The 288,358-nt window shown below is 39.8% G+C and overlaps 3 protein-coding genes and 1 long non-coding RNA gene across 4 annotated transcripts; 2 read left to right on the plus strand and 2 right to left on the minus strand.

Moving 5' to 3' along the window:
* Positions 1 to 26,481: 26,481 nt before the first annotated feature.
* On the plus strand, positions 26,482 to 48,610 carry GPR26 (G protein-coupled receptor 26). The gene is made up of 3 exons (XM_035330415.1): positions 26,482 to 27,688; positions 33,223 to 33,336; positions 41,239 to 48,610. Exons 1-3 carry the CDS (start codon positions 27,021 to 27,023, stop codon positions 41,468 to 41,470), a joined length of 1,014 nt encoding a protein of 337 aa, XP_035186306.1. The 5' UTR covers positions 26,482 to 27,020; the 3' UTR covers positions 41,471 to 48,610.
* Positions 48,611 to 66,065: 17,455 nt separating this feature from the next.
* CPXM2 (carboxypeptidase X, M14 family member 2) lies at positions 66,066 to 140,127 on the minus strand. Its single transcript, XM_035330422.1, has 13 exons — positions 139,389 to 140,127; positions 115,627 to 115,736; positions 110,754 to 110,893; positions 95,979 to 96,063; positions 95,293 to 95,443; positions 87,881 to 87,969; positions 82,486 to 82,609; positions 80,888 to 81,084; positions 79,845 to 80,024; positions 78,653 to 78,950; positions 75,172 to 75,311; positions 74,561 to 74,660; positions 66,066 to 69,053 (listed from the first exon to the last, which is right to left on the minus strand). The coding sequence occupies exons 1-13, from the start codon at positions 139,738 to 139,740 to the stop codon at positions 68,800 to 68,802; spliced, it is 2,220 nt and encodes a 739-aa protein (XP_035186313.1). The 5' UTR covers positions 139,741 to 140,127; the 3' UTR covers positions 66,066 to 68,799.
* A 45,926-nt stretch (positions 140,128 to 186,053) lies between these two features.
* On the minus strand, positions 186,054 to 232,837 carry CHST15 (carbohydrate sulfotransferase 15). Its single transcript, XM_035330216.1, has 8 exons — positions 232,676 to 232,837; positions 204,289 to 205,363; positions 203,127 to 203,466; positions 199,254 to 199,400; positions 195,046 to 195,202; positions 191,345 to 191,501; positions 188,524 to 188,671; positions 186,054 to 187,273 (listed from the first exon to the last, which is right to left on the minus strand). Exons 2-8 carry the CDS (start codon positions 204,829 to 204,831, stop codon positions 187,083 to 187,085), a joined length of 1,683 nt encoding a protein of 560 aa, XP_035186107.1. The 5' UTR covers positions 204,832 to 205,363; positions 232,676 to 232,837; the 3' UTR covers positions 186,054 to 187,082.
* LOC118169181 lies at positions 205,259 to 232,619 on the plus strand. Its single transcript, XR_004751954.1, has 3 exons — positions 205,259 to 205,358; positions 222,113 to 222,116; positions 232,512 to 232,619. It is a non-coding gene; the product is annotated as an uncharacterized LOC118169181 (long non-coding RNA).
* Positions 232,838 to 288,358: the final 55,521 nt, after the last annotated feature.

Raw genomic sequence — 288,358 nt, forward strand, 5'->3', positions numbered from 1 at the left:
CTGCAGTCCTTTCTCCTCATCCTCATCCTCCTCCCTAAGCACTACTTCAGGTCTTCACAAAAGCTGCTTTAATGTTAAGATTGTTAAACTGTCTGCCTAATAACCCAAGAATCATGCCACTGAAACTGGGGTTCTTTAAAAAGAAATTGGGGTCAGCTTGTGGTATGTGCACAATTACATTATGCCTTAATTTTCACAGCAATTTCTTAATAGAGGCTTAAACTGTCATCTCTCTTTGTCAAGCTCTACAAGTCCATCAGAGTGATGATATTTTCCCATTGTCAGATACTATTCAGTGTGGATAAGGGTTAAAAGACTCAGACCCTAAATGTACACCTGATCCTGAACAGAAAAGCAATAGATGGAAGCATGATGTATGCTCAACTTCTAGCTAAAGACATTACACTGAAAGTAAAGTAGCTCAGGGAGTGCCCATTGCCCAAATCCAATTTTCATACCAATGTGTTGCTGAGAGTACAAATTACTGAAAATTTGCCAATCCAAAGCTAATATTCAGAAAAGCCTTTCCAGTAACAGTGAAAGCAGCCCTTCAGTTAGCAGCACTGCTCTTCCAATAAAGCATATGTGAAATAAAACTCACATATTTTCAATAAATAAAACAAAACACAAAGGAAAGATGGTTGTAAGAATACTGGTGAGAGGAATTGTGTTGTAAACTTAGCATACTGAAAGAGACCCTTTTGATTGCTTACTCCCCAGCTGAGTGAGAGACAAAATAAATATCCAAGCATAGTCAGGGACTTACGAGTTTCTCGGTGGAAAGAGAGCCAACTGGTTGAGTTTTACCAGGAGAAAAGGGAAGGGTGGCAGTCTCCTGTGTCCAATGCATACCATGTGGAACCATAAACCTTAGCAAAGTCCAAAGTCTGTCCCTTAAATTTCCTTTCCCTCACCTAACAGGTTCACTTCCCAGTGTATATGAGAAGTTCACCTGCCCCCTTTTCTGCCAGATTCACCTCCGTATTTTTTCCCAACTATTTCCCTATGAGATGATTTGACTGCTCAGTCCTCAGGTACCTCATGCATGATCTGCATGGAAAGGCTGTGCTGCCAATGTGTCTGTAACTTGTCCTGCCCCTACACATGGGAGTCCGCCTTGGAGGATATCTTATCTGCTCTGGGGAGCAGTGTGGTGAGCAGACTAGACGTAACCAGGAGGTGGTTGCTGGGCTGGAAACCAGCCTGGAAATGCTGCTGAAGCTGCAGCACTCAGGCTGACTCTGTTGAATGCTTCTTATCCCTGTGAGCACCAGGAATATTTTAGGGAAGAACCCCAAAACTAATCTTAGAATGTCTTTCAGAGATGTTTTCTGTCAATCATGGAAAAGACAAGTGGGGAGAAACAAGGAGAGGCAGATTCTGGCTCTTGAGCTAGATTCTGGCAGGAGGAAAGAATTAGCTGAGAGAGGCAAGCTGGAAGTAATTTGCTGTGAATCACCATGTATTGACAGATTCCATAGTCCCGGTGGCAAGAAAGAATAATAAAACAAATATAATCTGTTTTGCGAAGGCAGATAGTTATAAACTCTGTGTAGATAAGCTATCCTCCAAGATCCTTCTAAAGGGGAAAATATAAAATAAAGAATCTGGTGGTACCTTAAACAGATGATATTAAGGGCATAAGTGCAAACTATCCCATTGTAGAGGGAAGATAGAAAAGAGCAATAAATGGCCAGGTTAGGTGAATAATGAGCTCTTCATTCACTTTTAACATAAGAACGATGCATAAGGAAGTGGAAGCTACATCATGTTATTAGATACAATTGGTATAGCCTAAGTATGTAAGATAACAATCAGCAAAGTGAGGACATAAGATACAGGATATAAAATGAAAAACTACAATAGGAATATGAAAAAAATAATAATCCATAAGTACACCATGAATATGAAAGACATCTCCAAAGGGATTTGTCTGCAGCTCCACTGCAAGATGGTATCAATAAATCATGCTGTGAAAAGAGTGTTTAGTGCCTTTTTGCATTAATCCTCAAAAATGAGGTCAACTGTAATCAAGTGGCTAGCACAATTGATTCCAGTAACAAAACGGCAAGATCTCAGTGAATGACAAAGAACAGGTTAGAAGGAGTTTGGGTAAACATGTTTTCCAGTCATCAAGTCTTATGACTTATTTGTTAGAGACCTTACTTCAAGAACAAACCAACATTTTCTGGGGGGAAGATTGATGATGTTCTGGGGGTAGATTGGTGAGTGAAGATGTGGGATCTCTCTGGTCAGAGACCTGATACTTGGGGGACTGGGAATGCAAGTGTTTTACAGAAAAGTCATTAACATTCTGATTAAACCTAGTGGGGGCATATGCAAAAAAAAAATTTGCTTTGATGTAATTTAAACCTATAGAAGTGAGTGAATGTTTTTGCCTTTGCATATGCCTAACTTTGGCCAATTCAGGAGGGAATTCAGAAAAGAGTAATGGGTTCCACACAGGTGCTGCAGTACCAATGCAGCCTGGCAGTGCACATCTTGCCATTTGTTGCTACGTGTAGTACCTGTTCTGAAGGAGGGTTTGTTTGGAAAACTGCATTTGGAAGTCAAGGAGCTAGATGTGAAAAGAGATTTTATTTCTACCTATACAGATAGATGTCTGGGAGTGAATTTGGTGCCTTATGAGACAGGAAAAATAAATTTCTGCCTCAAGAAAGGTGCATGCTAAAAAAGCAATACTTTAAGAAGTACTTAAAAATATGTTGTTTTGATTATGTTAATATTCTGGCTGACACATCTGAGCCAAGCAGCTACTTCTGCTTTCTAACTTCTCTTTAGTGTAGTGGCTGATAATCTGACTATTGGTAATTTGCGGCTGATGGAGAAGACTGAAACAGATTGTTTTAGAGGAAGATTGATTTAAGTCATGATTTAAATGGTACCTAGGGATTTATAATAATTCCCCAGTGGTCTCAGTTTAAATGCTTTTGTTTTCCAAGCAGACAAAGCGCTGTCGAATGTCAAGCCTTGTGTGCTGATCCTGGCTTTAGGGTTGGGTGCTTTTCTTCCTGTATCAGCAGGAAAAATAAAATCTCTTCAGGCCACTACTGTCCCTCTGTGCACATGTGCTGCCACCAGATTTACACAGATGTGATTGTCTGCAATTTGGTAAACATTTCTTTTGATGATGCCCCAGAAAGAGAATCTAGTTCACTCCCTCCAGGCTATGCACAGCTAACTGGGATGGAAAAGAGTAAGCAAATAAGTGGAAAGCAGCCAGCAGAGGTGAAAGAGTGGACGGCATCCCCAGACCACTGGGAAAGCAAAGCACAAGGCACAGCAAGAAGGTTTTCCTGAAGCTGCCAGAGCAGAGGGCAGCCAGCTGAGCTTGTTAAACACACATTTTCTGATGAATAAATGTTGTGCCGGTTGTTTGCGGATGTTATTTTTCCAAGGGGATGCTGTCTTCCCCAAACAGCCAGGCAAACAGAAACAGAAATACCATTAAAACCCTGCTGCTTGGACAGGACGTACCAGGGATATGTGGCATTTGCTTACTTACCCAAGCTAATGTGAAGGGACGTGATTTCAGTGTCTGTAGGACTGTGTATTCCTCTGCAGTGTGCACTCAAGCGTTCAGCCTTTCAGTTACAGTTTGAGTCATTTTATCATACCTCTATTACTGGCAATACCTGAGCAGAGCAAATAGAGCACATCCTTTTAGTGCAATTTTTTTTTTTTTTTTTTTTTTTTTTTCACTTAACCTATTGGTTTATTTATTTTCACATATCCTGGCAGGAGGAACTTATTAAATAATAATACTGGATATGGTCCTGAAACAGCTGGTATAGTGTATTCTTAAAAATCTGACAGCACTGTCACACTGCCATAAATTCAACATTGCAATGTATTTAAAAAACATGTGTGCTTTTGTATGGGTTGTATTCCCACTTTGGTTGGTTTCAGTTTCTTCTTCTCAGTTTTATTTATGGCCTTGCTCAGCACAGTAGACCTGACTCATTTGATAGCTGCTCAAAGAAATTAAAATAACCCTGGATTTCTGTGGCCTCCCTGAGCAGCCAGAGAGTGTGGAAGGGGGCAAGGCACAGTGGCTGGGTGCCAAGGCTGGTGCTGTTTTCTTTCCTGCACGTTGGCAGGGGCTGTCCCTTTCCTAGCGGAGGGACTAGGCAGTGTCATGCTGCCACAGTGATTTCCAGGGGGTTGGCTTTCCTTGGAAACTCAGTGAGAGGAAAAAAAAAAAAAAAAAAAAAAAAAATCACATTGTTTAATTTTTTCCAACTATGGCAGCAATTCAGGTGCCCAAAATGAAGTGCCTGAGCTACTGCAATCCTGCTAGGCTGTCTCCGCTGGCCCGGCTGTCCTGCAGGGGGTTTGCTGACCTTATGTGTGCCCCACAGCAACCCCACCAGCCCCAGGGGAGGTCTTGGACACCTGGAGGTGTTAGAATGGCACTGTGTGCCTATGGTTGAGGTCCTTAAATATTCCCTGGCAGCCTCATTTGCATGCAAGCATAGTGGGAATTGAGTAAGGGTATAAGAAAGGGGGGAGATATAAACATTGAGACCTTCTTAAGCTATGCAGGAAGTCTATATCTTTCCCTATTCTGGTGTAAGGGCCATTGTGCTGAGACACCTCCTGCAAATAACGGGCTTTTCTCTTTGCTCTGAAGTTCTAGCAGGTGGTTGATATGAGAGCTGCTCTGCTCTGGGTGGTTTCCTGGTGCTTACAGATTTTTGTCCAGCTCTGTCTTTGTCTGACAGCTCAGCCCTCACTCAGAGTGCTTCTCCTTAATAATCTTGGTTGTATTAATTTCCACACCTTATACGGAAGTAAGGGGCTGAGAGAATCAAGGCAATCTATCTTCAATATTAAATTAATTTATTCCTGTTTATTGCTGTGTTGCACCTGGACGAAGTCCTCCTGTTCTGGGCAATGCCCACCGGTGCTGGCACAGCAAAAACTCTTCACTTTCCCACCCAGCTTCTCTAACCCATAGCATGGGTTTTTCAATGTCTTTTTCAAGGGCTGGCTTGAAATACCTGTGCTTAGGTAACATGCTGTACCTTTCCACCCAGAAGTGGTCTCTCTGCACAAAGGGAGGCTGAGGGCTGCCCAGGGCATTTTCCTGGCAGCAGAACCCATCTCTCCATCAGCCATCACAGCGCTCCAGCAGCAATGCCTGCAGAGGTCACTCCTGTGGGGTTTCTCAATACATCTGCAGTGGGACCAACCTCTGATTGTAAGCACATTTCAAGTGTAAAAATCTCTCATCACTCTTGTCACTCTCTTTAGGTTGGGAATTTTGCTGGAGCTTAAGATACCCCACATCCATTTCAGTGGGATTTGTGTCTGATTCCCCTAGCTCCTCGCTGCGGCCAGCTCTCAGCAGCAGTAAGCTTTTCATCTAACTCAGCAGTTGCCTCACTATTAGTGTGATATTAGTGTGATTTCCCAGAAGATCTCATCCCGGATCAAGCTCCTGACAGAAACCAACATTATGATACTTCATAACATTATATAATGCTTGCTGCTGAGACAAAATGATTCACCACATCTTTGGACCATCTCGCTCTTCTGTAGCACATATAATGAAGTTATTATGGAAGCCTTTAAAATAGGAGCACGTCCATTTAAAATGCTTGCAAATAAAAACTTGGGAAGAAAATCAGCTTTGTGCAGAAGTTTCTAGCCTGGCAGATTTAAAGCAACACAGCCCTGCCTTGGAGCTGACTCATGTACCAGCCCAAAATCTCTGCTCCTTTCCCTCAGCTTTGCCAGAGCCCTCCCCACAGTGGACCAGCAGATTTGAGGTGCTTTGCCTTGAGGTTTGGGGTTTGGTACCCCAGGGGTGGTGCCCAGGGATAACAGGGCTAAGCCCTAGCTGGGGTATTGCTAACAAAGCTCTGAGCTCAGGCTCTGAACCCACCGGGAGGCTGGTGCATCTAGTGAAACCCACCTATTCCCACAGTCATTTTAGCAGAGAGTAGCCCACTGAAATCACGTAGCAGCCAGAACAGTTCTCATGGCTTTTGCCGGGTCATTATCTGGGTTTCGTAATCAAAGGAGCCAGACATAGCTGGTTGTGTTCACTAAAATCTGCACAGATATGAGCAGAACACCCAGGTCTGTTTCAGCATTGCTTCTGTGCGTATTCCTTAAGGAGTGAGAACAAGTAGAGGGCTCTGCAAACCACCTTTGTGATCTGAGGCCAAAAAGGACTTTTCCATGCCTGTGTGTCAGCAGACAAATTCAGGGCTTGGGTCTCTGTGGCTGGGCAGGAGCGTGGATCTGCCCTGGGGCCTGCCCATGGAAAACCTTCAAAAAACATTAATTAAGAGGTTTTCTATTCTTGCCCTGCTTGCCCCACCAGTGATTAGCATTCCTCCTGCCCAGAGAAGGGTTAACAACTCCTTAGCACCGGCTGACATTTTCCCATTTCCAGAAGTTGCTCCCCACAGGCAGAATGCCAGCAATAGTTAGATCTCCTCCCTAAACTGACTTGTCACCTGAAGAGCAACCGGGGCAGCAGGCAGTAAAGAGATTTACCACCTTCAATTACCACGGCTTCCCTCCTATTTCTGTATCGAAACTGGATCAGTCTAGGTCTGTGACTTTCTCCCCAGGTTTCCCATGATAGCCATCCCCCTTGCACTGTGTTTTCAGCCACAGGTAGCAATTAATAACTGAAAAAAAGGGATTTATACTCAGTACATCATATTTATACAACATACACATATTTTTTTTGTGCCAGCTGAGCTTATCTGATGTCACATTATACTTGTTCTTTGCTGTGCTAAACTGTTTGCTCTATTATAGCAAAGCATGAAATGCTGATAGTATCGAAGGGTTTTCCTAACGCTGCCCCACTTCTTGGAAATACCCTGCAGGTCGTTACAAAGATGCTGACCTCAGAACTGTTTCATACACGTACTTTACATTTCTCCAGAGTTTCTCATGGTTTATGTTGTTGTAGCTGGTGTCGAAAAGAGGCTTTTGCTTTTCTGAGTGTGGAAGGAGACTCCTGCAATTGTGCCTGTGTGTGTTCCCGGCAAGGAGCCAGTGGGACATCAGGAGGAACCAGAACAGTGCCTCCACTGAGCAGCAGGTCCAGCTTTTGATGTCTTTGCTGTGCTTGCTGTCATCTGAAAATCCCAGCACTTCTCCAGGTGACCAGGGGGAGATCAGCATTTGTCCCAGAAGCACTGATTTCTGCAGTTTGGGCCACCTGGTTCTTACCTTTGGGAGGAACACAAGAGGTTTGTTCCATGGAAGCTGTGTGGTGTGTAGGTGATGAAGCTCTGGCACAGGCTGCCCAGAGAGGCTGTAGAGTCTCCTCCCTGGAGATCTCCCAAACCCACCTGGACATGGGCCTGGGCACCCTGCTCAGGGTGGACCTGCTGGGGCAGGGAGGGACCAGAGATACTCAGAGGTCCCTGCCCACCTCAGTCAATCTGGGATTTCTCTGACCCCCCTGGCATCATACAGCTTCAGCACTGCTTTGCTTGCTGCAGTGACACCTCCCTGGGCCTGTGACTAAGCAGAGAAGCCCATACCCACTGCCTGGGCACATCACCTGACCTTTTCAGGCAGATAAATTTTTGAATTCTGCTGAGGTCATTTTCTGAGTCAGTTCTGGGTTTACTGGGTGGTACTGTAGTCCTGGAGCCTTTGAAAAGCATCACATTTGTGACTCATTTAATCTACATATTTGTTTTTATAGCAACAGGAGATTGAGTGGACTGTTGTTGTTATTCCAGACATATAATTTCTTACCTTACTTTCATACCTGTCCCCTGCTGTTACATCCCATCTGATGTTACACCAGGTTCTTTGCCGTCATTATTTTTAAGCTTTGTATTCCTTAGCACGTTTTAGGAGACTATAGAAAAAATATAATAATAAAAAATTATATATAAACATATAGAAGATGAGGCAGGTTTTAAATACAGCTGATCACAGGAAACAAATCTTTCACAGACTTTTATTCTAGTGCATTTTATAAGCAGGGAACATAACATTACTTTTGTTTAGTATACAGTGTTGGTGTTGACTGGATTTCTTCATAACAGACCTTCATTCAGTTCCACTTATTAAATGTGTTAAATGACCTTTTAAAAGTGCTCTGTGATGTCATGTAGAATATCAGAAACATTTTAGAACAGCACCAATGCATGTTCTTCTTTGTTATTTTCACTACAGTAAAAAAAAAAAAAAAAAAAAAAAAAAAGAAATACATGAATTTTTTATTCTAACAGTCCATCAGATCAGATACAATAATAGTTTTAAAAGAGCAGATAATAACATTCAATCCCTCCAAACAATTTCAAGTATTAGAAGAAATAAGGGCCTGGCTGAGAACTGATCTGTAATTTCATTTATTTGCCTAAAAATTTTCGCATACTTAACTGAAATGACCTAGATATTAGTCCTTCTACAATTTGCTCCTAGAGCTGACAAATACCTGGTGAGTGTATACAGAACAGCAAACCCTGAGGGTGTTTAAGATGAGTTGCATTAGATGTAAAAGCTTTAATATAATAATCTTTCAGAAGCCTAGATAAGCATAGCATAGAAGAGATAGATAGGAAAAATAAAGAAAAATAAATAAATGACACCAGGCAGTGCCCCAGGGTGCTGGCTGAGTGTTTTTGCATTCCTTTTGAATTTTTTTCCTTTTTAAGTAAAAGGCTTTTTTTTTTTTTTTTTTTTTTTTGGTCCTAAATCCAAACAGAACAGTATTCTTTATAGCAGTTCATTTAAAGGAAAGGGAAAAAGCTGAGAATGGGAAGTCTTCAGTGAGAGAAGCTGAGACAGAACTCCAGGCCAGGACTGTGAAATCCAATCATTCCTGAGAGCCCCACAAAATCAGCTTTGCTTGCAGCTGCTCACGCCACCACTGATTCTTGCTGTTGCTTTTTCAGCACGTAATGGGGGAGCAAGTACACCTAATCTGGGACTGCTTTGCAGTGAGCTCTGTGGTAAATACAGTATTATGGGGATTTGCTAGTTCTGTGCTACAAGTTGAAAGCTCGAATATGAATAAGCATGTGTGTGGGGATGAGGAATGTGCAAAAATGCTAGGGGAGACCCAAGCAAAGGAATGACAGAGCAATAAGCAGACTGAGTGTCTCTTGAGGGATGGGGAAAGTGTGGGGCTGGTGTCTGTGTGGGTGCAAAGACACTCACCAGGTGCTAGAGAATAGTTTATCCCACATTTGGGACCATCTAAATACCGAGCATCACGTTTAACCCAGTACCCATCAGGGTACAGATTAAGGGCTCAAAGCCTCGAGGGCAGCTGGAGCAGACTCATCACCCTAATAAGTACATGGTGCTGTACAGTAGAGTGCATCATGCTTTGCAGTAAGTTGAAATCTCTTCTTTCTTCCATCCACTACTGTATTGTAGTGAATAACGATTGTAATACTTCAGACATAATTGCACATTTCAAGAGATCTTTAGCGTATGTTATAGATTATAATAGTATGCAATGGTGTATCCTCAGAAGAGGGAAACAAAAATATTCTTCAATATCTATAAAAGCCTAGAACATTTGAAGCTCATATACTCTTCCGTGCTGACGAATCCATCAATACAAGTTGGTGGGTAACGCTGACAATTAGTTACTTCTACTCTGTTTAATTTCTTTCAATTTAGACAGTTAAATACAGATACAAAGTTAGATAATTATACTCCAACTGCGAGATTTACTGTAAACAAATGAGATACAGTGTCTAAATTGATTAGTAAATCTGCATAAAGCTTCCTTAAATGCAAGATATTTTTTTTCATTACTGTGTACTTATTCATTGAAAGCCATCTGTTAAAAGTCAAGTTAATAAAATATGAAAAAGTGTAGGATAACAAGAGAAGTCAACTCATTTCAAAATAATTTTCTTGAAAGGGTTCTCTGGAAATCAATATATTTTATTAGAGCAAGTGAAAGTTGTCACACAAAACTGAGGGGGAGAGAGGATTATGTTTGCAGAGGGTTTGGTTGTGAAAACAAACACATTTCTATTTCTAAATACCATTTTCATGTTGGTTTTTGAGAATCAAATAGAACATTTTAGCCAAACTCCCCCAGAGCACTGTGATATTTAAGCTCTTAGCAAGCCTTTAGCAAGTTTATGGAAAAACAAAAGTCACCACTTCTTTTCCACATGAAAAATTCCCCAGACTTTCAATGTTAATTATTTCTCACTGTAAGTTTAAAAGCCAACTTAATTGCTTTCAATACGTTTGATTGCTTTTTCCATACAGAATAGGATCACAGCGAGGCTCGACGGACCATAGAGATGCTCTCATTAACCAAAGAGACAGAAAAATGCAACAGTGAGATGCTCATAGATAAATTAGTGTCTGTAGATTTGAATGCACTTTAAATAGCAGAAGACCCCCAGCTCCTTCTCAAGGTGCTGCAGTCACCTCCCTGCTGCTGCCCTGGCATCTGTGCCAGCTGGTGCCACTTCTGTCAGGAAAGGAAGGACATGTTTAATCCAGCCACATTTTTTAACCTGCCTGTCAGCTAAGCAGCAAGGGTTGCCATACATAAACATTTTTTCAGAAATCTGATATTATTCCCTAGTGCCAATTAGGTTTAGCATAAGCATTTTTTTCCCAGCACTTTTTCCACTCTTGTGGAAAAGCCTGATGTTTTTCTTCTTAAGCTGGGCTGAAAAGTCAGTGAGCTGAGTGATGTGCAGAATGGAAAGTTTCAAAAAGCATGGATATGGCAAAATATTTGTTTTTGACTTTTCAAATAGAAGGAAAAGTTTTGAACATGTTCAAGTCAAAGTGTCTGACTTCTACTCCCCTAGACCGTGATAATTCAGACACCAAGCTGATTTCACTGTGGTTTCTCCTCTTCAGTTCCAGGAAATAAATCAAATTAAAATTCAGAGCAAGTTTTGCTTGCACCTTCCATGCAAGTTGTGGTAGCCACATGGAAAGAATGAACTCATGGGAAAGTTACTCTGCTCTGTGGATAAAACTTCTGGATTTTAAACCAGTTTGTCTGTTAAGCCCGTATTATACTGAAGATGACATTGAGGACTTCCAATCCATTATGAACCATTTGCCATATCTTTCTGTTCTACTTTATTCTACAGAACTGGAGAACTTTCCTTGCACTCCCATATTGCACAAGCCACTTTGGTGTGTATCAGCCCTTATCCAAATTCTCTTTGAAATACCATTTTTATTGAATTCTAATGGCAGTCTATGCCTACACACTTTAAATATTGCATGATTATCTTGCTGTGGAGAATCTTGAGGATGACAAATTTCTGATAGGGAGCTGGAAAAAATACATATTTATAATTAAACCCTAAACCTTGTAACATATCTTAGCTAGTACAGTCCTTGTATTGCACTTAAAATCATGACTAGAAAAAGAAGGGCCACACAAATATATGGCTCTTCCTGTTGAAGGAATAACTGCATTTTAAGAAGATCATGCTTATCACACAGATCATATGCCATATACTGTCAGTGCATTAAAGAGAACATCACACACAGAAATAAATCTGAAATATAAACATCTCTTTTGTTGTCAGCATTAATCATGTCTTTTCAGCCTTTCTTTCAGGAACAATTCCACTGGTTGGGAACTAACTCTTGGGTTTATTATTTCACTTTAATTCACTTCACTATAAATTTACCTAATGGTCATGCATATGTGTTTCATGACTTGATTCGTGCTCTCCCAGTCATAGAATTACTCAGAAGTAGTCTTTCCCAACTAATAGAGGAAAGCAACTGAACTCATTCATTTTTGGGAAGATTTTCCTATTTGGTGAAAAGCTTCAGAGTTAATTAAAGTCCCTCAGATTCTTTCCACTAGTCTTTCCATAAGTCTTTCTGCTGACTTCAGCAACCTTAGGATCAGGCCTTAAATACTGTATGTCATAGGGATTGAAGTCTAAAACAAATAATGAAAAGAGGATAGAAGTGACATGAATGAGAAATAATACTGATTGCTAAAGAAAGAACTAAAGAAAGAACTACCTAAAATATAGAAACTCTGGTAGACTTCAATCTCAACACCTCAGCCTGTACTGCAAATAGCAGTAAGACACATAAGTATTAGTCTTTCCTATCTAATCTAGCTTGAATCGCTCAAGATTTTTTTTTTTTTTTTTTTTTTTTTGGTGGGATTAACTGTTCCTGAATGTTTTCTTTAGTGTATTTGTCAGGAAAGCCTTTTTTCTTGTCATGTCTTTCTCACCTATGAGATTTTTCTCTAAAAAAAAGAAAACCCTAACCCAGAAGCTGCAGTATTTCAGATCCTGTTGGAAAACAACATACTCTGTTTGTCCGTTTTATCTTGCTGTATTGAAGAAACAAATAATTCACAGGTCTAACAGCCTCAACAAACTAGAAAGGAGTAGCTCTGAGGAAAGAATAGGGATATGGTTCTTGTTAAAAAAATAAAAATAAAAATCTGCCCAAACACTTCCAACCTAAGTTCAGTAAATCACTGAAGGGGAACTTAATAATGAGGGCTATATTTTAAAACATCTTCCTCTGACAGAGCTAGCAGCAAATAAATAGGGCGATTTCTAAAGCTACAGAGCCTGGTTGCAGTCAGGGTAGATCCCAAGTGATTCAGACATGTAGCTAGAACATATTTTCTTAGGCTGAACAGACTGTTTTTTTCTGTAAGGTATGCCACAGTTCTCAGTTCATGCTTTTTCAAAGCCCATACCCCTCTATTTCTACATGTGCTCACATAAACAGGCTTTCTCAAAATTCACGCTCCTTCAATAGACATATAGTCAAAATGCTTTTCTTCATTTGTCTTGCAGATAAAGTGATAGGAGGTATTGAAAATTTACATTCTGTGCTATTCTGAAGATCGTATTATCAGATAATGCATACTTGGCTTTCTACATGCAAAGTATAACACCTTGTGATGGGCAATAAAGAAATTGAGGAAATACGACACACCCTTTGTTACCAAAATCTCTAAGAGCATTTAAAGTTCAGTTTGGATAATGTATTACCTCTTAAATTTTTTATTGTAGGTCCTATGTTTTTTTTCATCCATGATATAATACAGCTTCCCATGGTGAAAGTTACCTAACATCATGTTTAATTAAAGTCTCACAGCAAGCAATCCTATCCATTACTGCATAAAAACAATATCCTGGAATATTCCTGGCTATTATCTCTATCTGTGTCTGTGATGACCTATCTATCTATCTGTCTTTCTATCTGCTTATCTATCTAGAGTAAACTACCAAGAAAGACCCAAGAAGCAAGGGTTATCATCGTGTTAAGGAAAGAAACAGAATTATTTCTATCAGGAAATAGAGAAGTTTAAAAAGAATGAACAAGAATGCAAATATCTAGATCTGCAAATCCAGCTCAGCAGTGGTGGGGAGAGGTAATTTTTCTGCCTTCCCCACTACAGGATCTCTGTGGAGAACTTGGAACAAAGAGAGGCTCTCATGAGTCTCCAGTTCTTTCTGGTGGGGCAGCAGGAAAGAGCTGCACACACTGCTGCCTCTACACCTGTGAGTTCTGACTGAGGAAGATGTAGTAAATGTTTGCTGCTATAACCAGGGACACCATCCAAACCACAGCACCTTTAGGGGCAAGGTTTACTCACTATTATATCCCCTTCGCCACCACAGATTTAGACCATTTTATCTAATGCCTGATAAACATACAACCCCCTTGCTCAAATCTGTTATGGGTTAGCTCTCATGGGATCTCACTAAGGCAAAACAACTTTTGAAGTACATGCATGTAAAAATCAGAGCATTACTCCGAGTTACTGTCATTGCAGTTTTGTGTTTGCAGTGCTGTAAAGTTGTGCCATCACTTTCATTACAGACCCATATTTTCAGTGATGCATGTTGTGTCAGGAAAAATTATTTTAAAGCTGCGATTTAGCAGTGCAGTCCTCAGCCTTTGAGCCTTATAAAGAAAAAAACCCAAACCATACTTCAAATAAAAATATTGATTTTAACTGATTCATGACTCAGTGGATAAATATGAGCTTTTATCCTGCTTTGGGAACCCTGAGAACACATGGCTTGGATGTCCCTGCTCTAGAATTACACTTCCAGTTTATTAGACCAAGCAAGATGTTTGTTGATAACACACCTGAGTTTGATTTAACAGTGCTTTATCATCTCCTCTTGAAAAGCTCATTAAGTCTTCTTGGGGGAGTTTTTTCTTGCTCCTAAAATGGGCAAATTCTTACAAGATTTCCTCCTGGAAATCAACTAGGGACCACATGGAATTCATGAGCAGAAATTTTCTGTCCTTTGGGAATCTAACAGCTAGATTTCCCATCATTTCAATCCCCTTGCTATCTTTGAGTAATGTATAGGGAAATAATTCGTGCAGATGGGAATAGAGATTGGTACCAGACTCTCCATCTGACATACATTTGATGCAATGGAGGAGGAAGGCTTAGTGCCTGTAACATGGCAGCAGCCAGCCAGCTGTAACATTTAGGATGGCTTCAGGCAGCTCTAGGGTATGACAGGGTTATGACCAGAAGAAGAGGGCATGGCTATGATACTAATATTTCAAGGATTTTTGAGTGTTTGGAACGGGCTGCCCAGGGAAGTGGTGGAATCACCATCCCTGGAGGTCTTTAAAAGACATTTAGATGTAGAGCTTAGGGATATGGTTTAGTGGGGACTGTTAGTGTTAGCTCAGAGGTTGGACTTGATGATCTTGAGGTCTCTTCCAACCTAGAAATTCTGTGATTCTGTGATTCTGTGTTATAATGATGTCCTTGACGCCATAAATGAGGCCTTCAGTTTGTCTTGATAGTAGGCCCTCCAGTACCAGAAGCCAGAGGACTGAATTACTCATACATTGTAAAGCACACATTCCTCTTTTACCTCAGATGTTCTCCTTAACATCACTTCTGGGCCAAGGTACCTTGAAATCCAGAGAGCATGCATCCATGTATGGAGCACTTGAGCTCTCTTGGTTGACTCCATCTGAGGTGCTTCCAAATATCAGCATGCATTGACCACCTCTGCCAAGTCCTTCCAGAGCAAAAGCACAGCCAGCAAGGTAGCTCTTATTCCAGGCCTTTCAGACAAAATACATTGCTGTGAAAGTGCAAGCAAAACTGAGGGCAGACATCCTCTGGTCTAAGAGGCTTAGCATGCAATTCAGCAGCTAGATCTGAAATGCCATATTGAAAGGTCATTTATCTGAGAGGAGTCACTGACACTTGAATCTCTGCCCTGCCAATGTATGTTAGAGGTTTTCCTGAGGAGCAGACATGTAGTTTATACTAATTGGATCGAATTTCTTATTCTCTGCATGTGCTGTCCAATGTAACTCATTGTAATGCTTTTTCTTTCCCCTGAGATAACACTGAAGAAGAGACAGATTGTCAGATGCTGAAAAGGTCTATTGAGAATAATAATTAAAACAACAACAACAAACAAACAAGGAAAGCATCAGACTTTCAAGTTTTGTTAGTTTCTCTCCACTAATTTGCAAGAAAGGTTAGAGTAAACAAATTCAAAATCCACTGTGACCTTAAACGACTGGTATCAAAAGAGGGAGAAGGCTATGTACAGAGAGGAGAATTTATGATAGCTGGAAATCTGAAACAACACTGCTTACAAGTGAGGAAACATTGCAGAGGATAAGTTTTAAGACATAATTTCTCTGCATTTAAAGCATTTTTATGAACATTGTTTCAGTTTAAAGAAAATGTATGTAGAAGAAACCAAAGGTCACTTCAGCATCCACTGGCTACCATCCATAGGACTCCAGGGTCTCTGCCTGTGTCTCCAGGCATGGAGATACTCCTCCTCACTGCAGCTCCTCACCTCTCTGGCCCAGAGACAGAGGACAAAAAAACAGTCCTTGAAGCTAACGGAATTATACTAATTTAAAATGAAAAGAGTATGAATCTTTTGTTAGCAATAATTAGACTTTTTTTTTTTTTTTTTTTTTTCTTTTGCTCAAGGGAAAACATGACCATTTTGTCAGGAAAGTGCAAATACATTTGGAGCTTTCTGTCCAAATCCTTAGAGATGTTCAGCTCTCCAACAAAAAAATGTGGACATTTTCTGTGAAAATATAATTTGTCTAAAAGTGGTGAAAAGGAGTGGAAGATCCTCAGCAGTGCAAAAAGAAATCAGTCAGCAACTCCTTTAATATTTCTTCCTTTATAGTTACCAGATCAATGAGATACTCATGAATGCAGAGGAAATTCTTACATGAATACTGCTAAAGCATTATCATTTCTAGAGCTTGCCAAGAAAATGCAGGTGTTCTTGAGCCCTGAGTAATAACAGCTCAGGGATCCTGGGTCTACATGACAGGTATTCATGACAAAAGGAAATAATCTTTCTGCGTGGGAGATAATTGCAGGCAATGTTTATTATGCCTGGAGTTGATAAAAATCAAATAGTGATTAAGGACATAGACAAAACTTCATCGCTTTCTCCTTTTCTGCCATATGATTAGGTTTTGTAGCTAGACTCTCAACTATCAGGTGAAATTTAATATAAGAAAAGTCAAAGGTGTTCTAGAATATTATGATATAAAGGATATAAATGATCACTTCAGGGTCTCTGTCCTCACTTGCTCCTTCCAAATATCATAAGTTTTCTGAAGGGTCTAAATTTTTTCTTCTCCCATGGCTCCTCTGAGTCTTTACCAGAAGAGTATATTAAAAGGACAAATGTATTAACTAGCAGACATGGAAATAACCTATATGCATGTGGATTAAATTCACATTTGCTATTGTAGGAAGGAACTCCCTTGAGACTGGTCAAGAAAAGTACGTGGTAAAAATAAACAGAATCTGTCCTTGCTTGTTTACAGCTGATAATTTCACAGTACTGCAGCGAACCTTTTCCAAAGGTTCCATCAGTGGCTTGTTGAGTTTGGACAGCAGTTTTGCTTTGTCTCTCTGAGCGACTTTTAAATAAGTTTTCTTTCACTGTCAGTAACCAAGATGGTGTAGGATGACAGACATGAACACAGAAGGAAGTACCCAATACTTGATATTTCATTGCTTGTGTTTATTTTAAATATTTATTGCATCAAAATAAATAAATAAATAAATAAATGAGATGAGATGACAAAGCAGAGTAGTATTTGACTGAAATGTTATGACTTCTTAGAGGAGTTTTACCTACTCATTTTACACTAGTGGAGACTTGAAGGACACTGGCGATCTACTGAACACAGGCTGCAATGGCACAATGGCAGCTAAGTGTCTTGGAAAAATGTGAAACTCAGCAACAAAAACAGACCTCAGTACTCTTCTTCTTTACAAAAGGAAAGCTGATCTTGGTGAATTTTTCCCCAGATCAGCAGAAGAGTGGTACCACTGTGTTTTGTCTATGCATATTCTCTGCTACAGAACAGACTCTCTCTCTTTTTTTTTTTTTTTTGGGGGGGGGGGGCGGCCGGTGGGGGACATGTATTACACTTGTAAAAGGTCCAGGGAGATGGGTATGATGCCCTGTATTCACTTCAAGACCAGCAGGAAAATAACACCTTATTAAATATACAGATAATTTGATAGTTTGCCATTGGTGTCACCAAGAATAAACACTTCATTTTCTTCATCCTTCATTTTCATGGCTGAGACTAACCTACAGGATAGACCAGTCATCCTCTGTCTTTGGGTCATGATGAGACACTGAGAAAGAAGAAAAGGATTTTAAGGTCTTCATCAAGTGATTGACTATTTCCTGAAGAACAGAATAGTCCTTCCAAAAAAAGCTAATACATTAAAAGCTTCTTTAATCATTATACAATTTTGAAGAGGTCTTTTAAACAGTCTCAGATATTATTAATCAATCAATAGCAGTATCTTTTATTGACTATGCACATAAATATCTTATAAGATAAATGAAATTCAAAAAGATGTAATTAAAGAAATTAGCCTGATACAGTTGCCCTATTTCTTAGTAGACATTAATCTCCCAGAAATTTAAATTAATGCTTGGTCTGTAGCTTTCTGGCCCATGCATCTCAACCCTGTATATTGCAGCATGTGTTTGCCCAGAAGAACTCCAAAAGACATTTGCCTAACTTTTCAGCAGTATCTCCATTCAGCCTGCTATGTTGTCAGCACCTTTATTGACCCACATTTTCATTTTGCTTAAATTCACTGTCTGTCCTACAGAGCCTTCTGAATTCTCCCCTCTGGTGCCTCTGTGAAGTCTTGTAGGTCAGCAACATCTCCTGCCCCCTCAGTCAGGCTGCAGCACATGCAAGGATCAGCTAGAGCAACTCAGATGCTTCCCAATTAGTTTTGCATTTGTATTTTTTCTGGAGCATGCACTGCTCTAGGCCTGAGGAAAGCCAGATTAGCAGTGAAATTAAAGCTGTGTCTGCTCTCAGATGTAGAAAGCAAATGGAGAAACTACAAATGGGATATCATGGAGATAATGTGCTATTTGCTGTCAATAATGGATTACCGAATCAGCACTTACAGTTTATTGAGACCTTAAAAATTTGATACAAGAAAGCAAAAATCTTTTTCAGACAGGGACCTCTGCTCCATCTTTCTTGATTGCAAAGCAAAATGTGAGTAGAGCTACAGGTGTGGTAATTTCATGTGAGACAGTCCAAGAAACTCCTGACTGTGGCTGGTGGTCAATTGATGGTTGGAATTAACACAGAAAGAAACATGTTTAATATTCAACACCCCCCCCCACACACTCCTCCCATATCTCCCCCCTTTTGACTGTACATGTTGACTGAGATTTACACATTCTAACTAAAAACTTTTAAGCTAAGAACATTTTACAATGAAAAGGCTGAATTGATAACAAGAGCATGCCATATCTCATTAGTATTGCTTCCCAAACTACAGGCCTGGAAATAACTTCTCTATTTTAAAAAGGCTGCCTGGGCTTATTGAAGAGATTGCATAATTCCTTCATTACCATGGCAAGCCAGTTAAAGCAACAATTAAAATTAAAATTTCAATGTCCTCAAAGATAGTGGTCTTGTAGAAAAGCTTCCAGTAGTAAGAAGCCTTATAAAACATTATCAATTTATCACAAATCCAAGGGGATCACAAACCCAAAAAGAGCTGTTACAGGGAAATAAGTTAAGCCTTTAACAGACTGCTTTACAAAGTCTTTTAGTCTCTTAAAGACCTAGGAACTGATTGTTACATTCCCTGATTTGAAATGTCATTCATATGCTTTTCAGTATAGTAAAATACTTAAGCAATCAGGTGGAGAATTTGCAGATGATACGCAACTAGTTGACCTCTGAAATCCAGTTACATCACAATGAGGGCTCTAAAGAAATCTATGTAAAAAATCTGTATGATCATGTAAATTACAAATATTTTTGAATCCAAACTCTTCTGCTCAACCTGAGGCAGAGATCCAAATATACTTCCTTAATAAAGCAGATGAATTTGGTTAGACAATCCCCATATTAACTTTCTCCCATTCAGGACTTGTTAGAAAAAGCAGAAATGGCACTCTGCTCAATAGAGCCACAAGATGTAAAAATCATTTATTTCAATCAGAAGATAACACTTTTCATAACGTCCATTTCTTGCAAAGAAGTGAATAGATTTGAAAATCCACGTAAAAATGAAAAAAATATAAACATAAAAACAACAGCAAAAAAATTGAAATACCAAGATAATGGATAAGTTTCTGAGAGTGGGTGCTCATGGATGACATCGTATATAGAAATAGGCACTGCCATCTACATATCATTTTTAAAGCCTTCTGTTACCACCCTCTATTTTTGTCTTTGCTGAGTGAGAAGAGAAGCTGGCCCAGTTTAAAACAAGAGGAAATGAAATACTGCACATCTAAAATGAGCAAGTGTGACAAAAGTGATTTCTGCTCTGACATTTTGAAGAACTACAGGGTAAAGAGAACCAATTCTGTCTAGAAAAGCATGGATGTGACAAATACCACTTACTTATCAGAACATAGGACTGATGTAAAAGGTAATATCTAGCAAATTCGTTCCTTCAACAAAATCAGGAATGAATTTCTTTTACCTGTCCTCAGACACCCAAGAACTTATTTGGGTCTTCCAATTCACAACTGTCTTTCTTCTTTTTCTAAATTGTATTCCCTCTATTTCAAATATCTAACGCTTTTCCCATGACAGCTTAAATCCCACGGCTACTGTCACATCCTAGGTAGTCTTATGAACACTGCACCAGAGAGGACTCCTAAGCTTAATTACTTTCCCCGAATTAGACCCTCTCAAGCTACATTGCTTATTCAGTTGGACATGGGTTTCTAAATCTTCTCAGACACTTCTGAAGTCATCTGCATAACCACAAACTTCTCAGGGTAAAGCTCTCCTCCTACACATTTATAGATATAAGACGAGATGCTTTGGGGTTTGGTGGCATTCCAACTAATTACTCGCATAATAAGATGAACACAAGTCTTTAAAATTAGTGATCAAAGACAAAGAAAGGCACAGCTTGTGCCTTAAATAGTCACGATAACAAAACCATACTCGTTAAACAAGCCCAGTATAAACCCAGTGATGGCTCTGAATTTCTGATCTCACATTGCTGCATAAGTTCATGAGCCAGCTCTGAGGGAGAGTGTCACATCCTTGTGGCAAAGCTGGAAAAGGAAAGGACATTGTCACCAGCTGTCACAGCAGAGCTACAGTGTTCTCGTTGACATAGATAGTCTCAATATTTGCTATAGTCCTCATTACCTCTCCTCATGGGAGTACTCATGAAGACTCATGGATCCCTGCTTACTCATAATCAGTTTGCTCTCATCCTTATGACAACGTGGACAGAAAGACATGAGAGTAACTCAGAGCAATAATATCTTTTCATATATATTTTTTTTAATTCCGGTGATATTTGATTGACATGTTTTTATGTGAATAGCATCAGAATAGTTATGCAGCTTGTGAATAATGATAGTATCATCTAAGTAGACTTTCAAATGCATGAATTCCTTTTCCCAATTTTCCAAAGGCAATTCTCAGCCATTTGGTGTGTGTAGCATCTTGGATCATGTTTCAAAAGTTTCCAGAGGCTAGAAATCAGCCTTTCTAGAAATATATTCTGAGGTTTGGGCTGCAGATATGAATTAAAAACAATGAGTGGTAGAAGAACTGATTGATAGAAAAATTTAATTCCCTTCCCTGAAAACCCTGGTATTATTCTAAAGGTTTCAGTATTATGGATATATTCATTTAATTCTATTTTAAATATTTTTGTTATTTTGTTTGATGTAGTTTTTCAAAATATCTCAAAGAAAATTATGTTATTTTTCACTTTTGTTGTTCTATCATTTGCATGTAAGAAAGGGCAATAAAAATGAAATAAAAAGACATTAAGAGTTAACAAAAACAAAACAAAAAATCAGAAAACAAAACTAAAGGACCCCTTAGTTGCTTAAATATATATATAACTAATTACTCTTTGCTATTAAGGGTATTTTTGCGAGAAATAGAAAGTTCACCTAAACCCTGTTGACCAAGTTTTTCTTTGAGTCCTTCTTGTTGTCTTTATAAGTAAGCCACATACAGCAGTTTTATCTATGAATTATCTCCTTTAGGTGAACGCTTTTTCCTCTGAAGCTATATGCAGTTCCAGCAGGACTAATATAGCTCCATATGAAGGTGAAGTGTGACTTAAGACGTGCATCATTGGTGATATTGTCATTGAGTGATTCCAAAATATAAATTGTGAAAATGCGCTGGAACATGTCACCTAATGTTTTGCATTTGCAGAAATAACACAGAGAGACGAAGTTATGCTCTGACTTGCACGAGGGAACTGAGCTTGCTCATTCACTAATTAGTCCCCAGGAAGAAAGCTCACGCCTTGTTCAGAAGCAGCCCAGAGAAAGGAAGAGCAGTGCCTTCCACCTGTGTACACATCCACCCATCGAAGTCCCTGACTCAAAGGCTCACATGGCTTGCTGCTGCTGCTGAGCTGATTTGATTTCCTTAGCTTCCCTAACAGCCCTTAAAAATCCATCCAGCAGGCAGAAGTGCCAGAAGCATCAGCCATCTGCCTGAGGACCTGATGTTTCTTTAATTTCATGAAGCAAACTAACAATGACAGCATGGGCATGAATAATTCACTAGGAGGGCTTTGGTGAGTAGTGCTGTCATAGCTGTCATGGCACTGACAGCCACACAGCAAGGAAAACTAAGGTTTCTTTCACTGGTTCCCCAGAGTGGTGGCCTGTGGTAAACCACCTGGCTGGCCAGGAACCCCCAGGTAGCCCCAGAATGCTGTGCAGTGTTCTTTGCATGTGACACATGGACCAACCAGAGAGCAAGGAAATAGGCAAGAAGCCATCCTACACGATGCTGTTTTTTGTAGCTGGGATGGGTCTGGGTTGAAGATAAGGAAATATTGGTCAGTGAAGTTGATGGAGAATGTGTAACTGTACGTCTGCACTGCTCCTTCTCTTTCTGCCAACAAGAAAACTGGCCAAGGATTTGCAAGGAGCTTTGCTGAAGGCAAACCGAAATCTGCCTACACGTACTTAAAGTATTTCCTCATGCCTTCCCTTTTGGCACCTCTGTCCTGCCATGGATACCAGAGGTTTAGATCGTTTTCTGCATGCTGATTCAAAAGTTATGGTTTTGCAGACAGAGAGATAAAAGTGTTTTCTGCTGCTTCTGACATTTTCAGTGGAGCAATGAACTAGCAATGCCAGCTGCCCCATTAAGTCTGTCTACCGTCCTGAAAAAGTATGTAGACGTTACACAAGTCATTACTCACATTATATGTGCTATGCATACATGCTGAAATTCTGGCTGTTAAAGTCAGACTGCTACCATCGATCCAGCAGAACGATGATTTCATGAGCCATTATCTTAGTCATATAAAAACCGATAAGACTTTGCCTCTTACAATGTGACACTTGACCCTCAAATAATCAGAGTAAAGATACTGCTTTTATTCACGTTCAGGCTGACTGATAATAGAGTGAAAAAAAGTCCACTCTACAGTTCATGAGCAAACTCTCCAAACAGCCAAGAAACAAAAGATACAGGCTGATGGAGGCAAGAGGAAATACCCATGAGCTGTCTGCAGGCATGCTGGCTTCCCAGAGGAAATTGACTGTCTTTGAGCTGGCTAAGATACAGATAAAGGAGAAAAAATCTCTCCCATGTGTCAATATTCCCATTATTAAAGTCCTGAGAAGTTTGTACACTGTAGATCAAAGGAGGAAGGTGAGACAGTAGGGGAAAGAAAGTGCTGTGAAAGCATGAAACCGAGATGCCAATATATGATAGAGGAAAGTTGGCAAGCTGCAGCCTTCAGTCCAAAGAAAATGTATCACTTCTCAAATACATTTTCAGGTTAGATTTTCAAGTAGTTTTCTCAGTGGTGTGAAGCCTTAAATACTAGTTTCCTATGAAATGAGTGACCTAGATGTTTTAGCATCATCAACATAGCCTCCTATATAGTAGGTATCAGATATAACCTCAAAAATGTTGCTTCTTATCCCAAGTAAGTATTTCATAGTATATAGGGGACAGCACGCAGAGAAAACATTTTTCCTCCATGAATTCTACAGCAGAGACAAACTTTCCATCCATGTGTTGTAGAATTGTTGAAACCAAAAGGTCAGCCCTAAATATTGAAGATCTAGTCAGCTGTACGGTTTGTCCATGGCCAAATATAGACAAAAATGAAATACAAATTACTAAATTGAGAGTGATAAATCAACATCTTATCTAGAGAAATTTCCTATTGTTGCAATAACCCTCCTGTTTGCTACAATACTAGCACAAATCTTTTCACAGTCAGGGTAGCCTGGTATGCACATGGTATGTAGGCCGCAAATCCACTAGCTATAGGCTGTTGTAAAAAAATTGCAAGAGGTTTGTGCAATCCTTCTAGAACAAGTCACTTGTGGATAAAATTCATAATCTGATTAAGATAAGGCTCCCACAGAGATCAGGTCCTCATTGTGTATGTCCTCCTTGCCTTTGTCCTCATTAGTTTACAATCTGTGTGGACAAAGACAAGGCAGGAGAGGCTTGGTGAACTGCTGCAGGTCTTGCAGGACACAAATCTCCTGGTTATCAGCCCAATGCTCCATCTGCTCGGCCATGCTGCTTCAGAGAGCCACCTCTGCTTTTAATATATAAAATCACACTACATGTTCTGTGGTTCTTGTGCTTGACAATGGGGCAAATGTCAAAGGAGTACTGAGCCTCTAAGTTGAGACCCAATACTGGTGGAGTTCACTGGTGGTAATTGATATTTATTAGCAGTGCTTATTGTTAATTCATAATGCAGCCTGTCATTGAAATATTACAAACAAAACATGCAGTCCCTGCCGTTAGGAGCTCACAGGCAAGCTGTGCAAAACATTCATCTCCTCTACCATGATAAAATATGCACAGCATATTCTTTCCTCCTGATTTGTATAAAATGAAGCTATTTGACAAATCCATCATGCTCGCTTAGCTATGCATGATAAATAAATCCAGAAACATTCAGTAAATATCCTCAGCTGCAGGGATTACCAACAAGGGAATCAATTATGTAAAGTATGTGGGTCTTTGGAGTTAGACATACACACCGAAACTCTCATATGTCATCAAGAGAAAACTTCCGCTTTCCCCTGAAATCTACAGGGCTTTTTTCAATGGATTGCAGGTTTAAGCCCTTTTTAGCTGCTACATTTTTCCTGTAAGTGGATGTAGTTTAGCTTTTTCTTTACCCAAAAAACTTGCACAACAAAGAATAGCTTGATAGGAAAAAGTCAAGCAATCAGTAACAGTGAAACATAGAACTAGGAATGTTTCATCTATTTAGGCTAATAATTACTGAGGCATGAGCCAGACTTGCTGCTTGAATTTAGTTTTCTCACACTAATCCTCACCTGCATCCGACCAAACTCTGGGCGAAAAGGGGCTGGGTTGAGGGAGGCAGGATTTCAGGTTTCAGAAGGAGCTGAGTCACCATGCAGAGAGAGGGGGTCCCCTCCTGACAGCCCCACAGCTATCGGCTCCTGCATGCTTTTGCACTGCCTCAGAGACAAGATCCAGCAGAGCCAGCCCATGGTTCTGCCAGCCTCTCCTGGGGAGATAAACTGAGATTTTCTTACATCAGCACCTCCCAACTCACATGGCCCCTTCCTGAGGACCCACAGCTGCCTTTCACAGCTGAGCCTGAGGCTGAAGTTGTGCCAGGACACCCTGCTCAGACTACTGATGCTAGGGCACCTTTTTCAGCCAAGACTTCTCCTTCCTACCCAGCAAAGAAACTCCCATTTTCTGGGGCTGCACTGCAGTGAGATAGTTCTGCACTTTCTCTCTGGTCTCCTTAGCATACCTCTCCTAGGAGGGTACAGAGCCCTCTTATCTGAAGAAGCAGACACCTACAGGGTTTTCTCATGTGGGTTTTGATCAATGTCTCAGGACCAGGCACTTTATTTGATGTCTCTAATGACAGCCTTCTGACTTACAAAGTGAATTCCTTTCACTCTCAGCCTTCTAAAGCCTCATTTAAGAAGAAATAACCACAGCAGAAAGAGCTGAAGCAAAAGGGCCTTCCTGCCAGGTGCAGAGCACTGACACCGTGCACAGTGACAGCTCCACTACTGAGCCCGAGTGTCTGCAAGGCATAGCTGCTGTACATCGAGCGTGCACAGCACTGGCAAGTGCTGCAAGCGCTGGGGAAAAATCCGCCTAGGCATCTAGTTCTCGCACACGTGCCGAGGCACTTACTGAGCCACAATAAGTGTGCTGCGGGGTATCTTTTCCCTCCTCATTGTACAGGGATTAAGGCTTGGCTGCCTTGATGAGAAAGCTGTCCCAGTCGCTTGCAACCTTTTAGCATTCCTGGGTAAAACTCTTTTAAAGGGACAGCAAAGGCAATCAGAGAACCATTCCCACTCTTTCCTTTAAAACAAACTTAATTTTAACATGTAATTAAATGCAGTGCAGACGTAGCCCTGTTTGCTTTTGCCAAGCCCCTTTGTGGTTGCGGCGCTCACCCTGCAGGAAGGAGGATTTGACTGGGGGAAACCCAGGCTGGGCAAGGGGGGAAAGCGTGGCTGTGGGGTGAGACCGGCAGCACCTTGTTGTCTCTGCACCATGACCTCGGGCAAGTCACTGTAGCATGTGGGGTTTCAGTTGCCTTGCTTTCCAAGGAGGAGGGAAAGCAATCATTTTCCTCCTACGCATCGTGGTTGGAGACAGAGGATGGCAAAGTGCTAAACTGGAGCTGTAAAACTGTTCCGGTAGCCTAATGACAGCTCCAGAGGAGTAGCAGAGTACATCCATTTTCCCATCTTTTTGGACCTGGCTAATGAAGGGAAAAGAAAGCCCCTGCCCTAGCAGAGAGCAGGCAGCAACTGTGAAAGTGATGCACTGAAATGCAGGAAACACAGCAGAGTGCAGGAATTCGGTTACATGCCTGTTTGCAAATTAATGGCTAAATCAATTAAATGAAAGCATGGGATTTCTCTTGAGGAAAGTCTAGTCACAATTGCAAGGAGAGGGGAGGGGTTGTGGAGTGGGGATGACATAATCACGTTTGCGAATCACCAGCAGTGTGCATGCTTAAATCCATTAATGGGGTTTTTATCTGTGATCATAAAAAGCAGGTTACATTCAGCCTGGAAGGGAGTGAGGGTTGGAGGAGAGGGGAGGGCAGAGCAAGAGCAAGAGAGAGAGAGAAAGCAAGGGAGAAAGAGAGCACAATTCACTCGGTGAATTGCTTGCAAGCTTTGGGCTGATAATTAGGGATCTCAGGAGAGCAGTTTCTCAGAATAACCTGTTCGCCTTCAAATGGACCGAGTGGAGACAGTGGTTCAGTCCTGCTGATATTTTTTAAGCCCTCCTCACAGTTTGATGGGCATTCCCAGCGCTTTTGTGCACGTCTCGGAGAGCGTTGACGTGGAAAGGAGCAGCGAGGAGGGGGAGGTTGGAGAAAAAAACTGCAGCTCTTCTAAAAATACGGAGGGCATGCAAGAGTGCGAGCAGGCTGGGGAGGAGGGCGAGGTGAGAGCGCCTCGCACCATGGTCCCCGGGTGCCAGCGCGGCGCAGTTTCGGAGATGTCCCTCCTGTGACTGGACGCACCATGAGCATCTGGGAGGTGATCCTGGCTTTCGTGGTGGTGGTGCTGATGCTCGTGGCCCTGCTGGCCAACGTGCTGGTGCTGATGTGCTTCCTGTACAGCGCTGACATCCGCAAGCAGGTCCCGGGATTGTTCATCCTCAACCTCACCTTCTGCAACCTGTTGATGACCGTTTCGAACATGCCCCTGACCTTGGCTGGGATCATTTACAAGAGTCAACCAGGAGGAGATCAGATCTGCCACATTGCGGGCTTCCTGGAGACTTTCCTCACCACGAACTCCATGCTGAGCATGGCAGCTTTGAGCATTGACAGATGGATTGCTGTGGTCTTCCCTCTAAGTTATCACTCCAAAATGAGGTACAGAGATGCTGCTCTCATACTGAGCTACACGTGGTTGCACTCGGTGTCGTTCCCAATAGTGGCAGCTTCTCTCTCCTGGGTGGGTTTCCATCACCTCTATGCCTCCTGCACCCTGTACAACAAGAGACCAGAGGATAGGACACAGTTTGTGATTTTCACTGGGGTCTTTCACACCCTCAGCTTCCTCCTCTCCCTTATAGTCCTGTGTTTCACATACCTAAAAGTGCTGAAGGTGGCACGGTTTCACTGTAAGCGGATTGACGTGATCACTATGCAGACCCTGGTGCTGCTTGTGGACATCCATCCCAGGTAAGGTGCCCGTGAGCGCAGCAGGTGAGGCTGTTTGCTGCAGAGGAAGCAAGGACCGGGTTCAGTGTTATGTTAAGTACAGTCTGATCAGTATCACAGCGGGGGATCGGGAGGGGAGAAAACAAGCATCCTTGCTGGTTTCTGTTCTGCATGTTTCTTTGTACTTGTGTTCATTTTTGGGGTTGCGAAAACAACTCTGTCATTTTTAGGAGCTTGTTTTGAGAGGGAGAGCAAAGAAACAGGCAGTTTTACCTGGGCATGCATTTCCCTTCGAGGCAATGGTCAGATCACTGCCCCTTGTCTCAGGAGGTGGATTTAGTGACTGACAGATTTGTGGGTTTGGGCACTGTCAGCCCCAAATGCTGCTGGATCTCACTGAGCGGGGACACATGTCCCTCCGCTCAGAGCTGGAAGGGAAGGGAGGCTGGAGCACTGTGTGCCCAGCTGTGTCCGTATTGCTGTGCCCTCCGTAACTTCATCTTCCCTGAAGGCAGAATCGTAAGGGAATAGCATCTGCGAAATATGTATGCTTGAATGCCTGTATTTAAATGCAGCTGAGAGAGACTTCAGTAGCAACGTTAATATGACAAGTGAGGGATGTATAAAGTTCATTGCTAATGAGAGTCCGTAAGCAAGGGTGTAGTTAGGAGAAAAGTCTCCAGGGGCTGGGAGAATAATGGGCTTGAAGGCAAACACCAAACAGACGTGAAAATGTGTTGGGAAGCTGTGCAAGAGTCACATCAGAGATTATACACAAACTATAAATCCTGTATGAATAGGATGTGTCTGGATCTGGAAGGGAAGCAGATTTCACTGGAGAAGGGAGGGTGGGAGAGAGCCTTCCCTGGCTCGTTAAGGAGAACTGAGCTCTAAAGCTGCAAGAGAGAAATCCTTGCTGGGTGGAAGCCCTGGGGTGGTGCTGGGCAGGAAGCGGTCCTGGCAAGGAGCTGGGAAGGTGCTTGGCACACAGGAGTCAGAGTGCAGTGTGATTGTGCTGTCGTTCTGCTCACGGGAAGAAGAGAGGATAAAAGGGAGAGGACTGAAGCAGGCACGGCTGGAAGGACATAGGATCGGGCTGCTGAGGACAGAGCAGGAGGACCAGCCAGAGTGATCCACCTGGCAATGGTGATTTGAGAAATGAACCCGCAGAGCTGGGGTAGGGTGGAGAGGGATGGGGGCTGATGGATCAGAATATCCTGGTTAGGGCTGAGAGGCTCCCAGGGGCTGGGGCAGATGGGTTAAGAACCAGCTCTGACTGGGACAGGGTGGCAAAGCCAACAGGTGAGCTCTGTGCAGGGGAAAGTAGGGACGCTGGTCATAGCTTGGAGAGAAATGGGCCTGGTTTGCTCAGGGTTTGGCTTAGGGGAGGAGCGTGGCTGGAGGGGGTGATTGGAAAGGAAAGGGTTTGATGGATTTGCCTGGAAAAAAAAGGAGAAAATGGTTTGGCTATGTAGAGTGACAGAGTGGCTGTGAGGGATGCGTGAGCTACTTGGGAGACAGTCAGAGACCGAATCTTAAAAGTTCAGACTGTCTCTGTCACAGGCTGAAGGGAAGAGAAATGTGTTTCAGCAAAGTGCTAGCAGCTGCCAGCACAGGGAGGTGTCTGATACTGGGGGAAGAAATCTGCTTGGAAGCGAGGAAGCCAAAAGCAGATAAAGAGGGCAGCCCCACAGCAGACATCCCACCTGCCCCCCCTCGCTGTCCTTTGCTCTGCAGGCTGGAGGCAAACACCAGCTCCCTCCGTCCTCAGCCAGCTGGGAGCTGAGCTGCAGGACTGAGAGCACATGTGGCTGTCCTCAAAATAAGGTCACAGTTTGGGGATTCCTAAGCCCAAGGCAAATAAGTCTGAAAGGATCAGGGCAGGCCAGCACTGTGCCAGAGGAACAGAAACACTTGCTAAAAGTTCGCCAGGGAAGCTGTCTGATCTGTCTCTTGACCAAGACTGCGGAGCAGGACTTTGGGTGAGTCCTGATCATGCTTTTGAGAAACACACATATAAATCTTCCCTTATCCACCAAGTCACACAGAGGAAAAACCAGCCTTCTACCCCACGTGCTGTCTGGTTGCTAAACCATACCTCAGTCGGTCCTGATTTCTGCACAGGCTTTGAGTGGTCTCTCCCAGGGCAGAGCTGCAGACCCACCAGGGCTGTTTGAAATAGCAATTGTTACACTTAGTGCTTCAAGTATGGCTGGATTGCACAGAAAAGGGGCAATATTTCTCCTCCTCTGCATTTTCTCTGGTCTGAGTTAACTTGAGGGTGTTCCTGCATTTCATAATCATGTCACTGAAGGGCAGGTTCAGTGGGGCTGTGGGTGTTAAATCTCCTTTCTTTGGAGAGGACAGAGTTATACAGGCACTTTGCTGTGCGTAACCTCTGTTTACTAACTGCTGTTTAGCTCTTGCACCAGGCTATTCTCTAAGAAAAGCTAGTTTTAACTTATTCTTTAGACTGCAGGAATGATGGCTGATTTTAAGCCATGTGGTGTTGCCTGAAGAGGTGACAGCTGCTGCAGCTGATAGTCAAACCTTGGATTGCCTTACTGAGCGTGAGATCTACACAAACGCTTTTCACAAAATGATTTCTGTAAAACTCTAACAAAGACATAATTTGAATTATACAAGTGGTATATATAAAGGGATGCTTAGTGTTTGCTGTAGAACCTAACAGTATAGACACGGGTGCTGTGAGGTTGCACATGAGGGAATAAAGTTTGTAATCCCAGTTTCAACTACCTTGACATTTCTGGCTTTTTGCATGGTCTAGTTTCACTGCTGAGAAATGTGTATGGACAATTCTCTGCTCCCTGTGACTCAGAATCCACCCGCAAGGGGGTCTAGCGACAGGCATTGTGACAGATGGCTTTATTACCTGTGATTTGGAAAGACACAAGTGATCTTCTGAAGATCATTTGAGACGAGTACAAAGGAAACCTCTAAATACCACATAAAATCGTGTGAATGTTTAGGGCACATGTCCTTTCAAGTTAGCTCAGACATTTTTACTGGGTACTGCTTTCTCTCGACTTTGTTCCTAAAACAGATATATCTGAGTTACAGTGAGAGGCCTGGGCAAGAATTAATGTAAGTGCTAAACTCATGTATTTCTTAACCCAAATTATCTATACTAAATTTTTGGTGTATTCAGCTCTTAAAGATACTAGATCTTAAGGTCCAGTATCTCATAAAGTTTGTTTAAAATACCAAACCTTTGAAGGGATATAGCTCAGATTTTCCAGGATATTAAAATCTTTAAATGAAAGCTAAGTCAACTACCCAGTTCTGTTAACAGTGTCACTGCTGGAACCTGTGTATATATTTTTATCTTACTGCACTCAAGAGTGTACAAAAGCAAAATACCCATCTGAGCACATTCTCTGTATGAAGGATTGAGATAAAATACCACATCACAAAGGAAGGTATTTATTAGCTACATCTGGAAAGGCTGAACAAAAGGAAATGGTTGAAGTCTTCAGGACTTTCCACATCATGCGTGAGCTCCAGGAATCAAAGACAGCTTTGTATGTGCCAAATAAAATGTGGAGAGATATAACTGGCAAAACTGCTAGAAACAAAAAATATCCTCCCCACCCTTCACCCCCACCCTAACAGCACCCTAATTGAACCTACTTTGGAGATTTCTTTTTCCATACCACCACGTTCCTGGGATATCATGAAACTAATAACACGGGTCTTAAGTGAAGCTATTGAACCTCTCAGATTGGCTGTTTGCACCTAAAAATACTCCAGCTCTTGCAGAACTGAAATCATAGCATAGGTTCCCTTGAAAAGGTGGATTTTTTTTTTTTTCTTCTCAGCTGTCACTTCAAGCTGCAAATAACTCAGACTTAGAACATGTAACACTTTTAGATGTGTTTTAATTCTACTTAGGCATATTCTTAAAGAGCAAGGAAATTCATTATTTCAAGATGAACAAACTTTTTCCCCAGTATTTTTTTCACTTTTCCATCACTTTGTCAGCTACCACACTGCTCTGAGGGCTCGATAAGACCATAAATAAAATGGATAAAAAGAAACAATTTTTTTTTTTTTTTTTTTTTTTTTTCTTTAGCCCAATAGAAAGGTAACATAGCAACTACGTGCCACAGAGAGCACCAAAGCACACGGAGATTCTCAGGACACAACACATGCTTAGATGATGATTAGACATTTAGTTACAACACATAATGTAAGGGTATGGTCATAAACCCCATAACTATTAAAATATGTGTGTGGAACTGGGCACTGAGTCATCAATTACAAATTTACAATAAAAGCAGAGGGAGACCAACCCCACGCAGTTCCAACGTGCAGCACGTGGGCCAGACTGCTCGCTGCTCCCAAGACATGTGGTTGCTTTGCCCCAAGACCTGTGCAATAAGCCGACATGTAGTGCCACTGTGTGCCTAGAGAGGGATTCTGGCATGCAGCCTGGCTTTATTTTTGTCCTTCCCCAAAGGAAATGTGCTAGCTGATGCATTAGTTCAGGTAAGGATGGCTCTTGCAGACACAACCAGTGCCTCCCATCCCCACCCAGCCAACCAGTTGTTTGTTCCTATTCCTGAGATTCACCCAGCCAGCACAGAAGTTGCCCAAATATGTAGAAGAGGATGGACTTTCATGTTATCACTCTCAGCAAGCCAATGTACTAATCTCAGATGGATATCCTTGCAGTGGAAGTGTGGGCTTAGATCAAAGGTACCTGTGCCCCACGATCCCATTGCCCTGCCTGCACCCTGAGGGGCTTTGCAGCTCTCTGGCACGGTGTTGTGACCACCACCAAGAAGATAATGTCCTAAAATGCCACAGGTAGGAAAAAGCAGGGCATGACTAATTTGTACGTTCGGTCTGAAACAAGGCAGGTGGTTTGAGCTGTGGACTCAGAACATCACAGTTCTTCAGATTTGTTGTTTAATTCCCAGCTTTGCAAAGCACTAAGTCCATGCGGGATCTGTCATAAGATTTATGGCCACACAGTTCAAAGGATGTAACAATTGCTCCAACGTTGGGCTGAACATTTAGAGGGTGTTTTTCCTGTTACATTTTTATTGTGTTTTGTTGCTTATCACACTGGGCAGTTTCTCCTATCTGTGATATTGCCATTTGAATTGCTGTTTCTAGGAAAGTAGCATGCCCCACTCTGGATATCTTCCAAATCTCTGAATATCATGAGACAAACTCCAGTCTTTAAACACAGCTTACAGTAATTCAGAAAGGAGTTGCAGCTGAATTCAAGGCTGAATTCCACCAGCTTGTCTATATATGAATAGATATAAGGGGTGTGTGTAAATGTTTATATATATATAAATGTATATCCATGCATTTCCCCATAATCATTTTTGAAGAGTAAAATCATATAAAGGATTGATACTAGGTATTGTCCTATAGAAACATGTTATTGTATATATGTGAATACAGCACTTGCTGGAAAGCACTTACTGGAAAGATTGATTTCAATCATTCCAGAAGTACAGCCATTAAAGTCTGCTACTTGATATTATGATTCATGTTCTTGTTTGTGTTGAATGTCACAGTGTAAGAGAGCGTTGTCTGGAAGAACAAAAGAGACGGAGGCAACGAGCAACAAAGAAAATAAGTACCTTTATCGGTACTTTTATACTTTGTTTTGCACCTTATGTTATCACAAGGTAAGTGCAAACCTATGCAGTCAAAAATACTGTGGAGATGAACTCAAGTTGGAAAAGCAGTGCACTCTGAACTAGAAATTGATTCTAGTCTCCTATGAAAATTCTGTGCAGTATTTCCACTCCTATTACAGAGGCTGTATTTACTGAGCTAACAAAATTATGTAGAATATCATAGCACTTATCCAATCTCATCCTGCTGCAACCTGTGGGCCAAACCCTGTTTGGTCAGCCAAGTCAATGTGTTGGTTGCATGGGAGCAATTTAGGAGTTCAGTCCACAGAGGCCCATAGATGTAGTTATTTTTTGAGACCAATAACTCTGCTATTCCTCAGATTACCTCAGTAGCCCAACGGGGTGATCCACAGGATAAGACACTTGTCTGAGTAGGTCACGATGTAAAAGCCTGCTCAAACAAGATCCAGCTGAGGTGACAACACAGCTCATAGACAACCCATAGTTTTTTATGGACCAAGTTCTTGGTCATATACATTAAATATCGAAGCTGTCCTGGATTACAGCTAAAAAAGTTCTTGTGATTTATGGTCAGATGTCCTTATTTATCTACTAGTTTGTCTTTGGAAATGGCTCCTGTGGGAAACACTCTTATGAAACAAAAATATGAAAAAGGGTGTATATCTGGAGAAGTGTTATCAAGTTATTAGAAATAAATTTACAACTTGTGCTTATTATTAAGACTCTGGAAAAACTAAAATACTGCTATGCAGAACAGAGAAAGAAAAAAGTATTTCTAAAACATCACCTATTTAGACATTATTGGACAGAAATTGTTGGGGCTTACTTCAGACAAATTCAGTCTCATAAAACAATAAATGTAAAACAACCCAATCCTTTAAAAAGCTGAATTAAGACTCAGTGTAAGTGGGCACATAGCAAAACCAATTTTGCCACCTCAGTATAGTATCCTGATCTTCTATGTCTAACAAAACAATTCACAAAAGGTGTTGTAGTCTCTGTAGAAAGGCAAACCAGCACACCACAGTCATTTTATGTTTATGATAATAATAGCTAATTTATTTGTGCTAATAATTTGTAAAAATGTTACAAATACATTTATAGCACTGTGATAATATTTTTCTTCACTTCTACTTAGTAGTGGCAAGAAGACACTCCATGCTCTGTGCACTAAAATTGCATGAAAATATTTATAATAATAATGGGCACTTAGCCTCAATTTTCAGGCTATGAGATATCAGAGTATTTGTCATTGCAAGTAGTTAAGTTTAATTTTATATTGGGTCTCTGAACTTAATGAGAATCATCGCAGTCATTGAATAGCTCGCAGCTCAGTCCTGAGTGACAGCGAGTGCTTGAGCCAGGGCTGTCAGAAGTATTTCTGTGCTCTTCATGTCTCAGCCCAGCATTCAGGCACCTTGTGCCCCCTTACTCTTAGTTCTGAGTCATCCTAGTGTCCTCATAGTCCCGAAATACAGAAGAGGGATTAAAATAATCCAGAATTTACCTGTTTTAATCCTTACAAGGCTCCCTTAAATGTTCACCCAAGTCTTCAGTCCATTAAGGACTAATAGCTTTTCCATGGGCAGTGACTACAAGAAGTAAGACATAAGGTCCAAAATGCACAAAGATGCTTTTCAATGAAGGACAAGGCATGTGCAATGGTCGGATGTAAGAAGTAAGGGCTATCACTTTCTTGGCCTTTTCATCTCTAACTGATCTAAAGGTATTACTGCACAACAGGCTACAGGGAATTCCCTGTTTAGCTACCTGAATCCCCCTGGGACGTTGCTGGACACTGCACTGCATGAATGGGTATTCAAGGATGCACATTACTGTGCTTCCCTGTGCTTCCTATGTATGGCTGAAATGCAGAAGTCAGGGGAAGAAGAAGTTTAATTATGCAAGAAAGTATTATTTTCTGGACTATGTCCAGAGTGTTTTGCACTTCACAAGACAGAGGCAATCAATCACTTTTCAAGGCAGCAAACAGAAGATAACTGATGAAGTGTATTGTTCAGCGCTGCTCGTAGACAGCAGGCTCTAATTGACAGAACACTTTAAACATGCTCTGAAGTACTTTACGAATTAAGGCCTCAAAACAGCTAATCGCCAGGTTTCACTATAACAACATCTTTCTGCTTCCCCACTAAAAACCACCAGCTGTCTGCTGCAGTCCCATGAGTCAACGAGGAATCCATGCCTATGGCCCCAGTCAGACAAATTCTTCTCTGGGTCAGAGTTTTTCAGATTACATTAAGGTGAAAGTCAGGTTAGCTACCCCTTTTACCAAGAAAATACCCTTTTAATCAGTTCAGTGGCTGACCTTAAGTAGTATATCTATACAACCCCATTCTTCTTGATTCCATGTTCCAAAGTAGCAGTATGACAGATGTATTACTCCGTATTGTATATTTATAGGCAGAGCTTGTTGCTTGGTTTGGAAGAATGCTACTAGTACATATCTCTTCTTTTTACGCTACTAGTACACATCTCTTCTTTTTACTATATTTTTCATTATGCAATTGAACAATACTGTTCAAAACTTGTTTTCTCTAAGGAGCTTTTTCATAAGAAAGATTAAAATAAGTCATACCCATTTCTAATATTAATGTCCAACTCCAGGCATTTCAGACAAATACAGAACTTTGCTCATGTGATTTAATAAGTGCTGTCTATGTGTGAGGAAATTGGCCCTAAATTAAAAATCCTGAAATAATATCAGAAAGAAGTTTGCAGTCCCAAGCCCTCAGGTTAAGGAGGAGGATTGAATTTCTCTTGTATAATCTCTGGGGAACAGGGGATAAACAAACCGTGTTTTTTACACAGGTTGACTGCCCTCTGCATACAGATCGTGCTTGGACAGACAGACAAGCAAACCCACAGAGGAGTTCTGAGTTATGTTCTTCTTCATGCATATTAAATGCATGCTTTCCCTATGCAATCTTAGGTTGACATATTCGAAGGCAGTGGCCTTGTAGGCTCCCTCAAGAGCCACAGCTGACGTGAGGTAAAGAGATTTTCCTCCTGCATGAGAAATCTGTTGGCACAAGCTGGCCAATGCTGCTTCCTATCATCACATCTCTGCTGCCAGCTGGTTCCCACAGCTCTGGGGAGCAGCAATGACTAAGAACAACAGTTTGCAAGAGTTGAAAGTCCACAAGTCACTTTGCTTCTTTAACAGAAGCTGCCTGGTTGTAATATATACACCACTTATCAGGCAAAACTGGCTAGGCTTTTTCCACTAGCAAGACAGGATACATAAGATTCAGTCTACCAAGCAATAAAGTAAAATAAGCATAAAACTCGAACTAAAACTGATGTTTGGCTTATTCATACCATTAACACAAAAATAAATGACTACGGTCAAATTCTGTTACTATGGGACTTCTGTGAAAAACAAAAAAAACAGAATTAGGAACAAATATAAATGTTAGAAATGTAAACTTAAAGAGTTGATCTAACTTCCCCAATGTGGACCAAAATAATTAATTTCTTGTGAGAAGATCAGTTCATCTACCAGCTCCAAAATGAAGTGTGATTTGTTTTACTCCTGAACAACCAGCCATTTTAACTTGTTTGAGGCTCTCTGGCCTATTTAGAGTTTTCTCTGTAACTCAGTTAATTTCTCAAGTTTAGGCAAGAGAAATGCTGCCATTATACTAGCCAGTTGGACATATACACATTCAGCAAAATATTTTACTAAAATGATTAACTGCACATGTTGATAAAACATTTTCATTGTGTATTCCACTGCATAAGAGATCAAGGTCTTACACTTCAAGGTAACATTCTTGTTTGTTTACTGAAAGTGAAATAAAATAATTGGATAGCCACTTGACACCAAGTGCTCTACAGAAATACATTACTAAAATATTGACAAAGTATCACAGCAAAACGGTTTATAGCTTTGAAGTACAGGTATTATCAGACAGTAAAAGAGTGGCTTATGAAAGCAAGTTGGGGAATTATGTAGACAATGCTGTAGAATTTAATTTACAGGTTGCACTGAAATATTAATGCTCCTTCACTGAAAATATCTTCCTGGCTGAGATGTTTCATGAAACCCTTTCAAAGCCAATAAGTTATATGATAGTCTTTGCATGAATGACATTTAATTGTTTCTACATGAAATGGAATTGCATATGCTGGGGGCAGTCTGCATTTATTTGTTGCTAGATATCATAGAATAGCTTGGGTTAAAAGGGACCTGACAGACCACCCAGTTCCAATTCCCCTGTCACGGACAGGGATGCCACCCACTAGACCAGATTGTCCAAAGCCCCATCCAGCCTGGCCTTGAACACCTCCAGGGATGGGGCATCCACAGTTTCTCTGGACAACATGTGCCAGTGCCTCACCACCATCATAATAAAGGATTTCTTCCTAACATCTAATCTAACTCTCCCTTTTTAGTTTAAAACCATTCCCCCTTGTCATATCATTATCTGCTCAAATATATCTGTAAATATAATATACTATCAAAAATATCATGCAGAAAACTCAAAATATAAAAATATCAAGGACACTTAAGGAAATAATTTGGGAAAATATTAAAGATTCTATTGATAAAAGAGTAGGCTTTTTAATTGATCAGTCACTGAAGGCACAATTAGTAGAGCTAGGCTTACAACCCTCAAGCGCCTATTTGATATATTTAAATGGAGATTGCTAACGACTCATAGAACTGAGTGACAGAGGCTCAGACACAAATTTGTTATACCTTAATCATTTGAGGCATCCTCTGAATTTAATTAACCTTAATCAAATTCACATCCTTAAAACATTTGACAAAGTAAATCAACAGGATTTAATTCAACACAGTAAAATTCAAAATGCAAAGAAGAAGCCATCAAATATGTGAGGAACAGAAAGAAGAAGGATGGCTCAATGTAGATTACAAAGTAAATATGAACCAGTAGATGATTAATTTCCAAACAGTCAAATCTCATTTTATATCATATTAACAGGGGTGTCATAGCTACATTTTGTTAAACAGGTGAATATATACCAGATCAGACCCCCAGCAGCTTGAGTAGAAGAAAATTATGTCTGAATTTGGATCCTACTTTGTATGGAGGACATCAGGCAGGAATTACAAGGAGAGGCTGGAGGATCAGCATTTAGTTAGTCAAGACAAAAGGAGAGAGAAATGGTACAGGTGGCAGTTTGGTATCTCAGAGCAGCTTACAGTGATCAGCTGAGCCAAACAGCACCAGTGGAGGGGCAAGAGCAGTTCTTAAGTATTTTCATACCATATAGTCTAGTCACCTCAAATGTCTCATGTGGCTGTGAGCCAATAACTCAGTAGTTAATTGAGAGTTCCTCTTTTCACATACATAATTCTTTCAGCCATAACTAGCTGCAGAACATTTCTGGAATGGCTGTTCATCTCAGTAAAACATATAAAGAATCTGAAAATAATTTGTTCTTTGATAACAGACACATTAATGTAAAGATGTTATTTTTGACAGGATGATACTTCTGTTTTAAACTTGATAGTTATCAGTGACTGATATTTAATTACTTGACAGTAAAATTAAGAGAGTATAAAATGAATTGTCAAACCTTGACTTCAGTTTATGTCCTTATGTCATGTTTCCATCAAATTATTCATTTAATATAGCTTAGGCTTCCATGACATGTCGTTGAAATGTATGCAAATGGATACTAAAGAAGTTCTCAGAAATCATTTCAAAATGAAGAAGAGGTCCTTATAGGTAAGAATTTACAAGAGCAGAAGTAGTTCTTATAACAGTACCTAACTAAGCACCACTGAGTATTGGGATGTTTTGAACAGTACTGACATACTGAAGTGGAAGGTTTGCTTTACAAAGTTCACTTAAATTATAAATTGTTTTGCCTGACTTTATATCCCAGAGTGCATCTGATGCTATTTTCATACACATTGTTTTTCTACAACAAAACACGCAAGTTTATATTGGGTAATGTCATCACCCCTAAAAGCATCACTGAACAAATGAACCCCACTTTTAATCAGAGAAAAGTACAAAATGGCCAAATTGCTAGCATGCAGCACACACAACTGTTCTCAGAATTAGAACACTGACTAAAGCCCCATCACTAGCTGCAGACCCATAGTGCTAAGCCCAGCACAAATACTTGAGAAGAAACAGTGTTTTAGCCAGGGAATTTGCAGTGTAGACAAACCAGAATGGAGAGAGGAGACAGAAGCTCCTAGTCAGTGATGCAACAAATTCAAGCTCTTTAGTGCCACTTTCATGCTCAAACAACTGGACCACACCATCTGCCATAGCTATTTTAAACAACAAAATATATGGAAAGTTGATGGGATGCAAATAAAATGAGGGAGGGGAAAAAATAATCCTCATCTCTAAACTGCTTGAAATACACTGTTGGCATTGCTGCTGCAAGAATCACACTTCAGAAAGTTCGCTGGAAATGGTCCTTTGTCTGAAGAAACATTAGCAAGTGTTTTCCAGGCAGGTTTAAGAGCACCTGCTGCTGAAGATAGTTTTCAGCAAAGATCTTATTTGCCATTGAATAATGGGGCTCTCCAGCAGCACATGTGCCCTTTAGAATTGTTGTCCCCTATAAAAGTCAATAGTTTCTCATCAGCCCTCCAGTGTTACTTAAAGACAAGGGAAAAGAAAACTTTGTGAAGTTATCAATATTTCCTGGTCAAAAACACTGGAGGTCTCAGAACAAAATGAACTATCTGTGCTAGAGAAGGTGTGAGGGGCATATAAATTTCTTCTCCCTTCCTCAATGATTTTAAAAAATTGCCTAGCTAAATTTAGCAAAAGTATATGTTTGGCCTTTAAACAGACCACTTTTAAAGTTTAAGGTATATTATGTCATTCCTTAATAAATATTTTTTCAACTCTCTCTCTAGGAGCTGGACTTTCAATGAAAGCTAGTCAGCACTGCAAGATGGTTTCTCAGATACTGCAAAGGGGACCTAGAATTATGAATTTGGACTAGAAGTTGAATTTTTAGATAACTAATGGTAGGGGAATATGAATTCCAGTAAAACAAGCAACAAAACTGTACCTTGATCTCAAACTAGTGTTCAAAACATATTTTTGCAGTAAAATGTATAAAATGATGCTGGGTTACACAGATATATTTATAATAGTTGTGGTTAAATTTGCTGGGCATTATGGATTCAAAGGTGGCAGTAAGTGTGAAAGTCAACAGGAAATAATGCTGAGAAAGTTTATACTCCTTTCATATCCGTTAGAGTTTTGATGAAGTCTGTGATGAAATTCGGCTGCCAGAAACATGATCTTACGATATGCACTACTAGCAAAAAAAAAAAAAAAAAAAAAAAAAAAAAAAAAAGGAAGAAAAAAAGAACACCAACTGAGAAACTTTGATTTCTAAAAAAAAAAAGATCTTGCTAGGATTGAAAACCATAGAGTAACCAGAGAAAATTACACACTGTCGATATGGGTGAGTTTTGGCACAGAGAATGGAATGAAACTATAATGGTTGAGGAAATATTATATACAAAATGATTTTAGGATCAGTTGCTGAATGACATTTTTCACAATGAGTAAGTTTTCTGGAAAGTACTTATGTGCATACCTCATAGTATGATACCAAACACAGTATCCACTAGAGAGAGAGAAAAAAAATAATAATTGGGACTAGTTATCGTTCTCTAGAAAGAGAGGGGAGTGACCCTTTATCAAATATCTCGGTGACCCTGGAGAGCCAGATGCGTTCAAAACCCAGCTCTACATCAGAGCATCTACTCAGTTATTAGTCTCTAAAGGTGTATTCCAATAATAAATAAATAGGCTCTTTTGAAGTCTGCCTCATACCCTACTGGGTGGGGGAGGAATGCAAGGATGAGTGGTGGGTGTCATTAGTTTATAGCTGTGCTGTTACCTTATCCATTTTATGTGAATATTCACTCTTTCAACCTTCCTGTTTCCACAGACTTGTTGAATTGTCCTCTGTGGTCCCCATCAATTCCCACTGGGGAATCATTTCCAAGTGCTTAGCTTACAGCAAAGTTGTTTCAGACCCTTTTGTGTATTCTTTGCTACGTAATCAGTACAAGAAGACGTGGAAGGACATCATAAACAAGATCCTCAAAAGAAGCTCCATCAACTCCTCTGCCCTCACGAGTGAGTCGCACAACCGGAATATATTGCAACTGAATGAATGAGGAGCCTGGTACAGGATCTTCAAGAACCATAGAATGATATATGGGAAACAAAAGTAACTGGCCTAACCCTAGTAGCTATCTTCAGCTGTCAAGGTTTCAGGAGGCAGCCACAGAGGCTGGTTGAAGCCCAGCCCGTGTCCCTCCCACAGCCCCTGTAACACCTGAGGGAGGCAGGCTGCTTGGTGCCTCCTGCCCCCAACTACAAGCGTGCTATTGATAAATGGTCCTGCAGGCTTCGCGGGTACAAATCTCCCATTGATTTTCATCAGCAGTTACACATACATACAGGGTGAAAAGCTGGTCCTTTGTGGAAGGGCTCACAATAGTAGAGGAAGCAGACTGGTGTGATCATGAGATTATTTCAAAAAAGCCACACAGGGACATCTGTGTGGTGTTTTTCATGGGCTGCAGGTAAGGCTCTCTCCAATCGAGCTGCCAATCTGGCTTTCCTAAAACAACCACAGACTAGTTGCTTCAGGAGGTTCCCCATAGAAAGCTCTTAAAAAAGCTTAATAGCAAAATCTTTACCTGGATACTCATACAGTGCCCAGCATAGTTTTCAGCCTCTTTTTATACATATTATTTGAAAAATTCTGTAGAACTGAATGGAGAGAAAATCACTTTTACAGTACGCTGGAGGCTGTATTTGGCTGTATTTAAGTAACTGTCACAGAAACCCATTATTTTCCTCCCCATTAAATTTCAGAACAGTAAAAAAGGTAGATAGGATGAAAAAATCAGGATGATTCCTGCCTACCTTCAAACCACTTTCTAGTATATCTGAGCTACACAGAGATGGATTTTGCCCCAAAGCTGCAAAATTGGTCCCTCTGCCCCATATATTAATAAATGTATTTAATGAGGGTTTATTCCCATATATATATATATTATTTGAAGGAAAGATGACCCCACAGCTGAGTTTAAAAGTATCATTTCCAAAGTAAGTAGAGCAAAAATAATAGACATCCTCCCCACCATGAAAGTGTAGACAGTAATATTATTCCACATCTGAACAAGTGCAAATCTCAGAGGTTTCAATTTGGATCTCTGTAGCACTGGGATGTTGCTCTGCTTATTAATGTTATTAATATTTACCATGCATTCAGCTCAGCCTGCAGCTAACACAGACCCATATACCACTAAAATTTTCAAGATCAGGAAAATCCTATGTGACACTTCCTCAGAAGCTATCACAGTATCTTAATTTTTGTAAACAACATTTATTTCATTGTAAGCAAAACTGCAGTGTATAGATGGCCTCATAACTGTCATGTAGACATGATGCTGAATCCATCTTCCAGTGACTAATGACATATTACTTTCTTTGGTAATTTTCAGTGATTTCTCTCTCAATTCAAAGAAAACACTATGAAATGATACAGTTTAAGTGTTTTCTTATTAACTAAGATGTAGAAAATCAAGAGCAATAATTAATCAGTTGTCAGCACTATGATTTTAGGAATAATCAGTTTATATAACAACTTGCCTCCAAAAAAAAAGTGTCCTCATCATAACTTCTTAACATTATTTTCAGGTAAAGAACTATTGCTTTCAAATGCTTCACATTTATACTTTGATTGGCAAAAGACTTGCTACCAATTCTGACCTTAATTCTTCACACATTTGTCTCCATCAAGTGACTTAAATTCCAAAAGATAAAGGTAAATTAACATCAGAAATGAAAGAAATGAAATTAGCTTTTGCTCTATAGGTCAAGAAAGCTTCTCTCCAGTGGCCATAAGTTACATTTTTAATTTTATTATTATTATTATTATTATTATTTTGGTGAGGGTAAAACAGTAAATACATGCCCAGATTATGAACATTCTCGGTTAAGCAGGCTTCATGCATGCAATGGCATCTTAAATAACAGCTGATATAGCTGGCTATATTAACATCAATCCCTGCATATTCCAACTGTAAATACAGAAGTCAGGGCCATGTTGATAAAATAGGGCCCCAAGTACTAAAAACGTTGAATTAATTTTAGTTGCCACATCTTGTGTTCTCCAAACAAAAGGCACTGTATGGCATCTATAGCTCTGCAGAAGCCCTGACAGAAAAGGTTAATTAGTTAAATTAGTATATTCTGTTTCATTTATGATAAATCATTAATATCAGTTATTTTGCAAACCTCAGCATACTCCATTTTGCAAATTTCACCATGAATATCTGCCTTTGATACAACGGATATTATGACAACATTTTTCCTTCATACCTTGCAAAAACATCCACTGCTATAATATCTGACCGTTGATTAAGAACCCAGATAGGTAACTCAGTGAGAGGTTTCACCTCAAAGTCAATAAATTTGGGGTAATACCTCAGTCACTAGTGTGAAGAACCTTGCCTTAGCCCTCTCTCTGGCACAATACTGCAGCTGCAATTTATAAACTCTCATTGTTGTCTGCTTTATAAGTGTAAAAAAATAACAGAATGAAGATCATTAACTAACTACCATGTAAGTAAAATCTTCATCTCAGCTATTCAGTTTAGTTATAAAACTACAGCATAAATGTAAAAAAAATACACAACTATAGTCATGGAATCTAAGTAGGTTTTTCCAACACTGTATGCTACCCATTAGTCACATTACATTGTCTACCTCATCTTAATCATTTGACTTGTTAGGCTTAACATAATTTTCTCAGGTACAATAGGTAAAAACACCCAGTTCAATATTTTTTTCTTACAAAATTCAAGTCATTTTGATGGCTTGACAGTATTCTGAAAGGATAGTGGATAACTGATTATTAGTCAGCTTAAAAAGATAAAATGCTTTGTATCAGGATGTTATATGTTTTACTAAGACCACTTGTAGTTAAGAAATTAAAACAGGCTGATTGTTAAAGTCCACAACTGTTGTCAATTTAGACATGGGGCTGCTGCCAAAGTCAATGGGAGGTTTGCACGTTGATAAACCTAGCCCCAGAGGGATTTTGCATTCAATCCATTATTCAAATAGAGCAAAATAATTTCCCAGAAGAAAAACTATAGTACCATTAGGATGGCAAGTAAAAGGTAGAGGAGAATATAGCATTGGACTTGTCTCATTAAGCCTGTGTATCACAGTCAGTCACTGGTTGATTTATGTGTCACCATGAGCAATAAATCTCTCCCCATGTATATGTTTAAAAATTTGTCTTTCTTTCATGGTGCCTTTCTTCTAGGATTAATCTTATAGCAGAGAATAAATATAATTTCCCTTTACTTACATCAGATCCCTGACACATTGTCATATTTCTACCATCTGAAGCAAGCAAGAGTTGTACATGCTGGTGCTTGATAAACTGACCCAATATACAAAATAAAAGTAATACCCTAACATTTCCTGATGACATTTCATAAGATACTAGAAATATGATACTGTGGCTCGTTAAGTGCTAGATATTCATCTGAATTCTTATAGGCAACTTGCATTTTTTTCTAAAATGTGTGTCTAAGTGATGAATGTAGATATGACTAACTGTGTCTGCTGAGTATTATGTGTACTATACAACACTTTCACTCGAGTGAGTTACAATAATGATGGCAAATGTAATGCACAATACTTTATTATCTCTGGTCATGAGGCGGAACTGTTCTTTTGTCGAATGCAAATGTGAGTGTGTGCGCGAAGGGTGGATTTTCCATTTGTTGTTTAAATATTTTTGAAAAAGTTTGTAAAGTATGGCTACAATGTGTGCCCAAAATATGGAACTGCATGTGCAAAACTTGTGCAGCTGCTTAGGCAATATGCAGTTTTCTGTTTGTTGGTATCTGCATTCCATATGCAATATCTATTTCTCACATGCATGTTCAATTAACATGTTCTTCATATCTTGTAAGTTTGGCAGGCAGAATGTTGGCAGACAATTAAGAGAATTTAGTTCACTATGTCATATTGCATATTCCCTCTGTCCATTTTACAGTTACTTATACAATTTCAGAGCCATAACTATTGACTAGGACCCCATATTATGTTATGTTTTTGAACTAGTTTTGATGTGAAGATTTGGTAATCACATGTGACAAAACTATGAAATAATGATATGTTTACTACTGACATAAATCAACATAATATTTTATTGCTTCAACTGACAACCCAGTCCCATTAAATAATTATATCCAGGTTTTATAGATCTGTCTTTTAAATGTTTAAAGCTGTGTTTTCAAAGGTATTTGCACAGTGCAAGATGTAAACAGGATTTATTGAGTTCCTCACGAGTGCAAGTACCCACTTTCAATGCTAGGCAACTACATGATCCATCTCTAACTAAGGTCTATCCCTGTTGTTACCCTTTACATAAAAGGCCCACAAAACTATGTTGTCAGTGGCTCTGAACCATGCTTTTTATAACCTCTAAAGTTTTAATTATGAAATAATCAAGTTATAATAATCAAGTCAATAATAATTAATCAAGTCAAATAATCAACATATAAAAACTCCCAGACAAATCCTTACGAAGTCTGAGGACTGCTGCAGTAGTAGCCTCGTGTATCACAGCATCACAGAGCAGCTGAGGGTGGAAGGGACCTCTGGAGGTCATCTTATTCACCTCCCAAGAGGCACATCACTGCTTTTTGCTTTAGTTTACCATCTCAGTTTTGCAAACACATGTCTGTTCTGCAGTAGTGCTGGGAAACAATCCTAGTCCACATCAACAATAAAGTCATCCGGAAAATTATTTTTTTTCTGAAATCATTTTGGACAGCCAGCTTAGACTTGACTTCAAAAACAGCTGCATCAGCACAATTTAGAGGCTACAAAACTGGGTCAGAAACAGATGTGAATGGGCCAGAAAGTTTGGGAAATCTAATCCTTACTTTACTGCTGTTGCAATGATATGTGTTGCTCTGGCTGCAGTGGGCTTTTCCTAATGACCTGCTTCCGCAACAGGAACTCTCCAGGACTCTCAGCCGTTCACTTACCCCAAAGAGAAAGCCAAAACTTATCTTAAAGCCTAGTAGCACAAGCAGCACAGCCTCTATAGGAGGGTCCTTGTTGGGTTAGGAAGGCTTAAATGGTTTTCAGTTGGGCTACATGGAAACTCATCACATACTTTGGATGGCCAGAAACCATCTACACCTGGATGAGCCTTGCTTTAAGTGACAGAATAATTCTTAAAGCTCGGGAGGTTTATGTAGTTTGCAGATAGAAAGTTTTTCTGGTCTTGTTTGCCAAATTTTTCATAGTTTCTCCATTCCTCTTACTACTGAATAAAGAAGGTTCTGGGGTCTCAGAACATCTTGTCCTGTTCATTTTTGCATGTGCAGTGAATGCCACCGAACCAACTCTTTGGAAATTCCTTGCTTTTCACTAATATCAGAACTATCTTCTCCCCACACTAAATGTTCTTATGATTAAATGAACCTTATAAGCAAAACCAGAGACTTCACACTAATGTCAGATCATTTTTATTTAGCCCAAAAGATCTCTCTATATTACTGCACATCGCATTCAGAACAGAAAACTCGGATTCATGGATCCTATGGTGTTTGCTTTACCAGGTGACACTGGATAGTTACTGTTAAGCATAGGCTTCCATGTTGGTAGAATCAGGGACTATATCTTCATAAGCTACCCAAGCCTGAATAGGTGAGACAATAATATTTTAGCCTTAAATCTATTTTTTTATTTTTTAAATTTGCTTTTTATGCTTTAATTCAGAGCACTAAGTATACCTTGTAATCTTTGATGGATAAAGTTTCTTTATGAAAACCATCCCACTTTAAAAGACAGCTGTCCTTGTTGGGAGGTATAAAAGTTTACACAGAGAAAAGAGCTGCTGCAGTGTCTATAAAATGTCTACTTCTTATATGTATCCCTGGTGTGTATTGTGTGTATCATGTAAATATGTATTTAGAATTGTTGGTTTTTAAGCAAATAATGTTGATCTAATGAACTACAGAGGATACTGTCATATATGTCTATATTTATAACAAAGATGGTTAGCCCTATAGACTGAAAGTGCACTTCAGAAATGTGTGTTGAGAAGCAAATGTATCAGGTGGATGAAAGCATGCATGTGTGGTAATTGTGTTGTAAAATATGATTTTTTTTTTCTTGAAGAAATACTATTGCACATGGTTTCAATATACCCAAAGGCATGAGTCCACTCAACTGATTAATATTCTTCAAAGATATATTAGGAAAAGAATCTCCATTTGGAGCTTACTGAATACTGGGCAACAGTTTTCTAGTCTCTGTAGTTATAAAATTACAGCTCTGAAGCAAACATTTTTTTAAAAAATCACAGAAACAGCAAAAAAAGAAATTGAGAGCCTCCATCCTCCTGGGATATGATCCAGCAAGAGTTCCTAAGGAAGAAGAAAACAAGTGCTTTCAAATGAAATGCCAGTGCATCCTAGTGAGATACTTAAGGAAATACAATGTGGCCTAGTGTACAAACTTGGCTATATCCTTCCCGTTGTTGACCACCATAGATAGTCCTATTTAGTCATTTTGAACTTATGGTGTCTCGAGTCCTTGAACAAAATTAACAAATAAAAAACTGTTGGATTTCAAAGTGATTTACATTGCAACCCTGACCATGAAATCCTTATGCAAAGACAGCAAATTTCTGCTCCTCCTGATTCGCTAATGTGATCAATGAGCTACAGAGGAAAAAAATATATACATCCCATGAGCTGAATGACATTTGACTTTTTTTTACTTTTGTTAAGAAAACAATGTCAGTAAAATATGTGGTGTCCTCAGGGTCATACAGCAAATGTGACAAGGCAGGGGACAACTTATCCATACTGTACCATCTTGCCCAACCACACTCAAGTAAAATAAAGCTATCTGCATCAGCCACAGTATGTGATGGGTCATTTATAGCAGAAACCATAGGGCTTCCCTCATAACATATTTGAAAAATCATTATCACAGATTGCCTTGGAAAATAGAAATAGACAACTAAAAGGTGCCTTGATTTACCTTTATACACATTTTTCTAAACATTAGATTTTTTCATGTTGTTTTTATTTACTTAAGATCATTTTAAAATTAAAAAAAAAAAAAATCCCATATATTTGGCAATCATCAATCTTTCCCTTCTGAATTCTTGCAGGAATGTAATGTATTACCAGTCCTTATAGATGCAGTTGAATATAAACCTTTTCCTCTATATTAGATTATTAGATGATTACTTACTTTAAAAAAAGAAAAGAAAAGAAAAGAAAAGAAAAGAAAAGAAAAGAAAAGAAAAAAAAAGTTAAAAGGAAAGTTAGGGGCTGGTTATACATATCCTTTCTATAAGGACAGTGGTGTTTCTTGGATGAGTAAGGACCATTTATATAAGATGTTTAAAAATGTATGGCCTGTGTATTTAAATTTCATTTTGTTTTGTTTTGAAATAACAAAAATAGATGTTTTCCTATTTCTAAGCACCTAGTCAGTCTGAAGAAAGGTAGTTCTGAAATAACATTAATAATAGCTGCTGTAGATAGGGCATGTTTTGACTATATTATAAATATAAAATTATAATTTATTGCATTTTACTTTTATTTGTATAACAACAGGTTGTAATTGTAGGGGCTATTTATATGGGGGAAAAAAGGCAATATTAATAAATGGATGGAATGATGCACAGACCAACTTGTAATGAAAAAATTACTCAAGAGTGCCATGGTTAAAATGGACCATAGGACTTTAGTGTCCTTGGTAAGCTAAACTCCTATAGTCTCTTAATATATATTTCAGAGATACATATTCATTCATGTAAAGACAGATATATAAAATTCTGTTGTACTAACACCTCTAGTTTAAAGAAATACATTACTAAATTTTAATCCTTCAGCTTTTTGAATAAGGGGCCTGTGCTGCCTATTCTGTTTACAATGGCTTGTGCTTTGTGAATACATATCAAATGTTGTAATATATTTTTATTACATAGATTTAATGGTTAGTAAAAAGTAACATATAAATAAATACATGCTATATATGTATATTGTGATTTTGTTATATTTACTGTTAATGAAATGTGATTACGACTTTGTGTGAACTATTTTTTTTGATATAAAAGTTTACACTTTAAAAAGTCTGTTTCATTTCATTGTTGCAAAAGTCAAACCTGCAAAGTCATTGCAATGATGTGACCTGATAATTCTGTTGACTTTTGGAAAAAAACTACAAAGTCAACTGTAAGAGAAGATTGCATCAGTGTGTTTACAAGCAACATAAGTTAAATTATTGGAGAACCTTAATACATAATGCATTGGTCTAGACTTAGTATATATGATCCAACTTAAAGTTTCCTTGATACCTTGAGCCGGTTCCACGGTTGGTGTGAAAAAAAGAGGTGGGGGTCTCTGGTAGTATAGGGTTCCTCTTTCTGCTCCGCAAGGCTCCAGAGCCACCCTGAGCTCGGAAAGGTCTCTGGAGGTTTCAGACCCATCCTGAACACCAACCAGGAACCAGACCCTGCACATAGTCCTTTCAGAGCAGAGGTCTTTTATTGTCTACATGAAGTCCAAGCGCTTTGTCCCCAAATGCATTCTTCTGCTGAGTCACAGGGTTTAACTGTTAATTGTGCTTTAATAACAGTATTACAGCTTCAGTTCTCAGATGTGGATAAGCACTCACTGAAATCAATGCAAATATCCCCAGTCTTCTTCTGACCTCTAGACAGAGATTTGAGTTGAAGATTAAATTCCACTTCAGTGCACAAATTAGGCCTCTTAAGGACTCTTTTGCTTCCCTTGCAGGTGTTAAATCTGTGCTGTAGAAAAGCAGAAGAGACCCCCAGATGAGCTCAAAATTCTCAGACATTGAATAATTTCTGAATTAACCAACATGACATCATTTGTTCCTATATCCCCCCTTTATTTTAAACAGCCCAGCAAGTTTCTGTACATCTTTCTGTGTTCACACCCTCCCTTCTCACACACAGAGACAGTTTTGTGAGGATGTTTTCTGTGGGCTTGCGATCACCTCACTGGTGCTGAGATGCAATTATCTGAGAAAGACTGGCAGGGAAGGATGGGAAAAATAATTTATTCATGTTCATCTCATAGCTGCTTTCAATTTATACAGAGGTCAATGCACAAAGCAAGCTTCAAATGCAAATTTAGAGCATGAAAACAGTGTGACTGGTCAACCCAGGCAATAGCTTTCGCCATTATCTTTGGGAGCAGAAGCTGGAGATGTGCTGGCTCTGCAGACCTCAGTGCCGTGATAACGTCCTCTCACAGGGGGAAGACATTTCCCAATGTCACTGATCCATGCTGGTCTCCAGACTCAAGCAGACAACCAAGGGAAAATCACTAGCACAGTGTGAGAGGTTTTCATGTCCTCTGCTCTCCATTACAACTGCTTTTTTTCATCACTTATGAAGGACCTAAATATTGCCTTTCATATTACAAAACCTGATGCAAAGGAACATTCATTTCGGGAAGGTTTTGCCTGGAGATTTAGCAGAGACAGAATAATTATCCTGCATCTCATTTCAAAGGGCTTGCCATCCACATGGTTATAAAACCTTTTTTTTTCTTCTCTTTTGCCAGCATTATGCTAGAACCCAGTTACAAGCTTTATATCAACTTCTGCCACCCAGAATTTTAAAGGAAAGCAACTGTAATGCCAATAACACAGTGGACATGCATCCAGCATGGGAAAACACCTCCAACAAAAATATTAAGAGGAAAGAGCAAGCAGCAGTTCCAACCACTCCTGCCCTGCCTGCACCCTGATAATGCATGCAGAGCACTGGGGACCACAGTTTTCATGTGTCATATAAAAATTAAACATTTTAAAAGTTATTTAATATTTAATCATTTAAAAATTAATAGTGCACCTTTGTTGCCCAGGTATCACATTTAATTCTATTCTGCAGATAAACAACATTTTCCTATATCTGCCTATTTTGCTTTCATTAGTTCTTTAAGCATCTTAAAATGCAAAGCAAAAAAATTTATACCTTTTCTATGCTATATGATGTTGATCTATGATATATGATGTTGAAATGTCTAGTCCCTCTTCCAATAAATTTGCTGAAAATGTTTCAATAGCAAATGACAGCAATTCCTGTTGATACATATTAAATATCCTGACTTTCACATCATATGGCAAGAAATAATGTCTGAATTCTGTTTACGAAGTTGTGTGCTCAAACCTAATACTCCCCAAACATTAAATGTACTATCTGTCAAAACTGACCATCACGAGATGGCATGAACAACTTGGGATAAAAGCCTCCTTGTGCCAGTGTTTGAGGAAAAGACCCACGGGGAGAGGATCCAGTCAAAAATGTTTGTTTTGTTACCTTATCATTCCTACTACTTTCTAAAACCTCCACTTCCCACAGGCAAACTGTCAAATTCATATTGTTTCATTTCAAAGTAGCTTTCTCTGCAATCCATACAACATCATACTGCTCATAAAGGTCTGAACAGCCAGTCCAACAAAGTGATACCATACGAACGTGCTGTAGCCTCATTAGTTCTAACCTTTTGGATAAACCATAGTTAACATGTGACATTTCGAAAGTGAATCCACATCCTCTCCCCCAGGGGCTACTGTGCTTACCCTAGGACTACTCACCTGGGGTCCCAGGGACTCTGCAGGGCACAGTGTCCATGCAAGGACCTGCTGCAGGCCAGGGTCTCCTAAGTCCTCAGGCTACCACTCCAAAGTTGTCATCATTCAAACAGACAAGGTTAAAGTGTGTTAAATATATTTTTATTTCTTATTCCATGTAAGAATTGGTAATAATCATAAACATTTCACAGACACCTTTAGGAAAACCAGTGCCTTTATAATTTAGGAAGACAATTTTCTTTATACTTTTAGGATATTTAATACTCCTCAAGAAATTAATGTAATTGCTCTGCTGAGTATGCACTTGCATGAGAGCCATCACTGCTGTTTAGGAGAGGCTAAATTGTAGGTTGCTTTTCAGCAGCAAGCTTTGCCTCTCTACCAGTGGGGACTTGTCTATCCTAGTGCCTGGGACTGCTTTTCCAATCAAAGGAGACATGTATTTCCAGACAGCAATTCAGAAACCCCATGCTGGACACAATAAGAGACCTACGTAAGTGATATATGATGTTGAAATGTCTAGTCCCTCTTCCAATAAATTTGCTGAAAATGTTTCAATAGCAAATGACAGCAGAATGTTCTTACGACAGAGCCTGAAGTGACCTGAGGGATGGGACATTGTAGTGACTTTCCTCCAAGACCAGCGGTCTCGGAATAAACTCTCAGGCCAGAAAGAATCGGATTATCAAATTACCTACTTGCCCTCACAAGACATAAACACTAGATTTACAGTCATGGATGATCTGTCATGTGTACACTAACAGAATCACTTCCAGCTGCAGTGCTCTGGAGTGGAGCTAATAAAATAATTGTTAAAGAAAATGTTTTAGTGAATCAGATATTTGGGGACACCTGCCCTCAGGTAGGGTCAGTTAAAACTACTCCAGCACCAGCGTATGATAACCTCACCTGTTTGTAAAACTCCCAGTGATCATTGTTGCACAAATCTTCTATCCTCTCCAGATTGTTTCAGAGTTTTATTATTCTTCTAGTTATCATGCTGTCTATAATAGCTAACATTTCTGCAAACCTTGATGCAAACTCTGCAGATCTTAATCTATTTTATGCATGTATAGTTATGGGAGGAAACAATTAAACAGGTGAGAATAATGAAGAGTTAAAGCTCTTTTACAAGAAACTAAAAAAAAAATAAAGAAAACTTTCAGAGTTAAAAAAAAAAAAATGTTCAAAGGTTCTCCAGTTCTTTTCTGCTGTAATAATAACCCCTTTGAAAGGGATAAACACTTGCACAATAAGACACTCGGCACATGCTGGCAGAGTTTAGTTGCATTGTTTCCAAGCTGTTGATAAATCAAGAGAAAGACTGCCACATGATATTTTTGAAAAGACTTCAGGAGATGATGAAATTGAAAAAAAAAAAAAAAAAAAAAAAAAAAAAAAAAAAAAAACCCAAATTTTAAAAAATTAATTTACCAAAAACTTGGTTGAAATCTGAGATTCTCACTTTTCAATGATCTATAGCTGTAAGCTTTAAATTATAGAATCACAGGATGATTTGTTTGGAAGGGACCTTCAAGACAACGTCATTCCAACGCCCTGCCATTGGCAAGGACACCTCCCACTAAATCAGGTTTCTCAAAGCCCCATCCAGCCTGGCCTTAAATTCTTCCAGGGATGGGGCAACCACAGCTTCTCTGTGCAACCTGTTCCTGTACTTCACCACTCTCTGAGTGAAGAATTTCCTCCTTATATCTAACTTAAATCTACCCTTTTGTAGTTTAAAATCATTAGCCCTCTTCCTATCACTGCACCCCCGACAAAGAGTCCCTCCCCAGTTTTCCTGTAGGCCCTGCTTAGGCACTGGCAGGCCACTATAAGGCCTCCCCAGAGCATTCCCTTCTCCAGGCTGAACAACCCTAACTCCCTCAGCCTGGCTTCACAGGAGAGGTGCTCCATCCCTCTGGTCATCCTCAAGTCCCTCCTCTGGACTTGCTTTAATAGGTCCCTGTACTTCTGGTGCTGGGGGCTGCAGGGGTGAATGTAGCACTCCAGAAGGGGTCTCACAAGAGCAGGGTAGAGAGGGAGAACCACCTCCCTCGACCTGCTTGTCATGCAAGATGTTATTTTATAAATAAAATACACATGACACACAACATTTATGTTACATGTAAACTGTTAGTTGAATTCCTGATAGACTACATTATTTTCAACACTATTTTTTAAACCAGATTGGGAAAGAGAGTTAATTACCTATGACATTGGAATATTTCTGTTAGGCTGCCTTAGTTTTCCATACTGGAGAGCTCTCTATGTTTTCTTGGCCATAAGAAAACTGGTGTGTGTGTGTTTTTGTGTGTGTGTGTGCACCAACCCATCCAGTCAGATAAACCCTGATGAGATACAAACAAGGGCAGCACCAGCAGGGCCCTCCTTGCTTCATTACATGCTGGGATGCCTCCAGCACATCCCACTACACAATTACCCGCTGCCAGTATGAGGTATACAGGGAATGTAGGAGCTGAATATCCCATATGAGCTGAAAGCTGAGAGCTCTTCTGTAGTTCTGGCAGACAGGTCCAGGGTTTCACATCCTGGCTATCACACTATTTGTGCCAGACACTAGGGCTGGCATGTGGGGCAGATATATTTCTATTTGGTCCTGTAATACTAATGTGTTTTTATAATCAATGTCATTTTCAGTTCTCTGAATGTCATTATGAGAGCTTCCATGTCGCTCTTATGTGGATTCTTTGGTCTAAACAGAATAAACATACCCTGGAGTGATATCTGCTGTTCTTAGCATAGCACAACTCTCACGCTGAATTTGCTTGTCAGATCTGTGTCTCAGCAGCTTCAGATGCTAAAAATTACAGGACTTTCCAGAGAACAAAATAGGAATTATGAAAAACAGGTACTTAAAATGTTTACAATTACTGTAACCATTGTTAAAAGGTGTTTTTCTAGAAAAAGATCCTCCTGAACCATGCGCATCCAGAGAAAGAGAATGCCACAAAAGTCAGCAATCAACATTATAAAAATGGCAACAGCAGAAAAAATCAGAAGCTAACAATAAACCTGACAGTTTTCTGAGGCTCAAGCTTTTTCTAAACTCAGACGAAAGTGCAAGAGACAAGGCAGCACTTTGCTGAGTTAATTATTTACATAGGTACAAACTTTCTCACTACTGAAACTTATTGTTTAATCAGTATGAGAAGACAACAACAACAACAATAAAACAACAGTCTATTTAAAGTTTTTAATACATACAAAGTCATGATAAGTTCATTTTTACAAGGCTTCTCTTTCCTTCCATTTTTCTGATATATATATTGCTTTCAGTGCTTTGTCATCTGTCCTGGTTTAAACCATTAAAAAAAATATCTGTGCAGCATGAAACATTGCTGTTGATCTCATAAAGTGTCTTCTAGTAATTACTGGTTTTAAGCAAGCTAAAGACAGAAACTGGTTGAAACAAAGCTTGCAGTGAAAAGGAACAAGAAAAAGATGAGTAGGAGTATGGTAATTACATGCTTATGACTGTGACAGGAGGCAAAAGAAAACAGAACAGCAGATGGTATCTAAATCTAAAGGAAAATGTAAATGATGCTAAACTCAGACAATTCTCTAAATAATGGTTTATTTAGCAGCAGGTAGACATTCCACCTGCTTGATAAATCAAGGACATGCATCCTATATAGGAGGGACAGAATAGACTTCTTTTTTCGATATCCTACACTATCATTATGTTATGTACTGCAAAGCCTGTACCACACCTTTCTGGCCATCTCTATGATTTTGGTATTGATTAAGTCACATTAGATTTGATGCTTGTCATTGGTAGTCACACAAAACATCACCTCTTCTTGGTAGCCTTAGCATGGCCATTTGCAAAGTAGCCTGAGTAAGTAGTAGCTGGCCTCTAGTTCAGTGAGGAAAATAAACATAACACTAAAAGCCAACAAAAATAGTCAGCATTTTAGGACTTGCCCCGAGGAATGTGGCTGAGCATTGCCATAAAGGTGTCATCTGAATGTGTGCAATGCAAGAAATCAGGTCTCCCTGATTTTCCATGTCTGTGCCTGCAATTGAGCCCAAAAGGGCAAGAGGAGCTGGGGAGGGGCTCTGGCCAGTAAAGTTCCTGAGAGAAAAAGAGGTTTTTCAGAGAAGTTAAAAGTGGGGCATGGGTGCAGCCCAAATGTTTCACCAGCAAAAGCAGCACATTGGGTCTTATAAACTGCTGGCTGAAGCACCAGTCAGCTGCCTAACGCCTGTTTCCAGCTATGAATTGCTGGGTGTGTGTATAAACACAGTTAGTAAGTTTCTTTGGCCTTGTTTTGCTCATGTTGTTATAATTCTGGAACCAGCAAATTATGAGACCACTCTGCAGAGCCAGGATGTATTCATTGAAAGGTATTTTTAGTCATACTTTATTTCTCCATTCCAATGTAAAAGGTTGAAGAGGCAGGGAAAATATGTCTATGCATTCTTTAATATTTATATACTTATATATTTATATCACATATAAATATTTACGTGTTTTATAAATTTATTTCTCCAGAAGGTGCTAAAAATGCAATAAAATCTATTATCTGTTAAAAACAGTCTATTTTTATTTAAAAATTATTTTAAAAGTATAATTATTTTCACTTTTCCTATGTCATCAGAACCTAACAAATATTGCTGCCAGCAAATATTGAATATATAGAGACAGCAAAATCCTCATCTTGGAAGAACTTGTGATTACTTTAGGTTGCTTGCTCCTCTAGAGTCTGGCTGATTTGCCCAGATTTTCTCCAGGGACTGAGGCATATTTTTGTCCATGGTAGAAATGAGCAGTTAGTCCATGAGATTTTGAAGATGCTGCCTGTGTCTTTCTAATTTTACTTTCTCTTCCTCTGTACCCAGAGTTGCATGCATATTCTAAAATCCCCAATTTTGAGGATTTTCCTGGAGAGAGCTAAGCGTTCAGCATGGCCCATGTGACTCCCCCGTCTCACGTTCCTTGTGCTGAGCATGCTCAGCACTCATGAGCCTGCACAGCAAACCTGCAAGGTCCTTTTCAGTTTTGCTTTAAGCTCAAGACTTTGAGTGCATGGTCCCAGGCTGTCTTACAATGCGTTTTCTCCTTCTTCTTTCCATCTCAGCTCCAACTGGCCCATGCTACGACCTGCAGATGGGCTGATGAGATACTGCTTGTTATTCTGTATATTTTTCTTCTTTCAATAGATGCAGGTGCACACACTGCTGAAATGGTTTCCCCAGGAGCCTGCAGCTCTTAATCATCCTATTAAAATGATTGTGTATTTGCCATAATCTTCATATTAAAATTATCTGCTTTGCATACACAGAGCTGTTCAAATTATTTGTTGTGAACAGCTGATTGAATTGAGTTCTGTTTGCTGTTTACAAATCATCCCCTGCTACTTCTCAGTTTTATGGAGATGTTGAGTCACCGAACCTTAAAATACTTCAGGTATTTGGGGCTTGGGGGGCACGAGCACAGTTGCTCACAGTGACCTGATCTTGGCACCCTGTTTCTGAAATGTGATGGGGCACCTTCCACACTTCTTTGCATATGTTTTGCAAAATCCTGGTGCCATCCCTGGGCTTCAGTAGGGTATCTGATTTTTCCTCATCCTGACTGCATGCTTGAGACAGGAAGAACCGAGTCTCCCTAAAGCAGCAACATAACAGAAATAGCCTTGGTGACACCTTGGCAGCAGCAGCCTCCATGGATAGGGATAAGCCTTCAAAATAGATAAATGTGCTGCCTTCTGCTTGTGTGGAACCTGCACATTTTTGTCTTTCCACACTGCTCTTCAGCCTTCTGTTCCAGCCGGCTGATGTGCATAAAACAAGGGAGCTTCCAGGCAGCTGTTAATGTCAGCTGATGTAATTGCTAGCTTTAAATATCTTGCTTACCTGGACACAGTGGGTAGATGTGAAAGTGCTGCTCCTGCCTCAGAGCAAGAGGGAAAAGATGACAGCCTCAGATATCTTCTCATACTTCTTCAGAATCCATGATTTAAAAAATAAAAATTCTAGCTACCACAACGACCATGAAGACCTCTCCTGCTCTGTTGTTTGTTTTTAAATTGTTTAGCATGTTTTTATATTGAGGTTCAAAAACCCTTGCAGAAAGAAATGTGCATGTATATGGCATATCTCAAGGGCTTTATAAACTTTAGGAAGACTTCTATTTAGGTGAATGGTGCAGGTGAACTTCTAATTAGGAAATACAATAGTATTTTAGAGTCAGTTTTGTAGTTTTCACAAAATGCATTTGTTTATAACATGTAGATATGTGCTTTATTAAAGTAAATTTATCTTTCATGCATTTGAAAATTGTAATGTTATTCCAGAGACAAAGGCAGTGAGCAGAAAACCTACCAAACATTGCTGTGAATACTGCTGCAACCACCTCCTCCCCTTCCACTTTGTATTCACAAGAAAAAAACTTGATAGGGAAAAGCACTGGTGATGCTCCTCTGTTTATTTGCACATGAAGTTCTGTTTGTCTGAACACAGGAGGAATGAAAAAAAAAAAAAGAAGAAAAAAAAAAAAAAAGAAACATTCTACTTGCTCCCAGATCTCTTTTCTCTTACCTCCTCTGCCTTTGGGATGTTTTGTGTGAGCATGATGCCAGTGTGTTTCTTTCAGACTTTTTCTTGCTTTATTTCTTGGCCCCTTACACTGTTTCTCTCCTACATCTCTCCTTCTGTCCCTACATTTCCTACCTCTACTGGGGCCCTATGGCTTGTCTCCATTTCTCCCTCTTGCAGCAGTACAGCATCACAAAACTTTGTTTCACCAAAACATAGTGATTTTTGGCAGTGACTTGGACTATGGGTCTGTCTCTGGGAAGCTAATGCTTCTTGCTGAAATATTGGGCTTACAGCTTAGAGGGGGCAGAAAAGAAAGAAGGGGCAAAGGAGAAAAGGTAATGTCAGTTAGTTAAAGAGATTATTCAAGTGATTTCCTGGGTCCAGAAATTGCACTTATAAGCTCAATGTTGATAGTGATCATAGAACTCCTATACGAAAAGCAGTCTTAGGAAGCAGCAAATGAAAAACAAAATATTCTCACAACAGTATCATGTCACTGCCTTCAAATTTTTATTCTGGCTCATGCAAAGTAATGAATTTATCTTAAAAATGATTAAATTAAGTAGAAAATATAACTGAGTACATTGCTATTTGGCTATGGCTTCTCCAGATGCTTGTAAACATCTGATATGGGGCTTTCCTTTACAACTCTGAAGGCTAGAAATTTCTTCTAAAAAAAAAAGAAAATCTGAGCTTCTTTAGGGAGATCTGCAGCATAACTACCAGAGTTGGCAGCATTTTATCAGAACTCAAATTACAAGTTATTTTTAGTAGTGTGTTTACAGCAGCACCCACAATGTGCTGGACCTTTTACAAACATTCAAATGGCAACGGGTCACAAATTCTTGTGCAGAAAACCATCGTAGTTTCACAGCAGGAATCGGATAAAAAATAACTCTTCGTGACCCATGACACTGTTCTTAAATGATTGATAAGGAAGTCTACCAAATGCAGTGACAAAGTGTCTGGGCAATTTTATCTTGATGTCAGTAGATTTGGTTTGGTTTCAACAGGTAAGCATTTGTTCTTGTTATCTCCCTAAAGCCTCTTTATAACCTGACTAAAATAAAAACCTGGCAAAGATATTATATATTTCAAGATAGCATTTTCAGATGCAGAATTCACATGATACAATGGGGTTTCCTTTAGCAGTTTGTTTGTTTGTTTGTTTTTTCCCTCACTTTTTTTGGAGGGTTGGAGAGATATTGAAACAATTATATTCCATCTCAAGTTCTTAGGCTACATCTTGATCACTGAAACAAATTCAGTGACATATAATCAGGAAAGCTGATAAGTACTACTGACTCCTACACTCTGCTCTGATTGTTACTATAATAAGGCTACATCTGTACAGTTTTCCTAACATCAAACAATTGGCAGCTCTGCCTGTTCTTGTAATTGCTTCTGTCTACTGCAAGTAAGCATGGGATGTGTACACTCACTATATGCCCACACAGCAGCATATAAACACACACACACTTGTATTGTCATGGGTCATAACGATTCATTTCTACTCTGTCATCTTTAGTATCCTTATTTGCTCCCTCCTCCCCCTCCAGAGTACATTTTATTCCTAATAATACACATTTATTTTATTTTAATTTGTGAACGGATCATTTCAGCATCCTCAACAGTTCTATAACATCTTTCTAGAAACTTATCACCTCTCCCCAGATTCTCTGATGTAGTACTGTGGTAATTTAGAGCTGTGCTTGTGCCAGGTATGGGCCAAAAACTCTGGAAAGCAAGAGGTGAATGGAGTCCCGGCTTGGTTTATTTCACGTGTGCTCACCTGGCTGTCCATCCTCCTGCCATTATAAGAATATTACACCATTTTCTCTTTCACAACAAATAAGAATTTCATGTCAAATGATTAACTCATTGATGGAATGCCTCCTTGACCATCTGATTTCCTAGCCTGAGCTTTTACCAGCTCTCTTCCAGTTCCCTTGGTGTGAAAAGTACCCCTACTTCCCCTCCTACCAGATCTGAAAATTCAGAGTCATTTTCTGTTATTTGAAAAATTGCAGTTATCAGTGTTCAGGGAGAAATGATTTATGAGCATCTGCTTCTGAACTCTCTGGTTTGGGCCAGAAATCTTGAAATGCCATCACTATGGCTGTTCTTTGTTGGACATCTCACTGAATGCTTCAAAAGAAAAGACTATTTGAAAAGTCAGGAAAAGGCAAGTTCAGGGAAGATTTTTTCTGGACAAATAGGTGAAAAGAAGCTTTTGACTGTAATCTTCTTTTCCATGTTTTGGCTTTGCTCTGAAAATCTGTTCCCTCTCTCTCTCATTTTTCTTTTTGTTGCTCTCATGCTTTTTCTGTTCTCATTATCCAAACATTAGACCTAAGAAGTTAATATGTTCCCTGCAGATTCCAAAGATGAGAGTCTATGAAGTTCTATTGATTTATACTTTGTGCAGATCTTGTCCACAGTATTTCTTTTCAAGCAGTATTTTCAGAAATGGGGAAAGGTTGCACTTCTTCATTGTCCCTGGAGTTTGTGCCAGTAAGCCACCAAACAAGTGGCCAGATGAAACTCCATCATTTTCAAGTGCTTATTACATTTGATTTTCAGTCCAACAGCAAATCATCCAGCAGTCAAAGAATTAATAATACATTTGAAGAGTGTGATAAGCTGAAAAGTACTCTCTGGAGACCCATGCTGCTTTAAGAATGATAGATTTCTTCTGAAGCCAAGATGGAAATTCATCGATTAATTTCACAAACACTTTCATTAATGAGAAACTGATTTTCTTATGCTGGATTTTCTCCTAATCATGTATGTTCTGCACATCACCTAATGCTGAAGGTATAGCTATTGACAATACAGTGCCATCAGTATTTGAATTTAGAGTGACTCAGACTCATTAAACTGGTCCCTGGTGACCTTTTTAGGGCAAGAGTGCTACAAACCATGCAATAAAACATAGCTGCAAAAATTCAGTAAATCCACGTGCCAAATATCTCTCAAGAATACCTCAAGTTTTAACATCTAAACACCATGGCTTAGGATTTTAAAGTGGCATAGAAATAGAGGCAACAAATGATAGCAGAATATTTAGAATTAAACTAAATAAGTAGATTTATCAGTTTACACATAGTTTCCGGTGTAGCTGTTGACTTGATCTTCTTGGTCCTTCAGCGCAACCATAGGGGGGCTGAAGTGTTGCCAGAAAGCATTATGTTATTGGAGCAGCTCTAGATGTGATTCATTACCAGAAGTAGAAGAATAAGTTTTTGCATTTGGGAAGATACAGGGTAGATAATAGACACAGAGCCTGTTTTCCCATTCATTTCCCACTTCTTTCCATGTTATACTATAAATCTATCAGTTTTGTTTCCGAAGATCTGATCCAACCTTGAAGCCACCAGGAGCTGATCAGTGAGCTGGCTTAGAGCTATCGCATGCTTCTGGAAGACAACTAAAGTAATAAGTAATTGCTCAGTTTGCCTTCAAATTAGAGGTCTCAGAAAACAGTAATAAATAGGAATGTGGAATGTGATTTTAAAGCCCTTTACATTAAAAAAAAAAAAAAAAGAAAAAAAAAAGAAATAAAAAAAAAGAAAAAAAAAAGAAAAAAAAAAGGAAAGGAAATCACAACAAACCACAAACAACACCTGAAGCCATGTAATCACATTCAGGTCCTTGTGGTAAGAAATAGATCTCAAATTTAAATCCCTCTGGTCTATTCAAGTGAGATTATGCTGTCATTGATCCTTATTAACCTAGGTATTGAATTTCTGTCACAACTAAAACATGAAAAGTAATTCCATTTTTCATACCTTACTTGCTGACAATAAAGCTAGCTGAATTTTCTTAGATCTTTAAATGATGGTTTACCATGAATGCTCTTTTCTGTTGCTCTTGGGAGAGTACTGAGTTAATAAGAATGACTGTGGTGTTGACATAAGTGGTGTATTGAATTCTAGACAGCAGCTGCTGCAAATTAAGTGAGAGATAATGATTAGAATAATTAAAATATCAGGTGGTTGATGTAACTAAATATGATAATAGGTGGGAATTGTTGTTAACATATTTCTCTAAACAACACCAGTATTTCAGAATACACCAAAGAGATTTGGAATGTAAATTAATTCAAAAGAAAAGAGAAAGCTTTCTTTCCACAGCCATGTTTTGGTATTAATATTGATAAAGATTATTCAAAAATGCAGAGAAATACTTTTGCTTGTTTATTTTGCTTGCAGAATATATATATATATATTTGTTTTGTTTTATTTTGTTTTTCTCATTCTCATGGAACAGCCCATTCTTTATATATATTTTTAAATTGATGTTATCACAAGCCTAGCTGGGATCCTACTGTCTGGGCACTTAGCAAGCTGCCATGCTTGAAACTACATGCTGGCTCACTCCATTTATGTATTTCTTTAGATCCGGATATCCTCTTCCATATACCTTTTTCTGGCCTTGAAATTCACTCTGTGAAGCTTTATCCTATGAGACACCATCTTTCAGATGCTATCAGCCTCAGTCTACACGGAACATCACAGTTCCTCAGTGCAGAGCAAAAGGCAGGATGATTAGTTATTTAACCCACTGGAGACAAGCGATCATTTTGGTACAGAACTCAACTTTAAATACATCTATATTTTTTTCATAAAGTCTTGCAGAAATTATAAAAATCTGAATGAGCCTGGCCGATGAGGAGAGGTAAGTGCTTGAAAGGTCTCTGCAGATGAGTTTAGTATGGAGAGTCAAGCTAAGAGGCCTGAGCAGAAAACTGCAGGGGATATTATTTAATCCAGCCCATACAAACCACCAGACACAAGGGAGGTGAAGGTGGGTGTATAACCTCCTAGACCCTGGCTTTCTGTATCAGATTATTAAAGGTGTTTGTATGACTGAAAAGGCAGATAACATGGAAATACACAGAAATAAAGCTCCCTTATATTAATTACCTGAGTTTTTTTTTTCCACAGGCTTCCCAAAATCTTGTTCTTGTTTTTTTTTATTTTTTCATTTTTTTATTCATAAATGTGTTATTTTCAGCTAGTAATGAGCTAAAATAATACACAAAAAATCATCCAATAAACACAGTCACTCTGAAATTTATTAAAGGCATAAATCCATTCTTTTGCTGCCTAATGGGCAAGGAGCATATAATGAATGGAAGAACACTGTATAAAATATTCAATGTAGAGAAATAAGCCAAAACTCCATTAAAAAAAAAATAAAATAAAATAATAAAAAAAAGACCTAACCTTGCCAGGTTAAGAAGACAGAGGAGCTACCTGTCTTACAAACTGTCCTGCAAGCATGAATGTGGAGTAGGTGGATTTGTAAACCTCACCTAGACTTAATCTGGCAATATACACTGCGCAATGACGACTACATCAGTGGAAGTTGGCAGACAATAGTTATTTACTGACTTACTGTTCCAGGCACAAGATTGCATTCACCATGATGGCTTCATTGACCATAAATTGTGCTGCTCAAAAATCTTATTAAAGTGTCACAGTGAAATACAAAAATGTCATCTCAAGCTAAATGACCTTTAAAAAGAAATTAAAGATTAGTAAGCACATCAGACTATGTATAAATGTGATTTAAGCTTGGAAAAATGAGGAAATACTAGAACAAAGATTTTAAACATCTACAAGTTAATCACCTGAAGCTTAAAAACATTCATAGCCTTTTATTAAGGACTGGTTCACCTATTATACCTATTAATGGAGAGGACTGCAAAAAGTGCTTGCCACTGTGGTAGCACAGATAAGCACAGGAAAAAGTGGTACTAAAATTACCCATGAAATCTCTCTCCATGTGTGCAACAGCTACAATAAGAAAGAAAGAAAGAAAGGAAAGAAAGAAAGAAAGGAAAGAAAGAAAGAAAGAAAGAAAGAAAGAAAGAAAGAAAGAAAGAAAGGAAAGAGAGAGAGAAAGAGAGAGAGAAAGAGAGAAAGAGAGAAAGAGAGAGAGAGAGAGAGAGAAAGAGAGAAAGAGAAAGAAAGAAAGAAAGAAAGAAAGAAAGAAAGAAAGAAAGAAAGAAAGAAAGAAAGAAAGAAAGAAAAAGAAAGAAAGAAAGAAAGAAAAGAAAGAAAGAAAGAAAGAAAGAAAGAGAGAAAGAAAGAAAGAAAAAGTTATTTGAAAGGTATGTTCTCTTAGTGAATAAGAAATAGAGTTTCTTTGCATTCCTGTTGGATAGTTGGTAGGTGTAGCTGCTTATCCTGCAGTGTTCCCATGCCAGCCTAGCAGCATACCACAGCAGGAGGTGACACTGCCTCAATCCATACCATTGGCATAGGCTTGTACATTTTCTCACACCAGGCTGGTGGCTGAAACCTGGCTGAACTCACATGGGTACACTACAAAGTTAAATGGTGAAGAGGCACTTCTGCCTCCAAACTTGGATATTTTACATACCAACAGTAAAGGTTAAGGTAAAGGTTAACTAATTAAAGGTGTGTGACACCACTCATATCTCATTTCAAGTTAACTCATCTTTCTTCAGGTGTTTCTCAAAAAGGTCCAGCACCCACTGTAGAATGATGAGAGGCAAGTAAATCTGGTTGTATAACTGTCACTGATAGTTAAATCCACGCTTTGGGAAGATATCCCAAATTTGTCGAAAATAATGAGCTGAATTTAGAGGGAAAAAATCTCCACAACAATACACGGGTAAAGGAAGGGAAAGTATTTGGTAAGAGAAGTTGAAAATACACAAAAAGCTTAAAACATCCAATGAAACATTGCATTTCTTGATCAGCGTAGTCAATAACTTCATCTACATTCAGTTTTATCAGCGTGTGTTACCCACAGTGAGTTCAATGTCACAATACTCAGATAATCCTACCAGTCTTCTGGTGCCAGCAGATTAAATTTGAGTTAGAGATTACCAAGATCCAGTACACTCATACTAACATGCCTAAGTAAATATTGTTTTAGTAGATACAGAATTATTGGCTTCAGCATTCCCAAGCCAATTTGTAGATACTAATATTTGTCTTCCAGTGGTTAGCATACTAGTAGCTAAAATTGATGAGAAAAACTGAGAGGTGGTTATAGAAATTATGGTAATTAAACAGATTAAAAAAATGCACAACTAAATGGCATGACATGGGGGCTCAAGGTGAAGCCAGCTCATGCTCTATTTTATGACTGTCAGCGCTCTGCATGGGAGAAGACTGATGGCTGGTATTATCAAAGAGACTGGAATATGTCCTGTTACAACCTTTTATTTATTCAACCTTTACCACGTGGGTGAGATTGTGGAGCTGAATTTCTTATTACTTGAAATAATATCTTTTTTTTCCTTTATATCAGGAGCAATCAAAGTTCAGCAAAATCCTCATATATGTAGCTGTTAAAATGAAACTGTAATTATAAAAGGAGTGTATCTATCCTTGAGATTTATTTCCTTTCTTTTCTTTAGGGTTGCAAATTTCTCTACAACAATAAAATGAAATGAGATAAAAAGCACAGAATTTAGAATAAAATACTATTTTAAAGACGGGGAAAAAGTAGATGACTAGAAAATACTGGCATCTGAATTTATTGGTTTGTGGCATGGATATACATGGAGATTAAATAGCAGTACCATGTATTTAAAAAGAAAGAAAGAAAGAACATTTTAACTCCCAAGTGCATTACTATAGTAGCAAATAGGGCACACTTCATTTTGGTATTATTGTATTCAGGGCAGGCATAAGCATCTTATCTTAGCATGAGATATTCGTATTTCTAAAGTTACTAGTAAAATTCCTTTGAACTTGAACGTTCAGTTCAAATGTGCTGAACAATCACAAATAATTGCAGTGATGACTATACCTGATGTCTATTAGGCCATTTATTTAGTAATGCCTGGATCAAAACAGAGCAAGGTCACCTGCATTAGTCATAGTTCTGCTATACTCAAGTACATGCAAGCACTAGTCACTGCCAGCAGAGAACACCAGGGCCACTGTCTTCAGCATTTGATGTTAGTGAGGTCTGCAGCGATCAGAATCCATTTAATTTTAGCTAACAGATATCAAATGCCTTCCCATGAAATCCACTTCTCACTACCGAATAAAAAATATTTGTTGATATAGCCTCATACCTGGGAACAGAGCATAGGGACAGTTAGGTTTGTAAAGTAAATCTCATAACAGCCTGAAAAGTTATTACAAGGTAGAAAGAACTGACCTGCCAGGATGGACCCTCCAGCTAGTGGTTTCCACCTTCAATCTGAATATCAGTGAATTACATTTGCCTCCTCATTTCCTTGTTTTTATCTTTGTGCAAACAACCCCCCAGCAAAATGACTGGGACTTCATAGGACTCAAGAAAGAAGCTACATAAGTAACTTCATCAGTTCATAACACAAAAAAAAATCAGGCATGCTGGCAAGTTAGCAGGAAAATCTTTATGCTGTTACTATTCCAAAAAAAAACTTCCTCATCATTACCTGAAAAAAAGAATGACATCACTTGTCCTTTCTCAAATGCTAAAAAAAAACCTTCTTGACAACTTTGCTGTTAAGTATTTAGCTCAAGATAAAAATATGGAACATAGAATGTTGTAAAGGAAGGTGGTAAATAGAGTGAAAAAATAAGAAAAAGAAAAATATCTTTCAAAATGCTAATGTGATGATTGGATTATTTGTTTACCTCTATTATTTAATTTAAATGATGCTGACTGGGAGCTGGAGTTCCATAATTTCAGTTATAGAAAACTGTGTGTGCACCCTGTTATTTTCTTTGTGCCTTTGCTGTCAAATACATTGCTGTTATTTAATGGAATTTGCAGAACAAGCATAGGCTGGAATTGTCTATGAAATTTAATAATAGGACTATTTATTATGCAAGGGTTCATGATTTTATTATTCATTCTGCAATCTTTTGCCTTTTGTGTTTACAAGATTCTTTGCTGACAAGAAAGAAGATTTAGTACAGATGGCAAGTAATATTTTTACAGTAAGTTTTCTATTTAGTTTACTTCTCCTGTTTTGAATGATAGTTGGGTGAATCATATATCAAGATAGGCAAGAACTGTAATAGCAATTAAAAAGTTTTAAACAAACTCTGTTTGGAAGTGTATGCTGCAGCCTCACTACCATGCATATTAAAAATGTTTGTTTATCCACAGATTTTGACTGGCTAAAAAGGTACAGCTGGCCCTTATTTTGGTATAACTAAGGTCATGACATTGAAGCTAACAGAGCAAAGTTGATTTTCACCAGCTGATGGTTTGACCAGTGTTTATTTAGTTCATTCTTTCCCAGATCTGATCTGCATCTTTACCAAACCTCAATCCTATCCTGCTGTACAACTTTGTTACTTAAGACAATAAATAAGCACATATCCAGCTCTAAGAGTAGTGAGGCCAGAAAAGCAGCAGCTGTAGTGGTAAGATGAGGAGACCACGTAGAGGATCATGAAATCCCTTGCATGTTATGCAGAGCATAATGCATGCATGAGCACAAAAGTACTTATAGGCAGACCAGAATCAAGAAAAAAGATTTGTGAACAGTGGATTTGTGAACTATATACATGCCCATGACCAAGCCTGCATGCATGATGAAAGCTTCATTTTGAGTCCTTCTCCTGGGTCAGAGAGGAGGTGCTATAGCACATTGCTGCAGTGATTTTTATCAAGCAACCTTTTTGTTAGATTTAGAAAATACAGCCTTTTAAAACAGAAGAGAAAACACTCTGGGCATTAAGTTCTGGAATCAGATTATGATGCTTGTCCAGAAGTCTCTTTCAGGGAAAAAGACTGAAATTTGACACATTTTAATGATGTTCAGCAGAAGCTGTGCCCTCTCAGCTTTCCTCCCATATGTGAATAAAATGTAAAGAGTGTCATAACTTTTTTGAATTGCAAAAATATATCAATTTTTTACTTTAGAAACACCATTTTTCATTTTTTTTCATTCAAAACAACATTTCTCATTTACAAGTATCTCTCTTTTTTTTTTTTTTTTTCCTTTTCTATATTTAAAGAAAACAGATTTACAAAGGATTAAATAATCCACAGGCAAAAAAATAAAAAATAAAAAAAAAATCAGTTTAACTCAAAACATCTTTTTACATTCTTCCCGCCTCTCCCCCCACACGCTGGGGCTTATTTCTCTTCGACTCAAACTGAATTTTGTTTCCAATTTTTCTCCAAAATGACAAACCCACATCCAGCTCCCCTAACAGAAAGACCTCGCACAGGAAAATGCGTTTGAAGAGATGGGCTACATAACTCTCACTACTGCTACAGCCAATGGAGGCAGAGCCGAGGTCTATCTCCGCTGCCGCCACTGCCGAGCCCGCTGCCGGAGCCGCCGCAGGGACAGGCTGATCGGCTGCTTCCCAAACTTCCTCATAATTTCCTTGATCCTCGCCAGGTTGGTTTTGGAGATGGTGAAGTCGCACTGGGTGGCTCCCATGTCGTAGCCCACCTCGCAGGTCTTGGTGGCACCAGTGTAGCCCTCGGCGTTCACGCTGACCACGTATTCCCCTGGGTTGAGAAGCCGCCAGTAATCCCCATCAGCTCCTGTTTGGAAAAGGGACAGTTTTAGGACAGGGCTCCTTTCTTAAGCAGGGACCTGCTTGCACCACACATGATGTCCTGGCCGGACCACCTGTGCACACATAGGTTGGTGCTGGGGCTATGTGAGAGTGTGTACCATATCGGCTCTGAGATCTAAGCATCCCCTTCCATAAAATCTTACATTAAGCTTTATTATGCTATTTTTCCTACAAACTACAATTCATCAGGGTACTTCACCACTTGCTTACCTGTAAAGGCATGAACAGAGTCACTGTAATCCACTAAATCACTTGTGCATAAAACATTGTATTTTAACACCTCATTGAATCAGGCCTTTCCTTTCAGTTCATCTTGGTTTACCCACATATACACTAGGATGGTTTTAGACTTCTTTTAAAATATTATTTTAACCAGAAAGTATACATCACTGAGGACCAAAACCAATGAAACATCAACATCTGAAATTAATTTTTCAGCCAATCCTGGGAAAACTCACTGTGTACTGAAAGTGCATATTCAAATATGCTATTATATATATAAATACAAATGCAACATTTTGCATACAAGGAGTTTTTGTTTGTTTTTAGTACTAACACTTACTGACAGCCCTAATATCACTAGCCTTGGGTTGCTTGCAATCTAGTGTTGCAAAAACTAAAGACAATTTGTATGAAAATAATATATTTGGGAAAAAATCAGACCAGCTGGCTTCTGTTTAAAAAAAATGATTTAAATTTAGGCCTTTGTAAAATATAAAGTGTTTACAAGCAGCAAGCATTAGCAAAACAGCAATATCTACTCTACCCTGTTATTGCAGCCTTTGACTACAAGCATGCAACCATGTACAAGCACACCAGATACTGTTAGTTCTTGGACACCACCTTGCTCAGGTATTTCTTTCAGCCACTTCAGGCCTACTTGGTGATGACCAAGGTCTAAATTTGCTCTTTCTCAAGACCTTAGGAATGGCACTCTTAGAAAGGACACTCTGAGGAACACTTTATTTAGTTCTTTATTATTGGGTCCGTTGACACCCTAACCAAAAGACAAAACTGAAAATTGCTCATTTTCTTGCTAGGGGCTCATTTTTAGCTGTAAATGCCCTTCAGCATGTGCCCTGGCTGTGCCTGGCCAGTGCTCACTGCCACGCTGCATTGGACCTTGCTGCAGCACAGCAAAAGGAAGCGCAATTTGGTTCCCACTGATGTTTCCATGACCATGTCTCTGGGGATGTTGCTACACGGCTAGTGAAGGCTGCATGTCCCCAACTCATGGCTGTGAATTCATCCCTGCTCAAATGTTCACTTTAGCCCCTGGGATTCAAAACTGACCCATAATTTTTTGACACGTTTAGCAGGCAGTTCATCACAACCCTGCACAAGGCCAGGAAAAAATCTGCAAGTTCGCACATCACAAGGAAACCATTACACATTTGGATATTAAGCTGTTAAGCACGATGCATTTTACCTCCTTTTCATTCACAAGTAACTAGACATTAGTGCCTCTGTCAGCTGTCATCACCCAGAATTTAATACCAGACTAAAAGAGAAGGGTTGTTTTTTTGTTTAATTTTTTTGAAAATTAGGTTAAATGATGCAGAAGATAAAAAATAAATAAAAAAATCAGAGCAGATGGCAAGAGAAACAATTAAAAATACAGATACTTTTATCAAATATTAAGACTATTAAAATAACAGTCTCCAATGGGAGAAGGCTGAAGGAAGGCTATGTCCATATCCAACAGCTGGGTCTGGAAAGAAATTTGCATGTCCACACAGGTAAAATAAAAATGCAGAAAAAAATATATATATATTAGAAAATAAATGTGTCAGACAACTCCAGAAACACTCTAGTTAAGAGGGGTGCTCCTTGAGCCTGATAGGATCGATCAACCTTTTACAACTAAATGACTTTAACTAAATGTTATTAATTTAAAGACATTATTAAAGTTATCCTAATACTCTGTTATCTACAGAGGTCCCCAGGGAATGTAGTCATGGTGATGCATGCCCAATGCATACAATAACTAAAATTTAACTTTTCTCTGCTGAACAGGCAGTCGGCAAGGAGAAAAAACCTGGAGAATTATAACATTAGAAATACGCTTAGCTGAGACTAATGTTATTAAATATTAACTAAGTGCTACTTCAAAATCTTTCAGTTTGGTTACATAATGTATGCTGAAAACATATCAAGTTTACCAAAATATTCATAAATCTTTCTCTGAACACTGTGTGAAATTAAATTAATTATGCTTAATTGCAAAAATCATACAGAAATGTGCATCTGTCTTTGAATTCTGGTAAAGGGACAGAATCCCACTAGAAGGGAACTGTACATTTCTTGATCAAGACACTAAATACTCCAGGTTTAGCATTTTCTCAATTGTTTACTGCAAGCAGTCAGAGGCTGCCACAGGTCAGGTGCCTACTCCTTCCGTGGGTGCATGCATGCATGCACAAAGGCAGTGATGCGAGGAGTCACAAGAGAGACCCCCAGGCAATGGTGCTTTTGGAAGGTGGTCTTTTCTTTAATGACATTCAGCTTGCTTATTTCTCTCCTGCTAGTATATACAAGCAGTTAAAACACTAGAAATTCCACCTTCTGGTTACTTTTCATTGCAGCAATTATTGGAGCTGCCCAGTGGGTGTGAGAGGAGAAGCTCTGTAGTATCATGAAAAGGTTCCAGTGGGTTAATTTCTGTATTGAGAGGTCCTTTCCCTATCCTTGCACTTCCACCTGAGTGATGCAAACATGAAATGCAGGCACAATTTTGAAAAAAAAAAAAAAAACTGCTCAAGTCTGCTTCCTATTCTGGTAGTAGGGCACATTCGATCTACCCATCCATAAATAAATAAATGAGCTAAAGCACTGTAAAAACAAGCAGGTGGTAGAAAAAAATATAACCCTTTGCCAGGGACCTGGAAATATGCCACTGGCATATGAATTGATACACCCAGAGGCCATAGTAAATCACAAGCATCTTACAAATTCCTTTCCTTCTTGGTAATGGAAAGTCCACTGACCTCTGCTAGTGGGATCGAGAAGGCATCCCAAATAATTGCCTGCACTTGCAATGTGGGGAAAAAAGGGTGTCCAGAATATTTATCCATCCAATCGATGAACTCTTTTTTGAAGGTTATCTCATAGAGCATAGTCCACATCTAACTGTAACACCATGCAATCAGAGTGAAGCAGTAATTACATCTACATCAAAAGAAAATGGAATAGTCTTCCATAAAGCTCTTGCTCTCTCAATCAATAATTTCAATTAGCCTGTTAATATTATCAGCTTAGTGCCACCAGTATCCTTTTTCAATAAGATATATTGTACTTCCAAGAGAAAATAAAGGACTTTTTGTACACACTTTTTTTTTTTTTTTTGTCCACAGAAAAGAGCAGAGAAATTTTCTCAAATAAATATTATTAAAAGTCCTTTTCACATAACTTTGTCTGCTGTACAGGGTAGTACAGCACATAAGTGTACCAAAGAAAAAGCAGGTACCTTACAGCCTAGACCACTTTAAACAAAATGTACATGAATAAAGATAGTGGCCACAATTCTTCTTCCATTTGGATTATTTTTATATCAAAGCAACTCAGACTTTTAAATTGATTCATTTTTCATTTAAAATGTGTAAATGAAAGGTGAATGCTGACAATTTGCCTTCTTTCTCTGAAGTTATGTGTCCTTCTATCTTTTTTCTGCACCATAAATTCTGCAGTTTCAAAACCAACATATACATTGATATCTGTATAATATAAAACAAGATAGAACTCCCGTGCTCCCATTTATAAAGTGATTCCCAAACAGTGTCAAATTCAGTATTTTTCATTAAATAAATAAATAAAAATTATTAAACAATTACTTTTGCTTGTACCAAGTTCAGATTGACATTAGCCACAGAAGTTCAGCACTACACCTATTCCAAACAGCTGTAAGCTTCCCAAGTGCTACAAGCTGGGTTCTGGAACTTTGCACAGTTATTACCATGATACCAGGACTTATTTCCATATGCTTGTCCACTGTTTTTAAACAGTTGATTTTTCTTTCATGTAGAAATCCAGCGTAAAGAGAGCTGGAGATTAATTTCCTCTTGCATTTGTTTGGTCTCAGGCAGAGTAATAATTCCATTACCAGAGCAATGCAACCTACCGTTTATGGCAGTCTTCCAAGATAGGGAAGACCAACTATTTACTTTCATTCCCACTATCATTTCCCACTGGTCCCATTTTGAAATATTTAAGGAAGAGTCATTATTGCCTAATTAAGTATCTGCCATCCAATGTTTTCTTTAACAACAGAGACATGGTAGCACTGAAGTAAAATTAATTGTAAACTAAGCTAGATATTCCAAGATTTATTATCTGCTCAGATAAAACACTGAAGAGTTGGAAGTCTCTTGCATAACGCTTGGTGATGCTCCATAGCCTGGAATCAGCCAACATATCAGTGTGCCATCCTATACCTCAGCGGCAAGCAATCAGACAGACTCTTGCTAATGACAGGTCTTGCCTGGCCATCTCCTTTCTCATGCTCCTCTCCCTGCTCCATAACCTCTGCAGTTTCTCTAGCAACAGAGCTCACAAGCACAGTGATGACCATTTCATAAATGACTGTATAGGATCTACACAAACACAGCAGCTAATGGACACTATCCAGCCCCCCACCTGCCAACAACAATTTTCAGGTATTACCATTAATTCTGTAGTTGCTGGTATCTATTTAAAGCAGCACTTTATTTAGAACTGTGACTTCTTGCCAGGCCATTAAATAGACCTGGAGTTTACTCTGAATATAAACATCTGTGTCTGGGTATAGACCAAAGCTGTACAAACAAGGCAACTATACATTTGTCCATGTATTTATTTTTTTGAATACATATAGAACAGTATTTCTCTGGCCTGCAATCCACCCATTTAAGTCCTTGTTTCAGCTGAGCCCCATCAGGCTATCTTTTATGACAATCTGCAGAAGACTCTGCAGCATGTGAAACTCCCGTTCCCTGTAGCAGCTGTTCCTCCTCTGGACACAGGTCTGGATCACATCTCCAACACGTTCCCATAACCTAACATCCAGAGATGCAATGAGCTACTACTACAGCGTTGTTTAGCTGTGCTGCAATTACTCTGGGTTAGAGCTGCATTATATTTTCACGAGAAAAGGAAGAATAACTTCTCTTTTAACACAGCCTTACCCAGGCTATAGAATTTGGGCAGATGCAAGGATATTTGCTCAGTACTTCAAAAGAGAAGAGGAACAGGGTCCAAAAGGAAAGCCATAGTTCTGTTCTCATCTACACAGCTATGCTATGGAGAGAAAGAGCTCCCCAAATACCACCCCTTCTGCAATGCACTCCTTGGATTATACATCTGCTGGCTTTCCTCAGAAAAAAAGACTTCAAAGTTGAAGTGTAGTTCTGTTTTTGTCTGATTTTTTTTTTAGACATAAATCTTTAAATTTGTGTTGACTTTTTATTTTAAAACTATTTTTACATTTATTATTATTACCTGTGCGAATATCATGGTTAACACCTTCTACTGAAATAATGGCATTTGGGATTCCTCTTCCATGTACATCTTTCACTATGCCTTTGATTCCCCGATGGACCTATTAGGAGAAATAAATAAATATTGCAAAGCAATGAGCAGTGCCATCATTAGGAAGATAAAGCAAATCATTAATTCCTCATGTGAATTAGGTGCATCCTATTCCTATTCTAGGGTTCATGCTAGGGATACAATGTGAGCGTGAAGACTAAAAACTACATTTGGCTTCCTAAAGCCACCTAGCAGCTTGTGTAGAAACTTCTGCCAGAACAGGACAATAATTACAGCCACGTGAGAAATATATCAGAAACCCCAGACTGCTTTGAAAACCATGGTGACAGCATTGGTATAGCATGAGGAGCAAGGGCTGGGAGATGCTGAAGGCAGCAGCAGGTGGCTCAGCTCCTGCTTTGCATCACAGCAGCAGCACTGTTCCACTGGGCCTCAACCCCAACAAGGCTCAACACAAACGGTCACAGCAGCCTCAGGGAAAGCCAGAGCTGCTCCTTAAACTCTCTTTCAGTCTGAAAGGAGTCATCAAGTTACTCAGGAGTTGTTCTTCCATCAAATACCTGCTCCATAAAAACAATCAGGGATTCCCGGTTGTTCTCCCATTCTTCAGGCAACTCACTCTCATGGGGATACTTGTCACAGCCCACGTAGATGGACAGCTCAAAGCAGTTTGTGTGCAGGTAGCTGAAGTCATTTATGCCTGTCAGAGAGGAGGGGTAAAAAAGAAACCATCTTAGAATCTTTTTTTTTTTTTTTAATCTATTAATCAGATCTGGTGATTTTATGCAAAGTAAAAAAAAAATTTCAAGCACAAACTGGGATTTTATCTCGCTGGCTTAGTCTGCAGATCTGGCAAGGAAAATCTGTTTTTCACCAGAAGTAACGACAGAGTAAAGACAGCATCTTCTCTATATGCTTAAAACCGAGGACACGAGACCACAGAGTGACAGCTGGGGTCATTGGTTCACCCCAGCACTGCATCCTCAATTCCTTTGATGCAGAGAGCTGTGCCCTTCCTCCATCATAAAACTTAAAGGAGTCAGATATTTAGCAGAAAAAAAGAACAAAATAAAATAAAATGTAAACTAATTCCAGCTAAGGTTTCTAAGATACTGGTGAAGATTGGAGCACACCAGAAAGATGTTAGGAAAGCAGGTCTCTCCCTACAGCAAGACGATTACATTTAATAAGAAGAAATATTTAAACAACTATTTATTAATGACATTAGGTGTTACCCTTTACAATGCCAAAGATTAGCAAGAAATGCATTCTCCAAGCAGTTTTGAGTGGAAAGAGTTAAAAAAGAAAATAAAAAATCCTGTCCTGTCCAATTACCACATAGCAGTAGCCAAGTATTTAACGAGCCCTCAGTGCCTTCTGGGTGCAGAGCAGGAGGATTATGTAATACAGATGTTACACTTTTCACATTTGTTGATGGAAAAAGCCTAAATAGCAGACAGTGGCATGTGCTACTCTGCATAAATGTGCTTCCCTTCCATTTCAGAAACAGACAGAGTTATTTTCCCCTCACATACTATATCGCATCCTGATTAGTCTATTGCGAGATGTTTTGCAACACACAGTAATTGATCAGTTTTAATAGATGTATTTTAGAAAGTGGCTTAAAGTTGCCAAGAGCAATTTTCCATGTAGTGTCTGAACAGGCAAATCCAGCCTCAAAAACATCGGAAATAAAAAAAATAATAATTCATTTGTTCTGTGTCTTTGTGCAGTTCATCCACTGCAGAAATATTATAATGTCAAAGTGCTGAAAAACTTGCATTCATTGCCATCCAGAATACATGCAGGAAACGGTATGGCTGGCAAGATGTTTGATATCTGTGGTGTACCAACTTCTCTAGGGACCCTCTGGTGCTGAAAAGGAATCAGAAAAATCCCTTACAAATTTTTCCCATGGCATGAGAAGCAAAAGGTTTATGTGCATGGCCACTGCAAGGCCACGCAACATGGTGGATGAGGAGAGAGAGGAAGGGCAGCTTCAAGCTCAGCAAACCTATGGGGCAGCCTACTGCCAGCAATATTCAGGTGTGTCACCTTGACGTCAGGCATTAAGCAAGCAGCTCTTTGGAGAAGAAACTGCTATGCATTGACCTGAAGGGTAAATAAACAGAAAGTTGAGTGACCCACATAACTACATATATACAGTCATGGAAAAACAGAGGAAATGGAATGAAAGAAGTCTAGGAGAAATTTGTGTACAAATCTGGAATCGTATTTGAATAACCCTTTACATTGCAAGGTACTGTTGATTAACTGTCTGCTATAAAATATGTGTATATATATATGTGCATGTGAATGTATATTTGTAAATATTTATGTGCCATACAAATCATTCTCTTCCATCTCTCAATGTAGAGAAAAGGTCTAAAACCATCCTGAATGTTGGAGGGTGAGCTTGCATGGAAACATTTTGTGAGGTTTAGTCCAAGGTGTAAAGAACAAAGGTAAAAGCAATATTCAAACATTTTTCTCAAAGACAATCTTGGAAGTCTTAATATAATGGCATGAAGCAGGATGTACAATATAATGAGAAACATCCTAACTCAATAAAACAGAACAGATGAACCAAATCCAATATGCAATTGTTACTAAGAAATCAAGATACTATTCACCATCTGTATTGCACACCATTACTTAATGTAACTTAATGCAATATCTGTCAGTGACATGGCCAGTGCCATCTTTTCTGTATTGATTCATAATTATGTTTCTGTAGCACTTAGGAAAATTAAGCTCATAAATTAGATAATTAAGCAGTCAAGTTGGCATTAAGAGTTTGGAGGTTTTTTTTTGTTGTTGTTTCTTTTTTTAAAATTTGCAGAAATGCATAGAAATGTATCATTGGACACTGGCCTTGTGATCTGAGAAATTCAATCTTTCTTCCCCCAAAATTCACCCAGCACTTTTTAACCTCCTGAAAAAATATTTGAAAAGTTAATTCTTGGCTCTAGCCTTCAACGGCTGGCCAGCATTAACGGCACACAGGCCAATGTAAAAGATGTGTCCAAAACCAAGAAATGTTTATGCAGTGAAACTACCTGCAAGTTGCAAAACAAGAGTCAGCTCCAACAAAAATGTGTCTGCACAGCTGCTTTCTTGCATCTGTTTGCCATTAGGGCTGCAGCGGCTCCTATTGCTATTCAAGTGGTGGCAGGTACACTGCTTGCTTCTTAATTTCACAGAAAATGTTGTCACTTAGAAGCAGTTTTTGAGTAGAACTGTGATGATTCAGCAGAGCGCCTGTTCAGAGTGTACACCCATAGAGTAACTGTACCTACTGGGGATAATAACGTGCCTTTAATTGGGTTTCCCTGGAAATTGATGCTCTGTCCGCAGGACATGGCTTCCCCTTTCCACTCTTTGACAGGGAGACAGGCTTGGGCACACTGCAAATGACGCAGTCTGTAATTTATTCTGGCAGCAAAAATGTCTGTGAAGCCCAGTGAAAGTCTAAGCACAAGTGGTCCAGGTCTTTTAAAAATAGGACAAGGGCAGGCAAGCAGTAGCTTTCTATGATGTCTTCAAAATTCAAATGAACATCACTGGGGACTTGTCTGCAACTGAATGTAGTGAGCAGAGGCTGAAATCATGGTTTTCCTGTCTGAGGATTACCAAGGGGGCCCAGGCCCCTCTGGGAATTGCTGCCTCAGCTCTGGCACTGGCTACCTCTGCTGCTTGGCAACAGTTTTCTGCTGGCACCTTCTGAGATGGCAAAAGGCTGACAGGTTCCCCCTGTTGAAGGGTTTGGGTTGCATTATTGTTCCCCCAGCAAACCATATTGAATGTATGGAATCCATAAATTAACATATTGCATGTGCACTTTTGGAAACCTGAAATGGCCATTGGATATTAGTGACATGGTCTCTGTCAGTCCACTGATACCTCATGACAGGCTTTCAGATGAGGAAATATTCCTCTTGGAGCACATTTCATCACCTTTACCTCTGCTATGTACAGTGGGCAGTGATGGTGTTCAGCAGGGTAATGCCAAACAGGATGGCAGTTTCCACAAGCACCTACTTCCAGCCACGGTATGCCACGATGCTCCATTAACCGTGCCGTCCTCCTTCTGGAAGTCCTCTGTGTGACACGCTCTCCTCCTCGCATCTGTCATCAGTCGGTGTGTGGAGGCATAGGAGTACGCAAGCCAGCGAAAGACGTGGTCATCTGGGGTGGGCGTGTAGTCCTGGGTTTTCCACAGGGACCGCACCATGTCATAGGGGTACGCCACCACCAGCTCTCCTCCCTGCAGATTGCCACCCAGCACAAAAGGAATTTTTTCCATCCACGCGATTATTGCTCGTGTCTCAACTGCCACCTGCAAGAAAGAGCTTTGTTTCAACCTGTGAGTTTTGATAATCTTCTTTCAAAGGTAGACAGGGAGTTGCTTAAGATGAAGTGAGTAGCCAGCACAAGACATGTGGCCAAGAAGAAAAGCTTCTGTTAATTCTGGTGCCTGCCAGATTCATCTTGGATTCCAGTGACAACCTACAAATCCTAACAAAACCTTAACATTTGCAATTTGTGCAGAAGGAACAATCTAGAGCAGCAACCAAGAAAGAAGCCAGATGATGACATTGTGACCACTGGCATCAGCTGAAACAAGTGTTAAAAATGAGGGATTTTAAGCATGGAAATAATTTTAAAGCCCATGGAACTGCCACAGTTAAGTGCCTTCCCACAAAACAGGGGAAGCTCAGCCACTATAGTTACTTAAAATGCCATGCAAAAGTAAGTTAAATTTAAACATGGCTATCATAAGCCACTGTGGTCGTTTTGCATTATGTTATTTTAAACAACATCAAGAAAAAAAAATAGGAGAAACCTTCATGGTGACTGAGTTGTTAAAGAGCTCATCCATGCAGCAAAGATAGGGAGAAGCCTGGTTCACAGATCTGGGCTCTGCTGTGTGTTTCCCTTACTTTGCTTCAGCCTCAAATTTGGCTATCAAGTCCTCCAGGCTCTCCAAATAGCCCAGGGAAAAGATGATGCTCCAGGATGCCCTTCCCAAGCAGCCTCTGCATGGGACCTGATCATACTTTTGAGGTGTAATTTTACTTCCATTGACTATCAAGGAAGCCTAAGCAATTAGCTTGAAGCAGGTATGCAACCTCACCTACAAGCTGCTCATGGTCCTGAGAAGCATTAAGCTCAGTCTTTCAATCTGCCCTGGACTTTGCATTCCCTTCTCTCCAGAGCCAGCTTTACTTACAGTGGCATTTTCAGACAGGTACCAGTCAGGAATGGGAATGTGATGGTTTGGAACTTTTCTTTTGCTCTTCTTCTGATCTTCAGACTCCCAAAGCAAAGAGTTTAAATCAGGGAAATTATTGTTGATGTCAATGCCATCCTGAGTCCATCGTCCTAAAGACCAGCCCCCTAATTCTGAACCCTTAGAGGAAAAAAAAAAAAAAAAAGGAGAAAAGGAGGAAAGGTCATTCAGAACATGAAAACCTGTGGTCCCCCAAAAAGAGTTTAGGGATGCAGCAAAGATAATTCCATACAGAGAAATAGAAAGACAAATTAGTTCTTTAACCGATTTTTTCGTTTTCCTATTTCATGTGAAACCTTGAATGAGATAAAGCAAAAGCCAGGAAAAATTACCAGGGGTTAGACAAAACATTCTGTTTTGTTTTCAAGGTTTCTACTGAAGACGACTTTTCCCGAGTTGCACTAGAGATAACAGATCCCTTCATGGCTGAGAGTGCAGCTTTTGTATTCTGGTCTGCAGCTATAGACTGCCCTGGAAGATTTTCCAGTGCATTTGAAGAGAACCCCTGATTTTTTTCCTTCTGCCGTCTGTCTTCTTCCAGACTGAATTATTACAATGCCTGACACATTCTGCACTTCTTAAAGGTGTACTATTAAATTTCAGCTGCAGAGGAACATACATCTTTCATAGGCTTAAGTTTGGTTTCCCATGAGAAATAGGCTGCATGAATTTTCTATTTTCCATAATGGTGTTCCACTGATCTGTACACCTCAGTATGGTTTGTTCTGGCAGTCTTAATGCCCATCCTTTCCATATACTTCCTCATACTAGGCAACACTACGTAACAGATTGTTTCATGCTTTTTCCCCAGGTAAGATGTTCCAGTGGTTTATTTTTGCTTGCATGACTTTGCTTTTATTTTTTAAGCTTATATCTTCTGATTGCCTGTAAAATTCGATCCCCAGGAAAAAAAAAAAAATAATAATAATAAAAAATTGCTTGTTTCATTAACCTAACTGAACTAAATAATTCCTCTGTATTACCGCTTTGTATGCCTTGTCATATCCATCTGGGTTGACTGAGGGAAGAAGGTGAATTCTGGTATCCTCAATGAGGTGGACAATGCGTGGGTTTCCAGCGAGGTATTCCTGACACATGAACTGCATCAACAAAAGGATTAGCTCACGTCCAAGCACTTCGTTCCCATGAGCTCCTGCAATGTACCGAAATTCTGGTTCACCTGTCAAACACATGGGCCAGAAGCGTAGTCAGAACAGCAGATCAAGGATCTACTCAAAACTCATTGATGTCAATCAGCAATTTTTCACTTAAGACAGGTTAGAGAAATGCCTTAACTGAACAAATGATAGGTGAAAATATATAAGAAAAAAAATCATTACTTTCTGTACACTTTCTACAAGAGGCTCATCAGTATCGGTAATGTCTAAAAGCCACTGTGTAAAAATCTCAACATCCATTTTCCACTAAAAACACATTTTTAATTACCTGCAGAAAGCTGAAATTGTGAATGTAGATCTTAGACATTCTGATAGTGTAAAAATAACATGAAAAATACCTTGCTGGTAATTCATTTGAACAGATGTAAAGGCCCTGAAAAGATAATCAGCCAGTAACATTATGATTGATCTCTGACTTCACACACTCCTTTTCCTCCACTAATCACAAAACAGGTTCACATATATTTCTCAAGATTATATCGAATTCTACAATACTTGCACTCAACTACAATATATGTCAGAAATGATTAGGAAAAGTACTAGCTATTCAAAAAAGCATAATTCAATTGTCCTTTGTAAGAATAACACTTTCAAACACCAAATACAACAGATCCAGAATGAACAGCCTATGACTTGTGCCTGGGTCCACCCTCCCAGCTGCCTGACCCAAGATGCAGTCTCTGTCTCTACCCTCAGTAACAGGGGGTGAGAGAGTCAGGGACTAAGATCAGCCCCAAGTCTACTGACAGATGTCATCTGCTCGGCTCCATACCCTACAGGAGAGCAGAGAGATGTCTTATGAGCACATTGCAGCACTCTTCCTCGCATGGGGTGGGCACATACTGAGGTATTCACAGGTATGGTAGAGCACAGTCACCTTTATACCAACAGCTGTCCTAAATAGATCACAGTGAGTTCTTCATTCATCTCCACAGAATGACTGAAGACCGAATGTGTTTCTGTTCTGAAGGACTATATTACCGTAGGAAATTATACCTCAACACTCACCGGTGAAAGAACACTGTGAAAAATCTCACCTGTCTTTGCTTACAATGCAAACACTCCCATATAAAAAGGCAAATTCTCATTCAAAACTAAATAAATCCCTAGCACTAAAATTCACTGATTTTTTTTTTTTTTTAATTGTAAAGAATAAAATTCATTATCATTAAAGAATTTGATCCCACATTCAAAATGCTTTCTATTTGTGCTCTACCTCCTCTTCCCAATTTAGAAATTTAGCAATGAAGTTCCTCCCACATACATTTGAAGTCACTGCTGCTATGAATATAATTCCATCAGGGATAATTACTGCAGATACAGAGAATGAGGAGGAAAAAAAAAAAAAAAAAAAAGAAGCAGCCCGACACCCTTCAACAGATTTAGTTTTACTTAATCCTAACCAACTTCGTGTTCTCCTGGGTTGTCAGAAATCTCAACAGCATACAGCTTTAGTCCTTGGTGGCTTTTTCCAATATTGTAAATTCTTGTGATATTCGGGCACATTTTATTCACCGTTTTCATCAGCTGCCAAAAAAACGACATAGAGTTAGACAATGCATCATCAACTAACTGAATATTAATTATTTTATTCCAAATTGGTTTTTATCAGAAACTCTTCATTTTCTATTTTATTTTTTAGTTGTAAATGCTTCATGTTAAATTTACAAATTATGGCTTTACTATCACACAACATAATGTTTGTTCAGCTGGAACAGGTTGAATACTGTCTGCTGAAACAGTAGAGTGTAGATGGGGTTCCAGATCTTTCTTATGCATTTCCAATATTATCACAGAATTAACTAAAATGGGTAAGTCTAACAGGGATAATAATAAAGCAAAACAAAAATTCTCCAACATTACTCCTATACTACCAAGAGGTAATAAAACACATGTTCTCAAAACATTACATGCTGGGGGCTGATTAGACACCCCAACACTTCTTCCTACACGCTTTGTGATCAATACAGCTAAATGACTCAAGATGACCCAGTGTGTTAATGTCATGGCAATGTGTATACGTCACAGGTTCCCACAGACACACCACCCAGTAAAGAAGATTTCTCTCCCCTTCACCCTGTGTGGTGATGACTTCATTCAAAATAAAGGATATCATCCATTTAAACAGAACTGTCCCAGAGAATTCTCATTACACCTGCCACCACCACCAAGATAGAAATCAAGCCCACCCCTGTATTATACTATGAAATTTCATAGGTGTAAAATCATTAATGTAGGCAGTGTTGTTGTGGCCAAAATAGCAAGATAGGTGTTATCTGAATGTCTCCTGTAAACATAGCATGATATACTCCAGGAAAAACTGTTATATCAGATTCCTCTGAATTGATTTACTAGGTTTCAGCAAAAAAAAAATAATGGCAATACCAACAACCAGTCTGAAGGCATACCTATAGACAAAATCTATTCATCCTTTCTACAGATATTGCTTGACATAATCAAAACATAATCAAGTAGCCATACTGCTTAATAAACTGCATAAGGAAGGTCACAATAAGGGGTGTAGTTATGTTTAAATCAATGGAGGTACACAGATGTCATCCAGATAAGGATAACTGCTGTCTAAATCATCCCACAAACAAACAAAACCAATTTTCACTGTGACAATTCAAGTGAACATTAAAATTCACAAACAAGACTGAAAAGATGTGTTCTTACTAAGAAGTTATTGCAAGTAGTTTTAAATTAAAAAATTTAGCTGTTTTGATTTTTTTTTTTTTTTAATGGGAGGGATTAAAGAAAGAAATAAGGACTTTACCGTAAATTGGATCCCGAGGCACTATTAATTAGACAATGTTTCCATAAACAAGGGTGAATATATTATTGAAGAAGGATTGCAGGAGGATAAAAAACCTCTGCTCAAACAATGTTAATATAGAGACAATACTGGATGATAACAAAGCAGATGATTTAAAAAATACATTAATTAGATGTGTCCAATTCCCATGCCACCATTTAGCAAATCAAAGTGGAAACACAATTCACATTGGAAAGAACATCATTAAAATTCCTCTCGTAAAAGACTTCACTTCTATTTATAATCATGCAAAGAGACTAAAGAGATTTTTTTTTCAGGTTTGTTCATCTTGTACATTAATTTTATACATATGAGAAACAATTTCTTTTGTAAACTTAAGCTCAGCATTCATTTGAAAAATGTGCCCAGATACTGCTATAATCATTAATGTGCTGGCATTACGAGTACCGAGCTATTTCCATGGATTTATTATTATTATTATTATTAGTTAATGTTTTAGGTGTATGTAAATGCGTATACCTTCATTCGCTGTTCCAGCTAAAACACATATAAGAATCAGAGGACATTGTTTTACATTTTCTAGCACAACATTTAACAAGCCCAAACACATTTTTTTTTGACAGATCACTTTAAATCTCCATGGTCAAGAGCCTAAACCTGCTCACAATGAACCAAAAATACTATCAATGGATATGGAGTCATGGAGCTCTTACTAGGGCCTCACAGACCAACATTAATCTAAGTTCTACTGTGTGTGCATTATTAGTAACCATCCTGACAATAGGATGAAAAGGATCATTGTTTCATTGTTGGACAAGATACCATCTTTTTCTCCACAGATATATATATATATATATTACACTTTGCCAATGAGTACAAACATTGAATTTAAAATAGGTCTGTTCTATAAGGCTAAAATCATCTTCCTTTAATGTGTAAATAAGGCAACTGTCTCAGCTCTGTGCATAACCATTCCTCTCCTTACTCTTCAGACTGCAGGAAGCTTCCCTCCAGCTGATGCTCTCCTGCAGTTCTCCAAGTTTGAAACAGGGAAGTTGAGCCTGTCCTTGCAGAGACATCTGTGAAATCATTCTACAGTGTAGCAGCTTTCTTAATGTGCCTGGCACTACATAAGCACAGGATATCCACATCATTGATTAAGGAAAGTGGTTAAGAATATGTTAAATTTCATTCCTAGCAAGAAAAACACCTAGAACCAAGTTCAAAACATGTTATAATCAGCGAAAATATTTGTACTGGCCTCAGTAAACTCCTGATCATCTGTTTAATTTCAAACACGTGACTAATTTCCTAAATTGAATGAAGAACTTTCCTGAATCAGGACCTCTGCAGTGGGCTTTATGTCAGCCCTTTTGTTAACAGTGCAGATATGGGAAGGTAGCTACATGTTAATATACAAATACAAAATGGGAAACATATTTTGTATTTGCTTTTCTCGTGCCCATTTCTTACAAGCAGCACAACATGTCACCTGAAATATCAGTGTTTTCTTTTCGCATATACAAACTGTCGAAGACAATTGAAGACAATAGTCCATCAGGGCTTTATTAACAACCAGCAGGATTGTAAAACATTTCCAGAGTTATGCTCACTGGCAGTTCTTATTTGACAGCTCCCGTTTGTTTGTCATTACCTATTATTTATCCTATTAGCACTTTAGAAAGACTGCAAGAATTCTTCAAAGAAGCCCTGCAAAAGTGGTATCTGAAGATCCAATTGTTCAGTTTTGAATAAAAGGCTTTTTGAATGTAGGTCTGAGTGCTATCTAAACTCAGAGGAGGCAAAATGGCTCTCCTATCAATGACTTTCAGTTTAGGGCTATTCTTTATCCTCTATGGCTATCTGAGTCCTGCAACAGAGCAAGTACAAAAAACTCTGCATTTTTTGTTCTGCTTAGGGTCAAACCAGGAATTGCCTCCTCTTTGAGCTCAGAGTTAGAGGCAGTCAATCTGGCCTTGCATGCAACCCAAGATGTTTCCTGGGTTTTGCTCTAGTCATGTAGATTTCATTGTATCACCCTCAGATAAATATGTTCATATAGTAACATATACAGCTCAAGTTAGAAGAACTTTCTGCATTATCATTGCATCACTTCCATAAACAACTCTTGCCATGAAGACCAACATGACTTCAGGACTGCTTGTAGTCTGACTTTTCCCAAAGGTAAGAATCATGTCCAGTTAACTGGATTTAAAAATTAACACACTTATTTCCCAAGGCAGATGTGATATGGGTTAGATATTTCATTCTGTTACAAAGACAAGGTTGAAGCTTCAGACTAGATTCAGATTCACCTTCTTCTGAATTTCAAAGCTATTTTAGAATAGGTACTCCTAATACAGAAAAATATTTTGGTTTCAGGTACTTTTGCAGGAGTCTCTCATAACTTCAATTTAATCAGCTGTTTCATTTTATTAGGAGGGATGGGTTTTCCATTCTTTCATATAACTGATTTGAGTATACACTGGCAACAGATGTATTCAAATGTCCATCTCAAATTATTTCCAGCGATATCCATCAGCCACTCTAAAACTTTGCTATACAGTATAAATAATATTGTGCATACACTTCTTAGACTACAAAATAATCCCTACTTCTGAGTATAGGATACAGTGAGTGTTCCTATTGACTGAAGGAAGAATCCTGAGGGCTCTTTTGAGAGAAAAATTTGGTACTATAAATTTATTCTTCCTAAACAGAGAGTTCTATTAAAATAACCTGACACTGAGAAATTCCTCCCTCCCACAAATACTTGACATATTGTAATGTAATGCTTCCAAAACATGGCCCTGGGAACACTCTCCTACTCCTTCCTCAATGTTTATGATAAATAACTTCAAAGAACAGTGCTTTTCTAAGATGATTGGCAGTGAAGCAGCTAATAAAACTGATAACACTGTTACCAAAAAAAAAAAAAAATCAGTTAACTCTGGAAATTGACAGTTATTGTTCTATTTTACACTCAGGAAAGAAATTATTAAGTTCTGTGGTTATCACTAAAGAGCAGTTTAGAGGATATAAGAGTTACTGCAACCCAGCCCACAATCCTGTCTACAAGCAGCAGAACCCAGTTAGAATCCAATCAGTTCTAAATACACCATTCTACCCACAGAAACACAGACTACAATGAGAACACAATGATAGGTCACAACTGACCAGCTCTTGACCACAGTTGAAAATTTTCTACTTATATGAAAAGTGGAAAAAACATCCTGTTTTAAAGCTGCATTTTTTTCCAAAGATCTTTTTAACCTGACCAACCTGTCTTTCTGCAAAGAGAATCTAAAATACCCTTTACTGTATTGTTCTTGGCAGTAATTATGCCAATTGAGTTTCTACTTGTCTAATCTTTGTGCTAAGAAATATAGGCCATGAAACCTCTACTGAAATAAGTGTGTGACTCAGTACACAATTGCTCAATAAAAATGAACGGTGATTCATGCAGTATAAATATACTGAAAATTCAGCACACAGCAAATGATTCACACACTTCAAGTCCAAACATATTATCTTTATATTTGAAGAGAAAGCAGGCAAAAACATTTCCTTAGTGCAACCCACACCTATTTCTGTGGTGATATGAAGCAAGATTAAAAAAACAACACCACCACAACAAAAACAAGAACAACGATTGCTTATCTGAAGTTAAAGAAACAAGATTAACATTGCTGGTAGATTTAAAATCATACCAACAGGATTTATTTTATTTTTTCCTCCTTAAGATTTCTGGTCAACAAAATATGTCCAGTGGAGAATTTCCAATTCTGGAAAAGAAAATTTTCCAATTTCTGTTGGAGATTCTGAACACCAAATTGTATTTTATATATATATTTTTTGTAGTTATCCCAAACAGTTGAAAGATACAATAATTGTGATGGCTAGGTCAAGGTCAAATTAGAAAGGAGGAATAACTAACATTCACCACTCAAATATACATTGAAGCAAAATGGTGGAACATGTTTTGGAAATACTCTATTGTCAAGTAGGTAGACTCTGCCTACCTGCCTCATTTCCTTATAGTTGTGATGCTTGAAGTCAAGATTATCTGTGGTTGTCATTTCATTTCTTCTGTGGTAATAATTATTTGGGTCTAAGAAGAGAAATAACAGAATTTTCATGTACTTCTTAGCCATTTCAGATATAAAGATCTGAACCATAACATATGCATAGAATATGAGTTCCACAGTTGTATACAGGATTTCAAAAACAAAGCTCAAAGAAACAACACACATTAAATAATTCTTGTTTCAGCACAAATCAACTCATATTGATTCAAACAGAAGCAATGAGGCAACAGGCATCAGCTTGCTAGACAGCTACTCTGCTAAACTTCAACAGAAAAGCAAAAGGGCATCCTCAGGCAACAGAGAAGGGCAAAAGACAGGAAAATCATGAGTCAGATGCAAGATAAGAGTGGGAGAAAAAAATCACATCAGAGGAAAAAGCTCCAGTAAATGTTTTGTGTCCACTTGATTAATTTTCTATTATGAAGAATGGAATTGCTTGATGAGTAGTTTCTCTCTATGCATCTCCTAGAGAGAGAAAGCACTGCACAAATTACATATTACTAATTGTTTTCCTGAAAAAAATTATGGTAGTTTAAATTCTTTTTTTTTTTTTTTTAATTTAAAATGAGCACAATTTTTTTCTGTATTGATATAATTTATAGTTCATGTGTTTTGTAACATCAAAGGTGTATACATGGCTTGAACAAAAACAATTTTTTGTCCTTGAACTTTCAGGTGAGTGCTTTGGCCATTCATCTGGAAAAACAAAAACAAAATACAGGCAAAGACTGTCAGGGCTTAGCTTTATGTTTCCTGATATATATTTCAGGTTAATTTATTATGATTTTAGAGATTAACAAAGCTTTTTGGGAAACAAAATAATTCCTTAATTTGTTCTATTCAGAATGTCTGAAAATCTGTATAATTTTTAATGAAATCAGTGGTTGTCAGGCTACTACGATAAATCATTTTCCTTCCTACAGTCATCTTGATTTCATTTAAAATTATTGGAAAAGCCAAATATTAAAAGCTAAATATCATTCTATCTTGTTTCAAGATAGCCAAAAGACACCACCTCTAGAGAAAAGTATATTTTTTTTTCTTTTTATTTTTTTTAAACAACAATAAAAATCAGTACCAACTAGCAGTTGTGATTCTGGGGGAGGGGAAAGGGAGAACGTAAGTATTAGTAGGAGGAATAATAGCGTTTATTTCCTACAACCACTAATGCTTCATGAAATTATGGAAAACTACCTAAAATACATTACAGCTTAACGTATTTAAGTTTCATGTTTCTGATGTTAAAATGGCTAAATTCAAAACTCTTCTCCCCATATAATTCTAAGTGGGTTTGTTCTGCATTTTTCTTATGTGTAAAGAAAGCAAAATTTGAAGTATTTTAGTTATTTATGAAATAAATAATATTAAGTTTTAATCTTGCCCATGTTTCCTACCACATTTATTTTCCATTTCCATGACTCTTTCCTTCTATTCCCAGTCTACAGCAGAAACTCTAGAGGATCAGTTGAATGCTGATCTACAAATAGGACTGAAAAAAGACAAAAACATAAACTTTTTTCTTCCATGTGCTCTGTCCTTTTCAGTGAGAAAGTACTATATAGCACACCAACAGGAAAATTATTTAAATTACAGCCTAACCAGATGAGGAAACAAGATTCCTTTGCTTATGAAGACAAAGTTTTGAAGAATCAAGAGGGTGAAGTTTCAGGTAATGCACCTGCACCTTTAAGTCTTCTTTCCAACCTAATTGCATGCTAAATTCATGCAAGTCCACCCACAACAGCAATGCTGCTGTAACCCTGCAGATGACTCTTAAAGGTTAGCCCATGCTAATTCACAGAAATTACTTAACATATTGATGACTAAAAAATAGAGCATTAAAACACCTCTTCTAGAAAGACACAATGTGCTTAATGCTGCATGGAATATCTTCACTATTGTAAAAGTCTCTGTTGTAAAAATATAGAAAGAAGCATCAAAAAATTGCCAGGACATTGAAGGCTTTCTCTATCACCACAAGCCAAAGTATACAGCAGCTGATTTTTTCCTAATACTTTAATCCCATTCCTTCAAAGTCTGGCACTTTTTCCATACATCAAAAATTAATATCATGGGAATGACTGTGAATAGTGCAGAGCTGGTGAAAAGTCAAGAAATAGAAAAAAACATACATTGAGAATGATTGCATCTCTAGACCTTCCTCAAAAACACTTGCAGCTCCCTAGAGAGCTAACAGTTATATTTTGCCAGGCTCTACTCTGAGTTGGCTTGGATTACTGGATTTCTACTGCAGCAGGAATACAGATCAGAAAATTAGAGGCTAAAATGTAGAAATGCATAAAATCTCATGCACAGTTTCCTAGGCCCAACTTGGCAAAATTATATTTTGTAAAACAAAATAAAAGACCAAGAACCTCAAACCACAGAAGAATTTGAATTGAAATGTGCTCATTTATTCATGACACCACCTCAGACATCCTCTTTCTTCCAAGGAGGAAAGATTTTACAAAACTGTGGCACTCCTGTTTATACAGAGGAATATATTACTATTTTCTTCCACTAGTCTGTCTTTATATTACCAATATAATTAATAAAGTTTGCAGGTAAAGGTAGCTTGATTATTTCCCACTTTAATTCTTTGTAAATTTGGACAAGTAACTCAGAAGATTTTTCAATCTACATTTCCATGAAAGCAAGAGGTCAGCTCAGAAATTCCCAATGCCAGGTGCAGCATGTCAGCTCTGGGCCTTGCCCATAAATTTAACCCAGTACCAGAGCGTACGGATTCCTCAGAAGCTTGACTTACAGATGGGATTTTCTGTTGTATTGTAGCTCTCCACAACATCTCACAACTATATATTACGCATAGCATGAGGTATAGTCAAATACCTCAAAACTAATTTCCTATTAAACATATTGCATGATGACAATACAACAATATGCAAGGTAAAAAACAACCCCATAACCTGTTGTAGATGTTCGTTAAAAGCTTTCTAGCATCATTTGATCTTTCTAGTGAGTTCCTACAGTTTTATTCTAATAGTAAGGAAAATTGAGCATTGGCTTCTCTAAAATAGTAAATGTTTTATAAATTAAATACCATATATCCTTTTAAAGATGACCACTACAGACTGGGAGATATTACATACCTGTCACGATGAGTATAGAGAAACAATACACTAGCCTTCCCCAGTAACGTTATTCAATTTGTTATCATTTTTATTCAGTCTTTGCTCAGGAAAACTTCAAAAAAAGTTTTAAATTGTACAGGATTAAGTTTTATCTTTATAACTATAAAAGCAGAACACAAGGACAGAATGTCACTCAAAGCAAAACTTTACTCTCAAAAGTAATGCACTGAATTTAGCACTGCTGAATGAACAATCACTTATAACTGAAGAAAATTGTAGAGTTTTACATAGTGAGCTCATGCGTGGACTTAACCAGATAGCTTGGCAAAAAGAGGCAAGCAATGAAAATAGGACTGAATGATGTATCCACTGCAAACACAGGACTCCATTACAGAGTTAAAGTTGGTCTTTTATCTTGGGTTAAAAATGATGGCATAATCATATCAATGACAGTCTTCCACATAAGAATTATTAAAAATTAAATTTTATCACAAATTTATTCCATTAAAAGAATTGCCCATTGCCTTGAATACTCTACAGTATAAATAAATGCATGAAGAGTTCAGCTAATTTTCTCTCTCCTATCTTCTGGGTACTTTTGATCATATGCATTTTCTTTTTGATTTTTTCTTAGGTTTGAAAAAGAGCAGGAAAGGAAAGTACATCCATCCCTCTGAGGCAACTGCAGTAGATTTTGTGTGTCAGTCTACATCTGTGTAAACACTATCATCTTTGGAAACTGGAGAGAGAATTAAATGTGGGTGCTTTTGTCCACCTTTTTTTCCCCAACAAGTAATGGCAGCACTGATCCTCCACTACAGGTAGGATTTGCTGGCATCTTTCCTCTGCAGCTAAATGTTTTTCCATTGGTGAAACAGCAAATCACTTCTGTTGCCTGAAAGATGGTACTGACAGAATTCAATAACATAGCTTTTGTTTTTGTACAGCTACTGTATTAGTCCAGAAAAGGCCGTTTGTCAAAACCAGCCTACAGTACAGCAAAAATGTATTATGAATAATATATAAGCTTTTCACTAATAAAAAATGACAATCATCTTAGAAATACCGATTATCCAATCAGTAATATCTCTGTACAAATTGTATAAATAATATTTTTTCACTTTTTGTCGAATGTTTGGGTTATGTAGCAAACACACCAGTTTTTATTAACACTGTCCTACTACAGGAACAGGTCCTAGCTGGCTCTAACCACTTTCATGGCCTTCTGCCAATGCTAACAAGCTTTCCTAGAATATTAATAACTTATTCAAGTTTCTTTTTTGTCTGTTATTCCTTTCTTCCTTTCCCCCGTGATCCTGCATGATGGAAAGCTGATACACAGTACAGACAGAATGCAAACCATTTAATGTATTCAGGAATTAATAAAGACATAAAGCCTTACTCTAGAAGTTAAAAAGATGTGAAATGAGATTCAACCTTCCAGAATTCTTCTTTCTTTACAACCCTTTTTTTTTTTTTTTTCTTGATGTATTCCCATATGCAGTTTCTGCCCTTGCTGCCATTGCCCCAGGAGGGCACAGTGCAGAGTAGCTCTAAAATCTGACCAAGCTGCTCTTGAACTTGTTTTCTTGCATTTCTATGTTCAGGTGCAGATCTGGTCACAAATATATCGGATATTTAAGAAAACTAAGTATAGCGTAACTTCTTTCATGGATCATTGGGCTTTTGAAAGAATAAGGTTATGAGAACTGATAAGAGTTCCACTCACTGGCTTTGCTGAATTTGATTTTTCCCAGTTTTGTGTGAGAAGCCTCTGTCAGAAAAGAACATTTATTTGGAAAACTGATTTCTAGTTGCACAATCAGTGCATAATCAAAGAAGGTGGAGCCATGGCCAAACCTGCTGGTTATCTAACTGGAACCAAGTGACTCCTATAAAGAGCGAGGAAGTTCAGTTATAGGGAACTGCAAAAAAATGACCCATGTCCTGCAGAAGGAAAGCATACATGGAGAGGCTTCTGCAACCTGGGGAATTTTGTTTCGAGAGCTTTTTGTGTGATGAATAAAATGAGCTAAAAAAAATATTTTCTGAGCTAAAAAGATGGTTCAGCAGCTTATCAAAGCATATTAGTTCTTTCAGTCCAATTACATTTCGAATAAACACACCCCCATTCCCGTTGTGTTTCTCAATGAATGATTATGGTATTTTCTTTCAAGAATAAACTGAATCAGTCACTGCAGACAATTAACTCGATAAATGACTACCAGGGGGAAACACTTATGCTGTTTCCATGCTAATCCAAGATCTGCAACAAGCTGTAACAGTACTCATTTCAACAGTGAAATAAGTGCAGATAAATTCGAATCTCAGTAACACCTTCGCCACCAGTGATGGCTGAAGGGTGACAAATGCTAATGCTGGAAAACAGAATTTGACCCTATAAGATATATATCCAATAATACACTGTAAAACTGTTGCATTTACAAAACCTTAAAATATCTACATATTTTCTATTTTTTTTAAGTACTGTTCTATGGAATTGAAAAGGATTATGAGAAATTCCCTATAAATTGCTATTTAAAATAGTTGGAGTGTCATCTCCATTATTCTCTGGAGACCCCAGTGCATATCCTACAGTAGAGTTATGGTAACAATGAAACCTTCTCTTTTCAAAGGAAAAGAGTCCCACACAGTGTTATACAGAGTAGAGCTGATTTACCCTCTGCAAACACATATGGAAATTTGGGGCAACTGGTTTCAGCTGTCCTACCAAAAGCTGAAAGGAAATGCTGGCTCTGGAATTGCTCCTACAGAATAAGAGGTATAGTGGGAAACAAACAACGTGTGGAGGTAGAGTTTTCTAAACCCATGGTGAAAATAAGTCAGAATCCTACCAAAAAAAAAGTGAATAGTCTCTTACACAACATTAACTGGTCATTGACATTCAGGATGGATTTGTTACCCACAGAAAAGCAATTGTCTAATTGCTGCTAACTTGCACAGCTTCATTGTAAGATACCAATTGATTTAGTTTTATGACAATAGTTGTTCCAAACTTTTCTTCAGATAATTACCCCTTCCATAACCCACACTGGTTTTGAGTATTTAAACATCTAAAGGACAAAAAGGCTACCTCTGCTTGGTATGTGAAGACCCTACATCAACAGTGGAATTGGATGCAGCAAGTCTCTGAACAGCAGCAGGCACAGTTAAAGAAGTAATGATAGGCTCTGGAAAGGCAGTTTTCTTTCTGGTTCTAGCATTTCTGAAAATATTATTCATAGCCCCCTGCAAAAAAAAAAGAGAGCTATCCCCAAGGTGCCAGAATTTAAGAGCAAAGAAAAAAGCAGACGAGATCTGGAACGAGTAGTGAACAACTTAAAAAAGGCTTGGACAAAGAGTTCTACAAATATCTCTGTACATACAAACATGTCAACGTGATTCCACCATTAGACTATCTATAACATGCTTAGCAGAAATGTGGGTTCACCATAATTTGCTATACTGAATGCCTCTTTTTAAATTGGCTTTGTATAAGTTTTTAATCTGTATACACTAAGTCCTAATTGTATTTTGCACTTATATAGTAAAAGAAACATGTAATGCTTAACATTTCTGCTAAACATCTTGTTGCATTGTTTCAGTCTCTATAAAGAACAAAACCATTTACCATCATCTGAAACTTACCAGAAATCATGTTGGATTCAACAACACTTGAAATATGCTAGATGTAGATTTTTTTAAAAAATATATCCCCAATACCTCCCTCCTCTTTCCCCAAAAGGAGCACTAGTTCAGCCACAGCTTTTGACTTTAAATTAATTCAAGGAAGTCCTATAGCTTTTACAATAAAATAAATAGCAATAATAATAAAAGAAATGAAAAAAAAGAAATCAGGCGATATAATTATAATGGTTCTTTCTTGCCTTAAAAGCTTAAGACATCTGCAAGTGACTGTCTTGATATATAATTCTATTGCCTCTCTAGTACATGTGCACTCAGTAAGATTAATTGCACTGCACTTCGGCCCAAACAACAGAGAAAATCTTGTTAGATCATCCATGCCAACTTGTTCTTATTAATATAGCCACTTATGTATACTATGCAGTTGCATTTGAAATGAGCTATCCTAATATTGCCCGTATGTCTGGACAGATATTTTTCATTTCTTTTTGCATAGTGCTGTCAATTAAAGAGAGCTATTATACCAAGAGCAAAGATATCCAAACGAAATAAAATTTCTGTGTCTTGGCACAGCCAGCCATGTCAACACCAACTGAGCAAGACTCTTACCTGGCAAAGGACACCCTAAGATTTCCAATCTCATACAGATGCTACCTTCTTCATACCAGGACCGAGGGTTTATACGGATGTAGCGTGCAACCAGTGGCACTGGCAGCATATTGAGAACTGGGATCTCCTTCTCACTATTGCCTTCAAAAATCTGTGTAGGCGACAAACATATGAAAATAGTAAGATCATTTCTTCAAAAGGGCTTTTTACACCTTTGGTTACAGAATCAGATAAAGTCACCTGGTACAGCCCCATGTCAATGGTGGCTCAGGCCAGAAATGCGCTTCATTTGCACAGTCCCTCTGTGCTCCTCAGAGAGGGGCAGCGGAGCCAGAGCTCCACACCCTCCCTCTAGTAATGGGCACCTCATGTACATGAGATGTCCCCAGGTAGCAATGGACAGATGCTAACCCTTGTGCAGGACATACAATTAAAGACATTTCTCATCTCCAGTAAGACTACTACCAGGGTGCTATCCACATCCATAGGAAGACTCATGCAGATTTGCCATACAGAATATTCTGAGTCCCTCTCCATATTATATGATGTGCTCTTAAAGTTACACCAGGCTGGTGGGACTATAGAGATATTGCCTTTTACCCGTATATTTATTAATCTGGCAAGTCAAAATCCCACATAGGCAGCCCCCCTCCCCTTTCACAAAACATCTGTTTCATGATACTCACCACATCTCCAGATTCATTTTTGACAGCAGTCCATGCATGACTGTCATTGCTCACCAATACTCTGTAAGAAGTCACCCAGTTACTCCTTGAAAAAGATAAAGCAGCAAAGTTATTTTTTCCATAGATAACTGAGATGGCAAATCGCATTATAATAAAGCTTGTAAGGTTGGAAACCCCACGTGGCACAGTCATACCAACACTTGGATTAAAAAAGTGACATGCAGATCTAGATTTAACAGAAAATTAAGAAATGCTACTGCACAGAATCAAATATATATATGTATATATATTCTAGGATTCCAGGATGTGAGGGAATACTGCTCTCCTTTTCAGGATAAATGGGTTATCTAGAACTGATGTATTCACTCCAGCATTCAGAACTCTTATCTGTTCAGGCACAGAACACATTATTTCTGCTATTATTATCAGAGAAGATAGAAAAAAATAAAACCTCCCCAATGAGAAATCTGAATTTTAAGCAGCAACTTTTTCATTCACTTGTTTTCTATTTACAAGCTAGTTCCATTCCTTTGTACAAGCATTAGTCCTTCACCTGGCACCAATGTTGAATAGTCCATAGCTTGTGAACCAGAGCCTGCAGTCTCAGTTTTATTAGCAGTAGGTTGGAATGCAGACGTAATTCTGCCTCTTCACATCAGTCTAATTGATCACAGTACTTGTGCATTACTGCAATATAACAAGATCAGTCTTTAATAATTTGATCTTTCTAGTGGTCTGTTTCTTGATTTACAGGAAAATCCCCTATACTAAGATAATACCTTGTCTGTATTCATCCAAAGAGGAGCTAGAGGAGAAATAAGTGGTTGCTTCCCCTATTTTGAGTGGATGTTAATCAATGTAGCTCATACACTGTCTAGGCATTTCCCATTGTAATGTGTGCAGAAGGTAATACCCTGACTCTCCCATCGTATTTTTTTTTTCCCTCCATAATAGCTGGTTTCAATAGGCAGTGGCTTGGAGGAGAGTCATGTCTCAGAGATATCTTTGTACTGTAAGGATAGTCCAGGGTGTTTAAATACAGTTTTCATGTATGCAAATTGATCATCTGAACTACCTGTCCTCTAGAGCAGTCATTCTTGAAAGCAGGCTCTTAGCTAAGCTACATATTAAAGTTACTGAGAATGAAACCTCAGTAAGGAAAACTCTTGGGATTAGAAAGAACAGGGGCAATAGGAGAAGTTGTGAGAGAAGGAACAGGTCATATGGATCAGAGATACAGGAGGACCTGAAAGGACAGACACACCCAAGAACTTATTGCTCTACCATACACATACAACTATATGCACTTTAATTTCTTTTAAATAAGAAAAACACTAACAAGCTACTTATGAATGTTCACATATTGACTTAACTGTGCTTATGTTTAAAAGGGCAAATTAGCCTTCATGTGTTCTGTAGAAAGTATTCAGGCTCCCAGTAGATGTATAAGGGCAAACTCAGCAGCCACAGGATCAACACAAATTCACCCAGCTTTGTAAGAAAATACGTTGATCCCCTCACTTCCTTTTGCAAAAAAGAATGACCTTCAAATAACATTCAAGTCAAGGCATGGAAGCAGAAAATGTATAGCTTTAGATGTCCAACTCTTTCGTTTTCTATCCCATTTGTATGAACAATTCAAACTGAGGTCCAGACTCGAAATGACACAAAATGAAAGTGCTTAGTAGGATCTAGTTCTGCATGCAATGTATTAGTACCCCAAAAAAGCCAGAGGGGTCAGAGGGTAAATATGTGCTTTTGAAAGAACTGACTGAAATAATCCAACTCTTATACACAGGATCTGTACTTTGCAAATCTCTGACCATCCTTTTTAGATGAAAAGGTTTTGCACTTCATGTTATTTTAAATGGAAAAATGTTGGCTACTGCCGTGCAGTTTGAACTTTTTTTTATTGTACATAGCTTGTAATGAAGACATTACTTCAACATTTGTTGAAAGACTTTAACAAGTTAGCCCTTGGAAATACTTATTTTCTGCCTGTCAACAGAAGATCTCCTGGGGTAGAGGCTCCTCCTGAGGTAGCAGATCTGTGAAGTGCCATGCTGGCATCTCAAGTCTTTGTGGCTGTGAAAGAATATACAATAAGGTAGACAGTGACTCCAGTGTCCTACCCAAGTTCCCAGCAACTCTTGAAAAGAACTTTATTCTCTTCCCTCAACTTTGGCAATAACATGATAGTTGCACCAAAATATTTCAATTTCACTCATAAGCTGAAGGAAGGCAGATTTATATCTATCAAAGCCAGAAAGGAAGAATTTCAGAAATGGCCAACATCAAAACTTAATGATGAGAAAAACTTTTCAATTGAAAAATAAAGCAAGCTTAAGAGCAAGACTATCAGGTTTAAACAGGTGAGGAGAAAGGGGTGTACATATTCTGAATTATGGACACACAATACAACGTTCAGTTGTATACACAACTGAATTATGGACATTTTCAAAAATCGGGATAAGCAAGCAAAAAGTCAATGTTTCAAACCAGAAGACACCATTATTTCTAAATACAGAACAAAACAACAACCATACAACTAACTGCGTAAGTAAAATCAAGACAAACAATGCATCATATTCATTACCCTACAGCTGAAAAAAAATCCAAGAGAATATCAAGACCACAAAATAACAAGATAAAAATAGGCATTCTTTATAATTGAGAACTTTGTAAGGAAGTCACAGCACTTATACAATTATTTTTATTTTTTAAAAGATCCAGGTCAACTTACTGGCATAAGAAAATATGTTGTTGGTACACTAATGTTTCCCAGCTAGGGCTTATTTACCATATTTTAATTTTCTCATTCCGTACACTCACAAAAGTTCAAACTTCTCCTGAAGGAAAATGTATACTAATCAGTAGTACACATAATCCATCTTGAGTGATAACAAGTAACATGCTTTTCAGAGGCAGTCTGCCAATTAAAATACAAATGGGACTTCATCCAATCTTGTATGGCTGCATTATAGAAGGACCACAGAGGGTCGTGGGAGGAGATAAATCAGTGTGATGTATTAGGTCACACACCACAGACTTAACTGGGCTTGCCTGTAAGGAATAAACATCCCTTTTGCATCTGTTGAGCTGTAGAATAAACAAATCACAGGTGACCAGTTCCTTCTCCCACTGGCACTAAATAGCAAAAGTGCCTCTACAGGTTTAAGTTCCTCCTCCTTTTTTCCCCTACATGTCATAAGAAGGAAATAAAAAAAGCTTCTACCGCTATTAAGGAGGTTGCTGTAAATTTGATCTCCCCTCAAAAAAGAAAAAAAAAAAAAGAAAAAAAAGAAAAAAAAAAGAAAAAAAATAAAAAAGAAAAAAAAAGAAAAAAAGGTGTCTTCTGCCTTGAAATTGCATTGCTAGCTTAGGGTCTTTAAACCCCAGACACTTCCGCAGATCCAGATCAGCTTAGCAACATTTACATGATAATCTTCCTGAAAGCTGCAGGTTTTCCATCCATGTGCAGCAAGGGTGGTCTGATACTTCCAGGGAGCAGATCAGTGTGTTGCACATGCTCAAATCAACAGCCAGCCTGTTTACAGCAAGCACAGTGCTTCCTGGAACTGAAGAGTTTAATTCTTACAGGGTGTCTGGTTTGTTCATGTGTACACAGAAATGTAAAGCTTTCAGGGAAACCCATCACAAAGGAAAGCTTTGTGCCAGAAGGAGTACTGGGGAATGTCATCTGCTTTGTTTTGTTAGTGACAAAAAGATTCATCTCATTGGGTTTTGGAGTTGCAGACACCAACTTCTGCAGCACATCACATGAAATCCTTTTTGGGCCCCATCAGCACTGAACAATAAAGCCATCTAAGGAAACTTGAAAGAAAAGTATAAAGTTTTACAATACTTAGGATGTCCCTACAGTTGTTATAGAGAAGCTCTTCTGAATTCAGTCTATAAAACTTCCCTGGACATCACTATTATATCCCTGAGACAAAATACACAGACATTTGTTACATAGTCAAGGAGACAGAACTCAGGGAAGAGACCTACACCAGCATTCAGAAATGAACAGATTAAATATCAAGGTTTTCTTGGTAGGAAACTAGGCAATAGGTATAGGCAGAAGGTATAGGTTAATAGTATCTTTTCAAACACTAAAAGTTACATCTAGTTCATCGCACTCTAGTGCAAAGATAAGCTACATGATTTTCTTAGTATTTCATCTATGCTATAAAAAGATCACGAGATACAGATTTGACAGGAATTATTTGGATCCAGGTGTTTCCCATTAGTAATACTTTTTAAAAATTACACCAGCCTCATCTCTTCAAGAGAAATCTATTAGAAAAATCTCTTTATCTTTAGCCAAGATTAATCAACTTGTTTCAAAGAAAGTAAATACAAAAATCAAAACACAATTCCAATTCACTTACTGTAATGAAATTCTTAAAGTTATTTTCTATAATTAGTTGATTTTCATCTGTGATGCATTATCTTTAGATTATGCTTGTTTAAACATTTTCAATTCATTTTCCCATGATGTATGGAAGTGTAGAGCTTAACCATTTCCATCCAAAAAAAGGCAAGCTGAGGGAAGCTTAAGCAACTTGCCTATGGACAGAGGTGAAACCTGAACCAAAGCACAGGCTTGACAGCAGATCTCCTACAGCCTTGGCAGGTACTGAGCTTAGGTAAGGACATCATGACAACAATAGAACATCTTTCTGCCTTACCTTCCTCAACATAATTCTCTTCTTTTTGTAAGAAACACTGATATCACAGTGCAGCACAGCACACACACACTGCTGAAGGAGAAGCAGTGAAGAGATGCCAGGTGGTTTGGCTGCCTGACCTTCAGCAGGTAAGTACATCATTTGAGACTTCTGACTATTTGAATAGAGTTTTATCTCATTTGAACAGGATCTGCTACGTGACCTATTTTAAAGTCCAGGCTTCTCAATTATGGGAAGCTGAATAAGGAACGAGTAAAATTATCTCAGTCTCTAAGTATGCTTGTCCACATCACCAAATTGCCCCATGACTTAAGACAAATGAAGAAGGTTGGCAGGTGCCTGTCAACAGAAGCTGGAGCCCACAGCAGCTGAGATCTGGGAGATGAGACTAGCAAGAACTGGCAGAGTTCAGGCTAGCACCATCTACAGTAGACCTGGCTCCAGCTGACCATATTATTTTTGCTGCTGTCAGGATAACCTGATTTATCTGCATTATAAAACCCCAGAAATAATAGAAAATAGAAACAGACAGGCAAACAGATTTTTATCCTCCATTAATGTATAAATGACATTCCAAAGTGGTTGAAACAGAAATCTCTATAGAAAAAAAAGTTAGGCAAATTTTAGATTAATATCTAATGATGCAACAGAATCAGCATGCTGGCAATTAAATGACTTTCTGCTTGAAAAAGCAATCTGTAGTCTCTTGCAAATAAATATAAAACCATTAATATAAACTAATAACATTCATGCAGATAACATTTTAAATCACCTACTGCCCAACAGGTTCCAGAACAAACCAAGTCAAAAATGCTCTGGCTAACCACAGGTAGCCCATCAAGTTTTGCAAACTAATTAAAATAAATATGATTTAAGATATGGAGCTTGAATATCAAGCAAGGGTGTTTTTTTTTTTAATAATTGAAATCTTTTAATATTTAATTTTTTTAATTGCTTCTAGCTGACTTAAATGAATATACTGCTGTGAAATCTGCTCTTCAGAGGCCTTGCGAAGAAAAGCTCAGGGCCAGAATTTCACTTGCTATGGATGAGTTAATCATGAATTTTTTCAAAGCTCCCTTCTCAAGCAAGTAGGTACTGGGAACATTTCTCACTCAATGGTTGCTACTTTCTGCTGAGTTTTTCCTCTGATTTTCTAACCTTCCTTGAAAATCCACTTTCCTGTTGCTGTTGCACATTCAGACTGTAACAAAGCCTGAGGGTCCCCGGCCTCTTGTGTGGGGTCAAAGACATCCTCTGCCCCTAAGATTTTAGTGTCTTAACACCTCCATTCACAGGCCCCTCCTTGCAAAGGGATCTGCATGGATTTGAAATCCTCCCTAAACCAGAACTTACCTCTTCATATATTTTATATCTGCTAAACACAATCAAGGTGTTATTCCTTTTATTTTAAAACTTCCTTTATGATATTTCACATTGTCCTTTTCTTTTTGTGCCCACCGCACCTTTGCATATTTATTATATATTTGAGGAGATAAATCTGAACTATACAACCACTGCCTCATCATTAATTTTTGTCTCCTGCTTGTGAATGTTAAATTAATGGAAAATAAAAAGCTCTTACAGTAACCAGCAAATATTGCCATTTGTGTGCACAGGTGTGAGTATATTTAAAGCAATGCTGAAAGGGCTCATGCCTACCAAGTGCACACAAAACCGCAACCAAGCGTTGCTCAGTGTGTGCAGAAGGGACACTGGCTAGGGAAGGATGCTCAGGTGGAGGGTAAAGCAGCCCCTGCCAGACAGCCATTCGGTAACCCCCCTGTGGACACTCTCATTGCAATGAGTCATAATTCACATTCAAAGATATAAAAATCAAAGCTGTGAATGATAAACAGGTTTAAACAGTTGCCTGGATCCTATCTGGTGTATCATTTTCCTAACTGCTTCAGCTCATTTGATTTTAAGCTTCCCAGTCTGGTTCCTTACATGGGAGTTAACAAGCTTTCCTTCACCTTCAGGACACCCCCAAGAGCCTCACTGCAGATCAGGTTCTCTCCATGCAACGTCGCCCTTACCACGAGCCGAGTGGTGGCTAACCAGCCAGAAGCACTCCTCGTGGGGATGGCAGTGACCCAGCCTCTGCACCATGAGTCACTAAGTCCCCAGCAGAACAGGCATAACTCGAGCGCGAACACCATGACAAATCATACCCACAGCAAAATGTCAGCAGTTCTGACGGTCTCATCAAGCAGAGTTGAAAAAGCACAAGTGTGTTTCTGGGTGCGCTGCTGCAGACCTCCACCCACACAGGATTACTGGAGGTGGTCATAGAGCAGCTCCCAAACTTCAGGAGCAGGCAGCGAGCATCCATGAGAAATGCTGGGCTGCATGCTGCACTGTGTACGGGGCACAAGGACCAAGGAGGAAGATGAACCTAGCACAGGAAGTGAAGATAAGTAGATAGACAGAGAGCACTTGAGGCTGAAGCTGCCTAAAGCTGACTTCCTGAGTACCACAACACCTAAAAAAACAAGAGAGAGCTCCACCAAGCCAGAGCTAATGAAAAATATAGTTCATAACAAAGCCAGTGATAAACACCAGTATAGTAGGTAACTAATGACATTGATGTATTGAGGAAGCTTTTTCTACACTGAATCCAGATTGTTGCATAACTCCCATCTTATATTTGATACTATTTCAGTGGATTTGGAGCAATTCACTCAGTGAGAGTGACTTCAGTGAGGCTGTAATAATCTCTGCAGTCCTCACCCAGTCAGGGCAAATAACAGCTCACACTGATTTAATGCACCATAACGGTTCATGTCAGTACACAGCAGCTGCTTGTTTTATTACAGGACTCGGATAAAACATTGAGACATTTTCATTGAATTTTCTGAAGTCTTTAATCAGGGCCTGTTTTAGCAACCTCTGCATAGTGACATTTTACTTTGAAAGACAATGCCAGCCATGGCTGTTGTTCTTGTGAACTGGGCTGTATTTACAATTATCCCACGATGCTTTCAAAAGCAGCATTGTGCCTTTTTGTGCATGTTTTGCCCCTTCTTCCCATGTACAGTGCAAAATTGTTTTCTTAGATATCTGTAGCAACAAGTCATATACCAATGATTATCCACTATGCTGACCCAAATGCCAGTGTGGCTCCACTGGTATATCACTGCTTAATTCCTGATTATTGGAGTATCGAAGACACTGATGTTTCTTTCTCCTCATGAAGAAAAAGTTACTATTTCTAAGACCATGACAGGCTGCTGAACTGGGAAGGAAGCAAGAAGTTCTACCTTCCTACAAGCAAGGAAAAGAAAGACTGCCTATAAAAGTAAATCTCAGCTCTTGAGGAAATGCCAGTGAATATAGAAGTTAGAAACTGTGACAGCACATTTAGCTTGTGAGTAAAGAAAAAGTAGAATGCTGCACCACCCAAATTAGAAGTAAACAAACTGTACTGATCTGAGTTTATCCTCAAGTATATATCTAGAAAATACTGTTTGCTACTGACCTACTCTTCCCTAGGGACAGTTTGTCAGAAGAGATATAGGGGATCACAGTGGGTTGCATTGCATATAGAGCAGCCTGAGAACATGCTACAGGAAACAGCAAAATTATTCCCCTATCAAAAGATGAAGTATTTGTAGTTAGTAAGAATGTGGTCAGATACAAAAAAAATAAAAATAAAAATCAGTTCTGCTGGATATTTGCTATCCCTATACTGTATCACAAGGATAACAAATGGCTCAGTAGGGTCAGCATAATAGTGTCTACACTACCTTCTAGTTAAAGTGGAGCTCAAATAGCAGTGAACAAAAGTGGGCAGTTTAGAGGTGGGTCAGAGATACGATCCTATGTTCAGACCAGGTCTCTCAGGATATGTCAGCCAAAAAATAGCTCTAAATATATGGCCAGGGTGGTTAAACAGAAGTTATAATATTGAGCAAGTACGGTCCTAAATAAATTCAGGAAATATTGGAAAGAAATTTGTCCATTTAAGGGACTTTCTTATTCTACTGAAAAATTATTTCATACATTTTTACATCTTTGCATACCAATAAGGACTAAGTTGTGCCCTGAAGAAATTATATAACAATTGAGGTCCACGGTCTGAGGTTCAAATCTTTTTATAGGATGAGATTCATGTCTGTGAGACTATCATGTTTTACAGAAGCAACAGAATGGGATGCCAGGTCATCAGGAGAGGTATCAGATAAGTTGTGTAAACTAGGAATCATCCCAATCTCACAGCAAAGCACGCAGACTAACCTCCACCCAAATCAGACTTGGAGATTTTTCACATCCCCATTTGTTTCCTTAAATTTTTTTTAAAAAGTTTTGTTGTTGTTTTTCAAACCACTTTCAATATTTTCATAAGGCTGCAAGTTCTTAAACTTATTTGGAAACAAGTATTTTGAATTTTACCTGCAAAATTCCAGAAATTTGCTTTAAAATTTGAGTATTCTGCAGATGCTTTCACCCATGATTTTTCAAGTAGTCATTGTTATTTCATGACATGTAGTATTAGCACATAATTTAACATGTTTGAAAGATTAATTTTAATAAAATGCCTCATCAGATACTTCTGGTCACTAGCAGCGTCCCCCAGGGCTCTGTACTGGGGCCAGTCCTCTTTAATATCTTTATCAATGATCTGGATGAGGGGATCGAGTGCACCCTCAGCAAGTTTGCAGACGACACCAAGTCAGGTGCATGTGTTGATCTGCTTGAGGGTAGGAAGTCTATCCAGGAGGATCTGGATAGGCTGGACCGATGGGCCGAGGCCAATGGTATGAAGTTCAATAAGGCCAAGTGCCGAGTCCTGCACCTGGGGCACAACAACCCCAAGCAGAGCTACAGGCTGGGAGATGAGTGGTTGGAAAGCTGCCTGGCAGAGAAGGACCTGGGAGTTTTGGTTGATAGTTGGCTGAATATGAGCCATGCTCAGGCAGCCAAGAAGGCCAACAGCATCCTGGCTTGTATAAGAAACAGTGTGGCCAGCAGGTCCAGGGAAGTGATTGTCCCCCTGTACTCAGCTCTGGTGAGGCCACACCTCAAGTACTGCATTCAGTTTTGGGCCCTTCACTACAAGAAGGACATGGAGGTGCTCGAGAGAGTCCAGAGAAAGGCAACGAAGCTGGTGAAGGGTCTGGAGAACAAGTCTTACGAGGAGCGGCTGAGGGAGCTGGGACTGTTCAGCCTGGAGTAAAGGAGGCTTAGAGGTGACCTTATTGCACTCTATAGGTACCTTAAAGGATGTTGTAGCAAGGTGGGAATTGGTCTATTCTCCCACGTGCCTGGTGACAGGACAAGGGGGAATGGGCTAAAGTTGCGCCAGGGGAGGTTTAGGTTGGATATTAGGAAAAACTTCTTTACTGAACAGGTTGTTAGTCACTGGAATAGGCTGCCCAGGGAAGTGGTTGAGTCCCCATCCCTGGAGGTCTTTAAAAGACGTTTAGATGTAGAGCTTAGGTATATGGTTTAGTGGAGGACTTGTTAGTGTTAGGTCAGAGGTTGGACTCCGTGATCTTGGAGGTCTCTTCCAACCTAGACAATTGTGATAACTGAAATATTGCATCAAATTCTCTAATATCAAAACATCCTCTGCATTGAAACACTCTGAAGCATTATATTAAAAGTACAGATTGAGTCTATTTAGACTTTTTTCCCCTTTTTTTTTTCCCAAGAGATGGTGCTGAGTTAAGATTGTTTGGGTTGTGGGAAACGTTTCCTACGTTTTTTACATTCTTGCCAAATTGCTAAGAGTGATTAATATTTTCTTTCCCTCTGTCAAGGAGTACATATTTTAAACTATCACATCATTGTTTTAAACATGGCACAATTCCACAGTGATGCTTCTAGTGTCCCACTCAGCCTTGAACGGTTGTTTAAAGACACACAGTTCAACAAAGTCAGAGATGTATTGGCTGAAATGGAGAATTATACACTATATTTCTCTCCCAAATATTCATCCATAAACCCTCTGGTAGCCCAGCTCAATCTTATCTGCTGGCATTGTCAGTCCCTAAGAGGAGGACATCCCAGGCATTTCTAAGAGATTACATCACTTGCACAACCTCTCTGAAGAGAAACAGAACAGTTCTGCAAAGAGATATCAATAACATCCTTCTATTAACTATGGGATATTCATAGTGAAACATGAATGGTAACAGCCAAGAGACACTGAACTCCAAATATACTCAGTTCATAGGAAGGAAATGATGTTCTGCTCAATTTCAAGGTGTTAGATCTTATTTATACTGGCCCACACTAGTAACACTAGTTAGTTTCAGATGTCATCAGTATAAAGTCAGAGAAGAGCCCTGTTTCTTGTAGCTGTTCCCCATCACCTCAGAAAAACAACATCTGCAGATCTTCTGGAGAGTCTAGCCAGTGTTTGCTACTTACAATGTTAAAAGAGTGCTTTGCCATTTTGGGTTTCTCAAGAATGACTGAGGTGCCTGAATATCTATAGCTATCAAGTCCACATGCTTGCTTTGACTGGTAAAAGAAAAGACTCCTCAAATTCAGGAGTTTTCATTCAAAGGCTGTTTCTGCTTACTACAGGAGGGAAAGAGAAAAGCAGAAAGATTTGCTTCCAAGTTACTGTCACAGAATTTGCAGCCACTTAGTTCAAGTACAGCATTTGACTTAGAGAAGTGTTTTTCTCTATAAAGGAAATGATTAAACAATCCAAGTATTCATTACTAACCAAGCATGATTTCCTTTCCCTAGTCAGGTCACATGTGCTTTCAAGAGCTGTTTCCACACCTTGGCCTTTCTCCTCAGGGCTCTCATGTCACACGCTCAGGCCCAAGAGCCCTGGAAAGGTAAGCAGAGCCACAGCCCACAGGGGAAGGTGGACAATGAAAAACAATTGTCCAAGTGAGACTGGGAGAGAAATAACTGCAGTGAAGCAGTTCCTGCCCACATAAAAATAGTGACAATCCCATGCATTTTTGTGTTCTTTGCATTGTATCAGGCATAACCTTTATTTCATCAATATCCTCCAAAGTTTTAAAACAAAGAAGCATGGCTGAAAGAAAAACCTTGTTGAAAAGTTGAAAGAAACCATCACTCTTTGGGTGGAGTGGGCCATAAGCAAAGCCAGACAGCAGTTGCCAGAGCTTGTATAAAAGTAGAGGGTTGTTCCCAGCACCAGTAAACTAACTTTGGCAACAGCATCAGAAACACCAGCAGAATCAAAGGCCATACTCCTAATAACTCCAGTGGTGCAGCCTTGCAATGAGAATCAGTTACTTCTGCTGCAGCATTCCGCTGGGTGTCCTCACCCGTCTTTCCTTGTCATTTTATACATCCTCATTAAGTCAGCAGCAGGAAGCTGAAGGGACCAGGAAAGGTATGAATCTGATCTAGGCAGAAGCTCAGAGAGGATTTTAAGTAAAGTTTTCCATTTTGTTAAAGTTTTCTTGTTCGATATGAAGAAAAAAATCGCTTTTCTGATTTTTTTTTTTTATCAGTATCACATAATAGTATTTGTGAACCTAAGACGTATCCTAGCGCCTTAACTCTTATATAATGCTGGAACAGTCTCCAAGGCTTAAATAAAATCTTACCTTGGCTCCCAAGCTTGGCAGGCTTTTGCTTCTAATACAACACAGAAGAGAGGGCTATTTTCTAGCCCTCCTACCTGAAATAAGCTTATTTTCCGATATATGTTTCTATTAGCTACAAATGCACTATATTCCTTTCACGTAACTTCATGAAGTTGGGAAGGTGCCTGAGGTAACATAATGGAATCTTTTGTACAAACTCTATCAGAAATACTCTTTTTTGATACCATCACAGCCAGTAGCTAAACGTAAGAGAAAGAAGATAATGAATCTCCTTCATCTCTGATGCCCATCATAGCACAACAGCCACAAAAGAACTTGCCTACATCAGCAGTCCCACTAGCCTGCTTCTCCTCAGCTGGCTTACAAAAGAAATTCACTGCATGCAACTCCAAGAGTCACAAGTACCAAAGTTTTCAGCAGAGCCCCTGAATTCCACTCTAATACAAACTCTGCTCCATGCTCTCTAGGGTCCAGTTTCTCTTTGTTCAGCTCCTGCCCACACCAGGGTTTCATGGTTCTTCTTTTCCTCTAAGTTCCTTGACTGCTGGAGGAGTTGGGGAAGGAAGTTACACTGAGATCATCTTTCAGATTCCAAAAGCAGCCCGTCATCACCCTGGGCACTACCCTCCCAAATGATGATAAAGTGTAAACCCTAGGACAGCACTTTGCTCTGGATGAGGGCTCCACATATCAACCTAAACTCTATTGAAAATATGAATATCAGTCCCTATGAGTACCAAGTTATTTTTGAAATCTAATGTCTTATACACATAAGAACATACATACATAAACTAAACTGGTTTCTTCTGTTTTATCTAGTGAAGGGAAGGAGAATGTGAGTTGGACTCCACAGAGGCCACTCCCACAGCCAAGGCTAGATCAGCAGAAACCAAGTTAGATGGAGGCCTCCATCTCTTGTCAGGATCTGATAAGAAGCCCTGTTTTCCAGGAAGCTAGTCCAGCTGAACCCATCTTTACTCCTGCAAGGCAGAAGTGCATTTTTTTTTTCCACTGCAAACCTGAGTAACAACTGAGGAGGTGCCTGGACCTGCTCTCCCAGCACCAACACCACTCCTCCTGCCCCCCAAATCTTCATGAAGGAGAGGGTGAAAACAAGAAGGAAAACAACACCTCCCTCCATAACAAAAACAGACAGGCAGTGAATAACAACTATAAATAGAGCATCGAGTCCAGCTGTAAACTGACAATACAGCTGAACTGAAATAGCAATACGATGAAGCAGTGCAACAGTGGTGTTGATGGGAACAGCAATGTCAAGAGTATGAATATAGAAAATAAGACTTTTCTACAGTAATTATCTAACACAACAATGTGGAATAAATATAGAAACCCTATTGCCAAAAAGGCTCCCACACCAGTGCTGAAAGAAATAAAATCAGAAAATTAAACTGCAGGAGAAAAAAAATGTATCTTTCTGTTAACTGAAGTTATATATATATGATTTGCCTTTTATTACATGGCACACCAATTTTCTTAATGCAAGAGCTGATCAGAACCAGTCTAATGCTATGCATCTCTTGCATGCTTAGTCAAAAAGATCTCGCAGCATGAGCAGGGTTATAGGGTTATTTACTCACTTAATGTTGTTAAACCCAACAAGAAGTTAATTGAAACTGAATTGAAGAAAATAAGCCTTCACCTTCAGTTCCTGTGTATGCCAGCTGATTGCTATATTCCTATACCAAGAACAGTTTTCACCTCATTGACATTAGTTATATTATAGAGTGATCTGGGCATGTACAGTCAAGCAGAGCACAAGGAAATGTACACAGCTCTGTGCAAAACAGTTTCCTTGTGCAATATATTCAGTAGGTAACAAGAGAAACAGCCAAAAGGCTCACAAAAGGTTTCAGCACTGGAAATGGACAAAACTATGGGACCAAATGTGTAAGACCCAGGCTACCTTTAGCTGGATTCCTCCTTGCAAGAAGGGAGGAAGACAGCTGCTTTACTCATGGCAAGCACTCTTTCTTAAAGCCTTCATAGCAAGTAGGTTCAAATTTCATGGAGTCATCTGACCATCCATAAACTCAGCTGCTACCAAACACTGCAGTCCTGGCCAACATGTTGTGTGGGTTTTTGGTTATATTATAATTCCTCCTTAAAACAATTTTTTTATATCCATACTTTTTTTGCTCTAACTGTTCATTTAAGAGTCATGTGTTGGAGTTAAACCAATAATTTCTTAGTATACTAAATTAATCAAACTAAGTACTGGTGAAGAACTAGGAAGGTTAACACAAGCAAATTCAATAAGGTGAGTATAAACGCATATAGCTGGAGGGAATCATGTTGCTTCTTTTACCAGATGTGAATAATGACTATAGACATCTGCTACCTTTAAAAGGTGGTTTATTCCATACATAAACACTTCACCTTTTACTGTTCCTCCATTCAGTACTTGACTTCATACATCATCTTCACTCATTCTTTTTCTTGAGAAAACACACCTCAACATATACTCCTTGGTTTGAAAGCTCACATCTCAGTGAGGAAAGCCACAATGTACTTACGACCAGAGAGAATTTCTTCCTTGTGTGATGACTCCAGTGAATTTTGTTAGCCTTCGAGCATCTACTTCAATCCACTGAAACGGGTCATTTCTTCCTGCACACCAAGCACCATCATAAAAATCATTTTCGTTAACACCTGCCTGAAAAGAAGGCAACTGTCTTCATAAATCAGAACCAAGAAACAAAAGGTCTTTCACAGGAAAAAGAAAACATGAATTCATCATTCATTTCATTTTCTCCTTTGGTTCCATTTTAAGACCCCTGAGACTGTCATTCCCCACAGCTACATAGAGAGACTACAATATTTTCTTACTCAAAGGCAGGGAGAAAGAATTTTTCAAGTCCCTTCAAAAACTAAGAACCATTAAATATAAATTAGAGAGCACAAACAGAACTTCAGTTCAGTTCACCTGTCTGTGCCTGTGGCATAACAGAGCCTTTATCCAGAAGGAATTATCCACATGGTCTTCAGAGTTATGAAATCCCTAAAAAAGAACAAAAAAAAGGAAAAAAAAAAAAAAAAAAAAAAAACACAATACAGCTCCACTCCATTTCAGTAATGGTGAGTGAAGGAGCAACCTCTTTGTCCCACAGAAGAAGCAATGGAGCATGCAGGACATATGAAAACTGTAATACTGTTTTCTACCAGTTATAATTTCAAGACTTATTTTATTTTTTTCAGAGATTTTCAGGCCTTGCAGCAAATTAATGTCAAAGGCTAAGGATTCAGGAATGCCCAGTTACCTGCAGTACTCCAACTTGCATACCAATTTATACCCCGGCAATAAACACCCCAAACATACCCCTTCTCAACATTCAAGAAATAGCTGAAAGATATTTTGTGTATTCTAAACACATGAGAAATAACATTCAAAGAAACATGTCATCTGAGGTCTTCAGATAGTTATCTTGTTGCTAAAGCCCAGGAAATGTTCTGCACTAAGCTGGTTACTGTCAGAGAAAGCACAGAAGCTTCTCCATATGGTTCTCAGAGACTACACTTATTTTTGTTATATCATCTGTGTTTAACATGGATTTATCATTGCCATCCATGTAACTCCAAGAAAGGATATACTTAAATATTTCCCAAGGAGAAATGAAGAAAATTGAAAAGTTTGTAAGTTTTATAGACACTTCTAAGCTCTGTTGTACAGTTATTTTATATTGCAGTTGAAATTACATTTATAGCTGGGTTACAGTGGCAGAGGCTGACAAGTCTATCTCCATTTTTACATACAGTGTCTACCTAAATGGGTGTTGGAGTAGTCTAATTTGCAAAAGAGGGATGTACATGCAAACCCCTCTTTCCCTAGTCCAAGCCTGGTAGAATCTGAAGAAAGCAAAGCAAAACAGATTCAGTTCCTAAATTTTCTCACTTTCTCTGTATTCAAACCTGAGATAGGGCAGCTTCAGATTTATTAGTTTTTCTGCATTTTCCAAATTCACATGAAGCCACCTGATTTTATACTCATATTCCAATATTTTAAATGTGAAGCTCACATACAGTGAGCACATTTCCACATACAGTGGAAGTGCAAGGTACAGAGAGGAACACTATTAACAGTGGAATATAAATTCTTCAAGGAGACATGAATAATGGGAAATGAGAATAAATATGGTAACAGCCTTAGTTATAACCTTTTTCAAGAAAATATTTCAAGGCATTTTAAAGTAAGATGGAATTTGAAGTAGCCTTAGGGTTTTAAACCAACACTTGCCAGGAAGCATTAAAATCCACAGAGCATCTTAAACCAGCATCATGTTAATCCCTGATGAAATTCCACTAATTTCTGTAGGACAAATGCCCATATCTCCCAGTGTTTCAGCTGGGAATTTTGGTCCTCATTCAGATTGAAATTGCTGTCCATTAATTAGCATGATGCTCATCAGGGCATAAACCTCTCCTCTGCATTACAGAGAGAAGGAAAGAGAGGAGAAAGAAGAGCTTATTTGCAAAACAAACAAGCCAAAGCAAAAAAACAAGAACATCACAGCAACAAAAAACACTAAATTACACATTAATGTCTTTACTCTTTCAACTAGACTTAATTAAAAGCTAAGCACATATTTAAATTGTAAGCATACCCTTTAGACTCTCCAGGTTAGATTTACAATTATGCACATCTTAAAAAACCCTACCTTAAATTGGGCCAAATATTAAGCATTAAAAATAATAATAATAAAAAACACAACACTTTGTTGCTTCTCCTTCCTGCACTTGTTTCCTGATGTTAGCTTCTCCAAAGCTAAAATAATATTTTTACTAGGTTAAAAAGAAGTAGGTGTCTGTGTATTGCTATCACTAAGTAATACTTGAAATAGGATTTAATCAACGAATATTCAATATTAGAAATATTTCTGAAGGGAAATAATCCTAAGGAATTTGTGTTAAGGTTTCTCTTTTAGAATTGTAGCTCTTCTTTATTCCCCTCAAGGGAGATGAAATTTTGAATTTGACACTTGAAAATATTTTTGAGGTTATAAGTTTTTTATAGCAACCAAATATTTAGTTTAAATTGCTGTTAAATTTAATTGGAAACCTTTCATTCCTGAAAGGTGAGAACAATTATGATCAAATATTAATCAAAGAATATAGATCAAGCTACCTTGTCTCTGAGATGTTTACTTGAATTAACAAATCATGCATTAAATTAACAACATAAATGAATTAAAGTTATGACAACTTAAAAAAAAAAAAAAAAAACTATGCATTTTTAACACTTTGTTGTAAATAAGAGTGAAGAAGCTAATAGAAAAACAAACAAACAACCAAACATCACACACAAATAAACAAAACACAAGAATAGCCCCATGATCTTTTTAAACAAAGATCTCAGACCAAAGAACGAAGAGTAAAAACCATTATTTAAACTGGCACTGGATTGAAGGCCCTTTAACCCAAGGCCCTGCAGCTCTGCAGGGAGGGCACAAAGCTGTAGCAGTACGGAGGTGGAGACCTTTTTTCTGCACAGTAAACAGAAAAGAAACCTCTGTCACAGAACAGGCAGAAGCATTGATCTAACCAGCAGGTGAATGTAGGAGGAGACAAGTGCAGCCACAAGATCCTGGAAGACAGGACACCAAAAGAATGAAATCCAGCCTGGACCCAGCCTCTCATAGTTTTAGGAAGGAAGAACTGACTGCTGCCTTGCTCCTGCTTGTTTCCCAGCAGGAGATTGTTCCTTCAGCTCCCACTGGAGGCTCTGGACAATAGGAAGAACATCACCCAGAGGTAAAATGCTCTTCTCTATTTTCTTTAAGGTGGTGTTATTGATGACAATGGGACACTGGGCTCCCAATCTGAACCAGTATGGTCATTCTTGTACTTAAACTGGACTTTAGCGTTAGCACAGAAAATGAGAAACCACCGCCAACAAAGAATTCATGATGCAAATTTGCATCACAGTCCTTGATATATATTGCTGATTTTATACAGCTATATAGACGTTATAATAAAATAATTAAATATTCCTATAGGATCAACCTGAATATCATCTGTATATTTGTGTGCGTGTGTGTGTGTGTGTATATGTTCATTAGTGTTTTCCTTCCTTTTTTTCTAACAGAAAACATGAAGTGAAGAAACAAAATCCCTCACTCAGCTCTCAACAGGAATTCAACCCAGAGCCTGCAGGTGAGACCTGACACACACCCAACCCACCATACCTACACACTAGCTTGGAAAGGAAGAGCTCCTTCCCAGCTCCATTCTGCCTGCAGGCCCATACCGCTCACCTCAAGCCGCCTCTACTGCTTCCATGGCTGCAAGCTGCTTTACTGAGCATGCTGACAAAAAATTAATCCATTAAAACACGCAAGGGGAGGGGATGAAACATTCTTCCCTGGAGAAATTCACAGGGTCTATTTCTGCAGAAGCACTACAAGAAGCTGAAGGAAAGGCAAGCCCTTGCAGAGAGGAATTTTATCCAAAAGTGGTGCCACCTCCCAGCAGCTGCCCACCGTTACCCTGCAGTGGGCAGCAGGTGAAATTGCACTGCTGATTAAAGCCCATCCTTCTCAGTCTCAGTCTCCATTAGCAGACAATTCCCTTTAGCTGGAGAAAAAAATATACTGAAGAGTCTAATAATAAAAAGGCAACTAACAAATGAAATAATCTTTAGGCATTTTTTAAAACTGACTTGGTGCTAGTATCCTCTTTATGAGTTTGAGCTTTAAATGTTGTGCTTTCTTGCGCAAATCAATGTTTTTACATTGGAAAGGATTGTAATTCAGAAAGTAGCACTACTGAAACTGAAAACATAAACACAAGAAGTAGGAAAATGGTAGGAAAATTTGGTCCTACAAGGCACCGAAGCACATCTTTAATGTTAAATAAAAACAGCTAAACAATTTCAAAGCTAGTAGCTTATAAATTGCAGATTTTATTTTTCAGCATAATCATTGCTTTTGAAAAGCTGCCTCAGGGCAAGTGCTTCACTTAGAACTACACACTTTCAATTAACTGCTGTCATTAATTACAGGCAAATGTCCCCCCCCTAAAAAAAAGAAAAATAACAAGTAGCTTGCTCTGGGAGCTTCCTTGCAGGTGTATTGTATAGGACCTGGGGTGATTTCCTGCAGCTGGGAGGGGAACATCTCTGGGCTGCTGCCACCTCCGCTTACACATTGAGGATTGCGTGGATTTGCACCCTTACCACACAAAGTTTGGAATGCTTTGTAACCTAGGAAACAAGCCCCACAACTTTAAGGGTTATCCATCAACCTTATTCACTGCTCTAATTCTAGCATTTCCCCTTCATTTGAATTACATGAGCTGACAAAGTAGTCAGAACCAATAACCATCCATTGGCTCTCTTTATACAGCTGTACAACCTGAAGCCGTTCTCCCACTTAGGAGCAAAATTGATGTTACCTGAATATTAAGCCTTCCTCTGTGGGCCCCAAGGCCATATCGCTTTGCTGTAGAGGCATGGAGCTGGAAGTCAGTAATTTTTAATGTCTCTAGACCAAGTGGAGGACAATCTACAAAACAAAAGATTTATAAAAAAATTAATTTATTTTTTTTTAAAAGCAAACCATAAACAAGTATTCAAAGTTTGTTGATCTCACTTGTGCCAAACTGGCCAGGGCTCTCAGCTGGTGTAAACAAGCACAGCACCAGTGAAGTCGATGAGAAATGGCAGTTCTCATGAAATCAATGAAGCAATGCTGATTTACACCAGTAAATCAGCACTGCTTTACACCACTGGCTTTTTTTTTACACCACTGGCTTTTTGTGATTGTCAGAAAATTATTATTGCTTGCTATATGCTTTTGTTTTTCACAGGCATGCAGAGTATTTCCTGTCAAGTGCCTCTCAGCATAAAATGCCAGTAAAATCGCCTTTTATTTTTCTGTCTTTTGGCATTTTCTTTTTCATCTCTTGTTTTGATTTTCCCCCTGTACTCATTCCAAGCTACTGTATGAAGTTATGGTTCTAATTAAAAACTATTCTGGAAACTTCAATCACAGTCACTCACATTGCACAATAGCATCTGTTACAGAGGGCTGGGAGGCTGGACTGCTGAACTCTGCAGAGGTAATAACTGAGCACTGTCCTGGTTTCAGATGGGATAGAGTTAATCTTCCTCCTAGTAGCTGGCATGGTGCTGTGTTTTGGATTTAGGATGAGAATAATACTGAGTTTTCGAGTCCCTCACACTCCTCAGTCCTGGAAATACTATGGCTGGGTCAGGAAGATGCACTCTCAGTGTTTCACAGAAGGTGAACAAAACCACAGAGAAGCATTTGGGGAGCATCTAAATGGCACAACAGAGCACACCTTAGAGACCCCAAAGTCAGCACCAACTGGGATTGGAAAGTTGTAGGGCAGAGGCAGAAAGCTGTGCCACACTTACTATTTAGCTGTGTCTGACTCTCACATGTAGTTTTGTATTGCTGTGCACAAACTGACAAAACATATATGAGATATCCTATGTTCCTTGTCAGCTCATAACAACATAAAATCCCTCAGGAAAAATATTACATGCTGTTTATTTGTGCTAGTATTTCTTTGCTTATCCTTAGAAAAGTTCTCACAAAAATCCGGGGCCAAAGTTTTAGGTCTTTATCAGAAGCAGTAAAGAAAAATGTTAAGTTCTAATGTATTTTCTGAAGTACCAACTGTGATCTTAGTGTTACACATGAGACAAGATGTAGACAGTTCGTCATTCTGAAGAGCTTTCAATCTAATTATCCAAAACAGAGAAGAGACAGGATTTATAAGGAAATCCAGAGGACGGAGCAGCTCAGAGGATTTTTGTTTCATTGGCAGATTGTTTTAATTGCATTTCCTTACAGAGTGCTTCATCTTTCATTGCACTCTGACTGGAAGAAGTCTCAAGCTCTGACAGATCTCCACCAGCAGCAGATTACTTAGCTGGGAACTGCTTGCCCCCCTTTAACAAGTTCAGTCCTCAAGACAGGTTTGGAAATCAATCTCATGGGGTAATCCAACATACTCTTTTCCATTTCAGTGTCTTTTTGTCTGCAAACACTCTCTAAAGGCTCAGGCACTGAACCACTATGAAGAAGTATCAAAAGCAAGATGCTTTGTCATACTCAGTTCATAAAAGATCATTTAGCTCTATGATTATACCATACCTAACTCAAGGCTAGGAGGACAATATTTAGGTTCTGCTAGAAGTTAATAAAATCAAAAATTTCCCACAAAGCAAAGCAAATAGTTCCATCAGCAAAGAATCCAATGAAGCTTGGCCTCTTTCTGATTGCATTTCACAGCCCAGTTCTGTTATCAAATATCTCCCTATCACTTGTAACCACAAAATCTGCAGCCCCATTTTCCTCAGCAGTGGTATTAGCACAATTGCTGTCTTCCATACAAAGACCTATTTTCATGAAGACCATAGGAAACTTGTTATTTTTGAGCCTGGCAGCTGCCTGCCAGAGCTGGCTGAAGCTACCCAGCCCACTCAGACGTTGCTGGAGTGACGTGCACTTGCCAGTGTACGTACAAAGAACCGGATTTGGTTTTATTCAGCAGACTGAAATGTTCCTAATTTATTATGAAACTGCAATATTCTGGGATTGCCTGTGGATTTCAAGCAATGTTTCTTAAACTGCAGGATGGGCTATTTACAGGCTGCAAAAAACCTGCCTGCATATATTTGTATGAAACTGAAGCCCAATAATAGTTTGTACGGATCAAGAATGTTCATATGGATCTCAGTTAAACATGACTGACTGCTCTTTATTTTTTAAGGATGAATTATTTGTATTGTCTGTGAATGTATCAGATTAACCGGCCAGTATTACAAAAATCCTCAGTTTAACAGGAGTTATCAATGGAAACAAGAACAGCACTAAGAACTGGTAGGAGCTATCTATGGTACGCAGTATAGATAATTTTGATGAAAATTGTGCAACATGTTGTTAACAATACACTGTCATTTCTTCATGTTGTCAAGCTTTACAATAGATCAAGTGAAATCATTAGGATATTTACCAACTATTCAATAATATCCAGGAATTTATTTTTTACTGTTTTTCATGCAAATTAGTAGGAGAGCACCTAATGTGCTTTCTCAGGAAGTGAATTAGATTTTAAGATGTCACTTCACTAGTTTACCAAATCACTTAAGGGTTGGGCTTTTTGTGCATGTGTGATTTCTTTTTTTAAACTTGGTCAGAAAAATGAAGGATTTTGCTCTAGCATTTGACTGTAAATTAATGAAGAAAAAATATGAGGACGTATGAGGAGAGGCTGAGGGAACTGGGGCTGTTTAGTCTAGAAAAAAGGAGGCTCAGGGGAGACCTCATTTGTCTCTGAAAGGAAGTTGCAGCAAGGAGGGTGCTAGTATCTCTTCTCAGATGAAAAGTGATAGGACTTAAGGCAACAGCTTCAAGTTGTGCCAGGAGAGGCTTAGATTGAATATGAGGAAGAATTTCTTCATGGAAAAGAGTAATTAGGTGTGGGAACAGGCATGGAATTGGTGAAGTAGCCATCCCTGGAGGCATTTCAGAGACCTGCAGATGTGATGTTTTGAGACATGGACATGTAATGTTAGTGGTGGAATTGATAATCTTAAAGGTGTTTTCCAACTAAAATGATTCCATGATTTTATGATTCCCTTCTCTGTTGGCCCCTCTTTCTCCAGGTGACTATACCAGTGACAGCCAGGAACAGAGCAGCAGGATTGTCCAGAAAAGACCATTGACTTTTGGGTATTTCCATCTCTGCAGCTCTGCACAGGGATGGTATTTTTGAAGTGATCAAGCCCATTCTTTTCAGTAGCATTGATGTATGGAATTTGTGCTGTCTTCCACAAGATCTTTGATTCTGCTTTTAAGTGAAATTTTGTTCTCTATTTATAGCCATAATATTTTATTGTTAAGACTTTAGAAATACTATTTTTTTTCACATGCATATGAATTCCATCATCAATAAAGAGAAAAAACTAGATGCATCTTGGACCAAATCATCGACCTGTAATGTACAGACATGGAGAGGGAAAAGTTTTCAGTATGACTTTATCCGATTAACCCCAAGTTACTCACTATAATATAATATGACCCACCTAAAGTTTCTATTTCCCTAAAGAAAAAAATAATAATAATAATAATCCTGAATCATGTTGTGAATTTCAGTTTATCTGTTCTACTTTGTTGTCCATGACATCCCCCTCCCACATACACACACACTTTCTTAATGCTACTAGAGATAACTAGGACAATCTAATTATTTTTAAATATACAGGAAAATAAACTGATTTATGGCATTCATAAATATCGTACTTTTAAAAGTATTGCTTTAATATATTCTATGTCATTTTAAGAAATCTTCCATATAACGATGAAAACTACCACACAGTTGATAAGACTGTCTTATTGCTGGTTTAGAAGACATACACAGAAGCTATAGAAATGAGGTAGCATGGATAAGCAGTGCAGCTTACCTCATAGATTCAACTTGAAATTACCTAATTATTTTCATTTATTTAACTGGTTGAAAAAGGTATTATTATAAAATACAGAAAATTCATCTGTGGCTTTGGAAGACATTTAAATCCACATACTATTCACATAAAAACTTAGTAACAAACTCCAGCAACACATTTATGTTTTACAGTGACATAAAAGCAAGCATTAATACTGCAGGTTTGGGGAAGAATCTGAGGTTTGGGCATTTCTCTTTTTCTGGCCTGTATCCAACCATGATTTCATTTGCAATTTTCAACCATGAGTAGGTATTCACTGTAGAAAAAAAAAGTCATTAACAAGATGTCTGGATCAAATTAATTAATTCCAAGACCTAAAAAGAGACAGGGCATGGATACAGATTTAATAACATTTGCATCTTGAAAAAGGGCTATATCTACATGTCCATGATTTTCAATTTTGCTTCTGCTAGCCAGATGGATGTTTGTATCCCAGCTAAGGACAGCAAGACATTTCTGATAGTTTGACAGTTAGCCATCACCTGTCCCTTGAAGTCAGGAGGGGGAAACCGTTAACAAATACCTCAGACCCCACCTCACCTCTTGGAATCTGAGCCTTCCAGTTATAATTTAGGGCTTACCTATAAAAAGAGGACTACCTGAAAGAGATACTGAGCTCCCTTCTCCAGCCAGCACCAACTCAGGTTGCAATCTCAATTTGTCTCTGCACAGGTATATTAGCCCAGATATGAATGTAGTTTTAGCCTCATGATGACATGCCCTAATGATGCAACATCTTCCACCAAAACTCTTATCAAAAACAAGCAAACAAAAACAACTCTGCAGAGTCAGCTTCTTTGTCTTTATATGTGCAGTATAATTATAGTTGTTCTGCTGCAACATTAGCTGTTCTTTATGGTAAAACTATTAGCAGGCATTCTTAAAAACACCAATTAACATCATAAGTAGAAGATATATATATGAACAGGGAAAGAAAACACTCCTGTTCATCTTTATTGCCTAAATTGTTCATTTATTTTATTTTTTGTATCTAAATAAGGATTGTCAGGTAAGCACAGATTGTCTTTATAGCTCTTGTATCTAATAAGGATGCATTTAGTAAATCATTCTGTATTGTCCTTTTGGAGACAAAGTGGAGAAATGATTGTTTTATTTAAAGAAAATTTTCCATCAATTTAAGTACTTGTTCAGTTCTTCAGATGGCAAGAAAGCAGAAGCTTCATGTTTTTTTTTTACTTATTTTTTAGGAGCCATACCTATAATCCTTTTCAATTCCCACAAGTCTGAGCTTGTCTAACTCGTCACACTCAGATCTGAAAGTGGAGAAATATCATCCCTGTGCAGTGTGACAGTCTCCCTAACATTTGGAGATGGAGTGTACTCAATTTATTTTTTATGATTCCAAATGTGTTTTAGCTCTAGGAGCTTTTTCATTTTAAAATATGTAAGAGCCCCCTTGCACTTGCAAACATTTGTCTGGGGAGAAAGGATGTTACACTATCCAGATACAGCAGTTCAGAGAAGATAGGAGGAAGTCAAGGAAGCGCTGGTGATGAATTGACACAGAATTTTCTCTATGCAAATAAATTTTTAGAGACAGAATATTTTGTTGTTGCTGTTAATATCTCTGTCTTTGCACTTGAGGCCTGAGCCAGTACCACCAAAGTCAATGGAAGAACTCTTGTTGACTCAAGTGGAAGTTGGATCCGGTTTTCACCTCATCAACCTCCCAGGATAACTGATTTCTTTAAGGTTTTCATTTTCCATCAAAACATACACTACCAGTGTGATCTCCAGTAATGCAGCACAGCCCTAGGTCTCACAGCAGTCAGCAGCAACAATGGACAATGAACTATCTTTTAAAATGATGCTGGTCAGTTTAGAAGGTCAAAAGCCCATATTGCATATCTTGGCCCTTATGTGGCCAGAGTTTGCCCATGTAGGGGGATAACAGTGACCAGAAGGCACCCACCAAACAGAGAAGGTCTGTCACTACTTGGAAGGAAAGCAGTATGGTGCCAGTGTGATGTGCTTTAGGATGCTATTTCTATTTCTAATTAGCAACCTATTGCTATAATCAAAACCAGTTTCTTATTTCTGCACACACATTTGCCTATTAGATTTGACTACAGTCTTGTCCCTTCTCTAGAGACCTTGTTCTCTGGGGACCCAACACATATCCTTGCTAAGACAGCATGCTCAGGCATCTCATGGCAAAGTCACATCTCATGAGGCAGATGTACTTTTTAATTCCTGATTCCCTATTTCTTTTTCTGGGCCATCCCAAAGAAGAAGCAGAATTTAGGCTTCATTTAAGCAAAACACTTAAACACAATTAAAGAAGAAACTGATAATCTATGAAACTACTGATATAGGTATGATAAGCACACAAACATATATTTGGGGGAGATGAAAACTTTAACACTTATATTATTCACACTATTTTGACCTAAATCTTAGATCTTTGTAGTCTTAGACAAAAGTTCTTAATGATGTCAATATAATAAAATTTAACCTATCATCTAACTTTAGAGCTTTTCCTATGAAACATGTGGTTGATAATTCATTCCAATAGTGGAAACTTAATGGAAACTCTGGCAGTCTAACACCTGTGTCTCAAATACTTAGGTCACGGATATGCCAAGTATTTTAAAAATGTAATGCACCTGAAAGGTGAAATAACAGTAAAAGCACATTTCTGCTGGCCTGCTACTTGCTGAAAATATCTTTTGGTTGCTTTACTGTCACAGACAGCCTTTGTGGGGGCTGAATTAAACAGAACAATGTTCTTCATTTTGTAAAAGTTTTGTTATATTTACAGACTTAAGCCATTTGTAGGGGGAACATGGTTTAGCTAAATTTTGCTGTTTTGAAGATGTGATTGTGGAAGTGTGAAATTTTCACAGATGTTCATGAGTCACACTCTATACTTGGTATGCCCCAGCTTTTCCCTGGAAACAGCTCCATGGATTTCAGTCTGAGCAGTTTTCTGACTTCTTTCACATAGAAAATATCACTAGCAATACATGCTAGTTTGTTTTCTGGCCTGAATTCTGACCACTAGCCCCCATGTGCCCCAGATTAATTGAAGCAGTATAGGCAGATGAAGGTTCTTCAAGAAACACATTTTGCTTTTATTTGCTTTTTGTTATAAACCCATTCCCAGGGCACTAAAAGAATAAAATGAGCAATGTACACTTACAACAAATCCCCTATATATAAGCTAAAATACTGAATTATAGCCCCAGATCAAAGATCAGTTAAAGGATTAAACAGATGCCAAATTTTATATCCTAAGACGACATTAACAACATTAACTGTGTTCTAATATTGCATCAAAGCTGTATATTTTTCTAGCACAATCAGAAAACACTGCACAGGAGTTTAAGATGTCAGTGACTTATATGATAAGGAGAAGGCAGTATTTATCACAGCACTGCAACATACACTTCCCTTTGTGGTTGCTGTTGAAGATTAAAAAAACAAAAACAAAAACAAAATAATTTTGGATAGAAGCCATAAAACCCAGGTCAGAGCCAAAGCCTGATTAACTCAGGAGGAGTATCTTGAAGGGCTCTAGGTGAAGGCAAAGCCTCGGTGAGGTTCCCACAAATACGACCCATCTGATATCTTTAAGCTAATTTTGATGATCAAAAAATATCAAAATATCCTGCTTCTTTGTAATGATCTTTTCCAGGGGCTTCAAGGCCACCAAAGTTATGTCCTCACCGTACCTGATATCAGCTGACACACAGCCTTTCCATGACACAAAGAGACTACTTCTTTCATGCTTCTTTTGTGCCACCTAAGTGCTGAACTGATGGCAGGACTGGACACAGCAGATGCCTGAAAGGCTGCAGGGTGCCAACTCTATGCAAGAGTAAAAGTGTTTCTTCTCATGTTTTTGAGGTAAAATTCAGCAGTTAAAATCAAATAAAGAATAAATTGAGGATTATCTTGATTTTTTATGTCAGATCTGGTATTCAGAAAGTACACTTTTTTATTACTCTTCACAGTATTGCTCCCTCACACATTCAGCTTGTGGCTGGTTCTAGATGCAACAAAAGAGCACATTTAAGACGGAAGAGTTTCTGTTATTTCTGGCACAGCTGGAGGCAGGAATTTCCAGAAAGCCTGTTCTCTGGGAGTTTTCTGGCCAAGCTTTCAGACTCAGGAGGAGGCTCAACTAAACTCCAGGCATGATATAACCTTCTTGGAGCTGCCTGTTGCTGCCATCATACAGTCTACCTAGGAGGTGACGTGATTTATGACATGGGCAGTACAGGAGCTGTATCCTCCATGCACAGAGCCAGTGTGACTGAGCAAAAGAAGTAGGTCCCCATTTTCCTCCTGGAACTGGAACTTGGTGCCTATGATCCTTCTGCTAGGGGTGAAGAAGCAACCATGCCTGTGAGTGCCTGGAGGCAGCCTCCTCCTCCAGATGGTATGGAAATACTGCCCACAGCTCTTGCATGTCTGAAACTGAGCTTGTCTCTCTTTCCCCTCTCTTTTCTTCCCTCTAGTAGATGAAAAAGGTGGAGGAAAGAGGGGTTTTTAGGTAGACACCCTGGAGTTTCTGCTGTGCGTGCCCATGGGAACACCACCTACACTGACCTGACTTGGGTGGGAATCAGACAACTTCATGTTCCAAACCCTGTCGTAGCAACAATGCCCTAATGAAAGAAATGATGTGATAACAAGCTGTATTCTGTGTCGACCATCACTGTATTTAGGTGTTAAGGCTCCCTGTAGACATAGCCCCAGGAAAGGTTTCTATTTACTCATAATACAAGGTACCCTCTCATTTGTATCGAAAGCTGATGAGTCCTTCACTTTCTCTACAAAAGTATATGTGTATTTAGTCACCCTGAAAAAGAAATATTTTTCCCTTTAATAGCCAAAAAAAAAAATACAGTTTGAAAAATAACATTTCAGTTCTTAACGTTTTATTATAAGCTTTGAGTAATACTGTCTTATGTGCTATTTATTTTAAAATGTCTCCTCTGTTGTTTTTCCGAAGCATGGGATTAAGACTTTCTGTAATTCCAGCTAAAGCCACAAAACTGAGTACAGACATCAAAAATGAGAGCCACTCTTTTTTCTTTCCAGATCCAAACAATTAGACTTAGCCAAACAATGGAGGAAAAAAAAAAAAAAAAAAATACAGTCAGACTGCTTGCAGACTGGCTGAGAATAGGACTAAAATTACCATTAAAAAGCATATCTATCCAATATGCTCATGCCAGAAATAGCTTAAAATATCAAATCACTGAGGTATACTGCAAGACCAAAGATTTTACAATAAGAAATTAATTGCAGCTATTAAAAATAAACATTGAAACTTGGAATACCATTAACAAGGATAAAATCAAGACAGAAAATAGCTACTATCTTAAGATAGTACCATGGCCCAAAAAATGAGACACCTTTAAAGTGCTAAAATTTAACCACCTTAACAATTCAATTTGAGTGCATTTTACCAAAAATAGTAAAACTACATACAAACAGTTGTATGAGTATAAAAATATCTTATGATACAATCTATTTCCTCTCCCTCCTATGAAAGCTGCAGTAGTAACTCTATACAGAATCTACTACACCCATAGCTCAGCATATAGCACATTCACTACACAGATGTAGAGCGTAACAGCTTAGTCAGGAAACTCCTTAAACATACATAAACTAGCAGATTGCCTAAACTTTGGGTCCTGGAAATATGGATCTTCCAAGGATTTGGAAGCATTAAGGATTTGGGGGCAGAGCCACCAGTTCTGGATCAAAGCAAGGATCCCAGGCTCCCCATCACAAGGATCAGAATTACACACCTTAGGCTATAGTAGACCTAGTGGTGAAGTAGATAAGAACAGCTTCAGTCATTCTCTACAAAATCGTAATTTCACTGAAACAAATGGCACAACTATGTTATCATCCAGTTTTCACTTTCTGTCTTCCTAGCACACACATGAAGCACACACATAGAGGAAAACAAAACAAAACAAAACAAAAAGATTGTAAAAGAGTTCTCATTTGTATTGCTGAACCATTAAATTTTATTGCCACTACTATCATTGCCTCCATTCTTAAGTACTAAATTTACAGCTGAGAAACTGAAACCAGCTACTTACCAATCAGCACTACATAATGCCATTATACTTCTAATCAATTTTAAGTCCTAGCATAGACCAAATGGTATTTGTTTTACTTTCCTAAAAGGTGGGAAATGTTCTGAATGTGATATTGAAACCGAAACATTAGCTTCCTTTGATGAAGCAGTCCAAAGCTTAAGACAAGCAAATGAGTGATGAAGATAGAATCACTTTGCTGTTCCCTGCTGGGTTCCACAGTAGGCTGTTTTCTACCAGTTTAGCTCTCAGACTTAGCTCTTGGTGGTAGCCAGCAAACTTCAGAGCCAGCACAAGTCTGAGCTATGCCTTTAGGCAGCAGATAGTCATTAGTCATCTTAGCTGTAAGTTGAAATGTCATCTTTCATTTTTTTCATGATTAAAACTAAAAATATGCATTTACCAACAGAATGTAGAATAGAAATAATCTGTCTGCAGTGATACCTAGGTGAGCAGTGTAGGACCATCTTTTTTAGTCATGTTCCTCCTCTGCTGATCGGTGAAAAATTAGTCCTTGACATTTTTAAATCTTCCCAAAGGGTATGTGGCTAATCAGAAGTGGCATTAAAATCTGCCTCCCCTGTGCATAGACAAGCACGCAGTTGCAAACACACCTCTGTGAACCAAGCAAGAAGACCCTCGAGGTGGGCTGGCCACTTCAGCAGAGCAAACCATTGCACCCCAGCACCAAACTGTGCTAATAGCAGCAGCCCCTGGCACTTGTCTCTCTTCCTATAGGAGCAGTAACAGAGCTGCCCACCCCAAGGAAGCATCAGGGAGTGGTAGGAATGCTGCTCAGGGCACAGGGTTTGTTTGCGAGTTGTCACCCTGTGCAGGCTGGTCTCAACTGCAGCCTATGCCTCCTCCAGGTTGCACATCTGGGCTAAATACTTGACCTATATAGGGAGCCTGTGACAGGAAATACCTAAAATCTATCCAACTTGGTTTTAAAACCTTTTATACGGTGTAAGTCTCGGTTTTATGGAGACCTGGTGTGTCTGCTCTAGCAGTGAGTTTAGACATTTAAATGTTTTTTTTATTATTTTTTTTTCTTTCTAAAATCACATCTGTTGTTACTATTTTATATGAAATAATAAGATGAATGAATAAAAACAAATACTCCTCATAAAGCACAGAAGTCCCTGTAGTGCCTGGAGCTGTTGCTCAGACGGTGATTTCAGAAGGAAGTTGTGTGGTTACAATTAACCTGATTTCAAACCATGTGCTCCTTCCCAGCCCTTAAAACAGAATGTTTGTATTTCCTTGAGCACAGTAAAAGAAAAAAAAAAAAAAAAAAAAAAAAAAAAGAAAAAAAAAAGTTTAGTTGGCTTGTTTGCTCTTTATTTAATTATTCTTTTTGATGGACTTTTTTCACGGTTGATCCAAGCTCAGCAGTAATACTGTACTAAAAAGTCAGAAGTAGCTCAGATTTCTGAACTCATGTAACAAAGCTTTCTTCCTTCCTTTGGAGCACTCCAAGTCCAAGCTGTTGCACCCTTGAGAAGCACCCTGAAAGCAGACTGTTTAAGGGTTCAAAACTGCAGGAAGTAAAATTTCAAGAAACAATTAGATCTCAAATATTTGAGGAAATCAGCCCCCAGCCTGGATTGAAATGTGACTACTCACATTAAAAAGTGAAAGTAAAAGAAAGTAAGAAAGTAACCAAGAAAGAAAGAAAGGAAGAAGAATGAAGGAAGGACAGAATGACAGAAGTAAGGACGGATGAAAGGAAGGATGGACAGAAGGAAGGAAGGAAGGAAGGAAGGAGGGAAGGAAGGAAGGAGTTGTTTGGGTGCAGGAGGGGTGCAGGAGAGAACAGGTCCAAGGATGGTGTTTGGGCTCACTGTGGGACACAAACTCCAGGGCAGCACAAGAATCCCTCTTGAAAATGTGCCACCAATGCAGAGATCTAAGAACAGAGCCCAGCTCCTACAGGCAATTAATTATTCCCTAAAGTAATTTCAGAAAAAAAAAAAAAAAAAAAAAAAAAAAGACTTTTATGGAGCTCAGAAAACACACAAGCACCCTGCAGTCAGGCTCTCCCTTTCCCACGTTTCAGCAGCTCTGTTTCTCATGAGCTTTTGCTTATGTTCCCAAAGGATTTGGGATTTCAGATGGCTTTTTAGCTTTCAGATGTCCACTGTGAAGATGGCACCGTGCACATATGATAGCCCATACATTTTAACTCCCCATCTCTACCTGCCCTTGAACTAGTCATGGGAGAGCCAATTAATGGAACTTATAAATAAATAAATAAATAAATAAATAAATGCCTCAAGCCCAAGCAAACACCAGAATTCTGTGGTTTTAGAAGTTCCATTAATATCTGTTAAATTTTGAGCTCTCAGCATTTTCACTAGCTTTCTGCCTGCAGAAAGAGAAATGCTAAAAATACCATGAGAAAGACATGGCACTCAATATTTCTCAACTGATCAGAGGGAAGGACTGGAGGTTCAGCAGGGAAGCTCTTGCGAAACTCCAGCTCCATGCTAGAGAGCAAAGGATCTGAAACAGTTCAGGCAAGGTTCAGACAAACATCTCAAAGGGTGGGCACCTCTCCAACCCAAATGACTGTGTGTCCAGAGGCCCTTCCTCCTCATTCCAGCTTCCTATGAAGGCTCCTTGAAACATTGCACAGCCCACAAAAAGATTCCCAAAATTCATTCTTTCTAAACATCTCTCATGCTTTGTTTAACAACTCAGCCTTGGTCCAGCAAAGGCTCATAATCACAAGCTAAACATTTGGCACGTAGGACTCAACTGATGTGAAGCTAAGTGTGTCAGAAGTTTCAAAGGACATCAAATGTGAGTTTTTAGTGAGTTTAAAATTGAATGCATGAATGTATGATTCTTCAAGGCCCAGAGATCCACACCAATGGCTTACCACTTACCAGCCTGTGGATTCAATGAGGACTTCTCAGGAATGCATTCAAATAAACCCAAATATATGCTACCTGCCCAGTGGGGTTTGACATCCTTTACCCGGAGACAAGTCTTGTACTAGCAATAAATAGCTGGTGGTATTGTCAACAGAGTCCTTGCCTCTGCTGTAAACTTGATTGTGCTAACATGAAAAGTTCAGGCCATGATCCAGGATTTATCACTAACTCAACTACTGACATAGAGAGCCCCTCTTCCCAGCCACCCACAGGAGCTGGAAGTATTCAGAGGGTGTAGGTATTCTGCACTTGGAAAGCAGGGGAATAGAGAAAGCTTCAAGGCAAGCTTTCCTGAGCATAACAAAATGTTTTTCAACTTGTTAATTGGGAGGAAAAATCTGGTTCAGGATTAATGACTAGAAATATGGAAGAGTTTTGCAGAGGAATAGTTCTGTGCTATTTTCTCTCCATGCTTTCAAAGACCTCAGTGGCATTTTAGCTGCATAACTCCCATACTAGAGTTTTTAATTGTATTTTGAAAAGTTTCCCATTCTAGTTCTCTTGTAAGAGTGTATGGTCTCTCTCTCGGTCATTGCCATTTGACAAGCATTTCAAGTATTAAAAAGCCAAAGTATATATTTGCTTTTTGCGTATTATTAGCAACATCAAACAATGCAGATGTGTCTACAGTATTTTGTATTCCATATATTACTAGCATTCATCATGATTTGGATTATATAGAAAGTAGATCCACAAAATATTTTCCCTTCTTTTCATTTAATAGTTTAAAATAACATTGAATGCCTTCAGTTGCTGGATGAGAGCTTTGTTCTTTGTTCATTGTGGACTTGAACTATTGCTTGCAAACAGACATCATCCTTTTTTCTTTATAGAAGTGTTTGCAGATCCTAAGCAACAAGCAGTAATTTTGCAGGAAAAAAGAAAAAAAAAAAAAAAAAAAAAAAAAGAATCAAAAAAATATTAACCATCATATTTTCTTCTTTATTTTTTTTCCTTGTTTTCTTTTTTTTTTTTCTTTTTTCTTTTTCAATAAAGAATTCAGTCATTCAGGCAGAGAACAGATGGTAAACCTTGTGATTACAGTGAACAGATACCTCATTCCTCCTGTGCAGCAAGTTTGGCAGCTGAGGAATTTATTTCAGCCTAAATTTCTACTCTGAGCCTTGTGCATCCCACCCATCTCTGGATATCTGCAGTGCCTGGGCTCACTATGGAAGCATTCACAAAGGTCTTTGGAAGAAGACTCACAGCTTTCTGCTTTCTGTGTATGATCCCTCAGTCATCTCTTCCTCTATAAGATGGAAAAAATATTTTGGGGTCCCATCTAAGTCCAGATTTACTCTGGGAAGTTCCATATGTATCACCTGTATATAACCTGCATACATTTTTGGTAGGGTTCTCAATGGAATTCTTGCTTGGAAATTAAAGTGTGCAAAGCAAATGTTGATTAAATACTTGGTGGGATAAGATTGGCTCTGTCCTTTGGGATAGGGTACTTGCAATCCATCTTGGGATAGTGAATATCATTCTAACTGTTTCTGAAATAGTTTTTGTAACTTCTCAGTACATAAGCAATTAAGAGGAAAAATAAAAAATTGATGTTGTCAAAGGCTGAAGTTTTAAGTTCTACTTTTACATGATCACATTCAAAAGGCCTTTGGCTGAAATTGAAATTTCTGCCCTAGATCAGTAAAAATCTTTGGGAGGTCTGAAATCTGGTCCCATGTTCAGATGTCCTGTCATGTGCATGGGGCAAACTCATTACACTACTGAAAACTATTTTGGGGAAAAAGGAGTGTATATTAAAGCCAATTAAGTCATTAGGGCTGGTAGTAATGGTGGTGGTATGGACTGCTTACGTCCAAATTTGAAATCAACTCTTCTAAGAAATTTTGAACTTTTCCCTTCCTTTGACATATGTTATATGAGCACCCTGACAGTAGAGCAGAGTCATAAACCTGTCACCATTAGATACAGTCTCTCTAAAGAGGAGAACATAAAAATACACCAATTTCTGGGAAAGAATGAGAGAGAGACTGTTCAGTTGCTTCCACTGCAAACACCATTTTTCCCAGCACATCGTGATGACTAATGCACTCAGGCAGTTTACAGTAAACCTCACATGTGTTAGAAGCAGGAGACACTTGGCCTCACTCTATACTCTCTTGGCAAACAGAACTTCCATCAAAATGGGATCATGAAGACTGATTTACTCTCCAAAGATCTTATAAGGAAATAGGGAAAAGGCAAATCTGGGGACAAGGGAGACCACAGACCTCTTGGGTCCCTCTGTAGGCCAAAGAAAACTGTCTACGTCAAACTGGGACTTTTGGGGATCCCCTTCAGGTTCCCTTTAGGTCCCACACAGAAGGACCAGTCTTGTAGAGACAAGGGAAATGCCAAGAAAGGTACTGCATTTGTGACACTTGGGATTGTGAAGAAGAAATAATCTACAGGAAGCACTCAAACACAGTAACCCAAGAAAGCAAGTCAGATTTAGGAAACTATTAGCCATTGTCTGGATGAGGTATTGAGGACCAAAAGAAAAAAAAAAAAAAAAAAAAAAAAGCTGAATAGAGGACTCTGTTGCTTAAGTTGCTGCTGATGCACAAATCTCCAAGCCCTTTTAGATGCACAAATCTCCAATTAATTACTATTTTGCCTTTAAGACAACTAGAAAATTTGTACACACAGCATAGTTTCCTTTTAGGTACCTGCAGTTCACCTTTGGGACATATCCAGTGTCTCCTTCTGAATAGTCAAGATCTGTCCAATGTCCACTATTAAATAAATAAATAAAAATATTCAGACACACTATTCACTTTGAATATTAAATTTTCCATGCCAGTAACTAGAAACTTAAGAGTAGAAAAGTTCTGTAGTAGAAAGAAATAAAAAGAAGTGTATGCTGCCAGTACACGAACTGTGTTTAACTTGTGTATACAATAACAGTTATTACATTCCTTGTTTAGACTGTTTGATTCAGCAGCACATTTGCAAATTCAGCATCCTGCTAATGTCTGTGTGAAAGCAGAGCAGCAGAGCTACATTATTTACTGGATAACAGAACTGTACGCTTACAGTATTTTCATACTGTAAATAACTGCAATTTAACAGAAGATTAAGCCTTTGGTTGCTTTCACTACTAAATCAGATATTCAACTTCACCTGTGATTAATAGTTACTGGAAGTCACTATGGTCTGCTAAAACTGTTCAGCTTTTGTGTGATCTTCTTCGATATCAAATCCCAGTTGGCACACTGAGACTCAGCCACACACAGACCATACAGTGCAGGTTTGAAGCTCAGTTATATGTTAGAACAGGGAATCGTTCACTTTTTCTGATATATTAGTAGTATGTCATATAATTTTAACAAGACATTCTTGTAAAATATATTTTACAGTGCATTGAGCTAGATTCCCATTTATAAGACAGCTGCTTGGAACATCACTCCAGAATCAGAAAGTCACACTAAAGCCTCATTTTATTAAGAAACAATGACATAGTTCACTGTAGAAATAAAGAATAAACACCTCATCTTTACTTGTCTCCATTTAACCTGTAATAACATGGTACAAATCCTTGCTTGCCAATATCAGTATGTTACCCAGCAGAAAGGAACTATTTGATGTCCATAAGAGGACTCGGATATCTATCAACAGACTCTCCAGAATATCCTTTTAAATTTAATTCAAACAGGGCAAGAGAGATTGTTAACTAAACCCAAGTATTCCAAAGATGCTTTAAATGATCCTCACATACTTCTTTGATGTCTTCATAGGCACTCTGACTCTCAGAGTCACCATCTGGCATCTTTTCATTCCCCCTGTTGTTTTTCTCACCTTTTTTTTGTTGCCATTTTTAGCTATGGTAAAAAAAGGAGAAACAGTTTCTTGTTTTACACCTGTCAAGTTGATTTAGCACTGCCTGTTGACTGCATGGAAAATAAAATGCCTTGCTCATCTCTAGCTGGGCTCCAGCACTTTTTGCACACTGAAGACACCCAGAGTATCCTGTTATTCCCCAAAATGGGCCTATAAAACCACAAGGTGACAGAATCATAAATGTTCCTTTTGCTGTACTACAAGGAAATTAGAAATGTATTTAATTCTGAAGTAATGAGTCAACATTTCAGTGTATTTCACTGAGAGTAATATGTAAATAAATAAATAAATAAAAAGCATCTAACATTTCCTGAAGTAAAGAGAAAGCCAAAGAAAGGCTTCCAGAGAGGCTGGGTAAGCCCATGAAAGAGATAGCTGAGGTGTTCAGTGATCAGCATCCTCCATGGCTTAGGAAATGAAGTCCCCATCAACAAAGTTATCAGAGAACAGTGGTGTTAGATGGCCATGGTCATGGTGACATCTAAAGCCCCTTAAGCCACTGTCCACATGCTTTATTCTTGTCAGGGCATGGACAGTGTGTTCAAGCAGGTTACAGAGAAGTAGCTTCTGCATCAGAGACATAACTGCACAAGTATGATGGCTATGATCAGCCTTGAATGAAATCCCTTGCAAAGAGACTGTAATGCCCTCTTTCTTTCATGGCTTATTGAATTAAGAAGGACCAAACCATCCATTAAGGCAGTTCCCAGGGACAGAAAGCTTTAAGGTGATTGCCTGCTCCTAGCATGACTGATTGTTACTATCACCTCTGTTTTCTCTCAGGGAATGTTTGTTTGAGCTGAGAAAATGCTGTAGGAGTGTTTTGCATGTATAATCATTTGTTTTTAAATTTCAGCTGCATCAGAGTTTTGCTTGTTTATGTTTTCCACAGGTAACCAGCGATGATTGTTGAGGGGACATACTTGTATATTTGTTTCAAAAAGCCCCACTTTCTAAGACAGGCAGTACCACAAGACATAACCTCACCGGAGGCCTGACAAGAGGGCCAGATTTATTCAGATTTATTGCATTCTTTGCATAATAATGTGGTAGTGGAACCCCCCCCACACACACACACCCTTTTGATAATATAATCACAAGCAGCTATTTTGTGTGAATATGACAATCAAATTTCATCTCTGTATCCAGACAATAAATCTTTCAGAAGTCTGCTTTTTACATGGACAATGAATTGGGCAAGGCTCAAAAAATCCCTGGAAGAAAAGGCTCATATTTTTAAAATTCAAGAAATTGCTTCTTCTGCACCATATCTTCAACTTCCAATACTCCATCTTTTTGATAGATTCTAAGTTCACATAGCTGATAGAAGTCTTCCTGCCAAACCCAAAAGAAATAATTGAGATTTGATTGTGAACCATTGGAATGACCTCTCTAACCAGCTCACTGAACAGAGAATAACATTAAAAAACAAGAATGAGTTCAAATAATGAGTGACTCAGAATATGCTGGCATTTCAGGGACAGGTCTAGGCTCAGATTCATATTATTAAAATCTATTCAGTGAAATCATCCCTTTTTAAAAAAAGGTATTTTTCTCACCTTAAAAATTAGTTTGAATTCAGAGAAGCTTGCTAAGAGAATTATCATAGAAAATGGTGTTCTCTAGCGTAATCAAATGTGTTTATTCAAAATTTTTTCTCATGTTATATTATTCATTGAAGCCATAGCTAATCAAAAAGAGTTGGCTGATTTTGAAGGCATTGCCCATTATTTATTCTTAGTCATCCTTTTTCCTCTTTTGTTGTGACATTCTTTAAAGGATGGGCTCTTAAACAGAATGGTTGTGTTATGGTTTATTATTCTACTTATTTGTAGAAATGCTGAGGAGCAAATAGAAGCTGGTAGATGAAAGAAAGCTCATTAAAAGCCAGATGTTTTCATCTTCGCTTGTCACATCTGGCAATTAGGACATGATACAGGTCGTATTAAAATTCATGGGAGACATTCCAAAGAGCATGTAGGGCCAATGAGTTCAGGTGCTAGTATAAGAAGTTTAAGCAAAAGTTTTAAAATTACAATCTACATTCTAGGTCACAGGAGTGCTCCAGTTTATCTGGACTTCTCAGGAATGGGAGCCAGGCTGAAGACAGAGGATACCAGTGGGTTAGATAACTGCAACACTGATAATATTCTTGGTTGCTATATAGGTCATTTACAACTCAATAGCATTCACTTCTATATCAGCCTCTGTATGCAGTCATGCCCAAACTTCATTTTACCTTCTGATTCAGTTCTCTAACCCCAAAGCCTGTTTCATGGCCCCTCTGATTCACTGTATTACTAGCCACTGCCCCATCTCCCTTCACACCATCCCCTCTAAGCTCTCTGATGCACTGCCTAAACCTGCTGCTGACACAGCTCTCTGCCAGACCCTCACCAGCCTCCCGCCCCATCTTGCATTCCACAAAAATGTATCTTGCCAATCTTTCTAATGATTTCTTCCTAGCTGGAGCTCTGAAACATTACCCCATCTCCAATGTGCCAGCAAAGTTCAACATTCTGGATTTCCAACGCCTTCAGAAAACTGACTTTGATGACTCCCTTTGCTCCTAACCTTCCTCCCAGCTCTCTATGTATGCATCCAGCATGCCTGCCCATTTTCAATCTCCTCCCTGTCTGCTCCCTTTCTGTCTTTTCTCTAGCTAATCCCACCCAATTTTGGCAAGCAATGCTGATTCACAGGCTACCTCCTCCTTCTGTCTTTCCTTCTGTTCTAGCTGGAAACCTAGTGTAAAAACTAGACTAAAACCCAAACATAGCTCCTTTGTTTTCCAGTGGCAGTCAGAATTGAGGTGACAGAACAAGAACCATTATAACACATGTAATTTTTTAAGTCATATTTGTTTCCTAGGAAGAACTTTTGCTAATGTTTGGTAAGTCCCAGCTTTCTGCACCTTCCATGAACCTGATAGATAGTCTCAGGTTTAAAAAAGCTGTGTAGATGGCACTTTGGAAAAAATGGTATCATGTTCAACATGAAAGGAAATATGGAATAAAATATTTTTTGCATTGCCTTTCTAACATTATTTCATAGCTATGCTGAAAAACAGCAAAATTATAAAGGAATATATAATTACAGGTATAATTGTGTCAGATTCAGGCACAATAGGAATGATGGTTTAACTGTAACCCTGAGCAACAGGCACTATTCAGCAGTGTTCATGGGCACCTTATCCCATAAACCTTTGTGAGGTGAGTTTTGGCCTCTAGGCAGAAAAAGTCCCAAACCATCTGTGGGGGTCTGCCACACAGGTGGTAGCTGAGGCAGCATTTATTAAACTCCATTAAAGAACTCATAAAAGAAAAAACACTCATGTTAATGGGTCTCTTTCCACTGATTTGAATGGGCTTTGGATCAAGGCCTAAATAATCAAGGATGGAATTAGAAAAGGGAAAATTTTATATACAGAAACCCGTCAATCTGACTGTTTATCTTCCAACGATGACTTAGTACCATTTCATTTATAAGTCATTTAAAGGGCAAGAAGGCAGGCTGATACTTTTTGCTGCTATCTGAATCAAATATTTGCAAATATTGATTCCAACAATAATTTTTCAAAGATATACATATATTGCAACCCCACTAACATCAATAGGATTTCTTCCTGCAATTATATTTCACAGATTGAAAACATTTATATTCTCACCACCTTTAGTAATTAGCTTAAATAAATTGAGCCCATGTCATCTGTTATGTGCTGCATCCTTCAGACTGCTAAGTTTGATTTCAGCTTTGATTCAAAGCTAGAAGTGATCAGTACCAGCTGCTCAGGCAAAGGGCAGATCACATTTTCCCGGTCCTCTGCCTTCATCCCAGCTCTGAGCCAGCCTATTGTTTGTTACAACTAATTAATCCCATATGCCCCAGCTTCCAGTGAGCCTCAAAAAAAGCAGATTTTTGTATTTGCTGCATGTCCAGTAAATTATTTTCAGTTCTGGATACATGTACAAGTACATGGATGTATACACAGATGTACAACACGCACACAATTTACACAGCCAGACTTGTAGTTACTGCTCTTGGTTATTTGGTAACCACCATTATTATTTCAAATCGTCCTCCTAATTGGCCAAATGTGAGAAATTATAATTATGCATTATTATTTACGCACCTCTGTGCAGGACCAGATGTTCAGATATTCATTTCAAACCCAATGACATGGCACTAGGCATTGGTGTCATTACACTGCACTGCTCTGATGGGACCTGGACATCTACCCCATGCCCTTGCTGGACTATTGCTGCCTGTTGCCACTGGCTGCCTTTTGGAGAGGGAAAAGGAGAGATTTCAGATGTTAGAGCCAGAATTTTTATCATTGTCTCTAGTTAAAATTGCCTGATACTTCCTTTTAATGACTCCTGTTTTCAGTTATTTGCATCTTCAACAAATGGTAACCATTCTGCTTTCTGGGTGTCTGCCCTAAGGTTTGCTATGGCTATTTCCGTTAATACAGTTCAACTTCTCCCAAGGAAATACATTGCATTTTACCATATTAAAGTAGATCTAACAACCACCTTACTGAGTAGGTGTCAAGCCTCCACGTGCTGGAGCAAGGAGCAAAGGTTTGGTGGAGGAAATCAGTTTGTGTTGCTTCTGGCTAACCTCACAAAGGTCATGGGCTTTAAAACTTCTTACTGCAGGTGGCTGGTGGAAGCTTGGAAGCTGGTAACTGTGTCAAAAGAGTACATGCCAGCTGTGAAAACAACAATGGAGCTATTTCCAGCTGCTTTTTGTTGAGCATCATAAATTTCACCCATGCTTTCCTTGGCCTTGTGCTTGGCCACACTGAGGAAGAGGAGGGGACTGAGGAGGAGCTCACCAGGCTGAACACAGAAGTCAGGTAGGGTGGAAATCAAGAAGAAGTAAATAGAAATTAAAATGAATCTTGTACAAGTCAATTGGTTGGCACACAATGGAGTATGTTTGAGGGAGAGTTTAAGGAAGAGTTTTGCTTGTGTTTTTTTGTTGTTGTTGTTTTGTTTTGTTTTGTTTTTCTTATCAAACTCCATAATTTCCTGTGTAGAAAAGGAATGTGATTCTACTTGAAAAATCAAACATTTTTAGGAAATGCCTGTAAGACCTCAGTTTGGTCTTCCAGCATAGTTGGCATTTCGTGCTGCATATGCACAGTGCATAAAACAAACCAGGCTGGGAAGGGAAGGGTGCTGTGCAATGAAGGAGCTCAACATCGGTACAGCTGCTGCTTTCTCTGCACCTGCAAGGTGCTCAGCACACCAGGTGGGGAACAAGAACGATGCCTGTCTGCCAAGATAAATGAACATTGCCCTTCCAGATTAGAAGTCATTCCCCTTGCTGTCACTGTGCCTCTGTGCTTTCTGGGGCATATGTGAAACCATGGTGCCAGGGAAATTGGGAAAAAGCCAACCAAAATGGTGGAAGCAGAGCTGAACTGCACAACACCCCACTACAGGTGGGAATCCTGTGTTGCATCTACCACTTTGAAGTAGAAAAAGCCTGGGATCTAATGAGGTAACTTAAAAACCTGTGGTTAGCTAACAAATGAGGCAGTACTTGAGACCTGGAAACTGTTGCCTACTTCTGGCCCCTGATGGATCTTGCTCTCGTCTGTGGTTTCTGCCTTGATTTACACTGGCAATCCAAACTGGCTGCCCCACAAAGGGTTTTCAAGATTTCAGAAATGGTATTTCCTTACCACTGTTTATTATTATAACAGCTAAGAACTTTTCTAATCAAAGATTAATTGATTTCTATCAGTGTTAACCTTAAATTGAAAATTGTATGTTTGCTATTGGCTAGATGTAAATGAAAGAAAAAAATAATAATATCCCTATACAACCCTTGTTTTGCTGCATTGCACATAGTATTGTCTCTGGATTTCAAACATTGTGCCCTATCCTCTGGTTGTTACCATTAAAAGTTTCCTTCTGAAGTATAGAGAAATTCATTTTTAAGTGAGTGGGATTTGGTCCCTAACTGTCCAGCTCTGAAGTTCATCTCATGGGCTAAATTCAGTTCTGAGTGTGTTCCAAACCTACCAAAAGTAACGACTATACATGCAGAAAACACAAAAATAAACTTTTCCTTCAGGGTGGTGCAATTAGCTCTTAATGGGAACAACTGGATGGTAATTGCTAACAAGGTTTCTGCTAATTTTAATAATAGTTGCATATTTACATTCAATCACATGCAGTAAGCAGAAAATAAAATAAAAAGTGGTCTTTTTTTTAATAAGGATTTTTTTGTCACTTTTTTACAGGCCAAAAATTACACTGAGTTTGCTATGGCTCAGTCTCTTACAGTGAAGATCTTTGTCTACATATCTTCCTCTGCAGGGCTTTAAAGTGAAATCTCAAATGAAATTCACACTTGTAAGTATAATGAATTCAGGAGCCTCTCTTACACTAAAATTACCAGGGACAAAGTAAGGTGTTAGCATTTACAACCCGCTTGTACTTCAGAATCTGTCTCCCTTCATTTGTTGTTAGAACTGCAAATTTAACAACAATCCAGCTGTCAAGTGTAATTAAGAAGGAAAAGTCCATACACTAGCTACAGTGCAGCATAATTAGTACATTAGCACTGCTAAACCTCTTTATTTGATGAGGAAGGGGTTAAAAAGCCTGTAAAAGTTCTGAAGACTTGTTCTGCAGGATATTAAAAATTAATGTGTTGTCATCATCACCACCACGAGCACAGTTGTTATTATTACCAAGACTCCCATTAACTGGATATTCATTAATGTTAAAAGTCACAGTCAGCATGAGATTCAGCAGACTCCAAGCTCTGGAGGAGGAGGTGGAAAGTTACCTGGTGGAGTTTCAAGAATGGATTTTCCCTTTTTGCTGCTTTTCTTCGGTTTTAACTCTTTCCTGCTCGGTTTGAACCCTGGGTGCTCCTCTGGCTGTGCAGCACGGATAGTTCCCTCCTCTCCAGGTTGCTCCGTGAAAGGAAAATACTCTTCACCAGGGTACGGAAAGGAGTAATAATGATCCCTGTTGCTAATCTCCTGCAGATAATAATCCTGATCGTCCATGGGTACAGCCTGGGACAGATCCCCCAGCAATAGGAGCCCAAAGGCGCAGAGAGCGAGGCAGAGCTGAGACGAACATGAGCTTTCCTTGCCAAGGGCGATCATTAGTGTTTGCTTTCTCCTCTGCATGCCCCTGAACTTTACTTGGGAAGAAGGGGAAGCAGAAAGCCCTGGCAGGGGGATAAGGGAGCCCGTCTGCGGAAAGTGCCTCTGCTCTGGGCTAGTTTGCAGAAGTTGCGAGGCGTGCAGCGGGACAGAGGGCTGCAGAGGGAGGGGGCAGGAGAGGGATGCATGTGATCGCTGGGCTTACCAGCCAGACAGACGGACAAGCGCACGCGAGGAAGGCAGAGCGCTCGCTCTGCTGGCGCCTGGCAGGTGTGATCTTCAGCATAACCCTCTTGCTGCTTTGCCTTCCGTTGTTGTCGCTTTCTTCCAAAAACACAGCTAGGAGGCAGCTCTGGCTAAATCCCCTAAGAGTTGCTTTAGTCTTCCCACATGCAGCCGATCCAAGTGAGTGTTTTGTCAAAGAAAAATAAAATTGGCAGCAAGCCTTCGCCTCCCAGCCTGCGTGTAAAAGTGTTTCCCTCCCCTGGGAGATTCTGTGCGGGATGGGGGTGGGCACACACCGCCCTGGGCGAACCTGCCTGCTCTGACACTTAGCATGCACACATATATGTGATCAGTCAGTGTCAAAGAGTATGCCATGTATGATGTATTATAAATCTTTCTGTTTTATTTTTTCTTTTTAGCTTTTACAACAGTAGCATCCCTCTCCAGCACCGATCTCAGCTTCCTTGGTTGCCCCAAACAATATAACTAAATACATAACATGCACCAATTATTCACAGGCTTCTCCTAGGACATAGGGGTGCTCAATGGCCATGGCCCAACTAAACAGCAGGAAGCTCTTTTTCTCACTCTTTTTGGAAAGATCCTGACTTTTGTTCTCTCTGAAACATCTTCCAAGCAGATTAGGTTGCACTGTGCTAGCAGCAGCACACGTGCAACCCAGTGTCGTTAATGGAATCAATTTGTCTGGGGATAAAATCTTGTCTTTCATCTTCTTCTTACCTCCAAAATAACCTTCAGTGCTGAAGGAAATGTGCAGCCATTGGCCCACATGAAATATGAATCCTCACTCCTGTGTTGAAAATACCAGCTTATATTTTCATCATGTATATTGAATTTCTTGCCATTGTCCAGTCACCTAGGAGAAAGTACTACATCTGTTACTCCGCTCTTCATTCTGCCTTTGCAATCACATTCTGTGTGTGTTTCTCATAACTTTAATAACATAATAAGCACAATATCACATCTCAGTACCTATATCTTTTGGAATATTTGGTTTCCAGACTGTGGATGATCCTGTGCCCCGTATTTAATTGTTGTCCTTACTTTCTTAACCATTATTCCAAAAGCAACTTAGTGAATACACTGTGTCCTCCCTTTTACTGACACACAAACAAATGAAAACATGTTTTCACCATTGATTTTATTTTGAGTCTGATATTTTATATTTTACATGTTTTTAAAACTCAGAACTGCAAATGTTTCTCTTTTGAAGACAGGGAGTTTCATTTTCTGAAACTAGAATTAAAGATGTTTTGCTTTACTGTTTTGCTTGTCTGCTTTACTGAATTATAATTTTTAAAATGATATTTAATGTTAAAAATTAAGCTTTTCAGATAGTTTTATCTGCAATAGAAGGCTTTGTGACATTTGGCGCAGTTCGTGCAGTGACTGGGGGAAATGTGGGAGCTCAGACACACCAAGCACAGTGTGTGAAACAGGCTGCTTGTCCTCTGTATTCAGTGGCAGGCTGAATATCCTGGATATCCCAATTTAGTGATTTCACAGATGTTCATACTTTGTTTTCCCTTTCCAAACTATTCAGTCCTCTTCCTTCATCCCAACTTCCAAGGACAGAGCACAAGGTACAGAAGATGTGCATACTTTTGTTACTGTTTGCAGCACAGACACTCTTTTGCAAATATTGTGGACATTTTCATGTCTACAGAAGTCATCATAGAGTTGACTTTTCCATGTCATCATTAATGACCTACATTTTTGGTAACTAAGGGAGCTCAAGCTGCAAATTCTTATTTAAGTCATTGCAGTGGTCAGAAATGTTCCATAGAAACAGAAGAGGATTTACATTTTCAAGCAAAACAAAGTATTTTTTATGCAATGTAGAGTCATGTGTACATTAATTAAAGACTGAGGAATGTGATTAGGAGGAATTTTGCATTATTTGTTTTTGTTAACTTTACACGTACACATTTCAATAACATATGTATGTAAAGAAAGACCATGTATTTTCTTTCGTACACAACAGCTCTTCTATAACATAGTACCTTCTTGTAAAGAGTCAACTTTTTATTTTAATTCATCCTACATATATTATTTATATTAATTGTATTATTTATATTAATTATATTATTTTATTTTTATTATATGAATTATACTATGTTATATTGTGTTATATATGTTATAAGTTACGTGTTATATGTTATATAGTATATATTTATTATATATTATTGCAATGTGTCACATATGATTTGGACCTCTTTAATAGGTGGGTATGTATTATGCATGTATATAAGTAGATGCATGACTGTAGCTACTTATAGTACAGCAGGAAAAATCTTCTCCAACAATTACCAACCACGTTTGATACAAGCAAAGACTTTTATTTAAGTGACACAAATATCACCCAAATGTTACCCAGATCACCCATCACAATACCTTTTTATTCATGTACCCAGCAACTGATTGCTGTATGTTCACATTACCTTGAGCTGATGGTGGCATTTTCTGGAGATGAAGGCTCAGCTGGAGTGTTCATTTGCACACAGCTTTCTAATCAACCACCCTTCCATGATTCCGTGATTATGTGAAATGTGGCTCAAGTGACAGTAGTGTCTGTGTGTTTTCCTCTCACTCCTAATAATTTCTGAATTCTCTGGAAAGTTTCAAGCAAGTTCATCAAAGCAGCGAAAGTCTCAACAAAGTTTCTATGCATTGTGGCTATCTGAGAGTCTCTGCAAGGGCCTCCTCACAAATGATCTGCGGTGAGAGGCCACAACATGAGCTTGCACATTTCAGGAAACAGAAGCCGTGTCCAAGCATGCCTCTAGGGACATTCAAACCAAAAGAGAACCTTGGTTAGGAATTCATGGTCAGCCAGGAGGACACATCCAGCAGGATACACTGAGACATTCAAGGAGCTGCAGGTTTGCTTGCACACCTCCAGTTCTTCAAATAACGGTGTTGCAGAAATTCAGGATGGGCCCAAACCATTCCTCACCTCTCAGAGCCACAACAAATAACTCTATCCCTTCTCTCCATGTGTCCATACCTTCCTTCTCTCGACAGCAATCACTGACTCCTAGCCGCCCAGAGATACTTACTCACCCAAACATGTCTATATCTACCAACACCTATTTCTACATCCCTGCCCATGTCTGCACCTAGCTTGCCTACATTTCTTTCTCTGAACTTTAATACTTTCTGCTAGTTTGTATTTCCTACAACTTGGTCAGAATGCACAGAGGGAGCACTCCTAAGGAGTGGCTGTTCCTCCTGTCGGTTTCTGTCTGCAAGCATTGCTGTTCCTGGTGGACTCACCTCTGCTTTCAGGGTTTTCATGTGTCCAGCCAGCTGCAACCATACCAAAGCCTGCCTGTGGGCAGAATTTAGGTCTTCCTAAGTATAAGTCTTTACCCTTTTTTCTCTCAGTCAGCATCCTAGCAATATACAATTTACAGGAAGGGAGATGTTTTTTCATCTTAGAGTAGCATGGGAGTATTAACCCCATTGAAGTCTCATTAGTTGAACTGAGAGATGTTTTTGGCATAAGAAGGGCTGCTCCTTATTTTTGCCTGTAAACTATCACAAAAGCTTTTAAAAACTTGCAGTTGATGTGAAAGGAGATTAAGCAAACTAATATTTCTGTAGAATGACCATAGCTAGCCATATCCTCCCTCCTGGAACAATGCCCTTGACAATGTAGAAGTCATTCTACATAAATTTTTGTTCTGCTGAAGTGATATACTGCATGCTGTTATCAGGAAATGAGCAGGGGGTTCCCCTATGTTCACGAGAACCATTTATTTGCAAGATTATGGTTTACCCTCCAAGCTGAGTTAACATTTTTTTAGCCATGTTCTTTGAGCTAACTCCTCACCCCAGCTGCAGGCAAAAAGCAGCACCCTTTCCCATCTTTCCTGTCCCTTGAGATGTTTTTGTTTTTGTTTTTGTTTTTTTCCCAGTTCTTATTTCAGATTGAAATTGTATGACTTTGATGGAACTACTGGTTAAAGTCTAGGAGAAGAGGGCTCCATCACACTCTCCAGTCCCTGCAGCCTTGTTTTTCCCTACTCAGATGTCAACAACCACACCTTCCAGGAGTTCTGATTCAGGAATGCATTTTTTCTGAAGACAGGTAGGGTTGTATGTGAAAGCACTGTCCTGCTTCAAGATCTTCCTTTATATCTACACAATGCATGATCACACATTTCTTGCTTAATTCTACTTCAGACTTTCCAGTGACTCCTGCTACTTCTCTTTTTGAACGTGTGCATCATTTTTTAATTGGAGAAAAGCTTAGTGGTGGGAAGAAAAAGATGAAGAAATAGGCATCCCTCTTGTTCCCATTCCTCAGTAACTTTCTGAGGTAGCACATAAGGTTTCTATATGTCTTGGCAACAAAACAGCACTAAAAATAACTTTTCTTCTGAACACCAGAAAAGTTTTTCTCCCTTTGTACTTTAGATCTGTAGTAAATCACAGAGCACAGAGTGGAGCAAGAAAATAGAATTAGTTTTTAAGCAGTCCTTTTTTTTTTCTTTTCCTTCATAAATCATTTTACTCCTGCTGTCAACAAGGTCAAAACGTATCAGAGGAAATGGAAACCTAAAACTAACTCTGGGAAACATAAAGTAAACTGCATTTAACATTTATATGTCACTTAAGTGCTGGTTCTTATGTACGTAACTGAGAAGAATAACAGCTAGATGCTTTTCCGCAGCATACCTGTGTTTACTGCATGCACCCCTGTGGTACCCAGGCTATTAAAAACCTATTTCCACTTGCTTGCAAGTGTCACTCTTCCTCCAAGAGCTGACTGGATACAAACCCAAGCTCTAATAGGGAGATATTTAATTCATTGTTAAGAGATGTTTGACCTAAAGGGGAATGTGATTATATTACCAGGTGTGGGATGCCAAAAATGTGCAGGATCTCAACTTTTGTCTTCTGAGAACATCAGATAATGACAAAAAATATGAGTGAGTCTGAAGAACAGTCACTTATACTCCCCTCCCTCATGAGCAGGCTGGTATTCTTTTGAAAACAGATTTTAAAATAAACACATGACATCAATGAAAGCAATTATTTCCTTTAGAAATTGCTTATTTTAACTGGTTAGAAATGCAGCATGCATTCTGCCTGGGGAAATTAGCCCAGTGTATTGTCTTTAACTTTTCTGGTAAGAACAACATGACCTTCAGATAATCATTCAGCATATTGCCTTTGTGTTTCTCTCTGAAGGAGCTCAGATTGCCATGGAAACAAAAGTTCCTTGTTCTCTTATACTTCCCTGTGCTATGATATCATTTTTGCTGTATGAACCATTTTCTTAGCAAGAAATGGAACTGTGGGATTTTCATGTTTTGAGCATCCCAAAGTCATCTCAGGTGATGGCTCAGTTCACGGCAGAAATGCTTTGAATGTGGATCAGAGGCTTCACGCATCATCCATATTATTTAGGGATACTTAGATCAGAGAAATTTGCTTCAGTCCATTTGTGCTGGAGAAGTGAAAAATCTCTGCATACTCTTTTCCAGAGTTTTCTTTTCCCTTCCATGCTGAACAGATGAGAAGAAGCAGCAATTTGAGAAAGACAACATTAACCCATGACATAAACAAAGCCAAAAAGAATTTCAGGCATTTTTGCAAAGAATGCAATAGTTCTTTTTTTTTCTTTTCTTTTTTTCTTTTTTTCTTTCTTTTTTTTTTTTTTTTGTGATGGGAACTACATTTCTTCATGCCCCAGAGTGCCTGTAGATTTAATGTTGACAACACATTGCCCTGGCATTTGGCAGTCATTGCTGGATCAGCTCCAGCAGGATTATCACCAGAAAGGGGACTGAAGAAGCTGCCATGTGATTCAGAAGTCTGTAATGCTAACAGTACAAAAAGAAGAACCAATATTTTTTTTTCCCTAATATTATGTTCCTTTGGCTGATTAATCAGCATTTGAAAGACTGGGGGTCTGCATTAGTCAATAGTTGAAAGTACAGTTTTTTGCTTCGATCAAGATAGAGCAAATTTTATGTGTTTTTCATTTTAACTGTAAGGCCAAGCTAGCATTAGGGCTACAGAGATGACTGGGTGATGGTGTTTTTATGGAATAGTTGGAGAAAATGGGAAGAAATGCCCCGGCTTTGCAGGCAGACAGGCTGTGGGTGATGTGCGGCAGGAGCGGCCTTTTCGCGTCGCTTGTACAAAAGCAGCCACTTCCAGCAAATTCCCATGGACATCACCTACCTGCCAACATTTGAATTTCAAAAAGTAATGACTCTCACATTTCTGTCTGGTATTTCCTGGACCAAAATTGCTGTACATGTGCCATGTGGAGTGTGAGCAGTATGTTTAACACATCCCAGGCAGCAGCAGGGAAATGCAATGCGGAGATTGATGAAACTCAAAAGCCTTTTTTTTTTTCTTTTTCCTAGGATTTCTTCAATATCCACAGCCTAAGTGTAGCCTGAGAAGTCACAGACAGAAATCTGGTGGGACTGAAGATGACACATAAATGTAGCAGTCTTTGCCATGCCGAATGCAGTAGAGCAGGCAAATTTGACACCAGAAAGAAGTCATCGAAATTATTATATTTAAGAGCTTTTTAAAGACAATGGCAAGGGGTGATTCCTTTCAGATTAAAGTAGTATTCATGGCTATGATTCATTTGGACTAATAAATAAATAATGCGATACTTCCATAATAACTATGTCTCTGCATAGTTTATATCCAAATCTGAACAGACTCAACATTAATTTAGAGACATTTCATTACTCACAGCTAATATGTTTGTTTGAAGGTTGGAAGAACTGATTTTGTTAATTGTCATAATCACATGTTTTTGACAAAATGCTGGAACTACCTTCCATAGTGCATTCACTTAATAAAACAGTGAAAATACAAGAATTTATGGGAAAGATATGTTCCAAAATGAGTCCTCACTTGTCAAACAGTAGGCATCAAAGATTCATTTCAGTCTTACATTACTGGATATGACAGTATAGTTTCACAGCTGTGTAATAAACTCATTTGAACCTGACTTATAGCTGTTAAAAAAGTATTTGTGCCAGCCTGTTGGATAAAGCTAGTCAAAAGGTGGAGAGAGAGGCTCTGAAAATACAGTGAAGTTTTAAGGCTGTGCAGATGTTTACTACTATATGGTAAAATGCAAATTACCTCAAATCACAACTGCCTGATTATGAGAAATGTATGAAGGCATTTCTTCACAGCAGTTCCAGGCACTGCCAAAGAAGCAGGATAGTGAAAAGAACAGGGGTCTGATATAGGAATCATTGATGCCTTGAGTTTTTTAATCTATCTTGAGTATTTTGGTTCCTAAAATCACAGAACAATTTAGGTTGAAAGGGATCTTTGGGAGATCAGCTTCCCCTTTTTTGTCCCCTCTGAATATTTAGACTAAGATTTCCAAGAAGGGGTTATTTCTCACAGTATGCAGTCCCACTTATTAATGGAATCATCACTATTAGAGATGTTTTTGACTTCAGTTAATTTATAATATTAAGACAGTCTTTAACATTTTAGTTACTGAATTTGAATTTTAGAAATATTGAAACATAGCCAAATACACCCCACAGTGCAGTTCAGATTAGTTTTGCTTCCTTTATACTGGGTATGGCAAACACAGCTCAAGTATAATAACTCAGCTTCACTTGTGGCCAGATAAGCTTGTCAGCTGAACAGATAATCATTTCCAGAAGCATCCATCGGGATTTAACAGCTTATGTCATAAAAAATGATAATAAAAACAATAATAATATTTTTAAAGGAAATCTCTGGTGAATAAAGTCAAGAACTACCACGTCCTTTGCAACAGTATCCAGACAAGTGAGTTTCTTATTTCTTGCTTACTGCTATATCTAGATTGATAACCAAACTGGCACAAAGAAATTTCTGCATTCTCCTGGGTTTTTAGAGATGCAGCTAGTGCCTATGACCGTCTCTTCCTCTCCCATCCATGTTTCCTGCACATCTGCCTTGTGATGAGCCCCATTTTCCTCAGCCGTAATATTTTTTGGCATTGACCACAGTGCATCAGGGGAAAGGCAGAGCCCAGAGGGTGGCAGAGCAGGTACCATGATGTTTCTCCAGGTGCCAAGGCATTATTTAACTAAGCAGGCTTCCCTAGCTTTCAATGTTGCTTCCAAATTTGAACACAAACTTCGCTACCAAGACTTGCATTCACTCTTGAGTTTGTGTTCTGCTTCATTGCTCTTGTCTGCTTTTCGGGGCTCCATTTCAGGAGAAAGCTGAGAGGATTTGCAGAAATTTTGAAATGAGATATTAGACCTCTGGACCAAACCAGCAGCAAGGCTGGCAGCCCTGGGAATGGGACCTGGACATTTTCTGAGCCTTGGGGCTGGCTTATTATTTAAATAGGTGTAACACTGCACCATGATTATCTTTCCTGCTTAGTTTTACAGGTGGTTTGAAGTGATATTAAATATGATGCTTTTTCTGAATATAAACAACCCATTCATCATCCAGGTTTCATTCACTTCGGACAAAATCCCAGCAGAAATTCACCAGAGGCTTCCAATCATTTACAGAGAATATTACTGAAGGCTTCTTTGCCAGCAAATGAGGAAAAATGAAAAAGCTTCTCTCTCTCCAGAGAACTCTGACATGCACTCAGATATTTTGATTATTTAATGCTGAGTGACAGCTTTATGTTTCAAGGGTACTTTGTATTTTAACTGAGATTACAGTCATATAAGGTCATGATTTTTCATAAATGGTAGAAGTCACTTGCAAACACTCATCTGAAAACTGATTTAACCAAAAATGTCACACCCTTCCTGTGCGTTATTTTATCTCTGACAAATTCAAGCTGCCTAGGGTGTTACAGAAGAATCATTAGTCCTTGTTTACATCCTGACGCCCCACAGAAGGTAGTTTTTGTAGTAGGGTATTTGGAAATGCCTGTCCCATTGTGTTGCACTGTCACCGAGCTGTCTGTCCACTGGTCTTCCCAAAATCCATCCATCTGCAGTGCCTTCATCTCTTGTGATGGACTTCATTTTGACTCAACATTAAAGTCAAGATGGCAAAAAAAATTCCTTTCACATAGCATGAAAATTGGCTGAATAGTGAAAAGACAGCTAAACCAGTAACTGGAGAAGAAAATTGCTCTGCGAATTTAATGATTTTCTGTTATGTTTAGCTAGCTGTTATACCAACATACAGACAGCTTCAGACCAACCCAAGCACATGAATCCTCTTGCCAAGATGGCAATTAGGGAGTGTGGAAGAGAGCCAAGGGTATTCGCTCTGGATGAGGGAGCAGGAGACATGAAGAAAAGCTGGACTGGCTGTGATGAGCAATCAGATGCATCGAGTCATTACAGAGGGACACAGGATGGAGGTCCAGAGCAAATCATGTTTGGTTTCCTTCCTGCCTGCACGCAATGCTGGTACCTCCAGTCCCTCCAGGACACTTGCAGCAAGCTCAGCATTTCTTTTTGCTTCTCCAACAACCCTCCTTGTCCCTAAGGCTGCAATAACCTGCCAGTCCTGCTGCCCCCTGGCCAAATTACCAAATGGCAGGGGGCAGCACATCACCAAATGGTGGAGAGTTTTATAGCACATTTGTTTTAAATCACACATATTCATCTGAAGTACAGAGGAAGAAACAAACTTCACTCACAGTGTTTGTCCTACCAATGAAGTTGCCATATGTGGAACTCAGGTTGCAGCTAAAAATTTCTGGGCTTTCTAACAGCTGTGAGTATACGCAGTGATTAGTTTCATAAACTAATATGAATAAAGTCTTCAGCAGCAGATCTTATTCCCTGAATTTTTTTGATGAGCTGAGCTGTCAGCCACTTTTTTCTTTAATCCCAGAATTACAGCAATTCAGGCTCTTGATTCAGCAGGTGCTTTGAGCCCTTGGTGAGTCCAGTTTGCATGGGAATGTTCTGCCTTGTCCTGAGCCACCTGGCAGGACTCTGAGCCATGAGAATTAGGAGAGGGCTCTGGCAGACATGACCGGTCTGCTCTGCCATGGCCATCTCCCCTGCATGTCTGTACACCTCCTCGCACGTTCAGCAATTTACTGCAGGGCAGCATTAGTTAGTCAAGACGCTCAGGAATCCACTCAGACAAACTAAATGTTCCCCAGTATCATATTTTCCAGTGTGAAATGCTTCATGTCATTAACCTTCCCATATCCACATGTATCTGTTGTGTCCAGGGCTGCACAGGGAACTGCTGCTGAACAAGCCAAGGGCCAGCACGGCAGGGAAGGTGGATGCAACATGCCTAGAAAGTTTTGTTGTGCTGCAGCAGATACATCTTCACCTTGGTAGTGGAAAATCAGCTTCAAAAGTCAGGGTCAGCTGGAGGATCACTTCTAGCTACTTTGTAAATGGTTCCCATCTAGCTGTGATCCATCATACATACCAGACTAATGGATTACAGTGCAGCAACTTTAGCTTCATCCTCTTTTATCTTGGAAAATCTGGGTAACACTATTAAGCACACTTTTCCATAAATAATTTATGTGAGGAGGCCAACCTTGTAATTGCAATGGAAAATATTTGTTTCGTGTTATTTCACCCAATTGTGTAAATTCCTCCTGCCTACTTGTCTAGGGCTGTCATGAAAGAAAAAAAAAAATACTTATAAGGCAATGTTGAAAATGTCCTGAAATACACCAGAAGCTTAACAAAAACAGTAGGATGGAGAAAGGCAAAGCAAGACACACCACATTCCTGACAGACAGCCCAATTCCATGGACATTCATTAATATGGGAAAAAACCCTTGCAATTTCTAAGATTATCAGAAGCATGGTGATGCTGGTGGATTTTGATTTTAATCTTTCTAGCATTTGAACACTTCACCCTTGCTCCTCTGCTGCAGCCACCCAGGAGTGAGCCCCGTACAAAGGCTGGGATGCAGCCCTCAGCCCCATCCCGCCCGTGACCTGCCTCATGCAGGCTTCGCTCCCAGCCCCATCTCACAACAATTCCCTTTCTGAAAGCCCTAATGAGATGGTGTTTACATAGCCATGCTTGTGCGTGTCAGCAGCAGTGGGAGCCCCATGGCTGGCCGTGCCATGCAGCCAGCTCAGGCCAGAAAGCCTTTATCCAGGCCAGGCAATTAATGGTCCCCTGCATTCTGCCTCAGCTCCCCATCAGGCAGCCTGGTTATTTTGTCGCTTGGTCCTTAATGACATCATTTCATATAACTCCTTACTCTTTATAGTGTTGGTATTTTCACCACCTTGATTTTTTTTAAATAGCTGGTTTTGCTAAGAAAACAGCCAGAGGGTGCAAGCAGGTTTTATTACCAGCCCAACAGCAATCTGTTGAGGTAACACTGTCTTTACAGGCAGATCTTTCTGCTTGGCCTGTCAGTCTCTTTCATTTCTGTGTCAGAAAGTAGATGTCTGTGCTATAAAGAAAGGTTCACAATTGGATAGTTGTGATTCTGGACCCTTCGGAGTGGACTGTAATTGTGCTTCTACAAATAAAAAATCAAAAGCTATTCATCCCAGAGAATCAGCAGTGCATGTTCATGTTTAAACATATAAACTACAGTACTGCAGTCTTTCAAGATCAGATTTAGGATCTGAGAGAGAGGAGAAGTTTTTTCTTTACATTTCTCCCTTTCCCCCAAGCACTGAGGCCCTTCTTGCATATTTTCTCTCTGTCCGGTTTCTTTGCACAGGCAGCCACCCGCGTTCCAGCCACGAGCACAGAAAGCTGAGGAGTAGCAGAGCTGAGATTTACCTTCAGTTCTTCAATGTTCTGTCAACCTGACCGTGCTGCTTCAGCTTTCTGTGACTCACTTTCTCCACTTATTCTTTTCTGGAAAAAGTTTTGTGCAGCTGATAAGAGCTGCAAGTTTAATTCACTTGTACTTACACGTGCTTGTGTGTATTGAACACACATGTTCAGTAGGACTGCATAACTTTGTTTGGAAATTCATGCAGGGAAGATTAATTAATAGCTTGACTATGAACGGTGTTCCACCATCCTAACAAGGAAGAGGCAGGATGATGGAAAAACCTTTGGCGTCTGCTTGAAAAGGGTTATTTGGTTGCAGTCAGTTCTCCAAACTATTTCTTAGAAAACCTACAGCTTGTAAGCTACCAGTTTTAAAAACAAGCCATTTATAAAAGGGATTGTAAGAGTCTCCCTCCTGTGAGTAAGACTTTTAAGGTCTCATCTCAAAACAGATGTCCTGGCTAAAAAGGTAATAAAGCATAATCATGTGTTTTCTTTGCCACAAAAGGCAAAAGCAAGAGGTAATATATGAATTATATTGACAATTTCTTCCTACAAATGACACTTTCCAAAGCAAATCAGGCAAAGCTGTTTTTTTTCAATAGTTTTTACTGAAATTAAAATATTTCCCTAATAGGGAAATTTAGCATGCAATTTTTTGAGTAACATTCAAGATAAATGGTCTGTGTATAGTAATTATGTTATGTATATATATATAATTTATATAAATATATAGGATTAGTTGGTACCTTTATAAGGTTGCTATAAAGTTGTTAAAATGTAGTGTTTTTAATTATTTAATTATGTAATGGCGGTTGTATTTATGTGTAAATTTATAATTGTATTTTGTATGCAATTATATACAATTAGATAATACCGGTTATTAGGCTATTAGGAAAGACTTCTGTGCTAAATAGTATGGGTGGAGCTGGGAGCACACAGGTAGACTGTGCTTGCCAGCACAGCACATTAGAGCTGCCATAAGACAGGCTGTTTGACCTCAAAATTGAGATGGGATGGGTACAAGGAAGGGATGGGAAAGGAAAGCTTAGGAGTTTTCAGAGAGCTTCATAGTTCCAGAATTTAAGATTAATATCAGAAGAGGGCCACATTTGTGTAAATTGCACTTCTCAGAAGCAGTCGGCTCTCTCAGCGTTGATTTCTTAGAGGTACCTGTCATAAATCCCTGTCACTTTAGACTTGAGATAGATGGCAGGTGCTCTGCCCAGCATCAGCAAGAGGTGCTGCACTGAGAGCCTGATGGATGCTGCGGTGTGCTGGGCCAGCTCTGTGGCTGGGCATTGAGCAGGTTGTCCTGCTTTACAGGTAAATAGGGTCAGGTTTTTTTGTTTGTTTGTTTGTTTGTTTTTGTCCAGAAAAACATGCAGCTTATAATTCTCCTTTTTCCAGACTTATCATTAATTCCAGCTAATTTTGAGGAATAAGCTCCTGATCTGGAAGGTAAAAATTGTTATAATTTAATGGATATAAAACATCATATAAATGAAATAAAATAAATTATAAAATCTAATAATATATATATATTGTATATAAAATATAATAAGATATATATAAATAATGTATTTTTAACTCCTTTCACAGGAGTACAGAGGAGCTGAACGGTCCTGGACAAAAGCAGCAGAAACTCTTAAAAATGCCTGTTGCCATTCTCAGAGGCGGATGTCCTCATGCAGCTTTATGAAGAAAAGGGTGATATGTGTGGGTGTCTACATTATTAGTTAACTCTCCTTTCTGTATGGCTCTGGAGAGTTAATGTTTACCATTCCCATCACATGAGAGTGGTCAGAATGGATTAGTTCGAATTGTTACTGCTACATCTCCAAATAGATGCAGATCATATAATCAAATAAACAGCAGCAGCAGCCAAGCCAACCTCTAAGTATTACATGCAACTGAGCTCAATACAAACAGTGGTCCTGACGCATTAGTAGGAGAGGATGAACATCCCCATCTCTGTACAGGTAGCCAGGGTTTCATGGCAGTTCAGCTTCTGGATCATGTTGATTCCTGTCCTAAAAATAACCCCTCTTGCCCAGATCTGCCTGAGTCCCCAGCTGCCCCTAACCTGGATGCTGTGACAAGTCCAGGACTGACAGATTCATTTAAACAGTAAATAGGATTCTGGGGGTAGAGTGTGCTATGGAGAGTCACTGCCAGGTGTTTCAGACCATGTCACTATTCCTGACTATTTCCAGAGCGATTAACATGAGAGTTTAAGGTCTGTGTTGGTAAACACACTTGGTTTCCATCATTTCCCTCATGTTGCTGGAATGGTGAGTTCTGATACTTTTTTTTTCTCTCTTTATTTATTTTTTTTTCCCTTCTCTTCTATTGGTATGTTATTGTGTAAAAACCCTCCGGTCTCTGGGGATTCACCATGTGGCCCTCAATGGCGTGGAGCTCTCCAGGTGTGTGAGCTTTGCTGATTTCCCTCGGGTTCCATGGGCCACAATGAACAGAGCTGCAAAGAAAAGGAAGTAGCTGCAGTGCAAGATCAGGCCAAAAATCTGCTTCAGAACTAGAAGAGAAGCTATGGCAGTTCACACTACATAATAAGCCATCGCAATAAAAAATAAATAAATATTTATTTGGGGAGGGAATGGGGTGAGCTACTTATCACGTGTCTTCCCAGATAACTTCTGTTGTCTGTTAATGAGTCATTTCAGGTTACGGCCTGTTCCTCACCCAGAGCACCAGCAATCTGTATTTCATAAAAATAAGAATGTGGGAAAGGAAGTCAGTAGTAACTTTAAATCTCCACATACCCCATGTTCTCTGTCAAAATCAAAGGACTGTGTCCAAAAAGAACAAAAATTATTGGAGGCAACATTCTCACAGTGTGGATATAAAAACCTAATCAATTAACAAAGCAGACTAATTAGAGAATCAAACTGGGGTTTGGTAACAATATTCAGAGCACTTATAAAATCAATCATGTGTACACAATTAATATGCTGTGAAGATTTGGGCCAATAATCTGTACCTTTGGGGTATCCTTTGACTGTCAAGCAAAGGTGAGGAAGATCTTGTGACCAGGCCATTGAATGGATCGGCTCTTGGGCATTAATTAATGCAGGTGGCATTATAAGGTAAGATCCACAGAGACATCTGTAGTGCCAGTGACCGAGCTAGGGTCAGCTCGTATGGCTCAAGGGACCCTATTTATTTTCAGCTTCTTGAACATTTCCTTGAAATTATCTCATATGTGATGGATGTATTTAAATGAGATCGTACATAAATGCCCATTATAATTAATAATGAAAGCAGCTGCAAGAGCCATACAGGTTCATTTACCCAGCCTCCAGCACAGCTCATGCTGGGTCCCATCAACACTTCCACAGCTCCGCACACCAGGTACGCTGGCTTAAACTGCTCATACAAGCAATGAACTGGTAAAAATCAGGTGCAGAGAAAATCAGTACTTCATCCTGCCAGCCTAGGTTTTCTGGAGTAGATGACCCAGTCCTGGCTTCCATGGAGTGATTTTACTCTGTGCTGTCATGAGGAAGAAAATCTGTCCATAGCGATGTGTCTGCAGCCACCACAGTGGCAGTCTGTGTGCCCTGTCCTCTCTTCCTTTCTCTTCCTTGGCATCCTCTTATGCTTGTGGTGGGTAGAGGGACATAACACCTATCTTCTGCTGGTCAGAAAGGGTCCTCACTCCTTCCAGGCAAGCTGCAGTGGGTCTGCTCTACACAGCATGTTCATCCTGCAGATGAAAGGAAGAGCCCACAGGAGACCCAGCTCTGGGTCAGGGTGAGGGGAGAAGCAGCCAAATAAAAATAACTCTCACAACTAAAATTCAAAAGACATAAACCTGGCGTTTCAGCAAGCCAACTGCTTTCACTTTCCAGAGACAGAGCTTTTTTTAAAGGTCTACTTCCATACCTCTAATGAGAGCCATATTTTTAGGAGAGCTATGAAAATAAATCGCATTTGTAGAAAACTTCAGTCTTTGGACCATTGCTAACCCTGACTGTGTTTGCAAGCACTATCATCTTGCCTTTTAAAAATGTTTCTTCTACGCTGGATGAAGTGGTTGTGCCACGAGACAGTCCAAAACAGGACTGCAGACAGGCACCTTCCCTATAAGACTGACCAGTGTCACATGACCCTTTTTACTTGTGGTTGCCTAGCTCACACCAAAGATGAGGTCTAACTTGAGCCATTTTTCTATACGTTGCTTTGAAGAATAACTATATGAAGGTGAAATCTGAGACTTAAAAACTTGAGAGAGGGAGAATGTATTTTTTTTAACTTCACCACAATCAAGATGCCAATGTTTGCAATGCCAACCCACAAAAACTGTTGGCAATTTTAGAAACATTTCAGAACAGAACTGCAAGAAGGATGCCAGCATAAGAAATACTGCCTTCCAAAAACTAAAAAAAAAACTCTGTTTTTCTACACTATGCAATAGAACACTGGAGTGTGGGCTAAAAGTCCCCTGGGTGGAAGTAGGTTTCCAACAGCAGAGGGCTCTTTTGGCTCAGCAAATGCCAGAATTATCAAGTCTAGTAGCTGAAACCAACTAATAAATAAAAATCAGAACAGGAAGGAGCTGCAAATTTTTAATAGCAAGGCTAAACTTTATTGGAACTTAACTGGTGACAGATGTAATAGAGAATTTAGAATGTCTTCAAAAGTTAGGAATTTGGGTTCAGAAATAATCTAAAAAAATCTCTCTTTCTAGTCTGTACCATGTGGTAGGTCAAACTGGGTAACCATAAAAATCCCTCCCAAATTTACATGTTCTCATCCCTGTATGGAAAATGCCATGACCTGAGGATGTGAGATTAACATGATTCTAATTTTTAGGCTTTATATGTTGGTATTCTAGAAATTTGTTTTGATTGAAATGTTGTCCACAGATTTTTCACATTTGGTTGGGTTTTAGCTATGCAAGTTTACTGGTTTGATATGTTTACAAAGTATTTGGAAATCCCATCTGAGGCTTGGATATAAGATTTGGAAATAAATCAGTGTAAAGTACTTGAAATTGCTAGCTTACTGTTCTTGGTCACTGGAAAATGATACGTTTCTCCCATAGGAACATGAAGTTGACATTACAGATCTGTAATATAGTAATCTAGTCATGCATCTTTTAGTCCTGAGGCCACTTTGGGCACTCGGGATCTTGGAAGATTAGAGCAGAAATGAGCAGATGTGCATGTAGACACAGAGAGTTTATATGTTTGTCATGGCTGAGTTCATCATGATCTGAACCAAATGACTGGCACAGATATGACTTCTATATTATTAAGTACACTTTTTCTTCTCTAAACAGGAAAAGCATTAAAATGTTCTGATATATGTTCATCTAAACAATAATATCCCTACTTTACAGGAGACTCCACAACGCTTCAGGATCAAAACTTGGTATTAAAGGCTGATGCTCAATGTCATTACAGGAAGTTTCTTACAATAAATCACATGACACATATTTGGTGCCTAATCCTTATCGATGAATTGTGATTTTTTTCTCAGTTCTGAATTTATCACTAATATTTCTGGTAGAAAACTGCCATATCCTCAGTAGTGTGCAGAAATTGTGATTAATCTCTGCTTAACCTGAGTCTGCCAATAGGAGGTTCCCGTAACTCAGCATTGTGCCTAAATACACCAAAATGATCTGATCATGTATACAACCCAGATGGGGTCTCTTCATGGAATATATGGAATATGTGAATGGAAACTAAATAGAGGCAACTCTTTGAAACTCATAAATAAATACCATATGTCAAACCTTCTCACATGCCCTTGTGTAAATTATTGTTTTGTTTGCACTATGTAACCAGATGTTGTTATATAAAATATCTCCCATGCTGAGAGCTGTTACTAGAGGCTGCAAAGATCAGATGCCATTAGCAAAAGAAACAGTGTTCTTGGTGTTTTTTTGTTGTTGTTGTTTTGGTTTTTTTGTTTTGTTTTGTTTTTTTCCTTCTATGTACAACAGTTTAAAATGCATTATCTCTTACTCAGATTGATTTACACACGCCTGAAAGAAAAGCCAAGCTCTATTTATGCAACACCCAGTGCCAGCATTTCCATTAGCCTTGAAGACTGCTTGTTCTCCTCTTCCTTAGAGGTAATGTGACCTTTTAGCTCCCAGCCATTGGGCTGAGGCCCATGCAGAAAGCTGTTCCCCTGCAAGAGCAAGAGCAAGTGAACTGCTGTCCCCCTCTCCCAAAATACCCTGCCCAGGCAACAGGGTGCAAATGCATGTCTCCACAGATGAACAAGTCATTGGCCTTAAGTTAGGACACAAACTTTGCCTTTGCTACTGATCCATGTAATATATATTCATGATCTATTTTTTTCTGTTTTTACACAAAGAAATAACATCAGGAAAACTGAAAATCTTCCACTTCAGGACATTTCACCAGAGATGACCAGACACCACAGTTTGCACATTCACGATGGATGTACTGCAGAGCTGCTGCCGTTGTGCCACATCTACATCCTCAGCTGCTGAGCCAGGAGGTGGCTGGAGGTCTTCAGCTTTCCCAGGACAAAGCAGCAGCTTTCAGGAACAGAGCTGGACACTGCAGTTGACTTGAATAGTAATTCGTCCCCTTCTATATCTGAAGGCCTCCTTCATAAACAATAAAAGTTTGGGGGGAAAGATAATATTTATATATATATGGATGTCTGTGTATATTTCTGCCATTCCAATACGAGGAACTTTTCAGAGCTAATGCTCCTTTTGGAAACATGCAGTTTTTCACACAGAAAAGGATCTGAGACAGGACCTGTGCATATGATCTCCTTCAAATCATTAATTTTTCAGAGTTTGTACCCCATAGAAAAAGAACTTACAGATTAAAGGGAAAGAGCTCACTGACTTTGTTGAGTGTTTGGAGGGGTGAGAACCAAAGGGACCAATTGTCCCTCTGAGAGCAAAAGGCAGGTCAAGCCATGATTCTGTGTCTGTGTAAAAAAGGAAAGACTTTATTCGCATAATGAATAGAGTATCTCACAACAATATTCTGCTTTGATTTGAGCAGCCACCTTGATCACTGCTTGCTGCAAAGCCTTTGTGCTGCCACTCACACGTGGAGATGTTTTAAGCAATTAGAAGAAAGCGAGATGAGAGCTGTTCTGCCACGTTCCTTTGGAGTTCATTGAAATGGCACTTGTACAATGCAGCTGACCACCTACTGCTAGGAAATTCGATCAGAATACAACATTACAATGAAAAATTAACCCCCTAAGGAGCAAGCTCAGTTCTGTTAGGCTGAACAATGTGTTAAGAATATCTCTGAGCATATGGCTTCCCTATGATCCCCATTTAAAAACAATCTGAACTGATTGATGAGAGAAATTAAAGGGTACATCTAAGCATTTCCTACAGCTGTTGAAAGAGAAAATTATTTATTTAAATTTTCCCTATAGGAATATAAGACTCGAATCTCTATAAGGCTTCCAGCTATACCAGCATGTTTTTCAACATGATAGGGGCATAAGGCCTGGGTAATGCTTATCTTACAAATGTTGCTTTTAACCCCCCACCAGCTTCACTCATGTCTTTTGCCATCAGACAGCAGAGTCTGTCCCCAGAAAGGAAATCAGAATGTATTTCAAATTAGTAATGTGTTACTATTTTTATTGCTACTATAGATATCCCTAAGCCCATAACAAGTATTTCTGGATACAGAAGCAGATCAAATCATAGTCACTCCTTCAGCAAGGGGAAGTTTTCATCTCTTTGGATTTGAATAGTTTTGATGTTCTACACCAATGAAATGTTCAAATTTGTTTTTACTGATGGCATTTATGCAGGCATCTGGGAACAGCAGATTCCAAGAGACTTCCAGCCTATCAACTCTGCATGAACCAAGATGTGCTGGCTCCACAGCCAATAAAATAAAGCACCATTATCATAGCAGAGCTGGCAAAAACCTTGTAACATCCTATAGAAAAGTCTTAGAGAAAAGGGGTTGCTGGGCAGACAGATATAGTAATGATTTTTTAGATCAACTTCATGTGAATTTCCAGAGACCATCTGTGGGTATTTGTATCTCTTAATGTATGCACTGTCTCATCATCTTCTCAGCATAAAAGCAGAAAACAGTAGAGATGTGCAGAGGTAGAGGCTCATTGGTTCTGCGTCAGATTACTTTACCTACAAAATGATAAAATAACTTCACAAGGGAGTTATAATTAAGGGAAATATTTCTGCTCAGCTCAAGACACTAGAATCAAAATTAAGTCTTGAATGTTTCTATGATTCTAATGATGATAGTGTCTCCAAAATGCTTTCTTGTTGTTTCTTCAGGCCAAACTAAGAAAAAAAACAAAGGCCTTCTTGCAAAATCATCTGGTAATATATGTTGTGTAAGTAAGATTTTACTAAAAGCTCAAGTGTGATTTATTCATTTGATTCTTGACCATGGTGCAAACAGAATAATATATTCTCTGGTTATTCCAGATTAACCCTGGAAGAAAAGGCATCAAATGAGCTCAGGTCTAAGAATCTGTTGTGTCTGGAAGGTGAGATAATATGCTGCTGCTGATGAGCTGACCTCAATTTCAGTATTTCAATATGCAGTCTGAGCAGGCTGGAGATACAGCCCTGCCCACCTTGTGCTTCTTAAAATCTGTATTCATCCGTATGGCAATACCAGTGCAATAGGTTCTATGCCTGAAGTCCCCCATGCCAAAATTTTAACTGTCCTTTTGTGGTGTTTTCTTACATCCAATAGTCAGTATTGAGTCAGTCTTTGCTTCTCTGATAATGAACATCACACTGCGAACTTTACATCTGTATAAATATGGTGAAGCCAAGTTAGTCTTTAAGGGAAAATTACAGAAATGCTCCAGAAAATAAGAATGCACCAAGTTTACATTTCTGATGGTGAAAAAGGCTCTTTGCCCAGTACAGAGCACCACTTTTGGTGTTTTTAGTAAGAAACAAAACTCTTGAGAAGCGCAGAATACCCCTAATAGCCTATAATCAACAGTAGCTATAACAATATGTTACAGGTTTCCATAAGGTAAACAGTGACAGTTCAGTGAATCTCGGAGCCCCTGGTTGAGATATCCAGATGTTATCACTCTCTTACAAATGAGGTATCAGAAGAGAAAGATTAATCAGGAAGAACACACAGGTCACAGGTAGAACATGTAAGCTTTTAAATCAGGATCTTCAAATTAGTTTGATGCCCCAGTTTTAGTGGGAATTGGGAATCAACTGCTCCACAGAAAATGGAAAGGAGGAAGACAATAAGAAAGAGAAACAAAAGATGGAAAACATTCAAAAAATAACAAATATCTAAAAGTGATAGATAAACAACTAAGAGGAGATACTTTATAATGAGAAACTTCATGTTTGTTCAGCTAAAAAAATAAAACACTGAAAGTCATTTGTTTGTAGTGAAACCATCTTAGCACGTTACAGAGGTAAGAAAGTTATCCCTCATCTATTCTACCTTTGGAAAGGAGATAGGTGATCTTATTGTCCTCTTGAGCTTGCAAGCCTATGAAAAGACATGTTAAGTTTTTGTTTGTTTGTTTTTGTTTTCTGAATCTGGTGATTATTAATAAGAAATGTACAGGTACATACAGAATCTCCATAGAGTTAAGACAGAGGTGTTCAACAACAGGCCCACTAACATTTTTGTCTTCATCTTCCTTTTCTATTTCTATCCAAACTGCAATTTCTCCATTCAATGCCTCTCTTCTATACATCTCATCTTTTTCTTTACCTTTCTCATTTTACTGTTTCTCTGTCCAAAAGGGACTAAAAGGCAATGCTTCTGAGTAATATAGAGCTGGGAAGATGCCTAGAAATTTTGTAGTTGACTAATGACATTAAAACACCTATTCTAGGTCCTTCTGAGCAAACCTCAAGGAATACATTTGCCTCACTTGCAAGGTGTGCTACCATTGCTGGCTCCTCTGGGCAATTTTGGTTTTTGTGACCTGTGTAACAGGATGACTTCACTAGAGCTGCCGAAGATGTTTATGGCACTGAACTGCAGCATAAAAGATCACTACTTGTCCCACAGAATATAAAATAAATAAACAAATGAATAAATAAATAGAAGCCTGTGTTCTTAAACTGCAAAATATGTTGCATTGCTTCAATCACCTCTTGTCCTAGCAATATCCCTGCTGCTAAAAATTCATCAGGATTGGTATCCTGATTTCCTGATTAATATCACGAAAATATGAAATCATAACATGCATTCTAGCATGCAATGCAAGCAGCACTATTTCTATCAAGGTGCCTTTTTTGATGGCTTGTTCTGATGATAAATCTGCTTACACGTAATTGATTGTAAGTAGAGCTGACTTGAATCGTTCATGCTGTCTGAGTGATTAAAATTCTCCAGATGGATCCTCAAAATACAAAGGTCATATAATTAGTCTCCCCTTAAGTGAGAAATTCTTTCTTTGGTGTTCATATGTAAAATATAGTGTAGTGTGTAATACACACACCTCTGCATTGGTCAGTTTGGAGCATCCTTACCCCATAGCACTTCTCAGGTGCAGAGAATTGTCCCAGCTTAATGACAGACACTTTGCACTTACTACTGCACCAAGCTGTTGTATTTTCCCATCATGTTCATGAGTTCCATACATGTAGCAAAGACATTTATTATGAAATTGTTAAATAAGAAGATTAATGTTTTATGCAAGGTTTTTAATCTCAATTTGTCAATTCCTCTAAATCTCTGCTAGACTGCCACGAAGAATCTTTATTTGGTTTGTTTTGGTCTGCGTTAACCAGAGATGCATCTGCAACAACAACAACAAAAAAGTCTTTAAAAAAAAGTCAGATCTTTTTTCCTAATTTAAAGTCATGGAAACGGATACTTCTAAAACTAGAACGACCTAAAGAAGACAATGGCTATGTTTTTTCCAAAAGCTTTCATTTAGATTATGGTACCAGATGTTGAATATAAGTTCAGGTCCAAACCATGAGTCTTCTCCTGTGTTTTCTTGCAATAATTGCCTCTAATGTAAATAAAGATTGTTGGAATTTTTTCACACATAGCACAGGTACAACTCTTCAAAATAAAATTTGCAAGCAACTTCACCAGCAAATCTTGAATCTTTTAAGTAGCAATGTATTTTCATTCAGATCAGGAGTCCAATTTTATTCAGTGTTTCTTGAGTTGCAAAAGAGCTCATAAATACTTAATCTACAAAACTTCAGGCAGAACTTTGTAACAATATGTGCTGCAATGTACATACAGATGAATTGATTGAAAAATAACAGCTTCACCTTTTGAGGTCTCACAGAAGATATGGAGTGAGGAACTCTCCATTTAGTTCTGTACAAACTCAGAGTCATCCACCTCATTTTGTTACCGTATGACTTTTCACTACTGTTTCTTTCTTGACCTTGCCTACCTGGCAAGTGATTCTTGCACATCAAATCACTGTGCCTTCAAGTCTCTCCCCAAAAATGTTTTTAGATTTTTTTTTTTAATTCTAACTCTGCTGCTTTTTTATTATTATTATTCTGATTTTAATTCAACTCTAAATATAGTTACTTTACCACGGTTCGGGTTGGATGTATTTTTTTATTATTTTTTTTATTTTTTGGATATTGAAGAATATCAATGGCAGACCTACAGAAATGGTTATGCTCTGCCTTTGGACCCCTTCAGGCAACTTTGGCTGCATGGATCAGGGCTCTCACCATAGCCAAACTGGGATTTGTTTCTCCAGGAAGTTTCCATTAGGAACTGAATTCCTTTACATAATTATCTCTTTTTACAGATCTCCAGTTTTATAGCATGACTAATTCAATCTCACTTAAATGCTGACAACCCTGCTTGCGCAGTGGGGTTGGACTAGATGATCTCTGGAGGTCTCTTCCAACCTCAATTACCCTGTATTACTCTGTGATTCTGTAATATTCTGTTCCTTAAAACCATCATATGGTTTTAAAAGTTCATACATTTTTTTCCAAGGTTGTTCTGTTAATAATTTGTTTCTTTCCCTCTTTTTTTTTCTTTTTTTTTTTTGTTTTCTTTTTTTTTTTTTTTCCCAGAATTATGTGCGTTGTCTCATATAACTTCCATCTTTTGTTTCTTTGTTTCTCCTTTTCCCTTAGTGTTATCTTGGTGAAGGAGGAAGACTTGTGAGGCTTTATTTAAGACTTTTTAACTAAACAGCATCTAGATTTGTTTGTCCTGGATATGCTAAGACATCAAGGTCACCTTTCTAAATGTTGTTCAGTGTGGATTATATAGATAAACAAACTACAGAGTTAAAGACATCTGAACTTTTAGTCATTGTATTTAACAAAATGCACATCTTTGTACATTTTAAAATCATTTATAATGCTGCTGATGCTTAAAAAGTACCCTAAGGTTATATAAATTCATTAAAATGCAAATCAAAGAAAGAAAATTCTGTCAGATTAATCCTTGAAAACTTATCTCCAATATTTTATCACAGATAAACCTGCGTATCATCTAATGGAGGCACATCAAATGAGGCACATCTAGAAAGCTGAAGAGCTTGGGGAAAGCAATAACTGAAGAGCTTGAAATGTGAAAGGGAAAGTTCTAATTTTTAAAGAAAATCTAATAATTCTCTTAAGCTTTAAAAATGTATATAGCTATGTGCAAGCCTCAAATAATTGATATTGCTTCCTAAAAAATACATAAGGCTTGGCTTAAAATAGAAATAAGAAGCCTGTGATGGTCAGTGAACAGTAAAATATAAGGGATTTTTTTTTTTTAAAGCTAAATGTTTTGTCTTAGCTTAATTTCTTGCCACATTGACCTGTGAGATACTTTATATGCAGCTAAAGTAAACAGAATCAGCCAGATGAAGAGGATATCATAAAACAATCCGTGATGGACACTTAACGGAAGAATACATCTTCAGAAATAGTTCCACAGTTGGCCAACCCACAAGAAAATGAGGACATTTACAGTATATCTCCAGTCCTGACTAGTCATTCTCATAAACCACCTCTTTTGCAAGAATGTGAGGGAAGGGATGGGATCTCCCTCTGCCTTCGTTAATGAACAAGAAGCTCATCTAGATGTCACTAGGGATCAGCTGTCTTCTCTCCTTCCCAATGTAAAACTGAAATTGTACAAACAATAGTTGTCACCTCAGATAATTCCCCAACGCTGCAGGTGGACTCACAGAGAAGCTCCTGTGCCAGATTTGATCCTGCAAGGCTGAGGGGTGATCTGTCTGCTTTCTCACTTGGGTGGGCAGATTTGAGTTTCCCCCTTGTACAGCATGGAAGACATAGTTTTGCACATACACCAGGGGAGGCTGGAAACCTGGCACATACAGTAGTACCTCTGCTGGCCCTGGGAAGCAAGGCAAATATTGTTTTCAGCCAGTTGCCTGCACTAAATAAACCCTGTGCTGCCTTTGAAATACACTCATAAATTTAAATCAATACTGAGCCTGGAGTCTCCACTCCTTGATAAGAGCACATTTGTCATGTTGCAAGCATATTGCTGAAACTCTAGAGGCTGAATCCTTGTCTGCCAGCCAACATCTGGGATATCATTTTTTAAGGCAAACATTCTGGGTCATTATAAACTTCACTAATCTCCCTTGTTGAAATTTGCATTTCTAAACCAAAGAGGGATCATGATGCATTTGTCCTGTCACATACTATGGCATTTAACCAGGAGGTTAATTCATTGATTGACTTAACGCTTCTCTTCAGCTTGCTTTGCTACTAATCTTCCATACAAATGGGGTTAGGAATATAATTTAGGTTTACCAGCACATACAAAGCGTACAGTCACCTCTCTAGGATGAAAAGCGTTGGAAATTCATGGGATAAGAAGAAAAGAGTATGGCTGAAGAATTAGTAAGATGAACAGTAATTTCCACATCTAAAATATGGTAAAAATTAGGAGGAATACATGGAAAAAGGAAAGTTTTTGCTTCCAGCATCCAGGACTAAGCACTAAGGCAGAGAAGAAGGGGAAGAGAGCAGAGTCCCCCCTATTAATCTGCATCCATGAGCAGCACTGGCTGCAGAGCACAGGCTTCCCCTTTTGCAGTATCTGAAATGGAACCCAATAGGTAGATTGGGTTGATAGCTGTCCTGCCAGCCTAGAAGAAGCTCATCGTAGTTTGAAGACCCCCAAAGGACACTGGCAGCACCCACAGGGTGGCTGTCACTGCTGAGTCGTCTCCTGACAGTGGCACTGTGATAGCTGTAATGGGCAGAGATCTGGAACAGGTGGCTTAAAACACCCAAGATACATGGACTAATAGAAACAAACTAATCTAACAAGGCTTCCAGGGAAAAAATAAATAAAATAAAATAAAATAAAATAAAAATAAAGTAAAATAAAATAAAATAAATAATAATAATAATAAAATAAACAGAAAAGACAGGTTTGTTTCTAGCTCAGTTTCTCTGCCCACTGATCCTCCTGCACCAGCACAGAGCAATCCTACTCACAGGGAGTTGTGAAAACCCAGCACCTCACCCCATCAATCCCTCAACACTGCTGTTAGGGTTTCAGAGCAATTTCTACCCTGCAGGTAGATCCTGTCAGTCTGTCTATCAGTGCAGCCACGTAGGAATACCTTCTGATTATTGAAAGTATCATGAGCTCACCAACTTGGAGACCTAGAGGGCCCCAGGGACCATATAGCATCAGCCAGTGTGAAATAAAAGAGCAACCTCTGTCAAAGTGGCGTAGGTTTTGCAATGTGCAGGAAATCTTCTTTTACAGCCACTGCCAGCTTTGTGCTGCTGTGGTTGTCATCATCAGCCACCTTAGTTTTTGCCCACTGTCTTCATTCCTCCTTCCTCATTATTTGTGAAAATTCCCCAGGTTTCCAAGGTGCAATTTTAATTCCTGCTCAGCTGATGAGCAATACAGAGCAACACCAAAGCTATTGGTAGCTGGGGGAAATGTGGGACAGCAGCAGCATCCAACTATGCCACACCACGTCTCACCTCTCCCACCCTGCAGCACAGGGATTGAGCTAAAACCAGATGGTTTTACCACTCACAGCAATTCTCAGACTTGTGGCATGTTCATTGTGAGCCTGAAATGCAATGAAGCAGGGTCTCCCATCATCCATCCAAGTGCGGGATCACCACGGAGATGGAGAGGGAGACCATGTGTGTTGGCATAATTTATGTCTTTGATGTTTGATGTGGCTGGGGAGAAAGTCTGTGATCTTGCCAAGCCACGTGGCATGAAAATGCGAGCATGTGAGGCAATAAACATGTCTATTGGTGAATAAAGATTAGATGAAGGATTTTTGCCCTTCTGCTCTCCAGTATCTCCTCTTCCTGTTAAAATGCTTTAACTACGGAATTCACCAAATTTTTCCAACGGGGGTGAATTTTCCAAAATAAGTGGATAATGAGTAAATCTCAGGTTCAGACACAAAGGAAAGAATTGTTGAACGAGGGTGTTTCCAAACTGCCAGGTATGAACAGAAATCTCCTGCTGTCTCTGCAGAGAAAATCGTCTCAGTACATGGTGGCAAAAACTGCCATTGAGAAAGGCTTAGCGAGACACCACCTTCAATCTGCTATCTGCAAAACATTCAGTCTTTTTGAAAAATAAATATATATATATAAAGCAAGGAGCACGCTTTGAATGCCAACTGATGAAAAAAGGTCCTGGCCAACTTAGTCATTTTGCTGCATGGGTGAAAAAATGTCTAGTTTTAATGTTTTCAATTAGGTCATTGTCTCCTAATCTGGGTTATCTGTCCCAATTGCTATGAGCTTTTTTTAAAAAAAAAAAAAAAAAAAAAAAAAAAAAAACCATCAAAATATATATTTTTTTGCCTGACTATATGTTATACTCTAATAAAAGTGCTAAACTGGCAGAATGCTGTCCCTGGTTATATACCATGCAGCCCATGGCACACAGTTGTCTTTTTGGATGTTGAGCCAATCTTAAAGAAAGAGAGAAAGCTGCAGAAATATGTTGATGGGAGCATCCACTTATTAGCAAAAATCATATCTTCACTGCAAAAACAAACAAACAAAAATATTCAAACAACTCTATTTTCAGCTGAACAGGGAGTATTTAAGACTCCTTTAACAATTATGGAATTTTGGTAGAGTTGTAAAAAAGCTAATATTCACTGACTCTAATAATTTTTTTATATATTAATACTAGAAAAGTATTGTGGAACAAAATGTATGTCCCTTAATGTAGAAGTACAGTAATCCAGAGAGTTATCATGGATGGACTATCATGGTCACCTTCCCTGAAAAATATTTATTCAATATTTGGCTGATTTTCATTCTTTGTCTGACTTCAGTCTCACGCAAGAAAAATACAGAGCTGTTTGGGACTTGGACAAGAAAAATAAATACAAGAATATTTCCTGATCTGCTCTAGCTAGAAATGAAATATATTGTTCTCAACTTTTTATTAGCATGTCTGGACAATTTTGACTTTTTGGAAAAATACCAAACCAGAAGTATTCAAACTGCTGCCAAGGTAGAACAGGGTAATCGAAGCTGAGTTGTCCTATTTACTGTTCTCTTTGAGGAGTTGGACATCTCTGGCTGATTAACCTTCTTTATCATCACCACTAAGTGGTAAACAGCAGGTCTGAAATGTATATGGAATATCTCACAGAGCAGGTGAATTTAAATATTAAGGGTAGGGAGACAAAATATCTCAAGGCACAAGAAAAAATCACCAGTATATTTGTGACATCTTCAGGTTTTTCAGAAATGTTAGGTATAATTTGTGTGCAAGTATCAGTGAATTCAAACACTGTTGGTGTGGATCCAGCAACAGAAAGAATAAATAACACCCCCAGGAGACACCCAAAAGAACCAAAATTAGTAGAAATCTTTCTTTCCTTAAGGAACTCTGTTCTTATTTTAGAAACTAAAACCATTGTGGCTTCCTCACACAATATATCCAAGGAACCCAGAAACTTCATACGTCAGAAAAAGTATTTTTTTTACCCTCATATTCTCAGGGTAAGGATTACCCTAGATCTGTTTGTTGTACATTCTGCTATACAGACAGGTCTCTTGTGATTTCCTGGTGAATATGCTTTCTGAAACAAAAAGCTTTTTCTTTAAACAAACTGTGATATGACTTTCAACAACTGACAAAACAAAACAGTGAACATATTCAGTAGTATGTAGGAGTGGGTTTGGGGGCTTCTGTTTACATGAAACAATTGCTTGAGGCAATGAATCAAGTCTCTGGCATCTACTTTCGTCAGGACCTTACAAATTCTTTTTCTTTGTATAATAATATTTATTCTCAAAGCACCCCCAACTACAGCCTTAAAATGTCAGTGTGATAAATACATTTCCCTTAAAAGTTGAAACAATACCTCCTTTCTTCCCATACCATGAAGCTGTGGTTTCTGTTTCAGATTCCTTTCCTTAATTTTCCTCCTATGCTCATTTTTCTCCAGTGCAACTTGCATGAGGTTATTCTTCATATCTATCAACATGAACAAATGCATACACAGAGAAAGAAATATTATTCAACAATTTTTGCAAATCTCAAGCCTGTGTTGTTTATTATATTTAAATAAGAACAGATTTTTCCAAATTTCCAACCGAGTCTTGGTAATCACCCATGGTATATCAATAAAACATGTTTTACTGCTTGTAGTCATCATATGCTTTCCAGAAGTTGTTCCAGTAACAAGAGCACATCCAAATGCATTCTTTAAGTGAAATAAAGAAAAACAAGCAGAGACTTCAGTGGCACTCATCAATATGTAGAGCTTTGACTATCTTGCTGAGGAAATGCTTGGCCTTTGTGAAGGTTTCTTGGGAAGATTTCACAGTGGTGCCCACAGAGCTCGTTTTGTGGAGCAGAGGTGATGACCTACCCCAAAGCCTTCAGTCATTTGGAACCCACGCCCATTGTCATGTGGTCCCTGGCAGAAGAAGCTCTCTGCCGAAGAATAAGTCCATGATTTCACCAAGCTCATGTGTCACCAAGGATGTAGGATCTGTGGCACTTTGGTGTCTGACATCTCAGTTACCATTTCCCCATGCTATAACTGCTGTGTAGCACACGATACATGTTAAGCACATTGGGTATGGTGGTATGCATACAGTCGTGCTGCAGTAACTAGAACATCCCATTGACTTAACTTGGATAGGGCTTTCATTTGAAAAGAAGAAAAATGAATCAATTTTTCAGATTTAAAAAAAAAAAGGGGGAAAAAAAAGCTCTTTGCTAATAAATAATAATAATAATAATAATAATAATAATAAAAACTAGAGGAATGGATGCCACATTGACTCCAGGCAATCTAAGCAAAGTCATTATATTACAATCAAGAAAATATATTGAGGTTTATAAATGGCTAACCTTATGTTATTATTATTATTATTACTACCGAAGGAAAGAGAGAAAATTAAAAAGAAGGAAACGTCCTATTATATTTCTTAATGTTCTAATGAGTCCTGAGTCAAAGTTTTTTCTTCTCAGGTTAGAACATTAACAAAAGGGTAATTTTCGACTTGGCTGTGTGTCAGGAGTATAGTCTTTATCATACTTTTTAAAACAATTAACAGTTACAAGACTGTGATAATGTCATATGCAGTAACTATCAGAGGAATTTCCAGAGGCAATATCCTGAAAAGTCCATGGTTCTTTTTAACTAACTTAGATTGAGACAGGCAAGAACTTGTGCATTCAAAACTCAGGAGGTTGTGGGTATAGTCCTGGTCCTGAACCATAAAAAATCTCAAATTTGCAGACATTTGTGATTTTGTGGTGATTTAAATGAACTATTTCTCCATAATAAGGACTATATAGCACTGTCAGGTATCAAGGAGAATGTAATCAGACATTAAAAGTATTTTTCATTGGAAAATAGACTTCAGATTGTAGATCTGAATTATCCTTTTTATTTGTTTCATTTATATAACTGTAGCTTACTGCTTCTATTCCATAGAAGACCATTTTGAATTGGGTCTTGGCAAAAGGTTCAACCATGATGCATGGTGAAGAGACAAGAGATTTCAGAATGATGTGTTGAAATATCATTTCTTACACTCTTGTTGCTTTTATTTATTTTTTGTCCTCCTCCTCTAATTTTTGTTAAATTTTGAAAGTTTTAACCAAACTTCTGATGTCATGCTTTTAATCTAAAACCAGTGTTTAGAAATACATGTTGTATGTCATCTAGAAGCATATATGGAAATATGTATGGTGAGATTATAAGTAGCAGTACAAAATGAAAAAAAAAAAAAAAATAGGAATTATATGGAAAATAGTGTTAAAAGGAGGGGAAGGTGGTACATTGGGATAAATAAAGAAGAGTGGGAGGAAAGAGGAAGAGAAGGGAAAGAGCACAATAAGCTATGTGTTGTTTTTTTTAAGACATGGAAACATTTCCAAGCCTTGATCTCCAGATGACATAAAACTGTGCATGTACATTGATATCACTTCAGCAATGCCAATTTAGATAACCAAGTATTTTGCTCTCAGACTCTCAGCAAGTCACTCCTCAGCTCCTGCATCCTTCAGGAAACTGCCTCAGGGCACTAGCAAAGGAGCTGTGACAGCAACATGAGGTGATGAAAGGTAACGTTGGGGTTTTAATGGTTTTAAGCTCCCTGGATGGTGCTTCATTTTGATCATCTGAGGGTCTAGGAAGTTAATGTAAGAGTCTGAGGAAAACCTAGCCTATCATTTCAGGACAATGCACTACAGTCACCTTTGCAGCCTGGAGAAAATTGCCTCGTTGCAAGATCCAACCACAACAAAGGGAATTTTTCCTCAATGAAATCAGCTAGTATTGGAAAATATCCATCCTTCACTGAAATCCACACTTGCTGAGAGGTGAAAAGCTTGTTCCACATGGAGTGAGATAAAGTGTGAAGAAAAGACCAGCTGCAGGACCCCTCCTGGGCTCCATGGCAGACCCTGAGCAGCAGGAAAGTTGTTTGATTTGTCTATTTGTTCAATTTCTTCATTTAGTGCTGTCCAAGACAATGTGATGGCAGCTGGAAATTTGCCTACGTCTTCCCCATACACTTCACTTCACCTGGGCAGCTAGTACACAAGTACTGTTTTACAAAATTTTTACCTGTTTCCTTCTAGACTGTCAGTACCAGCTTCATCCTGCTTCCTTAAACTTAACAGAAGTGAAGTGAAAAATTTGTTCTTGGAATCACGAGCCAAAATAATATCATATTTTATGAAGACCGTTGCACTCTATCAAAATGATAGCATTATGTAACTAGGCAAGCAATGGCTCTTCAATAGAAACCATAATAAATATATTAAATGAAATCATGCTGTACTAATTGGTTCAAGGCCCGCTTTGTTTTCTTATGTAGGCAGTTCGTCCTTGTTTAAGTCACCATAGATTTGGTATTTCCTAACAGTCTCAGGTGTTACAAAAAGAATGCATTCTTATTTATATAGTGTTTGTCATGGCAAAAGCATAGAAAGGCATTGTTTTAAGGTCAAAAGCATAAACAGAATCTCTTGTCACAACAGATGAATGCAAATTCTTGACTTTTGAAAAACAGAAGTTCCCAACACTACAGGAACATTTCTCGTAGAGCAACCAACTCACCCGCAGCACTAACAGGGTCTGTGCACTCACTTACAATCCCTGTGCAGGCTTTCAGTGTTTGCCTTGACCCTGGCAGAAGGCTGGAGATCAGCCAGCCGCCCGAGAGCAACGTGTGCCCAGCACTTGAGCCAGCACATGGAGAACAACACTGCACACGCCGTGCAGCTGCTGAAAGATGTTATTACGAGTCGGCTGGTAATTAATATTTTCTTTAGAGGCCCACCAGCTAAACTTATTTAGTGTGCAAGAGTCTCAACTTTCCCTTAAAAAGTTAGTTTCTAGCCCACATGGCTGGGAAGGCAAACATAAAAATGAAATGGGAAACCTGTGGATCAAAACGCAAGCCTCAGAAAAAGCCCAAATGTTTTATTTTAATTAATCTCACATTTCATGAGATTGGATTCACATTTTTCAATACATGGGATTAGCAGCAATGCACATGCAATATATGGTATTTATTCTTTTAATTAAACCTGAATTAACCAAAAGTATAGGATTTCTTGTGTGACTGACTGATTTTTTTTTTTTATTTATTTTTTAAATCTTTTGTTGTCTTGCAATCTTTTTGTTTTCTTGCATGGGTATGAGACACACCATGGCCCAAGAGCAGAGATCTCCAGAGCGATCAGTAAAACTGATGTCTATCAGAGGTCTGAAGCAGTATTTTTGCCAAATTAGGTGTCCTGCTGAAACACATCTTTTGTGAAAGTTAAAATACCTTCCTGGATTTTCATATACAAACCTGGATATGGTACGTGACAGTAAAGACTGCAAGGAACAGAGGATTAGTAAGAGACAACAGCCTTCTACTTGATAGCATTAATAAAATCCGGTAGTTTGAATGGATAGATGGAATCAATCTAAAATCAAGAGTCCCCAAAAATCTTTCAAAGTCATTTCTTTAATTTGGACCTGTGTGCAGTGCACTTAGAAACAAAGAAACAATTCACATTTGCTTCATCTATTTAAAATTCTAGATAGATTCTCTTTCACAAGCAGTGGATTAAACTGGATTTCCTAGCAACCACTTAGCATGTGGAAACAGTACAATAAATTGTCTTTGTAAATAAAAGTGCAAGTCTCTTATTAATGGTAACATTCAAAAAAAGACCAGATGCAGAACATGTCTTTTTCTTAGCTGAAAAGGCAGAACACTCAATAGATGGAAAAAAAAAAAATAAAAAAAAAAAAAAAGGAAAAGGAAAAAAAAAAAAAAAAGATTCTTAACAGCAAAATTTGAATCTATAATTATCTCAAGGTGCAGGATGTGCACAGACCTACAGACCTATTGCTGTTGTGGTTTGACATCTGAAAAACATTTGTTTGGTATAATAAATATGTGTAATTCCTCCTACTACAACGAGGATGATAGGCATAATTATAACGATGAAAACAATATTTGGAAATGATATCAAACAGTTCTCAATCACAATTAAGATAAAAACTTGGTGGGTTTTAAAACCTGATCATTCAGAGATGAACACAAACAAGCCCAAATCTAAATGGGGCAATATTAACCTGAAAAAGTTGCTTCCTTGTGAAAAGAAAACTAAACCTGTCTGTAATTTTTACAAAGATAGAAACAGGAAACAGTGATAAATTTATCCAAATGGTGAAATTTGAGTAGAAACAAGTCCCTTTGCTTGAAAGTCTTCCCAATTCTGAGGTCAGTTTCATAAAAATTATTAGCTCATTTTTAGTTTTAGCACAATAGTTTATATAGCAGTTAGCTGTAGTAGTTAGTTAATATAAGTTTGAAGCCAAAAAAAAAAAAAAAAAAAGAATATTTTACAAACAAACGGAGGAATGAAGTTTAAATTTAGTAGATAAAATGTCAGAAATAAGCATTTAAAATGATGAAAAATGAACTTCCAGTGTGACTCAGGTAAATATTATCTTCAAGTTGAGCAATTCAGCAAAAGAGTTTGGAAATGTTTGGACACTCATTCTCAGGCATTTTTACTACTTTGAGAAAGGAAGGGATTATTTTAGAGGTTGAAAACATAGATTGGTATTTAGGATTGTGGTATGAGATTTAGTAGAGAAGAGTGCCATTATAATAAATTTGCCATTAAAATTATGCTGTGCACTGTCCATTAAAGAGAAGAGATATTGGGCATATTGGTATAACACCTTCTGTCATCCAGAAATTTACAATAGGAATTGCTTTTATAAGAGAAGAGCTCTCCCTCCCCAACCCCCCACCCCCACCCCTCTCACCCCCAAAAAAGCAGTTCAATTCATTCATTTTTAATCTACCATTAAAAAAAAGAAAAGGGATGCAGGGTTGAAAGGCTTTAGTTAACCCCATCTTTCAGCCCTAAGGTGCTTGAGTCCTTCAGCCTTTTATTGCCTGTTTCTGTCTCATCCTCCAGCCAATGTTCTACCAGGTAGACCTTCTTCTCCAGGTCCAACTCTCAGCCAGGAGAAAGGCTGAAATCCTCCACACTTTCCACATGAAAACTTTTTTTATTCTCTGTCAGATCTGTTTGCTGCTTAGGTCTCCACTCATAGGAAACTCATTTCTTTATCCTGCCTGGGACATCTTGGAAATCCCATGTATCCTCCTTGGTACCTCAATGTCTTTGAAAATCTTAGTCAAATATATATATATATATTAACACAGGTGTGAGTAACACTCCATCCACTATAGCTACATAAAACAGTCTTCTGCAAAGTGACTAGAGACTGGGGGTGGCCATCAGGCATCTTCAGAGAAAAGTTAAAACATCAGGCTTTCTGTTGCAACAGGTACAGCTTACAGCCTGTTGTCAGCCTGTGTATCACATAGCCCTTTTTTGGCTTCCAGACTTCTGCCAGAGGTTCACCATACCACCAAAAATGTGATATGACTGATGCTCAAACCCTGAACCAAGAAGGATCCACTTCCAGTTGGTAAATGCCATTCACTGTCCATCTCTTAGTACAGGAACAAGCAGCAAGCATGCATTTGGCAGCCACCCTCAGTTTTAAGAAGGGCTCTTGTAAGGGAGGTGAGGTCAATTTTTACCAGATGGTTTTATCTATTTATGTCTCAGCAGCCCTTTCTCAGCTGTATTTATATTTATTGCAGAGGCTCTGCTTGTGGTTCAGGGATTGCACCGGAGGTGCGCTGGTGCATTGTAATCAGTGCTGACCGTTCTGCTTGTTGAACAAATGACAACTGGCAGCCTTTGCAGTATTTCCATTTCGTAAGCACTTACTGCGGTGTCTCTCCGTGATGAAACACGTCAACTCCCAACAGCATAGGACCACCTGGTGCGCATTAACATCAGAGTGATTTAACATCCTAATCAGATGCATTTCAAATAGCCAGTGGGATTTGGAGGGAACAAGACATGGAAATCAAACAGGCTTTTCAAGCAAGCACAGTTCCAAGCAGTGGTCCAGTTTTCAGCACTCCATAACTTCCAGGATCAGCAAGTAGCTGAGTGGGTAACAGGATATCAGGGGCTCCGAATATTGCCAGGAACGGTAGTACTGCTGCAGGGAGAACAACTGTACCTGTTAAATATTATGAGAGCAGAAACAAAGAGGGGAACAGCTCCACTAGGTGTTAGCAGTGGGTTATCCATTGAGTCAAGGGGCTTGTTCTTTTAAAACAAAGACATTTTCTTCCAAAAGTGGCAATGATCTCTTGATCAGAATCTCTACACCACTGCCTGCCAAGGAAAATATATCTGTATGATACCCCAAACCCATACTGAAATAGCAGTATGATTAAAAAGCCTCAGAAGCTAGGAAATGCCATTATCAGCCCATGTTTCCAGGCAGAGGCTGTGGGACACCTAGGCAGGGCTACCTGAAGGGCTACTTGAAAAACATTTAGTAGGTTTTGAAAATGATTTTATGTATAGGCAAACTGAAAAACAAACAAACAAGCAAGCAAAGAACACAAATAGTAATTAGTGCTTTATTTTTCATATTAAGGAAAGATGTTATTTTCACCGGGGAAGCAAATGGTAAGTACAAAGAGATCACACTTTCTTTTGACGTTAGTGTTATGACCGATAATAACTGTTACTTTAAAAAGTAACAGAACGTCCTTATGGCAATTAAAAAGAGTTGTAAAAGAATAAACATTCCTTTCACTAGTTTTCTTTCAGACAGAGCTGGAGGAGACTGCTAGGGACACCAGCTCTAGTTTTATGTAATGCAAAGGACTCATACAACTGGCTCAGAAGTGTTACTACAAAAGGGTCCCTAAAACCCCATCTGAGGTGACCCACACCCCACAGAGTATAGCACCTATCCCAGCAACACATTCAGGACCTCAACTCAAAGCCTGTGTTATAAAGTACCCCTGGACAAGGGAAGGAAAGATACAGGAAAGTCCTGGTGCCCTAGTTCCCTACAAGAGCAACAGTATTGCTGTTGCATAAAACTCCCAGATGTAAATATAATTTTCATTTTATTTTAAGTAAGTTCCTGTGCTTTTCCTTCTTCCTTTATATTTTTCACTTTATGAGCAATTTCTTACATTCCAGTCTTTTCTCATTTACACTTCTGGAAAAGCTTTGTTTATAAAAAAAAAAAAAAAAAAAAAAAAAAAAAAAAAAAAAAGATCCCAAGGCCATATCAAATTTTCATCAGATGTGTTCTCGCAGGGCTACGGAGGATTCAACATTTCACCTGAAAACACCTCTCCGATTAAAACCAGGCCACGTCACTCAGCCGACCCACACGGCTGAGACAGCAGCAGATGCTTTCTGCTTGGCCTTGCTGGCTCGGAAGAACAGGATTCTGCTCCAGACGTGGCCTAGTACCTCCCCCCTCACAAACAGCCCCCATTAGATATGTTGGAAGCACATCTGTTTGCTCAGGGCCTGCTCAGCTGCAACCTTCTCCCAGCACATGGTGGGATCAGCACCAGGGAGACACCTCCCACAGCTGGGACTTCCTGCTCCTGCACAGCACTAGGCCCCACAGGCCGAGACATCAGGCTTCGTGCCATCCTGACCCCGAACATTGGCAGGGATAAAAGAAAAGGGCTTTTTACCAAAAGAAGTACACAGAGGAGGCCCAGACTAGAGCTTTGGAGAGCTTCCCAGGAGCTTCTGTTGGCCTTGCCATAGATGACTTTGGCAAGGCCTCACCTTCTCCTGCTCTCCCTGTGCGACCATCCCATATAACTTGTGGTGCAGATTTGGGGTTTATCCCCAGGAAGGATGCACATGCTATTGGGAAGCAATGCAGCAGCACAACCTCTCACCCAGCACAGGACTTGTGCATATATAACATCCACGTTGATGATAATGGGGGAACACCATAGATCCTGCTCCAAGTCCTTAGAAATCCCCCCTCTTGCTCTGCCTGCTGCTTTTTGCCAACCTGCACTCATAAGGGAGCTAAGTGGATTGTATTCCTTTCACTAGATTTCCAGTAGAGTTATTTCCTGAGCCATAATTTCAGGGGTAATAAGATGCATCCCCACAAAGCACATCCCAGTGTGCACAAACTTATGAGACAGCAGGAACAGGCTCTGCAGATCCCAGCACATTGCCACTGCTTGTGTCTATAGGGGCAGCACATAGATGAATTTCCCTTTTACTTGTTTTATTGTGACTGGATTACACCTTTTCATTTTTCATTGCAAAGTCTGCAGTGTTATTTTGTGTGGTCTTTATTTTCAGAGTGGAGTTCAAGCAGTTGCAGTTGAAATAGTCTTGTGATTCTGACTGAATTTTTGTTTAATCCCTAGCCAGTGAGAAATCTTTTGAAGTAACAAAGCTATGCTTCTCCATGGGTTGATCTGGACACAAAATAATCAGAGAGAGACAGCAGGCAAATATACTTTGGAGCAGAAATCACAGGTTTGATGCTAGATCCCTGAGAGCTTTGGAGAGATACTCTCCTCAGGTTTTGGCTTTAGTTTTGCATACTTTCCCCTTGCTCCAAAGAGAGGAGCAACAGTGTGAGGACCTCGGTCCATTAAGTCCTTCAGTCCTTCCTGCTGCTGGCCTAAGACCAAGTGACACAACCCTTGCTGCAGGGTCTGCCTTGCTCCTGCTGAGCAGCCCCACTGGTCTTCCATTGCACAGAGCCCTGCTCCACAGCATGGCTGCAGCTCACAGGGCAGCCCCACGTCCGAGCTCCAGGCTGGGACCACCAGAGCAGAAACCAGTTCACAGTTATGCTGTGGAGTTCATCTGTGGTGTGTGCAAACAGAGAAGATAAAAAACAGCTTGAGGTGCATAGGTCCAGGCTGTGGCTTGGGCAGATGTGCTCTGGATCTGCAGCCTCTTGAAAGATTACCTTGAAACCCAGCTGACCATTACACAGCTGCCATAAAACATGAAGGTGCACAAGCATGACAAACAAGAAAAAATGCACAAAAAATACTGTGGCAGAGGAGCAGCCTGAAAGTGATGCCTCTCCATGCTTCAGCTCCACAAACTGTGCTCCACAAAAAGTGCTTCAGCTCCACAAACAACACACAGTGCTGGAACAACCTGCAAACATCTTTTCCCAATTATATTCAATAAATCATAAATACAAGATAGTAGACACTGGAAATAGGTGTTGCTGACGCTCACAGTCCTATTCAAATTGACTTTGGAGCATGTGAAATGATTTCTAAACTTCAGTGAGCATAACTACATGTACATCTAAGTATCCTCTTGTGACTTATTCAGAGAAGATATTTTTCTTGTCTGGGCTTGTATCTCAATGTATACACTTTCCATATTCTAAACATGGAATAAATTTGAAAAAAATATAATTCAAAGGGAAAATATTTGTACTTTAGCATTCATCCTGCTGTGTCAGAGTGCAGGAAAAGATTTTGGCATCAAAATGTACTGTGAGGTAGCAATTCCAGGTCACCATCCAGGCATCCAGCTTGGCTGTCCAGCAGCTGTGCTAGTGCTATCACAAGTGTTCACTCTCTCCTTTGGTCCCAGTAATTGTGATGTGTGTTTGAAGACAATTTACACTTCATTTGGGAGACATTCATTATACTGAAGGTTTCTTCAGGTGGCATCTACGATTTCGTGTACCAGCTTACTGTGCTAACCTGAGCTTGAGTTAATTGTGTTACATCTGCACATTAAAACTGGGCTAGTGTGACAATGCGTCGAGGGCAACCAGGAACCAGCTCAGCTTATTCTGGGGACTTGTGTGAGCTGCAGAGCAGAAAATCTGCAACATGCGTCTAGAAATCAGTTGCTCTGGGGAAAAGTAGGACAAATGTGTTAGGAGAACCAGGCCTGAATGGCTAAATAAAAATGTGGTGCAAATGGAACGGACTAGCAATATACTATGAGGTCCTGTGGTATTTTTTTTTTCCCTTTAAGCATATGGTAGATATCATAACATCATGTCAATCAACAGACCTCCTAAAATGCTACATAACCTGATTTTCAAAGCTCCTACATCTATGTTAATATGTCACAGAGAGAACTTGAAGTGCTGTTCTGGTAACTGATGCTGTTAATCATAGCACTGCCTATACTATCTAGAAGCCTGGCACTTAGTATTTGCTATGGAAACTGTTTCACAGCTTTGCACTCTTTATTGCTTTCTGGTTTTCTGAACTATTAATATAGAAAATCACCTTTTTTTTTTTTTTCTTTTTTCTTTTTTTTTTTTTTTTCCCAGAGCCCCAGTGAGATGGCAGACATCTATTTTTGAAAGGCAGTGTCTTCTTGGCTTTAGAAACCACCAGGTTTTTACTGCCTTCACAAAGCTTTGTAAAAAATTCTGCGTATTTAACAATATCAGGATATTAATCAATTAGGTTCCTCATATTCCCCTTTGCCTTGTTCTTTTAAATCAAGAAGTCAAGCAAGTAGCAGGTTAGTTCTTTGCAGAAGGGGAATTCCTCCCCACGTTCTGCACAGGTTCTGCCAAGCTCTCCAAGCCTGTCCTTTGTCCTTCCCATCTGGAGTTATGTGTGGTCTCCTGCACATCCACAGGCAGACACAGTCATTAAAATTGTCTGAGTCCCAGGTAGGTGCACTAGCTGGAAGACCATCTTCCTTTAGGTTTGGTGACTACAGCCCTGAGCTGGGCATTTTATTATCCAGAGCCAATCCTTGGTGCAGTATAGAATTCATGAAAGTAAAGAAAATGTAAACAATGAGGGTTACGAAACTCTTCAAAAATGTGATCCAAAGAGCAACAACAGATTTTAAGTACCCACAGGTGAGTGCGCTTCAAATTTTAAATAATTAATGTGTAAAATTTCATAGATCTCTTCCACAAGAGCAGTGACCAGTGAATATTTCTCACTCTTCAGCTCCCCTTACAGTCAAGGGACCAAATCATGCTGGCACCAGCCCCGGTTTCTCCAAAATAAAGCAACTCACCCCCACTCCCTTGGGACTGCCCTTTGAACCTTTCATCTCTCACTATCCCGAGTCCTCCAGTCCTCCAGCACTTCAGTTCCTGGACTTCACAGTGCTAAAATTCCCAATCCCCTGGCTCTGCCAGTTTAACTGCAGCAAAGCCTGCCTCCTGCAGTGCCAGACACCTACGGCTTCTGCCTCCTGAGGTTTTATCATGCTCACGCTAGTACATGTAGCCTAGTCCAAGTGCTTTGAACCTTCTGGCCTCAAAAGCTTAGGATTTTGATTGCTTGCCGAATTGTTCTGTCTCAAATACCTGTGTTAGCTCATGCTGTGCTGCCTCAGCCCCCCCAGCCTTTAATTACACAGCAACACTTACCCACTGGTGTGTTCACTGAATAATACAGACTTCTGTAACATGCAGAGGAGAATGGAAAACTATTGAAAATCAGCTTAATGTAAATGTATATTCAGTACTTTCCAAATACAGTTTTTAAAAAGCTTGGCCACAGATACAAGAACAGCTCTGCTCTGCAGCACCACCTGCTGCAAAGAAATATGCTTGGTTTGCCATCGAGCTCGCGAAACAAAATTGTCAAATCAAGCCACACATCATGCTCCTGTGGATTCGGGTTGGGAACGAGTGTTGTAGGATTTACCTTGGGCCAGCTGACACAGCACTGCTACACAGGGATTCAAGGATTGGCTCATGTGTGCCTGTTTAAGAGGTGTTACTTAAATGCAGGGTTTTTTTTCAGGCTAAGAAACTTTTTCCATGTTTTGGTAGTGCTGCTACGGCAGAAGACATTTCAGCTCCCCTCAGTTTGGTAATATTAACGTAAGGCAACACAGCATTTAAAAAATATTTTTAAATGACTCAATAAATACTGGACTGACAGTTTAGCATGCAACTGCCACAAAACTTTTTTAGTTTAGAAGAATATTTCATCTGTCTTTTTTCCTGATATATTATCCTGTAGGATATGTAAATAATGCACCAAAATAATAAATTCACAGAAACTGGGCTTAGGTTTGCCCATCACAATAAGAAAGAGGATTTTTGTTTATTACCTTTAACATCCTTATCGGTCGTGTTGCACTCTGAGAAGGGATTTGTGTTGGGCAGCATGGATCAGAGCGACCTGGAAGATGTGCTGGGTACCCCAGTGCTGGTCGGCTCCAGCAGGAGGGTGAAAGGGGATTGCAGTGCCAATGCCATGTTATGAACAGCATCAATGGCACGTTCAGTTAATACACTCCAGGGTGTAAATGCTGTGCGCTTCTTTTTCCCATTGCCTAATTCTCCAGGTGCTCCTTGTGTTATGGTGAGCTCTGTTACTACGAGTTATGCTGAGTTATACATGCATTTGTGTTGTGTGGCGTTGAGAGCCGCTTTCCCTCTGCCCCTCGGTGCAATTGTGGGGAAATCTCCGCTAAACCCTTTCTGCCGGCTGTGAGCCGCAGCTGTCCCAGGCACGCCAGCTGAATTTCCAGCTATGCCCTGCCCTCTTGCGGTGTCCTGCCGGCCTCACCGCTCCTTACTGCTCCCACAGCCCCCAAAAATCAGTGCTGCCCCCCCACCCCCACCCCCCCGAGCCCCCTCCGCAGGGATGCTGCGGGTACAGATCGGTACTGCTGTGCACCTTAGTGAAACAATCAGGGGAAAATTACAGAAAAAAAATATCTCCTAATGCCAACACTTTCCTCTTCTTAGATATAAATGCAGCACTTAGCCCCTCTTTCAGATTTTTTAGCCCAGTCATATAGGTCCTGTTTTTATGTTGGCCCTTTCCCCGCAATAATCTAGTTTGATTCCCTTTAATATAGTTTGCTCCTTCCCAAGCATTAATGCAGTTGTATGAGCCAGACAGAAGCAGGTGAGAGCCTTTCTGCAGATCCCATCCCACCTCTCCTTACCTTGAGATGAAATCTCCCAGTACAACACGAAATAAAAAGCCCAGTCCTTGGTGAGCTCAGCTGATACCTTTCCAGCCAAGGCAACATGGTTTCCCCAAGTCATATCATTATTTTCTTGTCCTAAGCCTTTTCAGCTGATCAAAAAATCAATTCTTTCTTTCCATCTGACAGCTGCACGTCTCTCCTCTTTCTGCTTATTTCTCTGTCCAATTTCTTCTACTTTTTGGCTACCTTGCTTGGTTTTATTTTCGTCAGTGCAATTTTGCCCAATCGATTTCTCTCACCACCCCGGGATTTCACTTGACTCAACCGCAGGACTCCTTTCCTATGTCTCCTCCTACTATACCTTCCTGCAGCTGTTGTGTCTCATCCTTTGGTCCTTGGTTCAAAAACTGGGGGAGAAGACCCGTCTTGGTTGGCGAAGCTGTGAGCATCACTGGTGAATGAGGCCTTGCTACACATGATACAGCCAGCCTTCAGCCTCTGGGAAATGGAAAATATTTGATAATTGGGATGCACTGGTCTTAGATTCATCAAAAGCTAAAGCTCACGTTATTTGCAAGTCATCTGTGGTTTAGGCCCCTTAGCCTGACATACATAAAGTTTTAGGAGCTGCTCTCAGCTTGTCCTACTGCGATACTCTGAGTGCCAGCACAACTTTCCCTTTGCTCATTTCCATTCATTATTAAAGTAGAGGAAGAGATCATTTTCTAAGTGTGTGAGCTATAGCCAGACGGAGGAAATAACTGTGAATTAGTCTGCACTCCCTTTAAATAGTGAATGGCAGTGCTTAATGATAGCTTGCCTGTGTTTTCCTTCGGGAAGATGCTACTTGCAATGCCACCACTGCCATGCAATGAGATGTTACCCCAGCAACTGCTACTTCAGTGACTAAATGCCAATTTTAAAGCTCTTAAAGTTATATTTTCAGCATTCTTCCTCCAGATCATGCAGGTCAGAGGTACCCATGTGGGGAACAGAAGGGGCTGGGGACACCCACTGTCCCCGCAGTCCCTCTGCCCCGGTGCGAGCATCCTGTGCCAGGCAGTGCCGTTAGTGCCCCAGCCGCAGAGGCACTAACCCAGCTCACTGCCCTATGCAGGCAGTTTTTTTGCTTAGTGTGTGGATGCTCAGAAGCTGGGAGGGTGAGGGACAGGAAGCGTTTCCTTCCTGTGAAATGCGATACGTTGATTACTATTTGTGCCTCTTTAAAACATTATTTTCTGTTAATTGGGGCTTGGTGTGTACACAGCAGGACTCTAATTTTCAGTGGCAGATTTCAGCCTGGAACTCCATTAATCCCCTGCCACTCTGGCAATCATTTTAAGGGCCTTTCAGCTGATGGAGGCAGCACAGAGAGCAGGCAGAGTTTCCACGGGAGCCGTGACTTAAAAGCAGGGGGTCCCCAGCATGACACTACCGAAATCTCTCAAGCCTCTGCTGCCGCTGACATAATTCCCTTTATGGAGGCTGTGCCAGAGAGCTGGTCCAGAGAGAAGCGTGGATCAAAGTCTGTAGCAGTACCTCTGTAAGCCAGGATTCCCAGGACAGCAGTCTGGCAACTGTATTAATGGCAAACGATACACAGGTATTAATACCTAGAAGCCCTGCTACAATAACTGCAGCCAGCAATTCTGGGCATTTGATGCCCTGTGGACATATGAAAAGAGCTGGATTTATTTATTTATTTTTTTTAACCTGCCTTTCCTTTTTTCAATTAAAAAAAAAAAAAAAAAAAAAAAAAAAAAGTCAAATGCACGACCTATTGCACACAACAGCCACAAGATGGTACTGCAACACAAGCGTTTCTGTTAGACAACTAAGAGTAGCATGGTTGGGCTTGCCTGCGCAGGGCCATCTATTGGGAGATATCTATTACCTTTTTGCACCACATTTGTGCCTCGTCTGAAATAAAAGAGCGTTGGTTGGAAGATGGATTAATTTCTTTAGCAGAAAGTTGTATTCAGAACCGTGACAACCCCACCGCTTCTCTTCAGTTTGCTGAGCTGCAGCATACAAGCCTGTGCTCTGGGCTCAGCAGATAACAGCGTATCATTTTCTTTGTAAATCAGCGCCTGTTTTTCTTAGCAGCAGAGCCTTTGTTTTCACTGCGCGTCTTCCAGCCAGCCAACGTGCTTGGCCTGGGCGTGCAAGGTCGTACAGAAAGCACATTTCACATTCTTCTGCAGTAGCAGCAAGAACATTTGGAAACGACCCTTTCCTCAGTGCCTTTGGGCCCAGGAATGCTGCATCCTCGCCTGATTACTTTAGTTCAGCAGAGATAAGAGTAAATAGGGAATGAAGCACACATTTTCTGAACTCTTTGCAAAGAGCCACTGCTACACTTTGGCAAACATGAAAACATATTGTCTTGATAGTAAGTTCAATTTCTTGGCAAATTACTGCTCTTGGGATGTAGGAAAAGTCAGAGCTACAGAGCATAACAACAATAATATCTCATTCTTTCGTGTCTAGAACTGTCAACAGGAAGGTAAAGAGGCTGCAAAAGTTTTGGATGAGCCTTGTCATATGTAGAGATTTGCTGTGAGACCAGAGAGAAGCCACTGAATGGCAGTGGTACATTGCTCTGGCTGCAGAGGATGGGTCTGACACCCAACATTACTCAAGAAAATCAAATGCTATTTTATTTTATTCTGAGTCACCAGCTCAATATCTTTTTACAGTCTGTACTGAAGAGCAAACTCCTTACCACCACCTCCCTTCCCACCCCATAAACCTCCCAAGAGATGCCCTCTTTAATTTTCTACTTTTTAATGTTTAGTCTTTGAATAAAACAGTGGAATAAGGTTGTGGTTCCTTAAATCAGGAGATCATGTTTTGGAGCTTATGAAAGAGATGAAGACATAAAAGCAGCCTCATTGGAAACTTCACTTTTGGAAGAACCATAGTCTGCTTACAGATTATTGATAACTATAGCTCCTGCCCCCTGTGTTACTGTTCTATACACACTACGGTGACATTCAGAGCAGCAGTGGCTCTATGTTGAACTTACCCACGCTTGAGAGGCCATCACCGTCCTCCTTCGCACAGGGAACCCTCAACCCTTCCCCTTCCTGTGAGTCATAACTAGGCAAGATTGTGATCTAGCAGTGTGCTGGGGCTAATTCAGCCTAGGGCAGTGGAAATAGAGAACCTCCCAGGCCATTGGTGAAATTAAAGTTCAGCACCATGCCCAAACTAGTGCAGAGGATTTGTTCAGGGAATTGATGTTCACACTAAATGGAAATGACACTCATTAGCATTTAGGGTTGGTAAGAAAGTATCAGGTCGTGGCTGTAGCTGGCAACTAAACAGAAATATGTGTCCATGGCAGTTATGTTTAATAAAATTTCCATATAGTTTTCCTGGCCATACGGCATTGATTCTAATTCAGAGAACAGCTACCAGAAATGTGTAGTGTAGATAAAACATTGAGTAAAAATTTTAGTGGTTAACTCATTATTTCTGATCCCTGCTGCCATGATACTTTTTTTTAGACTGGTAAAAGAATACATTCTCACTTCTCTAAGCATTTTTGTTCTATGAACATTTCTGAACCAGAGCTAAACAGTTCTGGTTGTCCAGAACAGCTTATCTATATTACTTAGTTTAGGCATTCCAGACTCAAAACTGAATCCAATGTTTCTCCACCATCCTTAAAATAGCTTTTCCTCAAGTCTTTATTTTCAAGCCTTTTTAAAACTAGATGTACAAAGTGTGCAACTAGTTCATTAGTTAACATATACTTTCCATAATGATGCATGATATGGTGTATCCTGTCCATTAATGCATTTAATGACCAGATTGCATAATGATTTAAAAATGCATACTTCTTTGCAATGGAGTAGAGCACTTGTGTAGGACCAAAGAGAAAACTCCATAAAAGCTCTCCATGGCCAGTGTTGACTTTACATCAAGCCCAATAGTGGTATCCTAGGAAAATGTGAATGATATGAATAGATGATACATGTTTGTGTTTACATGAACAAAATGTAGAAGGCAAATGGATTTGTTACACTAAACATTGAATGTGGACTGTTGTTAAAACTTCAGTCATCCATTCTTATGTGAACATAAAATTTCTTTTAATTTTGTGGCTAGGAAAGCCTACTTATACTGAAGATATATATTAGACTTGGAAATTTATGTAAATGTAATTATCTATTAAAGTTACTTTCAGAATTAAGGAGACGTAGAAACCTTAGTGTGAGAGAAGACTATTTGTGAACATGCTGACAAAAAGAAACAAAATTTTTGGTTGAATTCACTTTAAAAATTTAATGACTACATGACATTGATAGTTTGAAAAAATGAATGAATAATATATATTGAAAATGAGATTATAAGTGTAATTGTAAGAAATTGATGCTAATTCCGTGTTGCAGCATCTTAGAAAAGATTAAACTTCTACATCCCAGCCGAGTGTAAGACATCGCCTAACGCTTTTCCATTCTACACTTCTGCTGGGGTAAAAGAAGTTGCAAGAAACTCATAAGCAAGATGCTTTACATTCTCACAAGGAAAATGTGATATAACTGTCATGAAGTGTGCTGACTGAAGGTGAGAGTCTCATCTCATCAATCGGCTTCTCTTTGGAATGGGAAAAATGTAAATATCCACGCACAAAAATAGAATTTAAAAAAATAAAAACTCCTTTAAGCACTGTATTTGTGGCACTAAATTTACATATTATGTCCTTTTCCATAAAAAAGCATCATCAAAAAGAACTTGTGCCAGTTTTGTATTAAAAGGCCTGTAGAAATCTCTTAAAATTGCCTTTGTTGTTGGTAGCATAGGTCCCAGGCTTCTGTCTTCAGGTCGTCTAGTGTTTGATGCAGGACTCTTTGTAATCAGAGCTTCTTGTTTCTCACTTAGAGGTCCTGTGGTAAAATAGAACATTATCTTAGTATTCTTCCCCAAAAATGCCCACGCTAAAGAAGAAAAATGACTAAGTCGGAAGGTTTGCCAAGGGAAGACAAATGGAATTTGTGTTAGCAGAGACAATGTTTCAGAATATTGAATACAGATTTAGATTAGTAAAATGAACCATTTTTAGTAAAAATGGAAATATGTTTTTCTCTCATATTAATTAATCATCTGTAAAACAAGCAGCATAATTCACTTCTAGAGGAAAATATTTGTTTTCAGAAAAGGACTCTGACCCTGAATATACTCGCTGTCCATTTTGGAATCTTTTTTTTTTTTTTTTTTTTTTTTTTTACTGTTATTTCATTTAATGATGTGAGTTGTCTAATCCCTAGTAGAAACTCCATTAGACTCACTCATGGGTTGTACAAGCTCCTTTTTTTGCTGTTTCTGAGGTTGTCAGTGGGATCAAAGTGATGCACAGGTAAAGTGATATATATATGTATATGTAACACAGGTATCGCAGGAGTAAATCTTAGCTCTTGACAACATACTTCAGAAAGATAAGAACCCACAGACTTTTCCAGCATAAACCATCTTCAAGAAGAAGATGCCAAGCTCTTCATCTGTTCAATCTGCCACATTCAAACTTTCTCATCATCTAGACCAGCGTTTGGACCAGTCAGACTATTTTGCAGCCACATTTTCATCCTCTTGCTACTGTCAAATCAACATTGGGCAACAGTTTGTCTGCCAGCATTTCTCTGAGGATTAGCAACAGATGTCTCAGTCAACACAGCAAAAACACAATTTTCCCCTTCTCCCCAGCTAAAAACACAACCTCTCAACATACCCACATTTAGATGCTGGATCGGTTATAGCTGGCAACAGCATTCACATCCTGGTAACACTTGAAGCTGTTTAAATTGCGTGGGATAGCTCTTGCACCTATGTAAGCCCATGACAAACAAGCCCTGACTGCCTTCAGAAGCAGGATCAGCTTCTGTCTGATAAGATATATTAAAACCTTTCACATTGTAGGGATATTTTTTGTTTAATTAAGTTTTATTAAGTTCTTCTAACACCAACTGTTCTATGGGAATTTGGGAATTTTAATTTTGCTTGACCCAAGGCAACAAGATTAATGAATCCTTCAAGACTGATTCACATGCTTTTGTTTTGTCTGCTAATAAATCAAAATTGACCTAAGAAGGATAATAATGATTTTTTTGTGCTTATCTCAGAACAGCCAGAGGACACCTACCGAGATCCAGAAACTGGAACACCATGTGCATAGTGTATTTCACATTTGATGCATGATCCTCTAAGCGAAGAACAAGTATCTGATCTTTGTCAAAAACTGTCAGCCAGTCCAAAAGATAGACAACATAAAGCCCAACCTGCAACCTTACCTATAAGCACAAAACAAACAAACAAACAAACAAGTATGAAAAAATAATTAATTTACATCACTTTGAGCAAAACCAAACCAACATTCACGTCTTCTGGGCAAAAATCCCAAATATGTTCTCTGGAAGGACCATGAAAAGAAAACATATTAAAAAAATAATCTTACTCTTGCTTTCAGTGAAGCTTATGGATATCTTTGCAAATGGCCCATCTATGAGTGGAAACATATTTTACAAAGGACCTGACCGTGCAATCCTGCCTGCAACACTTGCTGCATCAGCCGCAGCTCTGCGTAGCAGCATTGCCTCCTAGGAGCTTGGTGGCCTCTGATTGTGATCTCCAGATCTAGATCAAGGCTGCAGCAGTGGCTGCTCATCAGCGTTTGCGGTGTGTCGGCTGAGCACATGCTGAAAGCACCAGGTTGTGCAAAACAGAGGAGGAGGATGGGTGGGAAAAGCTTATCTTGACCTAATCTGTTTCCCTCCAGCTCCCTCAATTTTTAATTTATAAAAATTAAAAGTCCAGCCTCTGACTGTGCTTGTAATTATTTTTCTAAAACCGTTCAGGCTCAAACAACAAAACCATGAATCCCGAGTCATAAGTGTCTTTTATGAAAGAGACTTAACACCTTCGAGTCTCATTACCACAAAACTGATGAAGACAGATAACAAGTGTCTTTCATTTCTTACTCAGACTCGTGTACCCTACATTGCTACCCAAACTACCCGCCCAAATAAGCCAAATTGTGGAATATTTCTAAGTGACTGTTATGATGTGCAACTCTGATGTGTCTTTGGCTGCTTTTTACAATAAGCCTCCATATTTAGCAGACTTCTTTATTTATGTGCTGCACAAGAATTTGAACTTTTATTTGATCAAAACATTTGATGAACCTTATCAATCTTAGCTAGTGCCCTGTTTCACTGATCTCTGGGGAAATGTGTAGCTCAGTGCTGGGTTTCACTTTTTTCTTCTGATAGATAAAGGTGAATGAAAGTCCATTCTCAGCTGCACGGTACATGTTGGCAGTGTAGTGCTTTCCCCACACAGGCCTATAATTTTTTTTTTTTTTTAAAAAAAAAAAAAAAGCTTTTCACCAGAAACAGGAGTTTTAACTAATCTGTCCCATTACATTTCAGTTTTCCTCAGGAACCTTAATTTCCTACCCTATATACCACTTTTTACTGACTTCTTTCAAAACACATCATCAACTTCCATAAGATTCAGTGCTTCGTCCTGCACATCAAAGGGAAACCCAGTGGGGTTTCCCAAGATATTCTCCCTTCCATAACATCCACGTCTGCAGGCTTGGTTTGATTCCCTTGGCTCAGCTAGCCTTTCTCTAGATAATATGTTTTTCACTGATTCTCAACAAGGATAAGCTGACAAACGCCCCATTCCTTGCAGGTTGGCATCCAGCACCGGTGACAACATATATGACACTCACCTCTCTTCTTTCAGGAACATACTAACGAATAGCAAAACACAACTGGCAATCTCATAAGCTCACAGGGGAAAACGATCCCAACTTTTTCAATCTATAGCAAACCATGCACATAACAGATTATCAGCTTGTCTGAAGAAGGGGCTGAAGAAGTCCAGAGGAACACAGTTAGCATCTGTGTTTTCTTATGAACATCTGCTTGGGTTTTCCTTCTGAGGGCTGCCTAAGACAACAAATGAAGAGTGTTTCTGCACCCTGAGGAAGAATAGAGAGGGAAAAAGTCTTTCCTTCTGGTTGTCCCCTTGTCTTTCTCTCCCCACACTGGAAGAAATCCGTTTATGCAAGCAAATGCCTGGGAAGTATTGTAGCAGCACCTGGCAGCAGCCCAGGTCCATGGAGGTCCTGGAGGCTACCATCAAAACCTTGTGACTCCACTTTACTGCCAAGGTAAGGAAGAGGAAAATCCCATTTGTCCTACTGCTTTAGGGTTCAGGCCTGTGTGATGCATTCATTTATGGGCATTTTAGTGACTGAAGGAGACAAAAACTTCACCCTGGAGACAAAGGAGGGAAGTATTCCCTCTGAGGCTGTTAAAGCCTTAGCAAATAAAATAGGATTGGATGGCAAATTGGCCAGACTTGATACTTCACGTCAGTCTCCTCAATATTATTCTACATAGGCTTTCATCTCCCTCTCAAGGAAAATTCAACACTAAAAATGTGAATTTTGGAATACTGAGCCTGTAACATCAATCCTCTGCCAGCAGTTTCTGTATTTCTCTTTACCATTTTTAGATGTGCACAATTTAAAAAAAGGAGGATTTATCTAGTTATTGGTAGACTTCTCTTGTGAAAGAATACATAATTTATTCTGATTTTAAGGCAATTTCCTACCACAAAGATCCTTGCCAGAGCTACTTTTTGGAGAGATCTGCAAAAAGCTTACACATTAAACTGTAATCTTCCCTAAATGTGCTCTCCATACGCCTGCACAATAGAAAGACTGTGTTATTGCTGTTGGCATTCATCAGGGAACAGACTGAGGAGACAGCTGAGCCAGTACATCAGCTTTTACATGCTTACATATATATTTATGTCATTCGCTTTAGAAATGAAAAGGAAGAAAGTTTTATTTCTTGATGTTTATAGGCACAGCGTTTTGGCATTTTAACAACCTTGACACGGTGTGTCATTATCCAAGCGAGGAATCCAACGCTATTGGAAATACGTACGGGCATGGCATTGTTAAGGGTGTTGTTGTAGACGCAGGCTCTCAGTGAGTAATCCAGCATGCAGTTCTCAAACAGCTGCAGTGATTCCGCCACTTTCTCATGAAAATCTTCTGCAGATTTATTAGCACTTGCAAAGTACAGATAATCAGAGTACAATCTGTGGATGAAATACGTGCAAGTAAATGACAGAGGAAATGAAAGAAGATCTATTTACATGACAATGGCAATCACTTACATGAATTGAGAGCAGTGGTACGTGTGTATAACATTGCCCCACTGGCCCTGTTCAGCCATGACACATTTTCTATTCAATTTGATAGGCTTTGGCTCAGAATGACAGCTACTCCATGGAGCTGCTCAAAATCTTCCCTGCTTGCTAGGTCAGCATCTTGTGAGATCTAGAGCCTAGTAATTGCATGAGCTATTATTTTGTCATAAAAGCAAATTTTTTGAACCTACATACTGCAAATTTGTGTTATCTATAAAAGGTAGAACTGGTCTAGGCAGATATAAGTACCCCTCTGCACTAGGTGCTCCACACTGCCATGGATAGAAACAGTCCTCATCTCAACAGCTTGCAGTTGAAACCAAAACCAACAGAGCAATGAGAAGAGTTAGAAACAACAGTTTTTCTCTGATTACCAAGCTGGCCTTGGTAACACTTGAGAGGGATTTGCTTTCCCAGTGTTCTCATAGTACCCATATTACAACTGCATGGCATCGCCTCCCAGCACGAGGTATCTTTCAGCCTCTTTCAAAAAAGATGGGCTCATTTTATTGTTGCGGTAGTCTTTCGTATTACACTCGCTTTACATTTTTACTTCCCTAGGTTGCCACAGGTACTTTAAAATTCATCATTTAATTTGGAAAGTTTAGGCCCTACTCCAGCAAAGCACTTAAGCTCAGGAATAGCCCCTCTGCACTCATTATTTATATTAGTGTTTTGCAAGAACAAGATTTTAATTCCCATACAGCAGACAAAAATTCTCTGGTCATTTAAAAAGGAAGAGAAGGGATACATATGTTGCAGACTGGTTTTAATTCAGTTTTTACACCCTTTAGAACAGAAATCACAGCAAAGCATAGAAAATGAGTCAGCAGCAACCAATGCATCATACGTTAAGAAAAACCGAAAATCATTACTTTACCCAGTTCTTTCCAGTCTGGCAAATGCTGACGTGCTGCTGCCTGGCATCACTTCCCATGTCCACAGGAGACCCAGCTGCACAGGCAGCACACAGCCCCAGCTGCTGTGTCCTTCCCTTGCTCTTTGTAGTGAAAGCAGAGAATTTGCCAAGGTTGCTCAATTTACTAATTTAACAATATTCTGCCACAGTACGCAGTGCCCATTGTAAGTGTACTTGATATAGGTGCTTTGAAAACTGCTTAAAAAATAAAAATCTCAGCAGACTGTGTTTGTATCAGTTATATCCCAGAGTTATTAATTTAATGCTGATAGACTTTAAAAATAAATAATAATAATAATAATAAAATAAATATATTACTGGTGGCTTGTTTTTCATTTTGGAAAAATGACCATGAAAGTTAAGAAGAATTCATCTCAGTCCTGTTTTATGAACAATTTGGAGACAATCGATATATAAATATATATACTTAAATGAAAAAGCTCCATCTCAGAGCACATGAAAGGAGTAAGGATACCAGGCATGAACCAGACTAACCAGTACCTGAAGACAGTGATGCCCAGTTGTGCTTGAGGACCATGACCACAGCACCATGCCTGTACTTTTCTTCTGGGGTCCTTCTGCTGGACCCACCAAAGTGAACAAGGATGAGATAAAGTGGAGCTACAGGACAGAGCCAGCCAACTTCAGCTACCTTAGACACACAACAGCCTCCCCTGTTTGCAGAAGAGTGTGTGCCTGTGAAGAGTGTCGCTTAACAGCAAGCAAACAACAGCATGAACAAGACTCATCCTGGGTAGGGCACGACCAGCTGCTCCTGGAGGTGGAAAGGTTCCTGCCTGAGGAAATCAGCCAGCAGGCATCATGTACAGCATGGGCTGGCTGCTCTTTGTTTAAAAAGCTTAATAGGAGCGCTTAGTATTCTACTCATGCATTAAAATAAACCCATAGTTTTAAAGACTTGCTGACATCTTATGGAAAACTACAATCTTGAAGACAAGCTCTCTCTCTCTGCAGGGCAGCTGAGATTTTCTATATTTCTTCCCATCTGTTTTTAATTCTGGGGACATCTGTGTGGAAATAAAACCTTTGCTGATTAGGATTTCAGCTGTTCAAGCTACTTGAAGTCATTACCCTCAATCCCCATCCATTACAATGAAATAAGGACACCATCACCAACCTTGATGTCCTTCAAATACACCCCATTTTGTGGGGCCTCCCCCACTGGGGGGTGGTGGGCAGTTGCTCTCAGACCCCGTGCAGCACCTGCACACTGCCCCCTTACCCTGCTGGCTACTGTAAGGTGATTGTATCCCAGTGCCCCTTCCACCATTCAGAAGAGCTGTGAGCTACAAGGGCATCACAAAAAAGAAACCAATGTACCATACATACCGTAAGGGAGGAGAAGCTCACTTTTCATCTCACCCTCATTACAAGTGGCAAAGAGCTACACCCACATTACAGAGGGTGGTTAAAGCAATCAGGGAATTTATTGGTAATTTACATGAGGAAGCCACTTTGGCCAGCTCTTTCTCATAAAATACCATCTGTTAAATCCTGATGTCAAAAGCCGGTATAGGTTGAGAACTGTATTTGCTGACATGGGAGAAGGAAAGCTCACACAGCTCTGCACCTCATGAGTAGGTCCCCATCAACACCTGCATGCTGCTCTCCCTTTTCCTGGGTGCTCCTGGGGCTCTGCTCCTGAGCTCTGACCCAAACCTATGTAACCTGAATAGGTACCTGAAAAGGTCTCTGCATTTGTCTCCTTCACCCCCGCATCCCCATTATTCTCTTTCAGAGGACAGTGAAAAGAAATCCCCTAAAATTCCCAAACAAGAGAGAAAGAGTGAAATGCAGATGGAAAGAAGGACATTTGTGACTAAAACAGTAGAAAACCATTCAAAAGCAGCTCATGCTTTGGAAAAGTAGAGCCCTTCCTTTGCAAACAAGTCAGGAAGACAAAGGGTGAACTCCTAAGTAGCTGTTAGTTCTGCAAGCTAAGATTGCATTAGGAAGTTTTATGAGTGCTGCACCAACCATTTTTCATATTTATATATATATATATATATATATATATATATCATTTATTGACTCTGGAGCTCTTTACAATCCTTTAATTATTTGGAACAGTATGCCCTTGAAGACATAAAGCTTGTTATTTAATATGTATGGAAGCCCTTCTCAGGGCCACTTATGCTGAGACAAGTAAATGCCATGCCATGCTAGGTCTAGTGAGCTCTGCTGAGAACCAGGGCACGTCAGCTCAGGTGATGGAGCTACATTGTGCTGGGCAACGTACAAATTACTTTGTTCTGAGTAGCTCTGGTGTCTGTGCATGGCACTCACTGTGGCATTATACTCGCATACCTCTCTTTAAAACACTATCACAATTACATATTCCAAAAAAAATGCAGACCAAGAACATGATATGATAAACTAAGTAACTGACCAAATACCACACGAGCATTTATTTGTGCCCCAGAGCAAGGCTGAATCAAGTTGTTACAGAAAGAAAATGTTCTTGCATGCTTTTGCAATGCAATCTTTTCTCACCTTTCAACAGGATCTCTCAGCATGATGATGAGTTTGGCATTCGGCTGGAAGGCATGGATAAAATCTTGGATTAAGAAAGGAGGTTCTCCTTCAGTACTGTTGTCATAAAAGAAAATCCATGCGTTGTTGTCCCACATCGTCGAGGCACTGGCCTCCCCTGGAAATGAAAAACATCACTGCTAGTAACTCATTTCATTCTTTGTATCAGTGTGGAAATCCAATAGCTGACTTCAGCACACCTTGTGGGTTCTTCCAGACTGACCTGGCTGAGGCACCCCAGAGCCAGAGCAGTCATGCTGCCTCAACCTTTGTGAAGCTAGTGATGGCTATGGCAGGTTTTACGTAATTAAACAGGAACTATTAATGTCCTCACTGCTTTTATATATATATATATATATATATATAACTGCAATTATTATAGAACAAGTCAAATGTAAGTATTTACTAAGATTAACATTCATTAAATGCCAAATTCTTACATACTTAGATTCTGAAGAGGTATACTCTTAAGGCAATGCTACAGGGAGAAACACAATAGGTAACACCTCCGCCAGAACAAGGTATATGATGCGTCAGCTGCTAAATATGTGATCTGATATGATGTTTTGAATTGCTCAGTCTTCCCTGTCTTTTTAACTAACAGTGGCATTTATGTGGCACACTGCTGCTTAATAAAGCATATACGATATAGAAGCCTTTTGGAAACTTCCACTCTTTGACAGCCTAATGAGAGCTAACTCTTGTTAATGAGTTTTTTTTGAGTCAAAAGGAATGAGATTAAAAAAAAATAAATAATAATAATGTTACAGGCTTGTAGACCTGCACATGATTTTCAGGTTTTGTTTTCTCTCTTGGGAAAGACCAATAAAGATTCTAAAAGATTGCCAAAACACAACATGAAATAGTTATTTGCTCCAAACTCTAGCTTAATATAATGTGATTCATTAATAAAGTTTGGGAGTTGTTAGAAAACACATTAATCTTCTGTCATGTTCATTTTGTCTCATTTTAAAAGGAGGGGATCAGGTCCATTGGTTAAAGCTGGGTTTGCACAACAGCTCTGATTTTTCATTCTAAATTAATCAGCCAAGGCACTGTCTAATCATCGGTGGGCTTTGACTTGTCAATTAAAACTCACTTAGCCTGGCTCCCGTGATGGTTGAAGCAGAAACACAAAAGACTAAATATGGGACAAGCACTGAGATAGCTGGGCCACAGAAGCATCACACAGCTATTCCAGTGCTAGCAGAAGAGGGCACCTTTTCCCATATTTCTTGCTGCAGTGTTAGCTCTTCAACTCCATACTCTTTTATACACAGCCTCTTCCTCTCTCAATACGGTTCATCTGATCTTCCTTCATACACCTCTGCTCCACAGACTTCTATTTTATTTCATGCTCTCTATTGGACGGAGCATTTACCTAATTGGCTCACATAGGTTGACTAAACCTGAACATAAGAACACCTGCATACACACGTGCTATTTGAACTAAAATGCAAAGTCAATGAACTAAATGCAAAGTCAATGCATTTAGACAAAAATGGGCAGATTCTCTTAATACCACAGACCAGAATACTCCACAGAAATCCCTTCAGCTGGATCAGCTGCCACCACCAAAATCTGCAGGCAGTGCCGGAGCAAGGGAAGACCAATGGCACACCATCAAATCATGCTAAAGCATTAACAAGGGCTTGGGGTGCTGCTCTAATGCAGATAGTCCAGCTTAGCTTGGGTTCCAGAAGACAAGTCTTCTCAAAACAAGATGGTCATCAAGAATTAAAAGGAGAAAACAAAAAATCGTTTTGGTATCTGCTAATTATAATTTTAATTTCCTGAAGGAGCCCAAAAAACTTCTGATAATTCGACAGTGCTCTTTTCTGAGTTATACAGATTTAATATCTGCAAAGAGAGTCAGCCATACCAGACATGAGATATATTAATCGCTGCTGTAGTAATTATATGAAGTTACTGCAGTGCAGCCAAAAACATATTATTTTTAAGGACTTAAAGAACATATAAAGTACTAAGCTTCTCAAAGAATAAATGTATAACTTCTATATCCAGTCATTAATGGATTATAATCATATTGTGCCTTCAAAAGACATTCTTGTGAATTAATGATATTAATGATTGTAGATAAACAAGTCCTGCTGAAGCTGCCTCAAGCTAGTTCGGCATTGTCCACTTTAATTCTCTCTAAGCAGACATAATTTTATTTGGAAAAATGCAATTATTACCCACTAAGTATAGTACCCAATGAGATTTACGTTTTCAAAATAATGTAGCATGATGAACTACTGAAATGTTTACAGGTTTAATTAGATTTTTCTTTCTAATAACCTGAAATAGGAAAATGCAGGATTCTAAGCAAACCTGACGTTCATACAGATTCATTTTAGAGTAGCTAGCTTTGTTTTGTTTCACAAGGTAATTAAAAAAAAAAAAAAAAAAAAAAAAAAGTTAATGAGCATAATCATTCAGGACTTTTCCTGTAAGCTTAATAGGAAAAGTGAACAGAACCTTAATGAAACAAGAAATGAGACTACAGGAAAAAGAAACACAAACTGAACTCTAGAAAAAGCTGTAACAGGAGGTAAGTAATCAAAGATGTACATAGCCAATTAGATTAGTGTATTTAATTAGTATAAACAATTCACCCATGAAAGGACAGAAGATACTATTGTAAGTAGGAGGAAAATCTGCAGATATCCTTTATGGCAGCATTTCTAAAGACTCAGTCTTGCAAATTTTGCTCAGCACCGAATATTTAATAAAGCAAATGGCAGACTTAAACAGAGGCTGAGGAAATATTGAACAAAGGTGACTATAGCCAAGTCTCTGGCTTAAGAAATGTAACACAATGTCACCGTTTCATCAAGCTAACAATAGGTTAATTTATTTTTTGGTTAAAATTAAATTAAAAAGAGGATTCTGTGGGTATTCTCTCCATGAGCAGGCAGCAAAGCCTTTGTCTGTAATTTCTGTAGGGTAACAAATTCAGCTTACTTCAAAAGTCTCTTTTCAACAGGGAACTGCTTTTTGCCCAACTAGTATTTTCATGCTGGTGTCAGGTTTCCCTGGAAGATTTTGAGGTGACAGAGTAAGATTGGTAAAACTCTCTTCGCCTTCGGTTTTCTGCTTCCAGCAGAAAGCAAAAACAAAATCTAAGAATTTCTGCTGATGTTCTTCACAGGCACTGCAATCCGTTTACACCAAGGCAGACAAACATGGTCTACTGCCCACCATGCATCACAGAAAGCAATCCAGGCATCCTTCCATAGAGCCTGGACCTGATCATAGGCTTCCATAATGTGCAACACAACAGCTTTTCCACAACAGCTCTTCTAAACTGGATATTTTTTTCTTTTCTTTTTTCTTTTCTTTTCTTTTTTTTTTTTAATGCTAATTAAGAAACTTATTATCAACTGGGACCATAAAATTGTCTTCAAATTGGATCCTGTACCATGCCACACCTGAAAAGTTGTGCAGTGCAAGATAGCTTCAGCTTGACTCTGCGTACCCCTGCTCTTGAACTTGTGTTAACTTGTGTTTGAACTTGTGAACTTGTGTTTGCTGTTAATGGAGCAGCTCAGGAGTTTCATCATGTTTATGTCAGTACACCACAGGCTGGGCTACTGTTGTAGCCCAGCTGAAGCCAGGATGGCTACATAAGAATGATGACACAAAACATCGTGGTTTTTTTCCTATGTGTGTCTTATGATGGAACTTGAGAAGAGATCTTGGAGCTGTGCCACTGTAATGGAAACTGTCTCCAGTCAGCTACAGGATTTCTAGAGCACAGTTTTGTAAGTGGTAATACCACAATTTGTTTGCTATGCCTGGGAAGAAATTCACAACATTGCAGCATTTGAACCTGAAGCTACAATCCTGTGGCTACAGGGCCCTTTGTAAAAACCCTTTGTAATGAAAACAAAATGAAAACGTTTGAAGGAGTAACCAAGTTCCCTCACTTTATTTTTATTTTATTATTTAATTAAATGGTGATGTTCATCAGGCATTTATTGCTTTCTCAGGCATCTTCTCAAGATAAGAACTTCTGCACTATCCACGCACAGCAGGGGAAACAAGCATCAGTGACCCCATGCAGTGAACCAGACACCCCTGAGAAAATGCCCTTTTCATGCCTACAGTACGGATGCTACAAATCCAGAGATAAAAACACATTTCAGAAGCTGTATTTGCCCTACCAATTATGATGTTATTCGTCTTGCTGTGCTCTTTTGCTGCTTCACTCTGCAGTACGCCCTGAATTTGATGTGCTGCTAAGTCAAACAGATCAAGATAATCTTCCACTGGGTAGCGGTCATGAAATCCATCCCTCAGACGAATGATTCCTAAAAACAGTGAAAAGAGGGAAGTTTAAAATAATAATAATAATAACAAGGCAAGATTAACCGCTGGTCTACATCAAGACAGCTTCCTTGACATTGCTGGATCTGAGCCAGCTAATATTGGCACAAAGTTAGAGCCATGAAATGTAGCACTCAGATAAAAGTGCCAGTAATGGAGTAGCTGAGATTGCAGATATTACACGATTAAGCCATAAATTCACAGTGATAGTAATATCTTAAGTATTCTGATTTGTAGTTTCTGCACGAATAGCTTGAATTTATTTTCTTCAAAATTTAGCATTTAGAATGAATGAATATAAAAGACAAAATTCTGCTTACATTTTCACTAGTATAAACTAGAGTAATATGGACTCCAACTAGATTTACCGTATTGAGACTAACAACAGACTCTGATGCCAAATATGTAAATTGAAGTGCACTTATCAAAATCAGAAAACAGGGAAATTATTCATGTCTTTATCTTTCAGAAGTAAGAAAGCAAGTCTCCATGATAGTAACTTTTTTCCTATCCCTCCATGTGCTGCATTTAATATCATCAGCCTTCTCCCTGAATTTCTCAGTACTGAGCCACATTTCTCAGCCAGACAGAGGTCAAGGAAAGCAACCGAGTGGGAACAAAACTAAGGGCATAGAGCAGGACTCCTTGACTCTCATTTTCTGTTCCTGCCAGGCAGGTAATTATCATTTATGTGAGAGAAAAGCTCAACAAGAGGGTCCTTTTGCCTATTTCCTCTGATTCTCCCGTTTAGGAAAGTAGGATTTAACAAAGTTGGAAAAAAGCTCAGCAGTGTTTTTCGATTTGTTTTTAAAAGGGGAAAAAAAGGCTCCAGAATGCATGGTGCTAAAGACTGCCTTGATTTGTTGGCATCCCACTCATGGGAGCAGCAGCTGTGGCTAAGAGCCAGGAAAGAGAGACAGTCAAGCTGGGACAAAGTCCTGTAGAGCGTCAACCATCCCAGCAGAATGGGAAAGCGGTGATTTGTGAAAGGGACATTCCCAGGAGTGTTGTTTAGCTTCAGCTGAAACTAGTCGGTCTTGTAAAAATCCCTGAATCAGGGAATGCCATAGAAAAAAGAGACTTTCTTCTCCAGATAAGTGTTACAAACTAAGTGTTACAAACTAAACAAGATAATAGCCAGCAGCATAGAAGTCATATCCACAAGCTGGCTTTTAAAGAGGGCTGTCTCAGTTTCATTTGTTAGCCTATTTGTTCTTTTTTTCTCCTTTTTATTTTTCATTTTGCCAAATAGCAACCATTATCTAAAGCACTTTGGGGGCAGAAAAGATTAAAGTTTAGTCTTTCTGAATGGCAAACAGCCTGAGATGGCTGGAAGGTCATCTCTATAGATCTTCCTTCCATAAGATGCCAAGCTCTGCAAGCTTTCCTCATTCTTCAGTTTTAAAAATGAACAAACAAACAAAAAGTAATTATGCAAAGAAAGTTCTCTTTGTGGATCTGCTGCAGGTCTGACCACAAGGGCGTGCATGTGGAAGGTTTGTGAGTGCCAGCACTGAAACTGGAATCCATCCTTGTTCTCAAATTACACTCATTCCAAACTGACTTCTTATGGTTGCCTGTTCAGTTGGTCCATTTCTGAGCAACTGTCCTGGCTTTAGTGAGATTGAGTGCACAGCCTCCTCCACCATGAAATGCAAACATTGCTGTTAAGACTACAGTAAGTGTAGATACTTGTTTAGCATCAAGGATTTTAGTTTAGTGTATCACTTGAGAATTTGCTTCTGCCTTTCCTGCCAACACTCTCCTGGAAGACATAATCTTTCACAGATGGTTTTGCTGATGGTCCCTACATCTAGACACCCAGAGACAAGCAGCATGGCATTCGCACTGGAAGGTGTCCAAGTCTCAGATCCACTTTCCTCATTGATCTGACTTTCCACCTGCAGGTCATGAGGCGATTCTTATCATTCATTTTCAGTCAGCCACTGACTGTGATGAATAAACTCCTTCCCCTGGGACTTCAGGAGGAACCATGATGCTTCTTTTCTCTGACTTTGCAACTAGCCCAGCTCCTTCATTCACATTGGTATCTCCCATGTCTCCAATACTGGAGACAACTATCTCAAAAGCAAAACTGTATTTTCATCATATTGCTTTAAAACTTAATTTATAAGAAACATTTAGAAAATGCCTACAATACATTGAAGAGGGTTAATTGTATTAGAGACAAAGAAAGCCAAGCTCACTGCTTCTGTGCTAGTTTTATGGTGCACTACATATGAAACACCACTGTGGGTTTGGTATGAGCCACTTTCTCACGGCACTTTCAAAGGAAGAAAACATAAACCCCAAGAAGACAGCTAAGCCATTTCTATATAAGAAATTCAGAATCCCAGATCTGTGACTGAGCCCTCCTCACCAAACAGAAACGATAAAAGTCTCCATCTGCAGGAGCTCAAGGTTTTTTCAGGGCTTCAAGGCAAAAAGAAGGGAGATGGAAATGGTAACTCCATGTGTATGGGAATGAATTGAAGGTACAACCCCAAAATAAAGCATAGAGGCAGCATTGCAGGAGTCCCAGTCCCTCAGAAAGCAGGCTAATGATAGCCATGGCAGTTCATTAGGAGAGAGAGTTTCTGATTTCAAGGAAGCTCAGGAAAAGCACCACAGGAAAGTAGTGAAGCAAAAGCTTCACCAAATGATCTACCCCACAGTGCTAGGTTTTTCTTTGCTGCAAAGGCAATGGCTGCATTAAAGCACAGAAAATCTCATACGAGAGGAAAGATAACACCACTGTAAAATAACCAGCATCTTCTTGGAAACAATAATACCACTGAAAAGCCAGTGAACTTTGATATCAACATCCTAGAACTTAACAGCTAGACCCAACCACTATTATGGTGGGAAAACACAAAGCCTGGGTGGAATAAAGTACTATACACACCTGCATTTAGAAGAAAGCGCTAAGCACACAGTAAAGTCAAGAACTGAACTTGGACTTTCTGAGTCTCATCCATTTTTTTAACCACAAGATTGACCTGCCTTGGTATCCACAGAAAAGAGAACAAGAGAGATATAAACACTTCAGTTGGTTAAAAGAATGCATCAGGGCCTGTGGTCCTCAGACACCCTCTGAAGAAGCAGCCACAACCTCAGCTATTCCATTCTGCCTTCAGAGATGAAGAACCATTTCCTAAAATATTGATGTCACTCAGGAAAAGAACATCAGGAATGCATGTTCCTCCATGCGAGGGAGATGTCTCACACAGAGCATTTGACTAGAGCTGTAACACTAGTGAAGTTGCCACTGTAATACACAGTTGTATTTACTGAATCGCAATGACAGAAGACACTCATGTATCAAATAATGACCCATCGTCTATTCATGCTTCACAGAAAAAAATTGCATGGTAAAATTACTACCACTTATTTAAACCTCTTATCACAACCTAACTGATCCTTTTCTTGCCTTTACAAAATACAGTTGGTATTATCCAGTGTTTTTATATTTTTCTAGATTTTTCCAATCCACTGCAATGAAACCAAATTAAATGTGCATTGTCTTGAAAGGTTTAACCCAAAACATTATTAAACAGAAGCAGGTTAGAACCTATTGAGCACCCATCACCTTCGTTTTCTTCAAGGTAAACCAATATGGACCAATTCATATAATTTACCCCAGATACATACAAGTCACGTCAAAGCTTCATAGACCACTCTCCTGAATACCAGAGGGCAGGTTTACTCACCAAATCGCTTTCTTGTCCACCAATGTGGCTCTTTGATTGCTGAGAACCGAACGTCGGGGTGCAGCCTGAGCCTATCATACAAGTCCGTTGTCCCACACTTGGGCTGGCCGATGATGTAGAAGTGGGGGAGGCAGCGCAGCCGGTAGTGCTTGTCCTTGTAATGGTACAAGTGGTTCCAAAATACCTTCCTGAGGTAATCAAATATGGTTCGAAAACGCTTTGAATACAGTGCATAGGAGTTCGTTGTATAAGGATCTGTGGTTGTGTTTCCTCTGTACTCTTCATACCAACAAGGGTTCTTGCTATTTGGAAGGAATTTATTAGGAATTACTGAAAACATCTGCAACATAAAGAACAATAATTTCAGTCAAGGCAGAAAAACAAACAAACAAACAAACAAAGAACAACAACAAAAAAAGTGGCAGTTATATTTTTCTAGCTTAGCACAATGATAGAACACAATAGAAACATTATCAACACCCCCTGCCCCCCCCCCCCCTTTTTTTTATATACATATTTTTTTTAAAGTATTTAAACTAAGACATTGACTTAATTTACTTCTGATGGCACTGGAAAAAAATAAAATAAAAAAAATCCAGTACAAACAGTTGGACTGGGAGAAAAGTATAAAATTCCTTTGAATTTAAGGCCAGAAGACAGATCCATAATTCCCCACCTCCACTGCCACTCCAGGAATTAATTTTTAAAGTCAAAGTTGTAAAATACTAATTAACTTCCAGTTGTTAATTCTGAAATACAAGGTTTGCAATAACCAGTTTTCAGGAATGCACACAGGTAGTTAGAAAGTCTCCCTTCTTATTTATCACTTTAAGTGACTGGCAAATCTGACTAACTCAGAATGATTTTGGGTGAGACAAGGTTCTCAATTCAATGAGAGTGTACAGCTGCTGGAAGACTGCCTGATTTTTTGTTTCAGGTGTCAAGACCATTTATATAGCCCATCCATTTTGCCTGTGACTGAAGGACTTGATCTATAACATCAGTGCTTCAACTGGTCTAAATAAGGAGACTCCAGGTGGTATAAATCACTAAACGAACATCAGAGCATCTGCACTGTTTTTATCTCAGCAAAAGGTTGACCCCAAATTCTTGAAATAAACCAGCATTCACTAATTTCAGACACACTTTAACTCATACTTACATGTGGCTCTTGTTTCCTCAGCTCTTCTAAATCAGGGCGCTGTCTTGTTATAAACTCTATCTTTGAAGTAATAGTGTCAATAATTAATTTAATGCTTGGATAATCCTTTACATATGAAATATTAATTTTAGAAGACTGGTAATGGTCCTTCATGTCACTAAGGCTTTCATTGTCCATTAAGCTTGGATTGCTAGTAAAAGCTCCGTAATGGAAGGGAGACGGTATTAACAACAGGCCATGTTTGGCTCCAGTCAGTACATAGGATGCCATCACTAGAGTCATTATAATCAACCCAAATATTAAGCTGCATATCTTCCCCTTCTTCAAGCAGAAAAATCCATTCCAGCTTTCACTGTGATCAGTCCTTACTTCCAAAACTGCAAGCAACTTCATCTGCTTGCTATCAGTGTACAAATGGTTTTTATTTTCTCCTTTGCAAACGGGACACTTCTGGTTATTATGGCTAGGTCCACGGCATCTGAAACACTGTCTGTGCAAGTCATTTGGTAATAAATGTATGCAACAATTAATGCAATGCTTCATATTAGTACCGTTAAACTCCTCTATTAATGAGCCAAGCACAGCCACAAAAATGTTTCTGAAGCATATGAGTCATCTTCTGCAAGTCTGAAATTATTTAATACCTTGAGTGATTCTATGAATTCTCAGTGACACAAAAGGAGAGGTTCAACCAGAACAGTTAAAAGGACTCTAAAAGTGAAATATGACGTATACAGGGAAAAAAAAAAATAAATCCAACTACAAAAATAGATGCATTGTAGATGTGTTTTCCAAGAATTTGGCTCAGAAGGAGGAATGTGGCAAAATAAAAATCAGCTACACAACTGGCTCAAGTTTTTCCCATTGAACAGAACGGGAAAGAAGAAAATTTGTTACTTTGTGTGAAAATATGCAAAAAATAAGAAGAATTCATTGTCCTCTGAGTTATGTTGGAATAAGCAAATATGGGTAGAAATTCCCAGATATTCTTAAAACTAGCAGGTTGCAAACCAGAATTCTGCTCCTGGAAGCTTCATTGTCCCAGAGATGTTCTCAAAGATGTGCATTGTGTAACCTACAGAAACAAAACCATATGTGTTGACACACACACAAGAGCAAACTGAGTAATATCTACATTCACCTTCATTCAAGGTCATAGCAAAACTGCAATCCATCACAAGTAATTTCACACTGCCATTTGAAAGATGCCTTCTGTTTGCTAAGTATATTAATTGCAGCACTCATGATATTAAACCCAGGAAACACTTGGCTTCAAGCCCACGGTGAGTTGCCATTTCTTTTCCATGACCCACCTGCTCACATCAGCAAGCAGTTGTTGACACAGGTAACACTACTCTACCTACATCACCTGCTCACTAACCTCTGTAACAGCTTTTAATCTGCTCTTTAAGTCTGAAAGCATTTTTGGACAGTAGCCAGTAACACAAGTTTAAATGTTCACCCTCTATCTGTGCACAGGAACCTTAAATTAACTTTCCTGAAGTGGGGGAGGAACCCAGGTAAGAGGACAAGGTAGGGATAAGACAACAGTATTCTTTCAAGCACATTGGGAAGACAGGCAAGCAACAAATAAAAAAGCCACAAGTAAAACATTCAGTAAATTTAAGAGGTTAAATAACAGACATAAGCACAAACTCCTATCAAGATCTTTGTTTTCTGGAACAAGTGGTTCTGGGACAGGAGCAACCACCAGCAATGCACTGCAAAGGCATTGAGATACATTTAGCATTACCTGACAAATACATTTTGACAAGATATCACTCAATAAAAATGGCAAGATGTGTTAGTTAAATGAAATGTACAATCAGTACTGCAATTTCAAGACAATGCCCTGATCCAGAAAATCCTCTTAAATGATTGCACTTCAGTACAGGAGAGGTTGTGCAGAAACGACCAGATGAGTGGATGCCCCCTTGCTCCAAGGACTTGAGCACTCATGGGTCTCATGGAGGCCTCCACATCCATGCAGGTTAAAGGACCCTACTGCACAGGACACATGCTACCCTCCTCTAACAACTTAATTAGCACAGTTGTTCATAGCCAAAAAGTGACTAGAGGTGGTTAGAAGTATTTGTGTCCACCTTTGACAGCATCCATGCTTGGCTTTCCAGACAGAATTCAGAGCAGAGATGTACAAATTCACAAAAAAAGTCATCAGCTTTCAAAAGGATGTTCTGAATTACATCATATTTATGCATATTTCCTCTAGACTTTCTGTTTTTGTACCTTATTAAATAACTTCCTGGAACTACCCACATTTTAAAGTCAAAAACAAATCCAGCTTCTCAAAACAGAAATTATTAAATTCAAAATTCATGGATAACATGCTTCAATATACTAGATAATACTTATATTACCTATTTTTAAAAATTCCAAGAATTACTTTGGTTTGGGAACTACTGACAGCCCAGAAGCCCAAATTCATCCTTGGGCTGCATCAAAAGAGGCATGACCAGTAGTTCAAGGGAGGTGATGCATCCACGTTTGGAGCCCCCAGCACAAGAAAGATGTGGACCTGTTAGAGTGAGTCTAGAAGAGGGCCACAAAGATGATCAAAGGGCTGGAGCACCTCTCCTATGAAGAAAGGCTGAGAGATAGGGATGTTCAGCCTGGAGAAGAGAAGGCTTTGGGGAGACCTCATTGCAGGCTTTCAATACTTAAAGAGGTCTTAAAAAAAAAAAAAAAAAAAAAAAAGGATGGAGAAGGACTCTTTACTTAAATAGAGAATGATAGGACAAGGGGAAAATTGCCTTAAATTTTGGAACAGGTTTCCAAGAGAAGCTGTGGATGCCCCATCCCTGGAGGTGTTCAAGGCCAGGCTGGATGGGGCCTTGGTCAACCTGATCTAGTGGGTGGCATCCCTGCATATGGGATTGGAATGAGTTGGACAATCTTTAAGGTCCCTTCCAACCCAAGCCATTCTATGACTGGAAACATTTTAAAACTATTTTGAAAACTCAGAAATTTAGTTAAAGTAGTTTAAAACTATTTTGAGAAGTCAGAAATGAAGCAGTAAAGTTGAACAGAATGAGAAGGAAAAAAAAAAAGATGCTGAAAAATAAAGGAGCAGTTTTAACATATGCCTCTGAAAGTCAAATTTTATTTTGGCTTCTGTCACCTAGTAAAGACACAACTTCCCTTTAGTCCCTGGGAATGAAGGTGCTATAAGGCTCTGTCTCTGTGATACTCCTTGTCCATCCTAACATGGATTCTGTGAGAGCAGCGATCCACTTCAACCCAACACCTCCACTTCCTCAACAGCACCATAATAGGGAGAGAAGGATCCCAGATTTAAAGAAGAGCTCTGCAGTTCTCCAAATGACATGGACAGTCAAAATTGCCAGAGAAAGGGAGGATGAGAAAGGGAGGTTCTGACAACAAGTGAAAAAAGTTTCCAGTTTGCAAGTCAAAATGCAAGGTAGTAAGACACCTGAGCAAAGATTTTCACTGGGAAAGAAATGGAGTCAGGAGGAGACTCAGGAAGGGCAGAGTTGGGCATCATCCACTGGGGCTAGAACAGAGTTTCCAAGAGAGTTCCTTCCCCCAGAAAAGACTGCAAAAAGACAGGATGGAAACAAGGGCCCTGAAAAGAAAAGGGAGCTGAAAGATGCACCTTTTTAAAAAGATGCACAAAGAACAGGCAGCAGGTTACAGCGGTAGCTATAAAAAGATCTGGGTAACCAAAGGGAAGTCTACAGCATCAGTATAATTAAGCATATTAGGTGCTACTTGTATATCTTTGTGAAGTCCTTCCACCCCAAACTCAACGATACCCAAGTATCTCAGTCTCCTCCCAGCCCCATATTATGTATTTTCATAGGGACCAGTTACTGTGCACTACTAATGGAAAAATCCATTTTATTTTCCAGTCCTCTTCTAACAGGCATCTGAAACTTTCACAGTGTTATGGATTGAACAGATTTATCCCAGACACTCCACTCTTGTAGAATCAATTCAAAACTTGTTTATTTGACACTAATTCTCAAACTTTTAAAAAGAGCTATCAGAGATCCATTCAGATCACAGGATCTTAGAAACACTGCATAAGCTTCTCAGTCCTATTTTATGTCCATTTGCATGTTAATAACATGGACCAAAATTTATTGAAGGTTTAATAGGTGCAGACACTTCTCATGAAACGGCAGTATACATATTGCAAACTCAAGGCAAAAATCTTACTAACTGCATTTTTAAAAGCAGCTTTTGAAAGCTGAGAAAAATGCTTTATTGGGAAGGTGATATAAGGGAAGAAAAAAAGAAAGAAAGAAAGAAAGAAAAACAACAAAAAAAAGAAATATTCTTAGGCCCCAGTAAAACTGAGATCTTAATCACACCAGTCAGGAGAAAAAATTTAAAGTTCCACAAGCAACCATAATTCTGCCAGCTTATGCATATGCACTACAACAGGTTGTTTTATTGGATGATCTCTTTGAAGATCTACCACTGGCAATATGACATATTACTCAGCTAATAGAATAGAGAGAGGTATTTTTTGGTTTTGGATTATTTTTTTAAATAACTGTTTGTTGCAGACGTACCATTTGTACCACACCATTTTACATGATTTCCACTGTCACCTTCATGTAATATAAATATAAAATAAACCCTACTGTAATAAATACATAAAAGCCAGGATATAATTCCCCACAGCCACTCCCTTCTCTTTACCAAGTTTTTTATTAAATACATTCCCCAGTCTTCACTGTGCAGTGAAGAATGCACAGCCAGAAGACCAGGATCTTCCCCAGTGCAAGCAGCCCATGTTTTCCTCATTCATCCCATGAAATCAAGCAATCTGAAGTATCTCTTCATTGTTTCCTCCACTCAGCATTTCCAGCAGTCATAATCACAGATATACTTTACCTTTTTTGTATTTCAATACTGACAGCAGAAGAATGTGAATTGCAGACAGAAGAAAAGCTGTGAGACTTGAGTTGGTAATAAACCATTTATGTCTTTTTATTTTAGTTGCAAAACTGCTGTCGGCTCACTGGCAGAATATTACTCTCTTTACACAACAAGCAGTATCTTTGTACATTCTTGAATAATGTAGCATGTAATTTCCTCTTGTTGAAATGAATGGTGAATTATTTATGATCATGTCTATGCAGTATTTTTCTGCTGTACATAAATATATACCAGCTTACAAAGCAGAAATCAGCATAAACCTTTTCGAGCACCTTGGCCAAAAGTAATCCTCCTCACAAAAATGAGGGTTTTGGGGAAACTCCTAAGTAGGAAACATGGACATAAGAATGGACATAAGAGATGACATATATCAGAATGGGAAAAAAAAAAAAAAAAAAAAAAAAACAAAAAAAAAAAAACAGAGCTGCTCACTACAGACTTGCAATAAACCTACTGAAAATGGAGTGTCCACTATGCCCCTAAGGACAGCTAAAAAGATAAATCCCATGAAGAATAAAACATGCAAGATTTTTCATATTTTCATACATATCTAGATAATTGAAAATTTATTTCTTTTAAATAAAGATTTAATATAATCCCTCTCCTTTCTCTTAAAGGACTGTAAGGGAATACTGTAATCAAAATGACTATGAAAATAAATTACTTTCATATGCTTAGTCATATAACTAAAATTCTCCTCCTCAATGAATAAGATAAACCAGATGGAATAGATTTACAGATGCACACACATCTTCTGGAGGTCTCAGCATATGACTTCTATTTTTCAGGTCACAAGCTTCAATTTTTAATGTGCTTTCCTTTTTACATAATTCTTTAAAATGAAGACAAAGTGACCTTTTGCTAGTACACTCAAGTCTAAATTTTATACTAGTCTTGTTACTTTTAGACATGCTTGGCTTTTCCTGCTACCACATGAAAGAGTGGCATGCTGTGAAACTATTATAAACACACTTCAAGTAGACCAGTAACACGCTTCCCAGCTTGATGTATAACAGTGTTTCTCTGTTTGATGTCAATGGAGCTACATCACTTTATTTCCTCTCTTCACACAATATAATTAAGATGTGGAACTCATCAGGGCCAAAAGTTTGAATGCATTTAAAAGACATTAGACAATTAATGGAGAATAAATCTATCAGTGGTTGCTTTCGCCAATTCCCACAAGGTAGAAATATGGGGCTCGGAGAAATCTATAAATACCTGCCTTACACTCTTTCACTAGGCATTTATTACTGGTCATGACCAGAGACAGGAGACAGGGACAGAGATATATGTGCCATTTGAAGATCTGACCCAGGATGGTTGTCCTGTTGGGAAGGTCACAGCCTGAAAATGTGGATGTCTAGGACAAGTTGCAAAATAATACACAAACTCTCAGGGTGGATGCGGTGAAGCCCAGCCAAAGCACGTCTCTCAGATATAGTTCCCACAGACAGGCTCTCCAGTCTCACAAAAAGACTTTTTCTTTTTTTCCTCTGTCCATTTTCCTGTTGCCACCCATGTCTGGCATCACATTAAGGTTTTGTCTGCTGATGTGTTTATTACACCTGAGGAAGAAGGGCATTTTTTTTTCCACAAGGAATCTCCTTACTTTGCAATAAAAGCCAAAACCTAGAACTATTAATACACAGAAACAAAAGAGAAATTCATGTTCTTGCTCTGTTGCTTTCCTGTCCTATCCTTACTGGAAAGGATCAGGACTGAGAGAGATTGCAGTCTGCACAAAGGTTTTGCTCTCAAACTTGGTGTTTTCATAGCAAGCCAAGGTATTTGTTCAAGCAACGTGAGGAAGTTCATCCTGTTAGTGAGTAGGCAGTACAGGCAGTACTGGTTCAATAAACAAAACAGTAGAAGTCATAAAAACTGGACATTATAAAAAAACTGTTCATGAAAAGAAAGGAATAATTGTATATTTGCTCTATCCTGCTTATTGTACTCATTTGGCTGCTCAAGTTAGCACTTTAGGAAATAAACTTTGCCAGAATTCACATATACTTATCTCAAAGAAATCAAAGAGCTGTCAAAAAAAAAAAAAAAAAAAGGAGAGAGAATCATGATTCACTTCTCTCTGCAACCTCCTTGCAAGATAAATAAATAAGTGAAAATAAAGAAAGTAAAAATGCTATTGAAATGGTTTAGAAAAACCACAGGACTAATTACAAAGCTCAGCAACCTCTCGCAGACCGAAGTATAGCTCTTCTACTTGCTTAAAAACACTAATTAAAAAAGAAAAAAAAAAAAAGGAAAAAAAAAAAAAAACAAAAAAAAAAAAGAAGTGCAACTCCCAACTCCCAAGAAGTGATATTAAGCCACCACAAACATTTGTAAGGCAATCACTTGAGAAACAGTTTCATTTTAAAAGCTAGAATATGTGGTCATAACCCATGGTTATACATTCAACCTGTTGAACAACAGCTAAACACTTTTCAAGCATGCAATATTCTTTCAAGAACCCAATTCTGAAGCCTTTTAAAGCCAAAGCAAACGTCCTGAATCACCAGTCTTGCCCAAATACTAACTGGGGCTCATTCCCTAACACAGCTGGTTTCTTTCTCAAGATCTAATCCAAACACACTCTACTCCTTACTCATCAATATACTTCCAGAGAAGATGCAAGAATGGGACAAATGATAGGCTCTATTTGTAAAACTCAACAAAATCCCCTAAAATCAGATTAACAGCAGTATTTTCAATCAGATGAGGACCTCCTCTTCTTATTTGTCCTGCGGAGTTCAGGAAATAGTTACTGAGCTTGAATCACCACTTAGTTAGGGCATGAACACTGCCTGAATAAACAGATTATCAGAAGCAAAGAAAAAGGAGGGGAGGTGGGAAAGGGAGCAGTAGATTGTCCTGGACCAGCTGCAGCAGGGCAATGCCTTCCCCAGGAGACTGTTATGTCTGAAGTCTATGTGTGGTCCTAGAAATAATCTAGGCATAGCTTCTTGCTGCCATGTCTGTGTGTTCTGATGTGTTATTGTTTGTTTTACCTTGAAAATGTGAAAATATTAGTTAAGCCTGATATTGCCCTTTTTTAGATTATTTTTCAGTGTGTGTGTGTGTGTTGGGGGGGGGGGGGGGAATAAATAAATCATTTCTGGGTTGTTTTTATCTTTGCATTTCACCTGACTTAAATTGATATAGAATCACACCCATCATTCCTCTGTATTAAGTGCAGAATAAAATGTCCAGACAGGAAAATAAAACAGTCCAAAGAGAGCCAGCCTCCATTCTACTGATAAATGCCAAAGCACACCACGGTCACCCAGTTAGATCAAAACTAGCATAAAGGTTTAGAAGGCAATGGGCTGGTTCTTCTGCAATTAACATAGGGGATGAGGTCTAGCCAGTAATTCCTCCATGGTGATACTTTCCTCAGATCCACACAATGTCATTTTCTAAAAAAAAATTCCAGTGCAAGATGTATGTCAAGGATGAAAGCTGAAGTGAATCTTAGGGACCTGGGGCATCATTACTGCAATGACTTCTCTAGAAAAGCAGTTCCAAAAGCCCTGAAAGAAAAACCACCACTGCCAGCCACCTGACCTGTGACACCAGGCATCCCAGACATGGTGAATCCTTCACCTTGCATCAGGATGGAGCTCACACCAACGTATTCAAGGCATTCCTCCTCTCCAACCATGGAACAAAACATTGTTTTCACATATTGATAAGGATAACTCAGAGCAGAATTTTGTCTACAGTACTCAACTAGCTTCTCAACTCTTGATCAAAGCTCATTGTCTACAACACCTCCAGTAATTCATCTTTTTGCTTCACTTTGTTTCTATTCATCTCACATAGCGGCTTGACAGATTTATACTGAACATTAAAAAAAAAAAAAAAAAAAAAGCACATTGTAGAAAAACTTCACCTTTACCTAGATTACACTAGTGCATGTCTTCTCACAGAAAAGACATTTTTAGCCAGATTCAAAAATCATTATGCAGGGTCAAAGTTCAGTATCTTTATTTTATTACTGTTATTATTACTCACATAGTTACCGTGAGCAATCTCCTGACCTATCCTACACAGTCATTGAGGTCATCCCACAAAAACAGAGATAAATTGATGTGTCCATTCTGTGTGGCTCACAGATTCCTTTCCCACAAGTCTGGAACCAGATTTGAAAGTTGCGGTATTCAGAATGCAAGCGGAAATCACATCTACTTAATGGCTATCAAAACAGTCAGGCCCTCATTGAAAACGATCAAATCACTAAGAGCCAGAACCCATATAAAATATTGATGTTAATGGCAGTTAAATTTTATCCCCTGCTGGAAGAAAAAAAAAAAAAAAAAAAAAAAAAAAAAAAAGGCACACTCTCTTAAATCTCCAGAAAGACACCCAGTGTCAACAATGTGATGAAAACAGACATAGGAGGTTAAATCATTCGTTCAGTGATTTAGTGTCACTGAGAATTCTTCAGGTTGAATTTGCTATATTTATTTTCTTTTGTTATGAAGCAAAAGAACCAAAGAGCTCCTGGTAAAGGTAAAGGGACCACCTGAAATACAGTCAGGTACAGTGAAAGCAATTAGTCTGACCTTGACACAAATTATTTTATTATGTATTTAATAGGAATAAACAGATGTTGAAGTTTCATTTTCAACACAGTATACGGCAATACTTTACAATAATGAAAGTTTTTACCGACATGTGCTTTCAAGCAATAAACCAGGCCACTACTCTACTAATTGGTAACATTCCCGTTAAAAGCACTAATGTAACAGGGAAACACACAACGTGAAGGATGAACCTGTGATGGAGCTCTTCCGCTCCAGGTAGTTTTTAATCAACAAAATGCAGGGGGTTGAGGGATTGGCAGGTGGGAAAACAGCTCCCACATGCCCCGCAGGCAGGCTGTAATCAAAATAAAATAAAATAAAATAAAATAAAATAAATAAAAAATAAATACTTATCTTTAAAAAACTCAGGAGGCAAAGCATTGCTCCGGTATTGACAGAGTTCACTTATCAAAGGCAGGCTATTTTTCATTATGAACTTCTTTCTGACAGCTGCCCATCCCACTTTAGTTTCAGGCTTCCAAGCCCGCTTCATTGGTTGAGTCTCTGGGCTGACATTGCAGTAATTTACTCAAATGGCTCTTCTGGAGCAGCTTGCTTAGTGGAGATACAGCTTTTCCCATTATGTAAAACTGGGTTTGGTGAGGACAGCACTCTTGTTTCCATCACCTTATCTGAACATAGGGAAATCCTCTGCAGTAAAGCAGAAAGCAGCCTGCCCATCACATACGTCCCTAAGCCCACAGCCAAGAGCCATGGAGATCAAAGGGATTTAGAGACCACGGGTCCTCTCCAAGCTCACATCAGGACACCAAATAGTCCTGATGCAGCAAGTACAGGACTAGCATATATTGCAGTAGTGAGTGCTACTAAGCCATTAAGAGTGGAGTTGTGGAAACTTCAGCAATGAACTGGGCTATAGCACTTTCTTGCATCAAGAGAAGCAGACTGCAAGGTTGTCCAGCTCTCGAGGCAGTCAGACAGCATGCAGCAAGAGCCTGAGCAGACAGCACAGCTCTCCTGCTTGTGTTCACACACTTGTACCTTGGCCAAGTACTGATCCTAAAACATCAATACACAGAAACAACTACAAAAATAACCTGGAAAGAGAAGACATTATTTACCAAACATTGTCATTTGTGAGACACAAAAATGTGATTTCCCCTTTCATACCTATTATTTTATTAGGAGGTGATTGGTACGCCTATTCTTGTCCTCAGATCACAGTGTAATCGTGTACCTATGTCATCTAAACACTGCTATTTCTTTTCAGGGTTTAACAAGTTAAATATAAGAGCAGAGATATAAAAATATAAATATAGATTACAGTACAGTCTCATGCCGTTTACCAGGCTGTACTTATAAACAAGAATACAATTAATGTAGTGAAGCAAGTAAAAAGTATGTTCTTAAAGGTCTTGTAAAAATAACATCTTTGTATTGCACATTCTTGGAGAATTCACCTTCCTAGGTGTGTTTAAGCAATCTAAATTTAATCTAGCAGCTTTATAAATTTATATTGGGTGGAAGATTGTTACTGAGTATCCATTTGGCAATTCCCCAGTTCTGTTTTCCTCAAAAAACAATGGCAAATTTGCCCTTGGGCTGAAATTCATGCATAAGGATCTGCTTTAGAAAAGCGCAATTCAGAAGAGATGAAATTCATCAGTAGTTGCCAGAGATCTACACACAATATGATCACATTGGACACTGGAGAGAAATCATCCAGAGGAAGCAGTCTAAATATGACCTATGTCCTTGCAGAGCCTACTTGTTTACCTTGGCTGCACTGTGAGCTTTGAGTGACTTGCTTCAGACTTAGACATCTCAACTTAGAGGTGTGCAGATTAACACCAAAGCTTCACTGTGCTGAAGACAAATAAATCTTCCTATTCAGAGTGCCAGCTAACTCTCATTTAAAAAAAAGAGATGCAGGGTGAGTGTAGCACAGCTGACTCTGCAGGAATAGATCTTTCAGTGATGAAGAGTTATTTTCAGCATGGGTCTTTGTCTCTTGTATTGATTACTGGGCCAGAACCAACACATGGGAGAAAAATGTTCTGAGAGTATTTCCAACAGTCTTGCCAAGCATTTTCAGCCTCGACATGCTGCAAAGTAGTGGGCATTCACAGCTATGTTACTCTGATTACCATCTTGTTCTTTTTACACGTTTGATTTTTCTTGATTTTAGCAGCTGCTACCTCAAGTTGATTTAAAGTGAGAAACATATTCTTCCCACCATCTGAAATCCAATACTTTCTGCCACTTTGCAAATGGTATACAGTATGAATTGCTAAATCTCGTGGGTTGTGAGAGATCAGCTGCTAATTTAAGGATGCTTTTGAGGGATGAATATTATTATATGGAATAAATAGAATATGCATAATATAATGCCTCCAGTGCCTGTTTACCTTATGGTTTGCTAAAATATTTTTGTTTGCAATGATACAACAAAATGGTATCTTCTAGAATTCATTTATTCACACCACACACTTCAATAAATAAGCAGTCATTCTGAAGGGAATTTGTTGATGTGATACTTATCATTGCTTTAAACACAGTGTTGTTCTGACAGTTTTAGGGTATATGCTAGCAGCCTTTCCTCTGATTTTTAATGACTGGAAAGGGATTTTCCTGCACCTCCAAACTAAATTTTTCTCTGTAAGATTTATTATCTTAACCCTGTCATCTGAAATTTACCATTATGACTCATATATGGTACCTTCTCCATGAGACATACATTAAAATGGATGGAAAAACATATCTCATCTGTACATAACTACTGTGTAAGTACTTCTTCATGAATAGGGCATTTCATCTTTCATCTAGTACTGAGTGGGTGAAAGGAAACATACACAGCTGCATCCTGAAGAGACAAACTAAGTATTGGAGCTTGTCATTAAAGTGTCTTGTAAATTCAAACAAAAATTAGTCAACAAATATTATTCATTGAAACCAAATAACAACTGTGACTTTGTTTTTTTAAAAAATAAATAAATAAATAATAATTGAAAAAAAATCCATAACTTTTATAAACGTTCAACAACTTGCATTCTTTAAGTGACAACACAGCAGATAAATCTCAGCCTATTAAAGAATCAAGAATGTACACACTTTTTCCAAAGTGAAGTCAATTCAGACAGCACAGTCCAAGAGCAGAACCCCACTAAGCCTAAGTATTCTCAAGTAATTGCTAATTAAATACTCTCTCAGCATACCATGATATCACGAGATAACATTCCTACAGGTAACTTCTGGCTACAGCTAATTAAGCAATAACTTGCTGCATCTTATGTAAGAATAAACACTTCATTATTTATTTACTTTTATTTCTTATTTACTCAAGCAGTATTCACTTCCAAAGTCTTCTAATGCTATTCATAAGCATTTCAAGGGCTTAGGCTACACTGCTCTCCCATATCACATGCTTTTTATCTACACAAAGTGAAACAAATTTTTACTAACCAACCTACCAGATACCATCTTTCTGAAGACATTACTGCATCACTACACTCTGTTTTCTGCTGATAGTAACACTTATCTTTGTAGGCATAGCACATGCTTGATGTGAAACCTAATGCAGATTGATAATGGCTTAAACTCTTGTTACCATCCTCTCATATCTTTAGATTATTACTTAGACCATAAACTTAAGAAGAAATTCAAATATCTTCATTTGCTGATTTCTACTTTTAAAAGAAGGAAAACATTTCATTCTTTCACCACCCTCCCCCAAAAAATCACAGCTCTTGATACAGTTTTCATAAACCCAGTAAACTCTAGGCCAGTAACTACACAAAAACCATAGTTTGTAAAAGAAACAGTGAAGATAAAGTCATGTTGTGTATGGGACTGACCAATTCCCAGAAAGTAAATGCTGTAGTATCCAGATATACATAGTCCAGACTAATATAAACCTGTTCTTCATCCCCCAGGTCACTGGCTCCCTGGACTTGGCCATGTATTCCTACAAATTTTGCCCATGCTTGGTTTCAGTATACTTGCTTTCCCCTTGGAAATAACACAACCACAGGTGTCTTTGCATTCTTTATGTTGCACTTAGCCAGACTGTAGATTGTAAACAAACAAGACACAAATCTGAAAACTTTATTTACAGATTTTCAGTGGAAAGAAAGTGAGGGGAGGAACTCTGTGTAATGATGAATGTAACAAGAACCTGGTATATACTCTCCCCACCATGACTTTTCTGCAACTTTTTCTCAAAATAGAAGACAGAGTCTCTTTAGGAGATCCTAGGTGAAATCAGACCCACAGAAGTTCTGGTGTGCTTTTTCCGCTTCTTGAAATGAATCATTTACTGAAGCAATTCAAAGATAAATCTAAAGCAACACCAATTCAAACCACTAATTTGGCATTCAGCTTTTCAAAAATAGATTCATGAATGTTTATGAGAACCCAAAAAAAAAAAAAAAAGATAGGGTATTGACATTATAAAACTCCACAAAGAATTACAAGCACCTCCAGAATACACACCACTAAATGCTTTGTGAGGAACTATAAACCCCAACTTTAGCCAAATTAACATATTTAATTAAAACCATCTCCAGCAAAAAAAATACCTCCCAAGTATTGAAATGCATTTCCATCTGTTAGGTTTCTCTTTTTACAATAGTGTTTACTCTACCTAGAGTCAAGGATATGGTTCTTTAATTTCATGAGCTTAATGCAATAACTTGATTCAGGCTGTTAATGCATTCAAGGCCTTCAGACACCCAGGAGACTCAAATGGCATCAAGAGCATACAGATGCATTTGGAGCAGATATTCTAATGTGAAATAAACAATGAATTCCTTAATATATGTTTACTGCAGAGACTACACCAAAATAAGAGCTTATAAGGGTGTCTTAGGACTAGAAGAGGTGGCTTCCAAGCCCCCTTATGATTTCTAAGCACTACTACATTATATAAATAACATCACCATGAAAAAACCTAAAGCTGTCAGTAAGCGACAACACAAGAATTCTATGAAAGCAGAGTTCATTTCTCAAAGGTGACACCCAATTGCTACAAAACAAGGATAAATAGAATACATAAGTGTTACGCAGATAACGGTGTAGAAATAAACTTCTGTTATGGTGCACTTGTCAGTGGGAGCATGAGGTGCAGCTGATGGATCAAACTGCAGCTCCAGAGATGGCACTTGGTTCAATGCCTCAAGTTCAGAGAAATGGGGAAAATGGGCTCCATACTGACCTGCTCTTTAAATAATGTTATTGAGTTATGCCTACTCTTTCTTTTCTTTTTTTTTAAAGGGTATTAAAAGAGTTTTATGGTTTCAGAAATACAGCATTGTACAATTCAGTCTGTGCTCAGTTTCCTTTAATGCTTTCCACCCTCAAGAATGCTGTTAACAAAACACAGCATGTGCTGCAGAAGGCCATATCAATCATTGTCTCCTGCAAAGATCACTCCACGCCCACATCCAAAGCCAGCAACACGTAATCAAGTGCCACTAAATGCCACGTCTTTCATCACAGCCTCAGGATCATGACTCAGCAGCCGGCAGGAGCAGTCTCAGACACTCAGCCCCATGGCACTGCCTCTGCAGCAGAGGGGCCAGAAGAGCAAAGCCACCCCTGTTGCCCCCTGTGCCTGGCTCCAGCAGACACCTCCAACACCAGGTCAGCCAGCAGCCTTGTAATCCACACATGGGGGTCTCTGTGAATCCAGGCTGTGAGGTTGTCAGCCGAATTGATTGACTGATTATTATTTTTAATCATTAATTGCTTTGGTGCCCTCCCCATGAAAACCCTCCACCTTTTGGTACCATCATTAGTGGTGGTTCTAATGGACAAAGTCTTTCTAGAGGGCAAAAATGAAGCCTACCTACTGTGTAAACCACTCTAAGTCACTCACCTGCTGCTTTTACAACACTTTCTTCACCAGTATATGTAGAAATTAGGCAAGCTAGAAAACCAGCCATCCTAGGATTATAGGAGAAATGACAGCCTCACTACTGTGTTCAATACAATTTATAACTTTCTCACTTGTTTAAATCCTGAAAAATGCCTTCAGCGTCCAAAATGTTTATAATCAAAATGCCCTCACAGGTTCTAAATAATCTATAAACCCAGACAATTTCACAGTTCTTCCCACTAAGTGAAAAAATAAATTGCATAGTAATATATTTTAATTTCTTTATTGCATGGTTCATTATTGAAATTAGACTTCAGTAATAAAAGCAAATCAGAATAAAGCTATGCAATTATGGTTTTTTTTTCCCTTTACATGTGGAAACTGGGCTTTGAAGTTATCCTTACTTTTTTCTCATAAAGGATGCTTGCACAGGGCTAAGCTAGGCCAGCAAGACTGACATAGAACAGACAATAAGTTATTGTCCAAACATGAACATTTAAATAAGACGTGAAATATTTTATTAATCTTTTACATGGAAGTTTCTGTCCAACCTGAGAAAAAATAAAAATATTAAATGAGCAAAGGCATTAGTCTCTGTTGCAAACAGCATGCCCATGCAGCAGACTTGGGAGGATGCTATAGTGCGATCAGAGATACTCAGAGGTTTGTAAAGGTCCGTGAGGATCAGCCCCTCAGGGCACAGACACCATTCCCTTTCTTGGAGTGACTCCCAGTGGCAGATGGCAGCATGCTTTGCAGTCCGTGGCTGACAAAGTGATGTGCATACCAATGTGTGTTACCTGTGCTACTACAGGGCATAAAATGGTGGAAGCCCAAGAAGAACAACCCAGGTGTAACTCACCATCTCGAATTCCGTGACACGGGGATTGATGGACTTTGGCCAAAATTCAGATATGCATTGCACAGGATGGAGTGCCACTGGCAATCCCATCTCTAGAAAAACAATCTAAGACAGGCAGCACCGAATCTCAGTTACCCCCAGTAACTGCATTAAACCAGGCAAATGTCAGCCTCTCCACGAGCAGGGTGGAGCAGCTCATTTCTGGAAGATGATGGACAAGTTGTGCAATGGGGTCCTCAGCAGGGCTGAGCCAGCCCCTGCCACGGCAGCAGCCCCAGGTGGCATTTTCGGAAGCATTGCTGTGAGACCTGGAGTGAGGAAGTGAAACTCTCAGGCTCATAAACAATGCTTGTTTAAGATCCTCATTCATACGACTGGTTTCGTATTAACTGCTAAAACACCAATTTGCTCCGTTTATTAGTCAGCACCGTTTCTAGCAGTTAAACAATGCTTTGCCTCTCGTTTTGCTCAAGCACAGAAAAGGGAAGTAAAAAGAGTGTCCTATACTCTGCCTCCATTTACTGAATGCCATGCTACAGCACATTTTTCACCACAGATGAAAAATGAAGGTAGGTAGTCTTTCAAAACAGCTGCTCCTGAGGACCCAAACTAAAAAGACTTGGGAGAACAACCATCATTCACTCTGAGATATGGATTTATGCCCTCCAATCTGCATAAGACCCACAGAGCTACTGTGACACCAACACAACTCAGTCTTTCTGTCTTGACTACAGAAAATTCAATTTCCATTTTCTAACAGTGCTTCTTTTGCATACAAACCAAAAAGTGTCAGTCAATTGAGCATCTCTGGTGATGGAGAGAAGAAACACTGCTGAACACCACAACCCTGATCACGAGCTCGTTGCTTGCTCTCACTGCTGAGCAATTAGCCATTAAATTTTGCTCATCAAGACAGCTTACACTCATCAGGTTATGGAGAAAGAGTTTTACACTGGGCACCAAGTGTTCCTTTTCCAGTTCAGAAAGATATCCCCATGTATCTATCCATATTTACACTTGGCTTTGAAGACTTTAAAACCTGACAATGAATTGTGGAGTTCTGTAAGTGGATGCTGTTTTCTACTTTTAGAAGTGGTCCTTCTCCTGTCTGAACATCCTTACACCATGATTTCAGTCCTGCACGAGTTTTTGACTCATCTCACTACTTTTAACTTGTCTGGAGATGAATGTATATGTAAATCGCAGGTTAAAGTATTGTTAATGATCGTACAGTTCATAATAAAAAGACCATCCTTTGTACAGAAATGTACATTCATCCTTCTGAAAATTTAGTAAGACAGTTAATTATACGTTTAAAGACTGAATCTCAAAATGTCACTGCTGACATTTAAGGCTCATGTAAAATGCAAGTCTATCTTGTCTGTGAGAAACAAGTCTATACAATCTATTTTAAGATGAAAATATTTATAAAGGAAGGAACTTGCCAATTAGGAACACAAACAGAAACAAACCCATTCAGAGCAAGCTGCTTTTTAAAAAAAAAAAAAAAAAAAAAAAAAAAAATCTTTTACACACAAGGGCATATTTCTCCCAGTACAGTGCACAAAATAAGTGACATCTGGTGGCTACATGCTGTAATATAAGTAGGCAAGTCATTTCAATGCTGTTAACCATTTCAATTAAGTGTATTGCTTCTTAGTAAAGCTGTAAAGCTTTTTAGATGTTTTATTTATTTATTTTGACACAGACACTTCTGAGACTCTCAGGCACTGTGATCCCTGGCAACTGCTGTTATCTAATTAAAGTGGGGTTGTCATATTCACATCAGGAAAAAACATTACTCCAAAAAGGAATTAGCGAGGCATAGCAAAACAGCACTAAGATATAGCCAGGCAACCCCAGTTAAAATTGCAGAGCCATGCTGTAAGGAGAGACTGCACACAATTTTGAGAAGGAAATCCTTCAAGGGCTCAAATAAGTTAACATAGGTTTGGCTGTCTCCAAATTGTTTCTCATTAGATTTTCACTTAAATAATAATAATAATAATAACAACTGTGATTTTTACTCTGAGTTTAACAACATCCCGGTAACTAAAACTTTAACAAACACGGAAGTCTTTCCTCTTTTCATCCCTTCTTGATCCTCAGTGATGGTCATATCTAATCCATCCAAGTCCTCTGCAGCTAAACCTGCACTCCAGGCAAAGCAATTACAGCTACCTTTCTAGCTTCTGCAGCCAGAAAAAAAAAAAAAAAAAAAAAAAAAAAAAAAAAAAATCCCTTTTATAAAGCAGTAAGCCTGTCTTGGATAATTAACAAATATATGGTCAGCTACAGTTAATATTACAAAATTGCCATCACTGCAATTTCAAGGCTTGTGATACCAATTTCTTCAGTAATAAGTGTTTACAGAAAGAATCTGTAAGCACTATCTAGCAAAAAATCAGATGAAATATAAACAGACTCTAAATATTTATCAGCAGAGGAAGTTCAAAAATATCACTGGGAAATAAAGCGGATGGCAGGCTAAATCCAGAGCCATTGAGTGTTCTTCGAAGGATGTGTTAGGAGGAACTTCATTTTCAGTTTGACAACACTAAATCACATTAATTCCTTCCTCCTATTCAATTGCTACTTTAAAATCCTTGGTGCCAGAAGGCCAACACTAAAAACATCCCTAAAATTATTCCTGAATACTGTCCTTGATGAAGAAAAAAAAAATAAAAAATAAAAACATAAAATAAAATAAAATAAAATAAAAACACCTGCCAAAATTCCTATCCACACAATGCAACAATGCAATACTCTAAGAGTTAGGGGGTTTCCGTCACTTTGGGGGTTTCCATCACTTCAGAAAACAAAATATCTGTAACAGGAATGTACACCTGCAAGCTCAGCTTTCATTAGCACCAAAGTGGGTCCCCAAAAAGGGGACCTCTGGCATGAAGCTGCAGCAGGGGCGGTTGAGACAGGGTGTTAGAAAAAGGTTCTGCACCCAGAGGTGGCCGGGCGCTGGGACAGGCTGCCCAGGACAGTGGTCACAGCACCGACCCTGATGGAGTCCAAGGAGCATTTGGACAACGCTCTCAGACACCTGGCCTGATTTTTGGGCAGGCATGTGTGTAGCCAAGAGTTGGACTTGATGATCCCTGGGGGTCCATTCCAACTCAGGATATTGTGATTCTATGGGATAACACAACCACTGCTATATTATTTCAACTGGAAACATTATTCTCTTTTCATACACTCTCTTCCCCACCAGACATCATCTTCACCTTAGAATTTCCCAGCTGAACTAAAGAACATAAAACTACATCTGAATGACTCCAGCAACTCATTAAGAAGAAAACTTTTTAAAATCCTGTTTCAATTTATTTTTGTTTTAAATCCTGGCATGCTTAAGTCAGCAGGAAGAGTTTTCATTGACTTCAATGAAGCCAGAAGTTCATCCTGAGAATTGCTGTTTGGAATGAGTGCAGCATTTATAGTACCTAATTTGAAACCCTGAAATTTGTTGTTAAATGCGACTGAATGATATTTGCTATTTCAGAATTATTTGTTATCTTTAAAGATACACAAAGAAAGTTAAAATACTGCAGTGTAACATTTTTGGTGATTATGTTTGGGAGAACCTTGTTTTAGTAGCAAGTACATATTTTTAATGCACATCTATATACTGTCATAAAGTTTCACTTTATTTTCTAATAGTGAAAAGCCTTAGAAAAGTATATTGGCAAAATATCTAGAATTATAATAGTCCAACAAAAAACCTTGTTGATATTTACATGGTTACTTGTATTTTCACAGTACATTTTTTTTACTGCTGTTGTAATTTATTATCCAGTGTACTAGTATAGTGAGATGAAAACCTAGACAACTGGAGAGATTACACCCATTTAATGGGTACCATTAAAAGACAAAGCTATTAAATCTCAGCAGAAGCTTTTTATGCATTCCGCAGTATTAAACCAAAATGAGTTATTGCAACATTGTAACCATGATATCAAACAACAAGAATACTAAATTCTTAAAGCTGCATGCAGAAATAAACAGCAAATGACTTGAAGACATCTTATGAAGTGCATTTTACACAAAGAGTTGCTGTAATCTGTTTAAAGGAAAAAAAAAAAAAAAAAAAAAGCAGTGGAGACTTAAACTAAAAGCTCCTCCTTGTCATGATGTGGCAGTGTTAAAGGCACCATAGAACACCCCAGTCCAACCCCCTTCAATATTCAGGAAGAGTACAAAGAAAGTCCCTTTGTATCCCAGGTCACTTGCTCTGCAGGGCAGAGGCAGGAGAGGACAGGAGTTGGGACACTGAGCAGTCAGGCGTTGGGATGGGTTGCCCAGGGAAGTGGTGGCGTCACTGTCCCTGGGGGTGTTCAAGGAAAGGTTGGACGTGGTGCTCAGGGATATGGTTCAGTGGTGACATTGGTGGTAGGGGAATGGTTGGACCAGATGATCTTGGAGGTCTCTCCCAGCCTTAATGGTTCTAGGATTCTATGACTCTACTGCTGGACCAGGTACGGCATGTAAACAGTGATCAGCTCCAGTCATCAGCAAGAGAGACAGCTTTCATCCAATGGGACAACTCAGCTGTGTGGTCTGTCCTGGTGCAAGCACGACAATGTGTCCAACAAGATGGAATTTTCCCACCTATGATGAGGGGAAGCAGAGGGTACGTTGCCTTCTAGGGAGGATGCAAGGCCAAAGCTTGTCTGGCCAATGCATTCCCTGATGCAGGCTCCCAGCCAGCAAGGCTCCCTCCCTTGCAGAAAGGGGTGCACAGCTGGGATGTGACTCCTTATACACACATAGTCAATGCTGAAATTCAACCAAAACAACTGGAGAACATTTTCTGTGCCCACATGTTTGAGGGGCCAAATTCTGGTCCCCCTTACATCAGTGAAAATCCAGAGCTGAGCTGCTCCTGACCTACCATAATGGAAGAGAAATCCATGTGGGATTTCCGTGGTTACCAATATATATTGCATTTTACTATGTTGTGTATTGTTAGTTTGACTGCTTTCCTTAGCAGTGCTTAAAAACCTACTCTGAAGAGTTAAATGCTTCAGCATTTAAATAGCCTGATGTTAAACAAATCAATTTTTCCTCCTTCCTATAATGAGAGTGATGAGCTTAGGTTCCACTCTTCCCTTCTGTTCACCTCTCACATCTCATTTCTTGTTGAAACTGTTTTAAAGCTGGCATAAATAGTTTTGCAAAGTAATTCTAATACTGAATGTCAAGAGCAATACTGGTTTCATTATGATTTATCCTTATCCGTTCCTCAGGCAAGTTAATCCTCAACCTGAGATACTGTTTTTATAGCACTATAATTTAAGATTTTTTTCATCTAAATTATTTACTTTATGAATGAGTCCAACAAGTTGCTCACAACCTAAGGCTGTAATACTCAGTGACAAAATGTTCAAGAACGTGTTTTTGTCTTTTTAAATGAAGAGACCACAAGTTTAGCAGTAATGTAGTAACTAACTAATGAGGTGACCATTATTAGTAGCCTTTCACACACTAGAGCTTTCACCCAGCAAAATTCAGTCACTTTATCTGACCTTTGTACTTGCAATAGATGCAAAAATATGATCCAATATCACAGTTAGAAATCCAGAGAGCCACAAAACAAGGGAAGAATCCCTAATCCTGAAGCACAACTGCACAACATGAACCCATAGGCCTTCATGAAGCTGACCTGCCATCAGACCTGAATGTGCGCAAACCTGATGTACACGTGCAACCTGCCCCCCCCTTCCACTTCAACAAAATAGCATCCAAAATCCTTTAGAGGAATGAATCCAGGCAGTTTTCTCAGGCCTCAGCAATCAAGCCAGAAGGACAAACTCTACAGCAGTAGTCCTACTAATGCACTAATCAAGATCTCAGAGGGAAGAAGAGCACAGCCTTTGGCACTGTGAAACAGATCTATGAACTACTGAGCTTTCAGTGTTCCTGGAAAGTCCTACAAATTGCAGATTTCAATTTAACTTAACATTAATAATGTCTACTTAATATTATCTATTTTATATCTATACAGTTCAGCTAGAAGACATATTTCTGATCTAACAAAGTAACCAAAATCCAAGAGGTTGGAAATAAGCATTAAATAAAAATTAGAAAAGAGTTTTCAAGGGATGAAGCTTCCAAGGGAAGAGCTGGGCTCACAGGCAAGGCCGTCTCACTACATGATTAACACTTGTAATAACCTAATAACCCATCCTCCTTGATTTCCTCCTATTTCCAGCCTTTTAAAGTTAAACCTCCTGGCTGTACCAAACATACTCTTTCCTTTTTTTTTTTTTTTTGATTAATAAATTAATAAATTTTAGTATCCATAGGCCATTATATCCTAGTTTAGGCACCACAGTGAGCTCACATTTTCTTCAAATCACGTGTAAAACCTTCCAGGGTCCTGATTTCTATTACTTTTTTTTCAAAATGTCTCTCCCATTTCTTGGTATCTCACTACTAACTTTGTGCCAGATCTAAAGCACTTTAATTAAGTGCTTTTTTCCATATAGCTCCAAGACTTGAATTTTGACTGGACACATGGAGCGCATAAGGACATTATCAACTTCATCTGAAATCATCCAATGTTTCAGACTCACATCTATTGGGCTGCCCACTTTTGTAGCACCCATTTGACACTACAGTTTACCGGGTTTCTTTCATCCCTTATACAGACACATTGCATATAAATCTTCATTATTTTTTTTATGTATTTTACAGAAGCTTGCCACTTTTCAGTGTAGTCTTATTTGTTTTCTTTGTACTTCTAGAAACCTTTCATTTTTTCTTTTATTTTTTGGTTGATATCATAGCTCTTCCCAGTTAAAAGTAATTTGTGACTGCCATTATATGAAAGAAAAGCACTTCCTGATATTCCATGAGAAGTTGACATGCCTGACTTAAACTAGGCAGATTTAAGCTTTGCTTGAATTCATACTAGAAAATAATAATGCAGAAGTCTTTTTCAATCTCATCAGCTTTTCTAATTTTATGGTAAGAAAGCAAGGTACCTTCACCCAACCTGAACACTGATGTTTTATACAGGAAAAATATCTCCTTATGAAGCACATTTCTCCATCCTGGAAGACATGAAGCAAATGAAAAGCAGTCAGTTTTAATATTTTGCTATTTAGGTACAGATCTGCTTTCTACGCTGTGCATCTCACAGTAAGGAATAGCTACCCTAGATATAAAGTTGGCATCATAAATCACAAGTATATATAAAGTGACATGCATATTTGATGAGTCTAAATAATAGCACATTAAGTTAAAAATTAAAAAGTGTGAATTTAGTAGTTGTTGGTATAAAAAAGAACATTTATAACTAAATTTTAGCGATCTCATGATTCAGTACTGCCTATTCTCCAATCCTACCAAGTAAAGCCTCAAAATGGACTTGCTGCTGTATAAAAAAACAGCAGGAATTACACTCAAAATGCACAGTTTAGGGGTCTGTAATCTAGGGCATACACTGGCTCCTGCATTTTAGATTGCTTGCAGGGGTTAGATTGAAAGCCCAAAGCTGCACTTGGATCGGGACTGCCAAAAGCAATCTCTGTGGAGGAATTTCCGTCTGGGGAAGGGTGAGGGCCTCGTTTTTAATGAAACTGTGGACATCCTATTAGATATGATGCCCTTTGAGCTTCACTTCCATCTTATAGTGAAATTCCAAGGCCTTTGTCATTTCCCTACTACCCAAAACCACATTTCATCACATGAATGATTTCATTTCAAAGGAAACCTATTACAAAGGGAGCAAACACACTGGCAGCCAAGTTCCTCCCAACCTCTGTAGCACTGTGGTGGCCTTAGCCACTTTCTGCAACCCACTTGAGGACGGGCTGCTACACCAGGAGCTCCAAAAACACTTCTGGAGCTGGGTTAGCTTATAGTACTACCTGAGTTCTGGCAAGCTCACTAGGAAACCAGCAGGCTTTCCACTTCAGAGACTTGGAGCGCTTGCATTTCAGGTACTTCAAGCTACTGTTAGAACACTGAGAAGCTGGATCTGGGAATAGGAAGCAGCAGGACACAGAGAGGTCATTAGGCCAGAGCCTGCCAGGTGCTCCTGTTCACATCCACCATCACATCTCCTCTCATCACAGTCATATCTGCCCCATCTTTGCTGTCAGCCACCACTACTCAGCTGGACTTGGGTTTATTTTGTTTCTTCTCACTAGGCATCAAGCATTTCACCTGGTTACATCCTCTGAGGGAGGGTTCCACACTCCTTAAAACCAGTGCTTGCAAGCCACGTCCAACAGCTGCTGGAAGCCAGGTGTAACATAAATTAATAAATATTCCATGGAAAAGCTACATTAACTGCTTGCTCCTAAAGTGCTGTTTAGTGGCATGTCGGGCACAGCTGTGTAATCAAACGATTACAGAGCTCCCTTTGCAGCGCGTCTGCTGCACTCCAGCTCCTCGGTAGCTTTCCTGTCTCCCTCGCATGTAAAAACCAAATCGAGCAACCAGGGCAGAATTGTAATCATGTCCTTCGGACAGGAAAACACAAATGAAAAGGTCGTACATACAAACAGCCAGTGTGACTGACTGTACAACATGCTTTCTGTTAGATACACATACTGCCCAATGTATGTTTAAGAGAATGGGTCAACAGTGCTATACATAGCTGGTCAATTTTAGTGAAATTGCAGTAAAAGTGGAAAGATCAGTGTCATTCAGGCTGCTCTGAGATAAGAGCTTGTAGGAGCTCACAGATCCCATCCCCTCATGTGAATAGCTGTATTTAGACTCAAATCTGGCTCGGCAGCTCTTCACTAAGAAAAACAGTGCACTCTGCTAGAAACATAAATAAATAATAATAATAAAAAAAAACTAATTTGTGGGGAAAAGCACTAAAAAATGTTCTCTTATTGGAAATCTACCTTGTTTTTCCACCGCACTTTGGGTTCTTCCAGCTGAGCAACATAAGTCCAGCCAAGGAGCGTGGTGGAAACTCAGTTATCCCTCCCTGTGTAAGGTAAGGAGAAAAATAGGTGGGGCAAGGGAGGAGCTGAAGCCTCAAGAAAGCAATTGAGGAGCTCAGCTCAAGCCAGGAGAGTCTCCTAAAAACTCTCCAAGATGTTGAAAGCAAAGCAATTCACATCACCTGTGCTTCCAGAGCAGCACTGAATGATTTAACAGCACATTTCCTTGCAGTTTCTAATGGCAGGATATACAGCCTATAAGGATATGGTAACTGCAAGAGTAATTAAGACTTCGGAGGCAGAGGGAGTATATTGGTACCTATTTAAGTCATGTCTCTCTTCACCTGAATGATGTATCTGTACTGAAAGAGCACAGCTGGATGTTCTAACTTCCTAAATTGTTGTAATTTAGACAAGATCGGCCTGCTGCTGCTTGTTTGTCTCTAGAGAAAGCATCTGAACAACTTTTAAAAAACAAAATGTAAAAGTAACACAATACTGGGCTACAATTTCTTAAAATTTTGCTCCTTTGAGCATGTGGGGAAATACTCAGTAGTGGAAAAGTATTTAATAATGCGAAGGATCCCCTTGCCAGGCAGCAAAGGAATTTTGAGAAAAAGATCCCTATTGGGTGACGGGAGGTGTAGCATCATGTTTAACAATAGCCCCATGAACTTTGGAAGTTTACTGTCATCCACCTAGCAACTTGACCTTAAGTATAAATAAACACTTAGAGAGAGATTTCAGTACACAGTCCATGTTTAAGGACACATGCAATGCCCACTGAAATCACCTGGGCTACAAACATCCTCTCTGTCCACTGAAAGTCCCAGTTCTCATAGAGAACAGGGTGTGTGTTATCAGGCCACAAAAATAAGAAAAACACTTCAAGTTTCAAGACTATTATGAGTTGCTTGCAGGCACTCAAATGTCTTTAGCACAGAGGATAAATAGCAAAAGAATGACTTGTCAATCTCTATTATTAAAATTGTTCATCACAGTTCATGATTATTTTTGCACAAGTGCATTTAGTTTGTCCAGAGGGTCTATGATTTCTAACTATTTTTATTGTCTTTCTCACCATAAAAGTTTGCTATGTATTTCAGATTATTTTAATTTTATAGTTACCAGTCTGCTTCTAACATCAATTCTAGACAGTAACTGTATAGCAAAAAAAAAAAAAAAAAAAGTATTAAAAAAAATGCAAGAAATAGGTCAACTCCAAACTTATGCTATTTCTGGACAAAAATAGCAAAATGGCTGTGTTGATACTATAGTGCTAAAATATAAGCAGTATCTCATTTACCTCTCTTTGATTATGCCTTTATAATCCCATCCTTGCTAATACTGCTAGTGGATTATATAACTTATCCTTCCACTTCAACTACATGAAATAACCCAAATATGAGAGTCTGCTTCAACCTGCTCATTTGTAGTTTCCAGATAACTACTTTTTGTTTAGCAAAGAAGATAAAATCCATTACAGTCTTCCACTGCATTAGTGGAATTAAGTGTTTTGTCATGCAAATCTCCGCTGTTTCATCACATTCCTGTTCCAAAACCTCAAATAAAGCACTCTGAATTTGAGATTAGTCTTCCTGTTACAAAATTTGAACCATGAAATTATTTTGTTATTGATTTCAGAACTGCATGTTGACTGCACTTACAGACATAGGATACAAATGCCATTTAAAAGAAAAAATAAAAAAGATTAGTTTCGCTACTTTAAAATCTTCATAGAAGTAGTTTCTTCTTTTCTGCATTCAAATTGATTTTCTTCCTTTTGGCATGTGAAGAGCCAGATGAATACTTTGACTCAATGCCCAAGAGTGAAATGGCACCAGCAGCAGAGAAGCTCTCAGGCCAAGAGATGTGTGACAACATTTTGATCACTGACAAAGAAAACCTTAAAATATCTATTCCATTACTATTTACTGTTTATGAGTGAGAATGTATATATATGTGTGTGTTTCTTTATAAATCAAATGTTTACATCACTTTATATAAATAACATAAATATAAGTACATACATATAAATCCTATAGAATACATATAAATCCTATAGATGCTGTGACCTCTCATTAAGGTAAGCTTCCCTTTTGGCAGAGACCTAGACCCAGTTAGTATTAAGCATGATGCTGTTCAATAAAACATTTTTTTTACACAAATGAGCACATACAATTTTCATTCAAATCTTAAAAACATTCTTAACAACTGTTAAGATTGTTAAAAATAATCTTAACAACTAGCTCCAGCAAACTTTAGGGTTTAACCTGTAATCTGCTCAGCTGACTGCTCTGCTCTTTACTTGGTCACCAAACACAAAAGGCACAAGTTTGTTCTTCAGATGAGAATGTTTTCTGGGTGTTTTTTTTCCGGCTAATGCAATTCAAGAAGTGAAACCTTTCTTATGTCATATGTAAGCAAATCAATACAAAGACATCTTTAGGCCCAAAACCATGGAATAAGACAGAAATACATTTCCATATTGGAAAGTTTGGTGGGTGTTGAGATGCAGCACCCTGGCAATGTTGCTGTCTATCCCATTAACCTACAAACCTGGCTGTGACCAAGTAAGGGACTTCACCGCAGGGTACGGCTGTAGTATCACAATGAAGCAGCACAGGAAGAAACAACAACAACGAAAAGCCACCAACTCACCATGTACAACACCACCAAAGTTCAGAGAGGGGACTGTTGCTTAAGAGCCTAACCATAATAACCCGCCACTGAACCTTGACTGCATTCTCAGCAAACGCATGCCACGAAGCTATTTTTACCAGCCGGCGGCTCGCGTTTAAGAAATACCCCTTTTCACCGAAAAATAAGCAGCGGCAAGTGGCAACATGCCTCCGGGGCTTAATTCTAGGGAGGATGCGGTGCGGGAATTGGGTGCAGCTTCCCAGGCGAGCCGCTCGCCGGGCGTCTGCTCCCTCTCCAGGGCGCAGCTCCCTGCGGGGTGACAGCGAGCAGCGCTCTCTTTGTCACCGCGGGGACACTCTCAGGGGGGACACCTCTCCGAACCGGCCGAGACCCGGGGGTGCAGCCCATGGTTCCCCCCAAAAAAACCCGGGAGGATGGGGGCTCGCCAGCCTTCCCCTCGGAGCAAAGCGGGGCAGCCCGAGGTGTCCCCGTGGAAGCCCCGTGGTGCCTCCCAACTTCCCGCAAAGTGCTGCCGTACCCATACTTGGGGAGCAGGCGGCTCGGGATCACCCCCAGAGCCGGCTCAGCTTGGCTCAGCCTGGCTCAGCCTTACCTCGGCTCCGCACCGCTCCGCACCGCGCCGGGAGGCGCGCCCGCCGCTCTGCTCGTCCTCCCATCCGCGCCCCTGCGGGGGGAAGGAGGAGGAGGAGGAGGAGGAGGAGGAAGGGGAGGAAGGGGAAGGGAGGGAGGGAGCAGCCCCGCGCCGCTCCCCGGCCGCGCTGCGCAGCCCAGGAGGAGGCGTGCTCGGCTCCGCTAGGGTGGGGGGGGGAGTGGGGGGCTCCGGCTGTGCCCCCCCCAGCCCACACACCCCCAGAAACACCTCACACACCCCCAGAAACACTGCACACACCCGCACACAGCCGCACGCACCCGCACGCAGCCGGCTCCGGGTACCGCCGGGCATCGCCCCCGCCGGGAGCGGCGCAGCATCGGCTGCAGCCTCGGCTCGCTGGGAGCTCTCGGCAAGGCCTCTCCATAGGGATGCTGCGGGGATCCCGGCTGTCCCACCGGGACCGTGCCGGAGGAAGGCGGCGGCCCCAGTCGTGGAGTTGGGGGCAGGAGGAAGGAGAACCGAGGATCCCGAGCGGGTCCCACAGCTCAGCTTCAGGTTTGTGTCAGCAACAGCACAAACGCTGGCTAGGAAGGCAAAATCCAGCGCTCCAAAAGCGCACCGTTCATCCTCAGTCAAGAAGACCCCACCGTGCAGACATAAATAGATGTGTTTATCTGAACGTGCAGTCTGCTCATTAAACCCTCCGCACAACGTCTGCACGCTCCTGCAACGCTCAGCGCGCGGTGTCACAGCAGGGCTGAGTGCCACGCTCGCAGGGCTCGCCTTATCTGAAGTTGTGCAGCTGTGCCTGCCCTGGCCAAGGTCTGGGTGTTAGCACACCGCAGGAGGAAAGCTCTCCGTACCCCTCTCCTGGCACTAAGGGAAGCCACTGTTGGGTTTCAGTCTGCATGGGTAGTGCTCAGCAACTTCACTGCTAGCATGTCGAGGTAACAAAGCATGAGTTAAGTATGAAAACATTGGTTTTTAGGAGATTTTCCGTTCCTAAATCCAACTTTCAGCAATCGGAAGAATCTAAAAGAAAAAATCTGGGGAATCCCTTTTGAAGTGAAACCATATATAACTTAAAAGTAGAATGCAAAACAGCTTCCAAACTACAGCTGTGACTGGGAGCCAAACAGAATTCAAATACACCTGTAAGATCACATACAGATAACTAAGAGACTGACTTAAAAACACACATCCACAAGTTTCCTGCTTCATGAGATATATGAGCTCTGGATGGATCAGAGATCCTCAGCAAAGGTCATATCTCAGTCTCACCAATTTCTCACCTTAAAATCCTCTCAGAATAAAACAGCTGACGGGGTGAAACCTGGGACTTCTGAAATATTCACACATGTTCAGTGTTTCTGCTCCGGGTTAAATATGCTGCCCGCCAAAGCCTTTTTAGGCCTCATGGGATGCTCTGAATAGCAATTATGCTTAGCCAGATTTCTGCCTAATTATACTCCCTTCCTTCCTTTCTATATATTTAAGAAAAAGAATCAAAGAAACTGTCATGAAAACAAGACCTTCATTCCCAGAGGAATGATCTGCTCACCCCACTCCCCACCAACCATCAGCTGGAGCAAATATCTTCATGCAGTATCCACAAGCAGTAGCTTCCAGACAGTCCATAAAGTTTGTGTCTGCCCATCTCACAGGCACTTGCAAACTATCTTCAACATTACCTAGTGAGATGGGGAGGGAAATCCAAAATATTTTGACTTATTAAATCACTCTCCAGCAATGAATTGTGTTATCATGGACAATTATCGTCAGAAAAAAAAAGAGCAGTCAAAATAAATAATCCTTAAAATTAAGGCTGAACTTTAATTCTCATGATTCAAGATGTGTAAAGATAGAGGAAATTAGGAGATTTCAACAGAGAAATCATAGGAAAACTGTCTGACTATATTGGCTTTCATAAAGAGAAGCTCCTGACCCACCTCTGTAGATACAATTTCTGTTGCTTTCTATGCTCACTCTGCAACACAGAAAGGATCACCTCACTTTTAAAACATGTTTGAACATATTTGTAAGCTCTAAGCAGGCTTATCAAGTGATCAAGTGAAAAGCAAAATAAAAAAAAAAGAAAGAAAAAGGAAAAAAAAAAAAGAAAAAAAGAAAAAAAAAAGAAACCTGGAAGCGCAGATGCATGAATATAAAAGGCAATTTTTTAATGCAGTTGAGTCCTGCTTTATTGCTACTGATCACAGTTTGGGGCAGACCCCTGGTGAAGAGGGCTGGTGGCTGGGTTTGACAGGAGCAGAACTGCACATTTACAGCCAGAGTTAACTGCGGGATAAACCAATCAGATTGTGTCCTCAGAGCACAGCTGTAATGGGATGCTAATCCGGGGAAATGGACTGCTCTTCCTCTGTGTGCCTGCTACAGCATCAGCATCTTTAGGCTATCCTCACAAAGAGGGCAGAAATGCTGATGCGTCTGCTTGGTGCTCTCTCTCCCACCCTCAAACATTGGAGGAAGAAGTCCATTCCCCGCAACAACCCTGGAGACTTCTGCTTCCCACTCCTGCTGCTTTTGGGGTGTCCTTTTCCCATGACCTCCCATCCCCAGGCACAGCTTTCCAAAGGCTTTTTCAAGGGATTTTTCCACAGGGTACCGGCATAAACTCATGCCCTCACATTAAATTCTTATCTCACCAGAACCTGATGTGGGTTATGACAGGAAAAGCGAATAACGTCCCCAAAGAGCTTCAGTCCCCCTTGTGCTGTGAGCTGCGAGGATGAAACGGAAAAGCCGAGTCCCCCCAGGCAGCAGGGAAGCAAAGGGGGAGCTGGAGCTGGAAGCAAATCATGTCCTGCCTGGGGACCTCTGAATGGTGCTGGAGAATTTCCATGCAGTAAGTCCAAAAAACCACAAGGTGCTATATACAGCATGTGTAGCACTTCTAGGCATTACACTGCTATGCCACTGATCCGCTTTGCCGGGCAGAGGCACGGCAAAACCTAATTTCACGCAGACATTCAATCCTGTTGAATGCACGGCTGCTTGCTCAGACAGACTGGGGTTAGGGCTGCAGCACTGTCAGGCTTATGGAGACCATTTCAGCACTTCTTCCAGCTTGGAGGCCGGGTTCGGAGCTCTAAGTTGGTGCTATGAGAAAATTAGAGAAAGATTTATTCTTCTTCGTGGACTGTTTTCCCATTAAAGTGTTGGTACAGTTTTCGCTGGAATTAATGGAATGTGTACGTTGTAAAGAAATGCATTATTACTTTTATTTTCCCCGTGGTATCCTGGCAACAGACACATTCTTAAAATTCAGATCACTGATTTCATGTCTTCATACATCCTTTGGTGCTGGGTAAAGGGTATATCAACCTTCAAATACTCCGAACATATTTTTTTTTTCACTTTTCCCAACTTGCCACTGCTTCTTGGCTCATAAATCCCTGGATTGCATCTGGGAGTCCTTTCTCAGTCTTTAATTGAAGACAACAGGATTTTTCCAAGAATAGGCAATAACTGATACTGAAACAGGATTAGATAAATGTGTCAGAATTTGTTTTCCCACAAATGGTCTGTTAGATTTAATGATGTGTACTCAGAGCCAGTTTCCCTTTGCCTAACACCATCCTTTTATCCCAAGTTGTATGTCCTTCAGCACCCTAAATTATTCCTTTTTATTTGTGATATTTATGCCCTCCAAGTACTTGTTGAAGGGTATCATTTCCCTCTTAGTCGTCATTTAGCCAAGTGATACATATTAAGTCCCTTTAATCTTCGCTCATAACTCAGTCTCTTCAGACCCTTAATCATTTTTATTGCTCTTCTATGAATTCCTTCCAATTTGTCTGCGTCTCTCTGGCAATGAGGTACCCAGAATTTAATGCTGTATTTTAGGCATGATCTCCCTGCAGCAATACAAAAGAAGATGTTACCTGCTGCTACTTTTATCTACCACCCATTTAACAATATGCTAGAATCACAAAATAGCCAGGAATCAATTAAAATAGATTTTAAATGGTTCAGCGCTCAGAATTACCATAATGCTTTCGTGGCACCACACGCAACAAGGCTTGGAGCCGACAGAAGCCTGCTGCTTTTGGAAATACGTGTGTGTAACTCCTAGGGCAGGCAACACTTTTCAGCCTGGTGCATGCACAGCTCTGTGATTCCCTAAAGGAATCCGAATGAGGGGTTATGATTTAGAAGACAAATGAAGATGGGTTCAGATTGGCAGCAGAAATAGCTCACGTGTGCTGATGGCCAGGGGGTTTCACGCTGCTCCTTCAATAACTCTCAACACCAACCAAGGGCTCTTTGCAGCTGTGGAACAACTATGTGAGCCAGCAACCAAGGGGCTTGGCGTTAGGTTGGTTCAGTCTCTTCTTTGAATTATTTGTATTAACGCAGAAAAAAAGTCTTTGGCAATCTGTAACACATCATGAGCTTTGATTATAGAAGGACTTTGGGTGGTTAAGGCAGACTAAATAGGGAAAGATGCTCCAAGATGCCACAGATCTCTACTAAAACTCTCTGGTGGCTTCTCTGGCACCAGCTGCATGTAGATCTTGGTTCAAAGCACACACCGCTGCCTCTGAAGTTAATGGCAGCTCTGCTCCTGTGAAGGAAGAGTGTTGCCCTTGGAGGTGTTTAATTTCTGCTACTGAGCAATCTTTACCCCTCTGTGTCATACATTTAAAATGTCACTTTCCGGATATATGCTGTATGGTCACATATTTCACCACTGTGCCTGTGGTAAGGAATTGTAGGTCACTGGGACATGTTGTGTGCACTCCCCTGCCCAGGTTTTCTCTTTTCATGTCATTTATTCTTCTTCCTTTAGCTTTTAAATTCAAAAAGAAGCATTTAAAAATTGATCAAGAATGTGTTGTAACAAGCACAGGGAAGGGAAGGGAAGGGAAGGGAAGGGAAGGGAAGGGAAGGGAAGGACTATTTATTTTAGCCATAATGTGTAAATATTTCAATTACCAGTGCTGCTTTTTAATATAAAGTACATGGGGTGAATGTTCATTGTATAGACTGGCCTTTTGCTGCAACAGAAATCCTACGTATGAGGAGAAAAACCCCTACCTGTATAAGAGAGGGTCCAAGGGGTTCTCCAGGAGTCCCTCTGACCTGGTGAGGAGTTGTTACCTGGCCACTCTGAGAGCAGAGGGCCCAAAATCTGAAACCAGACTTGCACTCAAGCTTTTGCAGGCTCTGCTTTTAGCCTCGGGGAGCTAGCATTCCCTGAGGGTGCCTGCTTCAGGGAAATGCATGGTCAGGGGCTGTTCCCATAGGTATGAAGTCACTGATGAGGTCAACGCATGAGATCAGCCCTCCTTTAGGAGAAAATGGTTTAGTTGTGCAATGAGGGCTCTTGCCAGGCTTCCTTCCCTCAGGACCAGACGATGGGCCCTGACCTTGTCCAGCTGTGGGGTGATGCATTGCCAGGCACACTTATGCTAGATTAGCTTTCATTTTAGAAACACAAATAAAGTCATTTAACTTCCTAGATGTCATATGAAACATAAGAAGCTAGATCAACTCTTTCCCTTCCAAGTTACAAAAAACATTATTACAAAGATAAATCACATACTTCCTTGCTGATATACTGATAAATGGTTTCTTCAAGTGCTATTCTTTATGTTAATTTCAGGGGGGAAAATGAATATTCCTTTTTTCCTTTTTTTTTTTTTTTTTTTTTTTTTAACCCGATATCAGGCTTTGTTACGGAGTCATTTCAATTTGTAGTCATTCTTCCAGTACACCTGCAGTGGTAGAACTGGTAAACACTTTCTTATGTTATCATTTTTAATGTCTGCCATAGCTGCAACAGAATTCTGACTTCAAGAGGAATGCTAAAGGTGGCAGAAGACAGAGAAGTAAAATTCAATCTGCCTCATACTAAAGAAATAACATGGGAGGGCTGAATTTCATACATATATTATCTATTCTTATTACATATTTTTCAGCGATAAGTTTCTATTCACATAGTTAAAGCGCTGCCATGCTCAAATCTGTAAGGAGTCTCTTGGTTTCTCCTCACACTGGCTACTTCTTCTACTCCCAGTGCCTAAAAGCTGAAACATAGCAGCAGAGCTTCTGCACACTGGTAATATCTTGCTGAATCAGGCACTTTGGTGCAAAGCCAATTTCTGTGACTCCTGTGGTCTCGCATGAGAAATTACTTTTGTTGAATAAGCGTTGACCATTTAATACACAGTGCCATGCCCGTGACTCACCGTATATTCTAAGAGCACTTTCAGATATCTTGATACTGTCTCTGTATTTTACAGCCTAAACATATTCTCCAGAGATTTATTCATCTTTGCATTCCTTTTGACATACACATTTCCAGGGGCTTTACAGGGGGGCAGGGAGGGAGCCTTTCCTCTGCAGGCAGCTCACCTAATTTAGCACAGTCCTGTCTTTTCCAGTTCATCCACCTGCAAAATGGGAATAATAATAAGCACTTAAGGGAGAGGATTCACATGTCTAGCTTTAGACCTCTAATGTTCGGCTCTCCAGAGGCTCAGCACAGAGAAACAGCTTCTAACTCACATGCTTTGAATGCCTTCTAATGGAGCCTGCTTCTCTCTGCTGATGGTAAGGGAGGCAAGTTCTCAGCTCAAGCACCCCTACATCAGACACTTCAGTTTTACACACAAAGCCAGACAGTGTGAGCATCCTCTCTCATTCCTCATCCTGCAATCCTCTCCATGCTCTGCTTTCCACTGGTGAGCAGTCTGATTAACTCAGTGGTTTTCCACGACTGCAAAGCTGATCAAGTTGCAGGAAGAAACTCTTGCATACCCCCCAGTGATCAGCGAGGGGGAATGAATTAGTATTTCAACAGCACTTTAAACGTGCTAAGCATGGTGAAAGTGCTATTAATTTTCAATATGGTCAGTCATTATTATTCATTAGTGGTTAGAGCAAACTACCAAGAATTGAGATCTTTGTGTTTCAGTCTCAAGACTACAACTGTGTGATATTGAATGTCTCTTCACTTGTCCTCATTTTTCCTGTCATTAGGATATCTGCCTCATTCTTAAATGTAACGTGAACCTTAATTAGGTTTGAAAAGAGCTTTGAGAACTTCTAGTGAGAAGTGAAATATTAATGTCAAGCATAACTACCCGGCAGATGAGACCGAGGGACAGTCTCACCCCTGTACAAAGAGCTAGGACCGGTGCTATGGAGCACTTCAATGTCCTCTGAATCTTATCCAGAAGTACTGAGGGCAGAAAAGCACACCGAGCCAGTTATTCTCAAAGTGAGAGTCAAGAAGCACCACTGGAGAACTCAGACTTGGAAAACCTGCAACTCTGCTGCTATTCTTCTAGTTGCAGAGGCAAAGTGCCCATTGGTATACACAAATGGATATTTAGGCATCTAAATATCCACTCCTGGCTACAGAAATACAATTTGTGAGTGTGTTTCACATAAAAGTACTGGCAAAGAAATCAATCTTCATTTCAGAAAATCTCCTCTTTGCTGTTCAGAGTCTTTGTGTTGATTATATGAATTAAATTCACATTACAAATGAGCTTCATGTCCCCGAAACTAATGTGCTTTGCTCGAGAACCAAGACTTTCTGCATTTCATCATCATTCTGTTCATTAATGATTTGGCTTTCCTGGCAATCTTGAGATATGTTTATTTCCCTGGAGTGTTTCTGGATGGTAAAATTATTGTGTTAGTTGTGGGCAATTGATGCTGTATTGACTCACCAAGGTTATATTGCTATATTTAATAACACTGTTTGGGAACCTGGCCACCTCTTTCCACACCTCTGGTTGTCTCAGTACCCTGTGGCCATTATTAATTTAGTCAATTCATTTTTATCCTTAAGACAGTGGCTGCCAGCTTCTGACTGCTTGAAAGCATAACAGCAGGACAAAATAAAGAAAAATGACAGTGACATAAATAGTAGTGAGAGGTCTTAGTGTGCATTTTATGGAAGGTGGTAAATCAGAGTGGTGCAGAAAGACAGATTAGTAATTCCAATGTAGAGAGGTGAACGAATATTCTGGAACCTACAATGTCCTGTAAAATACAACTGCATTTCCTTTATACCCAAGTCTAGTAACACTGTCATAATGGTGCAGAAAACAGAGCTGTGTTGAGAGCTAGGTCAAACTCTTGCACTATTCATTAAGCGCTTCAGAGGTCATTGAATTAGCACAAGAACCCACAATGATACACCACATTTTCTTACCAGCTTCTTTATATCTACAAGTCAAAATAGAGAAATATATTATTCTAGGCTATCCAGTTTAATCAATTCTCCTTCATTTTGAATATCTCATAACTTCTGGCACCAGCGTTTTGCTGATATTCTCCATCCCATTGTAAACCCCAGATACCTTCACCAAACTGGAAAGCCAAGTCCAAATATCTGAGATGAGTTGCATATCCACATGAATATGGTCTTGTCAAGGTATTATCATCACAGTGAGTGTTTTGGATAATGCAGTGGCACAGTTAATGCAGATTTTCTGAGAATCTGATCTCAAGCTTTCCTCCATCAAAAGACTGCACTGAAGGAAGCTACATTAATGCAACATGAGGCTTGACATTTGCCATCTGTTCAACCAGAAAACCCTAAAGTTAAGTCCACTATAAGATCCAATGCTTGTCTGCTGTACAGTTGCTATCTGTAGTATTTTACACTACTGTTTATTCTATTAAATTTATGCCTTAGTCTGTAAAAACGTCCACCGACCATAAAAGCAAATGAGCAATGTGAGAGTTCTGTGTAGTAAGGACAATAACTTTAAAATTATCAGATTTTGTAGACATAAGAATCTCAAGGCTTAACCTTACATAAGCTCTTGGTTTCTGAATTTAAGATATTCATGCTTAGTATTTGAAATCTTGCAATATCTTTATTCCTTCTGACTGCACTTTCAGCACTTTGGCTTAACTCTCATTTTAGACTAAGAAAGCACCATGTGTTTGAGAGCTCTTTGTTCAGTATAGATTATTCTCTCTGTTGTAGAAAATTGGTATTAATTGCTTCTATAGCTGTTTTTAGGTCAGCACAGAGTATACTGGAGAAAAATAATGCAAAAGGATTTGTTTCTCAGTTCCATGTGCTCTCAATCTCAAATTCAACCTTCATATAAACAAAGAAAAATGTTTGGGAAATGTACAAGGATGGAAAAATCTCTGTATTTGATCATTTGGAGGTGACTATTAAAAATAAAAATAAAAGTGAAATGACCTAATGTAAGAGAGAAAATTTCCATTTGACTCATTTAATAAATGAGTACTACAATTCATTTGCTTCCACAAACTTTTATTTTCTGGTAGGTTGTGACTGCAGGATTTTGTCCGCTTGTCCACAACTTCCAGTGATTCATACCAAGCAAGGAGACCTCTAAAAATCATAGATATGTCTCCTGCAGCAACAGACATCAAATGAACAGACCCTTTAGAGCCAACCCAGTGCCTCTGGGCCATGCCAGACCAACTGCTCGTGCCTTGTGCAGCTGGGCCGGAGACGCGTGGCCGGTTGGACACATCCCACGCCGCCTGAACCGGCTGCGCCCTCACAGATCACCCGCAGACAGGATGTCTGAGCCTTCCTGGAAGCTTGCGGCTCCCTGGGCGTGGGGCTGTCCCCAGACATGACCCTGACTTTGCTTTATCTTACAGTGCAAGACCGAAATTGTGTACAGCCCTGGCCAAGCCGTGATGAAGCTGCTCTGGCACGTCCTGGCAGCAGCTCAGGTAGGTAAGGCAGCTCTGCTGGCATACAAATGGTAGCAAAGAAAAAGATATGAAAAGCTGTGGAAAAGAAAAGATATGGAAAGCTGTTTGGATGAGACAATGCAGAACTGTCTAGAAAGGCTGCTATAGCACCATTTGCTGCTGTAGCACCATTGCTATTTCTCTTCTAGATCAGAAAAGAAATGTCAGTCTGACCCGTATGCTGGGATTCCTGCAGAACCCCCAAAGACCTGTATACCTGCTGGCAGAGAAATGCACATATGGTGTCTTCATTCAGTCACGGCAGTGCTGATAGGCAGCAGAACCACCTCGGGGAAGAACTGGGGCTGAGTAGATATTTTTAGTAAAACAGACTATGCTGATCTGTAAAAGAAAATAACCATTTTTTACTGTACCATGGTTACTACTAAATTGATTAATATTCATTTTCATTTGCACTAGTGCAAAGTCATTAAAGTGATGAGAGTGTTATCTTTGTAACACTAAGTATTTATTAAGTCTGTATACAGTGACAACTGGTAATATGACAAAGCACTGCAAAGTAAAATGCAATGAATCCCCTAGGAAGAGTAATAAATATTCTTGGATCTTTTTATTCCTCCCAACAATTTTGCAGTATAAAAAAGACAAGATAACAATGAAGGCTTGAACTCACTTATCAGAATTTGCAAGTGCTGCAAGTGTTTATCCTCAGTGAGAGCTCGAGGAGTCCATTTCTAGAAAATGATTATGGCCTGCCCTTTTAGCACGAAAGTGTCTTTTTTTTGTTGTTGTTGTTTAATTAAACTGCCACTGTCAATTACGACCTGGAAGTAGCAGAGAAGTATTGACGCTGAACTTCACGGGGCACTCCGCAGTCACCAGGGCATTGCGAACTTGCTCTGCACTCTGCGCACATTTCTTGAAGGTGGGAGTTTTGCTGCAAGATAAAACTCTCCGCTCCTCTCCATCTTCCACTTCTTTCAAGGAAACAACAACGATCTGTAGCTGACGTGACAGCATTGATTAAAATATCGCCATTTCTGTCCCGAGTTGCAATATTTGCTTTCCTCTCCAACATTTCATGTTTGTCAGCCGTTTCCTGTTGTCATAGCGAGGGCTTCCTCCGGGGCTGCAGCAGGATGCTGCCTGCTCGCACTGGGCTGCCAGCAATGGGGACTTCCACCCACGGCTGGAGCAGCGCCCCGGGCACGTCCTGCCAAAATCAGGCACTTCTCTTCCTCATTTCCAGTTTTGCAGCAGAATCTGTCCCTGTTTGTTTTTTTTCAGAAGTGTCTAGCTGTGTGCTCAGCTGTTTACCCAGCCTCCAGAGCCTGCAGCCACACAAAAGCACGGCGTTGCCAACACAAAGGAACACAAAGAGCTGTCCTGTCCTTTCCACCGGGGCTGTCTACAACAGCGAGCGCACACCGTGTCCCCACGGCACGGCTGGAGACTTCCCACCACCGGGCTGCCGTCAGCCTCAGCAGCTGCTGCTGCGGGACATGCGGTGAGCTGGTTTCCTCTCCAACCGGCCACCGGCTGAGCCACGGCTCCTGGTGCTTTCTGCTGTAGGCAAGGTGAAAAGGTGACCTCTGGTCAACCTTTGGGGCCAACATCATCCTACACATGCTGGAACTGGGAGATGTCTCTGGGGGATGCAATTTGGTTATTAGCTGCTCTAGATGTCACCTCTCTCTCTCAAAGTCTCTCCTTTTCTGGCCCAATGTGAGAAAAAAAAAAAAAAAAAAAAAAAGGCATGAGGACAAGTATTAGTGGCCCTAGTTGGCCTTAATATGATCTTAGAGTATTTGGATACAATCTCTGACCAAAGTAGCTGAATTGTCAGGAAGATGCAAGCTCCACTGACCAGCCTTCAATTTTTTTTGGAGCATAACTTTTCTGTAGGGAACCTTTCTCAGTGGAGTTGAAGGCTGTGTCCGCTCTCCAGTGGACATCCTTAATATCATTGCTCCCATTGTTCAAGAGGGTATTTTGGCAAGTGTTCACCAAAATACTCCTTTCTGCCGCTTCCTGCCCTGAGACGAGCAATCCCCAGTGACACCCTGTGGGTGGGATATAGAGCTGGGAGGAGAGGGGGTGGTAAACACTCCTAAGGCTGCACTTGATATGGGACACAATGAGATGGTCCCAGACACAGGGAGAGGCTCAGCCCAACTGGTTGATCATAACTGCATTTCCAGCACCGCCATCCACACGATTTATATACCTTGAAAACACTGCTCCACTAAATATTTTCTAAATTATATTAACTTTACTTTTAAGGTTCTGAATAGCTTTTTGCCATTTCAGGTATCATGCTTATTTTAAATCTGAGATGTTACTTCAAATAATAAGAACACGAACACAATAAAACAAAGGTGAAAGATCCACAGCTAAAATGACACATTTATTCTGTGTCCCAGGTGCCTTCACTTTTTCCTTACTATTTGAATTCTCTCTTTTCATATTACAGATTTAGCTTTCATCCATTCTGGTAGAATCAACAATCTTTTGTAAAAGTTCTTTTCAGAGTGAGCCATTTTTGTGATAAGAACTAAAATGGTATGGAGAGAGGATTTGGATTATATTTGTGTGTGACTAGACTATTGATCTCCCAGCCTAGAAAATGAAAAATATAATGAAATGAGTGTGATTTATAAATTTGACCAAGTGGAAGGGGGGTCAGGACGATGTCAAGCACAGGTCAAAAATGTGTGTGAGTCTGCAGGGACTCCAACCTGTCTTCAGGTTTTTGTAGGACATAAATTCAGCTTCTTGAACTCACTGGAGACCTGTTTTTCTACAGGGAACATTCTCAGCATTTGTAATTTACCTCACTGACATCACCTACAGGATGGCACTGCATTCTGGCTTGCAAAGGGCAATCCCTGCCTTGAACACTTCCATCTATAGCCCTTGCTCACCAAAACCTAGTTTTGTTCCCAGCTGTTTGAATAGGCCCCTTCCCTCAAGGAGGGTGGAATTGTCATGGCAGTTTCTGATCTGAACTTCATTTTTTCTGCAGTGAATATGTGCCTATTTCTGGCACAAGGTCCTCACATCTCCATGCTAGCTGCTCAGACCTCTTCTCATCTCCACCAGCACTTGGCTTGTGGTAGAAATCATGAGGCAGATTGGTCCAGGGGAAAACGGCATGCCTGTCTGACAGTGTGCTGGGAATTTTTTCTTCCTTTTTCTACTGAAAAGCATTCTTCCTTCCTTAAGAATCTAATTAGTGGCCTAATTACCACCCCCATTTTATGCCCTAGCTGGCCTTTGCTGGCTCATTGTCTGGGTCTCCCATCCCTTGTCAATATAATTTTGTGCCTTGCGTCTGCAAGGTCTGCGCTACTTCCTCTGTGCATTGAAACATCTCCACGGTCTAGTCAATGGTTATTTTTATTCTGTACTCTGACAAAATTGAACTGTGAAAGGACTGTAAATTTTTAACCTCAAGAGGCTCTTCATTAAACAACAAATAACTCTCGGCATCTACTTGATATTATCCTCCTGTTAGCTGTTTGTCACACGATGTGCCTTCCTCCCTACCCAGCCTGGTGTGTCAGTTCCACTCAGCTGACAAAGCTGCTGCATGCCAAATAACTGTAAATTATATCATGTTTTCCAATCCTCTGACTTTAATATGAAAGCAACAGCACTATTCTTATCCTCGTTGAATTTGGTTCAAAGTCTTGTGCTATCTCATCATTATTTTCAGATGTCAACAAGCAATGTTCCACAGGACCAGATCCCGATACTACCATATAGGAATAGCTATAAATGGCTTAAACACCACCACTCTTGCTAATGACATTTCCACACCAGGAGATGCAGTCCAAAATAATGAACTGCATTTGATGCATGTGCTCGTGCTCCACTTCTGATGTTGTCCCACCAGGATGTCTGCCAAACAGGGTGCCCTGAGCCTTGAGAGCTACCCAATCAGTTTGAGCTCCAGCTCCATGAATCCTGCCTGCCCTTGTGGCAAGTGACTTCCCAGCTCTCTGATATGTGCATTATCAATTTTCAAGACACAGTGTGTCTAAAAGCCAACCACCACACTGAAAAGTATGTCATAAAACAAATATTCCTTTCCTGCTGAAATGCATTATTAAAGCCTCTACTCCATAAATCCCAAGTAGATAACACTCTCCATGGCACCTTGTAAAATAAGCAATTTTCTGCTACCAAGGAAACAAATTCTTTTTCTCAGTCATATCTAAACTCCACCAACATGGTGACAGACATAACATTGCTTCTGAGTTTGTTTTTGACAGCCTCATATATTTCTAACTCTGTCAGCAAGAACAAATGCAAGAAGCTTTTCACGTAAAACAGCTCTGAAGCAAAATGGGCTTTCTGGGACCTGTTTCACCCTTGTCTTTATCAGACATTATTCCCTAACATTTCTCACCATTTCTACTACTGCTTCATTGCAAGAGCAAGGTAGAATTTAAGTGGCGAGATCACTTGCTTGCAAATGCAGAGAGAACTGTCTTTTGAACAAGGGAGTGAGGCTGGGATTAGAAAGTAGACACCCTAAGCTCCCAGAAATATGCTTTTCACTAATAGAACATCAGCATGAAGTTGACTGTGTATCATATCCCTCAGACACTGCTGGGGTAGAAACAAGGAACATCTGCCTGCTCTATCAGACACCTTATTCTTGCATGGGATACCATAGCACAAGGGCTTTAAATACCAGCAGACTCAACAGTATTCATGGAAAATTCTCTTAAAATGCTGTTAATGCATGAGAAAAGCAAGCTGCAGGACACAGTCACAGCTGTGTGTAATGCAGCTATTACAGCCCATGCTAAGACAGGCATGGAGCAGGATGTGGAGAACTGCAGTTTTGCAGCAGCAAGCTGAGATGACATATCAATTTTTACTACACTTCCTAGTTTCCTAATGAAACTGCCAATATTTTCAATATTTTATTTTAATAAGACATTAGCCTCATTGTTTCTTTTTTTTACTACAGTACTACAGTGCAGTTTCTTGATGATTATTGCATCAGAAAATGTTAACTTTTTCCTGTTTGAAGTTAGAAGAAATAAAGAAATTCCAACATTTGCCTACAAAATGAAACTGCTATTTTCTAAATATCTCTAATCAGCTACCTAGACATCTGAAAATAAAATCTTATTTTCACCCATTATGAGTCTATGTAGGCACACAAATCTATTTCTCAGAGTGTGAGATCTTTGAAATCATTCATTTCAGAGAGCTATGTAATATCTCTCTCTTGTGCTCATTCCTAGCACAATCATGAGAGTTAACTTAGCAGTTCATTGTTATTCTTCTGTTCTTCAGTGCATAGAGTGTATCTCCCAGGTATTGAGCAGCTGCCAGTAAAGTATTCAACATCAACAGACCTTACCGGGGTCCATATGTGACCACAGATTTTAAATACAGACAGTTCCTTTTCCTCTTAAAGTTGAAGGTAAAGTTCAAGAAATCCTTGTCTGCATTATCGTGCATTCAAGAAGCAGCCTGAAGCCAAAAATGAATTTGTTTCAAATTATGGGTGAAAAACAGCTTGTTCTACAGCTCAGCTAAGACAGATTGCTCAGCATAAATTCCCTATATTAAAGCCTCTGTTTCTTGCTACTGGTACAGAATTCTCAATAAGAGGAAAACACTCTTTCCTCTTCCTCCTCATTCCCACATTTCACACGAGGTGATGCCTAAGCATTTAAAAGCATTTCTATTTCAATATTCAAGAGGAAAGATTAAACAAATAGCTATTGCAGCAGGCTCCTGTAGTGGTCAAAAGGCTGAACTAGAACCGTGCTGCTTAATTACACTTGGATATATTCACATCCTGCCCATCAAAGTTGTATAAATATTTGAGTAAGATCTTCACTGAGCTGACCTAGCCACTGAGAGGGTGATGCCAAAGAGCTTATCATTGGTATCTATCCATGGAGTATCTTCAGCCATAGGTCTGAAAAATTGTACAAGAGACTGCACTAACACTGAGATGAAAAGGAAGCTGTCTAAGTAGCTAGAGCAAGGCAATAAAGTATTCTAGGTCTCAAGATTGACCTCTGTTTAGACCGCTGCTTTTCCTCTGATAAAAATTGCAGCAGGTTACTTCCCCTGGGTCTGAAGAAGAAAAAGCACAGGCCCAGTGCTCATGAGAAAGGACCTACAGTGTCACCAAGTACTGCCATGAAAACCAATTAAAATTCCTTCATTGGAAAAACAACTTCGGCTTGTTGTGGCTTTGTTTTGTTTTGTTTTGTTTTGTTTTAGAGTACTATTATAAATAAGAGCAAGGAAAAACAAAGTTTTTAATTTGTGCAAATGCTTTGACAAAGTTGTGCCTCATCTTTGTATAAATATTGTTCCTGTAACACTGCCAAGGAATGGCCTTGAGCGTCTGCAGCCAAAAAACCCAGACCAGCTCCCATCCAAGTCCACAAGACCTACAGATAATTCATGTTTATGGCTGGCATTCCAGCTCTTCAAAAATTGTCTATGAGCACTTCCTGACAGGGAATCCAAACTGCTGTTCCCTGACTTCTGTGTAGCATTTCAGGGGTGGCTAAGGCAAGTCTAGCAAGGAAAAATACTTTCCTTAGACAAACTGACCAAGCTGGAGAGAAAGGGCTAACCTTCAAATGAGCAATTCCTTTCTGAACATTTGCCCTTGCGTGCCTGGGTGCTTATCTGTTCTTTTACAGTGATCCAATAGGAGATAAACTTTCTCCTTCTAAAAGCTATTGCCTCACTTAAACTCTAGATGATCATGGTTATAAAATACCATAGCTAACTGCAAAGAGGATGACCAAGACAAGAAGGAAATGTGTTTAACCCAAGAGGACTAACTTTACAGGGAATGATGAGAAATGCCATAGCCCTATTCAGTTATTGTCTTCATTTCCAGATGGCTGCAGGCTGCATTCAAGACATGGAGGGACAGAAGCTACAGGAAAAGTCCAGTTGGAGGTGGTATCCATAGGAGATGTCTCAGCTTTGAAGTTTCCATTAGATCTCTAGCCCCTGTATCTCATTCAATATGAACCCTCACTCGTAGGCACAAGGCTTTTTCTGATGCTTCTGGAAATTCTTTAAGTAAGGGTTCAAGTAGCTCTCATGAAAAGTGATGTGAGAATAAATAAAAGTCAGATGGTGCTGGAAAATCGCAGGCTGAAGCTTGAAAAGCTGTAGGCATTTTATGATTTTCCCATTTCATTACTCATAAGTTTTAGATTTGCAGATAAAATTACAGGTGGAGTTGAAATTAAAAATCCCATTGGACTAGCTCCTTGTTTTTGATGAAGTGTGAGCCCAGATGAGACTTTTCATTTCAAGCTAATGTTTAGTTACACTCTAATCTAAAATTTGGAAAGCTACACGTAGGGTCAACTGCCAAAGAACTACCTATTTTCCCAAGCAGGAGAACTGCTTTCTTGTACACATCAGCAGGCCAAGGAGAAATCTCCAATAAAGCAAAAATATCTTCTAAGTAGGGCTCCTGAGTATGCAGTGTACAGCTTGGACAGTTCTCCAGCTTATCACTGCATTTAAAAGCATGCTTTTGTACAGCAGATACATGCAAGCAGTTCATCACTCTTAGAGATATCTGCAGAGGGTTTTGTGATCATAAAATCTTGAACATAGGAAGTTTCTGAACATGCCTTCTGGTGCCAAGGAAGGTAAATGCCTGGGAGCACTGTCTGCCAAGGAATCTGTAGATGCTCTGTTATAGCCAGTGCTTTTAGTATACCTGTTAAATAAATCAATAGATATTTTAATGAGCAGAGTTGTGTTTACTGTATCCTCCTGCACAGAAAAGTCTGTAGGCATGTAATGATGTGTTTTTTTGGTTTTGTTTGTTTTTATTTTGCTTGTTTGTTTTGTTTTGTTTTGTTTTGTTTTGTTCTTTTCCAAATTTCTATTGTCCAGCTACAGGGGAGAAAAAAAAGAAAAGGAAAAAAAAAAAAAAAAAAAAAGGGAAAAAAAATGTTATGGCTCACTGTAACACTATATGAAATACTCCTGAGTTATCTACAAATTCTGGTAGTCAAAACTAAAACACAGAGAGAAAGAGGGGAGAGAGAGAACTATTTCTAGCTCTCAGGAAATCTGTAGCTCACAGGAAATCTGTACTAATAAGAGAAAATATCTTAAAAGACAAGGTATGGTAGGTAAAATGTCCACCTATTTGTTTGATTTCATATGCAACTCAGTCTCACCCATGAGTTCTGTAATATCCCAAAGAATCCCTCCCCAGAAGCCAGGAAGGAATGTTTCATAGCTATTGTCCTTGAACTTGTTTTCTGTGGTAGTCACCGATTTCTGCAAAAGCAGGAGAGCATACACAGGGCTCATCCCACAATCACTTCCACAATTCACATGTATAATTTTCTGATGTCAGCTGCAGCTGGGGGAAATAAGAAAACCAAAACTGTCAGGTTAAAGGAGTTAATTTTTCTCAGGTTAAAATGAGCTGTAAGCAATGTCTTCGTACAAATTAGAAAGCTCTTATCCATGTACAATAGACTAGGATGAGTAAGAATATAAAAGCCAGTTTGAGATCTGAGTCGTCTGCCTAATCCAAGCATTTCTGTGTCCCACCAGTGGCTTTGCCATTTAGACTTGCTCCTCACCATCCTCTGAGGGCACATTCTCCATCACTGACCAGTAAAACTTGACACTCGTGGTGGATTGAGGTGACACAAAATATAGAAGTTTCACACAAAGAAGTGTGTTCTGGTGCTGGAGCCACACAACAGCAAGGTCTCTCTCTCAAGTCTTTGCTTTTGGCTGGAACAGACAAGAGAGCAAAATATTTAAAATGAAAAAAAATAAAAATAAAAATAAAAATGTTGGCAACATGAAAAAAAAAAGGAAAAAAAAAAAAAAAAAAAAAAAGGAAATAAGGCCCGGATCACAGATGTTTAGATACTGATGTTGTATTTCTGAGTGTATCAGGAACAGAGGCATGCTTTTTTTTTTCTTTTTTTTCTTTTTTTTCTCTGTCCTGTATGAGGGTATCTTCCTCTGCTACACCTCAAGCATTGAGACAGCAGTTCTGTTCACGCAAATGACTTGATGTACTACTACGTCTGACATACCTCTGCCATTAAAAGCATTTGCTGCTAAAAGCTAGAATTACTAGTGAGAGAGCCATGCTGACTAGCTTTAAGTGTGGGCAAGCTCTTAGCTCCAAGTTATCAGTAGACCTCACTATGGCAAACCCATTGAAATAGTTAAATTATTCTGATTTTCAAGGTCAGGAAACGGTGAAACAGTGGAACTGTTGCAGGAAAGCATATTTTACATAATGCTCTTCTCAGCCCTGAACCAAAACTTCTCAGAATAGCCTGGAGGAGATCAGAGTCTTTCATCCGCTTCCAAGAGAGTCTGGAAACACTCACATTTAAATTTGCTAACCATCCTTTAACCTTTATTCCCATTTCATTCCATCGACTGTGGTCTCTCCACATGCAGCTTCTTCCTGTTTATTAGTTTGCTTTCTTTTAATAAAAGTCGGGGGTGGCTGTGATGCCTTCCCCCGGCCTCGGTCACTTGATAAAGGATTTGCTATGAGCACGAGCACATCGCTGCTAGCTGCCGCTGGTACTGCTCCTACTGACATGGGAACCTGCTACACATTTCTCAGTAGGTGTGAAATCCTCTCATGTCATGCTTATTGCCTATATTAGTTATTGCTTATTGCCTATACCTGCTGCCCCGGGATCAAGAGCCTGCTTTGCCTCCTCTCTCCCTGCGCAGCCTCGGGCAAGACTCCTATTGCCTCAGAACAATAAAAACACAAAACTGACAAAACCTTCTGTCTTCATAAAGTCTTCATAAAGTCTCAGCTTTTGGTCCCTCATGCAATTTCAATTCCAGCCTTAAAAGTGGGAAAGGAAGCTAGTTTTATAGCAGTATTGATCCTCCAGGGCAGGGACAGGTCTGCAGTGGGACAGAGGTGACGAGCACTGGCAGGTCCCCATGGTGTCCCTACACCCAGCAGTGCCAAGGCCACCTTCAAACTGTCTGCTCTGTTTGCCCATTTCTCTGAAATGTCCTGAAATGGTTTTCCTCTCTTGCTTTGCAGTGTCACAGCAATGGGAAGAACGATTCTAAAAACATGCCAATAATCACAGATTTCTCCCTGGAGGGTTGATAGGGAAACCAGTGGTAAGGTCAAGAGAGGTACCCGGGTACGGGTAAAATAAAAGAGGAGCTGGTACATCTGTGAGCCACACAGCTAACCCAGGAGAGGGGATGATTTCAGAGCACTACCCAAGTGAAATACATATATATATTTTAATGTGAGCAGTATATTTTTGATGCTTGACTGGTATTTGCAGTTTTCAAATATTTTAATAGAAAAGTGCTTAATCTTCTTAATGAAGTCATTATTGCTGAGACCCTAAGTTTACAGCTGGAAAACAAGGAGATAGTGAAGAGAAAGTCTTGTCCTGTCCCCTACCATGCTGCAGGTGTGTGAGCAGGGTACAACCAGGCACCAAGGGGTGGCTGAGCTCCCATCAAAGCAGCTGGCACCATGCTGGTCAGCAGCAAGCCCAGCTCGAGCAGCAAACTGCCAGGCAGCACGCCAGGAGGAATTCAGCTTGGTTTTCTTTCTCAGGTGGCAGTGCCCTGCCAGGGCAGCAGAAGTAAAAATTAATTAAAGGCCAGCGGGATATTTGATGGTTGAGCTGCCCCTGAATGTGAACGAGGTGCATCACTCTGCAGAAAGGGTTGCCACCTCTTACATGGCTGCTGCTCCTGGTTAACCAGCTTTTCAAGCATGCTGGCACTGTTGCTATTGCCAGTGCATTTCAGTTCCACTCATAATGTTTTGCATGCCCGTGCATACACAGGGACACTGCCCTGAGGTGCTCGTCACATGAAAGGTGGTGACAAGGAGAGGGAGAAAGTGTTTCCTTGTGGAATCAGGCAGACAGCAGTAATGCCATGTACACTGTAATTAACAGCAGTCCCTCTTGCTTGGGTGCTCGCCTCTTCTGCAGCCTGAGTTTGTCCAGCAGGTGGGAAAGCAAGAGCGGGGAGGGGAAGGGCAGGCAGGGTCCGTCTCAGACCCCACTGTCACCCAGCGCCTATCAGCAGCACCTGCATGAGGTGGCCACATCCCACAGGATGAAAAATGAGGGGCACCCAGTTCAGGAAGCTCTGGGGCTGGGCTGGAAAAAGCCAGCCTTACTTCAGTGCCTCTCCCTGGATCAGGCAGGGACTGCTGTTGTGTCCCGTGTTTGCCGTGGGAAGCTCTGGGAGCTGGATGTGCCTGTGGGAAGCTGTGTTTGCTGTGGGAAGCTGAAAACCCAGAGGGAACCAGCTCCAGCTCCTGCCCAGGCACTTTCCGAGGTCGCCCCAGGCAGCAGAGGCTTTGCTTTCAGTTGAGCCAAGTGCACCGTCTGCAGGCTGACCTATAATTAAAGACCTGCAGTTTCCTACTTACCTACTCTTAAAACATCTGTAAGCATAATTACAGTACACCATTTAAACAGCTTAATACGAGGCAGGCACTCTTCTTTGCTGGGAGATGGCTTTTAAGGGCTGGCTGCAGGGTAGGCTCTGCAGAGAAGGCCAGGAGTGCACCCAATTATCTCTCTGCTGGCAGCTGCTGTACTTAAACTTACATTTTCATAGCGGGATGTGAGGCTTTTTTGTTTTACATCATGATGACTCCCATCCCTATTAATGCTTAATTCTTCATGCACCTCTTTAAAAACTAAGGATCCAGCCTTGAGCTTGGACTCCTGCTACCCAATTAACTGCAAATAATGCTGTGGAGCCCAGTGCCATCTCCTTACGTCTTCACTCCTCATTACCTTGATGGGTGCTGACGGCACTCTGTGCTAGCTGAGAAGTATACTTAATATCTGTTTCGCAGGAATTACTCCACTTTTGCCAAAACACATGCTGTTTGCACTGATCGTGGTGTCTGTGGTGTAGCAAAGGGTATTTGGAAAGAGACTGAGGGTGTTTCCTGGCCAAAGCACAGCTCACATGTCTGCAGCCTTCAGCTGTCCTGTGCCTTGCTGTACAGCGGTGGTGGGGGCAGTGTGATGTCTGTGTTTGCCTGAGACAGTTCTCATTTGGGGGATTTTTCAGACTGGAAAAAGAGATTAAAAAATCAAATCAATGATGTCTAAAAATCTGAGCTGTTTTCCAGGGACTTTATGTTTTTAACTGGTTTTCTGTTCTCTTTCCTGCTTGCCTGAATGATCACCCCGTCTCAGCCATGTCTCTCCTGGAGTATTTGCAACTTCCAGAGGAAATCACAGCCTCTGACTTGAGGTGTCTTTGCAATACAGTACCCAAAACTAGGGACCCCATATGGTGACCATTCTGGGGAGAAAGAAGGAAGTTTCTCAAGATTGGAGTCCAGTTTGAATTCCAAATGGAAGGACTGGATAACCCACTTTACCTGTTGGGTAGACTGGGTGATCCCATGAAGGTTAGAGGCTCTGCAGTGTCCTCCATGTCCCCTTTTCCTAGAGAAGGCACTGACATATATGAAAGTAAAAAGTGGAACTGTAAAGTTTTCTGCCATTACACACAGACTGAAACTTTTTTTTTCTTTAGTGAGAGAAGAGCAGCTGCCTGAATAAGGAACTGGCTAGGTGGCTAGGAAGAGCAAGTTTTATGAACAAACTTTTGCCATTCAGGGAAAGGTCAAATCTGGCCTGGAGAAGAAGTACAGTGAGAATTAAGTTCAAAGATGTTTGATGCTAATATGCATGAGAAATAAGAAACCTAAATGTGCAAAAGCAAGATAAAAATACATAGAGTTAGTGGAAGAAGACAAAGGTGGGCAGAGGAGCAAGGCTGCTGACATTTCATGCTGCTCCTTCTCATTTGCCTTCTAGGCAGTGAGTGCTAGAGGAGCAAAACTTTGGGATTGCCATTCTCTAAGCAGATGAGCACAACATAGCCCACGACACCCAGGCAGCATTGGAGCATAGGTTTGGATTTGTGGCTTTTTGTTCCTCTCTCATGATAACAACCCCTCGGTAACAGCTCATCCCCCGGGGACTGCGCAGACTTCCTGTGATGAGCCCTCTTTTGCATCTGCTTCCCCACGTCACAGCCGAACTCTCATCATCACAAGAAGAAATTGTGTAACCCAGTCCCCGGAAAAGCCATTTTTGTCCAGCTGCTCACTCCTGGCTCCGTGTGACCCGGGGATTTTATCAACTACGCACCCACTGCCCACACAACCTCCACCACCACAGTCACTGGCCCCACTCTGAGCAAGGGTCCTGATAGCACTGTCCCCACCAACTGAGTCATGCTTGAGGTGAGATGGCCTCCTTGCAGCTCTCTGTAACTAAACCAGGGCCTCAGAGGGCAGCACCAGAGATCCCGAGGCTTTCAGCACGTCCACTCTTCTGTTTTCAACATACACGATGCCCCAGTGGGCCAGCTTGCATTCTTAGTGAATCCTTCAGGCCTCATCCAGGCCACCTGCTACAGCACAGTAACATTTCACAGCATCAAAGATAAGGAAATTAAAGACTGGGCCAGACAGTCCCGGTGCTGCCTGTGGTGCCTCTCTTCATGCTCTTCTGCCCCTGGCCAGGACAAACTTCTCCCCTACTTCAGGTGACCAACACTCACCAAAGAGCTCAGGTTTAGGCTTCAGTGGGAGATAAGGATGGTGGAAACAGCCCAGGGAGGAATTTCTCTCTTTCAATTGTATGGAGAGCTTAAAGCATGTGTTTAAATACAAATAAATGTTTCATATCTGAAGCTAAATTAGACATGGGTTGTTTTCACTTGCGTGCAACCCATTGTGTTTGCTTTGTCCCCACCCACCAAAGCCTCAAAGTATACTTTAAGGATGTCTTTGTCCCATGGAGTTTGGAATATCAGAATTTGCATCCTAGTAGTATTACTAAGAATATTTCTGTATAGCCTTGCATTAAGGAAATGCAAATTTACAATATTTCACTGAAAGATTCAGACTATCGGAAATGACATTCTCCTGTGTCTGATGGTGAGCCACGTTTCAATGCGTTCTTCCAAATAACCGAATATATAGAGATTTTATTTTCATCTTAATCAAATTGGGACATGTTTTCATCTAATTATTTTTTGCCTGTAAGACCAGCAAAGGGCAGAAAGCACCTACATACATTTATCTTAATAAATGAAGTAGCATACTTTGTGGATTCTGTTTGGAAGCAGATGGTTAGGAAGACAGGACTTTGCAAGCATTTAAGAAGTATTTATTATAATAAATGCCATATAAATAAGACATGCTTAATCTCTTGCTGTATTCCTGCAAGATCTGAATTCTGTTGTGGTTCAAATTACAGGAAAACAAGATTTTTCAGAAGAAGGCAGCGTGTCTTCTTCATCTACTATGATTGCAGTCAGAGGCATTTTTTAAATCAACTTTTCATTTTACTAATTCATTAAACATTGTACTGGGTCTGGCTGGGATGTTAACTTTCCCTGCAGCAGCCCATACAGTGCTGCGCTCTGCACTTGTAGCTAGAACAGCAGTGGTATCACACCAGTGTTGTGTCTGCTGCTGAGAAGTGCTGGCACAGCATCAGGACTCTCTCTGACCCTCCTAGGGGGTGGGCAAAAAGTGAGAAAGAAACATCAGCAGGGCAGCTGACCTAAACCAACCAAAGGGATATTCCATACCATATGATGTCACACTCAGCAATAAAAGGTGGAAAAAGGAAGAAGAGGGGAGGGGTGGGCTCTCGTTGTGAAAACGTCTGTCCTCCTCCCGAACACTGGCTACGTGCGTTGAGGCCCTGCTTCAAGGACGTGGTCAAGCATCGCTCATTTGTGGGAAGTAGAGAGTAATTTCTTTCCTCTGCACTTCCACATAGCCTTTACTTGTTTTGTTTAGTTATTCCCTTTCCCCCTCCCTTTTCCCCTTTCCCTTTTTTCCCTTTAGTTGAATTGTTTAATTAATAATAATATTTCCTTAATTATATATATATATATTTCCCCTTTTTAATTAAATCATCCTTATCTCAACCCGTGAGTTGTTCTTTCCTTTACTTCTTCCCCTCCTCATCTGAGGAGGGGGAGTGAGAGAGCGGTTGTGGTGTTCAACTGCCTAGCACGGTAAAACCACCACAAACATTAGTTTTCTCTGAAAATATTTTTCTATGTCAATTAGCCCATAATAAAACAGGATATCCTGCAGATATAAGTCCAGTTGCTGCTCCCAGGAAAGACATCTAACCGTTTCAATATAGGTTTGGACAACAAGTGGTCTGAATCTGCCTCTGCACCTGTTTCTGTCACACTGAGTGACCTTAGGTAAGTCAATCTCTGAAACTCAGACATCCTCCTTGAAAAATTAGGATAATTCTCTCTTACCTCACAGTTACAAGCTCTGACTAAATAGCAGATATTAGTTTAAATAACAGCAAAGAAATACCCATAAAAGAAAAAATTCCATCCCTTAGACTCTGGAAAAAAAATCAGTATTGATCTCAGTATCTAAGAAATGCAGAAGGGAAATTTGTCTGTAAAAGCAGAGAGCTGCATAAACATCAGTAGCAATATAGTTTCATAAAATGCTGACTATTTTTCAAGGATCTAAAGAGAACATCCTCTGCAGATGTTTTTTTTTTCCATGATTCACATTGTAAAAGGCTTATTTGCATGCCTTAAAGAGAAACTTTGTTCTATTTGCATGGTTTCATTCAGCTATATATGAAGAAAGAATTATCATCCACCAGTCTTTCTTGGCCATCTTTGATCTGGGAGCTGCAGCGATCCATAGGGTGTGCCACCTATGTTCTGCTGTAGTAGGAACAATGCTCAGTTTTTCTAGGGATCTGGGGGTTTCATCATTAAACGTGATAACATTAGCAAAAGGTTAATACTTCCAGCTTATCTGAGCACCGAGGGCAATTTGCTAATAAAGACCTCCCGAGGCAAGGGTAAGACACTTGTGCCTGCTCATGAGAAGGCGCATTGACAGTGATGAAACTGAGAGCACACAGGCAGGGAGAACATGGGTGCACTGAACATTCACGAGAGAGATTGTTGTGGTTGGTAGGAAACCATGAGTTAAGGAGAAGAGAGGAAAAGAAGATGAGAAGAAGAGGGACTGAAAGCCTTGAAGCCATCCACAAAAAGTCAAATTTTTGCAGTATAACATATACAGAAGCAGCTAGATTAAGATCTGTGTCAGTTTTGCTTAGGAAAGAAATTGGTCATCGGACTTTGCTAGCGTGTACATAGAAATCAATTACATGTGCTTTATGAAAGGGAAGCCAGAGAATAGGAACCATTTGGGAACCATTGCTTGAGGACTTTGAACTATCCAGGTTAATTGCAGCTCTAAGAAATTTTGATGTTATTGTGCAACTGTTTATTACAAAAATCCTTCTATGTAACTTTGAACATATGCAGAAACTGCATATGAATATTTTATCAGGAAAAAAAAAAAAAAAAAAAAAAAGATTGAATATGAATTGTCTCTGAATTACAGATATTATTAGAAAGGAAATCATATCATAATATGTGATTCTACCATGAACCAATGGATTAAGTATCCCCAGTCAATTATCCCAACTGGGAAGTGATTAATACAGCTCACACACATGGCGATCAGCCACACCAGCGCCTGGTGGCCAGAGAGTGAGCTCTGACACCAAAAGCCACCACTTGTGGCATGGCTGTTTCCCCCAGCAGTTTGCTCAGAGTCAGCCAGATAATGTAGTAAAGATTTCTAACATGGTAACTTCTTTCCTCTTGGCAGAGTTACAGTCATTCCTCTTCCTGACCAGTCCAGAGAGATTTTATTCATGACCACACGTTTCACATTAAATATTGGAAGTTATTGGATTGGAGCTCTGCAGTATGAAAGGTCAGCCACAGAGTGGACTCTGAGCAGCTCTGTTTTTGTTACATGTCCACATAAGGATGGATAATCAGATAATTGCTCTGTGTGCTGCTTTTCTACTGATTTCTACACTTGCAGTTCAAAGTTATGTGTAGTTTACAGCCATATACCAGTGCTCTTGAGAAAACACTTTAAAAAAAAAAAGACTTTCTCTAAAGTTAATCTAATATTTCCATGCAAGTTTCCTTTGGGTCTGAAATGTTCTGTGGCTGTGGAGGTTTTCTTGGAAAGCCGAAGGGGAAAGTAAATTTAATTGGACTGTTTCTTAGTTACCTGACCTTTCACAGTCTGTGTGCACTTGGTCTTTCCAATACTCTAGAATCCTAATTAGCTTCTGCTCTCATAATTATCTTTTTACTTCCTCGATCCTCCTACAATCTGCTTGGTTGCTTTCTGAAAGATGGAGCTGAGGTCCACAAAAAAAAATAAAAAAATAAAAAATAAAATAAAATAAAATAAAATAAAAAAATCAAATGGGAGAAAATCTTCAGCCAGTGTAACTTAAACTGTCATTGTCAACTTCATTCTAGCCCAGTATTAAAATAAAAATTTGGAAAATTCAACTCAAAAACTGCAAGTATCATGATTTTTCCATATGTATTCTTTTAAAGTCTTTGGTAGACAGGGATGTCCTATGCACTTCTTTTGTTTCTCAAAGTTACTGTTATTATGAAAACAGATCAAAAGGACAGTTTTTTATTCTTATCTTTGTGTGCAGTAATAGTTTATCATATACTCCAATGGCCTTTCTGTTGTAGCCTGGGCTTAAGCTCTACAAAGGGCAAAACTCATTAATTTTTGACTTAACTGTGCCTTTTATCTTGCTAGTTTTCACAAGCTATTTGTTCCTTTCCAGGATAGCTTCCACTGAGGAAGCAGATTTTTTTTTTCCTCAGAAATTAAACTCCAGTTCCAACTATAGATAGTTTTATTTCATATGCTAAATTGTCACAATCAAAGGCAGAATCTCTGCTGAACAGGTTTGAAAACATCTGGCTCTTTTCTTTCGACTTTTGAGTCTAATTATCTCACTGCAGATCGTGATTGCTAAGTACGAAATTAAGCTGCCCAACCTCAGCCGTCTCAGGGAGCTTTGGGTTTTGTTTTTAGCCCCTTTGTAACTATTTTCCCCACAGCCTTAAATCGTGCTGAAATGGAAACAGTAAAAATATGTACCCAGAGAGCAGTCCACATGTGCTGGCACTTTGAAACACCACCACAGGAATTTCTTGCTGTGTATTACAAGAATCAGCCTCTTTCTGCAGTAACCAAGAGCTGTGAAGGACTCTGGTATTTTGAAGAGTGATGGAAAAGTTACGCTCACGGGGAGACCTTTAGAAGCAGCCAGTCCACACAAGCTAGGGATATAGGACTACCCGTGTCAGCCCATTTTTAACACTTAAGATCAAAAGTGTGTAAGAACAAAATACACAGTGGCCGATGGAAAAAAGATTAAAATGTTACGCAGATGCTAGCACAGGGACGTGGAGCTCCTGGTGCTGAAGAAAGCTGTGGCTGGGTGTTTATTCTGTAGAAGTCTGCTCCGTAATGAATGGAGTATTTCTGATCTGCCATGACTGTGGCGGCAGTCACAGTGACTTTGAAAGCCCAGGTCTGATTCCCTGCTCTCTGTCTTTAGTATGTCACCCACGTCCAGGTCTGCAAAGCGATCCCCACAGGTCTCACAGGACAGATCTCTGTCTCTCTGTGATTCACTCCCCATCCATAAAACGAGGGCAAGGAGCTATGTGACGGGAAATATATTAGGAGCCTGTGAGTCTGAGGTAGCATGGATAGAGACTGAAGAACAAAAGGAGGTAGAAGGAGGTTGCTTTGTTAAACAGGGAGAGGGAGGCCATGATCTCGTTTCCTCTGCGGATGAACCCATCACTCCTATCACCTTTGCTAGGAGAGCATTGCTTCACTTTGGCTGCCTGGTTTGAGGACAGATGCTCTGCTTGGCAGGGTTATCCCCAGAAAATTTCATGAGAATGGTTTGAAAACATGTCAATCTGAGACAACAGGCTTTTTATTTTATTTTTTTTACTTTTCTCCCATAGGACCAGAAGTATCTGAGAGGCAAGCCCCAGGAACTGACACTGTCCTTATACCATGTACAGCCTGCTCCAGCTTCACACCCACAGCCCAACCCCTTCTCCTTCCTCGCCTGTCTCTGTGCCAGGTAATGTCTAACACATAAACCCACGCTGAGGAAGGAAAAAAAAATGAAAATAACAACAGTGACTCACAGTGAACCAACCAATCTTTCCGTAGAGATTGGAGAAGCCTAGAGGGACTGCTGTTATTTCTATTTCCAAACAGCTCAGTAAGGAGTGCAGACGGGGAGGGGGGGGGGGGTGAGGACCAGGTGAGACTGAAGGTTCAGAAGACAGGAGGGAAATCCTGCAGGAGGAAAGGATTTGCTCCTTGCAGGCAATCCAACCAATGTTGTAGATGGAGGGTCAGTCAGTGCTGGGATTTCCAGGTGTTGTGCTCTGCAAAACTGCAGCAATATTTTCCAGATATGTGCATCTCTCAGGCAAAGGCACATGGCAGCAACGCTCCTTATTCCAGTCAACAGACAACTGACGTTTTTCTGTACTGCTTGATTTGTACATCCTGAACTGTGTCTTGGGAACCAGAAATGACTTTCTGCCATGGAAAGAAAAAATAATAAATTCTAATAAAAAGTGAAGTCAGTTGAAAAGCCAGCTTCCTCTGGAAGTGATGGAAGGGTCTTGGTTGTAAAAGGTGAGTGGAGCCTTTCATTAGGGCTACTTCTTATGTTGCATTCTTCGTTTTAATTATGGAAATTACAGACACGCCTGTATAAATGCAGACATCTGGTATAATATCTTCAATACTTTCATAATGTGCACCGTTGGTTTTTAGGATACTAAAGAGCCTGCAGCAGATGTACTTTATAGGAAAGCAGACATGAGAATAAAAAAATGGCACAGCCCTGGTGGGACCTGGCGTATCGGGGCATCGTGTTGCGTTCAGTTTGTAAATGAGATTTGCACATGCTCTACTTCTGATACATAACACAGGAGAACATGCACGTAAACTTTTTCTATTCCCATGTGTGGTTTAAGGAAGTCACTAGCAGCATTACATGATGTCATCCGTGCCTTTTGAGTGAGTCTGGAGAGACTTTAGTGGTTTTACTAAACTCAGAGTATTTTGGGGCCCCTCTGGAGCCACTCAGGCAGGTCAGATTGCTTCTCTACAGCTCCACACCTCAGGGTGCATGGTTCCCAGGTGCTGCACACAGCCTGCAAGCAGGAGCTGAAGCCTCTTTAGCGCTTCCTTTCTCCAGCATGTCCCTCCAGACCCCCCCAGGGATCCTCCTGTTTGCACAAAACATCACTTCAGTCTTGGACATTTTTCCCTTGGGCTCACATCATGGTGCTACGATCACACGTACAAGATGCAGGCTCTCCTGCTAGCCCTGCCTCTGAACAAATGCCTGGAGAACTAACCACAGCCCTGGTTGTGATTTTGGGAAAGGAGATCCCATACTGTGTGTGGCTTAACATTGCTATGTTTAGCATTTTCTTTTAAGCTACGTAATTATAGACAGCCACATGATACTTTGGACTAGAGGATTGGGATTTTCCTTTCAATGATCTTTTGGGCTCATCTTTAGAGAGATGTTGCTAAATTACATTTTAAACCAGAAGCTGTCTTCATCAGGTCTCAAGTACAAAATAGCGGTGTCTGCATGTCATTACGTGATCTTGCTTTGCAGATAAAACAAATCCAGCTTTAATGGAGTGCAGGGGTGAGCAAACACCACCTGCAAAGGATGAGGACAAGGATGAAGAGGAGGGTAAGGAAGGTTGTTTGGCAGCTATTTTCCTGGCTGCAGGGAGCACAAGCCCCCACACTCATGGTACTTGAAAGAAAGGTGGGAAGAGCTGAGATGTAGCACGTGGCCCATCTCCAGCCGAGTCCCATCTCACCCCCAGGAGCTGCTGCTTCACTGGAAAGCAGGAATCTCCCAGGGTATTTTAGCCTTCAGGATGATGTGTGGCTCCACATCTGCCCTCCCCTGGTATCTTATCCACGCCAAGTGCCACAGCCACTGGCACAGAGCCAAGCTGAGACAAGGGCTACAAGTAACAGGCAGGAGTCCTATAGTATTTCAAAACACTTCAATGACAATCACAAATGATGTTTAATGATATTCCTGCTGTGAAACAATTTTCAAAGATGAGTGTCTTAAATTACTGGACAGGCCAATGTTTGGATGTAGATCTCTAATAGAAAGCCTCAAGTCAATAAAAGAAACAACCTCACTCTCAGCAATTAAAAATACAAATACCAATTTACCCTATGAGCAAGCCCTGGACATCTCATGTTAATTGTTTAAAATCCTCTTATTGCCTGCTCCCTTCTGTAGCTCTGCATTTCATGATTTAAGCTAGTTACAACATTAATTTAATGAAGTCATCACCATTACTGCCATGGAGTTTCTGCCTAGCAAATAAAGCATTGTCCTCTCACTGTCCCTTATCACTTCCCTTCATTTTCCCCAAAAACCATAATCCCAGCTAGTTTAGGAGGGTAGTGTAAGTGGGCACTGGTCTAACAGTACCGCTTTCTGGAAGGAAGAGTGTAAAGGAAAATCAGCAGAGTGGCTTATAGCTTGCAGCCAAAGCCAGTGGTTTAACCAATTTATCTGCTCAGGTATCACAGAGAAAAAGAGGAGATTAAAGACTGAGAAGGCTATAATAATTTTCTATAAAAATCGTCTGGGGATAACCAGAATTATTTAAGTGAAGGGCAGTACAAGATGAAATGGATATATATAGGTCTTGAATATATTAGAGGGTGGAATTAGAAGGTTTCTAACCACTGTGCTGAAATTCTGAAACCCTCCACCAGACCCCATGGTGGAGGAAGGAACCTAAACTGTTTAAAGATGGATCTTGGCAGCTCTCTGGGTGGCAGCTGGTAACAGAACAGAAGGAATCCTCAAGTTAGTAATTAAAGTCTCTGAAGGGTGGTTTTCCCTGTGAGAGGTTGAAAGGGGATTTGCTGAGTAATTGTTAATGAATTTTGATTGTGCTGTATTTATGCTATTAATTAATTCTCTTCTTCTGACCTCCCAGTCAGAAGCCAGTGGCCTGGCAGACCACAAGAACTTTTGGACTTGAGGGGTTTTGCTTGCCTTCTTCCAAATCAGCAGAGGCTGCTCACACTTTGAGCTGGGATGCAGGGAGCCATGAGATGCCATCCCCACTTGTATTCAGAAATCTCTTTGGGAAGCAGAAGGTGCAGTCTGCAGAAGGTCAAAGTCACCCCAGCCACCAGACCTGAGCTCAGGAACATGCACCCCTGCAGCACTGCCCTAGAGCCCTGCCAGGGAGGGAGGGAGGTCTGCGCTGGTTGTCAAATGGGCATCTCACACCAAAACCGCTCAGCTACTGCAGGCATCCTGGGACACAGACACAGGCTTCATCCTCTCCCTTCAGGATGCTGGCTTTAAGGCCTGACCATAGCAATTTTTACTGATCATAACAAATTTTTTTTCATAAGCTTTAAGAAGCTCACAGAAAGTGTAATTTCCAGCTCCTCTCTATTCCACTGTAGGTAAACCGCTTCCAGCAGACTAGCCACTGGAAGACAAACATCTTAATTACATCGGTTTTATGATGTATTTTATTTAAAAGAGTCTTTCATTTTCGCTTGTTATCCAGGAATTTTACTCTTATGTTGATCTTGCAAGAAATAAGCAGTATTTACAGGACATAGGGACTTTAATTATCTGTTGCCCTGAAGTCAAGACTATCCCAGCATAGAAAAAATCCAAGGGGAAAAGGTGCAAAGCAATAGAAGGAACATAGTCTTACATTATGAAAATAAAATAAAATAAAATAAAATAAAATAAAATAAAATAAAATAAAATAAAATAAAATAAAATAAAATAAAATAATAAAATAAAATAAAATAATAAAATAATAAAATAAAATAAACCTACTGTAGAAATTATTTTCTCCTTTTCCTTTGGAGCTATTATTCTCCATGGAGCTGTACCACTTCGCTAATAAGTTTCTGGGAGAAGACTTGGCAAATCTGAAATGAATTCCAGGCCCCAGATAATGAAAAAGGCTGCAGGAACATTTGCTTACAAAAAGTAATGTCCAAAATGCTGCTGAGAATTTTTTTTTTTTTAAAGCCACAGAGAAGTCAGACCTGCCCTGAGTGAGGTTGGTCTGAAGACTATTTATAGAATTTCCATAAGACTTTGTAAGGGTTGCTGAAAGTTCATTGCAGGGAGTATCAGCTCTTTTCAGCTTCCAGCCTTCTTAACAATCCCAAGTTAATAAACTTTAGAAAAGTACAGACTTCGCTTCTCTGTACAGCTTGTACTCTTCAAGGCTTGCATAGATGAAGCCATAACGTAAATTACAAACTACCTACAGAAACTGACAGCTCACTGACATTACTAAACCATTACATTTTTATTAGATAAAATCAGAGAATGTTTTTTATTTTCTCAGATATTAAGATGTCTACATTATGTTTAATATATAACAAAATTAAATCAATTAGTACCTTGCTGTGAGCAAAAAAAAAGATAATCATTTGAACATGGGACGCAAGAGGATCAGTGTTACAAGATCAACATCTAAGAGCAGAAGCACAGTATTAGATAACCTGCCCCTGAAAATCTGTTGAAAGTTGCTTTTCAAAACTCAGTATGGAAAAAATTAATCTTGAGATGGACCAAAAGTATAAGGAAAATATGAAAATTGATAGAAATTTCTCTCATCACTACTGTGCATACTTGGTAATTTTGTGTTCTCCTGCTACAATCTGTATTTACTCCATTTACATTCAAGGGTTCTTTACTATACTTTTGCTGCCAATTTATGTATGTTAATGCAATTCACACCACTATTTTATTGCTTTTATTCTGTGCCATATGAAGGCCAGCAATTTGAACTCTCGAGGATTTATATGTGTCTTCTTAGGAGACTCCAGAGATGTGTGGTTTTTGATAAAAGATATCTTAGTTGTTATGTTCATTTCTAATAAGATCTGTGCTTTCAAATTATATTTTCATTTTCACAACAGAGGCTCATTTTGGCTCTTGAGTTTTGATTACAACATGCCAGAAACCCTGTGTTTTCATAATACCAGATAAAAAAACATACATTTTAAGCATTTTTCAGCAACCAAGTGTGAAAAGTTGAAGAAATCTGTTAACATATTGATTGCTTTGAGCACTGCTTTAAATTAGCTTTCTGTTCCTCTCCATATGGTTTCCCATTAAATTTAAATAAATTAAAGTTCAGTTATCTGGAAGAGAGGTGCAGAGTCCTTCTCAAACTGCCGGATGAATTATCTCCCAGCCTCCTCTGTCAGAAATTCATCAGGACATCTGCCTTTGGGTATTGTGTATGCCACTACAACCAACCACCTTTAGCCAAGATTTCCACACTGGTGCCAAGCACACTTTTCAGAAATAGCCCTGTGATTGGAAATGACTTTCTGCACTATTATGTGAGTCATCCCTGTAAGAAAAAAATAAATAAAAGAAAAAGTTCATCAACTGGAGAGGCTCTGCTTTGACACACACAACAGTTTTCAGTCTGCAGAGATACAGCAGACATAAACAGGGGGATACGCTGCAGATGGCATCTTTCGTTCTGGAAATAAAACATGCAGCGTGTGCCTGCCGTCGGGTGCTCGGCACGCGGGGGGGGATGGAGGACAGTGAGTAGCACCCCTGCCATTCACACAATTAGGTTTAAAAAAAAAATCAATTTCCATCTGGTGCTTGTTTGGGAGAAGGTATTTTGCAGGGGCTTTAGAAGAATGCCTGGAGGTTATGGGACGAGTGTTGGATGTCCTCTTGGAACACACAATGTGTCACCTGTTGGCTCCATGTCCCTGCATATGGATTGCAGTTCCTGCCCACAGCACAGCACCCTGGCACCATCCCCTCATGGGAAGCCATCTGATCAAGGGAAGGAAGGTGGAAACACCATGCCAAATGCAGTGCTCTTGTTCTTTTTTACATTTTTTTTTTTTTTTTTTTTTTTTAAGCAGAAGAGCATAAAACATATCCATCCTGCAACTTCTGCTTGTGGTAGAGATGATTCCGTAAGGCCAAAACTCCTCTTTGTAGTCACTGCCTGCAAAGTCTCGTTCTCCTTACCAAATAATAATAATAATAACAACAATAATAAAATTATCAGAAGCAAGAAGACCTTAATGGGGACAAGATCAACAAGGAAAACCCAGCCTTGTTGAGCTGCAGAAGCTGGGCACTGTGGCAGTAAGCCCTGAGCTGGGGCAGTGTGCTGGGGGCACTGGGATAAACCTGGGCCCAGCTGATGGGGAGAGCAATGACCTTCTAGAAGCCATCAGGAAAAGCATGGTTTTGAATGTTTGGTCCTGGGCTGATGGAAAGCATCAATTTTCCTCTTTCCTCTGCTTAAATTGTGACTCTGTGCCTTAAAAGTTTGTGCCCTCCCATAAAACCTGCCGTGCCACCACCTCCTGGAGACTTACCTCCATTGGCCCCAGGCGGATTGTTCCTTTTACTGAACGTGCCATTCATCCGTACCAGGGACTACACAGTTTTACTATGTGAAAATACATTAAATGACTGAACTATTTGTTTTCAAACAACTCGCTGTGCAATCACACAGTGGACAAGAGTCCATGGTGCTTTGCAAATTGCTCTGCACACGTGGCAGCTCAAAAGAAGTCCTCAGCAGACGGGGGTCAATGAACAAAACACCCTTTTTAGCAAGCCTTGGCATATTCACCCCCAAACAAATCAGGAGGGATATTGTCTATTGTGTCAGGACTCAGTATTTGTTTGAGAGGGAAATTATTCACAGTAATGGGCCTATCCAGTTGATAGTCTCTATTTTTAAAATTCCCAGAGTATGCATTTAATTTGAAGAGATAAGACAATTACAGGGGTTTTATACTAGATTTTATAACACTATTAAATTTCCCAACAGTGCTGTAAAAAATTAATAAAATCAACTGCTGCTATTGTACAAAACTAAACTAAAATAAAACAAACACAGCTAGCATTAAGGGTTAGGTTTTTTTTTCAAGGTTTTCCTTCTGCTGCTGTTTCTGGACATAGAGACAAATGATTTTTGTTCCCCTCAAGTTGGTCTCACTCGCAGGCCATGGCAGAAACCCAGATGCAATTGGATCCCTCAAAGCTCTGCAGTGAGCAAGGCCATGGGCTGTGGGGCAGGAGGAGATACACAAGTGATGAGCAATGACCAAAACATCAGTGCTGCAACAGGCATTGAGCAGTCATTAAGCCACAGCCAAATGACACTCAACTTGGCCAAGGTAGAGCATTGCCTCTTCTGCCCATCACAGATTTGAGTTGTGAAGGTGATTTGTTCAGCTGGCACCCACAAGGTCTTAGGATGTGAGAATCTCTAGGCTCGCTCCTGCTCCCAAACATCAGTATTCATAGCTTCTCCTGCACCATGTAGATTTATGTAAATTGGGTGGATGGCTGTGCAGAGATGGATGCTGGTCTTTCTGTGTACTCCTGAAAATGATTTTTTCCATTCTTGTAATATAGTGTTAAAAGTCTAACTCAGATGTGCAAAAGCACCTCCGAGGTAGAAGCTGTCTAAATCACGCATTGCAAATTCTCTGTTACATTACTGAGGGAAAAAATCCTTTCACATTGCCTCACTCAGGCTGCTTTAATCAATAGTTATCAGTCATTTCATTTCCCTTGATAAGTGCTTCTTCCCCTGAAACCTTACTGCTTTCTACAGCTGAGATGTTTTCAACCTGTACTTGGAACAGAACTTATTCCCTCCAGTATAATTTTCATTTTAACCTTTCCTCAATGGCCTAGAAATAATAAATTGCTAAAATTACTTTAATAGATTAGAAATTTAAACCTCTTAGAGATAACCACCTCAACAATGTTACGACTCAGTGATAAGGCATAGAATAACAAATCTTAAAGGTTACTGAACTAAGACTTACATTTGAAGGCTGCTGAAACACCGGGCATTGTTACGGCTCTGCAATTAAATAATGTTACCCAGTGTTATGGTTCCACGTGCTATTCAAAATCCTCCATTCTGAAATTGCCTTCTTAAATGGAAACTCCAAGGGCAGTAATTACCAATGGAGGAAAACAAGTACTTTCAATATTCCCCCTTGGTCTTATCAATGGTGAAAGCACTCTGGTGCTCCCTCCATAACCTTCTGGGCACTGGGAGAAAGAAGGCTTTCAGCTTTAATCTTCAGGTCAATTACATGTCTCTGTCACTTGGCATTGTGAATGTGAACCATGCTGACCTATTTAAAAATTCTTGCATCTTTGGTAATAACGAGAAAGTCTTTTGTGAAATGCTGGAAGTTGTGGGGTTTTCCTTGCCTCTGCAGAGACTGAAGGTCTGTTTTCTACAGGATATTTTCAAGAGAATTGCTGATTTTAACTCACAACATCCCATATGATCACCACTTACTGTCTGCAGTAGGACCCCAGCAAGCTAATAGATTTTATTAAAGTATTATCACACAGTCTTATCTTTGCAGCAGTCTATGCATAAATAAGTGCATAATTCATCACAAAAAGGTGGTGAATTTGGATGTTTGCCTTTAAATGACCAGCAAGACTGTGAACTTGGAGAGGACAAGCCCAGAGGCAGAAGAGTGGCTGGTCTCCAAAACTGCATCCTTTGATCATTGGCCGAGTAGGCTCTGCAGACCCCGACGCTGTGAGTGCATATGAACTAACCCCTACTGAGACACAAATGTATTTGCAGACAGTAGAAAAACAAGAAAAGGAACATTGCAAAAAATGTGTTTTTTTGTTATTGTTTTTGTTTTCTGAAAATGAACAGAGCTACCAGACCGCTGGTATTCCCACCAGTGTGGAAAAAAAAAAAAAAAAAAAAAAAAAAAAAAAAAAGCTGCATTAAACAAGATGCTGGGCATCTCCTGTCTTGGATTCTCCCCAGACATAGACAGAGCCAGCACGGTTCCCCACCATCTGTATGAAAACTGCACAGGGATAGAGATCAAGAGAGGCTCTCGGGGGAGAAAAGGTCCAATTCTGGTTAAGAACAAGAGTTAAAGATGTTAAAATTCAGCATTTAACTCTGATGTTCTGAAAAGCTTTGAGGTCATTTCTATAGATTGCATAGTTTCTTCTGAGCCTTCGTTGTAAGTGGAGTATATGGGTCTAGAATCACAGGTGACCATTGCGACTCCTCGTTGCCCAGACTTCAGCCAGGGCATTCCCCAGAAGCATCCCTTGGATGCACATCTGATAACTTAGCCCCCTAAGAATAGGCTCAAGTCTGGCTTCGTTAGCTGGCATTATTGCAAATACCTTACTTCTAATCGGCTACTTGTGGTGCAAAATACCTTCTAAAAATACTTGGTAATTTCAGTAGTTGGGCTAAAACAGCATGGTGTTAAAACGTTGCTTCTATGTTGTGATTTTTCCTGTTGCAGCCAACAGCTACAAAGGCCCAGTAATAGCCTCCCGTAGTTAGCATCTCTGTATTTATCTGCATATGATTTATTTTTAACCTGTTTTTCTCAAATGCTAACTGGGAGATACTTCATTGTGCTGCGTTTTCCTTATTTATCAGCCTTGAAATCATGAAAAGTCTCACTTCATTCAGTCTGTGTTCTCCCATGTAAATGCTTTAGCATCGATATCCTAAGGTGACTTTTTTGTCAGGTTCAATGTGATATTTATGGCAAACTGTTTCCAAGATTTGTTGTCTTGATCAGCAGTTGTTAAATGCTACTTTCCAACTCAGGCAAAGAGAATGAGGAAAATGGTATGTTTGGTTTTAAAAGAAGTTATTTTCTTCAGTTTCTTTCTTTTAATTCTTTCGAGAACCTATGAATTTGAGGTCACTACTGGCTATCTCTTCCAAATTTCCTCCCTGCCACAAGATTAACAAAAAATATTGCACTAATTAACCTCAGGGGAATTGCCAGAGAAGGAAAGACAAATTGTGAGCAGCTTTTAAAGCAATCACAATCACACCAGAACAATTGTTTCTATCAGGGTGGGTTCCCACTTTCCCATTACTGTTGTCCATGCATGTCAAGCACAGAAAAGGTGCTGGATGCAGTGCCTGTTCATCCTGCACCCAAAAAGAAAGTCCTGTGACTTTTTTTCCCAACTCTAGAAGAGACAGCAAGCAGGGTAGGATGACTGAGAGTGGGGCTTCCCAATCCCATGAAGTCCCCATGCCGTGGGTGCCCCCTTACCTCGCCATATGAGAGCTGTGCAGCTGCCGAGCTCATCCACGTAGGTGGGGTTGTGGTGGCTCCTCGGCAAATAGTTAAGATGCTTGAATGAGTTCCAAAAACTAACTGCTGTGTCGCGGGTTGACCTCAGCAGAACTAAGCTGTGACTGGATGCATGATGCATACACCACATGGCATTAACTCATCACAGATGTGGTAGAAGGATGGGAATTTTGCAGCATGTTTTCTGCTCCCTGGACATCTTCAAGTTAATTAAAATGTCACTGAGACATTCATAACATGAGTTGTATTTTTAAAGTGAGTTTCAGTTCAATGGGCCTGGATCCTGTTCAGGAGAAGGCTCAGCATTTACCTGTGTTGCTCCATCTCGGTTTGGGATCAGCTCCTCCAGAGCTCATGGGACAAGAAGACTGCCCTGGAGCACCCAGCACCCAGCCACCACCTCATCCTGCAGGCTGGAGAAGAGCTGCCAAAGGGCTTGTGTGTGGCAAAAATCCTGAAATCCCAGCTATATGAATACACATCAGCAGTATCTGATGACATCAGCTTGACAAATCCAGCATGCTGGGTATCTCATGCTTGACGACTTTACAAATGTTTTTTCAGCTTGTGATAACAGAAGGCTGCCAGTCATGACTGCCTTACATGTTGTGCTCACAACAAATATTTGGCTTTAGCATAAATAAAAGGAAGTTATTTATTGCTCTGCTGTGATCTACCCCAAAGTTGCACCAGAAATGTCACTGTTACTAATGTGGGCACATTTGTAGTCCTCACAACATTTATTTTAACCTTGTCCTCAGAGCACAAAATTTACTAGCAATGCAAGGAGACTTTCCAGTAAGTAAATTCTAGTTCAAGGAAGGAAAAAAAAATATATGTCTTGGGGCAGGATCCACCCACTCTCTGAGTTGCTCGTGAAACATCTTTCTCATCAAGTCTTGGCACATAATGCAAATCCCTGTACAATAGTTGCAGGATATCAGTCAGTAAGGCTAAACATTGGCAAAATTTCTCTTTTTCCTTCCAATATGTTTACCTCAGACATTAAAATAAATGTCTGCTGTGGAATATTGGAGATGTGTGGAAGGTAACAAAGCCTCCCACAGCACCACTCAGCCAGAAGAGGAAGCAGAGGGAAGAGTTTCCACTCTCATCCCTGCTCTCCAAGTTTCTCCCTCAGCTCCAGGGAACACTAACCCATTGCAAAAGCTGAGCTTTAAGGAGTCACACGGGTCCAACCACAGGTGAATGTGCATCATCTAACAAGTCTGGCAGCAGAGGAAGTGCTTCACCCAGGGAGAACATGTCAGCATCGCTGGGGAACAATGGTATGTCCCTCAAACAATGCGTGAACCCAGACAGTGGAGAACATAGAGCTGAAATTCAGGCTTGGAGCTGTGAGCACATGGATTCATTAGGAAAACTGTCACTAATTTCTACCTTAGATCCGCTGGCCCTTCTTGGAAAGTACCACTCTGTGTCTCAGCTTGGACTAACCACACCAATGCACAGAGGAATAGTGCAATGCCATGGGCAAACACTACACAGCATTCAATTGCCATGCCATTATTTTTCCAGAAGCATGCTTTTCTCATTGAGAAAAGAGCCACAGCTACCCAATTTGCACTGGAGAGGATGGCAGCAGTGGATATATTGACCTTGCTTCCCCAAGTAGGTAATTCCTGCAAGTTCAATGAAATGTGACCTGCATGTGAAATATTTCCCCACTTCTACTGCTGTGTGTAAATCTTGTCCTCAGACTTAGTGAATATTAAATTATTATTCTCATTTTGAGGTACACCTTAAGATGCTGATGGAGTCAAGTACTGTTACGTGTATGTATATATGGATATAATTTTATTGCACATATTACTTTGTAGTTACCAGGCTAGAATCTTCTGACTCAACTCTATTGACATTAAAAGAGAGGAGTGGAAGAATAATGGATTTTGTAGTTGTGTGATGGGTGGAATGGAAATGTTCAGTTCAAACCAAAACTGCATATGGACTTCAAACACTTGTAAACATTTCTCTTGTTTATTTTCAATAACAATGCAGGCTTCTTTTTTTTCTTTTTTTTCTTTTTTTTTCTTTTTTTTCTTTTTTTTTTCTTTTTTTTCTTTTTTTTTCTTTTTTGTCTTTTTTTTTCTTTTAAGGAAAAAAAAAAAAAGGAAATTCTCTCAGAACAAAAGACACCAACAATTTTTGCTGAAACATGAACACATTTTGGTTGTTTTTGAAATTGGCTCAGTTTTGTTTCCAGACAGTTTGGTAAATTTGACTTAAATTTTGCCAGGAATAAACCTAACTTTTTGATCAGAAATATTTTTATGTGGGCAAGCAATCTGCAGTCGAGCAGTGAGTTTGGCCTCAAGTCTGATCTTATATACACAAAAGCCTTGTATGCACCAGTGCTTAAAATGCAATGTTTTGTGCCTGCAGGAAGCAGCACAAAGAGGATGAGAAACATTAGCCTTTGGCTGAGGTCTGGAGTTGCACTCAGATTCAGATACCATCCTCTATTTCCCTTCTTGTATCAGATACATTCTTTTTTTTTTCCAGGTTTTGTATCACAGAGATACAGATTTTGTCCTGACATTTATTTCTGCACGTGTCTCTTTGCTGGGATTAGTGCCTGACACACAGACTGTGTTAGTGCCTGATACACAGAGTGGGGAACAGATACTCATTTGGATATCTTCACAGACCAAACCCCCAAAGCTCTTGGCATTTCATTTAATGCACTACAAAACTGTTGGTGGGTCCACATTATTATTTGGGCAAGACTGTGGGATTACATCCTTAACAACTCCTGTAATTCATTTGTGAAAGATGCAGTGTTACCTCTGCTGATGCAGCTTTAACACCAGTGCTTGGCATCATAACATCAGGGTCCAGGCTAGGAGCTGCTGGTGGCTGTTGCTGGGACCACCTTCATCAAGAAGATTTGGATGGCCCCCAGTACCAGCAGTGGTGAGGGGCTGGTGATGGAGGATCTTCCTCCTCTGCCTGAAAGAGAACAAATACCAACTTAAGGATGGAAGGCTGATTTCCTAATGACTTCCACATTCCATCTGGGGACTTTTATTTAATCCTGTTTTCAACTGAGTTGGAAAGCCTTCCTCTTCCAATAAATCTATGATAGTAAATTAAAGCTGGAAGCCTTTCTATTCTGTCAGATCTTAATACCTTTAATTTATCACTTGTGGACTTATGTCTAAGCCATGCTGCAGCTTCTGTATGATTTAGACAAAATTTAAATGTCTAAAGGTTGCTGCCTGCTGTCTTTAAGGAGAACAGATTGTAAGTCATGCTTAGAAGAGTTCTTCTTCAGGTTTATAAAGATTAACATGATTCTTTGCTAGCCTGCAAGAACACATGAATGAGTGAAGGTTTCGTTGCAGCCCAGCTATTCGTGTGATGTGAAATAAAACCTTCGTGATCTTGAAGCTGAACATTCCTACTAGGTGGGGTGATTTTTGTGAAAAGGGGAGAGCAAAATCTAGTGCATCATGAACAAACTGGGAAAAAGTGCCCTTGAGAAAACCGTGTGGCCAGGCAGGGCAGGACAAGGCGCCGTGCCAGGAGTCTCTGGGCTTGCAGAGACTCAAACCTCTTTCTGGGCTCCTCTGACTGGGACAATGGGAACAACTGCCATGTGGAGCTGTAGCAGAACCTCCCAGCTCTGGCATGCCAACCATCACACCACAGCCCTCCTTTCTGGCTACCCTCCTCGTGGGTACCTAGGCTCCAACGCTGCGCCTAACTGTGCTCCCCATGCAGGACTGTGTCCTCAGCTCTTCTTGTGGATTGTGAGTGTGCCACTCTAAAACTCTCTGTAAAACTTTAATTACAGAAAAATGATGTCTCTTAAATAAAAGCTGCCCCAGAGGAAAATAGAGCTGACAAGTTATTTTGCTTGTCTAGTGCGCTAAAACTGTTTGTCATAGCCAGATGTGCACCACAGATATTGCAGCACTGCTCAGAAATTAACTTGCATTAAGGCTTTGGGCTTCAGCTTGTGCCTGTTTGCACGGGGAACCCCAGTACAGGCTGACTTTCCACCTCACTTCAGCTGTGTCCATGTTGGAAGAGGTTGTATGGCCGCAGGGGTCCCAGGCACGGGGATTTTTTTACTCAATCCATCTTATTTCTATGTGCACTCAAAGCAAAATCTACATGCTTTTAATAACACGAGGACCCACTTAGTGGAGTATAATTCCCCTTCAGAAAAGTCTGAGGTGTTGAAGAGAGCCAGATGCTTGCTGTCTCTGGCCGGGCAAGTTACAGACATGTTTTATTTGAAATTCAAAACAAAACAGAACAAAACAAAAACAGATCTTCATGTTTTAGGAGCAGCCATAAGAAAGCTTAAAAAATTGAAGTGCTTTGGAACTGGTGCACCTTGTGTCTGCATGGCCAAGCCAGGAATGCAAGAGGACACATTTGCTGGGGTCAGGGCCAAACGCACCCAGCAGCAGCTGGGCCTTTCCCCACTGCTCCTGCAGGCGCCTTACAAGACTTTGGAAAACTGCTGGCTTCCAACAGAAGGACTTTTAATCTGAGAGTATCCTTACTGGCCTCTTCCCTGGGAAACAGCTCAGACGACAGCGTTCTGCAGCATCACACAAGAGGAGGGGGATTTTAGAGGTGATGGCAGCTTCACGGACCGGAGGCTGCTCTGCAGCATGACTGAGCCAGGCAGGAGTCCATGTAATCTAAGCCTTTTCCCTCCTCTCAGCTAACGAACAAAGCTTTCTCCTTCATGCCAAGTGCATTTCTTACATTCATCTTTTCTCCCCTGGCCACATGTCCCACTGCCCTCAGGAGAGCACTCCCCCCACATCGCAGCTCTGCCACCACGAGACTGTGAGCAGCTCAAAGGGTTTCAGCACACTCTCCTGCTCTGTTTGCATCATATTCAATGATTTTCTTCTTCTGTTCTCCTTCCACACACAGTTTCTGTAGCTCTCTCTCCACTCCAAATGAGGTTCTGAATCTCCAAAGCAGCAGCTCCTGCTCCTGCTCTCCCTTCGGTGCTCTCTGTGCTGAGCAGTGATTTTGCCTCCCAACATTGGATTCCCTCATACAAATCCCGAGGCTCTCTCCTGCAGGTGGCTCTGAAGGCTGAAGCTCTCTTCCAAAGGCTGATTATCTCCTAGCTTATTTTACTGAAGCCTGATAGAATTTCATCCCTTGCAGATGAGATTATTTGACTCAGTCTACTTGAGGTACAGTAACCCCAGGTAAGAAAACAAACAAAGAGAATTAAACACTGTGAAATGTGTGTGAACATCATTCTGAAGCAAATCCACCTTCTCAGCCCTCCCCGTTGGCTTTAGTATAGCTTTATGTGCATACAGATGACAACACGGGAGGTACACCTCAGGAGGTACATTATTGATGTGTGTGGCTGCTTCTCCCTGCAGCTTCAAGCAGAAAACTCTCTTTTGCCTCCTGTAAGTCAAAGCACCCTGTAATGTAGCAGACCCATGTCTTACAAGTCAAGAAAATGAGACGCTGAGACCTCATGGTGAGATTGAATCAATGGAGAAGTGGAAATAAAGCATTGTTCTTCTATTCCCTGTTCCCTATCCCAATCTCATCGACCAGAGTCACAATAAGCCTATCAAAATTTGCCTTTTTTCTCTGCTTAAATGCTCTCTAACTCTCGTTAGCAAAGACTACTGAACTGGGAGACAGAAAATCTCATTTGTGAGAAATCTGAATGGTTTTGAAGTAGATAATGCCAAGAAGAGCACATCTCCTGCGAGGTACATCAGGGTGCCATCAATCCCAGATAAGCACACGCTGCAAAATGGTGAGTGTTTTAGCTGGGTGTAGAAAAAAACAGGAATTGGTGTTGGAGGAGACTGTGAAATTCTGTGAGACTAGTCCCATGGGTGAATTTCTCTGGTGCATTTAAAGCCCCATTTTTTCCAAGGAAAATAGCCCTTGGCATACAGGTTGGGGTTTGGCCAACTCTTCTCCAGAGTCCAGGACCTTGCACACAGCCCACGCTCACCCTTGACACTTCGCATAGGCATCAACACACACCAGACAGTATCACATGTTTCCTTAAAAGAGAAATTCTCTAAAATCTCTTGTAGTGGTCCTGTGCGCTCTGCATATATGTATATTGGTTTGTCAATGACTGTACTTTGGTCTCCAAGGTTTCTCAAGGAAGGAGGGCCATGAGCTGTGCTCACCCCAGCTGCAGCACAGAGCAAAGCTCCACACTCCAGAGTTCATCAGTAACACTTGAACTTTCCCACAAGATGCTTCAAAACCTTCTCCTTTACATTCATTAGCTGTTCTGCAGAGGTAATTAGCTGACTACAAATTGAATTTAAAAAAATTAAGGCACTTTCAGGTTATTCATAGAGAGAAACAAAACTGAGAAATGGCAAGTTACTTATATCAAATAAAGCATTTTCCCTTTCCCCCAGCCCTCTGACATCAGTGGGAACAGGGAGCTTGTGTGCTTAATTGGCTATAACTTTTTCTTCTTGTAGAAAATGGGGTATTTAATGCAATGTTCATTTTTTTCTGAAAATCTTCATTGGGATGTATAAATGAATGTTAATATATGCAAGCCCATTACTGAGAATGGTAATGAAGAAGTCGTGGCCAATGGTTAAGCTGAAATTAAGCACGCTTCAGAAAACAAACACAACTCTTTTAGAATCCCCATTCAACATAAGTAACAGACTAAAAGTCCTAATAAAATGTTTTCCCTGAGAAGTAATAAATTCTGAAAACACAATTGTATTTACTTGGACCTTTAGCAATGAAAACTTTTTTTTTTTTTCTCAGAGAGGAAAACTGCTCTTTATAGGAAAACTCAATAACTCCCATTATGCTACTGTTTTCTCGAGACTTGTGCAAACATGTGCTGCTGCAAATGCTCCACAGGCCAGAGCGTGAGGACCCCAGTCCCACATCTACAGCTTCATTGAAGGCAGAAAAATTGTTCAAGCATTGAAAACACATATGTAGTCTTCTTATTCTGTAACTCACATATAATTAAAGCCCTTCCAAGCCCTAGGTAGAGAACTGAAAATAACTGATTCATGTTTCACTGGAAACCACTTTGTTCATGACATAAATCTTCTTCTGTGAAATGGAAGAAATTCCTGTTCCCAGCTTCTTGAGAAATGCTACATGCTATGTTTTATTTATTTGAGAGAGAAAATAAATAGATTTAGATTTATGATTTAATCTGGGAAAAATAAAAAAATGAAATAAAAAAAAATCACGTCATTAAAATTGATATTTTAAGTGGATGCTGGTCACCTAAATGCTCTTATTGACACCTGAATTAATAAACAATATGCAATTCACATAGACACTTGAGCTAAAGTGAGTTGTTTCAAAAAATGCACACTGGAGTCACACTTCAAGTGCAGTGCTCATGCCTAAATTTAAATGAGTTTTCAGTATTTGACTCCTACCACTGGAGCTTTCACTCCCCAGGCCTTGTATCCCGCGTTGTGTTTCAGAAAGCTCAGAAGACATCAGATCACGATGATTGTTCTTTCCTTTGTGCTGAGTTTTTCTCAGGGCAATGAAAACCTTCACGTGGTTTTGGCAACTCTTTCTCTTCGTAATGCGAGCCCGCTGAGTGCTCCGTGGTGCCAGGTTCGCTGGAGTGCTCTCACCAGTGATACAAAGCTGCATGCACACCTAACATCTCAGCGTTAAGCCAAGTTTATGGCTGCTTTGCATTACCAGCACAGTGAAAAGCAGCTGGAGAGCACCAGTGACTTTGATCCCAAGCTATAGAGGAAATCCTGATTATTTAGCTCCGTGACCCCCGGAGATCAGATGTTGCTTTAAGCACAGAAGAAAGCACCTTGTAAGGCATCCTCACCCTGCTCCATCCAACACAGGCCGTGTTTCAGAAAAATCAGAGCTCATTTAAGCAGAAAACAAAGTTAACAGTCCTGGTGGTGCAGCACTGTCCTCCTGGGCTCTCAGCTCTGAAGGCTTTGCAGGATTTCTCGCTGTGTCACTCTGCTCTGGATCACAATAGGCACAAGATCAAAGCATGGGCCACACAGGAAAACATGATCAAAACCCCAGAGATGTCCCAGCTAGTAGGACTCACGGAATGGTAGCTGGCAGGTTTTGGAGGACTTTTGAGGCTGTGACAGCCAAGGCAAGATGCTGGATCCCCCCCCAACCATTGATGAGGTGAAGAGAGGAAGCCACCGGTCCCTCAGGGCTCCCCTGTCCAGCCACTGCCACAGATGATGAGCTGTCGCATGGTTTCTATCCATTCAGTCTCCAAAGCATAATGAAGTTATTCGATATCTCTGCAGTGAATATCCTTTTCATTTTTTGTTTTCTTTCACCATTTTATATATTAAAAAAAAAAAAAAAATCTGAGAAAATGTATTTGATATTTGTGGCATTAAGATAACTAAGTTTCAAAATGTTACCCAAACATGGAAACATTTTCTTTGAGTTCAAAACTGAAGCCAAATGAAAATAAGGCCAAGAGATGCCAACAGAAAATGCTCCATGGGACAATAGCAGACTGGAATGGTGACACACTGTGCAACTCCTGTTAAAACCTTGGCTCACAACATAATTTTCCATGTATATTTTATACCTCTACTTGTGTCTTTGAGAGTTAATTAGTTTCCTAACAATATTCAAAGAGGAATATTCAAATATTCAACCCCTGAGGCAATTTGCAACAAGCTTGGCAGAAAGTACCTGCATTACTTAAGGATGATGTTTTTACCCTGAAACTAAAATACATTTATTCCTCTCCCAAACACTTAACTATCCAGGTAATCACAGTGCCAGACTAGAAAATTATCTCTAAATATAAATGCTGGAAAATCCATCAGTTAAAGTGGTGTCATAGAAATATTTTGAAGTGTACTGTAGATCATAATAAATTCGCAAAGACAGGATACTCATCGCCATGTCTCCTAACTCTGTAATTTCTTACATTGCATTAAGCTTTATCCTGAATCTTAATCTAGCCCAAATTAGCTCTAAGCAGAATGTGAAGTACGTGAGCTGCTGATTTGTATCAGCCTGTATACTCACATCTGCCGAAAAGCGGAGTGAAGGAATTATTTTATTGACTTCTTGTCTAATCTGTAAAGAGCAAAGGACGAAACTCCAAATTTACAAAGTATACTCAGCTATAAATATATCAGAAATCTACCTAGGTCCTTTAGAAGCTTTAATGCTACACCAAGGCTTTGAAATTGATGCCAGCTATAGTGTAACTTACAGCAAAACCAGGCTGCAGCCTCCAAATGAGCTCCATGTTTTCCCACGCCAACCTCCTGACAAAAGGTGATAGAATTTGTAAGCATTTATTTGAAAAGTCCTTAAAAATAGAAAGCTTAGAGGGAAAAAACAGCTCCTAATTCATGCCATGAGCAGAGCTGTTGCTGGATTTACTTCCATTTACTTCCATTTTTCTCTCAGAAGTAAAGACCAGCTCTCAAGTAGTAGCACACGCAGAGCACTGTCAGCAAACAAGCAGGCACATGCATGGGATGAACACCTCAAGACCAGCACCCATAGTCAGTGTCTGGATTACTGTTCGTTTGCAGCTGGTGATATGCACACTGAGGGCTATTTTCATCTTCCAAGCTCACAGAGGACCCCAAGGACAAGCAGAACCTCGTGTCTTTGTGCAGATCCATGGGGTCTCTGTGGCAGAAAGGTTCTGGCTCTTGTCCATGAGCCAGAGCAAATAACTGTGAGCCCCTGATTTGTCCTGAGGGCATGGGATGCCAATGTGTTTGCTGGCAGAGCCTGCAACAGCAGGCATTTGGGAAAGAAGGACCTCAGGAAAATAAAATCCCCAGAAGCCACTGAGATTCATTTAAATAAAAGAAATGTTCTCTTCCTGGACTATGGCACCCTTCATTTGTCTCTCTTGCCTCATATTAATAATTCCTCCAAGGGATGCAATAGTGGAGTTCTGCCATGAAAACCAACTCGCTGTGACAATTTGCACACCAGGATGCTCCAGGTACCTTTACCAGCATCCATGTGTAAAGTAGTTTTACTTTCTCACCCTAGCCAGGCCCTGCAAGCCAGGCAAGAAGAGAGCTTCCAGTCATGCCCATGACAGCCACGTAATCTGCTTGTGACTGAGCCACTTTTGTTGGTAGGAACTTGCTGAGCAATGTGAGCAATGCATAAAACAAGTAGGGACCTGACTGCAGACAGGGCTGGGCTCTCTCTGGAGAGCTGGGAGAGCTGAGCAGCAGGAAGCACGTCCTCCTCATCCCAGTCTGGGGGGTGGATGCCCCCCTTTTTCTGACTGGGGATGTACCCAGCCTGCAGCGTTTTTTTTTCACAGCAGAGCCCCAGGCTGGGTTCACCTGAAAGCAAAGCAGACAGGGCAGATCTCAGGGTTAATCTGCAGATTTGCTCCTTCTCAAAAAATAACATTAATTAGAATTAATTAATATTAAAATTGTTTTAAAATATTAAAAATATTAATTAAAAAAGCACCACTGATTGTAAGATTATCATAGTTCAAATTTTTAGTTTTAATATTTTTCATTAATACTTTCAGGAAGGGAAAGGGTTTAACATGCACGGTATCGACACAAAGGAGAAAACACGCATGTGGCTGAAATCTGAAATGTAAGAACCAATGAAGCAGGAAAACAATAAAAAGTTGTTCCAGATGAGAAGAGATGAAGGAAGGAAAGATTTTTCTCCATCAGCCATGGCAAGGCTGTCAAGAGGCGTGCAGGGAAAGACCCAGTAGCTTGGCAAGAGGGAGGAAAGGAAGCAGGGAGTCCAGCCTTGGTCTCACCCCCATCTAAAAGAACCATCCCAGCAGTTCCTACCAACAAGACTTCAGGCTATAAAGTCAGGAGTAGAGCTCTTACTTCTGAAAGAAAAAAGATTTGGGTTCAAAATCTGCACTTTAATCAGTTTATTAATCCCAAAGTGCAAATCAGGAGAACAGAAGGGAGGAGGGGAGAAGACATGAGGACTGCAGAGAGCCCAGGAGAAAAATAACACCATTAAACACTTCATTTCTTTTTTGGACATTTTCCCAATGACTTTAAAATCTCCTTAGGTTTATAGAGAAAAAAAATAAAATAAAGTTTACATACTTTACTGCTCCTTTATGTACCCTCCTTCAGAAGAATGCCTCATGTGGTGCTGTGGTGTGGGGGAGACCTGGCTGTGGCTCTCCCATCCTTGCAACTGGGGGGACCCCACCAGCACATCCCAAATGCATTCCCAAAATCAGAGCATGAGGGAGGCTGAAGGTGGGTACAAGAAAGGGGAGCAGAAATCCCACTCAGAAATTATCCTAAGGGTGGTGTTGAACTAGGGATTACGGTAGATTTAGAAGTTAAAACAAAATGGAAGAGTAAGCAGTCTTTTGTCGATAAGGGGAAAAAATGTTTACCCAACACTTTTTTACCACACTTTGAGAGCTCTAGCTGGTGTACAGTGTGTATAAGGAATATATGCAAATTTTCTTCCATTAAAAAACCCTTTGCCATTAAACATTCATTACTTGACAACCTAAAATTCACTACCTGATTTTCATAGTCCTGCAAATCTCTGCGCTTTCATTATTTCTGTGCTTGCCAAATGTAAATTAACTTCTATTTGTCTCTTTTCCTGAAATACAGCTAGAACTGTGTGCTCCTGTGTTGTAAAATATAGTTGTTATTTTTTTTGCATATAGAAGCAGATGTTATTTTCAATGTTGTAAGACATGCACAAAACAGGGCAGGAAAGGACTGAAGTGACCGAGATGTACATTGACATCTGGGTGAAGTGAAAGTTCAGCTTTTGTGCAAGAAGCTCTGCTGGAAAGATTAATTACTATTGTGAACCAAATTTCATATGGAGATAGCTAATTGCTTCAGCAAGGTATTTTTTCTTGGGTGTCTAGGTGAAGCCCTTTTAATCTGGTTTCTCTAACCTGGAAGGGACTGGGCTGAAACACGGCTGGATGGCAGCAAGCAGGAGCGGGAGCCAGAACCCAAATCAGATTTGTGTAATCAGCTTGGGCAGCTTGAGCCCGTGAAAGCTTTTAAAGGCTCACATGATCCTAAATGGGTGACGTGGAAGTCTGAGTGTACATGTCCATAAAACACGGTTTATTTAAGCAGCTACCTCATAAATACAGTTAGGCTGGCAGGCTTGGATTGTGGAGGACTGGTAATGGACAGGAGGGTCCTTTATTTATAGATCTGCCCCAGCTCAAATCCAGTTCAGGAGCTAAAAGCCAGGGGTTTTGCTGCAGCCTGCACGAACTCAGCCCACGCCGTGAGCTGCCAGCCCACAAATGCCACCACGGGCAGGGGCTGGCAGGAAGGGAGCGAAAAGGGGCCGACAGTGCGAAACCCTGACCACGCTTCACCTCCCTGAGGTTTTAGCTCAAGGTGCTGTTTGCAAAGTTTAAATAAACACAAAGCTGAGGATGTGGTTTAACACGGGAATGGGGCAGCTGCAGCGCTGTCCTCGGGTTGGCCTGGCAGTGCCACGGCCGTGCTGTGCAAGGCAGCCAAATCCATGCTCCTGCAGGGGCCAGGGCTCTCCAAAATCGCCGTACCAGAAAGCTGCAAGCAGAGACAAAAGAGAAAGCTAAATCTGTACTTGGCAGGGAGAAAAAAGAAAAAGAAGAAAGAGTTTAGCTCCTGATAATCACGAGCCAAATAATTGCAAGGCAAAGCAATAGAGGAAGATGAAGCATCACAGGGTCTTGGTGCAAAGTGCAGGGCACGGTGACCAGGTAAGTATTTTAACACCTTCAAAATACTCATGAACAGAGATGGAAGAACTGGGATCTAAGGTGAGACCTCAGGGCAAAGCCCAGGATTGCCTTTCTTGCCACCAAGTATTTGGTGGGGTGAAGAGGACTCAGATTCAGAGTGGAGAAACATGAAGAAAGCTGGAGTTTGGGGGAGGTGAAACACAGGGAGGGTTATTCTGCTTCCCCTGACCCAGAGCACACACATCCCTCACTCTGCAGATACCCCACAGGTGCTAGACTGAGAAAGGCTACAACAAAAATACAATTGCAGTTTCACAAAGAGAAAACCCTCTGTGCTTCCATCCCTCACCCAGCTGTTGTCCCCTTTCAAGTCACCAGGGCTACCCTAACCATGGGGCACGGCTGAGGAAGGAGGCAGGGAATGGGCAGAGCAGGCGCAAAGAGAGGTGACCAGACACCCAGACAGCTACACATCCCTCAGGACAAACCCTCGGTTTGGCCAGAGCTGAGCAGACTGTCTGGTCACTGTATATATAGGATGGAGCAGAAGCTGGCAATTACATCCCGTTTATGTGGTTTACATATAGCCGTGCTTTATAAGCTAGCACACATCAAGGCTCAGCAGTTCAGTGGGCTTTTTCCAGGGAGTTCTTATCTCCTCTTAGGAAATGAAAACACAGGCAAATTTGCTTTTCCAGGTTAAAGAAATCACAGAAATGTGAAAGACATTTGTGTAAATAATATCATGCACCAAATTCCACCATTCCTTTTTGCTTCTGACTTCAGCTGCATGAAGTGAAGTGTGTCTTATTGGAACAAATGCGTCTTTATTAAAAAAAAATAGCCCCGAGGCAAATTTCCAGCAATTCTCACTATCAATAAACAAACTATCTGGAGCTCCAGGCTCGCAGTCTTGCCACAGCCAGGCACGATGGTCATGTCATTGGTGGCCAGATGGTTTGAATTAGGGTGGCTGTATTAGAGGAGCTGGGCTCCACCTCAGCGCTGCATGGACGGGGTGATGCCCACGAGTGCCTCCTGCTCCGAGGGCATGAAGGTTACTGCAGGACCCCAGGACAGCACCTTAGCAAAGGCTTCCTCAGCCCATGCCAACTGCAACTCAAATGTTCCTGTTTTCAAAGGATACGAGATGTTTCCTAGCAAGGCTGGAAAACCAAATTAATAGTAATTCTTCGAAGTGGAAAAGGCTTGAAGTTTGAATCAACAGAGAGGCGAGAAGATTGCCTTCACTCCATTAACACACCGCAGGGCTCCAGTTGCATCCGTCTCCCAGTGGAAGAATGCACCTTCCTCATTAGAAGTCAGAATAAATACAAATTACAAATAAGAGCAGCATGTGAGTATGAGCATTTCATACCAAACAGGTTGTACCTTGGAGTTACTGGCTTAGATACATGGTGCACCATCCATTATCCGCGTGGCTTTACACAACAATTTTTCAAACCAATGCAGTGTGCCATGGAGTGGTGGCTCCTGCACAGTGCAGCTTTTTCCACGAAAATAGTTCAATTAATTTTAGCAGAGAAATGAATAGAGTAACTTCCAGCTGGCTCCAAATAGAAAATTTAGCATGAAAAGTGCTCTTTTTCAAACAAAGCCTACAGAGGACTTTCTTTGTAAGAAATGAAATGAAATGCAAGCTGAAGCATAGAAAATTGGTTACCAGATCTTCTGTCAGGCCACTCAAGGAGGTAACAGATCAGGCCTTGTGATAAGAACAGTCAGCTTGGCCTGACTTATTCTCGGATGAATGTACAAAGAGAAGACTCCCTCATTGTAACTTTTCAATACTTAAAGGGGGCTTATAAAAAAGATGGAGAGCGACTTCGTACTCAGGCAGACAATGACAGGACAAAGGGAATGGTTTTAAACTAAAACAGGAGATTTAGATTAGATGTAAGGAAGAAAGTCTTCACTCAGAGAGTGGTGAGGCACTGGCCCAGGCTGCCCAGAGGAGCTGTGGATGCCCCATCCCTGGCAGTGCCCAAGGCCAGGCTGGATGGGGCTGGGGGCAGCCTGGGCTGGTGGGAGGTGTCCCTGCCCATGGCAGGGGGGTGGAACTGGGTGGTCTTTAAGAAAATTATTTCAACCCAAGCATTTGATGGTTCTATGATATGATTCTATGAAATATGATACAACTGGTGAAATACTTGAACTTTGCCTAAGGATGCAGGCTAGAAAAGAGCTGTATTGAGAGATCCACACATACTGGGGCTGTGGTGAAACTGCTGTTACACCAAACGAAATGCTTCATTAGAATGCTTCCTTAAGAATAATGCACCCTGCAATTGTACTTTTTTATGGTTCCACCTCAAAACAGGCCAGGTACAGTCTGCTTCTCCCAGACACAGCATCCTGGAAACTGCTCTGTCCACCGCTGGTTGTCACTCCTCCAGGCAGAGCCTTGGGCTTTTTGGATTTCAGCACACAAGACTGATGCTAGATATCCTCATCACAGAATCACAGAATAGTCTAGGTTGGAAGAGACCTCCAAGATCACCGAGTCCAACCTCTGACCTAACACTAACAAGTCCTCCACTAAACCATATCCCTAAGCTCTACATCTAAACGTCTTTTAAAGACCTCCAGGGATGGTGACTCCACCACTTCCCTGGGCAGCCTATTCCAGTGACTAACAACCCTTTCAGTAAAGAAGTTCTTCCTAACATCCAACCTAAACCTCCCCTGGCGCAACTTAAGCCCATTCCCCCTCGTCCTGTCACCAGGCACGTGGGAGAACAGGCCAACCCCCACCTCGCTACAGCCTCCTTTAAGGTATCTGCAGAGAGCGATAAGGTCGCCCCTGAGCCTCCTCTTCTCCAGGCTGAACAGTCCCAGCTCCCTCAGCTGCTCCTCATAAGCCTTGTTCTCCAGGCCCCTCACCAGCTTCGTTGCCCTTCTCTGGACTCGCTCAAGCACCTCCATGTCCTTCTTGTAGCGAGGGGCCCAAAACTGAACACAGTACTCGAGGTGCGGCCTCACCAGAGCCGAGTACGGGGGGGGGGGGGGGGGCATCCAAACACTCTGGAAGAAAATGGAGTCAAGACAGCTTAAAGACTTTTCAAATAGCACCAAAATAATAGATTTCATCTTAGCATCTTCAGAGAAACTTTTCAAAGCAAAGAAACGTCATCAAATTAAATTTTATATAAGAAGAAAATGAGAACTAATCCTCCTATTTAAGGCAAAAATGGGTAGAAAAGCTCTTATCTTACATAAAACACCACAAAAGATGCACTAGAGTCATATTGTAACAGGTGCACGGGAGTTTTCAAGCCTCTAGCAAAAGGAAATGCATTTTGCATACATGATAGCCGTGGAGAGCTCACGGCTGCCGAAGCTGCGGCTCAGCCTGTTGAGATACAGGATCTCTGAAGAACCTGGAGCAATTACAGCTCTTCCCTTCTGGAAGGGGAACCAGGGGGCACAAACTGCAGCGAGAGCACCTGAAAGTAAATTGGAAGGAGGCGTCAGCAGCAGCCGTGGGGATGGAGATGACGTGCCTTTTCTCAGAGCAACCAGAACTCACACAGACCTGGGAAGGGAGCTGAAGATGTGTTATTAATTGGTCTGTGCTGCTGGGGATGTCGTGCAGGACAAAGACATCCCAGGGCTGTGAGGAGTGTGCAAATGCTGGGGAATCATAAAAACCTAGATCTGAACGTGTCCATGTGGACCTGGAAGCCCAACATCATTGTGAAGCAATGGGTTTTTCTTTGACCACAAGCCTGATGTAAGAGGCTGCTTCAAAAACCAGTCTGAGAGGAGAGAAACCATAACCAAAGCAATATGACTGCCAGGGAGACGAGGGTTTGGGGTGAATGTGATGATATCCAATGAGGCTGGGGAGAGGTGAGGAATAAAAAAAGAGAGTTTGTGAATGAGATGGAGAGAACACGTGGCATGTGGATCACCAGAGTGACCAGAAACAGTAGGAAGACAAGCAGCTGAGGACATAGAAGACCAAGAAGGACCTGGACGTGGCTTGCTGCTCTTACAGAGAGATATTTTTACTCCTCAAACCCATCAAAAAGGCAAAGCTCCATGGAGGAAGCAAGGGCAGGGAAAGATGTTTGGATTACCTCTAACCAGATGG

The sequence above is a fragment of the Oxyura jamaicensis genome, chromosome 6 (genome assembly GCF_011077185.1).
Source record: "Oxyura jamaicensis isolate SHBP4307 breed ruddy duck chromosome 6, BPBGC_Ojam_1.0, whole genome shotgun sequence".
In the NCBI taxonomy this organism is placed as follows: Eukaryota; Metazoa; Chordata; class Aves; order Anseriformes; family Anatidae; genus Oxyura; species Oxyura jamaicensis.

Excerpts from the sequence above, each read along its gene's own strand:
- GPR26 (XM_035330415.1), top strand. The coding sequence starts at position 27,021 with ATGAGCATCTGGGAGGTGATCCTGGCTTTCGTGGTGGTGGTGCTGATG. Across the intron at positions 27,689-33,222 it reads CTTGTGGACATCCATCCCAG|TGTAAGAGAGCGTTGTCTGG; the intron begins GTAAGGTGCCCG and ends TGAATGTCACAG. Across the intron at positions 33,337-41,238 it reads GCACCTTATGTTATCACAAG|ACTTGTTGAATTGTCCTCTG; the intron begins GTAAGTGCAAAC and ends CTGTTTCCACAG.
- CHST15 (XM_035330216.1), bottom strand. The coding sequence starts at position 204,831 with ATGAAGCATTGCATTAATTGTTGCATACATTTATTACCAAATGACTTG. Across the intron at positions 199,401-203,126 it reads GTGGACAAGAAAGCGATTTG|GAATCATTCGTCTGAGGGAT; the intron begins GTGAGTAAACCT and ends CACTGTTTTTAG. Across the intron at positions 191,502-195,045 it reads CTGAGAGATCCTGTTGAAAG|ATTGTACTCTGATTATCTGT; the intron begins GTGAGAAAAGAT and ends TTTCATCCACAG.
- CPXM2 (XM_035330422.1), bottom strand. The coding sequence starts at position 139,740 with ATGCAGAGGAGAAAGCAAACACTAATGATCGCCCTTGGCAAGGAAAGC. Across the intron at positions 115,737-139,388 it reads CATTCTTGAAACTCCACCAG|ATTGTCCTCCACTTGGTCTA; the intron begins GTAACTTTCCAC and ends TTTGTTTTGTAG. Across the intron at positions 75,312-78,652 it reads GTGGCATACCGTGGCTGGAA|GCATAAATGACTTCAGCTAC; the intron begins GTAGGTGCTTGT and ends CCTCTCTGACAG.